The sequence below is a fragment of the Petromyzon marinus genome, chromosome 30 (assembly GCF_048934315.1).
Source record: "Petromyzon marinus isolate PM22_M1 ecotype Great Lakes invasive population chromosome 30, UKy_Petmar_22M1.pri1.0, whole genome shotgun sequence".
Lineage (NCBI taxonomy): Eukaryota > Metazoa > Chordata > Hyperoartia > Petromyzontiformes > Petromyzontidae > Petromyzon > Petromyzon marinus.
In genome coordinates this window covers 1629165-1886254 of record NC_133696.1, presented here as the reverse complement: position 1 = coordinate 1886254, position 257090 = coordinate 1629165, and the positions used below count along the sequence as shown (strand labels likewise).

Below are 257090 nucleotides of genomic sequence, written 5' to 3'. Positions count from 1 at the left end.
CTAGGTGCGTGACGTCATTTATGGACGGCCCCCATGCGCCGTGGTGACGTGGGCGTCACTTAGTGGCGAATGACGAGTGTTGGTATTGTATGTTGTCTTGGTCACTCGTGAATGCGCGGTGTTGATGGCACGAGATGGAACCAGTGGGAGGATAGAGTAGGATTACGTGGGGTTTCCCCTCTCTCCTCCCACGCCATGTCCCCCCCCCCCCCTTCTACACCCACCAGAGTTGGAGGTTGAGTAATCGACACAAACACATTCAGCACCATATGGACCTCACGGTACCGTAACAAACTGACCATGACTCAACCGCCAACTGAATCATGTGACCAAGAATACATATCGAGTGTTATGCAATTATCAAATGTAAAAGCAGAAATAAGTATAACACGATTCCAACTCTATTTGTTTCAGCAGGCAAATTCTGGAATGGCTTAGACTTTGTGAGTCTCATCAGCAAAGTGTTACCCGGTGGTATAAACGTAAGATGCCAGTGGCGTTAGATGTATTGCTTTTATGTGGTGACATTGAGACATATGTTTATTTTTTACATGTAATCATCCACAACAGCACGTAACATGGTGCGCAATTAGGTTTATAAAACACATCAATAACCTCACCGTGATATATTTTTTCACAGAACAACATGTTACAATTTCGAAACTCACTCGACCAAAGTCTATTCCTCACCGTATTCTACCCACATCTTTCCCTCTCCACAATCTCCCTCAATCACTCTATCCTGCATTGACACCTTCACAATCCTTCGAATTGCATCGTCTTTGTCTCAACACAAAGCCACACAAGTCTAGCCTCCCTTTTACCTACTCAAATGAAACATTTTTGAATGTTTATCCCAATAAATAAACATTTAAATGATAAATAATGCACAAACAAAACTCTGACCCTGTTCTGAACTAACTAAAACCCTTAATCAAACATAGAACCCTAACCTTCGTAGAACACTGGTAGGTCATTAGTGATCTCTCTGCTATGAAGAAGGGTCATTCGCCAAAACGTCACCTATTTTTGGATTTGTTTTCCTCTTCATGGAAAGGTAACCGACACACGTGTTGAGTTTTTGTTATTTGTACCAAAGAGAAGAATATGCTGCTGGGTACCTGTTGAAATTCCTGTCGGATAAAATATTTTATTTTTAAAACCTAGGATGACCTTAATTCAGGCCAAAATGCTGGTATTGTTGAGAAAGGAAGCCAGTGATATGACCTTCTTCTACGAGTGTTGAAGCAAAAAAACAAACACAACGTGGTCATATTGAAAAGGGCACATCCTTTGAATATAGAATGGCACTATTTTAAGGACCAAGTTAGACTTTGTTTTTTCTGGGGCTTTACCCCTATTGAAAAACACCATTCTCTTTTCACCCAGATACGCATTATAATGGAGGCAAGTGAAGCTATAATAATCGAGCGTGAACATGAGCTACCGGCATTAAGCTGCAGAATCTAAACTCAAACTGGGTAGACCCGACACAGGAACGTAGCCAGTTTTGAGAACTATAGAGAATAGACAGATGATCAGATACTATTGAATGCATCCTACTACGTTCTGCAAACAATCTATGAAAACAATTTGTGACTTTAGTGATAAGTCAAGTGGTCTCTATGATTATATGAGCAATGGGGATGATGGCCATCACCACTGGCAACCCCGAGTGCAGTGGTGGCTCGTCAATATTTAGTGGAAAAAATAACAAAAACACCTCTAAATACTTACCTGCTCGTTATAAATGTTAAAGACTACATATATCCCCTGTCTTCCCATCCTTCTTACACTCTCATTCCCCCTTCTGCCCCTACCACGAATATTTTTGTACCTACCAGCAGCCCACTACTGCTTAAGTCACGGGTGGGGAACCTTTCTTCTGCCAAGGGCCATTTGGATATTTATAACATCATTCGCGGGCCATACAAAATTATCAATTTAAAAAAATTAGCTTGTTATATTTGGTCAAACATTTAATTAACTCACCCCTAATGCGATGGCTGGAACTGCTTCTCTTTGACGAGGCGTGTGATGATGTTAGCTGGTATTGATGATGTTGCTACTCGCAACTGCTTTTCCAGGTTTGCTCCTAGATTTATTGCATTTCGAGTCCCACCTGCGGTTGTCTTGACAGGGCCTTATACGGCCCGCGGGCCGGACGTTCCCCACCCCCGGCTTAAGTGGTGGAATTCTACATTCCCAAGACGGGAGTTTGTTCCATATGATGACCACTCTTAGCTTTATCATGGGACCTGTTTTTTCCAGTATCAAAGTATGACAAATAAGAATAGGTTTTAACCTTTCTGGCAATAAAACAGGTGTTGAGATGTTCAAACACCAAATGGATACCTTTTGCAAGGAATCAAGTCTGCATTAACCACACGCACTTTTATTGTACTTATATTATCCACCCAAGAGAAATGGTAGGCTTATTGTTAAGCAATATTTATAAACTTAGTCATATTAAGTTATGCAAAACTGTACTACATTGGATGCATGTAGAAAAGTAATTGTCACACAGACATAATACATTATTTATAATTAAAATGTAATAATTTAACAATCCACATTACAGACACAATAATGGCTTATGTATTCATCTAGCTTTGCACATCACTGAGCAATGGAACTTTATCATACTTGACTGAGATTTGAACCTGCAAATTTAGAAATCTACCGTAATTGGCAAATTTGGTTGTGATAATTATCCTTCAACTTATCGGTGAGCTGAAACAACAATAATAATACTCTGCATGTTAAACGCTTGTATACCTTCATAAAACAGTGTTTGTACTCAGTGTGGGTTTCCTGGGTAAATACATAGTACAGAGAAAACGACATCTAAATTCAAAGCCTCTACATGTCTCTCACCAATCTCAATACAAATACTTTAACAACGTAAGATATGCAGCCATCGCGTTTACAATGCAGTGTTGTAGTGCATGACACAATTATAAGCAACTCAGAATACTGTAGCTTTATTCCTACATCACTGCACGTCAGGGCCTAATTACTATACTCAGCAGCCTCTGGCCTGTGAGGTTAACAAAGGCCCGTGTGACAGCAGGAGGCAGTGGTTCGTAGGAGACACAATAATTTGATTGGCTTAGGGCCCACATTAACCTAAATCCAGGCCCGGGTTTTCAGGTCTGTCTTTAGAAATCCCAGGTGTTGTTTAAAACAATCCTTAATCAGTTGCGTTTGGTTTGGAAAACTGTTCAAACTAATATGGATGAGTGCTGTTGCATATTTGTAATGCACGTACAATACTCTCAGTCAGTTCAGTGGCCTGAGGCTCCTTATAGTACAGTGTACCTGTATATAGTTGGTATGAGATATAAAATGCACCCACCCTTTTTCAGTCCGATTAAAACAACAATAACTCTGCAAGGTCTCACCAGTTGCAGGCCTTGGAGGGATATAACATAAATGGAATCAGCAGCTGCCATTTTTCATTGTGCATTTTACACCCAGTGATGTGGATATATATAGCGCAGAATATTGCAATCTGCCATATTCTAGACATTAAATAATAATAAATCACTCATTCTGTCCATATCGTATAAAAAACCCACTCCAAGTCTCCTTATAATTTACACATCCATCACATATCACAGTTTGCAATGATACCAATCGTGCACATTCACCCAGGATAATTCACATTTAAGTATTATTTAGTCCACATTAAAGAGTTACTCAGACGGCTGCATGCTGTGTGTGATTTCGCACTGTACACCATACATATTAAAAGTATTTTGTCCAGTTTCTGGCCCAAATGTGTATCCTGCCATATGTGATAAATATTGGTAATGCAATTCCACGTTAGCGTGTACGCACAACTTAAAGTTACTCATCTATGTGCTGCAATGGCTTTACCACGTGCAGTGGCTCTAAATCAGTTACCACCCCCCTTGCGTACAGCTAAGGCGATTGCCGAGTGCTATCAGCCTTCTCGATCGCCCTGGAAGAACCTTGGACATTTTCCCAAACAGCTCCATGCACCCAAGGGTAACACAACAGCACCATGGCATGCAGCCAGTACAGTACTGTGCTGTAGTTGAACAAAGCGCACACATTCACTAGATGCTTTACAGTAGACGTACCTTTGCACTGATAAAATTGGCTCATAAAATGAAGCTTCTAAAAAGAAAATCTAACGTGTGAGGCAATGCCTTTAATTCAGAAAGATATGGCATGCACTATAGATTGTTCCGCGTATATATAAACTGGTTTGGTTTCAGACAATCCCATATATCAGCAACTCCTATTATTTCTCGGAATCATAGGATCCGTGGCTACTTTCTACGATTCGTTATCTGTGGGTTTTTTTTTTTCCGGCGGATAAGAGGAGTAACTTCGCGGGTAAGCCCATCAATAATAGATGAGATGTTTCGGCCAATGTGGCGTCTTCATAGCACACAAAGAATATGATCCATAATGTTCGTCCCCTACATCACTGCGAAAAAGAGGGAATTTTACCGTATAAAATAAATTCCTCTTGAACGATGACTAAATCTAATGGCAGGTTCATTCATTCTTACACATCATAGACGAAAATTGTAATGTACAACACGTCCAAAAGCAAATGTATCTCAAGATGCTATCTAATTACTCGTACTGTACTCTACATTACAATTAGTTTTAAGCAGTGTATATGTACAGCATTACTGGCGATGACACCGATCACAAACATAGACATTGGCAAAAAAATGGACCAAAGACCCTGCATTGTTTCTAGATTTGAAGCTTTCATGACTGCAAGGATTCATACTCTTTGGTTTTTTTCGGTAAAGTCACGTAGGTAAAATAAAAATAAAAGAAAACAATTAAATCACGACGTTTCGGAGGCAACACAAGCTTCTGTCTTCAGGTGGAACAGTCACAGCAAGATCGCTGCATCAAGTGGGGAGGCTCTGAAAGCCTCGAGCTTATATACAGGTTAAGGTGGGGGGAGGAGCCAAGTAGGGGACATTGATGGGGTGCGAGGCTAAGTTAATCCGTCTTTTGTCATGTTGAGAGTGCGGGGGATGCGGTGGGTAACTGCACGGGGACAATGGCAAATGGAAACAACAAATGGAAAGTTCGGAAAGCATATGCTGTGTGCTTATAAGGTAGCTAAAGTTTTGACTTGGTTTATGACATCTTTCCAGTGGTTGCTTAATTTAAAACCATCCTCTCGGTTGAAGTTGTGTCTATGTTTGTATATCTGGATGGCTTCGTGGACAAATCATTGGTAATAACCGGGAGGTTTGCATAGTACTTTGGTATCGGAGAAAACAATCTCATGAAAACCCGCTGTGTTGAGACAATGATCAGCTACGGCCAACGAATTCTGCCGTGTTTCAAATCTGATTTGTGCTCGCGAATTCGGTCACAAATTGAGTTGTATCAGCGGTGACTGCTATATCGGGGAGCCAAAACGACATTTCTGACCGAATTCGCGAGCACAAATCAGATTTGAAACACGGCAGAACGAATTCGACCACCTGAATGTGAGATTGTAGTTGATGCTCTGCATCCACATCAGCAGCCGTACGACAAGAAAAAAGAGAGAGAGAGAAGCTCTTGAATTGTTACATCGGAGGACCGTGAGAGATGGTGGTGGCTTGGGAAGGCTCACATCCAGCAGTGGATTGATCATGCCGGATAATAGGCGAGGTTATGTGAAACGGTTGTGCTCATACAGTAACAATTTACAGATCTTTTTCAACCCACTGCCGGATGAAGGCCTCTCCAGCCCATGTCGGTTATGGAGGTTGTGTGACCATACTTCACCATGCCTGTCGGTGTGGGTTGACTATGGTCCACATCTGGATTTGCATGGCATGACAAAGCAATGCTATGCATTGCTTGTACAGTGCTGTACGAATGTTAAAGAGGACTGAGTTTAAAATGGAAGCATTAGGTTACTTATTACTGAACAGTAAATCATGACCTGTACAGTTAATGATTTCAACTTGGACAAAAACACACACTTCTTTAGATACTTTTTTTTTAATCAGCGCATTCCAAACACCATGGTGTGACATTAAAACGTTTCTGTTGTGAAACGCGTGCCAACCTTCGGCTAACGTTCTTGATACCTGGTTATACACAACTGCTGGACCTTCCATGTTTACTCGGCAGAGAATGTTCTCAAAATTATTGTAGCTGCACGACACTCCCCTGAGTCATTGCAACGTCTGGGAACGTTCAACTAGTCGTGTGACATAACACTGCAGCCGTGTTTCGAAAAATGGGCTTTTTCTCGTAAAAATCTAACCTTTGTAATCTATACAATTTAACGATGAGTTCAAGTCGACGAGCTTGTTTTTAATTGTGCAAGAACGGCGCTGTCTTAGGATGAATCTGCTTTGTTGTGAATGCTCCCAAATATATTTTCTGAAACTGGTCAAACCGGGATGTTTGGTAGCTTTGAGGAGGTATTTACGTCTTTATCTTTGGTGGGTTCTGACCCAATCACCTTTTTCATCTTTGGCATCTTTTTGCCGTTATCAAAATGATGAAAAATATATAGGCTTTAGCCTTTCTAGCAATAATACAGGTGTTCATATTACCACAAGCACGCGTGGCTAATGCATACTTGATGCCTTGCAAATAGGTGTTTATTTGGTGTTTGAACATCTTAACACCTCCTGTATTAACGCCAGAAAGGGTAAAGCCGATTCTTTTTTCATCAATGACCTGTTGTTGAGAATACCAACTTTGATAGCCCTGAGCACCAACTCGTACAGGGTGCTTCAAAAAAAATATGTTAACACTTCTGAGAATTTGCAACAATACCACGTGACATGTGCTGCCTTCGGGGCTCTGGAGAACACCTGGAGAAGATTCCTGGCACGTGTCGACAATTATGGCGAACAAGTGGAGGATGACTTTTTGAAGCTATTCACGTTACATTTGTTATAAAAACGATAGTCCCATGTCAGTGTTAACATTTCTTTTTTAAGCACCCTGTATCTCTGCCATGGCTACTCAACCTGTGTCAAAATGTACCATGCCCTTCCGCAGAGCCCCCTCATAAGACCCCCCCTCCCCCCCCAACTGGCAGACGACGGTAATTATAATTATGAGACCAGTGCTGCGTACACCTTGTGCCCCCCCCCCTCCAGCACGCTAGACTCCAGCGGGGGCTTGTGGCTAGCCATCGAACAAAGACTGTGGTCACCGCATCGCGCGCTTTCAGATGCGCTTTCAGATGCGCTTCTGCGGCCGTCTGGAACGCTCTTCCTTCATTAGGAATCCACTGGAGCTGCGCGCTTTTAAATCATCGAGATTGAACATTCATTTCTACGCAACTGCTCTTTGTGCTTAATTTGTTGTCCTTCCCCCGCACCTCCGATTTGCGCGGTTGGCTACGTACGGTGCGAAAGAAGTTCAACATACATGGATACAGGGCATTGAAATGGTTGAGATGAGATGTGATGTAAGGTATTTTTTTATTGGCTGAGGTATTTTCGCACGCTAAGAGTGTGAGTCCTCACAATCCTTAAGATTTGGCTTCGTTAAGTGTGTCAATTTCGTGAAAATATTGATGGCTTGCATGCGACGATGAATTAGACACGTTGCCGGAGGCATGGGAGGAGGTTCAACAAATGTTGGATCTGTGGCACTCTTCCTGACGCTAACAGAACAAAAAGAATTGCACTTCAGGGGACACAAACTCCCCAGGGGAGGAGGTGACCAATAGACTGAGTGCTAAAAACAGTACGGTACAGTAACACAGAATTCCAGCACCGACCCATGCTCATTGAGCAGGAAGTGACGGACTTTTAACAGCACTTGCCCTGACAATCGATATGGCCGAACCCATGGGTCAGTCTATAGGATGCGATCTGAATTCCCTATAATTCAACAGGATATGATTATACATTTAATGTTATTACTGGATTGATTGTATGGGGCCGTCCAAAAATGACCTCACGCGATTTTGGACGATTTTTGACCCCCCTCCCTCGTCACACGGCGTCACAAAGAGTCAGACCCCCCCTCAAATATGACGTCACAAAGCTCTGTCCCCCCAAATAAAACATGCTTCAAATCGCTTTAAACTATTGTCATTGTAGTGCGTATTCAATGTGGCGCTGCACTCATGTAGGAAAACACATTTATTAAAAACTCTAATTAAGTAAAACGTATAAAGGTCGCGGGTTTAATGACATTTATATGTACGCGATCTAACCCAAAAAAAACCCTGTATTATGGATGAAGGTGCCTCTATCACCGTGTTAGTCACGGAGGTTATTTGATAATTAATTCACCACGCTGGTCAGTGCAGTTTGGGCAAGGTGGCGATAGTACTCAGGGTCGCTCGCTGGATTTATGTCACAGGGTATTACTGGCGGAGCCAGTGGGGGGGAGTGGTGGCATGTGCCCCCCAATGATCCGATCGAAATACCTAATTTCGATCGGATCATTGGGATTTATTAGTAACAAATCGGCATTTTGCGACCCCCACTGCCACTGTGCAGCATATTATTACGTGCCAGGGACTCTATGAGATGATAGGACAATAGTCTGAGTCCATAATTGGCAATAAGTAACGGCAAAGCGGTTATAAGTGACTCACAGAATTGTGCACAGTTGCGTCTACAGAGTTCACGACTTCCATGAAGGCATCAGCACCTCCAGCGAGCGCGATGCCGATCACACAACGCGGTTCGCAATTCGACCCTCGATCGATGTTCGAATAAAAAGCAAGGGACAAGTCCTTACTTACTAACAACTCCTTACTTACTAACAACTCCTCTATCATTTTTAATTGCTGGAGGGGTTGCCCCCCTACCAGAAAATCCTGGCTCGGCCATTGCAGGGTATTAACCACTGTGCCAGCCCTCCCATATATCGTTCTACGTGTGCTCAAATGTTATTTTGGGCGGGTACTTATATATTCATCCGCCATGCAGGCGACGACTGCCAACAACAGTTAAAGTGAAAGAGGAACTGGCAGTGGTGGCTGCGTTTGCAAAGCGCAAAAGTTGTCCAAGAAGGGATGCGCAGGTCATGGCGGCGGACGGAGGGATCGCCAACACAGGACAGATGTCTTCTTTGGTTCTTTCGGTAAAGTCACGTAGAATGAGAATAAAATAATAAATTGATAAAATAAAATAACACAGGACACATGGCCAAGAAGACGAGGCTCCACCTTGAAGTTCCCATCCTGCACTTGTACAAATGCATCTGACCTATGGCATTTCTCATATATGCGAAGTACTTTGTAGACAACGCCTACATTAGATTGTGTGTGTACATTAGGAACACTATGCGCTGTCATTTTAAACATTCAAAGCATCTGCATGCTGATCTTCTTTTTCTCGGTGCGTCTCACACCCTGCTGAATCGTCCCATATCCGACGAAATCACACAGCCACCTTGACCATTTCACCGCACACGCCCAGTGCAGTGTCTGTGCGTGGTGTGACGGTGTTCTTTTCTAAGGATGTTCACAAAATCTGACCTCACGTATAGTAAGTAACACCGTAGAGAGCCTTAAGCGCGTGTACATTCGCTTACCGATACAGCACAGGCCTGTCAAGCGTTTTCCCAAGTTTAAAGGTAACTTAATTGCGTTGGTATATCCGACCTTATCCACACGCAATACAATATCTCAGTCGCCAGCGTGTTGGATATGCGACGCTGCAGAAGGTATCACGCACAGGTGTACAGGGCTGCATTGTAAATGCATTACTCCGTACACACATACATAACACGTGTTCATTTTATATCATCAAATGTGTTCTCCCCTGGCTTAAGTAAAGGCGACAATCGATGTTTAACACATTGCACATTTACCACATACAGTGTAAATGTTTACACAAAGGTGGGAAAACTTTTTTTTTACAGACATACGTGTCATGGAATCACCTTGACAACACATAACACCATGTACATAGGTGTGCCTCTTTTCAGATCATACACAAATATATTGAAAACACATTACTTGTGTATACTTTTAAACTGCCCACCCTGTAGTAGTAGTATTCTATAAAGTGGTATACGGCACACACAATACAACACATTGGCTGTACACATAGAAACAGACAAGACAGCACGCACACCTGCACCAAGTCAACCTGCGTATACGCTCACCGCAACTTTTGACTACCAAAGTAATATATTTTATTTGGCCTTAGCGGCAGTTCCTCGTGAATTCCCACACAGGCTCACCTGCGACAAGAGCCCGGTGGGTCCAGGTGATGCGCGGAGTTCCACTGCAGTCGGCACGCCAAGAGAATGGTGGCAGGAGGAAACCAATCTCGCACAGACACTCGCAGGGCACTGGACGACTACGTTGGCGGGTTTTTGGAATACTTTTTTTTTGAACACGAGAACACAAAAATTGTTACCCCCCCCCCCCTTATCCTTTCAAGCTGAGGGTGGGAGGGGGTGCGAGAGGGCAGCAAATAAACTCGCAGCGTGACGCTGCTGCTTGGCTCACCTGCCCTGCAGTCACCCTCCATCTGCAATGCCCCCCCCCCACACACAGACTACCCCCACACACCCCCCACACACACACTACCCCCACACACCCCCCCACACACACTACCCCCACACACCCCCCCACACATACCCCCCCCCACACACCCCCCCCTACAATACCCCCCCACACACCCCCCCACACATACCACCCCCACACCCCCCCCACACACCCTATACACTACCCCCCACACACACACCCCCCACACACCCCCCCACACACACCCCACACACACACCCCCCCACACACCCCCACATCCCCCACACACCCCCCCACATTCCCCACACCCCCTACCTCCACACACACCCCCCACACACCCCCCACATACCCCATACACTACCCCACACCCCCCCCCCACACACACCCCCCCACACACCCCCCCCCCACACACACCCCCCTACCTCCACACACACCCCCCACACCCCCCCCCACACCCCACCCCCATCCCCCCACCACCAAGGAGAACTGAACCACACCCTGGCTACGACACCCACAGGTGTTACCTCCTACCTGTCCAGGCAGCCACACACACACACAGCCACACACACACAGCCACACACACACAGCCACACACAGACACACACACAGCCACACACACACACAGCCACACACACACAGCCACACACACACACAGCCACACACACACAGCCACACACACAGCCACACACACACACAGCCACACACACACAGCCACACACACACACACACAGCCACACACACACAGCCACACACAGCCACACACAGACACACACACAGCCACACACACACACAGCCACACACACACACAGCCACACACACACAGCCACACACACAGCCACACACACACACAGCCACACACACACAGCCACACACACACACGCGCGCGCACGCACTTCATGCACACAGACTGCATGGTCCATGGGCCAGAGCAGATATATTTTAAATAAAACCTATACGCCTTTCCCGTCATACGAAAGAACGTGTCGTGCCTACTCAGAACGCATAATTTCATAACCCACTCGCTGCAAATTGTTATAAATGTAATTCGTTGGTATTGATCCAGAGAGGTGGCGTTACGAAAGTAACGCCACCTCTCTGGTGGTACTAACGAGTGCAATATCTGCTCTGGGCTCATGGACCATGCAGGAACATTCCTCTTATCCGTTTGTCATTTAATTTTACCAGGTAAGGCTCCGCTGCGCTATGTAGCTCTTTTTCAGAAGCAACCTGGCCATCAACGATTGCTCGTCGACGAAGTGGCCTATCATGTGGACATTTACAGCAGCCAAATGTTATAAATGCCGTGGGAAAATGCGGAGGACCCGGAGAAAAATCCACGCGTTTACGGGGAGAACATGCAACTCAAGCGTCAGGGTCGGGATTAAACCAACGCCCTCCTATGTACCAGGCGAGGCAGATAAGATATCGCTACCCGGACGATATGCGTGACCCATATCGCAGATCCTATTATCCGTAGGGTTATCTGCGAATATACTCCACTTGTCCGTGGAGGGGAAATAATAACGGATAATAGGAAGAATAGGTCCGTGACTTCACGATATTGTGGACCATACAGCTCCCGCAGGTAATAGGAATCACAGGCAGTGGGCTCATGGATAAGAGTGCTCTGTATTGCAGTAAAATGTGTTTCCACTGTGGAAAAAAGCCAAACAGTTTCACTTTATTTCACGCCTAGATTGAGCTGGTTGGCACTGACAGAGCAGGTTGACTCACAAACCGAAGGTCGTATGAGTTAAAATCTCAGTCGTAACAAAAGTCTAACTCGTATGACTCAGGACATTATTTGGTTTTTATCGTTCAATGCTATTCAATGGTGTCATGTTCATTTCACAGAACATAATCATGTAAGCGTGTTTCCATTGACTGCTCTGTTGTCCCCGTATACTGCAATAAATACATGTTAATTTACGCATCCACTTAGCCCATCGTTCCGAAAATGGTGTTATAATGGGTACCATGGTGAGGGTTGACAGTTGTAGTTGTCCGGTGGTGTGACTGGGTTGTTTAAATCTTCACACTGGCCCAGGGCCAGTAATGGACGAGCAATAGCATGTTCGATCATGCAGATCATATTCAATTTATCAAAGTATATTTACATATTCGTATGATTTTCCTTAAAGTAATGGAAGATTGGTGCACTTTATACGTAACTGTTTGGGCTGATTTTCACTAAATTGTTTTCATTAAATTTACAATACGTCGTTATTTTTTCTTAATGTTCTGTAACGCTCGTGGTTTTACATTTTTTTTTAAATTAACAGCCTAATGGCTATTTTAGTACAATATCTATGTCAATGTTTTACTATGTATTACTCAATAAATGTGTTGCATTAATTAACAGCCTAATGGCTATTTTAGTACAATATCTATGTCAATGTTTTACTATGTATAACTCAATAAATGTGTTGCAAACTGCACCTAATTCTGAAAGTGAGCATTTCTACTGGTATTCAGAGCAAATAATGTGAGGACAATATTCTTCACATCGCTGCCTCACGCTGTCAGTTATAGGCCAGCTTTTGAGACGGTACATTTGCGAACATTAATTGCAAGCAACTGTGTGTTTTTTCTTCAACTCTTGCTTTCCATAAATGTCAATGCTATTATAGTTTTCCCCCCAAATTCAAGTTAAAAAAGATATAAAATCAATAAAAAATAACAGAGGCGTTACATTTGTTGTGGAGATAAACAGCGCCAATTAGCAAATGTGGCCTCCAGTTTAAATGAAGCATTTCAATCACAAAAGCTAACAGCCATAAAAGAAAACACCAAACGTTATTGCTTTCACCACCGCTCCGTGCCCCCTTTTGATGTCGAATGGTAATTTATCTTCAGAGTATATTGCAGGATTTTCCCACAAGTGGAAGGGTGGAGATTCCAACTCTTAAAATAAATCTCATCACTTTACGCAAGGCGCCCGATGAAGTGGGGATTTTCCACAGGTCAAGAGGACAAAAGAAGAGAAAAGCCAGACATTCACATGCACTCTTTGGTTGAGTTTACGCGTAAAACCAGACCTGTGGAATGTGAAAAAACCCCCACGATATTCACCCTGCTTGAACCACTGTAATTAATTGTACTTGTGTTATTACACTTATTACCCAGAAAAGCGTCACTGGGTCTCAAGCCTCACCCACCAAACGTTTTCGCAGTAATGGATGATGTTGCTGCTGCTATGTGTTATCCCAAATCAGCAGTTTCTAGGAAATGTTTCAGCACCGGGGTGTTTGACCAATACCAGTTACATTGTATGTGCGATTTTAGCTGTGGGAAGAAACCTAAGGACCCAGAGGAAACCCATGCGGAATAGAGGGAGAACGAACAAACCCCACGCAGGAGGGCACCTGAGGCACGCGTTGATGCCACAGTGCCACCCGGTCGCCCTTATTATTGGATAATTTATTTTCTAGGTCTGCAAAATGGCAGCGCGTAAGGCGATGAGTAACTTCAAGAGGTTATATAATTTTAACAAGAAAATGCGGAAACAAATAGGGAACTAAGCTAAATTATCTCTGTGGCGCACCACCCATCTCCTTTGGCAGCCTTGAGTCAGAATTTCCAAATTTCCACGGTGCAGTACAGTCCATCATCATCATGAGAACACGCCATACTCTATCCACTGCTGGATGAGGGCTACCCCAAGCCACCACCACCATATATTAATATCTTTCAATAGAACAATCCACATTAGTTCCTACACACGAGCTGATTTCATTGCTTCATATCCACGGTGGAATTCCTCTTTGTCGATCATCAGCCCCTTCTCGTCACGTGCATTGCCAAAGCCTACGCACTACCATTTACGGTCGACACGATGACTCGAACCTGCGTACTTTTTCTTCAAATGCTCTCCGATAAATATAACTTTTTGCATGACAAAGCAACGCATCTGTAAGCGATACGCGTTCGGACCATTCCGTGAAGTGTCTGTTGCGTAGATACATGATTCTGCTTTAATTCACTTCACTGAGCATTTATGTTGTCTGTGGCTCCGCAAAGAGGTAGATACGCACTTTCATGAGCGAATTGCCCTTTGAGCCCGGCACTTTGAATTCGGATACCACGGCTAACATCGGTGGTGACTTGTTAGTGATAGCTGAAGCGGTCCTCACTAACGCGCACTGACCAATGTGATGAAAGATGGTCAATCAACCCCAATGACCAAACAAGGCACAGGGAGATCTATAATGACAAAAGGCTGAAATATATTTACTTACATAGTTATGTCAGTCAAAAGTTCACAACCATACATATTGTGCCGTGGAGATGTCACGATGCACCGATTCATCCATGAATATCGATTCTTAAGCTCATAACATATGTACCAATTAACTTCAGAAATAATCAAGTGGCATTTCAGGTTTCTAAAGATCAGATTTCACACGTCCTGTTTGCTTCTCGGTTAGGGAGTTAGTGGGTGTTGTTTCACATACAAGCCAAAGTCAAGTATCCTTCCTCAAACGCGCTCGGTCAGCTTCATCATTGAACCCTTAGCTATTGGTTAACATTCCACATTCCTCAGGGCAGAGGCCAATACCCCTGAAAAAAGTTGTGTATATTTTATGAACTCAACTTGAATTTGAGCACTGGCAGCAGGTACACTCTCTACGCAGAGCATTTCGATGCGGTGCATGCATATATCGGCGTTGACCAATCCACCTGATCTCGTCACTTATCGGAAAACAATCAGGGTTGATCCTAGATAGTGTTTGGATGGGTGGCCACCGTGCATGACAAGGCAGTGTTGTATTTGTTTGTGTTTGGGTGATTTGTTTATCTTTCTTGTTCTTTGCACGACTATCACGTGTTGTTTCTTGTTGTTGTTTGTTGTTGTAACGTTCCAGCTGGCACTTACTCGACATCTGTGAAAAAGAGCTTCAAGTACATATTCTGATCATCTGATTCTGTGGGCTTTCATTGGAGGGCAGCCGAGGGCAATTTAGTAACATCCTTTGTTGTGATTTATTGCTAAGGCCTCCGGTCTATGGTTCCCGCCTTCACCCAACACACGCTGACCAGCACGGTGAAGGATAATCAAACAACCCCCATGAGCTCCTAATTTAATCAATCCAGCAGTGGATTGGTTAAAGGACTGTATACAGTGCAGCACATGTACAGTGAGGGAAAAAAGTATTTGATCCCCTGCTGATTTTGTACGTTTGCCCACTGACAAAGAAATGATCAGTCTGTCATTTTAATGGTAGGTTTATTTGAACAGTGAGAGACAGAATAACAACAAAAAATCCAGAAAAACGCATGTCAAAAATGCTATAAATTGATTTGCATTTTAATGAGGGAAATAAGTATTTGACCCTCTCTTAATCAGAATGATTTCTGGCTCCCAGGTGTCTTTTATACAGGTAACGAGCTGAGATTAGGAGCACACTCTTAAAGGGAGTGCTCCTAATCTCAGTTTGTTACCTGTATAAACGACACCTGTCCACAGAAGCAACCAATCAATCAGATTCCAAACTCTCCACCATGGCCAAGACCAAAGAGCTCTCCAAGGATGTCAGGGACACGATTGTAGACCTAAACAAGGCTGGAATGGGCTACAAGACCATTGACAAGCAGCTTGGTGGAAAGGTGACAACAGTTGGTGCGATTATTCGCAAATGGAAGAAACACAAAATACCTGTCAATCTCCCTCGGCCTGGGCTCCATGCAAGATCTCACCTCGTGGAGTTGCAATGATCATGAGAACGGTGAGAAATCATCCCAGAACTACACGGGAGGATCTTGTCAATGATCCCAAGGCAGCTGGGACCATAGTCACCAAGAAAACAATTGGTAACACACTACGCCGTGAAGGACTGAAATCCTGCAGCGCCCGCAAGGCCCCCCTGCTCAAGAAAGCACATATACAGGACAACTTCACCATATCAAAGGGACGATGGACGGGGCCATGTACCGTCAAATCTTGGGTGAGAACCTCCTTCCCTCAGCCAGGGCATTGAAAATGGGTCGTGGATGGGTATTTCAGCATGACAATGACCCAAAACACACGGCCAAGGCAACAAAGGAGTGGCTCAAGAAGAAGCACATTAAGGTCCTGGAGTGGCCTAGCCAGTTTCCAGACCTTAATCCCATAGAAAATCTGTGGAGGGAGCTGAAGGTTTGAGTTGCCAAACGTCAGCCTCGAAACCTTAATGACTTGGAGAAGATCTGCAAAGAGGAGTGGGACAAAATCTCTCCTGAGATGTGTGCAAACCTGGTGGCCAACTACAAGAAACGTCTGACCTCTGTGATTGCCAACAAGGGTTTTGCCACCAAGTACTAAGTCATGTTTTGCAGAGGGGTCAAATACTTATTTCCCTCATTAAAATGCAAATCAATTTATAACATTTTTGACATGCGTTTTTCTGGATTTTTTTGTTGTTATTCTGTCTCTCACTGTTCAAATAAACCTACCATTAAAAGTATAGACTGATCATTTCTTTGTCAGTGGGCAAACGTACAAAATCAGCAGGGGATCAAATACTTTTTTCCCTCACTGTACATATCTGCAGGTGTGGGCTCACTGAGATATCAAGGACAAACATGAAATGAAATATTTAGAGGACAAGAAAACCCCATGAAAGTAGTTTTTGTGTGGCGTGTTGTTTGAAAACGTTCAGAATTCAGAGCGCACTGTGTATTAATTAGCTACCTTGTGGGAGCGGCGTTCACATGGCGAGGGAGACATAAGTCTGGATGTGCATACATCTCCCCCTGCTGGGGTGTCGCGAGAGAGAAATCGGTATAAACCTTGCATTCGTTTTCACGGCATTGCTGACTTGACTGCCCCAAATGCCAGTCTCTAACGAGCCCTAGTCTGGCGTGACCAAAATATTAAAAAAGCATTTCAAAACTAAACATTCCCCCCCAAAATATTTTAAATAATTTTCACTTTTATTGACGTAAATGTCGCTAGAGTTACCCAACACAGGTCTCAAAGGGGGGATGATGTTTTATTTGAACACAACAAAGACTTTCATTTCCTTTTGTATTCTGTTAAAATCGAACTTGAGGCCCAAATATCAGACCCAGAATTACATCTTAAATCATCAGCGGCTTTCTTGATTTACAATATTTTTTCAACCAAACTGAAGGGTTTTGTGGGAATGCCGATAGGTGGCGTACCGGTCTAAATCATTGCTGACACCACCGATAATGTTTTTTTTCTTCTCATCGCAGCAATGTTGACCTGCTGATAGGCATCGGTGAAACTGGAAGCGGCTTTGAAAGCCCACCGACTTAAAATCCCGAGTCAGTGACTTGTCCTTGCATTGCAATAAACATGTAATTCATAAACAACGCTGAGTCTAAACGTTATAATTTCTCACCTATGCTTCATGAGACTGTGAAATAAATAAGAAATATTGCACATGCTGTACCCAGCCAATGCTGGACTTGCAATCCAGAGTTCGCTGGTTCGACTTCCCAACCACCCAGCATCATAAATGGGTACACGACGGTTGATCGGCAGGTCGCGTGTACTGTGGTGAATTGTGGGTATTCTCACCTCTTCTAAGACGTCTGGCCAGAGTGGAAGAGTAGGCCAGATACACTCGAGGGGTTCTCCTCACGTGGAGTCCCTTCCATCAGCAGTGGCGTGAACAAGACATTGCAGGGCCGCCCTTTAACTATTTATACGCAGCCAGGCAGTTTTATACACAGCGAGCCAATATGTATTTATGTTATAAAGCGATCTGTCATGACAAACTGCCATCGCCTTGCCATTTTTCACACTCTCGAGTTAAAAGTTTTCAGCATCGATTACAGGTTTCTTCACTTGCCAATTAATTCGGCTGCGAGTGCCAGAAATGTCTCATACAGAATTATTCCTCTCCATCGACACACGCACGGCTCTTTCATCTTTTATTTAAGCCTTTTGATTTTCGGATCCAATCTCTGTTGAAAGATCAACTTCAAACCATGTGGCTATCAGACACCTTTAAAAGTGAATCAACATGTGGCTCTTTTGCCCTCCCCTTTGAGCATGGGTTGTGAAAGGATATATATTTTTTATAACATTTAGATTTTTATAATTAGAAAGCACGGTAGACTACTGGCTTGCTAATGATACGCATTTGCTTTTACATTTTGCTTGGAATATCACATCCCTTCCTCTACCTGCCTAAATCTGTAAATATTTATTTTGTAATCTATTTTCTCTTTTATGTACACTCAGAGATCTACAAAAATAGCTACAATTAATTTTCTATAATAATGTCTCCGACTGGGTAGCGCTGTGTTTAGAGTGCTTGGCCCACATTTGGACGGTAGGCATGTCAAATCCGAGTCAAGGATCGACTTGGCACTTGATCACTCCGAGGTAGATAAAACGAGTATCACCTTGCAGGAAATCAACGGAGATTATTCAATGGAAAATATCCCTGCCATGGGAATGTGGAATTTACACTACTGGCTCAGGACCACCAACAGAAATTAGCACTGGCATATCGCTTATCTGCGTCGGGGCACTGAATGATTATACTCGTGGTGAATAGAGTAACTGTGGAGGAATAAATGTGCCCAGATTCTTTCCATTACCTCTGCTGTAAGTACAATAACGACAATAGGTAAAGGCGCAGTCCTGCTATTCATTGCTCACGCTACTGCTGGTGGAAGGGCCTCCACTCAAGGGATCTCTTCTAGAGCCCTTCTAGACGTCATTTTGGCCTACTCGTCCACGTTGACCAAAGAGCTTGGAAGAGGAGGGAGTACGCGCACTAGACCCCACCACACGCGACCTCCCGATGCACGAGCTGTGGTTCGCCCATTGACGCTGCTGGGTGTGTGGGCAGCGGAGGGGGGGGGGGGTTAATAAACATGCAACATTGTTCCGACTGTTGTACCGGGGGAATCGAGCCGGTGACCTCTAGATTGTGCGGGAACCGTATTACCACCTCAACCCCATTGGCTCGCCATCGAACTAAGACGGTCACCGCATCGCGCGCTTTCAGATGCGCTTCTGCGGCCGTCTGGAACGCTCTTCCTTCCGATATTAGGAAGCCACTGGAGTTATTCACGTTTAAATCTAGAACTGATTTTTGTGTTTAGTTTGTTGTCCTTCCCCCGCGCCTCCGATTAGCGTGGTTGGCTGCATACGGTGGAAAAGGCGTTCAACATACATACATAAATAAGCCCTTACAAACTTCGATTTTTTTTCCATTTATAATGTATGTTTTGTATAAAGCAATGCCTTCTCAACTCTGCTCACGTGCTAACATTGCGGTTATGAAGCTCTTTTCTTTGCTGTTCCAACATGCGCCGTTTTGATTCCCTGCGCGTAGAAAACATTTCGCTTCCAGAGCAAAAAAAACCCGTGGAATAATACCCCTGCTAGCAGCGTAAATTCCCCGAACAAGTCTTGATGGGGCTGTATAGAGTTGGCCTCATGCCCAGGTATTGAATTATCGCTGAATCAGGCTTTAAATTGTGAGCGCGTGGCACGTTTAATTGCAGCAAGGTAGTAAAGAGAGTTTTGAATGCACACTGAGCACGCGTTCTCTCCTCCAATTGTGCTGTTATGTTTACTGCCCATATGGAACTCAGATAAAATGTCCATCAAGATGCGTTCTGCGTCTTGGGAGACCTTTTGGTACGACTAGCAAATGCTCCCGTGCCCTATCTGCGCTGAGCAGCAGCTTTAAGCGGTCTGCTATTTTGACTTAGACGCAGCGATTGCTTGCAGTTTTACTTTGGAAGATACTTTTTAGATATCCTTGGTCAAACAAATATCTTAGCTTGTCTCCTCGACCGGTGTGTATTGTGAGTCTTTTTGTGACCTCAGTGTGAGCCGTTCCATCCTCTTAAATGGTTTTGATATCGCCTGTTTATTTTTCATTGAGGCTATGGTTTGCGCGAGCTTGGATGACTGAACGTTACTTGCGACCAGGTGGAAAGCCCGTTAGAAAAACAAAAGCCTCCCGAGCAAGAGGGAGATCTGGAATCCAAGCAAAGAAAGTATGGTACGAAATCTCAGCGCAGAAAAACAAACAACACAATAAGGAAGAAACGTAATGGGTATACGTGGTTTATGGAGTGCTCGACAACATACATACTTCCTTGGAAGTATTGAATTAGTGATCTTAACAAGCTCACCTGTAATTAGGTCATCAAGAGCAGAGATCGACAGAACAAAGCGACCTCACGTTTACGAGTCCGGTTGGCTGGCCATTACATCATGGCAGGATTTGTATGTGTAACAGCGATTTGATTTGAGCTCCTCACGTGTAAGAGCGACTTGATTTTAGTTCCTAAGGAATAGCGCCATGAATTGCGTGTGAGTGCACGTGTGTGACTTAAATATGCGCTGCCAACCTGGCGATCCGAGTTGGAGTCCCGCTCGCGGTCAACACCGGTGACGATTATCTGAACCAGTCCTGGTCCTCCCCTAGATCGACTCAGCCTCAAATGAGTACCTAGTGCGGTGTGTAAACATCGCCACGAGGGAGACAAAGGCGGCCGGGCGTGGTGTCGGCCACCCACCCCCGTGTGTACCGTGCCTTCATAGGTGCTTGCTAAAAGCACTTGCCCCAACAATTTGTTAAGGCTATACGGGAACATCTTTGCCTTTGTTGCGACTTAAATGCATTTGCGCAAACGTGTGCCTTCACACTCGCGGGTGTGAATAGCCCCCTGCGTTTGTGTGCACGTTGCATATTCTCGTGAGTTTACAATGTGCACAGTTTGCGTGTGTGCAGGTGTGTGCCCAGGTGTGTGCCCAGGTGTGTGCCCAGGTGTGTGCCCAGGTGTGTGCCCAGGTGTGTGCCCAGGTGTGTGCCCAGGTGTGTGCCCAGGTGTGTGCCCAGGTGTGTGCCCAGGTGTGTGTGGTTTTTAGTGCATGGTGAGGGCGAGAGCACAGCTCTACGGTGAAGCGCTGGTTGTTAAGGTCTGCCACCAGAACACACTCCGGGGCGATGTTGGTTTAATTGAAACTTTTACTCATGACCTCCTTCTGCCTTTAATCTTAAATAAATAAATAAACCGCACATGAGCTGCAGTATTTTTTGCACGTGACGAACATAGCCGCACAAATGATTTACTTTGGCACGCACAGATATCGTACTCGGTTTTATTTTCTTGTAAGTGTAGTTTTATCCTTCGATTTTTCTTGGCTTAGTTTTACGTCATTGCCTTGCACGGCATGTCTAGGCTACGTTCGCAGAGGGCAGTGCAGAAAAATCCATTGTTGTACACACGTGGTCCCACACCTATGCTCCCTACGCTCAACAAGCCGCACCGCCCGGCGTGGTGAACTATGGTCAAATAATAACCCGCGAACTGCTCGGAGAGGAGAGGCCCTCGTGTAACAGTGGCTTGACAAGAGGCCTCGAACAAGCGAAGGTATCCAGGTCAGGGCCCACGAGGAAATAAAGTAAACACATGGCATCATTGTTCCGTGTGAAGATCGCACTGCTGATGCTTCGGAGGTCAAATGAACCCATGACCTGCACAACATGAACATTGTACAGCATTAAAGCTACTCTTTTGCTTGGCAATGCACAGTGATGTGCTTTATAATTGTGTTTTGTTGTATTATATTTTTTGTGCAGAAGAAAATAGTAAAAATCCGACATGAAACGAAATATGAATTATGACTCATCTGGCAATTTTCACATTATTATCGCTAAACTTATTTTTCTGCTATTTAAATTTGCTTCTAAATTCGTTTTTACATAACTTAAACAAATAGAGTGCGAATACCGTACCAATGCTCTTTGAAATATTGTTCCCTTAGCTAATTAATGATTCTCATCAATATAAAATGTAACTTGACATTTAATTATTTGAGTAAAAATACGTGAGCAATTCTATGCATTTAAGCGCAGGTATAAACACGTGGATTAATCATCTCTCTCTTTAGAGGACAATCATAAGCTCTCTGCAGCACAGCTCGAGCTAACCTGAAGAGAGGCATCCGTGAGGCCAAAGCAGACTGCAGGAGGAGGATTGAGGAACGCCTGGACAGTAACGACAGCAGGCAGGTGTGGCAGGGAGTTCAGCACCTCACCAACTACGGGGCCAACCTCGGAGCTGCTGATGGTGACACCGCTCTGGCAGAGGAGTCGAACCTCTTCTTTGCCCGCTTTGAGGTGACACCACCAGGGACAGCATCACCGAACCCCACGGTCCACAGCAGCTTGAACCTCACAGTAGAGGAGCATGAGGTTAGGTGTACGCTGCGGGCCGTCAACGCGAGGAAGGCTGCGGGACCTGACGGCGTCCCGGGACGTGTGCTGAGGGACTGTGCTGACGAGCTGGCTGGAGTGTTCACAAGGATTTTCAACCTGTCTCTGAAACAGTCCACGGTACCACCCTGCCTAAAGTCCTCCACCATAGTCCCCCTGTCGAAAAAAACCCCACATTTCCAGCCTCAACGACTACCGGCCAGTAGCACTGACGCCAGTGGTGATGAAGTGCTTTGCAAAAACTGGTCCGGAGTCACATCATTGCAACATTGCCCCGAAGCCTTGACCCCCACCAGTTTGCCTACAGAGCGAACCGATCCACGGAGGACGCCGAGGGTCACAGCACTGCATGCTGCACTGTCACACCTGGAGCAGCAGGGGAGCTGTGTGCGGATGCTCTTCGTGTGTTACAGTTCTGCGTTCAACACCATCCTGCCACATAAACTGGTGGTAAAACTGGGCGACCTGGGGCTTCCACATTCCACCTGCATGTGGATACATAGCTTCCTCTCGGGCCGCAGACAGAGGGTCAGAGTGGGCCGTCATACATCGACAGCCCTGAGCCTCAGTACTGAGCCCCCTGCTCTACTCCCTCTACACACATGACTGTGCCCCCGTCCACCATAGCAACACCATTGTGAAGTTTGCTGATGACACCACAGTGGTGGGGGGCATCTCTGGGGGGGATGAGTTTGTCTACAGGGACGAGGTGGAGCGCCTGACAGCATGGTGCAGGAGCAACAACCTGTCCCTTAACACCGCAAAGACCAAGGAGCTCATAGTAGACTACAGGAGAAAGAAAACGGACACTCCACCACTAACCATCAACGGGGACTGTGTGGAGAGGGTGGCAGACTTCCGCTTCCTGGGAGTCCACATTGGGGAGGGCCTGACCTGGAGCGCCAACACCTCTGAGCTACTGAAAAAGGCCCAGCAGAGACTTTACTTCCTGAGAATGCTCAGGAAGAATAACATCACACAGAAACTGCTTGTGTCCTTCTACCAAGCTTCCATCGAGAGCATTCTTACATACTGCATCTGTGTTTGGTACACCAGCTGCACAGTGGCTCAGAGGAAAGCGCTGCAGAGGGTCATCAACACGGCCCAAAAAATCGCCGGGTGCTCTCTCCCCACATTGGAAGAACTACACAATTCCCGTTGCATCGAAAAAGCGAAGAACATTATAAAGGACTCTTCTCACCCTGGACACTCTCTGTTTGAGCTGTTGCCATCAGGCAGACGATTCAGATCAGTCAAAACAAGGACAAACAGATTCAAACACAGATTTTATCCTACAGCAATTACCACACTCAATACTGCTAATTAATTACTAAGTAATACTGTATAGAATTGACTGTAAAATAAGGATGTGCAATGATAAAATGTACTTTTATGTGGGTATACTTGGGTAGTTTTTATATATAAAATTTATTGATTACCTTTTAGTTTATTTTATTTTTATTTATTGTTTTATTTATTTAAATTTATGAATGATGTACTGACTGGTGAGCGATTAAAATTTCGTTGTACTGGTGACAATGACAATAAAGGATCTATCTATCTAATAATAGTATCTATTAAAACTGAATAGAGGAGACATTGGAATAATTTGATTCATAATTCTGGTGCAGAATTATATCGTATTTTATAGATAATTAAAACAGTGTGAATATGGTACAATAGATGTGTGCACTAAATTATATATGTAAAAATACACATGTTAAAGATAGAGAAATGTCATGTACAGTCGTTATAAAATAAACTTAATTTATTTTAGATTAGCAGTTAAGGCCCACTTAGCTATATAACTTTTTTTCAAGCGTGGCTTATCATTTGGAAATTTGTAGCAGCCAAATACTCTCACAACATGATTCTTAATGTGGAGGGAATAATCAGAGGACCCGGAGAAAAATCCACACGACTTCAGGGAGAACACGTCAACTCCAAATCTACAGCAGGCATCAGGGTCGAGATCGAACCCACGACCTCCTGTATGCCAGGCCAGGTGATTAACATCTCGCCACCGTGGCGCCCATATAGCTAGTTAAGTTAGAGAGCACCTATTAAGGTGGGCATGGGACCTCAGGGGGTGATGTGGAAAAACACCACGCATGCCCAATTCACCATTGCCCCTCAAGTGCTGCTTTGAGATACAGTGAGGGAAAAAAGTATTTGATCCCCTTCTGATTATGTACGTTTGCCCACTGACAAAGAAATGATCAGTCTATAATTTTAATGGTAGGTTTATTTGAACAGAGAGAGACAGAATAACAACAACAAAATCCAGAAAAATGCATGTCAAAAATGTTATAAATTGATTTGTATTTTAATGAGGGAAATAAGGATTTGACCCCTCTGCAAAACATGACTTAGTAGTTGGTGGCAAAACCCTTGTTGGCAATCACAGAGGTCAGACGTTTCTTGTAGTTGGCCACCAGATTTGCACACATCTCAGGAGGGATTTTGTCCCACTCCTCTCTGCAGATCTTCTCCAAGTCATTAAGGTTTCGAGGCTGACGTTTGGCAACTCGAACCTTCAGCTGTCTCCACAGATTTTCTATGGGATTAAGGTCTGGAGACTGGCTAGGCCACTCCAGGACCTTAATGTGCCACTCCTTTGTTGCCTTGAGCCACTCCTTTGTTGCCTTGGCCGTGTGTTTTGGGTCATTGTCATGCTGGAATACCCATCCACGACCCACTTTTAATGCCCTGGCTGAGGGAAGGAGGTTCTCATCCAAGATTTGACGGTACATGGCCCCGTCCATCGTCTTTTTGATGCGGTGAAGTTGTCCTGACCCCTTAGCAGAAAAACACCCCCAAAGCATAATGTTTCCACCTCCATGTTTGACGGTGGGGGTAGTGTTCTTGGGGTCATAGGCAGCATTCCTCCTCCTCCAAACACGGCGAGTTGAGTTGATGCCAAAGAGCTCCATTTTGGTCTCATCTGACCACAACACTTTCACCCAGTTGTCCTCTGAATCAATCAGATGTTCATTGGCAAACTTCAGACGGGCATGTATATGTGCTTTCTTGAGCAGGAGGACCTTGCGGGCGCTGCAGGATTCAGTCCTCCACGGCGTAGTGTGTTACCAATTGTTTTCTTGGTGACTATGGTCCCAGCTGCCTTGAGATCATTGACAAGATCCTCCCGTGTAGTTCTGGGCTGATTCCTCACCGTTCTCATGATCATTGCAACTTCACGAGGTGAGATTTTGCATGGAGCCCCAGGGCGAGGGAGATTGACAGTTATTTTGTGTTTCTTCCATTTGCGAATAATCGCACCAACTGTTGTCACCTTCTCACCAAGCTGCTTGGCAATGGTCTTTTAGCCCATTCCAGCCTTGTGTAGGTCTACAATCTTGTCCCTGACATCCTTGGAGAGCTCTTTGGTCTTGGCCATGGTGGAGAGTTTGGAATCTGATTGATTGCTTCTGTGGACAGGTGTCTTTTATACAGGTAACAAGCTGAGATTAGGAGCACTCCCTTTAAGAGTGTGCTCCTAATCTCAGCTCGTTACCTGTATAAAAGACACCTGGGAGCCAGAAATCTTTCTGATTGAGAGGGGGTCAAATACATATTTCCCTCATTAAAATGCAAATCAATTTATAACATTTTTGACATGCGTTTTTCCGGATTTTGTTTTTGTTATCCTGTCTCTCACTGTTCAAATAAACCTACCATTAAAATTATAGACTGATAATTTCTTTGTCAGTGGGCAAACGTACAAAATCAGCATGGGATCAAATACTTTTTTCCCTCACAGTACTGTATATCACAAGGGGTAATCATTTTAGTCCGAGTCAACCTAGGGGGGACGGACGGAGGTAGGTCAACCAATCCAAAGCACGTCGCACCTCTAATTAGCGCGGGTGGTTACGTACCGTGCAAAAGAAGTTCAATATACATACGTACAATGCTCATCTCCAAGAAAGCAGCGCATAGGGTGGTACTCGCCTTCATTGGCAATGCTGAGCTAGTGGTAGAAATTCCACATCCCTGGGTGTCAGGAGCCATTCTCTCCTTCGTGGTATGATGTGCATACAGTATTCGTTCATGGTCAAGCATCAGCAGCAGCATTAACCAGGGCCGCCACTGGACAAAGATACCCCCTATAGCCTTCATATACCGTTGGGGCAAGTGCGTTTCGCGAGCACCTATGAAGGCCGGCACGACACACGAGGGAGTGGGTGGCCCGGCCGCCTTTGTCTCCCCAGTGGCGATATTTACACATCCGCTCCAGGTACGTACTAATTTGAGGCTGAGTCGACCTAGGGGAGGAGGCTCAGGACCGCTTCGGACAATCGTCACCGGTTGTTGGTGGCCGTGAGCGCGAATCGAACTCGTGTCCGCCAGGTTCGTCGAGCGCAGAGAGCGGGGGGACATCTGCTCAGGATGCGAGGCGTGGTGGCGCACGCGGTTCGGTGCTGCCCTGGCTGGCAAGGGCTCGGAGCCTTGGCAAGGCGAACCGAGACGGAGAGGGAGCGAGCGAGGGAGGGAGGCCTCGCTTTCAAACTCTGACCTCATACGACCCCCAAGCCCCATTCTCCACCCCTTCCCCCATTCCTACCAGGGTTTTATTTCCACTTTCAGATGCGAGGCGCTTTGTGCAGCGGTGTCACTGCCCTTGAGATTGTCTCACTCACTCCTCACTCTCCCTGGCCAGGGAAGCTGGGTGGTGGGGGGGGGAGGTGCAGATGCGAATTTCTGGCATTTGACCACGAAAACGGGCTGGAAAAGAAAAATGCTAAAAGCAAAATTCGCCCGCACGCCCCGTGCGAGGGAATCTCACTCGCCCTGTGTTGCTGCAACCTAGCAACCCACAATGGATGCTCAGACAAGGCCATTACACTTTTGTCTCTTACTTTTTTGTTTGTTGCCGTTGATTCCTTTTTTTGTTTTGCGCCAGCGAGGTCCATTCTTGGTTATTTATTTATATTCGCCTAAACGCGCGGCTTCCAGCAACTTTGGGGTTTTTTTGGATCTCCCATTGGCGAGGCGAAATACGAGAGCGGCTTTTTTTTCTTCTTTATCCGGGGGGGGGGGGGGGGGGGTGTTACACTCCGGCAGAAAAAGACCAAGATCATTGTTGCCTCTTGCCTGCTCCGTCTCTTCACGAGCAGATCGCACACGCGGTCTCAGCTGGCTCGGTGTCACCGCTTAGCGCGGCGCTTTCGGATGCGCTGCTTCTGTGGCCGTCTGGATCTCTCTTTCTCCCCACGTTAGGAAGCCACTGGGAGCTGCGAACTTTTAAATCATAAAGATGGAAAACTAATTTCTCTAGAACAGTTTTTTCGTGTGTGTTTAGTGTTGTTGTCCTTCCCCCCGCACCTCCGATTAGCACGGTTGGCTACGTACGGTGCGAGAGAAAGTTCAACACACATGCATCATATTGTTTGCGTGTGTGTCATTTGTGCATTCAGCTAAGGCTATTATTGGGACGATTGCGAGCAACGTGCAAGCTCCTGCGAGCAAATGGCGCAACTCTGCGCTCACAGAGAAAAACTTTCTACCACGATAGCTGTTACATCGTGAAGACATACACCATATGAAGTTGCCCTTTTGCGCTGCCATACATTCTGTGAACCTAAATATTCTCGGGGCTGAAGACCCATTACTGTTACTATAGACATTAAAGGAATCTTGCAGACTGCATCGCGGCTAGCAATGGCCAATTGCCGAGTTCATAGCTTCAAATTGCTGTACGTGTATGGATGGATGAATAAGTAAATAATAACACGAATAGATGTTGTTTCCCCCTCTCCATAATAGCATGACTTATTGGTAATGTTCCTTTGTTAGTAAGGTCGTTGGCAACATTCACACATTTTATTTTGCTTGCGTGAGTCTCGTCGTCGCCATCGTCATCATCCGCTGTTGTCTCTCTCCACTGCTGGATGAAGGCCTCCCCCACGCCGTCGCCATCTCTCACGGTCTCGGGCTGCCACTCTCTTAGCGAGGAGGTAGCAGGTAGTGAAGAGGTAGCAGGTAGTGAGGAGGTAGTGAGGAGGTAGCAGGTAGAGAGGAGGTAGTGAGGAGGTAGCAGGTAGCGAGGAGGTAGCAGGTAGAGAGGAGGTAGTGAGGAGGTAGTGAGGAGGTAGCAGGTAGTGAGGAGGTAGCAGGTAGTGAGGAGGTAGCAGGTAGTGAGGAGGTAGTGAGGAGGTAGTGAGGAGGTAGCAGGTAGTGAGGAGGTAGCAGGTAGTGAGGAGGTAGCAGGTAGAGAGGAGGTAGTGAGGAGGTAGCGAGGAGGTAGCAGGTAGAGTGGAGGTAGCAGGTAGTGAGGAGGTAGCAGGTAGTGAGGAGGTAGTGAGGAGGTAGCAGGTAGTGAGGAGGTAGTGAGGAGGTAGCAGGTAGAGAGGAGGTAGCAGGTAGAGAGGAGGTAGCAGGTAGAGAGGAGGTAGCAGGTAGTGAGGAGGTAGCAGGTAGAGAGGAGGTAGTGAGGAGGTAGCAGGTAGTGAGGAGGTAGTGAGGAGGTAGCAGGTAGAGAGGAGGTAGCAGGTAGTGAGGAGGTATCAGGTAGCGAGGAGGTAGCAGGTAGCGAGGAGGTAGCAGGTAGCGAGGAGGTAGTGAGGAGGTAGCAGGTAGTGAGGAGGTAGCAGGGAGCGAGGAGGTAGCAGGGAGCGAGGAGGTTGCAGGGAGCGAGGAGGTGCAGGCTTCCGTATAGTTTAGCGGGTGGGGTTCACAAATTCACATAAATCTGACAGCGGCTGCGACGTGAATGCTTCCCACGTCCCCACCTGCCCACGGCGTCCCCCCAGGAGAGAGGTGGCAGTGGTTGATGTTGGAGCGCTCCCAGACGTCGAACGCCTTCGCCGACTCGCACATCTTCTGCACCATACGCAGCCAACCGTGCTCATCGGAGGTGCGGTGGGATGGGATGGTGGAGCGTACTGATGAGTCCTAACGCGGTGGAGACCGGTCCACATTCGTGCCTTTGTCTCACCGCTGCCCGTTGGGATGGTGGATTGTACCGATGAGTCCGAATGAGGATGAAACTGGTATATTTGTTTCCTTTTTCCTTTGGAGACGTGATTAGCGATGCAATCAAACCGGTGCGCCGTCCAGAATTGCACAAAGGTGTGAACGAGAAACGCATTTCCTCATAGGGAGGGAGGGGGGGAAAAAATACTCGTCTCGCCTTAGATAGAAATTATATTTATACAGCAAAAAAAAAACCGGGAGCTGGGCATGCGGCGGCCTGCGATTTCCTCCGTCGCCCCAGCAACGGCGTTGCAAGCGCCAAGAACGCGTGCGGAATTTAAATCAGCCGCTGTCGCCTCCACCACCCAGAAATTAAGGGAGGAAGACGTCGTGGGCTCGTCTTCCAACTCACTCTCCCGTGGGTCTCCGGCCATTTGTGATCTGCTTGCCCGGTGTCCGTCCCCATTTATTTGACCATCCTTGGGTCCTGTCACTCAGGTGTCGGTGTGACTGTGTGCCCAGTGCGTGCGTGTGCGCCTGTTGGAATGGGCGAGCGGCAGTGTAGCGGTGAGCGCCACGCTGCGCTACGAACCTTGCGACCAGAGGTCGATTCCCGCTCACGGCCAACACCAGTGATGATTATCTGAACCGGTCCTGGGTCTCCCCTAGGTCGACTCAGCCTAAAAATGAGTAACTGGTGCGTTGTGTAAACGTTGCTACTGGGGAGACAAAGGCGGCCGGGCGTGTTGGTCACCCACCCCCTCGCGTGCCGTCCCGGCCTTTATAAGTGCTCGCTCACAGCACTTGTCCCAATATTTCGTGCAGACGACACAGGGGATCTATGTATGATCTGATCAAGCGGTTATGGCTGTGGCTTAGTATTGATCCTTTACAGTATTTAGGGCCTTCACGGTGGTGGGTAGGCCCGAGTGAATGTGCATGGCTCTGAGTCAGAGCTGTCCTCACCTTGGTGTGTGCGCACTCTGTGGCTTTTGACCTTACTGAGCATCATTTTGGCCACACGTAACGAGGAATTTGAGAAACTTTCCATGGCAGTACAGGTGCCATTTCCAGGCCAAAGCCTGTGAAGACTTGGTAATTGTTGCTCACTCTGAGAAGGTATTGGAGACTCCGCTGCTGGGCACGGAGGATGCCACCAAGAGGTGGGGCCTTGCCATCATCCTCATCAAAATGAAATACCTGCCTGAGTATGCCGTGTCATTGTATGCATGTCTCTGTGTGCATTCATAATACAAAAAAATATAAGTGTTGTAATGATACCACTGGTTGTTTGTGTAGTTATGTATGCATGTAATTGTTTTACACGTTTAAGCGTGCACATGAAAGACTGAGTGAGTGTGGGCTTGTAGGAGTGATATAAATTGGGAGTGGTGGTGCAGCGGTTAGCACGCCGGATTAACAATGACTATCCCAGCGCTATTTAAACCTCTCCTGTGCTTCTCCTAGGTCGACTAAGTCTCAAATCGAGTACTTACTACGTCGCGTGAACACCAGCAGCTGAGCATGAGGCCGATCAAACCACTCCGTCGTTTGCGCGCAGACCTTAATAGGTGCTTGCTGATAGCACTTGCAAGTGACGTACGGCCTAGGTGGTATATCTTCGCCTTTTTTGTGTAGCGTGAATGTCTCCTATGAACGCTCCGACGTTGTGGCCGCAGCAACGGGAGTGTTACCGACGCCAAATGCGACGGTAAACGATGCTGCTGTTGCCACTGGATTTTGACGCTGAACAAACAAGACTGCCGTCGATAATGGCCGTTGTTCATGCTCTCTGCTTGACACGCTGGCATGAGTGCCCCTCGCACACACACACACTTTTGACTTATTGCAACACAATTCCGAGCAGTATTTTGTAGGAGTACCGTTTTTTTTGTTTGTTTTGCACAAGCCGATTTAGGAATGCTCAGCCACACATTGAGGCTGTAATTACGGAGAGCTCCTTTTTTTCGTACATTCAGGATGCTAAGGACTTGCCGTGTATGGGATGAATGGGGCATTGGCACAAAGGCAGAACCGAGGCTGATTTTTTTTTTATGAAAGGAGGTAATAAAAACGAGGCTCATCCATTCAGCGTCCCTGATGGATGTAGCAGCAGCTGCAGGTTTCGTATTATACCCCAAGTAGACTTGAAGTATCCCTGCCTCACTTTAAACAACAATGAATACCCAATCATACCATCGGATACTGCACTTTACCCCCCTGCTAGAAGGCACTCCTCGGCGCTTGGCTAATTGGGTCCTTGAGAGCAGGGATGTTACCCGAAGTTAATTATGAACTCACATGAGTGGGACGTAATTTGTATTTACTGGCAGGGTTATATTTAATTATGTAGTGCCTATGGAAGGCAGCGGAGTAAGTGGGTTCTTGACCCATCTGTATGGATTCATGAGGGGTTGCCCCCTTGTCATATGTGTGGGTGGGATTTCTGTACCCCCGCAAAATGAAGAGGGCTTGGGCAGGATCAGGACGCATCGCGAGAAGGAATGATGGCCGGCGGGAGAGACTAAACAACGCACTTGTAGCCAAGGGAGGGAATCGCCCCAGAGTACATCCACTGCATAAGTGGAGTCATAGGATCAGCCTGACCCGATAAATGTGTTTTTTTTGTATAGTTTTGAGTCCGAGCGCAGGGGTAAGGTGCGTTGGGAGATGGCGACGTCTTGGGGAAGCCTTCATCAAGCAGTGGATTGATCATGGCTAATGATGATGGTGACTCTCACACACACACAAACAAAAAAAACGAACCCCACAATGAAATTGATTGGCCAAACATGCTTAGCAGGACCATACTTAAACGTAATATTGAGAATCAGATGTACACCTACCTTTTATAGAGAAAAATGAACACTAATTGTATTCTGTCATGATTAACGTATGCAATTACAGTATTTTTAAGCAATGAACATTCTTATTGGCCAGCGCAAAAATAAATGTTTGTCGGTGTGTGCGTCGCAGGCAGAGGAGGCATCTAAAAGTGGGGTCACGGGAACGGATGTTTCATGTGTACTGTAAATGAGCTCTCGGAGGCTTTTGACCTTTAACTTTACTGCTGAGAAAAATCACCAGCAACCAAAGCACTCGGTGGTGATTTATGAAATAATACGATGGCAAAGGATAACGAGTTATGTTTTGCGTGCCTTGTTTACCTTAGAGCAGACGAGAGTTTGCTTTATTACAAGCTCTGTAAATACTGCTTTGCTCTGTTTGAAGAAAACCATTCATGCCTCGTTAATTCAGGGTATACACACTGCAGTACCCGCGCACACACGCACACACATATACAACATCTCAATAAAACCGCATCTCAAGACGATTTACGAAATAGAACGACGTGAGCCTCCTGGAGAGAAAAGGTTCAACACGCAGTCGGCTTTCACGAACAATATTATCCATAATAAAGGGTTTTTTGTGTGCTAGATCGCAGTAAAAATATATAAATGTGTCGTTAAACCCGCCACCACCCCGCACAGCGAATTAATACGGTTTGCCACGTAAACAAAACGTGCCAATTAGTTACTAGTACAGCACGCCGGTTGTGTGTTGGAGAGTAAACCCACAACATATACAATTCGAGTAGCGTGACGTTTCGCTGGTGATTGCAACCAGCATCACCAGGCGATTATAGCAGACGACGTCTAAAAAACTGTAGACCAGTGTTATTAGAGAGGCGGTATCATGATTTAGTTGTTTTACACAGAGAAAGAGACAGTCGAGAATGGGAAGAGGATTAAATGACATCCCTAAGCCTAAACTTGAACGGAGGCTGGTTACTGACAGCACGGATAGTTGGGTGGAAGGAGTTCTAAATTACGAGACCAGCAGAGAATAATGAGCAGGGGATTTCACAGAGAGCCTTTACTGATGGAGCGACAGGGTTTGTGGAAGGAAGTAGAGTGAGAAGGGAGAGGTCGGAGAGTGCGTGGGAGGGAGTTGAGTGACATGTGAAGGGAGAGGTATGTGGAGGTGAGTGCATGGAGGATCTTGAAGACCGTGAATGTGATCTTGACAGCGATCTGTGATTGGATTGGGAGCCATTTTAGGGGAACGGAATGTTGGGGCCATGTCATCCGTTTATATATGACGGGTGAGAAGACTGGCTGCGGGAATCAAACTCAGGTCGCCGCGCTCGAAATGCAATACGTTAACCACTCCACCACTGCTGCCCACAAAGTCTATATATATTAGCAGTTAGTGACATGGACTTTCACCTCGTATAAATTTGGGACAATGCTACTCAGCAACGATGCATTGACTTTGGCACTGACCCAGCAGGATTCAGCGGAACGTTTTAAATTATTCAGAATTTGCATTCGCGTTGGCCAAATGTCCTCCTAGACAGCATTTTGCAATTCCAGACTGATGATTTAGCTATGAGAACGTAAATTCCAAATTGGGACACCGCTCCGTCAAATTTACCAATGAACAATTCGGAAACAAATGTACCAAATAAACTACCAGTTAGTGTGCTGATAATCCTCGAATGTGTCTTAAGGTGACTTTATGTGTCAAGGGGAAAAAACTCAAAAGCCGCTTCTTCAGGAAGTATGCGAAATAAAACTAGCATGCAAAAGCACAATTAACACGATTAACACGGTTGCTTGGCTACATACGGTGCAAAAGAAGTTCAAGTTCAAAGAAAAATCCATGCACGTGCGAGAAAACCCTAATCCACACACGTGCGTCAGCAGCCTATTTGCTCTACTGCCACCTATAAGCCACTTCATAGCAGGTGCTTGCGTGTCTCACTTGCATAATGATGTACGCCTCATCATCATCATCATAATCGATTATTTAGTCTCTACTGGATGAAGGCCTTTAGCAAGCCGTCAGCGTCTGTCGTGCTCCTGCAGTCTAACAGTCACCTCGAGTTCCTGCACACGCGCTCAACTCGTCACCGCATCTCCATGATGGGCGTCCTCTCGGGCGCGTGACCTCGACACGATCCACCCAACCCAAGTTGAGAGTTGCGCGCGCGAGAGAAACATGCACAATGAGGGTGCATATTCTTGGTTCTTTCGGTAAAGTCACGTAGAAGGGAAACAATAAAATAATAAAAATCTAAAACAATACAATTCTCACGACGTTTCGACTGCAACACAAGCAATCATCATCAGGTGTGAAAATCACAACAAGAAAATTTGAAAAAAGTGGCGGTTATATTTAACGTTAGCACCACGGAGAGCGATTTGACAGTTTGTTCAGATGGACGAGTCCATCTATGTTCGGAAAAGAGGAGGGGGGAGACGAAAAATAATGGATGCGGTCTGAAAGCCACCTTAAGCGTGATCAATCAATTAAGACCCGAAATAGTTTATCGAATCCTTCCAATGATCGCTAAGCGAGAATCCATCTTCTCGGTTGAAATTGTCTCTGTGTTTGTATTTGTGGATAGCCTCATGAACGAATCTCTCATGGTAGCCAGATGACTTGCAAAGAACCTCTCTCTTGGAGAAGTCAATGTCATGTGAGCCTACTGAATTATAACAGTGATCTGGCACGGCCGAGGTGTTGGTCCTACCGTGTTTCAGGTCTGCTTTGTGTTCACGAATGCGGTCCGAGACATGTGGTTTGGTTTCTCCAATGTAACTACTACCACAGAGGCAACTTAGTTTGTAGACGCCAGGGTACTGTATGTCAGGAATCACATATTTTACAGACGGAACCAGATCACGGATTTTATGTAATGTATTGAATCGGACCTGGATCTTGTGTTTATTCAAGATTTTGGAGATATTTTTTGTGATCCCCGCAATGTAGGGTAAAGTGATGGTTTTGAAAGGCTTCTCAAGAGGGTCCTTCTTCATGGTTGGAGTGATAGCTTTGCGGATTGTGTAGTCGGAATAACCTTTAGCCTTAAGAGCTTGGTGTACACGCTTGAGTTCACTGGCAATGTGTTCCTGGTCAGATATGCAGGGATCAAAAAAAAAGATTTCCAAAATCTTGAATAAACACAAGATCCAGGTCCGATTCAACACATTACATAAAATCCGTGATCTGGTTCCGTCTGTAAAATATGTGATTCCTGACATACAGTACCCTGGCGTCTACAAACTAAGTTGCCTCTGTGGTAGTAGTTACATTGGAGAAACCAAACGACATGTCTCCGACCGCATTTGTGAACACAAAGCAGACCTGACACACGGTAGGACCAACACCTCGGCCGTGGCAGATCACTGTTATAATTCAGTAGGTTCACATGACATTTACTTCTCCAAGACAGAGGTTATTTGCAAGCCATCTGGCTACCATGAGAGATTCGTTCATGAGGCTATTCACATATACAAACACAGAGACAATTTCAACCGAGAAGATGGATTCTGGCTTAGCAATCATTTGGAAGGATTTGATAAACCATTTCGGATCTTAATTGATTGATCACGCTTAAGGTGGCTTTCAGACCGCATCCATTATTTTTCGTTTCCCCCCTCCTTTTTTCCGAACATAGATGGACTCGTCCATCTGAACAATCTGTCAAATCTCTCTCCGTGGTGCTAACGTTAAAAATATCCGCCACTTTTTCAAATTTTCTTGTTGTAGTTTTCACCCCTGATGATGATTGCTTGTGTTGCAGTCGAAACGTCGTGAGAATTTTATTGTTTTATATTTTTATTATTTTATTGTTTTCCTTCTACGTTACTTACCGAAAGAACCAAGAATATGAATCCCTGCAATCACGAAAGCTTTCAATCAAAGTGAGCGTGTACTTTGGTGAACAGAAGAAAAAAGATAAGGTAATGGTATTTACAAGTATTCACTAAATTAAATACAGCATTAAAAAGTAACGATGAAACCGCATGGAAGGGTTTGATATATTGTCTGACTCTTTCTGTCTTACACAAAGCCAAGCTCATCGCCGATTGATTGCTGCGTGTGGGCAGCTACAATCTTAATTAACATCGCAACCACGAGCAGTTACTTTTGCGTGCATTGTTCGCCAATGAGCAGCAAAAAAGTGTACTCGCTGCAGCTGAACTCGTCTTTGCGTGCACAAACGCCGGTGGGATGGTGCCCCATTAATCTGCACCGATACCAAACGGTGATGTCCCACGCGTTGGGGGTGATGGGGAGGCAGGTGCGTGCTTGCAAGCGGCGACAGACCCATACACAACAATGTTGAGCCTTCAATCTTGATTTGAAGCTTTCGTGACTGCAGGAATCCTTACTCTTTGGTTATTTCGGTAAAGTCACGTGGGTATATTTTATTTTATACCTACGTGACTTTACCGAAATGACTCAAGAGAATGGTGAGCTTTAAATTTTGTTTTAAAGCTTTCGTGACTGCAGTAAATTCATATTCTTAGCTCTTTCGGTAAAGTCACGTTAAAGGGAAACAATAGAATAATAAAATATAAAAGATATGATTCCGGACATACAGTGCCCTGGTGTCTACAAACTAAGTTGCCTCTGTGGTAGTAGTTACATTGGAGAAACCAAACGCCATGTCTCGGACCGCATTCGTGAACACAAAGCAGACCTGAAACACGGTAGGACCAACACCTCGGCCGTGGCAGATCATTGTTATAATTAAGTAGGCTCACATGACATTGACTTTTCCAAGACAGAGGTTCTTTGTAAGCCATCTGGCTACCATGAGAGATTCGTTCATGAGGCTATCCACACATACAAGCACAGAGACAATTTCAACCGAGAAGATGGATTCTGGCTTAGCAATCATTGGAAAGATTTGATTAACCATTTCAGGCCTTAATTGATTGTTCACGCTTACAGTGGCTTTCAGACAGCATACATTTATTTTTCGTCCTTCTAAATAAACTCCCAAATCGCTGCGCTTGGCGCTGACGTTTTTTAAAATAAATAAACCGTTTGAAAATAAATAAATTAATGCGAACCGACACACCTGATGACGACCGTTTGTGTTATGGTCGAAACGTCGTGAGAATTTTTATTGTTTTATATATATTTTATTGTTTCCCTTTAACGTGACTTTACCGAAAGAGCTAAGAATGGTGAGCCTTGCATGATCACATTTCTCACTTTAAAAACACACGCGACCATATTTAGCCAACGGCAAGGAAGGGACTGTTGCTTGATGACCCCCACCGGAATGTCACCCCTTGACAAGTGCAGGTTAAAACACACACCCCTGACATTGTGCCAGACATACTGTAAACACTGTATACACGTGTGCGCACATGTGCATGCACACGAGCAAGTGTGTGTGTGTATTTGGACGCCCATATTTGTATTTGGTAAAATCAAGCTGTGTCGTGTGTTAATAGAGTATGGCTCAATGCAACTAATAGGCTGTACCATAATTCAAAGGCAAATTCCTTCACGGCAATGCATAATGGGTTTGTGTGTATATGTCTTTTATATTAAACAAGGCCCCATGGTTGAAATAAGGTGCCCTTTCCAATACTATTTGGTAACCCCGCAGTATGTCTAGCATGGGGTGATACACTGCTCTGTGACAGTTTCAAATTGACACTTTGTCTCGTGTCACGATGCCTATAACACAATTGGAATAAACAAATAAACATTTACAACATTTCAGTATCATTGCAGCTAAAGCACGACGTTATTCCTAATGCCATGAAGCAAATATGTCTCTTGACGATGCATTTTTCAGAGTTTGCAACCTTGAAGCAAAAGTGGAGCCCATTCTATGACAACACAGAGCAAACGTGCCAATTCCCGTAGTTTTTTTTACATTAAATCGTGAATGCAATGGTTCAAAGTGGTTTCCTGCTCATTTGAGAACTGAAGCAATCCTTGTCACCTCTTTACGGGCTTGAGCCAGTGGTGGAAATTCCACATTTTGCTGACAGGAATGAGTCTATTTCCAGGAATAACACTTGTCACTTCCCCATAAAGTGGTCATTCTTTTATGAACCCTGTAGTTGGTGATGGGCTGAGTCAACCCATTACCAGGATGTGAACTCACAGTCTTACGATTGCGAGCCGCTCAATCCCTCTACCGCTGAGCCACCCGGCCGGATATTGCACGGATTTTTTCTTTGCTGCACTACCATCGGCCTTATCTGTTCCATTGGACCTTTCGACAAAGATTATATGACAAAAAAAACTGCTTCTTTGCCTTTGCATATTTTTTGCTGGTTCTTTTTTTTGCCAGTTTTAATTGGATCCAAAGACTGGTACATGTCACCTGCGCTGACTTACTGATCGTTCTGAAGACACAAAGAGAGGGGTGTATTAGCACCACCCCACACACCTCGATGCGAACCATAGTGCCGTCCCATACATAACTGTAATCATCATTCAAATATGGCATTGGCTGTGCAGTGCAAATTGAAGATGGGTACAATAAATATTAGATTTAATATATTTCAACGGTAACGGAGGATACATATAAAGAGATAAGAAAAATTACGTAATAAAAAGAGGAACACACTTTAGAATTAAAACTGTATCTCATTTAAGGCCACATTCACAACAGATAATAATGTCCATGACATTTAACCACTCACTTTAATGGGTAAGATCTTTTCATTTAAATATTTAAAATGTATCCATTATACTCCACAACTTCCTTCTTGGCATTTAATTACAAAACCAAATATTAACACAACTTTGTATATTTCAGAGCATTTCACAATTTCATTTTTCATTTGTTTAAATCTTATATTTCTTTATATCCGCAAAGTAGAAAATTGTATATTACTTTATTTACTGCACTTGTTGATTTCATACATGTGATACAAAGCTGTTGGATTTTTGCCACCTTTACTAGGGCCCTCTTGGAAATGAAATGTGAATTTCAAGGTTATTCCCTCGTTAAATAAATATTGCATTAGTATAGCCTTCACTAATATATCACTAGTGTAATTGCCCGTCATTTGACGGGTTCATAAAAATTACATTGAATGAAAAAGACTCAAATTTTAAGGTTGTATTGAATTTATTTAATCGAAAATCTCTCAGTGTAAGTCACCTTTATTGTAGCGTTGTAAGAGCCGTTTGAGTTATAACGTTCCAGCAGGCAGAAAGTTACCGGAACGTTACAATCAAAAATTGGTTTTCCAAACTTTATATTTTCACTCACCTGTGAGAGTGAATAAGACAATATAAACACTTGATTCTCGACTTTTGTTTGTTGAAAATGTGCAATTGTAGTAGGGATCATTTAATTATTATAAGTATCGACTTACTGGATTCTGTATTGATGTGAATAAGAAAAAAAATAAACTGTAAACCGGAAGTACGGATTGGTGTTCACTAATTTTCACAAATTTTCGCAAAAAATGTGAGCAGAAGGTCGCGTTTACCAAAATGTATTTACACTCCGTTACAATAACTCACGGGATTCTGAATTGATGTGAATTTGGAAGAAGTGACTGTTTATCATTGATCGGAACGGGAATTTTCACAAATGTTCACTCGAAGTGTGAGCAAAAGTCTTCAAAGTGAAGTTCAAATGAAAAGCGGATTCTGCTTCTTTATTAAAATTTCTATTCGATGTCCAAAAAATGAAAAACTATTGTCACGCACAAATTAACTGAAAAGACTATCTATTATTAGTATTATGTAATGATGCGCAGAACGCAAAGGTAAATTCTAAAACAGGGGCGCACTTGGCTCTCATAAGAAGTGGCGCTGGTATATTTTTGGAGGAAATATATTTTCTTGTAATAACAAACCAATCATTAGTTACATTTTAATCAGCCGTTCATGAAAAATATATTTTGTGTCAGGCGTTAGGCACAGATCACCAAAACTAAGTTATTATTTTGTTTGAGAATAGATTTCCCCCTTTTTTCATGCAACAAAACAGGTGTTAAGATTTTGATTTCAAGCTTTTGTGACTGCAGAGATTCATATTATTGGTTCTTTCGGTATTATTTTATTGTTTCCCTTCTACGTGACTTTACCGAAAGAACCAAGAACAGGTGTTAAGATGTTAAAACACCAAACTGAAACATTTTACAAGGAATCATGTCTGCATTAACCACTATACTTGTGGTCAGAATGCAAACCAAAAACATACTCTGATAATATCTAACATCTTAACACCTGTTTTGTTGCCAGAAAAAAGGGGCAAACCTCTTCTCATATTTTGGTACTGGCAAAGAAGGTCCCATGATATATTTTGTTTATAAAGCCTCATACCAATCGTATATTCCGAATGAGCCATAGCAACTTTGTAAAGCTTATTTTTTCGTCTAAGTCAATGAGCCAACGATTTAAAAATCGGTGTACAGTACTGATGTTGCATCAAGATGTGCAGTATTTAAATGTGATTCGTATTCTCGTGTTCAGAAGGCTGTCAGTTCACTGCTGACTCGAATCTTTTGCTGTTCGCTTGATAAAAAAACTTTATTTCTGAACAGTATATACTATCATCGTCAGCCATGATCTATCCACTGATGAATGAAGGCCTTCCCAAGTGATCGAGATGCCACGATCCATGTATCTCCTGTGAACGAGCTGATCCCATTGCTCCGTCTTCAAGTGGTTCTGCGCTTGGGCCGCTTTTCCTCTTTGGCTGCTGCCGATGGTGGGAGCATCGTCCTTTCTAGTGAAGGGATCACATGGCCAATGGCTATCACACACATATCACGATGCAGTAATATGCATGTCAATAATGAGATATTTTTCGCACCGTACGTAGCCAACCATGCGAATCGGAGGTGCAGATGGAATCCCATCGTGATTCGTCCTTAAAGAAGACTTGGCGAACGGCAGGAATAGCTTATATATAGTTTTGCCAAAATGTGACAGTGATTTTTTGTTGTTGGAATGTATCAATACACTGCTGATCCCCATGGCGTGTTGGTCGTGTTTGAGCTGACAGTACCTCCCATCACTCGACGCTGTTGTTAGCCACAGCTAGCGACTTGAACTCAGGTGGTCTGGGTTCAAGGTGCCGTGTGCGAACCATCCCCTGGGACAATGCCACTGCAACGCTGTAGCCCATTTCACTAACGGCAGAGGGTGATGCTGATGACAGTTATAATGGCACAGTAGGGTCTGTAATGCCCACTTCACATGACATGACGTCCGCAAGTCTGATGCACATTCAACTTTTGGTTCTGAAATATTTTTTGACCATCCTAAAATATACAACAGGGTACAGTGTATATTGTATACAATATTACACAATGTATGTTTTATTTGTTGAAAAAGATATCCTTTGAACCAACGGTCTATGAAGGTAAGGGTTTGCAATGGTCCCGCACAACAATTCCCAGACGTCGCTGGTTCAATCTCCCGGTGTGGCAGGAAAGACAATGGTGGTCCATAATAAAGGTTTTTGGGTTAGATCGCGTTATTTATAAATGTGTCGTAACCCTCCACCACCCGACACGGCCAGTCAGTAAAAAAGTGTCACGTTGACAAAAGACAAATAGTTCACTACTTTAGCCCACCGGTGTGTTGAAGAGTGAATACACAACATTTACAATTTTTGACTACGACGTTTCGCTGGTAATTACATCCAGTATCATCGGGCAATTCGCCAGAATGGTGAAGCCCTCACTTGCTCCCGGTCTTAAATAGAGCAGCAGCAGGGTGACGTCATCATTTAACTCATTCAGGTGCAGTGATTTGAGGCGGAGGGGGTGCAAGTTTCTTAGAGCCCCGCGGTTCGCCAGTCGGCAGGTCGCGTGTGGAGGGGTAAAGTGTGGGGGTATTCCCACCTCTTCCCAGATGTCTGGGCATTGCGGAAGAGTAGACCAAGTACCGTCACGAGGAGGGCTCCCTCTGATCCAGGTCCAGCAGTGGCGTGAACAGGAACGTGCAGCGCTCACGCCGTTACCTTTCAACCAATTCAACAGATGTGCAGTGGCGTTATGCTCCTAGCGGTCATTATCGAACCATGCTTTGTTACAGGACGCGAGTATGGGACGTTCAACATGTTTACCGCGTCATATTAGGGGCCGTCCAGAAATGACGTCACGCACCTAGGGGGGGAAGGGGGGGTCAGACATTTGTGACGATGTGTGACGAGGGTGGGAGGGGGGGTTTGAGAAATGTGACTTCACATTAAAATGCGCAACTTTAAATAAATATAAACAACACGTTCTACTTAATTAAATATAATTGTTAGAGCAACACTAATTTTGATTAATATTCATTGTTAACTATTTGATTATTTAAATTTACTAAGATTACCTTTTATTTATTCCATGAAGGAGCATTTTGCTTCTCCATGGGAGAATGGAGAAGCATAAATTTTGTTATTTTTTTTAATGATTGTTATTAAACATTTTGATTGTAATGATTCTACCAGGGCTTTTCATTCTGCGGAATGAATATGTGATTCATATTCTTGGTTCTTTCGGTAAAGTCACGTAGAAGGGAAACAATAAAATAATAAAAATATAAAACAATACAATTCTCAGGACGTTTCGACTGCAACACAAGCAATCATCATCAGGTGTGAAAACCACTACAAAGAAAATTTGAAAAAAGTGGCGGTTTCTTTAACGTTAGCACCACGGAGAGCGATTTGGGAATTATTCAGATGGACGAGTCCATGTATGTTGGGAAAAGAGGAGGGGGGAGACGAAAATAATGGATGCGGTCTGAAAGCCACCGTAAGCGTGAACAATCAATTAAGACCCGAAATGGTTTATCAAATCCTTCCAATGGCAATTTCAACCGAGAAGATGGATTCTGGCTTAGCAATCACCGAAAGAACCAATTATATTTATCCCTGCAGTCACGAAAGCTTTAAATTAGAATATGTGATTGTTATAATTGTACTCTCCGTTTTGCTTCGTTCTACTACAAAGTTTCAAGTATTTTTTTAATAGATATAATTACTTTTAATATTTTATAATTATAAGAGAATTTAAATATAATATTCTGAACATCTGCAGTTTTAGTTAGACGTTGAATATTTTCAAGTGAATTTTATGCTAAATTTAAGCTTTCCAACGCCTCCTTTTTAATGCGTGTTTAAACCTACAACATCAGAGTGCAGCGCCACATTAAATACGCACTACAATGACAATAGTTAAAAGTGATTTGAAGCATGTTTTATTTTCAAAATGGAAATATGTTTTTTTGGGGGGGGGCAGAGCTTTGTAACGTCATATTTGAGGGGGGGGGTCTGACTTTTTGTGACGCCGTGTGACGAGGGGGGGGGGGTAAAAAATCGGCAAAAATCGAGTGACGTCATTTATGGACGGTCCCTTATACACATATAACGGATATATTACACGCATGCATATGCGTGTATGTCGTGCGTACGCATTCCCAATTTGCCTGCGCCGACACTCGCCACCCCTTAGTCCGACGCCGCTGCGTACCCGGCGCACGTGGTGTCGCTGCAAGTGGAGGGCATTGTCGTCGTCACAATGCTACTGCCCAGGGAATAATGCCGCGCGCGTCCATCACGCGTCCCTGGGCTGCACCAATGGACTCGGGACGCCGGAGGGAGCTGCAGACAAAGTGTCCCCTTGGGGATGCGGAGTGCAGGGGTGGGTGGGTGGTGGCTGGGGGTGGGGGGGAGTGCAGGGGTGGGTGGGTGGTGGCTGGGGGTGGGGGGGGGAGTGCAGGGGTGGGTGGGTGGTGGCTGGGGGTGGGGGGGATGTGCGAGGGGGAGGCTAAGGGGACGGAAGGACAGCAGCGGGATAGGAAGACAGCGGAGGGAGGGATGAAGAGGGTAGGAGATGGGAGGAGGTGTCTTGAGAAGGAGGTGTGGCTGAAGGAGGTGTCTGCGGCTGCCTTTGTTGTGCTGTGAATGGGTGGTGGTAGGCTGGCTGGCTGGGGTAAGAGAGAGAGGGAGGGGGAGTGGACAGGCGTGGGGCTGGCTGCTGCTGCTGCTGCTATTGAGGTGGTGGTGGAGAAATCAAGCAGGGAGGGCTGACCAAGTTTAAAAACGCCCCGCTCATCCAAGCGGCCTCTCAGGCAGGCAGACAACCCCGGCTGGGCAGGGCTGTCACGCAGTAGGGCCCCATAGGCGCTGCATGTGTCTCGTGCAGCGCACGCGTGCTGGTGTATCGGTGCGCGCGTGTGTAAGCCAACCTCTGTAAGAGGGAGGAGGAGGGGTACATGCAATAGGAAGCGCGATATACACCACCGTACGACAATACCGAAGTGCTTGTCCACTGCGGTGTTGAGCGCACCGCCTTGCGCGCCCGTTGTGCGCGTTTGCTGGAGGCGTAGGAGCGAGAAGGCGCGTGTAGGAGGTGTTGGCTCCGTGTCGCCGTTCAATTATTCATAAGGCTTCGCGTCTCTCTCATCTTTTTTAATTTCCACACTAAAAAAACATCGAGGAGAGGGCACGTGGAGGAGCAGGAATAACAGTACAGCTTGTCTTAGGCTCAACAAATAGGGCAACATCCCTGACACTTCTTATCATTAGCAAATCACACGTAACAACATCAGGCGCAGAGCATTTAGACTCGTCTGCCGAAGAATGATTCGTTGAGAACCCGACAGGGGCCAAAGCCGGACAGCCCAGCCACGTTGCAGCAGCAGCAGCAGCTTGGGTCTCTCGCGGTCTTGTTCATTGTTTATGTCGGTTTAGACACAATTTTGTGTTGTTGCTATCGCTTTGTGTAGCTGAATAAGGCAACAACGTTTGTGTTCCGATGGCTGCGCGGCTCGCATTCATCATCGTCGCCATCGCCAGCACGTCGCTGAAGATGCCAGGTAATTTGCACACACACGCGCAGGCAGAGACAAAGATCCCCCGTGTAGCCTTAACAGACTCTTGGGGCAAGTGCTGTTAGCGAGTAGCACACATGAAGGCCGACACGGCACACGAGGGGGTGGTTGGCCAACACCGCGCCCGGCTGCCTTGTCTCCACAGTGGCGATGTTTACACATCGCACCAGGTACTAATTTGAGGCTGAGTCGACCTAGGGGAGGCTCAGGACCGGTTCAGATAATCGTCACTGGTGTTGACCGTGAGCGGGAATCGAACTCGGGTGGCCGAGTTCGTAGCGCAGCGTAGCGCTAACCAATATACTACCACCCCCCACACACACAGACGCACAACACACACACATCAACGTGCACAATATCACTTGTGTCACATCATACGCACAAGCATATACACATGAACGAGCCCGCTGCGTGATCGATGTAATGCATGACACGGGGTGTGTGTAATGTTGAGTCAACAATCGAATGGCCCGGACAATGTCACAGGTTGTGACTGTGACGAACGAGTGACCTGCCCGTGGACGCTCAGGTGGCGCTCGGCACGATAGCGCGCCGCGCAGTAAACTCCGGGCACGTCTTGTGAATTGAAGATGCGCGCTATTGTCCAGATGTCTTCATGTCTCGGCACGTGAGTGCTCTGTAGTGCGATCCGTTTGTACTTTACGCGCGACCACCAGGCCACGCCACGCGGCGACGTGAAGTCATCATGATTGTCATTCTCTACGGTTTACTCACGCTACGTAGCGGTGTACACGCGCTGATTGACATTGTGCCGATATCTTGTGAATGGGAATGGCATTGCACCTGTCCGTACTGTCGCGTGGCGCTCTCGCAATGAAAGCAGACGTGGTTTATGCTTCTCCGTGCCGTATGCATTCCACTGCACGTTTTTTATATATGCGTACATTGTGTATATATATGGTCAGCAAGTGTGAGATGTTACTTTATTGTTAAAATGGAATTACTCTCGGTGTGTGCGTGTCATGTTCACCATATTCGATGCGTCTCAGTCTAACGTTCATGCTGTATATAGACAGCATAGAATGAACGTGCTGTTGTATAACTCGAGTGGGACCATAGGTATAGTACACGGATTACCTCGTGTGAATCCAGCATTGTACTGTACTTGTATTCAAGTCTATACTTAATTACTCGTAGAGTATTTTCCGGAGCTCAGCCCCCGACAGTTGTATGAAGCCATGAATGACACGATGTACACGTGGAGCTCATTCAGAATGTAAGCATTGGGAGTTTTCCGTAGCACGGGCACAATATAATGTATATAATATAGGCTTACGAACACGTGTAAGTTTACTAACATGATCTGAGTTACAGACTATAACAGTATTTGTTATATTGCTTACACACATTACATCATCCATAGCATTGCCTAAATGGGAACAGTAGACTGTGTATATAATCATTGGTTAAATTATGTATGTACTTTTGTGGGAATGTGCCCTGAAAGTATAATGCCATGTGCGCATCTCGTGAATTGCACGACAGTCTATTTGAAGTTTGTACCCACCGACTTCGTAGAGCCCTCCAGGTAAGGGGTTTTGTGTCCGAGTGAATTCACCCTCAATTATTGTTGCCCACTTTGTGAGTTAAACGTAATTGCAGTACCAGAGGGCAGCGGTCGACATCGAGTCATGCCTAAAGGCAAAGGCGCAGCCGTGCGATTGTTGGAAGAACCCTTCACGAGGAGCTCCAATGAGCCTCTCCAGCATGCACTTCACTTACTCTTTATAACTTCCTCTTTATCACTTACTCTTTATCACTTACTCTTTATCACTTCCTCTTTATCACTTACTCTTTATCACTTACTCTTTATCAGAGGCACAGGCATTGCCTATGCTGGGGCAATGTTAGGTCTACGCTGTTTACTCTTTATCAGAGGCACAGGCATTGCCTATACTGGGGCAATGTTAGGTCTACGCTGCTTACTCTTTATCAGAGGCACAGGCATTGCCTATGCTGGGGCAATGTTAGGTCTACACTGCTTACTCTTTGGCTCTTTCGGTAATGTCACGTAGGTATAAAATAAAATAAAGTCGAATACCGTGTCTCGCGCTGCATTTTGTCGAACTGGACTTGATTGGGCTGCAACATATATCCAATACAGTGTATAAATAATCATAATGACAATCCTTTGTTTATACTGAATCTTGTACTTAACAAGCTAACGTCAAGCACGTATTTTTTTATTTACAAGGGTGGTCCAAAATAGGACGGATGCATTGGCTGAGTCAGCTTAGTTTTAGAGAATGTTGTCGGTACTTGCTCTGCTGCAATGTCTGTGACTCGTGACGATTTATCCTGACACAGGAAATGATCAATCACAAATTGTAAGTTCCTTGAGTGAGTATTACGAGGCTCTTCGTAAAGTTAATCGAGTTGACACCAAAAGCGGGGGGATCCGTGGATTGCCGCCGTGGCGAGTACTTTAGGGGCCGCTTGAACGCCTCCCCATGTTATTCATAATAAAGGTTTTTGGGTTAGATCGCGTTATTTATAAATGTGTCGTAACCCTCCACCACCCGATACGGCCAATCAGCAAAAAAAGTGTCACGTTGACAAAAGCCAAATAATTCACTACTTTAGCCCACCGGTGTGTTGAAGAGTGAATCCACAACATTTACAGTTTGAGTACGACGTTTCGCTGGTAATTACATCCAGCATCATCGGGCAATTCACCAGAATGGTAAAGCCCTCGCTTGCTCCCGGTTTTAAATAGAGCAGCAGGGTGACGTCATCAAGCCTACGTGTTAAACTCCCCATGTTATAGTAGTCACGGTGGTGGGGGGTAGGGGGGGGTGATGTTTGACCATACTTCACCGCACTGGTCAGTGTGGGATAGTGAATGGAGCGGCCCAAGATCGTTTCGGATATTACTCGCCACTGATATTATCCATGACCAAGATTCAACGCATACATATTCGATATGATCCATGACCGGAATGCAACGCATAAATATTCGATATTATCCATGCCCGGGATGCAACACATTCATATTCAAATAACAAAGGGTTTCGTGTGACTGTTGCGCTTAATACAGTGAATGCACGCTGGACAATACGACGTGGCGTGGCGTGGCAGGCGTGTTCCAGAGGGCCCCATCAATTCCCACAGACAGCGTCACAGTCAACCCCTGGGGATTCGCGGCAACATCCAATTACATCGCTGATTGACTCTCGCTCTGTGGCTAAACGGTCACGAGAGAAGCGACCTGGGATGCTCGTTTCACGGAACGCCCGGACCACTCATCACGATGCACGCTCGTGCAACACCGTTAAACGCCTCCTGTCCGTACACCGATGATCTATTCAGCATGCTGTCCACTTAAACTCATCGATTAAACTCTGATTATCTTGGTGCTGGCTGTGCATGCGATCCGAGCCTCTGCACGGATAAGAAGAGTAGCCCAGGACGCGGTGGGAACATTATCCTATAATGCTCTGAGGCGTTGTGCCGATACGAGTCACCCAGGAGTGTTATTGCATAAGTACGAAGTCCCTATCTTCTGAGATTTTGTATGGATAAGTGGTGGCAGTTTCTTATTATCCGCGTTTATGCCAGCCATACTGCGCGTAGGAAAATCAGTAAATTGTGCACAGGTGCATAGTAGGAGGAGGGGTTGCCCCTACTGCCAGCACATCAAAACGAGTACAGATAAGTTTGTACAGGGTGATCCAGGTGTCTTGTGAACTCCAGTTAAATCTCCAAAACGTCATATTTTATCAAGTAAGATTTATTTAAAACATAAATGAATATATGCAATACATCTGGACCACTCTTGTACATTCAACAAACTGGTCTCCCTATGCATCCCTATGCATTCACTGGTACATGTCTTTGCATCGCCTTGTAGGCAGCACTGTAGGCCAGATGGCCTTATGACAGACTCACAACCGGCAGGTTGCGAGTTTACATCCCAGAATATGGCCCACTCGAGCCATCATTCCTTTCTGGTGGATAAAACAAAAACAGTACTCTTTTGTGCGAAGTCAGAATTTGTTGCCATATGGAGACATTTGCCCACACTACAAACAACGTTACATTTTCACGACTTAGCTCAGAGTCTTCCAAGGATAATGGGAATCATCCATTTGAGCACGAAAACAATTTGGTTCATAATTTCCAGTCATTCTCAATGCACTATTGGATGAAGGCCTCTCCACGCCATGAGCGTTGTTTTGATCATACCTCACCGTGCTGGTCAATGCGGATTGGTGACAGTGGAGAGGGCAGGGGTTGGTTCAGATATCGCTCGCCACTGATGCAGCCAGAAATCAATTTCAGGTCGCTGGGTTCACAGTGCAGCACATTAACCACTGCACCACCGCTCTACCTCCTTTGCCTAATATGATGTGGGGGTTTTTTTCTGCAGTACTTTCATGTTTATGCATCTGCGCTCTCGTTTCTTAATATTTAGTTTTTCACGGAAGGGCCCTTGCACGTATATTCTGTAACAAAGTTTATGGTTTATTGACACGAGCGCGATAAACTTACAGCGTCATTACGTGTGCCCACCGATGACTTGTGCACGGATGCACCGCCTTGAACACGATTTCTATTTTATGGCACGGTGACATGAGCACGACAATTGAATGCCAATGACTGCGGCAGCAGCAGCAGCTGTGGAGACAGCTGTCGTGGCGTGTGTTGGTGCAGGCTTTCAGAAGTGACGACAGAATTCATGTCGAGTCGGTCCATGAAGCTTCCACAGTCGCGCCGCGTTGCGCGAAGTCTCCCCACACTTTTTCGAGACGTTAAAACAAAATCCCCGTCAGGTTTTGTAACGGAGCGCCCGGGACAATTCGGCACACGATTGTCGCACCAACGCAATGAAACGTTGCGAACAGTAACCGTGCCATTTACACAGCACGGTTACTGTGAACGCCTGTACTTTTAGTGCCGCGTAAACAAACATTCGCATTTTCTTCTTTGGTTCTTTCGGTAAAGTCACGTAGAATGAGAAATAAATAATAAAATAACACGATAAAATTCTCACGACGTTTCGGCCACAACCTCAAGCGGCCGTCTTCAGGTGAAAGGTACAGACCTGTCGGGACGACAGAGCTTCAGCATCTGTCGCCGAAACGTCGTGAGAATTTTATTGTGTTATTTTATTATTTCATTCGCATTCTACGTGACCTTACCGAACGAACCAAAGAAGATGAATCATTGCAGTCACGAAAGCTTTAAATCGAAACATTCGCATTATCCGTCGAAGGTTTCACAATCTGTGAATAAAATATTTTACACGCAAAAAAAACATTGACATTCGCAAACGTCTCTTGACAAACCATCCATTAACATCACGGATCCGCAAGGCTCCCTTCCACAGGACTGAATCAATCTCTGCGGGCTCTCGCCTGGCTAATTAGAGAACACTAGCACCTGTGCGTGTGACATTAGCTTATCTCCCAAAAGGTGTTCGTATTATACAAGCTGCTAAATGAAAATACAAATTAGGAAGGCGGGGTGGGTGGGGGGGCAGATGCCTGACAGCTGGACGAGGTGTGCGAAAGAGGTGGCTTTACAGAACACCTCAAAACTCCCCTAGCCGCCGGCTGGCTGGTGATGAACACTGTCATCACGGAACATTGACAACACAGTGTCTCGTGGTGTGTCCCACGGTGTCGCGTATCGTGTTGCTGCGTGCCGTGTTGTGGCGTTTAAATTCACAGTGGGCAGTGTCTGGAGATTAAAACATTCATGGATGGGATGGGGAGACACCTGTCCCGGGCTACAGTATTTACGGTCTGTCACCTCTGCTCATGAACGCCGATATTCAAGAATCTTAACCTCCCCCTGTCCTGCACTTCACGCGGTGCTTGCTCGAGCGTCAGTGCATTCACGTTGCTTGTACAATTTACGTTTGACCAAGCGTCGGTTTACTTAGTCACACGTTGATTTCGCCAATGTGTTGAACGTTGGCATCTTCGAGGTTCACTGGCGAGAATCGGTGTCTCTTGGCATGGGTATTCGGTATTCCCCCCACGAGTCACCCTGCTTATATATACCATTACTTATATCACTCGCTCGCAATGCATGGTTAACGTGCACTTGGGGAAGTCTTCATTCAGCAGTGGATAGATCACGCCTGATTATTATTATTTGATAATATCAGTATTGGTGTTGTTTTAATGATATACTGAAAATGTATTAAGAGTACTGTACCTGTGCTTATTGCTGGTTAGTGTGTATACGTTTCTTGTTGAACTTACACTTTACAGATGAAACACATGAATACCTTTTTAAAATGATTGTGCTGGATGGTCAATATTTATCCAAGTTGTGTTCTGGAGAACTTGTGAACTCATGCAAATTTGCCGCTTGAGCTGCTTTCAGAGCTATACCATCTGGCCAAACCTCACAACAATTACCCCCGCGTGCTGTGAGAAGCTTTGCAAGTGTACATCATGAATGTAGAAGCATTCAATGTTTCATGAAGGAAATAAATAAATAAATCTTGATTTCTAATAGGGTCACTGGTGAATATGATATTACGTGCTTTGATGAAAAGAGAAGATTGGAATACAAATATAAAATTAGCAAAAGTATCTAAATAAGTAGTTCCCAGCATTTTCGCGAATTATAATAATACGGGGCACTGAAAAGCGAGGTTCAGTTGGCATGAAAGGCTTGCTTTAGAAACTAGTGTGGTAGAATTCTATAAGCTTCTGTTAGCCGTTGCTAGGCACACAGCATAACTGTGCCCTCTTAATAATTGGCAGTACAGCTTTCAATTCAGCTCCACCAACTACAGCAGCTGGACAGCGTCTCTCCTCCCATCCCATGAGACTCGAAAGCCTTCAAAGTCTTCGGAGTCTCATTTGCATTTCATTGCATTTTGGAGCATTCCTCGCCAAGCTCATTTTCCTTGCAGGAGGGTTCACGCACGCACGAGGCGCTCAGACCGCCACAGACGCACCAGGGCCAAAGTTGGCTTCCACCTCATTCCATGAATGGGCCAGATGTCTCCACGGTGCATTGTATTTTGTGACGAAACGTCGTTACGCTTCGCTGGCGCTCCAGCAGCAGCAGCAACAACAACAAGAGACAACTTTAAAAGCTAAAAACGGAGTAGGGGTTTACTCGGCCAAATTTAAAGCCTGACTGACAGGCCTCCCTTTTCGATGTCCAGGAGATAAAGGCCAATGCGGAGGTCTGCTGGCCACGAGAAGGCTTTAGGAGAGAGTTTGTGCAGCTTTGAGATTTCTACGTTGAAGGAGCGCAGACTACAGAGGTTTACTGCGCTTTGAAATTTCGATTGAAAACGAATTTCTTTAGAACTGATTTTTCTGTTTAGTTTGCTGTTCTTACCATATGGGCCATAGTTTGGGATGCATGGCCACAATCGCACTGTGGCTTGTCTTTAATTTGCAGGCCTTCCATGAAGGTATTAGACTCTGCAACATGCTCGACACGAACACATTTTGCCCTTATATGGGGAGGGGGTAATTAGTGAGGCATGCTAGCATACTGGCTACCATTGAATAAGCAGAGTGATGTTTGTTTTAATAAACAACAGGCAAACTATTGGAGACCCTGAACAAATCAAGAATTTACAAAATAGTAATACTACTGTACCTAATCATAATAATTTACAATTCAAATAATTGAGACTTACTGTGCATAGCGCATACATGTGACAACATCTGAGAAAGTTGTAATCTACCGCCGTTTGTTAATCCTCACCGTGTTGGTCATGGGGGTGGTGTGACCATACCTCACCACGCTGGTCACTATGAGTTGGTGAAGGCTTGGAGGGGAGGGTTGTAGCGGTGGGAGGTGAGACCCAATGTGACTTCTCCACTCGCCACCGATGTAAGCCGTGACCGGGAGACACTCAAACGGAGGTTTTTGTAGCGCACGATGCTCACCACTGCATCACTCATAAAACGCTACGCAATCACGTGTTAATAAAAAAAAATATTAACGCTGATATGTTTAATTAGTGATCCTACATTGAGGACTGTTATTTTAAAATATATATTTTTTATATATATTGTATTAATGAATGTGAAAAATAACGGAGAGAAATGCACTCATTTAATAGTGACAAGGCGACTAATACAACATCACGTCTCCCGTTCCACACCAGTACGCGTGGTGTGTTTCAAGCCACTGAATCGGTGTATTAATTAGTTTATGGTTATTTCATTGCAAAACATTTCACATGCGTTGATGGCAAGTATGTATACATACGCTCGTGCGTGTTAATACAGGTGGTCATTGAAGGCTGAGTGTTGCTTCCCATTGACAGAGGCGGTGTTGAGTTCCTTTCCATCGTAGTATTCTACATGCCCCCTTCTTAACAAATACGCAAACTCGTTATTACTTTGAACATTGGCCCCTTTTCATTAACAAAAATATGCAAGACTATAACGGTGTGTGGAAAATAAATAATTGTAAATATATTATGTACACTCATAGTAAGTGCATCGAGTAATGACTACCCACAGGCAAATGTTGTTGTCAGCTGTTCATTTGATTTGACAACAATTCAGACCTACAGAATGTTAATCGACTTCAGTAGTTTGCCTGTATACAGTGACGTATATGTAAAAAAGCACACTTCCATTGCACGTGAATTGGTGAACACACGCAGGTCAATTACATCGTCTAAACTATGTGGAAAAGTGAAGTTGGCTTGGGCAGGACGCGATGCTCGGAGGGATGACGACAGTGGTGAAGAATGATAATCGAGTGGCAGCCAAGGAATGGAACAGGATGGTGAGATGTGAACTCCCTCGTCTGGTATTCAGGATGTTCCGTGGGTTCGATCCCGCCCTGGATGCCTGTGTAAAGACGACTCCGACGGACTTGTCTTGAGATAGTTTCTTTATTAAGGAGCCACGTGCTCACACTCGGACAGGCAGAGACCCCACTGCAACAGCCTCGAGTCTCCCGCGCATCTCCTTTATATACGGTCCGAGGCCACGCCCCCATTCCCAAAGATTCTCGCTGGTTCTAGACCGCTCGCTCTACCGGCAGACTCTACCGTCCTTTTCCGTCACCTGTCCACGCTGCTATTCTCGATTATTGCTGCAGCCACCAGTCCACTGTTACTGCAGGCTGACTCCCCTGTCATCACCTCCCGTGGCCACTAGTCCATTCGCACTACAGGCTGACTCCCCTGTCATTACCTCCCGTGACCACTAGTCCATTCGCACTGCAAGCGGATTCCCCTGTCATTCCCTTCCGTGGCCACTAGTCCACTCTTACTGCAGGCTGACTCCCCTGATTTGGAGTTTGCGTGTCTCTCTTCCGGTGGTCGCATGGATTTTTCTCCGGGTCCTCCGGTTTATTCCCTCCATTTAGAAACATGCGTTTAGAAATTTTGTTGCGATAATTTCCAACGAAGCCACTTCGTTGTGCTATCATGTGTGGCCAGGTCGCTTCTGAAAAAGAGCTGTATAGCTCAGTGGGGCCTTACCTGGTAAAATACAAAAAAATGTGTTTAATAATTTAGTTTAGAATGCATAGCAGAGTACGTCCAGCGAGGAGATGGAGCGGTGAGATCAGTTGGTGTGCAGGTGCTGGGATGGTGGCAGGTTAACGAGGTGCATTCAAATCTGAGTAAGATGTACAATCATGCATTTAATCTTATTAATTATGAAATGCCCGATGCCTAATCTAAAGGCAGCTTGTTTCGAACCCAGCGTATCATCACTTAGGGGCTTGTAAAATCAGTACTACTTTGTTGGGAAGTCAAACAGTGTTTATGCTATCAAGAGATTTGTCCCTGTCATGAGAATATGGAATTAATGCCATTGGCTCAGGCCTGCCAGTGGTGGCGAGCACCACCCAATGCTCATTTGGGCACGAGCGCATGTTGAGTGACTTTTTTGTTTGTTAAAGACAAACAAATCAACTGGAATTGCGTTGTGTATCAAATTGAATCGATCATTATTGTCTTACCTCTGAAGGTGTGGCCCAGAATGTTGTGTTCGGGGGAGGCGTCTCTTGGGGCTGCCCTTTAGATAAACAAAGGCACGATAGTGCTACGATGTAGTTGTACTTTCGGCGTATTTGCGGTCAGAACTGTCGCTGGAACGCATTTAATTTCGCTGTGCCCGATTCACGGAACCCGCTCGTAGCTCGTCTCATTATAACCGCTTGAGCGACAGCTTTAATTCCATGCGCAATTTCTTAATTACCGTTGTTGGTGTTTAACCTCTCATAAATGCGTAATGACACATTAAAGAATAAGCCCGAAAAAGGGCGGCTTTGAACCGAGCAACGCTGTGCGCGCGCACAGCGTGTGGCAGTGACTCGTGCCGATAGCCCAGCAGCTTCTCTAAATTATAGATGCGCAAAGGGGGGGGCGGGGGGGCTGGAGCCGGGTGGGTGGTGGTGGGGGAGTGTCAGGGGGACCTGTCACGCTAAAGCGTGCGCGGCAAATTTCGGAGCCCAGCGGTTGAAAGTTGATGGGAGGTCGTCTTTGTTGTGCTAACGGTGGCCCGAAGGTGTGCGGACGAGCCTCCGAATATTCGGAGGAGTTTTGCGTTTAAGCTCGAACGAGAGTCGTGCGACGGTGTCCGCACCTCGCCCCAGTGCCAACAGTGCACCACTCAAGTTGGCGCAACGTAAAAAACTATTGTGTATAGAGGTGGGCTGACGCCAATTCAGCCTTGGCAATGAGTTAAAGGCACAATCTGTGAATTACCTTATGCAATACATGAGCCACTACAAGGACAAATATCTACCCCTCCCCACCCCCCGCATAGCCTCGACAGACTTTGTGGGGCAAGTGTGCGTGTGTATGTGTGTACGTATGTACGTTGAACTTATTTCGCACGGCACGTAGCAGCACCGTGCTAATCCGAGGTGCGGTGGGGGTGGTGACACAGCACTAAACACAATGCAGTTGCAAAGAAACGAGTTTTCAATCGAGAAAATGTGGGCACGCCGTGCGACGCTCCAGCGGTCATGAAAAATGTCCTCACAGGCGCTCATCAAAAGCGGCTGTAAAGGTGATGTTCTGATGGCAGTATTCCGCCCCCTCCGCCAACCCGTTCATTATCGCCAAATGTCACGCCATGCGTTTATTTGTGTGTGTAATGTGCATCACGCCGTCACGCTCAGCTGAAGAGCAATTTTTTAAATTAATATTTGCTCTTTAAAGCTTTCCAATTAATGTTGAAAATGTTTGTACGTGAGCTCTGTCCTTCTGTCTGGTTGTCCGTGTGTCTGGTTGTCCACCTGTAACGGGGGGGGGGGGACCAGTTTGTAACTCTCACTCAGCTGATCCAACATGAACCAGACTGTAGCGTAGTGTTGCTATGCGGAAATTATCCCATTGAGAACCGGCCAAACGGATCAAAGGGTTTCCCAAATCCATGAGACAGCAAAAAGTACTAATTGCAGATACGCAAAAAATATTTTGCCCTGATGGTTACTGGTTCATAGTGTTCATGAAATATTTCTAAAGAAAAGAAAAACATGTTGGAAAGTGTTAAACAATCCACGTGTGTGCATGATTTTACCTAAATTGTTGTAAAGATACAGGCTGCCTCTTTTTCTTTTACATGTATGTTTCCCAATTACATACCAGTTGGGCTATCAGCATTACATCGCGAGATGAAGAAATGTCCATTTGGAATGCTGCAGCTCTCAGTGCACCAGCATGTGACAGGGAACGGGACAGAACACTCGAAACCTCTTCATGCACACAATGGCCCACCCCTTTTAATTCCATGCAAAGATTATCAAATGTCAATAAAACTGATCTCAGATTTAGAATAAGCCAAATTGACCGTATATACTAATTTAACGTGATGTTTTTTTACAATTTGTTTTTATTTTGTACAGTCATTGGTGGCCGTGCTGAGAATATCAACTCACTACTCTTTTGCAACTCAGTTTAATCAAGGGACGGGCTGCCTGGATTCAAACCCAGGCTTTTCACGGTGCAAGCTCAGCGTTCTCTCCCCTGAGGCGCAACGGCAAGGCCACGTGACCGGGCAAAGGGTAAACTTGACATCAAAATTAACCCTGTCCCTTCACATGGCTGTCTAGCAACATTTTGTACCTCCACAAACGTGGGTGTCAGCGCCTGCTTACGCCTTTGTCGAAGTCAAGGAACTGGAAGGCCGTAGAACTTCTGCTATGACCTGTGAAGCGAGTGCTTACTTGGTCAGTCAGCAGGCGTTGAAGCCGCAGAATCTTTGGGTGATTAATGTTGACCATGAATATTTATGCTTTCTGAGCAAGAGATGGACGGGCGGATCAGGTGGCTTATGTGTGTGTGTCAGGGTGCCTATGTCAATGTGGAAATGGTCGCTGAGTCAGCATCTTAGACAGTGCCGGATTATCGTATTAGCAACAGTTGCATATGTTACGGGCCCCGCAATTTCAAGGGCCCCGCGCTAAATGCTTTCAAGCTATCAATTCCGATGCAGTGATTCTGCACTTGCTCTATTACTATAGTACTATACCGCCTTCAACTTTTATAAACGACTGGGTGTTTAACGTGAGCGATTTGTCGTATTATCTGGCTGTATATCAAATGAAAAAATACAATTACTTTACTATTCAAGTAAAAAACTTTGTGCTTTAATATTTACGTGTTTTTTTTATATTTAGGGCCCCTTTATAACACATGCTATAGACCCCGCACTAGCTTCATCCGGCACTGATCTTAGAGGGACAGAGATCACACCGAAGATTTATATTCATGGCTGTTGCACAATCAAATTAAAATGTTTTTAGTTGAGGTGGCCAAGTGACCAGAGTACTGAATCGGCACTGCTGAGATGCTGAGTTTGAGATATGGGCAGGCGGCTGCCCGTGGTTAAACTGGGATCTCAGGTGTAACGAGTTAATAGTCTCAGCCGGGTCACCAACGACTGCACAAAATGTGTCACTTTAAATGTAACTTTACAATTAATATGAGCATTGAAATGTAATTTGACTGTCATTGGATGAATATAACTCGGTGGAAGGGCGGGTGGGAATGTGTTACCCCCACGTCTGTATAAGAGGCCATTTGAAGAGATATCAGGAGTAGTTCTGTTAGATCTACTCCTGCGAGCCACTCTTGAGCACGCGGGTTGACGCAACTACGGTGCGACAATTTAATAGTGGATGCTTCGTCTCGTGATGTGACGCTGAGATCATAATTGGAACAATACTCGGAAAGCGATAGACCTTTAATAATAATAAATAAACCTTTATATTCTTGGTTCTTTCAGTAAAGTCACGTAGAAAGGAAACATTAAAATAATAAAAATATAAAACAATAAAATTCTCACGACGTTTCGACTGCAACACAAGCAATCATCATCAGGTGTGAAAACCACAACAAGAAAATTTGAAAAAAGTGGCGGTTATTTTTAACGTTAGCACCAAAAAATAACCGCCACTTTTTTCAAATTTTCTTGTTGTGGTTTTCACATCTTATGATGATTGCTTGTGTTGCAGTCGAAACGTCGTGAAAATTTTATTGTTTTATATTTGTATTCTTTTATTGTTTCCCTTCTACGTGACTTTACCGAAAGAACCAAGAATATGAATCCCTGCAGTCACGAAAGCTTTAAATCAAAATAAACTTTTGTTTGGGGTATCCAGCTTTGAGGGCCCAAAAATTATATTGTACAGTGTGAAGCATCCTGGGATAACCAGTGCAGCTGGCAACCCCCCCGCCCCCCCCCTCACTCTAAGACTGGCAAAGGAGCCCTCGTGATGCGGACCTCAGAATACTTCCTCCGAATCCCAGGCCAATCGATGTCACGCAAAAGTAAAATGTTTGCGCGGTGAGAAACCCATGCAAGGGCGGTGACAATGAATCCGGTAAGAACACCAGCGCGCATTTTGTTTACGCCAACCGGTGTGTCAGCTGTTTGCCCAATGGCTCGCTGTTGCCAGATCGACAGATGGCAGGACTTAATATTCATCGCGGTGGCAATTTGAGACGGGCTACGTGAAACGAAGCCTCCGCTTTGAATCGTCCCGCGTAAAGCTCCGCGTATGATGACGATGTGCCCTTGAACTGTAACGATCATCAGTGCCTACCTAAAGTCCGTGGTAACTGTTTTATGGTGACGTTTGCTTGCAACCCAGGTCGATATATATCGCCATCGAGCTAACGGTTGCATGAGGTGTTGCGAACGCCGCAAGCTTTGAGGTCAGCAGCGCCAATGAATATTGATGAAGTGAGACCAGTTGTGAAAATGGTAACTAAATTATAACATTGACACATCATGAGTACAAAAAAGTTCAATGATTATTTAATCGCACAAGTCTGTTGAGTTCGTTGAGCACGGAAATATCTCTGACGATCGGAGGCTTCTCCATTGGCAGTGATGAAATTGGCTCACGACCAGGTTCCCGGTGAGTAATTATTACACCGTAGGCTCGTCAGAGCTGCCAGTGGCTTGGCAAGGCTTTCATCCAGCAGTGGATTGACCATGGGCGATGGTGAAGAGTTTATTCTCCCCGTTCAGTCTTCCCTGAGCTCTCACACTCTGCCAGGAGGGTTGACGTTTTGGGGGAATTTGCCCATTGTTTAAAAAAAAAACATTTTTGCGTGGAATGTCCAGAGAGAACCCATGCAAGCGAGAGAACAACGTGAGAGATAAGTCAGTCAGTGTGGCAGTGTAGGGAGGTCATGATAACCACGCGTTATCAAGTTATCTAGGGTTCATCAGTATCATTATTATCGATCAAAAGACCTCCCTCGCATTACAAGCAACGTGTTTATTTCACTGCACGAAACAGACTCGGAAATGAGTTTCATACCGCGTGGACAAAAAAACACAGACACAGGAAAGCAGGCGGGATTCCCTCATCGAAGCAGTTTACCATTTGAAAATATCTGAACATCACACAAGTACTGCATATCAATATTCAGCAGCATGCTTGTTTTACGGCAATGAAACGGTCTCTGAAAAGGAACACTCGGACGCGAAACAAGAGAGGTGTGCCAGGTGGGTGCCATGGTCCGTGTTGCATGAATCGCTACTTATCTGCCGTGTCCGCAGGCCATGCGTGGGTATGAATGGCTCCCCCTAACAACAACAACAAAAACATGCCTTTGCCAAGACATCCTACAGTCTAGATTTCACCTTTTCACACACATCTCAGTACAATTATATGTATCTACAGTACCGTCATCAAAATCGTTTCGTAGTGAATAATTCAGTTCTAATACAACGTTTACCAACAAGGCCACGACCCAGCCAGTTGCGCAGCTATGGAGTGTGCAGACCTCATGGGGCAGAGTGTCCCAGGCGCTGGGATAAGAAGACGGGGGTGGGGGGAGGTGATTGGACAGGGCCCGCCCAACACAATCCTTGCTGTAGGGCCCCATGCCAACCTCGCTGTGCCACTGCCCTTACCTGTGACCAGAATCACCCTGAACGTGCCCGATGTTGACAGGTGTTGCAAACTAAGCGGAGTTGAGCCTCGTTACTGCTTAGACGGGAGACCCCCAGTGAATATACCCGGGATTTGTTGCGGTGTTTAGGACAATGGTAGTACGACAATTCAGTCTTAAATTGTTGTCTTTATCCCTGAATGTGCGTGGGGTGTTTCCCACCCCAAGTAGCCAGGTCTCAACCCACGTGCAGTAAAACACTCGGGCATGGCATTGACCAAACGACCCAAACAGAACCTTCCTGATCTTGATTTGAAGCTTTCGTGACTGCAGGAATCCATTACTCTTTGGTTATTTCGGTAAAGTCACGTGGGTAGAAAACATAATAATAATAAATCACGACGTTTCGATCGCAACACAAGCGGTCGTCCTCAGGCGGAACAAATAATCAAGCAGTGGAACTTTTGTACCTCCGTGACTTTACCGAAATAACCAAAGAGTAAAGGACCTTCCTGACCTGTTCTTTCTTAAGGCTTTCCCGAATAAATAGCTGGCCTTATAATCATGAATCCAACCTATTTGCTGTGCTGCTTTCTACTGCCGTCTTATTGCCCCTTGCCCCGTATGACGAGAGCGTGGCGAGGTCAATCTGGATTCCGCTCTAACATGTTCTTGGCGGCTTGTGGGCGCTTTGGGAAAATATCTTGCGTTCGGCGATGGAACGATTATGCACTTTCCCCACCCTGCCAGAGGCTTTGTGGGCTGGCATTGGGTAATTGCTGTGAGCGACACACATTCGGGGCTCTGGAATTTAAGTTATTGCGTGCAGCGGTGCTCCAACGAGTCACACGCCGCACTATAAACACGCAGGCGTTGAGCCTTATTCCTGGCGACGGCTGGCGTTCGTGGCGAGTGACATTGAGTTGTTTCCTGGGCCCTCCCTCCTCTTCATCAGGCCGCGTTGAGAACGCGTGGTCAAGTTTGGTGAAAACCCTCCACGGTTCATAAGGTGTGGGGGGGAAGCGTTCATTGAGAAGGGGTGTGAATGCGTTGTTGTTACTGGATTGTGATTGTGCAGTTGAAAACAACTCTCTAACAAGTACTTGCATTTTTCCAGTGTCGGCATTTGCGCCGTTGGCTACGTACGATGCGAAAGAAGCGCAACATACATTCATACAGTTCAACATACATTGGTGGAACATTCTCATTCAGCAGTCAGTGATTAATGGCTCTGTGGCTTGGCGCAGTCATTTCTTATTTAAGTGTGTGTGGAGTGTCGTGTGTGGGGAGCGGTGGTTTAACGGTTAGCGCGCTGCGTTATGAACCTGGTGACCCGGGTTCGATTCCCGCTCACGGCCAACACCAGTGACGATTATCTGAACCGGTTCTGGGCCTCCCCTTGGTCGATTCAGCCTCAAATGAGTACCTGGTGCAATGTGTAAACATCGCCACTAGGGAGATAAAGGCGGCCGGCCGTGGTGTTGATCACCCAACCCCTCGTGTGCCGTGCCGGCCTTTATATAGGTGCTAGCACTTGCCCCTATAGTCTGTTGAGGCTATACGGGGGATCTTTGTCTTTTTTGTGTAGTGTAGTGGTTAGTACACTGCGCTATGAACACCGACGGCTAACATCGGTGACGATTATCTGAACTGGTCCTGGGTCCCCCCCTAGTTTGACTCAGCCTCAAACGAGTACCTGGTTCAATGTACAAACATCGCTGCAAAGGAGACCAAGGCGTCTGGGCGCGGTGCTGGCAACACCCCCTCGAGCGAACAACACTTGCCCCAAGAGTATGTCAATGCGCTATGGGGGATCTTTGTCTTTGTGCTGGCTCACGTATTGCATTGGGAATTCAGAGATCCTGCCTTTGATCAAGGTGGTTCAGCTTATGTCCACCTACATGCAAAATATTTTGCATTGCAGCAACGTAGGTGGCAGTACATTGATATTTGGATAAAGTGTGACTCCTGGCGTCATCAGGCTTTAACACGATTCATATGGCCACTGCAAAAAAAAAAATTGGAAATATGTTTTTCTGTTGTTGATGGTGCAGGGGGCACTGGGATCTTGATTATGTAACCCTTAAAGACATCTACTGCACAGTGAATGGAATGCTGTGCAGCTCATTGCTAACACGTGCTGCTGCATTGATGCCACTGCAGTTGACAGCACATGGGTGGAAACCATTATTGTAAATCGAGGTATAGCATCTTTGATGTCGGGTTTGGTGAACACGTGACGCCCTTAACGTGTAAATAACTCTCTGATCAAATGCAGAATAGACCTATCGCATCAGTCCCCCGCCAATGGTGTAAATTCACCATTCCTGTGGTGGGGACTATTCTCTCCGTATGGGCAGTTTCATGAACTATTCCGTAAGTATTAGACAATTTAAACACCTGGGTAATCATTAGTATAATCACGAAGTGGCTTTCTAATTGATCATATTTTGTCAATCAATTATAACTGTAATTCAGATAGAAATCGTTTGTCAAATTTACATGATCAGAGAGAAATGCTCAAAATACCACGGTGGTGTCGGACATACTCGGACAAACTGATATTATTTTTTGTATCCACACCGCGATGACGAGAGTGCATTCAGTGTTCGTGAATGTCTCAACCCGTTCACATCTTCTAAAAATAAGCCATGGTTTCTAAACCTATATATAGTTATTTTCAAAATAACCCGTCATATCTATTAATATGATAATACGTTGAGGTTTCATCATTTGGGGATCTAACCCTGTGATAACCGCTGCGAACTTCCCACGGATCGCTACTCAATTTTAACCACCACAAACGGACGATGATTCTCAGATGAGCCCTCTAACCATAGCTTCAATTAGCTGTATCATCCTTTCCCCCCGCACCTACGATTAGCACGTTTGGCTACGTACGTTGCGAAAGAATGTCAACGTGCATACACAGCGGATGGTGACTTAAATAATGGAAGCCGTTCCATTCGGCATGTCAATGGAAGCCTCGCCATTGCCGACATTACCATTGTGTATAGCCAGCCTCGTGCTGCTGCAATTCATCTCATGTTGTCATTCCACCTACATAGATCGTGCCGCCCCAGTGCGCGTCTTTGACGGTGGTTGACGCCAATAGTGCAAGCTCCTGACATTCCCCCACCGCCTTCTTGTGCGCCCAGCAGCATAAATGCAAACCTGTCAACTCCTTATCAGTGCCTACATTATTACAGACCAATTCAGACCTTATTGGTCACCCCGTGCCCCTTATAAATCTCAACGTTTATCCTACAAAGTCGCATCACAAGGGAGAAACACAAACAAATATACACATTTTTTTTGTTCGTATTGAAACGGATGTACGCCGTATGGACATGAAAATTGTATAAGAATACGTGTAACCCGTGTGGGTTGGCAGGTATGTAAATGATTTAGTCCATTGGCAGGTCGCTAGCGGTGCGATAGAGTGCGGTGTTCTCTCAGCCCTTCCAAGACATACTGGCAAGCGTGGAAGAGCAGGCCCACATATCCTCTTAGATGGGGGCCTCTTTTAGAGTTCCCTCTTCTGCCAGCAGTGGCATGAGCAAGTCATTCATGGCAGAGCTGCCTGCACCTTTAGACATTTTGTTGAGTGTTTATTTTAGCAGGGAGACAACTCTGACTTGTTCACGATATGCTGCGGGCTTGGTATTTGCTCATTCGGATTGCGGTCTGCTGTGAGCATTTCGCGTGTAAACAGGGGGAAGGGATGGGGGGGGGGCTCCGCTTGCATGCTCATCTCTGACGCCGTCCCCAACAAGGCACTCCTCTGGCAGTGTGCGTGATGAATGTGAAATGTGGAGCTCATTCCCTTGGCGGCAATTTTTTCCTGTGCACCTGCTACGATGAATATTTTTTATTATGCAGAGGGTGACCCTTGCAATGTATGCAACGAATTTTTTGTTTGTAACACAATATGGATATTTTATCGCTTGCGCAACAATGAAGGCCGCACCAAGCGTCGTGGCGAGAAGATTAAACAATTAAAACGAAATCGCAACAACAACAACAGTGATACTGGCAAAAAGGTCGCATTTTTAACAAAAATGCAATTCATTCACCAATGCCTACATTGATCGTTATCAATAAGATCTACTTGACTGCATCTTACACAGAATGGTTATGCAAAGTGTCGTGCGGGCCATACGGGTATTTACAGTGAGGGAAAAAAGTATCTGATCCCCTGCTGATTTTGTACGTTTGCCGACTGACAAAGAAATGATCAGTCTATAATTTTAATGGTAGGTTTATTTGAACAGTGAGAGACCGAATAACAACAAAAAAATCCAGAAAAACGCATGTCAAAAATGTTATAAATTGATTTGCATTTAATGAGGGAAATAAGTATTTGACCCCCTCTCAATCAGAAAGATTTCTGGCTCCCAGGTGTCTTTTATACAGGTAACGAGCTGAGATTAGGAGCACACTCTTAAAGGGAGTGCTCCTAATCTCAACTTGTTACCTGTATAAAAGACACCTGTCCACAGAAGCAATCAATCAATCAGATTCCAAACTCACCACCATGGCCAAGACCAAAGAGCTCTCTAAGGATGTCAGGGACAAGATTGTAGACCTACACAAGGTTGGAATGGGCTACAAGACCATTGCCAAGCAGCTTGGTGAGAAGGTGACAACAGTTGTTGCGATTATTCGCAAATGGAAGAAACACAAACGAACTGTCACTCTCCCTCGGCCTGGGGCTCCATGCAAGATCTCACCTCGTGGAGTTGCAATGATCATGAGAACGGTGAGGAATCAGCCCAGAATTACACGGGAGGATCTTGTCAATGATCTCAAGGCAGCTGGGACCATAGTCACCAAGAAAACAATTGGTAACACACTACGCCGTGAAGGACTGAAATCCTGCAGCGCCCGCAAGGTCCCCCTGCTCAAGAAAGCACATATACATGACCGTCTGAAGTTTGCCAATGAACATCTGAATGATTCAGAGGACAACTGGGTGAAAGTGTTGTGGTCAGATGAGACCAAAATGGACCTCTTTGGCATCAACTCAACTCGCCGTGTTTGGAGGAGGAATGCTGCCTATGACCCAAAGAACACCATCCCCACCGTCAAACATGGAGGTGGAAACATTATGCTTTGGGGGTGTTTTTCTGCTAAGGCGACAGGACTTCACCGCATCAAAGGGACGATGGACGGGGCCATGTACCGTCAAATCTTGGGTGAGAACCTCCTTCCCTCAACCAGGGCATTGAAAATGGGTCGTGGATGGGTATTCCAGCATGACAATGACCCAAAACACACGGTCAAGGCAACAAAGGAGTGGCTCAAGAAGAAGCACATTAAGGTCCTGGAGTGGCCTAGCCAGTCTCCAGACCTTAATTCCATAGAAAATCTGTGGAGGGAGCTGAAGGTTCGAGTTGCCAAACGTCAGCCTCGAAACCTTAATGACTTGGAGAAGATCTGCAAAGAGGAATGGGACAAAATCCCTCCTGAGATGTGTGCAAAACTGGTGGCCAACTACAAGAAACGTCTGACCTCTGTGATTGCTAACAAGGGTTTTGCCACCAAGTACTAAGTCATGTTTTGCAGAGGGGTCAAATACTTATTTCCCTCATTAAAATGCAAATCAATTCATAACATTTTTGACATGCGTTTTTCTGGATTTTGTTGTTGTTATTCGGTCTCTCACTGTTCAAATAAACCTACCATTAAAATTATAGACTGATCATTTCTTTGTCAGTCGGCAAACGTACAAAATCGTCAGGGGATCAAATACTTTTTTCCCTCACTGTAGTTTGTTTTCCTTCTCTCACATCTCCGATTAGCATGGCTTGGCTACGTACGGTGTGCATTAAGTTCAACACGCGTATCTACACGAACCCTTGCAAACTGAGTTAAATTCCCGGATGCGGCGAACATCATTGGCGAGTGATATCTGAACCAGTCCTGGGCTTCCTCTCGATCGACTTCAACATCTACACTGGGGAGACAAAGGTGGCTAGGCCTGGCGCTGGGTCACACCAACCCCTCGTTCGCGTTCCCAGCCTCAATAGGTGCTCGCTAACAGCACCTGCCCCAACAGAATCTTGAGAGGCGACTCGGGGATCGCCCCTTCTGTCCGTTTCGCGTGCGTTTGCGTGAGGAGCAGTGGCGGGATGTTTCGCGACTGCATTGATCCTCTGCGGCCCAGGTTCGATTCTCGAGCCATGACGTGAAACACCGGTGTAGCAGATCGTGGTTCCTGAGCTCATCCTGGCGTTCCCCCAGGTTGCGTTAGCTCATCCCTTTGAAAACTATGAAACTATTCAACTATGTTTTATGTCACCAGCTAAGGCACGCTGAGATGTGCAGTTATTTTTTTCAGAAGCGACCTGGCCACGAATGATAGGTTAACGAAGTGGCTTGCCAATGTGGAAATTTATAGCAGCCAAAGACTCAAAGCGCACGTCTCTAAATGTGGCGGGGAAAACCGGAGGACCCACTCGACCACGGGGAAAACATGAAAACTCCAAGTATACAGGAGTCAGGGTCGGGATCGAAACCACGATCTCCCGCATACCAGGCGAGGGAGATAAGGGGCCGTCCATAAATGACGTCACGCACCTGGGGGGTGGGGGGTCAGACATTTGTGACGATGTGTGACGATGGGGGGGGGGGGGGGGGTGAGAAATGTGACGTCACATCAAAATGCGCAACTTAAATAAATATAGACAACACGTTCTACTTAATTAAATAGACGTTTTAATAAATGTTTTGTCCTACAACATCAGAGTGCAGCGCCACATTAAATACGCACGACAAGGACAATAGTTTAAAGCGATTTGAAGCATGTTTTATATTTTTTTCTGGGGGGGGGGGGGGCTGAGGGGTCAAAAATCGTCCAAAATCGCGTGACGTCATTTATGGACAGCCCTTAAGATCTCGCCACCGGGCGCCCCTAATTGATTACGTGGCGCATGGCATGAACAGCTAATGGGGAGGCACAGGTGACAACAGGTGTAGTGCTGGCGACACCAACCCACCCCACCCCTGTGTTTGTGTGATCAGCCAGGTGTTCGTTATCAACACCCATTCCTGTATTGCTTTGTGTGTGCTGGGGCGGGGATTCTGGTGCCCACACGCTGTATGTGTGAGCTCACGGTACAGATGACACCCAAACCTGTTCGCGAGGCCTAGCTACCATGTGAATAATTCAGTAAAATTCATTATCGGGCATACGAGGGCCTTAGTCGAGCAGTGTCCTGTGGCTTTTGCTTCATGTTCTTAATTCGTTGCGACGTGAATACACAGCACATGAAACGAGTTGAGTGCTTATGAAGAAGGTGGGACATCATTACCCGGACAAGTTTCACTGAGACCAAATTATTTCTTTTTCCCAGGAGGCTTCCTCTATGTTTGACCAATGATGTGTTTGAGTGTCTATGTACGCGAGACAGAGTGCCTGGGACAAACCGATGCATGTGATGGGATAATGCATACTTCACAGACAGGTCAGAACCAGGGTGTTTATGTCACCGCACCCAAATGATACACACGATGGTGGTGATGTTGATACGATAATGATTAGGTACATACCATAAAACATTATTTGGTTACGCTGCGTTGTGGGTGGTACACAAGAACAATAAACAAAAGGAAGTTAAATAAATTCGTCAGTTTAACACGTAGAGCGTTCGCGACCAATATTATCCATAACAGTGTGGGTTTTTTCGGTTAGATCGCGTATATATTCGTCAGTAACACTGCCTTAAAAAATATATAAGCGGTGACATTTCACGAAATGGCCCCTCTTCATAGAAATAGATTAAGAAGTATTTAAAATAGATACATTGTAAAAAAAATATATACAAGAAAAGTAATGATTCATATGAATATTCGCTTGTTTTGTCAGCTTGTCAGCAGTTTAATCAGAATCAGAATCAGAAAGGGTTTTATTCACCATGTAAGTTCACACCGACACGGAATTTACTTTGGCAGGATGGTGCATACATTCAACATATAGGAATCTAAAATCTTAAATAAGTTTTAAACAAGTCTTACTATAATAAGGGTTAAAAGTCTAACACCAAGGGGCTGAAGTATATAAAATTAAATAAATATCGAATATAAAATAGCTTTAAGATATAATTTAAAAATAAAAAATACAAATAGGGTAACATAGTTAATATCGGCAAGGTGTCGTTATGTAGATCAAATGTTAAAAACAGTGTTAGCCCTTGGCCTTGTTTAACAGGCCAGCAGCAGATGGGAAGAAACTGTTTTTATGGCGTGAGGTTTTGGTCCTGATGGACCGAAGCCTTCTGCCGGAGGGGAGTAGCTGAAACAGAGAGTGTCCAGGGTGGGAGAAATCGGCCATAATCTTCCTCGCTCGCCTCATGGACCTTGTCGTGTGCAGGTCCCCGAGGGTTGGTAGATTGCAGGCAATTACCTTCTCAGCAGTGTGGATGATACGCTGCAGTCTGCTCTTGTCCTTGGCAGTGGCAGCAGCGTAACAATGTTGGTAAACCTATGAGGAATGTGTAATTTATCTTGCAATGACGAAAGTGTCAGACGGGTGAGACCAATATTTAAAAAATGACACCGTGCCCTTATCCAGTACGATAGGTTTTTGGACCCATAGCCTTTGGACAAGAGTACTACATGGCCCCAGAGTAAGAGCGTGACATGGTTTGCTTGGGCCCTCTTGAAAAGACTGAAATACCCTTCACCCCACCACCGTCCAATTGTGGCATCATGGGTCCAGGAGGGACGGTGACAGCGTGGGGAGGCAATCATCCTGCACTGTATAGAATATAGCCGATATATTTATGAATGAGGCAGAATTGATGAATGACTGGGTGGACTTTAAATCCGCCCGCATGCATTGGCCACTTGCTGCCGCCTCAATAATACGTGTCGAGTTCGCCAGTCCCCTAGACGCATCCACACGAGATGGCTCTTCCCTGATAATAAGATCATGTCTAAGGAAGTGAGTTTTCATATCGGGGGGGGGGGGGGGGGGGGTTGGAATCGGCGAGGCTTCGCCACAGAGGTGAGCACAGAAATCCGACACAGCGACCAGATGTCGGGGTAACTTTCCCCCACCCCTGCTAACATTTCAGCTTCTGGCCCTTGCGAGGGCACTGTAAGATAATTGTCTTGAAGAGAACTCGTCTTGCCTGTTCCTCGGCACGCTCAATGTTTTGAATTTCATGTTTTTTCCTCTTTCTCTTCTTCCCCTGGATGGTTTCACTCTTTCTCTCTAACCGACTGACAGCCACTTCAGGATTGAAAAAGCAAATTATTTTCCTTGCCCCGAGCTCATGTTACACATCGTTCATGCCCTTGGGCCACACCGCTCTCCGCACTCTCTGAACGGGGATGGGATAAGAGATTGCTCTGAGAGAGTAACGAACTCGGCGGATAGAAACTTTTTCAAGGATGTGACCGAATGTGGGAGCGCGCGCGCGCGCGCACCTTAAGTGATGTCTGTAGGAATGCAGAGCAATTGACATTTGCAGCGCTGCTGGAGAGCGAGAGAGGGATTCCAAAAAATGGCTATCGCTTACTAGACGCGCAGATCGTGTCTCGCGTGAAGACGTTCAGATTGCACGTAACATATACCGTGGGGTCTATTTAAATGTAAAATCAAGTGCCTACATTACAGTGCTGGGTATTCAGCATCATACGGTTTAAGGTAACGCGTCTAGAATCCTCTCGTACAACCTTTGTGGCAGTAAAACGCAAACACAATTCGGAGAGGATCTTCTTTCGCCTTACAGGATACTAGGGGATTAGGAAGATCATCCATTAGGGTCATCTATTAAGGCCAACACGGACACTGCAACGATTGCTTAGGTTTTTATAAAACACAGGACTCAAGTCAGTGGTATTTTATGACGCTGTCATATATGTTTTATTTTGGGGTGGATGAGTGGCGCAGCGGGCAGCGATCTGCATTAGAAACTCAGCTGCCCGAATTCAATTCTTAGCCACGGTTAACATCGGTGGAGCGATATCAGAAGCGGTGTTGGTGTCTCCACTTCACCAACATGCGCTGACTGGTGTTGATGAAGAATGGTCAAACAACTCCCATGACCAACATGGTTTTGGGAGGCCTTCATTCAGCAATTGGTTGACAAAGAGCTGTCATCTTCTTTGGTTCTTTCGGTAAAGTCACGTAGAATGAGAATAAAATAATAATAAAATAAAATAAGACAATAAAATTCTCACGACGTTTCGGCCACAACACAAGTAGCCCTCTTCAGGTGAAGTAACAAACTGCCGAAACGTCGTAAGAATTTTATTGTCTTATTTTATTTTATTATTTTATTCTCATTCTACCAAAATAACCAAAGAAGATGAATCCTTGCAGTCACGAAAGCTTTAAATCGAAAAGAGCTGTCATTTTTTGTCAAATATATATATCATGTAAAGCCATTTAGCTGGATGGCTCTGTGGTTAAAAACGCATGACTCAAAATAAATCTCTGCCCATAAATCCCTCCGGCGGATGAACACTATTAGGCAGGCGGCAAAGGTTGAGCGACAGAGAGACCGGTTCCTCCACAGGGATGTTCATCTCGGGACGCTGCCTCTGGGCCACCAACTAGGATGAGCACCACCCTGGCGGTTTTCTTTTATTCGTGATGTAATCGAGTGAAGACGAGATGCATTTCACACCGGACGTGTGATGCTGCCACCCGTTTCAAGGAGTGGGCCACGCCTGAAGTCTCCTAGGCCCTTGCGGGCAATCGCAGGGGGCCATCGTGTTCTCGAAGAACTTGGAACCAGTCAGAGCCACGTGAGTGTGGCATAGGATACACACCCAGAGTTTATGACAAAATTCATAGTAAAAAAAACGTGGATTTTGACGTAATTTTTAAAATATATATTTAGTTAATCTGATACCATTATTGGCTGTTATGGGACAGCATATGTTTAAACAAGCCTCCATCCACTAGCATTATTCTTCATGTATTTTTACCCATAATCCTCTCCTACAGTACGCAATCAGGTGTTATCCAATATTGCTTTTATTGCACTAACTGGGTCCCACGGTTTGCTTGGAGTGCTCTTTTCAATAACATATGCAAACTCAGTAGATGGAGATACATTTTTAACATGCCTGACTTTATTGATGTGGAGCTTGATTATAACATTTATAACATTTGGGCGAATGGCCCATAAGCCCATGGACTCGAAACAAATATTTGTTTTATATTGAGATGGAGAGTTTGTCTGATGATATATTTAGCTCCATTACAAATACATCTTCTATGACAGCACATAGTCAGATATAAAACATTTCCTACAGTTGCTTGCAAGCCCTGCAGGCCATTGCTACACGTGTGCCGACTTTGCTTGCAAAGCCACACCTCGTTTGCCGCAGAGCGTTGTTCGTGCAGCTTTAAAACAACGTTGAACGAGACACAGAGCAGCCCTGTCGATGCAAAGTCGTTTGTTTTTGTTGTTTGCAGAACGGACGATATGAAATCTGTGTGCGAGATATCACGTTGCACGTGTCTGCCGCGTGGTGCGCTCTACAGCCAGGCCGAGGGGTCCGCCGTTGATTGAATGGTAATCCATATTCTTGGTTCTTTCGGTAAAGTCACGTTGAAGGGAAACAATAAAATAATATAAAATATATATAACAATAAAATTCTCACGACGTTTCGACTGCAACACAAGCAGTCATCATCAGGTGTGAAAGCCAACGGCAAGAACATTGTTATATATATTTTTTATTATTTTATTGTTTCCCTTCAACGTGACTTTACCGAAAGAACCAATAATGTGAATCACTGCAGTCACGAATGCTTTAAATAAAAAATTGAATGGTAATCGTTGCTAGAGAAGTGAAAGACTCTCCGCTTGAAAGTGTGCACGCCACATGTTGTACACGTGTCCCGTGTTACAACGAGCCTTCACAATTATCCACATGATCCCATGAAACGTGGAGAATATGGAAGTGATTTATACTTTCTATTAAATTTTTGTACTGTTATTCCCTTTTGTCCGTCATTCATGCTTTTCTTGTTTTACTCATCGGTGTGCATTCACTTAGGTCTAGTTCTCGAGCGCGCTTAAGATGAACAATTACAGAGAAGGGCAGTTGTGTTTGGAGGAGGAAAGCTCTCTCCCGTGTCCTTGCGCTCCAACGGACGTTCGTTCACTTCTTCATCTTCGCTGGCGGTGTCGCGGCCCACCCCCCGGTGCCATCTGCACAATGCGATCGCGGCTGCCGCTACTTATGTGGGACCCAACTGCGGGTGTCCTCTCCGTGCCAACTTGGCCGAAACCTTTGCCACTCCAGGCGTGCAATGACGATTCTCCCCCCCCCCCCCACCCCCGAGCGATTCTACTCGTCCTGGCGATGCACGCTCAACCATTGACTTCAACAATCAATTTTTCGTTCCGGTTTCTCCCCCACCACCTCACCCCCGGTCTCATTTATGTAAAAAACATAAGTGGTTTCGCGTCTTCCATCTCGTTTTGTACAGTTTTGGCCTCTTCATTGGCCTAAGTGTAACGTTCAGAGTATTCATAATAGAGGTTTTTTGGGTTAGAACCTTGTAAATATATAAATGTGTCGTTAAATCCGCCACCACCCGACACAGCCAACTAGTAAGGGTTGTCGCGTAAACAGAACATGCCAATTCGTCACGAGTACAGCACTAACCGGTGTGCTGGAGATCCAAGCCACAACATTTACAATCTGAGTACGACGTTTTGCCAGTAATTCCAACTAGCTTCATCAGGCGACAGCCAGATTTGTGAAGAAGTCCTTCTGTTTCTTTCCCTAAATAGAGTATTATTTGCATTAAACGTAAATGTAGTAAACCTATCCTGACCTCAACAATGCAATGCCCGTGTAATGAGTGTATGAATCGATTTTAATCAATGAACTGATGCATATTTACATGCATACCCGCCAAGCGGCATTTATTTTACCCAACATTGAGAGCGAAGAGACCATGATGATGTCAACGATAGTTAGACCCATGCTGGGATTATAATGCATGTCTCCTTGAGTGGTAGCCTGAGCAGTTTGCCCAACTGAGCTACTGTGTGCCCTGTTAGTTGTTGTAAAATGTGTTAACCTTAAACGTGCGTGGGTAATATGTGAATCCTAAAGATATATGGTTGAGTATTAATTTCCACCCTTTTGTCAGTCCGCTGTTGGATGAAGCCCTCTTCACATCGTATTGGTCATGTTGTTTTTGTATTGTACGTATGTATGTTGTATGTATGTTGTATGTTTTTGTATGTATGTTGTTGAACGTCTGTCGGACTGTTCGAACATACTGCTGTTCAGTGCAGGTTGGTGAAGAGGATGTCTGGGATTATTTGGGATTTCACTCGTCACTGATGTTTACCGTTATCATAAGCGGTGGCACGGTGTGTCGCCCACTATATCACACTGATCCATCTCTCAGTGGCCAATAATTATCTATAATTAATACGTAAATATACTTAACACTTGATGAAGCTTTGTTTGCATATTTTGTGAAATAATTGCGGTTAATGTTGGTGCACAAAAGAATTCCAGGCCGTTAAAAAATGCAAATACAGTTGCCAAAGATACATGAATACTGTTTTTAAAAAAATCACCCATTTATTGAAATATTTAAATGTTCTGACTTTTAACTCGGGTATGATCCTAGTTCGGTGTGGACCCAGCACCTCATTCCATCATGGTTGATAAATCGTGTACCATTTTGATCGAGGTTGACAGTGGTAATTTCCTCGAGAAACTGGCCTTTGCAATGGGAATGTGTAATTACCATCACTCGCCCAGGCCAGCCATAGGTCATGAGTTCAGCCTCGTTACTCGTGTACTTAGGAGACACCTTGACCTTTGCATATTTGAAATAAATGTGCCACCCACTTGTCAATCGACTGCTTGATGAGATCCTCCACATACCATGTTAGTCACAACCATACTTCATCATGTTGTTCAGTTATGGGTTGCTGATGAAGGAGGGCCCCAAGAGTTGCTCAGAAATCACTCGCCACTGATATTATCCGTGGCCGGGAATAAAACTCGGTCGGGTTCATAGCACGGTGCGCTAACCACTGCGCCACCGCTCCCCTCCACCGTACATGTAATATGCCTAATAGTTATAATATAATATTATAATAATTTCTCAATGAGAAATCACATTAACAAGCGATTCTGTGCAGCTGTATACACTGTGGAAGGTTTAAAAATGACTTCCGAGAGACCAGACATCTATGCCCGAGCGTGTGGGGAATCGAGGGAGTTGGGTGCCCCCTCCTCAGCCGATCCTAAATGAGGCATTTCACGCTTTAATGTCCGCGTGGATCGTACAGTGGCCGCAACAAATGAGTTGTCCTCAAGTATTTCAGCGCTATAGCAACAAATAAAAGCTCGATGTTTCACCCACCTTGACGGCGCAGGGATATTTGCGAAATGTATAAAAATAAAAATCCTTCCCAGTGCTGCTTTTTTCCCCACCGCCAACATATTCGTCAGCACTCTGACGAATTTGTGAACGCAGTTAAATCCTGCAATGTCATTTCCTTGAATAATTCCAGTAACCATAATTGTCAATAAGTTTTGCCTGTATTGAGACAAATTTTTGTTTTTTTCGGTAAAGTCACGTATACATAAGAAGTAATAAAATAACATAATAGCGTACGACGTTTCGGTTGCAACACAAGCAGCCATCATCAGGTACAGAAGAGCTAAATTTACGAGAGAGAGGAAACACATAACCCCAGATGAATATACAAACACCCAAGTAGGGTGGAACTAACACAGATACAACAGGGGACACAGAGAGAGAAGCATACCAAACAAACAGGGTTTAGAAAAATTTGGAAACCATATAAAGCAACACAGACGGTCGGTCAAAACACAATTAACGCATAGTCTGGTTGATTACGCTATTTCAAAGATTGCTAAATTGCAAATTAAGTATGAAATTTAAAATACAGACCGCGCACACACACATAGACATCCAAGTAGAGCGAACCAGCACAGACACGCACACAGTGAAGTCGCCTTATATATAAGGCTGAGAGACAATGGGACAAATTAGCATGAGGTATGCATGGAGCAAAGGGGGCGCGGCAGCACACACTCGGAAGCAACAAGGCCCACACACAGGCAGAGACAGCACAAAGACACAAATCCAAGCCAAGACACAAAGGCAGATACACAAGCAGAGACAACACAAAGACACAGACCTCATACCTCCCCGTAGAGGTGGTTCAGACTTGATTCGAAGCTTTCGTGACTGCAGGGATTACTCTTTGTTTTTTTCGGTAAAGTCACGTATGAATAAGAAATAATAAAATAACATAATAGCGTACGACGTTTCGGTTGCAACACAAGCAGCCATCATCGTCGTACGCTATTATGTTATTTTATTATTTCTTATTTATACGTGACTTTACCGAAAAAAAACAAAGAGTAATTCCTGCAGTCACGAAAGCTTCGAATCAAGTCTGTATTGAGACAAGTCGGTTGCTGACTGATCGGGATGGACTCCACGATTGTTAACCACTCGTGTTCGTGGGGTTTATTTCTTTGCATCTTCGATTCTTTATCACTGTCCAACAAGCAAATCCGCAAAATAAGAACACCTTCATAGCATGGAGCCGTGGCACTCAGTGAGGCTTTTCCTAATTGATTCATCACCGTCGTCATCATCATCTCCCATTATCTCTCCACCGATGGATGAAGGCCTTCTCGCCATGCCAATGGCCACCTCTCACGGTCGTGTGAAGCCACACGACCAACTTCCCCGTTGCACCTGGATTCGTCGTACGTCGCACCGACGATCTGTGGCTGTCCTCTTGACTGTGCTTGATCCCTCATCAGCCTCGTCCATCACTCACCATCACCACTATCATCAGCCTCGTCCATCACTCACCATCACCACTATAATGTCTCTGATTTACATTTGTTCCCTGGTTCGTGTGGTTTTTTTTCATCACTGTCTCTCGGCGTAATGTATTCTCTTGCAGCAGAAGACAGGCCATTATTCGCAACATAGCCGATTCTATTTTCTTGCTCTCCAGGGAAGTTTTTGGTTTGGAGCAATATGAGTGTGTGTTGAATGTGCTTTGTGCACCACCTCCAAGGAAAAAACAAATAGCGTTCACATTCTTTTTACTATGTCTCGAAGATGGCAACTCACGAGGACACTCTTCACATTGACTTCGTACGTTTCCAGAAGTGAAACACACAAGGAAGTACCATTCCATGCGTGTGCACCATGTGCGTTTAAAAACAGACAAACTTACGACTCTGAGATCACGACCCCACCCGCAGCAATAACGCCGCGTTCATTTTTCAGAGTTTTTTTCCTCGTCCGAATGTTGCATAACGACGCCTCCAATGCACCTGCGCTGGATCAAAGTGGAGGCGTGAGCTGAATTTTGCCGTCTGCAGCGCTGCCCCGCGTCTGAAACTGTGGCACGCGTTGCTGCTGCTGCTGAACTTGTGACATTCGCATGACAAGGCTCGACATTTACTATCCGCATACTAACCCCCCCCCCCCCCCCCCCCACGGCACACCTCCGATTAGCACTACTGGACATCTGTGAAAATAGCTTTATAGCTCATCGGATTCCTCCAGTACGAATACATTTTCTGATTATGATATTCTGATTCTGAGCACCTCCGATTAGCACGTTTTGGCTACGTGCGTTGCGAAAGAAGTTCAACATACATACATACAGGATGGAGTCTCCTTGTGAAATGTATTCAAGGTACGGGGCATAACTGTTTTAAAAGGTGTGCTGTTGAATGCATACGCACATATATATACCACTGCAAAAGCGCAAATGTTTCCTGTTGTGTGTAGATGCATAAATTGCACCAGGTAATACGCAAATTATGTCGTAGCTGTAAAGGAAATAGACAAAAACGCTGCCCACGTGGTATTAAGGTCGTTATTGTAAATTGTATATTTTAAAAAAATATGGAGGGAGGGAGGGCGGAGGAGGGAAGGGAGGGAGGGAGGGAGGGAGGGAGGGAGGGAGGGAGGGAGGGAGGGAGGGAGGGAGGGAGGGAGGGAGGGAGGGAGGGAGGGAGGGAGGGAGGGAGGGAGGGAGGGAGGGAGGGAGGGAGGGAGGGAGGGAGGGAGGGAGGGAGGGAGGGAGGGAGGGAGGGAGGGAGGGAGGGAGGGAGGGAGGGAGGGAGGGAGGGAGGGAGGGAGGGAGGGAGGGAGGGAGGGAGGGAGGGAGGGAGGAGACCGGGTGGCTTAGAGGAGTCGGAGTACTGACGCCGGTTGCCCTTGAGAGTCTGGGTTCAAACCCGGGCAGCCGTCCACGGTTAAGCTGAGAGTGCTGCAATGGAGTGAGTTACAAAGGCCTTCGTCTGGCTACAAATTACCTGCGCAAAGCAAAAAAGACCCAGAGTGTTACATTAGTTTTTTTCTTCATTTAATTTGGTTAAATTGCAGATTTAGTTTGATTTGCATGCAGCAAACCCATCTCTGCAGGGTATATAAATGGTGTGTCCCTAATGTGGATAGAAAGTCATATTAAAGCGACTTCGGTGTCTAATCTTCCAGTGTTAAGTCATCTTCCACTTTATGACACAAAGTGATGCAATCTCTTCGTCGTGTTTGAGACGATGTAATGCCAAAATGGAGTGTTTTTATTATTTAAAGTATGGATACTCTTAAAAGTGTAATAAATGAGTACATTTATTATATTGTTGAATTTAGACTTAGTTTTTTTCACATCGGTTTACTGCATGTTAGTTCGGTAGCGCAGCCTCCTTTGGCGTCCATGTACTAGGTGCCTCTGTGGATGTGTAAACTTTGACTTTAACATAGCTATTTCTGTGACCAGTCACAAGCTAATCCCTCAGCTATTTCAATGCTAAATTATCCTGTTTGATATGTAAACTCCTTTGTCAAGGTGCCTCACTTCTCTCACCCAGCTTAAAAAGACGCCACGAATCTTAGCAGCGTTCATTGAAGCTCTGTCGTCCCGACAGTTCTGTTCCTTCACCTGAAGAAGGCTACTTGTGTTGTGGCCGAAACGTCGTGATTTTTGTTGTTTTATTTTTTACCTACGTGACTTTACCGAATAGAACCAAAGAGTATGGATCCTTGCAGTCACGAAAGCTTCAAATCTCGAAGTGTATGCATGCCAACAAATTCACACATTCGCAGACGGCTACAATGCAGCCTATTATCTTTACTTGAAAGGCACTGACGTCTATATTAAGCTTCGCAGTTTGTTTCACGGCAATTTGTGATTCCTCCGCTACCTTCAGCACGAATGCTCAAGACTTCATCATAACAAGCGCGGCAACAAAACTTTCGACAGGGCGAGATACCAAACTGTCGTTCGGTGGCAATTAATGCTGGCGAACGTTGTAATGTTATTACACGAACTGCCTGGGTTGCACGTATATCGTGTTCACTTTCATGGCCTTCGTATGGGTGGTTATCTTAAAGCATTTGCAATTACAAAAAGCGAATCCAAGATGAAAACTGCTCCGCTGCCATTTGGGCGATTGTTGTGTGCGCTCACAATGTGGACTGCGAACGCGGTGCACATATTAGCTCGTGTTCGGCAAGCATTCACGGCAGATTATATGTCAGGCCACTTATGCTATTGTTAAAGGAACTCGTGAACTTGAGATCCAGCGCTCTTAAGAAAGGCTCCTTGCGCGACGCGCCCGTATTTGCGTGGCATCGTTCTACATTCTTCATCACCGCCACCGCCAATAAAGCGCGATCTCTTCATCCCTATCTCTTCATCCCTATCTCTTCATCCCTATCTCTTCATCCCTATATCTTCAGCTCTATTTCTTCAGCCCTATCTCTTCAGCGCTCACCTCTGCTGCCCCGTGGTCCATCGCTTCATCTCTTGTTGATGTCATTCCTTTCGATGGCGACTCCGATGGTGACCAAAGTCATTCGTGCTCAGTAGTTCAAATCAAGGGAACGTACGGCCTTGTATCGATCCGCAGGAGCTGCACACTGCGCTGGGAACCTGTCCACCCCAGTTCGATTCCCAGCCACAGCCAACAAGAGTGGCGAGTGATCCACTGGGCCGATCCTGGGGTACCCACAGCCGCCTCCTTCACCAACCCAGTCAAAGGAACCCCTCACGACCGACATGGCATAAGAGGACTTCGTCCAGCAGCGGCCTGTCAAAGCACTGAGCGTGATTATAACCGTGAACATGTTAGAGGTAACTAAGCAATGACTTAAAGACGACCAGAAGCTCTGTTCATTAAAGCCGTCGCCACTGGAGTGGGGCTACACCATGTGAAAGCTTGCATAGTCCACACGACCAAAGATATTTTAAAATGTACAAGATCAAAACACTGATAACTTCTTCATAGTCAATTACAGATCAGGCCTTATCTCTTTATATAATCTGGATAGTCACTGCTGGGTGAAGTGGTGGAACGTCTGAATGGTTAATTAATGGTAGACTGTCAGTGGTTCTTCATATTGTAGTCAGTGGTGAGACTTGCCGTGTTAAATGAGAATCTAAACTCGTGTTCAAAGTTCATCGAGCCAACATTAAGCAACCTGATTTATTATTACTCGGCAACGTTTAATCGCGGCATTCGATTCACAAGGCACATCGCCACGTTGCCCTTCAGCCTACCCATAAAGAACGTCACATTTCTGCCAAGAATTCAACCAAAAAATACTTCTGCCGTGTTGCCGATCCAGTTCTGTTTATCTCTCTGGCGCGTCTGCCTCATTGCGTCTGTCTCTTCCCATCGTTGCCACTCGCGAAAGGCACTTGCCCCAACAGCCCGTTGAGCTTACACGGGGGATCTTTGTCTCTTGTCTCCACCCCACGGCCTCTTTCAGCGCTCTTCTAAGGCCTCGCATTACGAACGCGATGAGGATTTACATCGCGTCTAAATGTAATTCCGTCGCCGTAGAGGCTGTCGAGAAAAAACATTACATTTTTTCAAATCATCTCGATCGAAAACTCATTTCTTCACAACTGCTCCTTGTTGTGTCCAGTTCGCTGTCCTCCCCCCGCACCTCCGATTAGCGCGGTTGGCTACGTGCGGTGCGAAGGAAGTTCAACGTACCGTCCATACAGAATAGAGAAGGTCTTGATCCTGGACTTGAACAGGAGCAGAGGAGTCGACAGCACGGACGGGAATGAGTTCCACACCGCAGGCTGCCCTGCCGCCGTGTTTCCTTGCCTGCCTTGCTGCAATTGAGCACTTTGTCGAACTCTGAATAGCCCCGCAGTGCTCAATGCCGTAACTCGCTAACACGCAGCGACTGTCAATCGCTCACCGCTCTGGAATCGGAGTTGCTGGCTGTATCTGTACGTTACGTACGTTGAACTTCTTTCGCGCCGTACGTAGCCAACAATATCCGCTCGACCTTTTCCTCGGCAGCATTAAAATACGTTTTGGGGGGGGGGGGGAGAAAAAAATGTGTCCGCATGTGTTGCGTAACCCTCTCCAGCGCGTGTTTTACCATTGAAGGTGTTACATGATCGATGGCGCGATGGCCGACTGTTCAGGGGAAAATTGCATTTGCATATTTGCAAATATCTCGCTCTGGTTCATGTCTCCAAGCATGGGGCAAAAGAGCCATTTGCTCAATTTGTCCGGTTTTCAGCGAGATAAATCCTGAACGGCAACACAACTTGCAATGCTGCAGGTTCGTTCATATAATGAATATTCTATATCCTTCGTTCATATAATGAATATTCTATATCATTTGGGGGTTTCTCTATTCGCATTTTGGACGTGTGGTACATTCCGACGGTAAACACGCGACCCCGCACTGCAGGTCGTGCGCTACTGCTGGTGGGATTTTATTGGCTTGGCTGAATTTTGTTTTTAAAAGAACCATGCGGTGGGGGGGGGGGGAGTGGACGCAGATGGGCGGGGGCTTTATTATATCGACTGTGACCTGAATGTCTGTCCTTAACGCTCGTGACGTCGCACCACGTCGACCAGCCCCCCCCCCCTCATGAATATTCATGAGCAGGTGACGTCCTCCAAATGGACACCCCCCACCCCTCATTAATAATCATGACCAGGTGACGTCACTCCACATGGAGCCCTCTCCCCCCTTATTAATAATCATAATCGAGTGACATCCTCCAAATGGACCCCCCCCATTAATAATAATAATTAGCGGGTGACGTCACTCCACATGGGGGGGGGGGCGAGGCGCCTCCTCCCCCCTCCTCAGTGTCAACTCACAACCCTCACTACAAAGGGAGACCCCTCACGTCACGTGATCTCTGTAACGCTGTTGAGACATCGAAGTAAAAAGGACATAATGATGAACAAGGGATTATAACCTTGAAATGAATTATGTCTGTGTCACCGCGGCCTTACTAATTGCACGCGAATTGATGCAATGAATATCACGTCGCGGGCTGCTTTTCGCTTGCAAGTTTCAGATTTACTGCAGTACACCCGTCCTTGGACGGGCAAAAGGCGACTATTTAATATTCTTCTTTGCGAGAATTATCGTGGCATCCCCTCTCTCCCCTTGCCAGTGAACGTCTGGCTCCTCCTTGGACCACCTCATTCACGTTGCTCTTTAAGGATGGAGTGTGGGGCTTCTTTGGGGGAAGCTTTGCGGTGCTTCGTCGTTAAGTAGCAAGGGTTATAACTTCATGGTAGATTTTCTCAAATTGGTAACTAATTTCATCTAAATTGAAAACTCATTTCTTGAGAACTGTTTGTTGTGTTTAGTGTTTGTTGTCCTTCCCCCGCAACTTCGATTAGCACGGTTGGCTACGTACGGTGCGAAAGAAGTTCAACACACATACGTACACACGACTGATGGATGGACAGAGAGAATGCATACATGTCTATGACCATTTAAAAAAAGCTTCACACAGCACACAATGCATTACTAAGGTTTCAGCCTGTTAATTCGAGTGGATGTATTCTTTTGTAGAGGGACGCAGATATGTAAACATAATACGACTGATGTCTTGGGGGGTGTTACGGAACACCGCACAAGGCCAATTTCCCTTCAGAGATCTATATTTTGTTTGGTCACGCACAGCCACTCCCTCGACGTGACACCGGGCTGACCTGCTCCCTGCTAGGTCTGGTCCCCCACTGTGGCTCCCAGCTATGGGCTGTGGAATGAGGTGCAGGACTTTTGTCGGATTCTCAAAAGCTCGTACCAGTCAGTATCCGAGTACTGTGCTTCCATTTTTAGAGTGTAACGCGGTAAAAAAAAAAATTTAAAGGTTATTTTACTTTTTTTAAAAATACCCCGTAGCATTAATTTGTTTTTAAAGGTTGAAAACGAAAGATTGGCTTGGGTGGCTCAGATGTCAGAGGTCGGAGTAAGGAGATTTCACCGCTGAGGTCCAACTTTTAAATCCAGGCAGCCACCTGGTGTGTGGGTCAGCGGTCACTTGAAGGGATCTCAGAAGTAGTTCTATGATATCCCCTTTAGCAGCCTGTTTTGGAACTCGCGGGATACAGTTCTCCATGACAGTGCCAAGTGGAGTCTTCGTTGCATGACATGACACCAGTAGCACAATTGGGATGACGGAGAAAATTAAAAAAAAATTTTATGGAAAAAAACATGTAGAAGGTGAAAGTGGTAAATTATATTCTCATATTCTTGGTTCTTTCGGTAAAGTCACGTAGAAGGGAAACAATAAAATTATTAAAATATTTAAAAAAAATCTTGCTGTGGTTTTCACACCTGATGATGATTGCTTGTGTTGCAGTCGAAACGTCGTGAGAATTTTTTTGTTTTATATTTTGATTATTTTTTTGTTTCCCTTCTACGTGACTTTACCGAATGAACCAATAATGACAATTGTGCTGTTTAATTAACTCCGTGCATATCAGCAGAGTAGTCATAAAAACGATCAGGTCATCATTTTTTATTATCTAGCCACTAAGTAATTCGCAATCAGAGACTGATTCCCTTTAAGAGAAACCATCGCGAGAGTGTTGCTTTGCATGCAGCTCAGAATAATCTTAGCGCAGCGATTTCCGCTTTAAATAATAATAATAAAGGCAACTCCAGCGGCGCCGTAAACCCACTGGCAGCGGATTTTGAGCAGCGTGAATCAACGGCGCCTGTGCCCACCAACTTCACACCCTCCACTCCTGCCACCCTCGCCTCTACCGCCATGCCGTGGGTGGCACCAGCTCGCCACGCGTGGCACCACCTCGCCGTTGTTTGCACCTCCAATTTGCACGGTTGGCGACGTACGGTGCGAAATAAGTTCAACATATTTCGATTTAAAGCTTTCAGGGATTCATCTTCTTTGGCTCTTTCGGTAAAGTCACTGTCGTCCCGACAGTTTTGTTCCTTCACCTGAAGAAGGCTACTTGTGTTGTGGCCGAAACGTCGTGAGAATTTTATTGTTTTATCTTATTATTTTATTCTCATTCTACGTGACTTTACCGAAAGAACCAAAGAAGAAGTTCAACATACATGTTCTGAGAGGTAAAGTCTTTTTTTCTATATTTAAATGTCCTCATGCTTGTGGGGAGTTTTTATTTACCAAAACTTGTGTAGGGTTGACGATGGTGCCCCTTGAGTCGCGTCAAATGATCATAAAACATGGCTTTTTTTTGCATCTGCGCGTGTGTCTTTTCTTCTTGATTGCAAAGTGCACCGGCTTGGACGCTCTGCATCGTGAACGCTGTCCGGAAGCGATTTTGTATTGTTTCGTATTTGTTCAGTCGTCACTACGTCAGGGACACGGACACGAGGGGAGCTGTGGGCAGGTGTTTTGGAAGCTCGTAATGAACGTGCCATTCTTCAGCTCACGGCCGTGTCGTATCGATTGATTGAACGTTAAGCGATCTACAGGAAAGGTTTTTATTTTTGGGTTTGATCGCGTAAACACAAATGTGTCGTTCACCCGCCTCTACTCGTCACAGCCAATTCGTAAGGTTAGTCGCGGGTTCACGGCACATTTGTGTTTACGCGATTTAGCCCAAACAGAGAGGAAGACCTAAGAGAGGATTGCTTGCCGTCGACATCACAAGAGGTTGGTGCCAGAAAGATGTTGCACTGCTTGAGCACATTGGCACGAGACGGAGGAAAGTGTAAACAAATGACAAAACGTGCAGTGGACACCTGCGGGCAATCTGTCAATGGATGGTGATGATGATGATGATGAACCCGAATAAAACCTTTAGAATGGATAATATTGGTCGCGAAAGCCTACGTGTTCAACTGTTAAGTGATCTGCGTGCGCGCGCCAAACGTTTACAACTTTAAAGCCCTTTTTGCCTTAAAGCGCGACTGTGCGAGTTGTGAATTCTTGACAGGTAAGCCTCCTCGTGTGCTTGACGTGATGGATGATTGAATGCGTACTCAATATACCCAAAGTGCGTGTGCGCACAGCACTTTTATGCACCCCCTTGCCTATAAACGCGCTGCTGTAGCTCAACCACCGCCACCACCCACCCACCCCTCCCTGATAGGGTGCCACTTAAACCATCATCCCTCTAGGTTTGATAAAAAATAAGTACCAATTTATGGGGAGTGAACGGTGATTGTCCCACGCCCTGCTATGGAAATGTGGAATTTTTGTCCGCTGGTTTAGGGCCGTCAACTGAGATGAATGCTGCCGCAGTGCTCATTCGAACAAGGAGATGCACACAGCAGGGAGACACATTTCGGCAAAGTGGCGCACGCGCCACCAACACCTCGAGCCGTGTGTTCGGGAATTACGCTCGGCTTGCACGGTTCACGGTACGATGCGCTCACCGCCGCGCCACCGCTCCGCCGCTTGTGCACAAGGACGATCGTGCCACGACGCGAGCACGGGGAACGGTCCCGTGGCCTGCTGGAGACTTAACGGTGGTTGTGCGCCGCCCGTGCGTCTTTGTGTGTGTTGCAGGGCAAGCGGGCGGCAGCTTCTCCCGCTGGGAGCACGCTCGTGAGCGCTACAAGGTGCGGCAGCATCGCGCCTCCGCCGACTGGACCTACGCAGGTAGAGCGCCAGGCCCGCAGCACGCCGACCCCGAGCTGTGATCGGGACACCTTAACGTCAGCATTTTTCTCGTCACCGGTGCAAACCTATTGTTTTGTATCCGACGGCATTTACGAATGGCCGCTCACAACTTCTAGATATATGCGTTGGCATTCCAGCCTTGCTGAACTTGTTCTGCACAGGTGCGATGCCATTCAGTGGCCCGACCTCCGCCGTTGTCGGAGGTCTTCACGACAACCCAAACTGCAGATGTGGCACGACACAAACAGCGTCACGCATTGTTGACGACTGTCTGCTAAGTTCGGCGGAGGGCTTGGAGATATTCACGTGGCCACCGAGGTTGCTTTCGCGTGGCTCGACAATTACGCACGCGCTGAATGAAAATAGTGCCCCTGTGGCAGGCCACGCATTGCTGATGATGCTTGGTCGATTTAAAGCCTCTCCGAGACTATCTTGCCTCGACGAGTGCTCCTGGGAAAGACGAGATCAGGCATGCGTGTGTGCCGGTGAATTCAAAGTTATTCCTTTTGCAGTGATTTCACAAATATCACTGCCGTACTTATATTATGGTAACAGACCGAAACTACGCAAATTCTAAATCGGAGCAAAAAAAAAGCCTTTTGTCGATTGTGTTGCGATATCAGCCGCGTTGGCTTCCGGCTGCGGCTTGCAGGAATGTGTTTGCTCGGCTGCGATCCTCGTGGATTTTCCGTCCCCCGCGTCTCATTTGCCTCGCGAGGCCGCGCAGGGCGACAGGACAGGTCGACGCGTCAACGGAGACACAACAACAATCACAACAACGCCGAGCAGCGGCAATGCTCCAGAGGACCCGCATGCAAATTGACGAGCGCGCGCGCTGCAGATTCACCCCCTCGCGATTGAATGCTTTGTCGCGATTGAATGCGTTGTCGCGATTGAATGCGTTGTCGCGATTGAATGTTTTGTCGCGATTGAATGCGTTGTCGCAATTGAATGCGTTGTCGCGATTGAATGCGTTGTCGCGATTGAATGCTTTGTCGCGATTGAATGCGTTGTCGCGATTGAATGCGTTGTCGCGATTGAATGCGTTGTCGCGATTGAATGCTTTGTCGCGATTGAATGCGTTGTCGCGATTGAATGCGTTGTCGCGATTCCGGGGGGGGTGGGGGGCTCACGATTTCAACCTGGAATCGACTCTGGTTTTTTTTAAACATCGCTGTAGATGGCAGTGGTTCGCGTGGCTGCAGAGGTGGGTGTAAGCCCGTTAACATGTGTATGGGTTCATGTAAGGACACCGTAGGGTAATTCATTAATACATTGTGGCTCGGGGGAAGAGTTGTTGGAGTGGGGGTGAGGAGGTGGATTACGATTAGGGGCGGTTTAGGAAGAGAGGAGGTGATTGGTGGAGGAGAAGAGGAGGAGGAGGGGCAGAGAGAGAGAGAGATAACCTTCCAGAATGTTAGAGAAGGAATGGGTTGGGGGTGGGACGGGGGGAGTATAAAAGGAGGGTGCGGTGAGACCACGTGAATCCTCCTCCTGCGAGTGTAGCTGGTGTGGTGTGGCTAGAATGAAGTGCCTTGCGTAAGAGGCGATTCGTGCAGAATAATCCCCTTTCACATACAAGAAATCGAACGCTGGAAAATCTCGGCTCTTACATGTATTGCAAGTTTAAGATGAGATATTTATCGATTCATAAGTGTGGAGACGATGGGGAAAATTTCTCATCCACCCAGCCATAGTAATTTATGACAATCGGGACGAAAATTTTCCGCAGAAATACACGTGCCTATTGTGTTGTGAATTTCCGCACGGGTGTATACGGTGCAGTGCAGTGGCTCTGCAGCATCGATGGGGTGTCTACAATAATGTGACCTGCGTGCCCTCGCTGTGCAAGATTATGTGGGGCTATATTTAGGTCCACCTCCCACTGGGCGAGAGTGAAAAATACAATCGCATCTGAAATAGACCCAGAATTGTATGTCTCCTTTAAATCACTCTCGACGGAGAAAAAAAACCAGCTTCAATTCATCAACGTGAAACTTGATCAATGCTTGGAGTTTGCAAGGGACGAATAATGCAATACAGGACCTCAGGAAAGTTTTATTGTGAAACATGGCAGTATCAACATGTTCAAACTCATGCTTATTTGCATTGCCAGCCCTATGCCAGTGGTGGCAATTCCATGCCTATGACAAGAGCCAATCGTCGCATAGGTCAGCAGCTCTAAACTAAGTTGGACTCTTCTTGTGGAACCTGAAATGGTAATGTGCTGAGTCATGAATTGCACTTCAAATATTTTTCATTATATTCAGGCATGCATTGTACCTGGTCAGTACTTACTAGGTTTCTGTTGAAATTTATAAAAAATAATAATAATGCAGACTATTTAGTAAGGAAAACCTCGCAGATTCTAAAGCCTTTTATTGGGTAGGGTCTTGCATCGGAATGTCTGGCCAGTATCATGAACGAACATTTGGCATGTGAGATCAAACAGAGTAGCCGGGAAAACAAAAACCTTACTCATATGACACAGAGCAACACACACAGATTCGATGCACAGACCCACGCTAGCGGGTGGACCAAATATCTCGGCGGACTGCACACATTGCCATTCTGCCGTCACCTCACACCTCACAGCACACGCAGCCGCAAACGTAACCAGTGCAGCGCCTCTCCATCCACACACCAAGCAGGCCTCGATCGGCTTCACAACCCAGATCCCACGAGATGTAGCCGATTCCGGCTGATTTGCTGATGCAGTTGATATGCAGCGTCTCGACGGCCGCTGTATATTTGGGGGCGCCGCGATGCCGAGATGTTAACTACCTCGCCCGGTATGCAGGAAGTCGTGGGTTCGATCCCGAACCTGATGCCTGTTGTATATTTGGAGTTTGCATGTCTCTCTCCCCGTGGTTGCGTGGATTTTTCTGAATCCTCCCGTGTTTTACTCCACATTTATAAACGTTCGCTTGGAGTATTTGGCTGCTATAAATGTCCACGTGATGAGCCACTTCGTTTAACTATCATTTGTGGCCAGGTGGCTTCTGAAAAAGAAGCAATACAGCTCCGTGGGCCTTACCTGGTAAATAAAAACATAGTAAAACATTTTTTATGAATGTATATTAAAAATCAGAGGTTGTGATGATAATGATGATGGCAGCGACGATGATGGTGACAATGAGTAATGAGAATGAACAACAACAACACGCCTACGGCTGTGTCTGCAGCAAACACGAGGTGTGCGTCTGTAAATTCCATCAAGTGAAGGGAAGCAATTGCTCTTTAAACCCAGGTGGGGTTGTCCGGATAGTGAATGCCTTGGCGCCACCGCACTGGAGTCTTGGGTTATTTGCCGCAGGAAATGTTACCCGTAACAGTGTTGTGTGGTCAATTTGCATCGCGCAAAAATGTGTCAACCAAAAGACGAGGTTTTTTTTTTGTTCAAGGGTCAGAGGGCACCCTGTCTGTGTTGTGTTTTAGGTAAACAACGTAGCCGTGAATATTGCAGAATTTGAAAAAAGAAAGTGTACTGGCATTAGTGATTTTAGAGGACCTTTGATACGACAGCAAACGTTTTCTGATTAATCCTGACTAGTCTAAACATTTTAGTCCATAAATAAAAAGCAACCAAACAAACACAAAATAGTGTGTGTCTTGCCAAGTAAACATTAAATACTTAATTCGAGTCCATAAGCCTGGATACTTTTGTTTTCTAGCAGCATTCGTTCCACAATTTCTCGGCCGGCTTTGACTCATCAGCAGAATCAAGCCCCTGTGAAAGCAATGGGGCTGGGTTTGCAGAGGTTTTTGGTGACAGCGCTCCATGAAAACCATGGGACACACACTCTTTCGTCTGTTCGCCAAATATCTCAAAGGTTTGAGGTGAGATGCACAGAGAGACACTGGCATAGTTCCCACAGGAAACGACAGCCTGCCCACCAGTTAAAAATAACAAATGTTGCCTATCGTTTTACCGCTTCCGTCAAATCAACCCTTTCCCATTCCAACGACGTACGAAAACGTCGTCGGTTTTTTTCTTTAAAAACGACGGCGCGGTGCCTCTCTGAATCAAGTGAACCTTAAACGTTTGCGCGTTCCGAAATTCAGCGGTGCACGTGGGAACCACCCCTGCAGCTTGCAGACGTCTCTGGATGGGAAAGGGTGAAGTGCCCTTTCCCGTCAGTGCCGCATGTTTCCTCCTAACTCCTTCGCGCTATCGATACATTTCTGACGTGTCCTCCCGAGCGCCTCCTTTCCCCTCGGCCCACCATTCTCCCTTATTGCCTTCCAGCAGACCGCTGTCTCTCCCAATGACGTGCCCCATCCAATCCCATCACCACAATACCGCTATCTTTCATCGTGCATCACTCTTCATCCACCGACTTGAGAACCCCGTCTCTCTCTTGCTGTCCAGCTTATCCCCTCCATTCTCCTCGGGCGGCACCGCGTCGCAAACACTCCGGTTGTACGGAACTCATTGTCACACCATTCCCGGTGGATGGTGGGTTGTGGTGCGTGCCAGCAATGTAGGGCTTTGCAGGTTTGTGGCTCACAAGGAGATCCCATCCTGTATGTCGTGAACTTCTTTCGCGCCGTACTTAGCCAACCGTGCTCATCGGAGGTGCTAATCCTGTAGCACTACGAGGGAGTAAAACAGGTCGGTCACTGACCTTTCTGTAAGGATTTTTTGAGGGTATAACCTACAGTGTTTGTGGTTTGTATGGGTAATTCTTTTACCTTCCATAAGCATAATCAACCATTGACAATATAATAAACTGGCCTATGACCAAATTACCTGGACTGTGCCCAATCTTATCAGACCTTGGAAGCTAAGCTGGGATGAGCCTGGATAGTAATTGGATGGATGACCGCGCGTAAAATTGTCCCACGTGGTGCTATGTTGGTAGCAGACAGTAGTGCATAAACATCTATTGTACTGTCCTGCGTTCCAAGATATACACTCCCCGTCTTTACCAACCAGCACTGACCAGCGGGGTGAAGTATGGTCAAATAACGCCCACGACCCGCGGGACATGGGGAAGCCCTCATCTAGCAGTGGATTAACAATGTACAGTCGGCAAAACATCGCGAGCAGGGCCATCCTGAATAAGATATATATATTTATTTTAAATGTTTTATCTTAAATCTTGTAACGTTTTTCACCGTCGCTGATATTCCGCGGCAGGACGTTGTACAACCATCCCTTCAGCAAAGAGCACGGCAAACGATCGTATTTTGTGTTAGCCAGTGCGCGACCGGTTGGTTGACATTTTATACTCTTCGGTTCTATTGGGTAAAGTCACGTAGGTAAAAAATAAAATAACAAAAATCACGACGTTTCTAAATCTAGAATTGGTTGACATTTTCTTGCATTCGGGGGGAGTACATAAATGACGTCACGCGATTTTGGACGATTTTTGACCCCCCCCCTTTCGTCACACGGCGTCACAAAGAGTAAGACCCACCCCCCCCTCTCAAATATGACGTCACAAAGCTCTGCCCCCCCCCCCCAAACCATATTTCCATTTTGAAAATAAAACATGCTTCAAATCGCTTTAAACTAGTGTCATTGTAGTAGTGCACATTTAATGTGGCGCTGCACTCTGATGTTGTAGGAGTGTTGTTATAACAATTAGTGTTGTTATAACAATTTCGGTAAAGTCACGTTGAAGGGAAACAATAAATAATAAAATATATACAAAACAATGAAACAATATTTTATTATTTTGTTGTTTCCCTTCAACGTGACTTTACCGAAAGAGCTAAGAATATGAATTACTGCAGTCACGAAAGCTTTAAATCAAAATTCTATATTTATTTAAAGTTGCGCATTTTGATGTGACGTCACATTTCTCAACCCCTCCCCCCCTCGTCACACATCGTCACAAATGTCTGACCCCCCCCCCCCCCCCAGGTGCGTGACGTCATTAATGGACGGCCGCTTATGCCCGCGTTGAATTGCGTCATGAGATCTGCTCGCGCTGTCTCGGTCACTGCAGTTGTTTTTTCATCGGCCAGAAGCTGCTCATGAGAAGTGAAATAGAATTACGGTCGTGCCAAAGTCATGGCACATTACTTTATGAGATTTTTTTTTATTAATTTTTAAACTTCACTGCTGTGAACAATCACGATGGATTTTTTTGTTGTTGTTGCAAACTGTCACTGCACATGGCTGGCTCTTAAATGTATCTACAAACATTCATCTTGCACTTTCTAGGGAGGCAGGCAGGCAGGCAGACTCATTAGCTCTGAGCCAGTCTATGCTCGAGTTTTATCCGAAACAGATAATCAAATTCTACATTAGCCCGAGGCTCCCGTGGGCTCGAACTAAACCTACAGCTAATATTGCTATAATAACGCACGTTACTCTTCCCTTGGCATGCTGGGAAAAAAAGACACAACCTCACGCTGCCTTCGTGCCATTGCCCTATGCAATCCTTCTCGCCGACCAACGTGTCCTCTCGTGTCAACCGTCACCACACTACGGCCTTCCGCTACTTTGCTTATCTACACAGCGGCTGTACTCTCCGACAATCGCTCACCGTGACGTTCACCGGAATATCTTACGGCGTATTTCTTAGCAAAATGACAGAGTGAAATATTATTTTAATGTCCTTCTGTTGCGCATGACGTCGGAGCTTTAGTCATATTTTTTCATTATCGTCGTTGGTTTTTTTTTCATTTAACGTACCTGCGTGGAAAGTCTTGAGGCGCTCCAAATGTTGCTGCTTTTGAAATCCCATGCACACACACGCGGGTTAAAGAAATCCAGAAACAAATTACAATAAGCATCATCAACAAAGATTACATAGCGTAAAGACATTCTACTCAACATAGAGTGCTACAGATTGAGCGCTCGATGGGAAGTCTAAAATTACCGGCTTTTAGACGATGTATTAATTAAGAATAGGTTTTACTCTTTCTGGCACTACAACAGGAGGTGTTATGATCTTTAAACACCAAATAAAAATATTTTGCAAGGAATCATGCCTGCATTAACCACACGCAGTACTTGTGGTGAACATGCGAACAGACATGGCTCTGATAATATATGGCATTGTCTTGAAACTGATTGGCCTACACCAGAGACAGCCTTCTTTAGGGCCTTGTCTCACCGCCAGTGTCAGACCAGAGAACAACGCCAAAAGACCATTCGCCTTTCGGCGTTATTTGCTTGCATATGTTTTGTTTGCATGTTCACCACAAGTACGTGTGGTTAATGCGGACATGATTCCTCGCTAAAGGTTTTTATTTGGTGTTTGAACATCTTAACACCTGTTTTGTTGCCAGAAAGGGTAAAACCTATTCTTATTTTTTCATCCTTTGATACAGGCGAAAAAGGTTCCATTTTGATGTATTATTTGTGACACCGTCAAGGTAGACACCACATGTTCTGGGGCAACGAGTTTTATAATTGAGGAGCAAAAACCGTGAAAGTTGAATATAAAGCTTGAACGTGACAGCTGCTAGGTGAGCCGTCTTGATGAGTCTAGTGACAATATTTACATTCTGCCCGATGGGCACTGTGACACCGGACGTCCCCAGTGCACCGTCTGAGTTAAAATTCCTGTCAGCGAATGACTCCCTGCAGGGCCAATGAAACGAAGCACCACTTTAAAGGAAGTCAACAGTGGTTGTCCTGTAGAGAAACTGGCTCCAGCTTATCAGAAACTGCACCCTCAACGACTACCTCATATAGTAATAGGTTTTACCCTTTTAACTGGCGCAAAAACTGACATCTTTATTCAAGGCATCATGTTTGCAATAACCACAACACAAGCAGTCAAAATGCAAACAAACCAATGGAGACTAGGCTCTAAAGAAAGCCGTCTCGGGTGTGGATCAATCAAATTCAAGGACAGTGCATATTATTATCAGTTGTCTTTTTTGTTTGCATTTTGACTGCTTGTGTTGTGGTTATTGCAAACATGATGCCTTGAATAAAGGTGTCAGTTTTTGTGCCAGTTTAAAGGGTAAAACCTATTCCTATATCTTGTTACTGGCAAAGGAGATCTCATAATGTAAAAGACTACCTCATAGGCAACCAACAAAAGATGAACAACAAGCCCCCAATGGTTGTTTAAACGTGGAGATGATATTGACTTGTTTCTATAAATAAATACGTCTCGATTTTATATTTTCGAGCACATCTATGGGCCTCCTCGCAGAATCTTGTAAATCCGTTTGTTGACCACACAAGGATTGGTGATGGCGGTGGTGGAAACCTTGACTGAGATTTGAACTCATGTTCTACCGATCTAACAAGGATGAAATGTTTTCAGTTGTCTTTGTCAGTGAGTGGGAAGATTCATACATGTTTTGCCCGTAGCAGTAACATCACTCATGCAGATTGAGGGTTGCGTTCATTTTCACGATTATTGTACTCTACGTCTATCCAGCTCAGTGACAATTTTGAAATCGCACGTGCGGTGTAGGTGGATGATTCATGGTAAGGTGGCCTTCGAGTGTTCGCACAGCTGCTGTACGCAATTATCGACACACACAGAGGTCTGTCACCTGAAAATATAAGGTATAAAGTCTTCGCAGCCAAAGGAGCTCACTATCTGTTGTTGTGCAAAATATTGGGTAATGGAATTAATGAACAACGTTTGCTGGCCGCACAAGGATGATGATGGTGGTGGTGGAAACCTTGACTGAGAGATTTGAACTCATGTTCTTATGGTTTGGGGCTTTTTTTCTGGATAGCATCTGGGCGAATGCCTGACCGTAAAGCTGTGAATGCCCTCCTCTATTTATCCAACTGTCTGTAGCCTGTTGCAGAAACTACCTTCAGTGAAATTCTACTTTATTATCCTAATTCGGATAGGAATCTAAGACAACGTATCACTTCGGTTGTTCCAGGGAACTGACCACTCGCTGGAACTCAAATATCCTCGTTCCGACATTTCGCTCACCCCAAAGACCGTCGACGTTTGGAACGCAAAGCCTTGCCACGATCTTCACCAAGCTTCATTTCAGTGTACACGGATCATCGATGCGTCCCCCAAAGAATCGTCTAAAATCATCGCACGTGCGTTAAATGCGATAAACAAATAAAAACGTACACTTGTATTTATTTGAAAAAAATGTAATCGGCCCATGTTTTCTAGCCCTGTTCCTGTTCACTATTTGTGTCTCCGCCGCCCGGTTAATATTTGAGCAGAGGCCTCGAATTACAAAGAGTCAACACGTGGGGCACGCAAGCCCCGGTGAGCCGGTAATTGCGGGAGAAATTGCGGATCGGAGGGGCGCCCCTGTGATGTGGCCGCGATAAAAGTCCCCTCGTGGACCCACGGAAGGAAATTAGGTCTCTGGCGAGAGAAAATGAGGTTGCGGGAGGTCAGCCCTGAGCCTGGCCGTGAAAAGAGATAATACACCAGGGCCCACTCCAGGCAAGAGGGCACGGGTTCACATCGTTCGGTCCGGGTTTGCGAAATCTGAACCCTTACGGGACATGCAAACTTGTGGGAGTTGCACGCGCGTCCTCGCGTGTCAATACAGCAGACGGTATGTGGCGGTCCCTTGACTCGTGACCGGTTTGGCTGCAGCCTCCGATGAGCACGGTTGGTTATGCACGGTGCGAAAAAAGTTCAACATGCACACGTACGTACGACCTGTCTCCGGGAGTTTAAGCACTGGTGCTGCTGCCTCCAGGAGGATATTAACCACAGGGAGGACATCAACGTGGTCGGCGAGAGTCCGAATCTCGGCAGGTGGCGCAGTGTCGTTGACACGGGCCCTGTTGCAAGGGATTAAAAGGGGGGGGGTGGGGGGGGTCCCCTGTCTAATGTCACCCCTTGTGCGTAGCCTGGCGTCTGGGCCCCCTGTGGGCCGAGCTCCCTGGTGCAACTGCACCGCCTGCACACCCCGTAGCTACGCGACTGATTCCCATTACAGTGGCAAACGAGCATCTGCGAAGTCGAGAGCTTTCTTCGCGAGTGTCAACGACTGCAGGCTCTAGCAGAAAGAAGGAAGTGATGGCGATGTGTGGTGGTATCGTTGGCATGGGCCATGACGACCTTGACCTTGCTGGACAACTCCGCGTACGCCGACATTCGAAGATCCGTCAGCAATAGTATGTGAGGTCGCGAAACTCAGTTGGACATGCAACATGTGTATTCAAGAATTAACTTGCTCATTTTGGCTAGCCATCGAACAAAGACGGTCACCGCATCGCACGCTTTCTGATGCGCTTTTGCGGCCGTCTGGAACGCTCTTCCTTCCTATGCTGGGAAGCCACTGGAGCTGTGCACTTTTCAACGTAGATTGAGAACTAATTTCTCTAGAACTGCTCTTTGTGTTTAGTTTGTTGTCCTTCACCCGCACCTCCGATTAGCACAATTGGCTGCGGACTGTGCGAAATAAGTGCAACACACGTACATACTTTGAACTTTTAGGAATAATTTTTGTATCAATATTCTAAAACTGTCCCTGCCCCGGGGGAATGTGAGATTCCAACAGTCAGTTATGGGCACCAATGAAAATGGACAATGCTCAATATTAATTTCAGCAGACACTCAGACTCTTTCAACATCAACGTTTGCATGCAATTACACAAACATGTATGGTTACACCGCTGCATAAACCTGCATATACTTTCTGCATGTGAGACTACAATTGACCGTCATGCTGTATCCTGCATACGAGTGATCTTCGCAGATCTCGCTTGTATCCGTGGCCTCTCATTTCTATTGACAAAAAGAACACCTGACCCAGGGTAATAGAGTATCTTCGAAACGGTTGATCAGTAGTTAGTGCACCGCGCTATGCACACAGCGGCCTGAGTTCGATTCCTGGCAAGTGACCCTGTGAACCCGTCTTGAGTCCTCCACTACTTCACCATTCTGCACCTAACCAACATGCCGAAGTATAGTCATCATTTCCCGTGTTACGGCGATGTAGAAGTTGCCGTTATTATTAAGCAACACCCATTACGAATTGGTGTGGGAAAGCCTTCATTCTGCGGTGGATTCATTGGTTTGTTGGATGTTTGCCTATGAGTAGTTCACTCGAAATGCGCCCAACACAGACAGCCTGCAGAAGCTAAGCGTGGTTGAGACTGCTGAGGGCCTGGATGGGTGACCACTTGCGGGCAACAGATGGCATTGCAGAAAAATGTATTGTACTGTGCTATGCTCCCTGCCTTCACAACAAAACCCCACGTTGACCAGCGTGAAGTACGGCCAAGTAGCCTCCGTGACCCGCAATCCGTGGGGTGGTCCTCATCCAGCAGTGGATTGCACAAGAGTGCTGCACAAAGTACACATTTCGACCGATCACGCCGGCGTTATTTCCTGCTTTCCATAACAAGGTGCATTGGTATCTGCGGACAGAAAGGCGCCTTACAAATGTAAAGTAATCGGCGATACATCGAACTGCTGCGCCACCTTTCGTGCCATCAGAAACCACCTAAGCCTCGGCAAATGAACCTCCTGCATCGAGCAGAGCAAATGTTGGCCCGCGCCAAACAACGCGAGCGCAAGGCGGCAGCACAATAATTGAATTTGCTTGAGCAAAGCGTTGCTCTGGCTGCGAGTGGCACTAAAACAGCTGGTGGGTGATGCTAAATCAGTTGGCTTGTGCGGAGTCCATGGGACTGTTTGATCGCAAAGCGTCATCGCTCTCCGAGAGTGGCGAAGCTGCTCCTCTTGATTGGGAGCGGGCGGCCCAATGGTTTCCATTCTGCACCGAGTGAACGCTTCCAAATTCTTTATCATCACCCCCCCCCCCCCAAACCTCCGCCAGTGATTGCTGGCGGCGTATCGCGCAGCGCTGCGGGGAAGGCGGTGCGGTGTTTCGCGCACCGCACTGTGAACCCAACCACCGGAGGTTCGATTCACCCCCCCCCCCCCACCTTCGCCAGGGCTAGCGTCGTTGACAAGTGACATCCACGTGAACCTGTCATAGCCGCTTCCCCCCACACACCCCTCCAGCCACCACGATCATCATGGTGAAGGGGAGTCAAAAAGAGACTCCGTGACCGACGCACAATTGGGGAGGCCTTCATCCAGCAGTGGATTACCGGGCATCCGTGAAAAAGAGCTTCGTGGCACTTCGGATTTCTCCAGGATAAAATAACGATTCCGATTCTCAAAGGCCTGTGGAGTCTGAGCAATGTCAGCACCACGTTGTTCAGTCGGGGTCTCGTGACACGTGACACCGAGTCATTCGATTGCCGCCATCTGAGGATCACGATTTGATTCGAGCATCGATTCTGTTGTTCACTTTGCGGTGAATGTAGCGGCCCCTAGTAGCCGGAAGGCATCATGGGAACCGATGACACGCGGCATACGAATCGACGGAGTGACGAAATCGGTTCGTGCGCAGATAATAAGCGGATTTTGACAGCTCCGGATGGTGGAGTGGATTTCCCATGGCTGATGACTACGACGACGACGATTATATATGAATTGAGAAACATGATTCTTGCACACACAATTCGATGCACGTATCGTGAGCTAAAGAATCAATCGTCGTGGGTGAGTCGATACACCCATTTTGCTCCATCTGTGACGTTGTTTGCACGTTGTTTGCACGTGCCACCGAGCGGTGGAGTGTCAGAGTGCTTCATTCGCAATTGGAAGGTTTAGATTTTAAATCCTGCTTGACATTAACACCGTACATCGTCGGTCTAACACGTAGCAGGCTTTCGCGATCAACATCATCCATAATAGAGGGTTTTTTGGGGGTTAGATCGCATACATATAAATGTGTCGTTAAACCCGCCACCACCCGACACAGCCAACTAGTAAGGGTTGTCACGTAAACAGAACGTGGCCAAATCGTGACAAGCACAGCACACCGGTGTGTTGGAGAGCAAATCGACAACATTTACAATTTGAGTGCTGTGAAGTTTCGCTGGTAATTGCGTTCGGCATCATCGGCCGATTTTGCCAGAAAAAAACCCTTTATCGCGAGTCATATTGGTTGCGAAATCCTATGTGTCAAGCTGACAGGCCTCTAAACATTACCTGCAGTAAAGTTATAAACAACCTGGGAGTTTCGTCCATTCAGGGAAATTGGCAGGTGAAACAATATATATATTTTCCAGGACGTAATGAATCATCTGTCGGGTTCACTTAAAAATGATGACCTTCCTTTTTCATGGCTAGTATCACCCACGTGCTTTGCCATAAATCATGCAGTGAATGTCAACGGGTTCTCACTTGGTTGATTAAACGGCAGCAGTCAATCATTCAATCAATGCGGTCTCAGCTGGCTAAACAAACGCCGCTTTGAAACCGCACCATTATTGACATAATTATAATTACGCCACTTTTTGCGGACCAAATCTAACAGGAAACGTGATGGATGCAGGAAAACCACTGCACGCTATTCTTTGCCAATTGCCACTCGCAATTGTCTACGTGCATATAACTGCGCGCGCATTTCGTGTAGCGGAAAACCACATTTTGTTGGAAATTTAAATCTGCATAGAATAGAAATATACAATACTGTGGGATGCTGTCGCAGTGTATAATGATAGCGGACTGGACTTGCGATCCAGAGGTCGCAGGTTCGATCTGCGGGCGCGACAGTTGAGACGGTGGTGCAGGTTTATTAACCCCCGCCTCTGTAGTCCACCCAGCAGAATAAAAGGGTTGAACGTCACAGTGAGTCGATCGGCAGTTAGCGTGTGGTCGGGTACAGTGTGGGTACTCCCACCTCCTTCCACGACATCTGTTAATCCTGCAAGAGCACTCTACGGGACGTCTGGTAAATGCATTATTACCAAGCCGCAGCGTGTACAAAATTATTTGTCATGTGTCGGTACCGCAAGATCCGACCATGTCCATCTGGTGCTCGGTGAGCTGCATTGGCTTCCAGTTGCCGAACGAATACATGATGAGGTCACGCTTGTTACATACGCAGTGCTTTCCACAAATGAACCACAATACCTTGCTGATCTCGTCAAGGAGAAAAAACCATCACGCGAACTCCGGTGGTCATCCTCGCAGTGGCTTTTGGGCTCGCCATCGAACTAAGACGGTCACCGCATCGCGTGCTTTCGGATGCGCTTTTGCGACTGTCTGGAACGCTCTTCCTTCTGATATTAGGAAGCCACTGGAGCTATGCACATTTAAAATCTAGATTTAAAACTGCTTTTTGCATTTTGTGTGTTGTCCTTCCCCCACACCTCCGATTAGCACGGTTGGCTACGTACGGTGCAAAAGAAGTTAATTGTACATACATACGTGGAAGAGTAGGCCAAACGCATACGTGGAAGAGTAGGCCAAATGCACTCGAGTGGGGCGCCCTTGAGCTCCCTCTCGTGTCGGCCCTTCTGCCACTCGTGGTGTGAGAAACCAATTTCTGGGCGACACCTTTCCATACTCATGATGTTCACAAAGCTATTACGCCGTGAGCTTTGGCACAATTATGAAACCGTAAATCATAATCGACTACTTATTTTTTGTAGGTAGTTATTTAAGAGTTAAAAAAAAAAACTTTCTTCACATCAATTTTCAGTCCGGCATTTGCCCTTTGCTTAAGTGCTTAAGTGCTGTGCATGGCGGTAATCTGTGTGACTGCTCCTTTCATCATCAGCCAATCCCTGGCGGCAGATTGGGATTTTGAATGTCTGCACATTTTTTGTAGGTTTACTTTGTCTACTCCGTATGAAATGGCACGGTCAATAAGGAAATGAGACAGATTCTAGCGCAGAATTAGCTGGGAGTCTAGGGGTGTGGTTAGCCGTGCCTGTTTTGGAGCATTAATCAGCACAGAACCAAATTAACCTTGGTTCAAACGTGGGATTCGGCCACGCGCGATGTATCCAGATTCCCAAATGTGTCAACTTTGATTGTCCTCGTGCATTCGCGAACAATTGTGAAAATAATACGCAGGGTGCATTTGAGAGGCCCCGTCTCTGGAGGACCCGTCTCTGGAGAGCTTTAAGGAGCGCCGTGTAGGATCGGAAAAAAGGATCAATTTAAGTGACTCCACAAGTAGATCCAGAGTGAAATCTCCTGGAGCTTTTACCAAACGCAATGGAAGGCTTTTTGTGGCCGTCGTGGTTACGTTCTGAAAGCGATTATTTCCTCTCGTGAAAACATGACTCAAGTCCACAATAACGTTTTTTTTTTGGGGGGGGGGGGTTAGATCGCGTAAATATGTGTCGTTAAATCCACCACCACCCGACACAGCCAACTAGTAAGGGTTTGTCACGTAAACAAAACGTAGCACGCGAAAGCAGAGCGACTCTACGCTGGCCATTATCTGAACCTGCAGAAATTGAAACCGTAAATAATAATCGACTTCTTATTTTTAGGCAAGTAGTTATTTAGAGTTTTTTTTTAATTTCCCTCCTATGTCTGAGCCCCGTGCGCAGGCACAGTCTTGCAAATATTTACTCACAACCCCGACGTGCTTTTTTGAAGGAATGAAAGTACCGAGTCTCAACGGAAACACCCGCAGGCGGAAGCCAGCCCTCCCTCCATCATAGGATTCTCCTTGGCTTTTCAGTTTCTCTCGGACCAAAGAAACCTCGCCCAACCGCTGCGTTCGCATCGGCGTTCGTACACCGTCGTCATCGTCAGCCACGATCAATCCACCGCTGGATGAAGGTGCTTTTCGAGTCATCGCCATATCTCGTGGCTGCTGCTGCTGCGATGTAACAATGCTCTTGGCCACCTACGCCCGAGCTGATTTCATTGCTCCGGCTTGCGCAGTTGACGTCCTCTTGGGCGAGTTCCCTCCCTTGGCTGCTACTCCGTCATTAATCTCGACCACAGGCCCGAGCTAGCGTGTACCCTTTTTTATATGAGTCAATAAAGATGTGTCTCACGTCCGTCCGTTCTGTATGTCTATATTGTCGACTTTGCACCTCTCAGTGTGATTGCAATCGTGCATCTGTCCATGCTTCTTTGTCCACGCTTCTTCACATGTCCACGCTTCTTCACATGTCCACGCTTCTTCACATGTCCACGCTTCTTCACATGTCCACGCTTCTTCACATGTCCACGCTTCACATGTCCACGCTTCTCTGTCCATGCTTCTCTGTCCACGCTTCTTCACATGTCCACGCTTCTTCACATGTCCACGCTTCTTCACATGTCCACGCTTCACATGTCCACGCTTCACATGTCCACGCTTCTCTGTCCACGCTTCTCTGTCCACGCTTCTTCACATGTCCACGCTTCTCTGCCCACGCTTCTTTGTGCGCTCTTCAGATTGCTCCGTTTTCTCTCTCCATGCAATCGAAAATCCCAGCGGGATACGGATCCCTGTGTCAGTTAATGAAGGCAGAGCGAGATCAACATGAGCAGGCTTGAAGCCGAACTTGGATCGTTTAAGCAACCCACTACTTTACTTTAAGTAGACAGTAAAATTAAAATAAGTTTACACATAGATTTTATAATATGTACATGTTCAACTTCTATCGCACCGTACGTAGCCAACCGTGCTATATGGTAGTAGAGCAGGTAGTAATTGAGACTCGGGAAAGCTTTCCTGGCTAAAACAAGAAAAGTATTGCTATTACCATTAGCCAGATGGTCCACTAATTGATCTTGTTAGGTTGTTACTACGCTGTATAAAAGAAGAACACGATGATGAACGTGGCGGTGCTGCCAGCGGCCTCTTTAGCGACTGCAGGCTGCACATGGGGCTCAGCGGGGGTATTCAATTTGGAATTACAGTGACCCACATTTTGAAAAGAGATTCAGCTTTCCAACTTTCTCAAACTTCCTCATTGCGATTGCAGTTACCGCTTTGAATGGCCTCAGGCACGGTCGTTTTTCGAGCATCACGCTTTCAATGAGCAAGTGAAACAAAACGTAATGTGGACACGGCTGCCTGTGTCCCCCCCTTCTCGGCTCCACGCTTCTGGGAAGGAAGGAGGGAGGCTATCGCGAACGTGTTTAAGTGCGGAAGAGATGCCGCGCTGGGCAAGTCCACGCATGGATTCGCTCGCTTCGCTCCCATCGCCAATGCGTGCTGGGGTAGCGACATTTGGATGCAAATTTCCGATTCTGTACAGGACAAAAAAAGGGACAAAAATGGTCTCGCGCGCACGCACACCACGCACCACGCAAACCAAACACACCACACACACAAAGACAAAGATCCCCCGTGTAGCCTGAACAGACTGTAGGGGCAAGTGCTCCACACACCCACACACACAATGCCGTCCACTGTTGAAGGACCTTTGTCGATTTGTGTAAATCCCGCACGCAGGCGCGCCTGCCTTTTTGTTGCGATCGCAGCTCCTGGAGCGACTTGCAAGGGGGCCACCGAGAGAGAGAATTATGGAAATGCGATCGTGCGCGCGTGTGTGTGGTGTGTGTGCGTGGTGTGTGTGCATGTGTGTGTGTGCGTGGTGTGTGTGCATGTGTGTGTGTGCGTGGTGTGTGTGCGTGTGTGTGGTGTGTGTGCGTGGTGTGTGTGCATGTGTGTGGGGTGTGTGTGCGTGTGTGTGGTGTGCGTGGTGTGTGTGCATGTGTGTGTGCGTGGTGTGTGTGTGTGGTGTGTGTGCGTGGTGTGTGTGCATGTGTGTGGGGTGTGTGTGCGTGTGTGTGGTGTGCGTGGTGTGTGTGCATGTGTGTGGGGTGTGTGTGTGTGCGTGGTGTGTGTGCATGTGTGTGCATGGTGTGTGTTGATGGGGCTACTTTGGGCTCGCCTTCCCATCAACCGGAGGCGAGGAATGGTGGTCGTGGTTACTTATGCCCCCACCGAAGATGAACATCCGTGGAGGGATGCAGGCAAAGCCGATGAGTCAGATGCCTTCTATGACCTCCTGTCACAGGTGCTGGCTAAAGTGGCCCCTCGGGATAGAGTCATCATGTTGGGTGACTTCAATGCCCGAGTTGGTCATGATACTGGCACCTGGTCTGGAGTGATTGGAGGGCATGGGCCAGATCAGCTCAATAACAACGGTAGGAGGCTGCTAGATTTTTGTGCAGCCCATGGGCTTGTAATTACCAACACGCTGTTCCGGCATCGGCGCATCCACACAACATCATGGATGCATGCCGGGTCCAAGCAAGAACATCTGCTGGACTACATAGTGACGGACCAGCGAATGCGAGCCCATGTCCTTGACACCAGGACCTACCGTGGAGCTGATCTGCCCTCTGACCATCGACTAGTCATCTGTAAGATACGCCTGCCATTCTTCCACTCCGGTGGTGGGTGTACACCCAGGACCCCATTCCAACCTAAAGTGGCCTGGTCTCAGTTATCTGATGAAAGTTGCAAGCGAGAATTTCATCATCGCTTGCGGCTGGGATTGGCATCGTCCCCGACTCCTCCTGATGTCGAGGGTAAATGGGCGAGGTTTAGGACTGTGACTCATGCAGCTGCAATGGCTGCTTTGGGTACGCGGCCCAGACCTCCCCAGACACCCTGGATGACAGAGGAGTTGTTCAGGATGGTTGAGAAAAAGCGACAGGCCCACTGTCATCGGCTACAGAATCCCACGTCAGAGAATGAGGAGGCTTACCGCAGCCTTCGCTCGAAGGTTCGGAGAACCGTGAGGCGCTGCAAGGATGGGTGGTGGTCGCGGGTTGCTGAGGAGATGGAGTCTGCCTCAGTGGCCCGTGATCACAAATCTCTATTTAACTCCATCAAAAAAGTAACCTGCAGCGCCACACCTATTACCATCATTAGGGGAAAAAACGGTGATCCAATTTCCGACCCCCAGGAACAGGTTCGCAGATTTGCTGAGCATTTCTGTGAGGTCCTGGGGGAGGGAAAATCCCTCAGCCAGGAAAAGATCGTGGCACAAAGTGAGGATGACCCTGCTGAGGATGCGGTGCCTCAAATATTGGATGAAGTCACCCCCTGTGAGTGGCTGGCTGAGGTGCCATCTGCTGAGGAAGTATTGAAGGCGATCCGGAGTCTGAGACCAGGAAAGGCAGCGGGCAGAGATGATCTCCCAAGCGAAATGCTGAGGGAGGGTGGCGTTTGTGCACAGACTGCCCTATATGACATCATAACAACAGTCTGGACCACTGGACGGGTTCCGCAGGATTGGAAGGATGCCCTGGTGGTCCCCCTTTTTAAGAAGGGGGACCGCACAGACTGTAACAACTACAGGGGCATCTCACTCCTCAGTGTGCCGGGAAAGGTCCTGGCAAGGATTATTCAGCATCGCCTTGCCAGGCACGCTGAGGAGAGGCTTGCGGAGCCCCAATGCGGTTTCAGGAAAGGGCGGTCCTGCACAGATGCCATATTTTCTGTCCGTCTGCTACAGCAGAGGTGTAGGGAATTCCAACAAGACCTACATCTCTGCTTTATTGACCTGGTCAAGGCCTATGATACCATCAGTAGGCCTGGGCTCTGGGTCGTTCTTCGTGCTTTTGGAGTACCTGACCCTCTGCTCACGATCATTAAGGACCTTCATGATGGTGAGCGGGCCCGGGTAAAACTACGTGGCCGGGAGTCAGAGCCATTCCCTGTACACCTTGGGGTGCGACAGGGATGTCCTCTGGCTCCCACATTATTTAACATCTATTTTGACCACGTAGTTCGTGAAGCCTTCAATAGCTGTACCGGGGGAATCTCCATATGGTACAGATATAATGGGAGGCTAATCGATGCCCGGGTGCGGTCAAGGGATGGCTCCCTATTGCTCAACCACGTTATGTACGCTGATGACTTGGTAATAGCTGCTCAGTCAGAGGAGGAGTTGGAGACGCTGCTGCTGAGACTGGAGCGTGCCACTAAGAGGTGGGGCCTTACCATCAGCCCCACCAAAACTAAGCACCTGCCTGGGTATTTTGTACCATCGGACACTCCACCCCCACAACTCCAAATCGGTGATGGGGCAGTTGTGGAGAGAGTGGAGAGTTTCCCATACCTGGGCAGTGTGCTTATGACTGGCTCCAGTTTAACAGCAGAGGTCTCACTCCGAATCAGTCGAGCGGCAATATCTTTTCATCGGTTGCGTAACGCTGTGTGGAAGCTTCAGGTCTTCTCGGCCACGGTCATTCCCTCCCTTCTCTACGCTTGCGAAACGTGGACCCCCCTAATGGAACATCTTCGCCGGTTAGAAACATTTAGGCTGGCCTGCCTACGATCCATCCTGGGTTTAACCAGACTGGATTGTGTGAGGAGCTCACAAATTCTTGAAAGATCTGGGCAGGGTCCCATCGGTGAGCTCCTCCGGCAGGCAAGGCTGCGATGGCTGGGTCATGTAGCCCGCATGCCCAGCCACCGCATGCCGAAACAGCTTTTGTTTGGCCGGATTGAGGGGGCTAAGCGGGCGCGGCACGGGCTAGAGAAGAGATGGAGTGATGTGGTACAGGAGGACGTGGAGCTGAGTGGACTTGCCGATGGCTGGTACCAGCGGTGTCAAGATCGGCCTCTGTGGAGGAGGCTCGTGAAGGATGCTACTGGGCAGTTGGAGGCAGTCGCCCTCCAACAACAACGGAGGGCGGAGGAGCGACGCTCACAACAGCGAGCGGAGCGCCGGGTGGCTAAAGCACAGCAGGTTGGCACAGTAGGGGGCACAGGTGGTGCATCAGCCAGTCATCTCAGTCAGTCGACCCGTGGCACCTGGGTCTGCCCCGTGACCTCCTGCCAGCGGGCGTTCGACACTTCACGTGGCCTCAGGGTGCACATAGCCTGGCACAAGCGTCGTGGTGACGTCACCGCCACTTAGTGGCGAATGGCGGTTGTTGTTGTTGTATGGTGTGTGTGTGGTGTGTGTGCGTGGTGTGTGTGCATGTGTGTCGGGTGTTTGTGTGCGTGTGTGTGGTGTGCGTGTCGTGTGTGTGCATGCGTGTGGGGTGTGTGTGTGTGCGTGTGTGTGGTGTGTGCATGCGTGTGGGGTGAGCGGTCTCTTAAGGCAATATGGGGGATCTTTGTCTTTGTGAGGAGTGGAGGTGTAGCAGTGAGCGCTACGAACCTGGCCACCCGAGTTCGATTCCCGCTCACGGCCAACACCCAGCGACGATTATCTGAACCGGTCCTGCGCCTCCCCTAGGATCGACTCAGCCTCATGAGTACCTAGTACCTGGTGTGGTGTGTCAACATCACCACTGGTGAGACAAAGGCGGCCGAGCGTGGTGCTGGCCATCCACCCCTTCGTGTGCCATGCCGGCCTTGATAGGTGCTCGCTAAGAGCACTTGCCCCAACAGTCTGTTAGAGGCTACACAGGGGGATCATTTGTGACTATTTTTTTCTACCCACGTGCCTTTACCGAAACAACCAAAGAGTAATGAATTCCTGCAGTCACGAAAGCTTCAAATCAAGATTGAACAGACAGGCTGTCGGACGGTGAAGGCGTGCGGACGGGGGACTTGAAGCCGTGCCCAGCGGCCCTTTTGATTCGACTCTGCCGAATGAAGCGGGCCTCCTGAAGCTGGCTCAGTGCGGTCTGCGGTTCACGGCGTGAAATGAGAACGGCTGCCCCGTGGAGGGCGATGACGCTCGCCGGGCCACTGACGCCACCGTGAGCCACGTGGCCCCGTGCTCGGGCGAGCCGAGCGGTCGTGCGTGCTCGCAAGCGCGCTTCCATTTGCCAACGCGAGAAGCTCTCCGGTGCGCTTTCGCGTTCGTGCGCAGAACGGCACCCGGCTCAACCCAGGAATGCGCATCGGAGGGCTGTGCTGCACAACCGGAAAACAAACTAACAAAAACCCTGCGCCGTCGCATCGATAGAGACGATTAAAGGTGTGGGCTTGCTCAAACGTGAGCGTCGGGCCGGCGATGCTCAAAATCTGGCGGCTGCCCTCAACGCCATGAGTTAGACGTTCCACATTCCTATGGCAGGGCCCCTCGCTCCATCGTTGACTCTCCATTCAGCGAAAACGAATGTTTATCGAACCCACAGGGATGATGGGCTGAGTGTGGCGCCTTGATAGTGAGATGTTAACTCCCTTGCCTGGTATGCAGGAGGTCGTGGGTTCGATCTCGACCCTGACGCCTGTATATTTGGAGTTTACTGGTCTCTCCTCGTGGCCGTGTGGATTTTTCTTCGGGTTTTCCCTCCACACTTTGAATCAACGTGCATTCGGAGTATTTGGCTGTTATAAATTTCCACGTGATAATGAGCCACTTCGTTGCGCTATCATTTGTGATAGGCAGGTGGCCTCTGAAAAAGAGCTATATAGGTCAGTGGGCCTTACATGGTAAATTTTAAATAGTTATAGTTAGTTATAGTTTGATTGGCAGCCAAAGCTCATTTACCGGGATGGCTCGGCCACGTCTTTTGCAGCACGGCCAAGAGAATTTGTGGCTATTTGGGAACAGTCGTTCCCACATAGGCACACGTTACATGTCACATGTTACATGTCGCATGTTACATGCACAGCCCCTTTGGAAATCCACTGTTGGACGAGGACCTCTGTAAGCCTCGCGGGTCATGGCGGTTATGTGACCATAGCCCACTGGTTGCAACTCGCTAGTATAAGTGGGGGAGCATAGAAGTAAAGTATAACAGATGATTGTGCTGAGCTGCCTTATGCTGACCCATAACATATCCCAGCAGTCTATAATGCCTGTCTGTTATGCATGGTTGTCTGCTATCTAAGTACTATCCAGGCTCAAACTCTGCTTAGCTTCGGAGTTCTGACCAGGTCGGGTGCATTATGGGTGATGTGGCCACGGTTGGCGATGTTGCGTCAGGTTGCATTGTGCCCAAACACCGCTACACAAAACGCTGGCTTTAAATTAGTGATCATTTCTCCAGGTATTTAACGCTAACTTACGAACAGACTGCGTGCGCCCCGTGTGTTTTGGTAATTGCCGGTGTAATTAATTACCAACGACACATTAATAAAATGCTATTCTATCTTCGTCAAGGTCATGGGTATTTTTCTTCTCAATTTGTACACGCACAGGGCACGCAGAACATCGCAACGCACGAGATTTATTTCAGAGTCACCTGGCAGCCCTCCTTGTACAGATACGGATAACGGAAGGTTGGGCTGCCTGCCCATGGGTATTTGTCTCCCAAGACAAAAAGATTTACACGTCTGGTCACCGCCATCATCAGCGATTGTCCATCTAACTGACATCCTCCCGATCCCTCACAGTCCCGAGAGATAGAAATCGGAACACATTGATCAGGGGACCAAATGCAAATGGGTGACATCCCGTCGACCGTGTTACGATAAGTGGACTTGGTAAGGCAGGACACGTCGCAAGGAGGCTTGATGGCCGACGGACGGGACTGGTGATGGGATGGCTCCTGAGAGCCTAATCGCTCCGACTCGACCGTGGAGTTGGACGATCATATCCATTCGTGTGCACAAGTGGTGAGAATAGTCCCAGGGAAATAGACGGTCGAGTATCCAGGATCTTGTACAGGAGGGTCCTGCGCTTGGGATCTTTGGCTATTACAAGAGTTAGTTTTTTTTTTTGCACGTGCAAGCATATCAGATTTCCGTGAAACACAAAGTGCTTGCCACAAATGAACCACAATACCTCGCTGATCTCGTCACGGAGGATAAACTATCACGTGAACTCCGGTCGTCTTCACAGCAGCGGCTTTTGTCTGGCCATCGAACAAAAACAGTTAGCGCATCACGCGCATTTAGATGCGTTTCTGCGGCTGTCTGGAACGCTCTTCCTTCCGATATTAGGAACCCACTGCAGCTATGCTCTTGTAAATATAGATTGAAGTCTCATTTCTTTAGAACTGCTTATCGTGATTAGTTGATTGTCCTTCTCCGCACCTCCGATTAGTGCGGTTGGTTATGTACGGTGCAATTGCAGCCCAGCACCTAGAGACATACACGCAGACAGACGGTGGAGGCATTGTGCCCGCTGCGCTGCCTTCTGCGGGACGTCTTGTGCTCTGCATTCACCTTTGAACAGAGGGGTAGCTCCGTAGATCCAAGTGCAGCTCATTTGTCAGAAAGTTCAGGCCTCTGTACTGTTTGGGTTTTAGTAGTTCCTGGGCTATCTCCCACACTGAATTTCCCATGACACGGACACACAATGGCTCACTTCATGCGCGCCCTCTACCTTGCCCTTTGCTTGGCTTGCGGAGAACATTATACTGTAAGTGGGCTGTGATTGCATCGACACTGAAACGCACAAAGGGGTGCAGTCGGATCCGCTGAATTTGTAATGTCCTTCAGGACCAAAAGACACCTGACAAAAAAAACTCATCACATTCGTTAATAACGCTGCTCCCGAAAGAAGAGACGTTATATCGCGGGGCGACGTTTCAAGCAATGGCCCTTCCGCATGTTCTCTCTGCTGTGATGAAGGGCCATTGCCTGAAACGTCGCTTGTTATAAATTCTCTTCCCCTTCAGGGCAGGCGGTGTTCCTGACGTGAGCGGTGGGGTTTCCGTAGTTTGTGCTCGCGCACCAACGCCAGCACAGGACCCACGCATGTGGTCCGTTCGCTTCGCCGTTCGGGGTAACGTGAATCCGACTTAGTCGTGCGCGCTTGCAAGTTCAGAGAGGATCTCGACGAACGATACTTCTCCCGACAAAATACAACCGGAGCAATAACAGGCAGGCGTTCAACGTTTTCCGACGGAGAGAGCGGGGACCATTTTTTTTCACGGCTGACGTAAAGCAGACCGCGGCTGAATTCGCGCCTTCGCCGCTGCAATACAAATCACACCGACGGAAATTTCATCGTGCACAAACGTCGCGGGAGATGTATCGCGTTCCCTCTGTGGCGTGCATCTGAAATTCACCGCTCACTTCCCCTCCGTCATAGATTGTCTCTCTGCTCTTCCCATTGCCATGCGCATGCGCAGCCCGTTTGTCAATCCACTGCTGGATGGGTGGGGCGGGGAGTCCTTTCCCACGCCGTGCGGCTCGCCGCGGTATCATTTGACCATCCTTCACCACGCTGGTCCACTGCCACTTGGTGAAGATCGAGAGCGTCGGCGTGGTGAAGCGCGGTAAAGTACAACTCACGGATTTCGGTGTACCGCCCAATGTTTTGCCCGCAGCCTAGCCAAGTCCCGCCAGACTCCCTGTGAGAAACCTGCTGTGCGTGGGTCATCCATCCAGAATCAGAATATTATTTATACTGGAGGAATCCGATGAGCTGTACATCTCTTGTTTCACAGATGTCCAGTAGTGCTGTCCAGGCTCAAAATCTGCCGCTTGTCTTTCGAGCTCCGACGAGATCTGGTGCACTGCGGCTGATTTGGCCGCGAGATTGTTGCTTGTCAGCCGCGTTCCCTTGTTTAGGCTTTGCTGCTGTTGCTCATCTTGTCGAGAGAGGCCAGTAACAGCTCCCCCCCGCCCCCGCTGGTTCGTGCCGGATTTAATGCCAGGCTTTTTAATTGTTCGTGACATTTTAGGCACAGATGCCAAACAGCGCAATGGGGAATCGCGACTCCGCTCTCCGTGGGTCTGCTTTTTTTTTGTTCTCCCACCCAAGAACGGGGCTTGACTGAACGCCAGGGGAAAAGACAATAAAAGCTGTGAAAAGTTTCCCAAAGTCGCTCTCACGTCTGCCAATGTAATTTACCGCCACAATGCGTTCAGTTATTGGGAGATTTTGACATTGCGTTGCAAGTAAGTTCAATCCTTTCTTGGGTGGCTTCAATAAGCCTACTATCATTTCACTTGCTGGCTTCTAAGAGAGCAGTGGAAGCATTTTCGGGTGGAATTATAACGTGTAAAATATGCTCAATGTGTGTGTACGTGCTTTTTTAATTTTCAGGGTTACAGCTCTGTTCGTCCGTCCGTCTGTGCATCTGTCCGTCTGTCCGCAACTGGCGGCTGTGTACCCCTCGTAAAGATGATCTGTTTGATGTCAACGAAGTTTTCGTAGAGAGTCGTGCTGATATTGGGGACCAACCCAATTAAAAACAGGCCACATAGATCAAAGGCTTACCCGGAACTTGGGAGACAAAAACCAAAGACATTTTAAATGAGTTTTGCTCTGACAGCTGCCCGTCAGCTTCCGTACTCCGAATTAAATACCTTCAAAGACAAATGCATGCTGGGTAGTGTTACAATAATCCATGCATCTGCATGATTTTTCCAAACTTGTTTATTCTTTACCACTTGTTTGTACCTGGATGGTGTAACATGTGCTCGGCTCACTTTACCTATTTCTAGGTTCCCTGTGTTTTTTGGAACGGCAAGAGAAGTGCTGCTGGAATCTATGACTTGGATATTCATATTTAGATGTTTACCTTCATTCAGAAAGGTATTTCTTATAAATACACATGGGGCATTGTTGAAAGCACAAGCAATTGAGAAGCTGTAGTTGCCATACGGGTCAATTTATGATATCTTATTTTATATTTATAGGGCGCCTTCACTCAATGCGCTTGACATAGTTAAAAAAAGGTGACTGAATAGAAAGATTTAAATTACGGGTGCATGCAAGGATTGAGGAATGAGTGTCAGCGATAGACGGCCACTTGGGGATCACAGAAGGGTAGGGGAGGGATTGGAAGGCGCAGAGGGGCGAGCAGAGGGAAGAGGAAGAGAATGGGCCAAGTGTAACTGCCATCCCTCCTTTGCTGGTGGAGTTGGGCTCTCTTGTTATTTGAGGTTTGGAGATCAGGGATTTAGGCAGGGATAAAGGGTTTAACATTTGTCAAGGTCAAAGTGTTGACGGAATTGTAAGAAGTGTTCAATCGGTGGTGAGAGAGCACCCAAATTTTCTGAAGAAGTTATCTGAGGAGAAACTGTGCTGTTATGGTTCAGAAAGCCAACTGATGCTGTGGTTATTGAGCGCTCAGCTTTTAAGTGGAAGACTCCGAGGTAATCTCATCATCCCTGCAAGGTCAATACATTTGTACAACATTGTCAGACGTCACCAGTGATTTCCCTGTTCAGTGATTGGCCTCGTTCATAGAGAATGTGGAATTTCCACCACTTGCTGAAGGCCATCCACGAAACGTGAGCTTCTCTCGACACGCTCATTTTCAGACGGCTGCCATTTTCACTTTGCTTGGCCGTCCCTGGCTGCTCACTGAGTGGTGTTCTCAAGTCGGCCTATGCCCGGGTGACTTCTCCTTCGACAGATCCTCGCACATGGAAGCGCCACCTCTTTTCGTGCACCTGGAAACAGCAAGGGGTGATAATCGCTGCAGAAGGGTCTCTGTTTAACTCTCCGGCTGTGATAATTGTCCATCGGGATTTTAAATGACAAGCCTGTCATGTGTTCAGGCGACGGGTGTGCACAGGATAAATGTCAACACTGCCAGCGGTGTGTTTTTTGGTATTAATTGCTTCTGCCCAGTGTTGTTTTAATTGTGATGTGTGAAGTAACGGGGACGATTGTCTGTTGTGGCATCATTTAGGCTTTTCTTTTCTCTTGCAAAAAAACCCCTGCAGTTTAATTTACATTATTGGCTGGTTAAACACATCCCTTTTTTTCTCAGTCTCGAATCTCTGCGTTGTCTTGGCTTCGTCAATTTAATACAGTACTCATTTTGAGAGGTCAACAGCATTGTCCGATGGGCAAACTGTTTCCCAGCATAGCAATGTGGAATTGACACCACTTGCTCGAATCAAGTTTGCTGTCGCGCTGTAAGAGTCAGCAGGCTGAACTTGCAATCCAGAGGTCGCCGGTTCGATCTCCTGGCACGGCAGTTGTAACATTGCGCTGGTTTCTTAAATCCCCACCTCCCCCGCCTCTGTCCATTCCACCCAGCTGTATAAAAGGGCGTTACCGCAGTCAGTCGTTCGTCAGGTCGAGTGTGGTGGGGTAACAACGTGTGGCTACTCCCAGTACTGCCGGGAGAGTCAAGCCAACGTTGAAAAGGTAGCCAAAAAAATATGCCCTTGCGATGGGCGCTCGAGAGCACCCTCTCACGCAGGCCGTTCCGCCAACAGTGGAGTGAGCCAGAAATTGCAGGGCGGCGGCCCCCTTTAGCATCTCCCTCGGGGACTGGGAATGGACCGGACGACTGCGCAGTGTTCATTTGGGCATTGAAAAACATTGATTCACTTAACTTACCCGTGAAAGAAGCTCCGCTGAGTCTCAAGCCTCTTTACGTATGCATGTATGTTGAACTTCTTTTGCACCGTACGTAGCCAACCGTGCTAATCGGAGGTGTGTTTGACACATTCCCTGTCAAGTTGTTTTTGTACGTGGCGGTTAAATTGCAGTGACCAGAGCAAGGCAACACATAATACTGCAGGAAATCGCTCCGAGCAGATATGCCGGCAGTTTGCAAGATATTAAGTGGTATAGTTAATCACATTGAGCGTCTTGGTATCTAATTAAATGTTACTTTAAGCCTTTGCGGCTGGTTGAGTAAAACACCCTAACCCACTTTCTCCACGAACTTTATATGGCATTACCATGCAAAGTAAGGGATATTGTTAATGAACATGCTTTATGTAAGCTGCCATGGTCTCTACGATATATCAGAGTGTGGCACCGTCCGGCGTAGTGGCCCTGTGGTTACTGAGCTTGATCCACGTGCAGAAGGTCGCAGGCGCAAATCCCGGCCATGTTGCCTGTTCAGCACATCATCATTCTTGCAGGGTCGTAAAAATAAGTACCACTTTGTGGATGGGACGGTACAGTTCTGCCATGGGAATGTGGAATGTTCTGCCACTGGCTCAGGGCTTCTGGGTTGTGCATTGTTCGTTTAGAGCAGAGATTTAGAGATTGGCACTCGAGAGCCTGGTTTAGTCACAGGCGGCTGCCTGGATTGAAATCCAGGGTCTCGGCAGTACCAGCTCAACACTGCAGCTGCCTAATTCTTTTTTGCCAGTGGCTTTTTTAGTTATTTTGAATGTGCGAGGTCAACTGACGAAACCGAGATGAACTACCCACACGTAATAGAGGAAACACTCATGCAGGTAATTATGATTGAAGAGCATTTGCCAAGAGATGAAGGTCATTGCACAAAGCACGGTTTTATTTTATTATTCACGTCCAGGCATTTAGCCATTCCATAAATTGATGAACGACTTTCTTTGCCAACACAACGGCTGCAATGATGTGCTATTAAGATTCCTCAATCGAGCATGTTAATGTCATTGTTGAATTGACAAGCATATCAATGCACTTGCAGCAAGGTTGTTTATTTATTTACTAATCTATAACCATATTCCAATAGCGCGTATTGTGTCATATCACGAGGCATAGAAGATCCAATTTGGATACTGTCACTGCGAGCAGTGCACCACGTGGAGTCAGAGAGCGGCGACGGAAGATTACACCACAGACCTCTTTCCGTGGTCACCTCAACAATCCTCTTGTCAACTCCAAGTGCCCACTTTCAAACTGGTGTCTGACTCAAACTAGTGTTCGATGGAGCTCATCTTATGTTCAGTCCTGAACCCAGTCGTGTGAATCCCACATTCTTATGGCAAGGGTGAGTTTATTTACAGCCACAGTTGACTTCTGACCGAGATAACTTATTAAAAAGTGGTACCAGTTTTATCAGCCATCGAGGGGTGATTGGCTGCATTGTACCCCAACCAGGAACCATCTCATGTCAGATGCCACACCCATGTATACCCTTATAAGAGTAACTGTTGCATAGAAATCTAATGTAAGCGTATGGCCCTGGTAAGTGCGCTTGGACGTATATTAAAGGACACATTTAGCGTGCGTAGTTTTTTTGTGTGAATGGGCTGAGACCATCGAGTCTCGTACGTGTGAAAACCGGCTTTAGTCATGGATGGCTGAAACCCAGATTCATACCAAGGATTTGAGCTGTCGTCTCAGTGTGTCTGGGACACGGACGTTCGCTCCCCGAGCCAACCAGGCCACCTCGAGTGAATACAACGTTGAGCAGAGGTCGCCGGAGGAGTCCTGCGTGTGACGAATTAAAACTTCCACAAGTATTGCCAATTTGAATGCATCTGTGGCTTTCTCTAATTCCTCCTGCCGCCACCGCCACCCTCGCCTTTCACCCATACCCATTGACCATCTTTGCACAAAGGTCCCCTTTCATTCCCTGCTGGGTTCACTCCCACTTTTGGGTTCAATCGAATTGAAAATGACGGAGCATTTGCAAAAGAACCGGGTGTCCTTAAGACCAGCCGTCGTGACAACGATGCCAGGAGCTTTCCTCTGCCAGAGCTGGGATTGAACAGATGTCACATGGTTTTTCTGTGCCTCCTTCATGATTGATTTGTGCCAAATGGACCCTTGCGAGAATTCGGCGCTTGCGTAATGCGGTCGCTCAGATGTGAAAAGGGCGTTTGTCACCATCGTCCTTGATTTGTCACATCGGCTGGTGGAGCCCGCTAATTGGAACATCAGACGACAGTCGTTGCATCTCCACCGTCGGGATCAAATTTAATCTGACAGTTTCAATAGCTCCTTGGTAAATATAAACGTTCACCTTTCAGACGCTGGTGATGTGGGAACCTATTGCACCAAGTTCAATTACATTTTGTTTAAAGTAATTTGGAATATAATTTGCAGCTCTTCATGCAAAAGGCTGTGCGGAGATCACTTTCACATTTGCACAATTCTCTAAGAATAACGTATCTTAGTTCCACATATTTTTTCTTTGTTTCATGCTTATTTTTTTATTCGCAGGACTGTACTATACTTTGAAGAGCAAAATAGTCAATTAGTTGCCAAAGTAAATGCTACATTTATTCATTACAATTGTATCCTGAGGTCAATATGTCTTTGCAAATCACACAATAGAGTTGTAATGTTTAATATAGGATTACAGATCAGAAAAGGATTGACCAACTCTATATAAGTCTAATACCTAATTTGTATTAATTAGTTTATTAAGTTTCTTAAGTCAGCTGGCCAGGATTGGGCAAAACCTAGCCCACGTTCCACCCAGGATACTGGAGAGCACAGACCAAGTGTTTCTCATCTAAAACTAACAATATCATATGTAATCATTCCAGTTAAGAGACAGACAACATATATACAATAAAAAATGTGTAAAAATACTTAAAAGCTCAATAATAATGAATTTGCCAAACATTCCAAGTAGGATCCTTCTGAAAATAATTCTGAGGCCTGGTCAGGTTTCCATGATGGCCGACGCTTGGTTGTAGGTGGGGATGGCCCCGCACCACCAAATGTCACCGTGAGCCACGTCCACTCCGGTGTGAATCACTCCGATGGTGGTCCCCCCACACAACCCTGCTGGACCCGGGCTCTAATTTCCATAATAAAAAAAGGATTCCTTTACATAAGTTGACTGTAACAGCAGCAGCGGCTTCAGAATCAGAATATTTATTTTTACTGGAGGGATCCAACGGGGTATAAAGCTCTTTGTCCACAGATGTCCAGTAGCTTCATATAACGTACACTTCGGAGTGGATCACTCTCTCTGACCGGTTAGAGTCCTCGACTCACAAGTGGAAGGTCGTGAGTTGAAAATGCGGCTGGAGATCAACTCAGGTCAACATCTCCCCCAGGGTCGATTAAATAGGAACTACTTTTGTGGGTCAGCCAGCAGCATGTGTCCGGTAGAGAGGTTGACTACCATCACAGCAGTGTGGTATTTCCACCACTGATTCGCGGTAGCTAATGGATATGAGTGCTGCCCATCTTCTCATTGGAGCAGGGAGACACGTGCCTTGCCTGGGGGATGAAAGTAAAACAGCTCAGGGATTATATCTCTCCCGTGTGTAGCCAGGGACGGATTAAGGTTACGAAAGGCCTAAGGCTCATAGGGGGGTAAGGGCCTAAGTATTACATAGTGATGAAACAATATATGAATTCATTAAATATATTTGTCTATCCATGTAAAGTTAACACATTTATTTGACTCATCAAAAACTCACTAACTGCACTCATTCCTTTAAATTATTTTTCCCCCAGCTTCAGCCTTTAGAAAAGTCACAAATTATGTCATTCTCATTCAAAGACGAAAACATAATTTTGATGGCCACGTGCTACCGTCGCTCAGCTGTTATTTCAATATGGAATGGAGGGCCTACAACATTTGAGGGCCTTGTTAGCCCATGGGTTAATCCGGCCGTGGTCGTGCTGCGTGTTATTCAGCAATGAGCTCAGGCGCTTTTCTCAACGTGCTGGGATATTCTTCAGGAACTCAATAGCTCTCACCTTGTCAGCATTTTTGAGAGTAATGTACTTGCATCATACAAGCGTCACATCTCCTCCTTTCAATTATTCATGGTGCGTGTGAGTGGTTCCGCGTCGTTACATTGTATTGCGCACAGGGAAACTAATGGGACGACTGCGCCCATAACAAGCCAGGCTTCGCGGCTGTGGAATATTGTTATCATATCAAGCTTTTACAAAAAATCTAGAGGTCTCTTTAGGGTGCCACGGTTAAGTCGTTTAAGCCGTAGGTAAGCCCACTGAATGTTGAGAATTGTAACACGCTAAAATCCCTTGCCGGTCACAGGAGAACATTTCTGCTTTTGTGTCGCAGTGGTTCATGCACTGCGCTAAGAACTCTGTTGAGATTTGAACTCGGGGTAACCTTAGTTCAATTCCTGGCAATAATGGCCTCATGTCATGGGCAAGTGATATCTGAACTGGGCGTGCGCCCCCACGCCCTGCTTCACCAAACCGCAATGACTATTTTGGTGAATTATGGTCAAACACTGCCCATGACTGACAATTAAATCTAGGGCTCCTTACACATATACCTAAGATGCTGCCACAGCAGTGTAACAGTTGGAACACTGAGCTCACAACCCAGAGGTCGCCCGGTTCGAACTCCCGGTGTGCAGCTCAAACCATGGGTGAGTTTCTTAGATTCCCCTCTCCCCGGCTCATCGGTCCACCCAACAGCGTCATTGGGTACAGCACAGCACAATCGATTGGCAGGTGTACGTGTGGATTGGGTAAAGTGTGGGTAGACATCTGGTCAGCGTGTATGAGTTGAGCCACTGCCCTCAAGAAGGGTCCGCAAGAGCTCCATCTTGTACCTGCGTTCATTGAACTTATTTCGCATCGTGCACAGCCAAGCGTGCTCATCGGAGGTGCACGGGGGAAGGACAACAACACCTAACACAAAAAATCAGTTAAAAAGAAATTAGTCTTCAATCTCGATGACTTAAAAGTGCATCGTGAAGGTCCTTCTGGGAACAGTGGCTTGAGGAAGCAATTGAAGCGCCGCACCTGAACCTTGTCAAAAACCGCCTTCAGCTGAGCCTTAGACGGGCAGAGCAAAGTGAAGGGTGGGCCGATCTTTCGCCATCAGCTCTGTCTCTGCACACCGACACATCGCAGCCCTCGCGCGGCCGTTGGGCCGTTGTACCCATCAGGAACGCTCGCTGGAGCAGCGTTGTGAGAGGCAACGCTTCGCTTTCACGGGCGGCCCTCGCCAACAACCCAGGTCTTCATTCCCTCTGCCCCCCCCCCCCCCACGCTAATTACGACCGCGTTACGGAACTAGCGACCATCTTCACTCAACGGGGTCTGGCGCGGTCGCCTCGTCCCGACGGCTGTGCTGAGGCAGCTGTTGCGCAGTCACATTCACGCGCCGTCAAGCCGACCTCGTTAAGCGCCGCCGTTGACGTAACTAGCGACGCCGTGCGTGGCCATGAAGGGCGACCCGACGCGTATCCGTTGGGTGCCTTGACAGGCACGACGGCGCCCGACCTATTGACCCCACCGATGACGAAACGAGACGACGGACTGACGTGTTATCAGAGGAGCGGACTTGTAATGGATTTCGCTTTTTTTTCGCCGGAGCTGGCCGGGCCGTGGTGGTCGCCGAGAGGCTGCGGCGTGGTACGGCGCTAGCATTCGGCAAGCTTTCCGTTTGTGTGCTAAAACGGATCTCGAAATTGGGGTTGTTTGTAAAGTGAAATCTTCATCAGCTGTGATCAGTCGATTATTGCCTTCTCTCCCAGCGCTGTGATACATCAATCCAAATTCCATCTTCTGCAATGCGCGTTAACTCCACCGCATTCCACCTTTGCAGCGAACGCTCCTCCTTCTGGCCACCACTCTGAGTCTCGACCGCTGGCCATCATCTTTTCAGGCGAGAGGTGTCCTGCCCGAGCCCCCTCGCCTTCCTTGACTGTGGCTGTGCCGCCATCGAACGTGCTGCTGCTGCTGCTGCCGCTGTGTTCCCCCGTGTTTGAGACCAAGAGGAATCGCCCCCTGGCATTTTGGCGAGAATTGCCTGTCTTAGGGGAATGCTGAGGCTTACAGAAACGGGGTCTCACCTTTCTCCCCAATAATTCATTGCGATCATCAGTCATGGTCTATTCGCCGCGTAATATTCTGACCCGCTAGTAATAAAAAAAAGATAAAAACGTTTTTGACCGAATCGCTCGGAATGCGCCTACAAAGCTCATGTGAGATCCTGGAGAGTGAAGCAGGATTGAGCCTGGACAGTGCCTGGCTGGGTGACTGCTGATTATAATTCTGTGCACAGAGTGCTGTAGGCTGCAGTGCTAAGTGGTGGGCAGCACTGCAGCAGAGGCCCTCGTTGTTGCCACAATTCTATTCTTCAAACATCTATGCCACCAGCCTTCACAGATCCCTACTGAGCAGAGTGGTGAAGTATGGTCAAATAACCCCCACGACGCGTATGCCTTGGGGGAGACCCTCATCAATTAGCGGATTGACAAAAGGGCTGTCCTGTACTTTTGCAAAGAGACAAACGCAGAAAGGTGCGTCGTACTGCAGCCTAACAATGGTTACGTTGGATGCACACAGCAGTGATTATTATTAAAAGTAAACGTTTAATTAAATGGGCACATATATTCGAACCAATGTCCACGTTCCGCTTCAGTTAAACGCTTTACAATGCTCCATTTATAAAGAAAAAATGTTAATTGCGGTACCAACGGTGCTCGTAGAGAAAGTAACGTATGTGACCGTTTTTTTTTTATTTCACGGAGCCACAATTGCAAAGGAGTTTATTAGAATATAAATGCATCCATCTGTATGCAAAGGCCACCGGTGGCTTCAAAGGCATCGTCAGCCCTTTGTGACCGCACGGAGATGTGGGGCAGGCAGGGCCCACTGCTCGCATGCCGGTCCACCCCCAGGCCTCCTCCTTCAACCACAATGCTGCCCCCTAACCATGAGCAGCAGAGGGCATTGGTAAAGGTGCAGCGCTGAAATTTCTTTCTCATGCCGCTGCTGGCGGAAGGGTCTCCCACGTCGTCGCCCCCCCCCCCCCCCCCCCCCCCACGGAACATAGAATCAGAATCTTAATTTGTATTTATTTACTTACCAGAGAAAATAAACAGGGCCCTATTTCTTTAATTCTGGACATGTTGGAAGTGCTCCCCCCCGCTCTTGGGACGTTTCAACGTCTGTGTCTACGTCCTGGTGCAAGGGGCTGTGTAAAGCGATGGCAGGCAGCAGTACTGGCTGGCTGGCACAGAGGGAGGGAGGGAGGGAAGGTGGTGTGTCGCGTCCAGCAAGGCAAAGACCTCGCTGATCTCGTCAGCAAGGAGCGTAAAACCACCGCCGCCGTCACGCAAACTCCGTTCGTCCTCGCGGCGGCAGCGGCGGCTGCTCGTGGCGAACCATCGAACAAAGACGGTGGACACTGCATCGTCTTTCAGAGGCCGTCTGGAACGCTCTTCCCTTCCGATATTAGGAAGCTGCTGGAGCTACGCACTTCTAACTAATCCAGATTGACAAACTCATTATTTTATAGCTGCTTTTTGTGTTGAGTTTGTACGCATGTTGAACTTCTTTCGCACCGTAAGTAGCCAACCGTGCTAATCGGAGTTGCGGGGCCAGTTTGTTGTCCTTCCCCCGCACACCCGATTAGCGCGGTAGGCTACGTACGGTGCGAAAGAAGTTCAACGTACGGTGCGGACACATTCATACAGAGGTGGGGGTGGGGGGGGTGACGTTGCAGGGCGGCTAACAGCAGCGTCACACCGCCACCACGGCAGAGTGACTGTGAGCGCCAATCACGAGGGGGGGGGGCTATGGGGGGGGGTACCTCGCGATCACGGGGGGGGGGGGTCACCGTTGCCATGGCAACGATTGTGACCGCTCGCGCTTTCTTCCTTTTCTCTGCCGTGCCAGGCGCCGGGTCCAAGTTCAGGGCTGGCTGTGGGAACCTCGCGCGGCTCGCTGAGTGACGCGGGGGTGGGGGGTTGGGGGGTTGGGGGGTGGTGGGGGTGGTGGGGGGGTTGGGGGGTGGGGGTGGTGGGGGGGTTGGGGGGGTGGTGGGGGTGGTGGGGTGGGGTGGTTGGGGGGTGGTGGGGTGGTGGTGAAGGGGTTGGGGGGTGGGGGTAATGGGGGTAGTGGGGGGGTTGTGGGGTGGTGGGGGTGGTGGGGGGTGGTGGGGGGGTTGGGGGGGGTGGGGTGGTTGGGGGGTGGTGGTGGAGAGGTTGGGGGGTGGGGGTGGTGGGGGGGTTGGGGGGGGGTTGGGGTGGTGGGGGATGGTGGGGGGGGGGGTGATAGGGGGGGGATTGCGACGATTGAGCGGCGTGCTCGGCCACACGTGACCCCGCACTGTGGTCCCCGCTGGGGGCACGATGGGTCCTGCGGGATAGGAAATGCGTGGCGTGCGTGCTGAAACTAAACTCGGACTAAAGTAAAATTAAATCCAAGCAGACTTAAACCGAACTACACTATTTTTATTGTACCATGTCAAGGCACACTGAGCTATGTAGATATGTTGTTTTTTTCCCCGAAGCGACCTGGCGATCACGAACGACGGCTCGACGCGATGGGGCTTATCATCATCACGTGGAAATTCGTAGCGGCAGCCCAAATGCTCAAAACGCGCGACGTTGATTCTCAAATGCGGAGGGAAAACTGGAGAGGACCCGGAGAAAAATCCACGCGTCCGCGGAGGGAGTAAGAGGGAGAGAGACGCGTGGTCACCGGCCGTGCTCATCGGTGGGTGCCGGGCTACTCGGGGTCACCGTGAATAGTCGACGCTGCACAATTTGTGGGTGGCTCGTTCGGTGCGTTGGGGTGAGGTGATGCCGTACTTTCAATTGCGCCTTAGTTTAACGAACACGATGAGGGACCCCTTCCTACTCGAATGCAGTCACATTTCAGTGACTCTTGATTACTTGATTCAGGTACTCACTCAAGCGTCGTCTGTCCCATCCGAGTTCCCAAGATTCATCTGCCAGGACTCTATCTTCACGAAAACGTTTGCGAGAGGGTGAAACATCAAATATTCGGTGTTTTTTTAAATTAGTTTCACTAATTCATTTAAACATCATTCTGAGAAATGCCTACTGGTTTCAGACTAATTTTCTTGCCTCAACTTACAAATAAATCTTGACTTAAAGCTGTCGTGACTGCAGAAATTAATATTCTTTTGGTCTTTCGGTAAAGTCACGTAGATGGTTTAAAGAAAATAACAAAACTCGATGACGTTTCGATCATAACACAAGCGATCGTCATCCTGATGACTTATTACCAAGGAACAAAAAAAATAAAATGTTGTTACACAGTGTTATTAATGGAGTGGATGATTAACTTTGCTTTTGTGTCCTCGTCATAAAAGCAAAGTTTGTGGGGAATAGCAGTAATTTTCTGTACTTTTGAGGCATAATCAATTGAAAAATAACTCTTACTACCCAGGAACAACATGTTTTGTTGTTACACAGTGATATCATCTACTTTCCCATTTAAGGAATCAAAGCAAAATCTATTAGCATGTTAGAGCATAGTTGGCCTGATATTTTACGTGTAAAACCTTTATAAACAAATTCCTGGTCAGCGAAGCATTCACAGTTAGCTCACGGTATTTTAAAAGGCATGGGACGCGTACAAAATTGCTCGTTAACCCTGAAGTTTAATAGGCCCAACAGAGAGCATTTTTTTTAATGAAATTGACCCTCTATTCTTCTTTGGGCAATCTAAATGAAACGATCGAGTCGGATGCCGCCGTGGCGGCACGGTCCACGGCGCTCCGGACTCGGCGATGTGGAGGTCGTCGGGTTCGGCTTCCCGGCGCGGCGGTTAGAAACACGCTTCTGATGTGCCCGCACACGGCCTCTGTCCACCGAGCGGTGGACTCGCGTTCACCGGCGCGGTGGCGGGCAAGTGTGGGTACTCCAGCCTCTTCCAAAACGTGGCCAAAATATCCTCGACGGGACTCAATTACGAGAGCAGTGACATGCAGAGGCAATTGCAGGGCTGCACCTTTAACGTTGTAGTGTACACTCCTAGTGCACGACTGAAGTGGCATCAGAATACATACCGAGACTTCATGATGCAGGGTGGTGATGCACACTGGATCGTAGCATAGTTAAATTATAACTGGGGGGGAAACCCAACAACCAATATTTTTTCGTATTGTAACTTACACAAAGCACACTCAAGCTCTTATTGTAAATACCACACCCATACTTATAGTTTTTTAAAAAAAAATGCAACGCTGTTATTACATTCACAATGCGCGCACACACACAATAGCTTTAAATCCAATATTTCCTTTGATCTTACAATAACTGGCTGTGACATGGCTTTCCTCTGAAAACGTAAATCCAAGCTCTGCTTTTTTTTTTTACTTTCCCTGCCCTCCGCTTTCTCATGTTAATGTCAAATGCGGTAGGAATACAAATCGGGGGTGCAGGTTAAGGGGTGCAAAAAAATATAAAACGGTACGAATATTAAATAATAATATGAAACAATTGCACGGCCAAAGCCGGCGAAATAATCAGGCCGAGGCCGATGCATCGGACGCCTGACTCGTCGTGACGATCACCTCCTGCTTGATTGAACGCAATAAAACATTAAATCTTTCGTGGCAAAAAAAATAGAGGGAGCGGGTTATAAATTAAATGTCTCGCGACAACGGAGGGGCTGCTTTTTTTTGAAGGGCATTATTTGCCTCCAGTGATCCATCACGAGGCCGAGCAACTCTCAAAGGGTCCCCTTTCTTCCACCCCCTCTGTTCGACTTCAGGCCTGGCCAGTGTCACCACGCCACATCTTAGCGCCGGTCACATGGAAGAGAATAACCCCCTGGCGAGCGCCGTCCTCCCTCCTCTCCTTTGTGTTTTCTCTTTTTTTTGTTTTCCTTTTCAAGACTGGGGAGGCGGGGAGTTCTGTTTGAGTTTAAGATTTATAGACGGCTTTGTGATGCGTCAACTTGCACGATCGTCTTCCACTATCCTTACTTGAAATTTACTTGGCGCACGTAAACGCGTCCGTCATCAGACGCTCGTTTATGAATGTCTGGGCGGTGGTGTTACGTGATGAGCTCCGAAGCACGGCGGTTCAGAATTCGACTCATGACCACGGCTAACGGCAGTGGATTGATAAAGGGCTGTAAATCATTATTATTTTTAGTCGCACGACCTCTGTGTCGCGCGAAGAGCTGAAGCTCTGTCGAGCCCCTCAACGGCGCCGCGTTTTGCAAGGTTCCCACGGTGAAGGGAATGAACGACGACACATCGAACCGTGACCGATCGGAACGGACGCGCGGCGTTCAGCGCGGTAATTCCGGGAGGGGAGGGGGGGACGACGACGCGAGGCCTGGGCGGTCATCTCAGCGGAGTGCCGTGTCGGGCTTCCCCTCAAGGTCACGTCAACCTCAACGCCACGGAGTGGGACACGTCGCCGCAGGCTACGGCAGAGAGGGGACGCTCCTATTGCTCGCATCACGAAAGTCAGGGTGCAGCCCTGCGAGCGCTTGCTCGTCACATCTGTTGGCGGAAGGGCCTTCTCTCGAGGGAGTTGTAGAGAGCCACTTTAAGGGTATTTTTGGGGTATTTTGGCCTACTCTGCTACGCTGGCCCAGAGGCGGGAGTCCCCACCTGTACTTACACTCACCACACGCGAGACCCGGCCCATCGACTCACTTTGGTTGTACCCACTTTGTAGTGCCGGGTGGACAGAGGTGAAGGGATTCTAAGAAACTACCCCAAGCCATCACCATCTATGATGGCGCATCTAGCAGCTGCACACGAGCCAAATTCATCGCTCCGCCTACGTTTGGCTGCCATTCCGTCACCCGGCTCGACCACCGGCCATCGTTGCTCGTATCGCGACTCGTCCTGCCCCAGTCAACTCAACGATGGCAAACGCGTGACCTCGAGGTGACCCGGTGGGTACCTCTGTGGGCTAATGCCACGTTAAAACAGTGCAGTTGCACGATGTTGAACACGCATTTTTAAACACTGTAAAGATGCGAATTATCATCAGTTATAAGTAGCTTTTGTTACTTTTATTTCTTCCACGGCATAGTTTGTTATCCTTCCCACGCATCTCCAATTAGCGCGTTTGGCTATGTACGGTGCAAAAGAGTTTCATCATACAATGAGATGTGTCTAACCTGCGTACCTACTCTATTTTTGTTCTCATATACTCGTTTGGGTAATCATAAAGCAATTTTATCAATAACGTGAGTTATAACGTGCACGGTAATTCACGGACATATATGACCATTACTCGTGCAAATGTAGGGTATACAAAACCATTATAGCCGCAATTACATGTTAAATCAATAACGGAATTTCTTAATTCCTGACGATGTAAATGAAAACGTGTTTGTGAACTCAATAGTGCACGATTGGCTGCACGCCCAAGTAAGTCAGGAAAGTGCAGCGTTTGACTCGAAGCCAACAGACGTTCAATGAATTCAGTCAGTCGATTGGGGGCTGATTAGCATAAAGCAATTAAAGCAAGCGGGCGCTTACAGCATACGATCTGGCCCCTGTCCAGTAAAGCAACAACTAAACTGAAAATGAGAAGCCAGTACACGTAAGCATTGTCATCGTGTGTTTTGTTTTTGGCATTCGTTAATTCGTGGGCTATCTTGAGTCATTTATTTGCACGAAGAGAGAGAACATACGTACTTCTCAGAAAAAAAAGTATGGCGATGATTTGTTCAGATTCGCAAACTTTGACGGCTACGGTGAGCCACCACGTGTAATTACTCCTGCTTCTAAAGCGTCTTGACGTAAAACTACGAAGTATTTTATTTTTATTTTACCAGCTAAGTCCCACTGAGCTATCCAGCTCTTACTCAGGAGCGACCTGGACACAAATGACAGCTCAACGAAGCGCCTTATCGTGTGAACATTTATTGCAGCCAAATAGTCTAAACGCGTGTTGATTCGAAATGTGGAGGGAAAACCAGAGGACCCGCAGACATGCAAAATCCAAATGCACAGCAGGCGTCAGGGTCAGAATAAAAACCCACGACCTCCTGTATACCAGGCGAGGTAGTTAATATCTCACCACGGAGAGAGAGAGACATGCAAAATCCAAATGCACAGCAGGCGTCATGGTCAGAATCAAAACCCACAACCTCCTGTATACCAGGCGAGGTAGTTAACATCTCCTAGCCACTGTGGCGCCCTCGTTGATGCACTCTGTCCGGTCATCAATGCACAAGAAAACCATCGCATTCAATTTGTCTGGACGTAATTTGGCGAAATTCCAGCTCTGAAAATTACCCAAAAAAAATTATATTTGACTTTCGTGCGACAAACGTTACTCCGAAGCATGGTGAGTGGGAAAGTGCTGCCCCTTTTTATGTATGCCAGAGGTCCCTTGAATGGATTTTAGAAGTAGTTCTGCGATACCTGGTTCCGTGGTGCCATTCTCTAAACAGAAAGGGTTGCGCTGCGAGAGATGCGAATATTCGTCGCGTGACATCAGTCGCACAATTGGGATACAATTGGAGAAAAATGCGAATAAATTAAAGTAAACATTAAAATGTATTAATTTACACGAGACTCGTAGAGATCTGTACTGCACAGTATGCAAAGAGATTGTTAACGTCGTACGTGTGTTCAGAATCCGCAATATTGCTCAGAGAAGCGTCATTCAAATCGGTCGGGCGTGGAGTTGTCCACCCACCCCCTCGTGTGCCGTGGCGGCCTTCATCGGTGCTGGCTAACAGCACTTGCCCCTACAGTCCGTTAGGGGCTTCGTTGGGGGATCTTTGTCTGTGATGTTCCGGCCTAAATAAGTGGTCACTGAACGCACCTCCTGCCAAGGGCCTATCCAGGCTCACTAAGGCGTATTTCCGCTCGTTAACGTACGCATGTGAGCGCATGTATTTGGGGGGGGGGGGGAGCGGTGGTGTAGCGGTTAGTGTGCTGCGCTACGAACCTGGCGACCCGAGTTTGATTCCCGCTCATGGCCAACACCAGTGACGATTATCTGAAGCGGTTCTTGGTCTCCCCTAGGTCGACTCAGCCTCAAATGAGTACCTGGTGCGGTGCGTAAAAACATCGCCACTGGGGAGACAAAGGTGGCTGGGCGTGTGCCGCTTCGGCCTTCATAGGTGCTCACTGACAGCACTTGCCCCAACAGTCTGTTAAGGCTAGACGGGGGATCTTTGTCTTTTAATTTTTTTAGATGTCCCACTTAACCGGAACGTATATCCCTTAAAAGTATCATCATTAACCGTTTCACATCGTGCACGACGTTGGCCTAAATAATTTAAAATATAAATGACTCCGACTCCACAGTGGTGGATCTCACACTTTAACTGTGAGAGTGAAATTCGCACTAAACCCCCTTTGGCCGTGAAAAAAAATATTTCGATTGCAGATACAGTAGCTCCGTTGTTATGTCTGGGTCTAAATCGTCAGATCACTGCACCACACTAAACCTCTTAACGTGTCTTCCGGAGTCATTTGTTCACACTGCCGACATTTTCGCTCGCATTTTTATCACAGTGCATTCCCCCCCCCTCCCATCTTGAGAGGCTTTTTTATTTTATTTTTACTCCTTAGCCTCGTGCACTCATTTAATTTATTCCCCTGTGCGTGACAGTCTCCTCTCGCTAGCCTCCTCTCATTTTCCGCACCAATTCCATCGGCACTTCATCACGCGCCTATCGCTAAACATTATTCCGTATCGCGCGCTGCGCTTCCCTCCCCCGCCCCGTCGTAGTACTGCCGTGTGCAATCGTTATTTATTTATTTCATCTGAAATTCGTGCCCTCTAAACATTCGCCTGTGACCGCATCAGTCGAGCACACCTCCATCTCCTCCCAGGGCAAGTCAATCTCATCTGAACCGTTCCCCGTCAATTCCCCGAATGTGACCGGCCTACGCATTCGTGCCTAGGCCGGTCACATTGGCATGCGTGCGTCGGTGGGTTTGCACGTGTGCCCGTGCGTGCGTGTGGGTGAGCTGTAATGCAAGAGGTTTGATGCACTGTTCAATATATATGAACCTCGGCGATCTGAGTTTGATTCCTGGCCCACAGCTGGCATTGTTGGCGAGTGATATCCGTACCCGTATGTTGACTCCCCTTGATCCACTCGGCCATAAACGAGCACATCGTGCGGCGTGCACACAGCAGCACTGCGGAGACGGAGGCGGCTGTACACGCTGCTAGCCCTCAATAGCTGCCGTCTAACAGCACGTGCTCCAACAGCCATTGTCCTTCACCTTTGCACGCGCTACACCTGTCCCTGGACGGCATTTCATGGGGCAGTGGCGGTCTCGTGGTTTGCATTCTCTGCCGCCGTCCCGTTGACACAAGTTCCATTACTTGCCGTGACACATGGCATCAGTGGCACATGCCATCAGTGGCACATGACATCCGTGACACATGGCATCAGTGGCACATGACATCCGTGACACATGGCATCAGTGGCACATGCCATCAGTGTCACATGCCATCAGTGGCACATGACATCCGTGACACATGTCATCAGTGGCACATGACATCCGTGACACATGTCATCAGTGTCACATGGCATCAGTGGCACATGACATCCGTGACACATGGCATCAGTGTCACATGGCATCAGTGTCACATGACATCAGTGTCACATGGCATCAGCGGCACATGACATCAGTGGCACATGCCATCAGTGGCACATGGCATCAGTGTCACATGGCATCAGTGGCACATGACATCCGTGACACATGGCATCAGCGGCACATGACATCCGTGGCACATGACATCAGTGACACATGACATCCGTGACACATGACATCAGTGGCACATGCCATCAGTGGCACATGACATCCGTGGCACATGCCTTCAGTGGCATTAGGTATCGGGAACCTGGCCAGTGCCTTACGGTGTTGAATTCAGGCGTGAGACCGAGCTGGCTGAGAGTGTAGGCTTCTGGCCTCTCTGCGTACTCATTGTGCAATGCCAACCTCAATAGCTGCTCCCCAACAGGACTTGCCCCAGCGGTTGATACAGATACATGGGGTGTGTCTTTGTTCGTCTATGTGTTTGGTATTGCCCAGTGCAATATGTGTGTGTTTGTGTGCAATTTGCATGCCCGTGTGTGTGCGTGTGCTGTGTGCGTGCATCTGTAAAACCATAACAGATGCATCCCGAGCCTTTGCCCACAACGTCAGCCTGTCGTGTAGGTTTTCTGTTGCAAGGCAAATTTAATGATGAATGTGCTACGTTTAATTTGTGTTTGTGCACCATTGCCATCGCTTGTTGTTGTTTACACTCGGCGTTTTGTTTACTATGGGTTTGCATATCGAACGTTTTATAGTGAGCCGTCGCCACATGGCCTCCACGTGCACCTAGCTTGGCACAAGTGCCACGGTGACATCTCATCCACTCGGTGGCAAATCGCTGGCTGGTTGTGTGTGCGTGCGTGTGTGCGCGCGCGTGTGCGTGCGCGTGTGTGCGTGCGCGTGTGCGTGCGTGTGTGCGCGCGTCTGTGCGCGCGTGTGTGCGTGCGTGTGTGTGTGCGTGTGTGTGCGCGCGTGTGTGCGTGCGTGCGTGTGTGTGCGCGCGTCTGTGCGCGCGCGTGTGTGTGTGCGTGTGTGTGCGTGTGTTCGCCATTGCACGGGCGCGCTGTATTGTGGGCACCAAGGCGCGAGGCGTCGCTCGTCGCATTCCCGCATCGTCACAGAGCTCGTGAGCGCGCACGTGGCTCCGCGGCGTCCCGCGTCTCTGAGCTCACCCCGCGTGGTGGCACTTTGCGCGCTGCGCTTTACCCCACGCGGCGAGTTCGAATCCCCGCCACGGCTGTGATATCAGTGGGCGAATATATGAATCAGTCTTGGAACTCCTTTAGGTCGACGTAGCCTCCAATGCGTACCTGTTGCAGTGTGCGTACGTCGGTAGTGGGAGGGAGACAAAGGTGGCTGGGAGCGGTGCTCGCCACAACTTCCCCTCGTTCATTGTTCCGCTCTTAATAGGTGCTCGCGAACAAAACTGGTCCCACCGGCCCGTGTAGGCAAACACGGAGGGGTCTCTGTTGGTGCTGGACCTGCGCGCAGCTGCAGCAAGCAGCTTCTGTCCACCGCTGGCCACGGGCCACCTGACGAGAGACATTTAGACGATGGCGCGATGCTCGGTGAGAAGGGGGCGGTGGGGGGTGCTGCTTATAATTGCGTTTGAAATGCGTGCACCTCCCAGAGGCCGCCACGCTCCGCTGAGCACCCAATCGCTTTGAGTTTGCTGCCTTCAGATCGCTCTGCGGCGCCGCTGAAGTGGAGAGCGCGCGTGTGTGCGCGCGTGAGTTCGCGGATAGGGGACCAGCAGTGTCCAGGTCCTGGGGACCCGAGTTGGATTCCCGCACCCACGGCCGACACCAGTGACGATTATGATATGGGTGGCGTGGTGTTACGATCTGAGATAAACGGGTAGGGTTCAATACAAGGTCGTGCTCGAGATCGACGGCGTCCTGACTGGTTCCTTGCGTGTGACATCGGTCGGTACACTGCGAGGACTCAGCTTCTTGTGTCTCTTATATCATTATCTGAATCGGTCCTGGGCCTCCCGTAGGTCGACTCGGCCTCAATTGAGCACCTGGTGTGGTGTGTAAACATCGTCAATAGGGAGACAAAGACGGCCAGGCGTGGTGCTGGCCACTCACCCCCTCGTGTACCGTGCTGGCCTCTATAGATGCTGCTCGCTAACAGCGCTTTCTGCGGTCGTCCAGTTGCCTGTACGGGGTCTTTTATCGCTTTGTGTGGCTGAGTGAGGTGCAAAAGTAGTGCGGTAGTATACATTGTAATATTTAAATGTGCACTATGTGAAATGCAATATGGGCACACTGCGAAATAGCTTTCGTGTACAGCTGTAACTGTGATGTGCATTTGCAGCGCGCGTGCACCTGCGTGTGAGTCCACACCTGTCAATCACAAACACAATTTATGATTGACAGGTGTGGACTCACACCTGTCAACCACAAACACAATTTGCGCAGGGGAATCATGAACAATGGGGGATGAAAGCGGCTGAGCGTGGTGCCAATGCGAACCTTAATTGGTACTCGCTCGAAGCAATTGCCCCAACAGTCTATACAGGCCGTACAGCTAATGTTTGTCTGAACGATACTGCGGGTGGGTTGTTCGCCACTGCTGGTATTTTAATCAGAATCAGAATATTTATCTATACTTGTAGAATCCGATGAGCTATAAAGCTCTTTTTCATGGAACTCAGGTGACTGGGTTCATAGCACAGTGCACTAACAACGGTTCTACGACTCCATTCCAATTTACAAATCACCGTATTTCAATTAATATAATTTTATTAAAATTTTCATACTTTTAAAATCGTAGTCACATCGAGTCTCGTTTTAATTTATAACGGTCAGTGGTGGTGACATCATATCGGGAACAGTTTGCAAGGTTTTGTAAAGAAGTCGATGCCTTGCGGTGTCAAAGCCGTGTCCACTATTCTTCATCGACGGATATGATCCATTCAAGATGCAAGCGCCTTGATTCAGTCGAACTCATCTCGTTCGACGATGCTGCTACTGCTGCTGCCTTGACAGTGGCGCGTGGGTAACACACAAGCTCAGCACACTCGTCAGCAACTCTGCCACGAAATAAAAAAAAAATTATTGGTGACACTTCGGGCATTGCCGCTTTTTCATAGCACACGAGTCGCTTTTTTCAGGAGGGTCTTGCCAAGTTTTAGCAGTGGGTGGTGGGGGGGGCGATGCTGCTGCTACTGTTTGTGATCCTAATTGAGTGATTTGCCGGTAATGTTTCACCATTGGAATGTTTGGCCAATACCACTTAGATTTTATGCTTTGTTTTATTGCTATGGGATGAGTACCAGAGGACCCAGCGACAAACCCCATGCACAACAGGGGGAGAATACACAAACTACATACAGAAAGGCACCCAAGTTGGGAAAGAACCTGGGTCCTTCTGGCCGCGAGGCACGAGTGGTCACCATTGTGCCACTTTGCTACGCACGGCGGCGCATAAAAAAAACACAAGCCACTTTAAGGATTAGCAACATATTATTCCGAGTCTGATAATAAAAATTCTGCAACCTATGCTTAATATGTACGGAATGCGTTATTAGTGCTACGGGATCAGTTTATTGCCTGTGCTGACATTTAAATGCAATTATGTTTACGATTAAATATGTGGCTGCATTACATTTTTATTAATTTATTTTTTTGCCAAGAACACTCTGGCGCTTCAGAGGATTTTATTTTATTTTTTTAGGATTTACGGGTGATGAAATTTTCATGAGAAAAAAGACAGCAAGATTCGGATTCGCGCTTTAAATTTGTTTTAGTGCAATGCGATTGTTGTACGGTATAAATAAATGCGCAGGCCTGCAATTGCTGTGCTCACGTCACTGCTGGTGGGAGGGCCTCCACTGGAGGCGTCTCCAGAGGGTAATGTGGCCGTCTCTTCCACGCAGGCCGGAAGTCGGGGAAGAGGTGGAAGTACCCACACTTTACCCCACCACAGACTAACTGTGGTGTACCCATCTATATTACCGAGTGAATAGAGGCGGGATAGGCGGGGGGGGGGGGTTAATACATTTGCCGTTGTTTCAATTGCCGTGCCGGGGGATCGAACCGGCAACCTCTGGATAGCAAGCCCACTTTTCTCAACAGTCCATAAGCTCTTTAATTTGCACATGTTCTCGAATCCATGTGTTCTTATTCCTGTCTCTCATTATCATTCCAGGCACGCAACTCTCCGCGCTTCTTTGCACCCTTTTCATATTTTTGTTCCATTCTGCCGGTCAGCATGCTAAGTTTCTGCTCCACGTCATAAAAACATGGCATTGAAACCTTGCTTATTTCATGCAACATTGTTTTGTTGCTCTCATTATCAGGCGCAGTCATTATTTTCCTGAAAGCACTCCAACTCGCTCTTCACGTGCCTCCCTATATCCCCGCTTCCATCCCTCGCATGGCCTCCTATCACGCGGTCACCTTTTAATCTCCGATGTCTCTCTTCTTCATCGGCTCCCGCTTTATTTCACTGCTTCGGCCACGTTTCGTGACCCCCAGCTCGCTCTGCGCGAACGACACTTTACCCTGCCCTCTTGCGTTCCACAACCGGTTCACGGCGACACAATCGACGGCACCTGTTGCATTTTACGGTGCGAGGGCGGCTGCCGGCGACGCGCACGTGCCAGCCCTGCACCAGACGGCGAGGAGTGGAGGGGGGGGAAGTTTAATTCGCACGAGAGCTCGCGTGGTGCTGGTTACACCTGGGTGCGGCGCTTAATATCATTACCGCTTCCCTGCGCTTATTGGAATCTGTACAGAGCGAAAACTAGTAGTGGTGGTGGTGGTGGGGGGGGGGGAGCTTGTCCTCAAGCGGCAGGCACACCAGCTGCTCACTGTGCGACAGCCCGTGAAAGAGATTCACAAATACCGTATCAATTTACATGGCAATCTGAACCCGGCCGCCCCCCTGTTCAAAAGGCCTGGCGCGTTACAATGAAAATAAGTCCAGCAGTGCTCTTGTAATCTCGGGCCAAATTGCCCAGATCGGAGACGCGTCACCCCGGTTTTATGAGCTCTGATGGAACTGATAAACATCAGCGGAGTTACCGCGTGGAGACACCCGGTTACTCTATATCGGCTCTACGTGGGCCTTGAGCCAGGACCATAAATTACCTCTCGTCGTATGCCTCTCATGATACTGGCAGTCAGGGCTTGTGGTGACACAACAGTCCGCTTAGGTTGCATGGCAATCAATTAACTTCAGCTGTCTTTTTTTATTCCAGGTGAGAGCCACTTGAGACTGTAGGACCTGGGGTCGGCGTAGGCTGCGTTTCCACAACCACTGGGCAGTAGTGCTTGCCCCGTCCAGTTCTCCTCTGGGAGATGCCTAGCAGCATCTCGCAGGTCCCGGGTCCGTGCCGTGGAAGTGTGGGCACAGCAGTGAGCGTACTTACCTGGGGCCACGTGACGCGTGGCATGATGGGCCATATATGAAATGTAAAGTTGTAAAGCCCTCCATCAATCCACTGCTGCATTAACCCCCCCCCCCCCTCCAAAGCCGCTACTATCTTTCACGGTCTTCCAACGTCACATTACACCTATCACCTGCACACGAGCTGATCTGGTTGCTCCATCTCCGTGGAAGGTGTCCTGTCGGACGCGTTCCCTCCTTTGGCTGGACCCTCCATCGTTCATCTCAGCCACTGGCCATCACCTCTTCTCGCGTTGTGTTTTTCCCAGGACTGCTTTTTCTTATCAGTCAAAATATTTTTGGTGCGATGAATGTTGCGTAATCCTTGTGCTCCTCTCTCTCTGTGTCTCAATATAATCCAAATCATGCGACTCTCAGTGCGTCTTTCCTTGGATACAACTTGCAAATGGGATGTTCCACTTAAAGGGATTATCCAGGTGATTTTTTTTTAATTGCTTTTCATTATCAAATTCAACTTTCAAAAAGCACTCTGAACCATTCTCATCCACCTCATTAATTCATAATTGTGACACCAGTTGGACTTAAATAATTGTCCTGGACACACGTATTGCATGTACGTATGTTGGCCTTCTTTCGCACCGTACGTAGCCAACCGTGCTCATCGGAGGTGCGGGGGAAGGACAACAAACACTAAACGCAACAAGCAGTGGTCTGGTGTGTTCCAAGTTGTATCCCTCGGAGAGACATCTCAAATTGTTCAGGGGACCTCCTTGCGTGTGGCCTTTGCGTTTGCTCATTTTTATCCTGAGCCCAACTTCGCTGCCTTATTCATTCGCTTCTTGCAACAAATTTCCGTGGCCCATTCCCACTGGACGTCGTACTAAGACCGCAACGCCATTTGCCAGGCGCGTTTCACAGCGACCATCATGAGAAGATTTTTTTTCTGTAAACTGGAGTGTGGGAGGTGTGAGTGTGCACGTGGAGGTAAACGTTCGCCGTCTCGGACATGCTGACGACGATGCCGTTTATTACGTGCCAATGCAGTTGTAACATTTACAATTGCCGCCTGGTCCAAATCGACTGAACACACTTTCAAGAGCATGGAATTTAAACCGCACTGAATATCCATAATAGAGGGGTTTTTTTGGGTTAGATCACGTAAATATAAATGTGTCGTTAAACCCGCCACCACCTGACACAGCCAAATTGTAAGGTTTGTCACGTAAACAGAACGTGCCAATTCGTTACAAGTACAGCACACCAGTGTGTTGGAGGACAAAGCCACAGACATTTACAATCTGAGTACGACGTTTTGCCAATAATTACAACTAGCTTCATTAGTTTAACGAAACATTTATACATTAAGGCGATCTCACCCAAACAACCTTTATTATGGAAGATATTGGTCGCGAAAGCATACGCACTGAATATGATTTAACACAAGATCAACGCTTTGTACAATGATTGATTAAATGCGTGTATTTTTGGGCCGAGTGATTAAAACGGGCCTTGCCACGGCTCTGTCTCGCCACTTTGCGGTGTTTAATTTGACAGCGTGCGTGTCGCCCGGTGACTCACCGTGTTCGTGCACATATTAAAATCGGAATAAAAATAGTTGCGGCCTGGAAAATGAGAAGCAAAGACAAATGTATAGCGTATCTATATTACGTGTTTGTATATGCGCGTGTAATGCTCGTAAACATACTCTGAGTTCAAATTTCAAAAGCTCAGTGACACATGAAGACGACGTTTTGTGTTTGGCTCAGTGACCCCCCCCCCACCCCCCAAAAAAAGGTGAAATTTTGAGAAACAACATTTTACCGCGCGATACGATAGAACGCTTTGGTTTATTCCTCAAAATGAAACTCCTCGTTTCATTGATATTGACACCAGTTAAGCAGGGCTGTTTCCGTGCAGTAATGATCAGCGCGCTGGACTTGCAATTCAGAGGCCGCCGGTCTGATTCCATCTCCTAGCGCAGCAGCAGCAGAAACAACGGCGCAAGTTTCTCAAATCCCCTCCGCTGTCTCTGCCCGCCCAGCAGTGTGAGTGGGTGCAGTGCAGAGAGTCGCGGACTGAAGCGGACGTACACCCACCTCTTCCAATATATGTGGGCAGCGTGGAAGATGAGGCCAACTGTGATTTAGAAGGGGTGACGAGAGCTCGTTATTAGTGAGGCCCTTCCGCCAGCAGCGGTACGAGTAAACAATTGCGTGACTACACCTTCTCCTCTTCTCTAAGAGGAATGGGAAAGGAATCCAGGCATGGTGCTGTCCTCATCACGTGTCGTGTCCAATGTAATCATTTACGTTCACTAAGAGCCACTTGTTTCGGCAGCCTTACCAGGCTGATAGAGAGATCTCATCGGTTATGCGAGCGCGTGGGGGTATGGGTGGCATGGTGTTACGATCTGAGATACCCGGGTAGGGTTCAATACAAGGTCATGCACGAGATCAACGGCGTCCTGACTGATTCCTTGCATGTGACATCGGTCGGTGCACTGCGTGGACTCAGCCTCTTGCGACTCGAAACGTTTATTACGCGTGACGTCAGCAGCACGGCTCTGGTTCTCCAATGGGAAATCAACCTGGTAGCTCCCGACCCGCGCCGGGCTAGCTTGGCATGGCCTTGCCACAAGCTCAGCCTCGGCACTAATCGGTTGTGCAGTGGAAAAAGAGGGATTCGTGTTTGTGTGCGATGGTTAGCGAGCTGCGCGACGAACCCGGCGACCCGAGTTTGATTCCCGCTCATGGCCAACACCGATGAAGATTATATGAACTGGTCATGGGCCTCCCGTAGGTCGACTCGGCCTCAAATGAGTACCTGGTGTGGTGTGTAAACATCGCCACTGGGGAGACAAAGGCGGCCGGGCGTGACGTGTTGGCCACCCACCCCCTCTTGCGCCGTTGCCATCCTTCATAGGTGCTCGCTAGCAACACTTGCCCCAACAGTCTGTTTAGGATCTAAGGGGGATCTTTGTCTCGTTCTGTGCGTAGGTACCACAGGCCCAGGTTACTGGCCAGAATTGTACGAGGGCTGCAGAGGTGAGCGGCAGTCCCCCATCGACATTGCGAGCGAGGTGCAAGCGGAGGTCCTGTCTCCTGCCGACGGCCTGGAGTTCGAAGGCTGGGACGTCCCCTCGACAACCACCACCATCAAACACGACGGCAAGACGGGTGAGTGGTGACACTGCGTCGCTGTCTGGCACCGAGTGTGTCAATGAGGAGTGTGTCACGGAACAAAAAAAAGACTTGAAAACCCGCCTTTTAACACCGTTTGCCAAGCTGATGTCGTCAAAGTGATCGAATAGTTTTATTGGATGATCTAGACAGGCAGCGATTCATCTACAGGGGCAGTGGCTGATTTAGCTGAGCGGCAGTGGTTGATGTCGCTGTGTGGCAGTGGCTGATGGCGCCGTGGGTTGTTGTGCGCGTCGCAGTGATCGTGCACCTGTCGGGAGATTACCACCTGCGGGGAGGCGGACTGCAGGGCCGCTACCGCATGGCGTGGCTCACCTTCCACTGGGGCCACTCCAACGGCACGGAGGGCTCCGAGCACCGCCTCTCGGGACGCTCCTTCCCCCTCGAAGTAAGGAGGAGAAGGGGGTGGTGCGAGGGAGGGGGAGGGGGGCGTGCGTGGCGGACACGGACGGCAGTGTAGCTGTCAGGTGTGCAGGCGGTGCAACTGCACCGAGGTCGACCGGCTGCCGGAGTTCACTTTCATGTGGTCCCAGGCACTGACTAATTACTCAGCGATATTGCACTGATGGGGGGAACGGTGGTGCAGTGATTAAGACACTGCCAAATGCAAACCAGGTGACCTCATTGGCGAGTGGTATCTGAACCGGTGCTGGACTCCTGCACTGACCAGCTTGGTGAAATCATGGTCCAAACAAACAGATGCCCGACACGGCACGAAGTGCTTTAAATCATCTCTATATCAGTTGTACTGGTAAAAGTAATTTATGCAAAAATAATGCGATTTTGAAATAAATATATATTGTGACACCTTTGGAGTTAATCTATTATTTAAGTTCCAGATGGTGCTTAATGACCTGATAAAAAAAATAGATCCTTTAATTAATAGACAAGACCTCTATATGGAGAAACCCTGATGAATATAGAAGTGAAATTCGTACAGTGGAACACCATATGTCTACTCAATGTGCATGCATTGTGCGCGAGTCGAAATGTCACTGCGTAAATTCTGCAATATGTTCATGAATTGTAGATGCACAACACTTGCCGATTGTACGCGAAATTTCGGGGCTCAAATGCCACGTTGGTAAATGACTCTCCTCCACCAAGCGAGACACCAATCACTGTATGGTACAATAATGGCCCTTTGCTTGTGTGCTTGCCGGATTAAGAATCTTCTGTTCTGATTCATACATTTTTATTATTTTTATTATTAAGCTTGCTTACCCGGGCAAGCCTCACTCAGTCTCAATGCCTTGTTTTCACGAGAGTCCTGCCAGGTTTTTGCAGTAGGGGGCCAATGATTGCTATGTGCGTAGAGTCCAAATTGAGTCACTTGTGGGTGCAATTTTCGAATGTGCAACAATCCGGCACACACACACACGGTGGCCCACTCTTGCGAGCGGTGTCACCCGGGATCTTTTAACGCCCTCCGTGAAGCAAATGATGCGTAGGTATTTTTTCTGTTAACGCGCCGACAGTAATAACCAGGGCGGCCGCTGGATTTGAACCACGAACCTCTGCGTCGAGCAGCGGTCGCCGTGCCGCGTCACCGCCCCTGAATGCGCGATCAGAGCGAAACTTGATGGAGAGGGGAGCAACTTTTACAGTGAACTCATAAAAAATGGGGGAGTTGACAACGGAGGGATTTCTAGAAAAAATATCATTGGTAAGGTTGAAATGGTAGGGTATGGATGGGAAGAATTGACAACACGGGCAGTCCTCGGGTTATAAACCTAATTCATTCCAGAGACCCGTTCTTAAGTTGAACTGGTTCGTAAGTCGGAACACAAAAATGCACTGCGTTTAAATGCCCGTACGGCCAGTGTTGTTGTACATTTTCATGTAATACTGTAAAACTTACTGTAAATAAAACGTAAAAGAACGTAACATAGATAGATTTTTTTTACTTTCACGCGCACACACACACTCGCAGCGCGAGGCCGACTCACTACATCTCGCAGAGGATAGCTCCTCTGAATAAAATAGCTCCGCGGTTTTAGTTTGCAAATGCGAGTTCGCGTTTTAAGTCAATGTTAAAAAAATGTTGAAAATATATTTCATGGAAGCCGGTTCGTTAAGTGCGGGTGTTCGCAAGTCGAGGACTGTCTGTATCGTCTATTCAATGTAAGCGCGAAGGGAAAAGACCGCGGGAACCCTCGAATAAAACCATGGAGTGAAATATTCAGGAAGGAGGTGAAAGGTCGCGGTGAGCGCTCGGTGGGGAGTGGTGGAGGAGACGTGGCAGGGCACAAGATTGTGGAGAAGGTTGGAACACTCGCCAACCCAGCGGCACGGATGACGACAATGGCCCTAGCATGGAGCGTGGTGCGGCAGCATGAAGAGAGGGGGCCAGTCGGCTTGGATATGATGGGAGGGAGCCTAGAGCCATGGGTCTGCCCTTGGGGCAGAGGACTTGGGAGAGAGAGAGAAAGTTGAACAGAACCAGCACAAGCATGGCTGCTGCGTGCACAAAGCACAACGAGTCCGCTTGTGCATCCGCAGCTCGCGTGCTCCCATCAACAGGGAGCCCGTCCGCTCCGCCGCCCAACCCCGATAGCGAACTCAATGTGCGGCCTCCGATCTGCAGTCACACCGAGGAGAGGCACGGCGTGAAGGGGGAAACATTCGCGCTGTCTGTCTTCTGCTGCCCACGAACGAAGCCGGCGGTGGTCGCCCATCCTGGGGCTCTCCCCCCAGGCTTGCCGACTGCCTTCGCTCCTGAGATCTGGCGACGGGGTCCATGGCGGGGCTGTTTGAGTCGTAGGTCGGACGCAATTCAAAGATCCTGCATCGGGGAATGGCCGGACATTTACCAAGCGCTCTGGAGGAATCGATAAACTGCCTGCGTTACGGTGGCTGCGAGAAAACGTCGTGTGGAGCGATGTTTTATGTTCTTTTGTTATTCCCCTGACCTCCGATTAGCACAGTTGGCTATGTACGGTGCGAAAAAAGTTCAACATACATACAACACACGTTGTATGTATGTTGTCTCTCAGTGAGAGCCTATTGATTTGAAAAAGGAAGCGATATTATTCTGCCTCGGATGAACATATTGGTGAATGTTCCGTATATTGGAATAGCACACACTAATTTATCACTAAACAGTATATATCACAGTATATAATTGCAAAATCGCTCTCCGTGGTGCTAACGTTAAAAAAGCCGCCACTTTTTTCAAATTTTCTTGCTGTGGTTTTCACACCTGATGATGATTGCTTGTGTTGCAGTCGAAACGTCATGAGAATGTTATTGTTTTATATTGGTATTATTTTATTGTTTCCCTTCTACGTGGTGACTTTACCAAAAGAACCAATAATATATGTATATATCACTTTAACAGCATTTGTAACTTAAACATTTGCAAATTATTTCATAGTTGCGATTACAGAGTGAAAGTCCATTTAAAGCATGCTCAAATAAGCATGAGCAGAAACTCATCTGCATTGCTGGCCATTTGCCGCTGGTGGAAATTCCACATTCCTATGGCAAAACGTAGCACATGGGGCACTGTGGCGCAGTAGCTATGACCCAGGACGTGTTAGGCGAGAGTTGGTGGATTATGTAAAGGTTTGTGAAACTTCTCAAATCCGCTGAACAGCCAGGTTGCAAAGACATAGCAGTGAGAGCAAGTGGGAAGTGAATCCATCCGTGTAGCCTTTTGAATGACCTTCATTAAGCACAACAATCCTTTTAAAAAGTAATTAGCCGAGCAGTGTGGTCCTGGAAAAGAGAGGCATGGCACTAAGTAACGCTTTCCTGATTAGAAGCATTGACTTTGTTATTATTACTATAATGAAAAACCTTTGAGACCTCTAAATAAATGGAACGAAACACAAAGTCCGTTTTAAATCACGCCCTTGTAAAGAACATAGAACATTGGCTGCAAGCTCCATGCAAGGAACCCACGAGATGAGTGGGAAGGCTGTACAAAAACTGGGCAGTGTAAGCAAATGATTGATTTCAATTAAGCAGTGACACATTGCTGGCAAAACGCCGTACTTGGATTGTAAATGTTGTGGATTTGCTCTCCAACACACCGGTGTGCTGTACGAGTAACGAATTGGCACGTTCTGTTTACGTGACAAACCTTACTAATTGGCTCTGTCAAGTGGTGGCGGGTTTAAAGACACATTTATATTTACGTGATCTAACCCCAAAAAAAACGATTATGAGTGACGCACTTTATTCACCGCAGTATTCCCGAATCTGCCGACACGCCACTGCGTGGCCGAGTAGTGAACGTGGATCTGTCTGGTTGCACGATGAACGTTTAATCCTTTGACATCCCGGAGGTTGGTAACGACAACAACAACACAAAACACATCCTCAGTTCCGCAATGACGTGGGAGACGAGCTTCGCCGTCTCTATCCTCTCCGCGTGTGATACTCCCAATTATACTCGAGGGGGTTGGGGGGTGAGTTCAAAAATGTGTATAACGGGATGAATTTCTGCTTCAATTCCTCGCGTCTTCGAACAATTTTGTGGACAATAGGATTTCATCTCGCCAGTGGTTTAACGTTGTCACGAATAAATGTGGACAATGATGATTCTGCCCCTTAATTCCTCTTATCCACGAAATAATGTTTAGAGGTGGTTGATCTGCAATGCATTGTGGGGGGGATTTAATAATTGTGGTTGCTCAGATAAATGGAGGGATATTCTAAGGAGTATTTTGGTACCATGGATAATAAGAGTCCTGAGTAGTACTTCAGCAGATAGGCGAGTTCTACTTTGATGCCTATACAAAAAACTCACCGAGTCTCAAGACTCCTATTAAGAAGGGTCTTGCATTGGGATGCTTGGCCACTCCTCTTCGGGAGTGATTAGCTTATGGGAGGAAACCGAAGAACCTGGAGAAAAACCTGCATATGAAGGTGTAACGCTCAAAACTCCACACGAGTAGATTCAAGAATCGAATACTCTCCTGCCATCACCTGCTCACCCGACGGTCCTAGCCTAAAATTCCTCGTCTTACCTAAGGCAATTTCCCATCTGAGTACTGTCCAGGCTCAAATTTTGCTTAGCTTTTAAAATCATTCACGATGATTTGGTCAGAGGTGTGTGTGCAGTGCTTGCTAAAGCTGGTTAACAGTTAATGTAATTATTTATCTTACGGATGGTAGAAGTCAAATTAGTAAGTGAGTTTAATAATTTTGCAAGTGTAGATGATAGCGCTCTTTGTTTTCGGGAAAGAACAAAAAATTACATGTTCTTAGCTCTCCCGTCTTTTGTTGATTAAGAGTTTTGGCCACCGGGCCCTGGGGGTGGTGGATAGCTGCCAAGTACATGGAAGCATTTCATCATCGTCGTGGTTTCACAAAAGCCAAACATTCCAAAAGAAAATATATTAACAATTGCGAAACTGTGCCCACGCCAAATTATCTGCCACTAGGCCTTCTCAGTGCATTCACTAAACCCGCGTGGCCACCACGGACGGCTCACGTGCAACTGGCTGGCCGCTCCATTCGCACCAACGCCCGATCTCGCTCCAGTCGCGTAGCTGCGGAGGGTGCAGGCGGTGCAACTGCCCCAGGCCCCACGGGATGGAAGGGCCCACGCGGGCCAGACTACGAAGAGGGGAGGGGGGGCGGGATTGTCTGAGGGGGATGGTGGTGGTGGGGCATTATTTAATTCATTGCACCAGGGCCCATGTTAACCACACTATGCCACTCGCCCACAGATGTATTGATAGAGATTCAGAGACTCACAGAGAGACCCATACCTGCACTTACATAGAGATGTAATTATACCTGTGCAGACGTACATCAGTGGTGTTGCTCTCGACATTGCAAGGCTGTGTAACTACACCACGACCCTTAGTCCCGAGAGCGCCCAGGCTCCAGGCTACAAAATAGGGGAGGAAAATGCACTGTGGTGGTGGAGGACCTCATTTAATTCCATTGTATCAGGGCCCGTGCAAGCCACCATGGCAGGGCACTGTGGCTTCGTCCGGTGGGGTTGTTCGCGGATTAAGAGTTGGGCAGGAGGCTCGGTCTCCCCACGAGACGAGGGGAGCCCCTTCTCCGTGTCCCTCGCTTGCCACTTGCTGCTTGAGTAACAACAGCGACGAGTCCCCCCCCCCCCCCCCCCCCCACTGGCATTGTTAGCGAGCGAGATCAATAATGCATGGCGAGGCTTTTGACTCGCGCACAATGACGGCGCTGCGCGCGTCCCTCTCGCCGGGCCTTTTGCTACTGGCCTCATGATTTATTGAGGGGCGCGCAATAGGCGATAGACGTGCGGTTGTGGCGCTCCCTTCAATGGGGCGAGGATCGTCTTAAGCGTCCACGCCTCGCGCCATCGACGCCAAGCGCAGAATGTTTCACTTTCACCCACGTGACGCCTGCTGCTACTGCTGCTGTATATTTGGAGTTTGCGTCTCCCGCTCTCTCTCTCTCCCCGTGGTCGCGTGGATTTTTTTCCCTCCGGGTCCTCCGGCGTTTCCCTCATTTAGAATCGACGTGCGTTTTTTTTTATTATTTTGCCGCGATACATTTCGACGTGATTATAAACCACTTCTTTGCGCTATCGTTTGTGGCCAGGTCGCTCATAAAACAAAAGCTAATAGCTCAGTGGGCTTTACCCGGTAAGATAAAAATTGTTTAGTTTTATTTGTATATATTTTTAAATCTATTTGTTTACCTTGCTTATACTCTGCACTCCTATTGTGTTTATGTACTGTTTGTTGTTGTAACGTTCTGACCTGCCCCCAGTGGACGTCTGTGAAAAAGAGCTTTATAGCTCATCGGATTCCTCCACTATAAACAAATATTCTGATCCTGATGCTGAACTTGGTGCCGGTGTGGACATTGCAAGATTAGAAGCAGCTCAAAGGCCTCCAAGGTTTTTTAAATTTTCTTTAGGAGAGATGCCGCGTATGCCTGATTTGATCAGTGGCCCAAACTCAAACAGTCGTGTGCGTTTATACAGAGATCCCGGATGCAAGTCAAGGCAGTTGTCTGTCGTACATACAGACCTGGAGTCGATTACAATTGTAACTGGGTCACGTGTATTGAATTGCAACCACAATGTAATTATAATTCCACTCAACAATGCTGCTGTTTTTGTAGTTAAAATTGACCCCAAGGTCTGGGTCATCAGCCCGATTACCAACGAATGCACATAAACCATCACATTCAATTTAGGACTGCACTTCATTTGGCGTTTATTCAACCGTGTTGATTACAATTATCGGTTTGAATGTCGTGCGACGAACATTACTCTCTGTTTCGTTGGATGGGTGGAAAAGTGCCTTCCCCTACTTTGAATACCAGAGGTCACTTGAAACGATCTCAGAGGCAGCTCTGTGATATCCACTTCCGTGGGCGCTCCTTTAACATGGAGGGGGAGGTTGCATTGCTCTGTGTGAGAGAGATCCAAACAAATTCTTTGTCGCGTGACATGACACCGGCAGTACGAATTGGGTTACATTTTTGAGGGGGGGGGGACAATATAAGAAATATATTATCTACATTTAACATAACAATAGTGACATGGGGTGGCAACCAGTAGCAACTGTGGTCAGCTATCACTGAAGGCCGACGAAACAGAGGCGCCGAGGCCCTGCAAGAGGAAGAAGCTTGAGCAGGCCGGCCTTGGCCGTGGTCGACACTAACGCCCGGAGTGGCAGCCAAAGGTGCGAGGAGATTTGAGTCGACTCGCGTGCACGCCGAGCTTGATGGATTGCTGCATCACGAGACAATGCGTCAGGGCGATGGCCTGGCGAGGAGGCCTTTATCCTCCAGTTGTGGACAGATCGCGGCTGACGATGATGAATGCGAGGAATTGGTGGGGGTGATAACCGAGAGCGCACGCGGTTTGCTTGGAAATGTGATAGCAGCTCGGTGTCTTTACAATGCCTTGATTGTTATCTGATTGTGGGGTTGTAATTACTTATCCTGTGGTGGTCACACTGCATCAGAAAATAAGCGCTTGTCATTGCCCTTTGCCCAGAATTAAATAATGCATGAGCCTATGATTATAGTCTGTTAGAAGCCTTAAAAAACATCTTTGTTGATGTGATTTAAAGTCATTAGTTCTGTGTTGACATCATACGCCCATCCATTCGATTACATATAAGAGCTAAGCTATATGTGCTTTATCTCCAGGTACACAACTGAGAGGTCGTGAAAGCGAGTGATGTTGATACGAAATGAACCAGTGCATGTCAGTGTACAGATAATATCAATCATAGGTCAGATAGAGTTCCTTAATTATCAAATGAACATTCAACAGCGGCCTTCTTCATCGATGGCCCAGAGCCGGCGGTGGGAATTCCAAATTCCCCTGGTAATGGTCAGTCTACCCATAAGGGAATTGTATATATGGTTGCAGGATGATTTTATCTCTGAAGTTGACGTTTTAGCGATTAAACATTCGAATGGATGCGCTTACGAAGACAACACAGTGAAACGTATACTTTGTGAAAGTTGTTTCCTATTTGTTACTTCTGGGTTTCCGGGGCTCAAGAGTCGAGAGGCTTTGCCTCTGTCTCCCCTCTTGCCCCGGCGATTGACCTTCGCGATGGCCTCCTCTGTGCTCCGCTGTCGCAGGTGCAGATTTACGGCTACAGCCAGGAACACCACAGCAGCTTCGCCGCCGCGATGAAGGCGGGCGGGAACATGGCAGCCCTGTCCATCCTCTTCGAGGTGCAACGGGGCCCAGGGGCAGCCCTCGCACACAAACACAACGATCCCCCCTCGTAGCTTGTCAGCGAGCACCCGTGACGGCCAGCACGACACACGAGGGGGTGGGTGGCCAACTGCCACGAGTGGCGATGTTTACACACCCCACAAGGTACTCGTTTGAGGCTGAGTCCACCTTGGGGAAGCCCAGGACCGGTTCACATTGTCGTCACTCGTGTCGGCCGTGAGCGGGAATCGAACTTGGGTCTCCAGGTTCGTAGCGCAGCGTAGCGCTAACCGCTACACCACCGCTCCTCACACGCGCACGAACGCTGTGCCAGATAGAAATTCGTGAAGCCTGGCAACCCGAGCTTAGTGACTTTGAGCTTTCCCTGGGTCAACTGAACCTACAATGAGTACGTAGCTCGTATGGTGAACATCAGCAATCTCCAATTAGCACAGCTGGCTACGTACGGTGCGAAAGACGTTAAACGTACAGTACATGCACTGGACAACTTGTGAAAAAGAGCTTTAAAGCTTATCGGATTCCTCCAGTATAAATATTCTCATTCTGGCGTACAGCATTGGAGATACAACGTTGGCCGAGTGTGCTTGGCCCGCCTGACAACTTCTTGGCAAAATATCGCGCTTAGCAGGCGCTCGTTAACAGCAATCTCCATGGCAGTCGATAGATCAAGACAGGGCTGCTTGGTCTATGTTGTCATCAGCATAAATTTTCTTTTAAAATCACCGCTCGTTTTCACTCCCTTTTCTTATAATTTAGCGTAACGGAGTTTGAGAATTTTGTTTTACCGTACGCATAATCATTCCCAAAATCACGAAGGAATGATAAATAAGTTTCTGATTCCTCAAATAAATCGCACACCTCTTACGTGGCAGTCGTTATTCGTAATAAAGGTGAGAGCTCGCCACGTTCAATAAATATGAAACTAAATCCAATCGGAATTAATTGGGCAAAGGGACCGTAGACTCATCTAATGTTTACGCTCTTTGTTGTTTGGCTGTACTTTTTTACGTCCCTCGGTCAGCGTTCTCGATGTAATTGGTTCAATCCAACGATTGCACTTCGAAAGAATAAACACTGTTTTTGGTTAAGATTCAAATGTAGAGTACTCGGGTAAAGCGTTTGACTTTGTAGGATGTAATTCGCAAATTTGTGTCATTCCAGTCGATCGCTGCATTTGGTGACGTCATGTTTTTGTCTCTTCAATTTTTAGATCGCAAAAGACAACAACAGCGCTTACATCCCCCTGCTCGAGGCCGTGAAGAGAGTTTGCCAGCCGGGTATTCACGTGCACGCCACCCCATTCTGCGCGTTCACGTAGAGCCGCGACCATTGTCACGGCGTAATGGTCAGGGCGCTGGACTTGCCGCCCATGGGTCGTCGGATCAAACTCCCGGGCGCGGAAGTTGAAACAGCGGCGGGAGTTTTGTTAAATCTCTCCCCCCCCCCCCCTTCCACGCCGCCTTTGTCTACCCAGCAGTATTCATGGGTATGCCACCGGCAGGTCGGTCACGTGTGGTGGGGTAAAGTGTGGGCGCTGCCACCTCCTGCTCCGACATCCGGCCTGCGTGGTAGAATACTGGGACAAATATGGTGTGGATGGGGGCAGGACGGGGGTGCTTTAGAGCTCACTACAGTGAAGGCCATTCTGCCAGCAGGATAAGCGAGCAGTTGAGCAAGCGATTGCAGGGCTGCTCCTTTATCTTTCAACACAACACGCGAGTTATTTTTATCAGGAAGGTTCCTCCATCATGGTGACGGAGCCAACTCATTTTCAGGGAGCGCACCTGAAAAAAACCTACACACGTACAGAGAGGGAAATTCACCCCAAAGGTTCGCACAGACGGGTATCACAGAGCCCTGCGCTATTCTGCCACCTCGCAGCTGCCTCTCAGCCCTAGCAGGTTCACAACGCTGCGTGATCCACAAACTCCTTGCCCGGTGGTTTCGAGGCACGTGCCTGACACGCGGCTGCCACTGGTGTATGTCAGGCGCAGCGAGACTCGTGGCAAAGCGTAGAGGGGCGACATCTGGCGTCGGGTAAGGGAGGCCAACAACAGACCTTCTATATTCTTGGTTCTTTCGGTAAAGTCACGTAGAAGGGAAACAATAAAATAATACAAAATATAAAATTCTCACGACGTTTCGTGAGAATTTTATTGTTTATACATTTTATTATTTTATTATTTCCCTTCTACGTGACTTTACCGAAATAACCAAGAATATGAATCCCTGCAGTCACGAAAGCTTTAAATCAAAACAGACCTTGTGTTTGCATCATCTTTTGGAGTTGTTCCCATGGTGCTCTGTTGGCCGCAGGAATTGAGGGACTGTTCTATATTTTCCGATTCATATCTTCATCGTAATAATAACAACGACATAATAAATCCAATAATTTACCCATGAAAGCTGCACGGAGAGTGGAGATTCTTTCTTTATTGTAGGAGGGTCCTGCATTAGGACGTTGACCGCTGTCATTAACGAGGGTTACGCATGTTTGAGGACACTGGAGTGCCCAGAGGAAACCGATACATACGAGGGGTAGCGCTTGGTAAACTGCCCAAACTTAAAACACCTGGAAAGCTCTGGCGGTCACTCATCTAAGCACTAGCCAGGTTCAGCTCCGTTTGGCTTTGCAGAGTGAACGAGATTGGACCCACTTATGGTGATTTCAGCGGTCTCATTATTATTATTTCGTTACGGTTCAGAGTTGGTCAGCGACATTTATATGTTCGCGCGGAGGTTGGTGAGTGAGCCAGTCGACGTCTCCAATTAACCGGCCCTAGCCAGTGGCGGAAAAATCTACATTCCTATGGCATGGGTAAGTTTATCCACAGAACAACCACTTTTGAATTTCCTCACAAAATGGTACTCGCTTTATCAACCGCGGAGGACGGATGGACTGCGTCAACCTCCAAGCGAGATTTTAGCCTTGAGACCGCTCGCCGCTCGCTCTCCACGCAGAGCGTAACGCCGGCGGATCGGCCGGGCGCCCGTTTCCGTCGTGACCGATCGATTCTGCCCGTGGCGGTGCCCCCCACACCCCCGGCCCCCCTCCACGGCGCAGACCTTCACGACAAGGTGAGCGCGTTCCGTCCCGCGGATCTGCTTCCCGAGTCCACGGACGAATTCTTCCGCTACTCGGGCACGACGACCACACCGCCCTGCGCCCAGGGGGTGGAGTGGACCGTCTTCCCCCGGACGGTGCACATCTCCGCCCACCAGGTAAATAAAGATCAAATGCCCCCCCCCCCCCCACTAGGGCCTCGCGCATTCTCGTAACTCCGGGAGCAACTGTGTTGTGGTGGGAAGTTCACACGAGTAATGTCTCCTTCGCATTCGCACACTCTTTTGTTTGGATGTCAAAATTCTGATTCGAAAACCTTTTTTTGTTAATAAGACCGATTGGTTCAATGGACAGTCGTCCCAGTCAAATGAACATGTGTATTTCTGTCCAGCTAAGGGGTCCTGCCATAATGTCAGGGTTAGCGCTCTGGATTTTCAATCCGGAGGTCGCCGGTTCGATCCTCCGGCGCGGTAGTTGAAACATTTTCACAGAACGCGACTCGACGGTTCTCAATAGTGGCGCTGCGACGTGTTGTTCTCTGCGATGTTCAGCGTAATCGCCTCCACGTGCTCTAAGCTCACGGCAAGTGGAGCGAAACATTGGATGGTCATCTAAACCAAGGCGCCACGGTGGCGAGATCTATATTCGGAGCTTGCATGTTCTCCCCGTGGTCGCATTGATTTTTCTCCAGGTCCTCCGGTTTTTCCTTCCACATTTAGAGACGTGCATTTAGAGTATTCGTTTAGCTGAGTGTGTCCTTGTGCAACACGAACACGAAGCAACCCGCGCCGTCAAAGTTCCCTGGCCGTGCCACGCGGTGACGATCCCGCGAGCCACCACCGCATCGCGGTGGGGGCTCGAGTCGAGCAACGCCCCGCCGTAGACTGCGACCGGACGGCTCTCAACGTCAATTCCCCCGCCGCGCCTTGTGCCGCGCAGCTGGAGGCGCTGTACGGCGTGCTCATCATGGTGCGCGCCGGCTACGCCATGCTGCTCGAGTACCTGCAGGACAACTTCCGCCCGCCACAGCCGCTGCCGTCCGGCGCCGACCTCGTCCGCTACCGCGTGGGGCCTGCGACGCCTCCCACCACCGAGCCACCGCCCGCGCAAGGTGCCGTGCACGGCTCCCGAGGAGCGAAGCAACGACGACGACGATGATGACGACGGCGATGATGACGACGGCGATGATGATGACGACGATGATAATGATAGTGTCGATGATAATGATGATGACGATAATGATGACGATGACGACGATGATGATGACGATGACGACGATGATGATGATGACGACGATGATAATGATGATGACGATGATGATGACGATGATGATGACGACGATGATGGTGATGACGACGATGATGATGACGACGGCGATGATGATGACGGCGATGATGATGACGACGATGATAATGATAGTGACGATGATAATGATGACGACGATGATGATGACGATGACGACGATGATGATGATGACGACGATGATAATGGTGATGATGACGATGATGATGACGACGATGATGGTGATGACGACGATGATGACGAGGATGATGATGACGACGATGATAACGATGATGACGACGATGATTATGACATTGATGATGACAACGGCGATGATGATGACGACGATGATGGTAGCGTCGCGCGTTGCTCGGGACACGCTCCCGAGTTTTCCAAGTAACTAAGTCTGTCAATCAGATGTGATTGGATATTTTGGACAATTAAAAAATATATTTTTATTTTGGATTTGTTCCAAAAAGGGAGGTGACATCACCGATACGGTGCATCTCCCAGATGTTTTACCGCCAAAATGGTGTTGTCAAGTGACGTCGCTTTTGTGAGCCCAAAGATTCCGAAATATACACCTTCATGTACATGACCCGCCATCTAACAAAAACAAATCAGAATTTTCCTTAAAAAAATCAAAATCCCAATTATTTTTCATCCCCCACCACACGCATACACAATCTCTGCTCTCACCCCTTCCCTGTCCCTGACGCGTCCTCCTCTCATCCCCGTCTCGTGCCCGTGTCGCCTCATCCCCTATGTCCCACCGCCCCACCGTGCGCAGTGTGCGCCAGCGAGCCGCGCAACGTCACGGCCCGCGGTCACAACGAGACGGCGGCCATGGTGACGTGGGAGCGGCCCGCCGCCGTCTACGCTGCCACCATCGAGCGCTACGCCGTCACGTGCCGCAAAGAGGGTGCCGGTGGTGACTCCCCCGTGGAGCGGATCCTCACCGAGGGGGAGCAGGACACGGTGAGAGGCTGCCCCCCCCCATTAAACCGATAAGCGATCCTCAGCTATTCAGCGCGCATCACAAAGAGTGAACTCCGACGGGATCCCCCCCACCCCGGAACGTGCAAGCCTGCAAGCGGCCGTACCGCTGCGCGAAAATCCACGCGTCCAGAAAGCCGCCCTTGATTTGTCGCCCGTCAAACCGTTCTTCTGACGACGCGGCGGTCTGCGCGGCGTCTGGTCAGGGCGCCATCCTCGGCGAGCTGCAGTTGGGCTCCGTGTACTGGGTGGAGGTGCAGGCCGTGTGTGCGGGGACCCACGCTGGACCCCTGAGCCCGCCCGTGCGCCTGGAGATGACAGGTGAGGGGTGCGCCGCGCTTCCACACGAGGGGGGTTGCCGCTCCGAGTCGCCGTAGAGCCCGGATGCCGCTGCCCTGTCATTGGTTCGTACGTACCTGTCTGCGCATGGTTCCTGCCAATACGCTTACCGCTTAGCTACCTGTATTTCGTCCGTGTGTCAACCTATATACCTGCTAACAGCCAACCTGCCTGCCTATGTACCTACCTACCCATCAACCTACCTCCCTACATAACCCCCCACCCCACCCGCCCCCACAAGCCCCCATCCCCCTAACTGCCGAATGTAATTTGGTGTAAATTGCAGCACTGAGAATTAAAAACGGCGGTTTAAGCGACACGTAGGTGACACGCAACTGTACTGCTGAGCATGTGGGAACGTGTGGCGAAGGTGTCGATGCAAGGGATCTCGGAAGAAGTTCTGAGGTGCCACCTCCCGCACAGTGTTTCTCTCACACGGGGTGATTCACTGCTCTGCGAGAGCTCCGAATGGATCGTTCCTCTCACGACATGACACTGACGGCACGGTTGGAATAATATTGAGTGGGGGGGGGGGGAGATGTGGAATAATTAAATGTTACACTGACGGTGCACATTGGGGTCAAGTGTGCGAAACTTGTCCGTGCATAAGACTAAGGTAAGGTCAAAGGTTATTTTTTTCCGGCAACTTGCAACGTGTGCCGCTTACCCGTGATTGGATCCTGCATTCCCTTCCCAGAATTCTGTTCTGTGCAAATGCCCGCTGTCATTGGATGACAGCGCTATTGGCAAGCAAGGTGTGCAATGTGTTTTAAACAATTAATTTCAGCGATTTGTAGATACATTTTAATCCGTGCTTCATACTGGCCTTGCTCACAATCGGCGTTTCCCACTTTTATCTGTAGAATGGTTTCTACTCAATTGAGCCTCATCAGCAATGTGCGGCCACATGAGCCACTGTTGCCGTGCGCTGTGTAGTTATAGGAGGAAGCAGCCTACTTTGAGCCATGTGGGGCCCAAAATGCAGTGGGCTTTCTTTATCACAACTATTTTCTGATAGAGAAAAAAAAATAGTAAACATTTTTTTTTACCATAGCAACAGGTGTGTGCGCCCACATTGCCAAGCAATTCAATAATGAATTTAAGTCCACAATAACACACGTGAACAATTCATTTTAGGGTTATAATTTTCATGAGCAAATGAGAACTATACCACATTGCACACGTATGTTTTTTAACGGTGGCTTTCTTCTTCATTTCTGTTATCATTTGCATTGCATGTGATCCATTCTCCATGCATGACGCGTGTTTTCTCTTGAAAATGCCAGTGGCAGGCCAAAACTAAATAACCCCCACAAAACAGACATGGACACGTCCAGCCCATCTTGCTCACTTGGCTGAAGACTGTTCCATCATTGTTTTTGTTGGACGGGGATGTTTAACTTTGGGAACCACTGTGATCTGTTGCTGCCATTGAATATTTATTTCTCGAATACTTCAGCTCCTGTTGGCTAAGTGTCGCTAGCAAACCCGTGCTACCAAGGCGATTAAAACATTTCAAAGTGGACACTTTCATTGCATGTACCGTTCTTCTTTTAACAAGGCCGCATGCTGGACTCACAGTCGGGAGGTGTGTCAATTAAAATCTGGGCTCGGGGGGGGGGGGTCCACTCGGCCCATCTAACATCGAGGGTCAATAAAATGGGTACCACTTTGTGGGAAGTCAGCATTTCTCATCCTATAGAAAGACTGGTCCTCGCCACTTGAATGTGGAATTTCCACACCTGACTGAGGGCTGCCACACTGATTTAAGCACGGAGAGACTTCGGCCTTTCGCGGGCGGTCGAGGAACACGAAATTAGGTGCAAACTTGTGAAGGATCTCTTTTATCGCTGTACCTTGGTAGCCAGAACCAGTTCATTGCTTTAACAGTGAGCAACAGCAGCAATAAAGGCAAATTTACATATTCAATCACAGCGGTTTCATCTCCATTTGTACCTGCGTGCGTGCGCGTGTGTGCGCGTGATGCCTTAACATCTCCATCCATTAACCCATGTGGCGTTTCTGTGTGCGCGCGAGTAGACGCGTGCGTGTGAGCGTGTACACACAAACCCCCCCCCCCCCCCCCCCCGCGTTCAATCCCTGACCACGTGCAACAAAAATGTGCAATTGGTTTCTATCTGAACCGTTAGGCCTCCGCTGGGTTGACCGAGTCTAAAAGGCAACAACTTGTGCGGTGTGCTCAGGGGCACCGGCAAATGGAGAAATAACTGTGGCTTTGCGTGCACGTGGTGGCGACCACACCACCCGCTGGCACGTGGGCCGTTCTGGCCTTAATAGGTGCTCGCCAACAGCACTCACTGTTCGCGAGTACGTGTGTGTTTGTGTACACATTCATTTTACCCTAACTTCACCGTGGCACTGTGTGGAGAGCGCGTGCGTGCGTGAGGAGCGAGCGAGCGAGCGGGCGGGCGGGCGAGGTGTGTGCGTACTGGTCGGAGCTGTTCATCCTCCATTGCTCCCTCTTGAAGCCACCATTCTCCATCACCTCCTTGCCTCTGGACGGAACAATTATCGCTGGGTTGGGACCCGGAATGCAGGATTGCTTCACGTCTAGCCACAGACCACGTGTTTTACTTGGTCACTTTTCGACCGCGCAGCAAACTCAAGGTAATAGTCTTTCAAGATTGATACGTGAATAAACGTCGCTCCTATCACGAATTGCATTGTCTCTTTTACGGGAAAATTGGTCGATTCATTGAGCTAAGTGGGTTGATAGTTATTCTTCTAAAAGGGTTGTTTAAATATACATATTTTTATTGTTTAAGAACGTTTCTTTGAGCCGATTTAAATTATATTTGATCTACAAGTCGGGAATGCTTTGAAATAGATTAATGTTTTTATGATTTATGAAATATATTCATGTTTTTCAAACATTAACATTGGTCAAAATTCCAGTCGCAAAAAAAATATTAGCCGCTGATATAGAATATAGCGCATGGAAGTAAAATATAATAAATACACAATTTGTACAGGTTTAACAATCATTAAATCATTTTTAAAATGATCAGTGGAATGTAAGAAGTTGCAATATATACCATCCATTACATGTCAATTATATGTATGGTTATAACCAGTACTAAACTGTGCATGAATCTAAGATCTAACAGCATGTGTGCTTCTACATTGGTCTCACTGGCATTTCTCGTGGCGTCTATAGACATTCAAGAGAGCGGCGTGGAAGGGGTCGTGGAGCTGCTGACCTACAGCGAACGTGGCCACACCACGGAGAAGTTGTCGCAGAACACAGTGGGAGAGGTGCGGAAGCAGTACCCCGCCGCGGCCATCGCCATCATCATCACCACCGTGGTCATCATTAACGCACGGCGCAGCTAGAAAACTCATCGGAGAGCCCGTGCGGCACAACCGCCCAAAACCTATGCGGTAGAATCATCGTTAAGCACCCGCTCGCAAACGTGGCGCGGTGAGTGGCGTACACACGTTGTAAGCCAACGCCGGAGTTGGTGGATAGCGCAGAGAACATCGTCTTCGTGAGACGAGACACCAGCCGTGAGGGCTGTGAGGTAGGCCGTAGGAGATGGTCCAGGAATGTATTGTTGGTGTTGAGTCGTTCTTATTTCGTTTGCGGTGGGTTTTCTCCAGGCACTCTAGTTTTCTGCTCCATGCATCAAACACTCAATGGAGGGTGCAAGTTGGTGTGTTGTAATATTAAAGTCGTTGAAATGAATCTCAGACTAATATGTTTATCCCTCCTGAAGTTGCAATGTGAACCGACTAAATTGTTGCGCCACTAATTTAGCAAGGGTCATTCTAGTTTCGACAACAATACATCGGACTACTTGCAGTAATTTTCTGCATGCAGACAAGGTGATCACGTTGCCAACTTAAATATCGATCTTCTTTGGTTCTTTCGGTAAAGTCACGTAGAATGAGAATAAAATAATTATTGTGTTATTTTATTTTATCAATCTATTATTTTATTCTCATTCTACGTGACTTTACCGAAAGAACCAAAGAAGATGAATCATTGCAGTCACGAAAGCTTTAAATCGAAATTTAAATATCGATGTTATATTTTATTTTGTTTTCTGTCTGAAAGGTTATAGAAACGTCTGCAGAGGAAGACCTAGAAACCGTGACGCCCGAAGTCCATTTTGTTGTCAAAGCGACGTCCGTGAACCACAAGTTGAACCCCATCCCTGGCGCCGCCGCCATCGCCACCTCCTTGCCATCGCCGACATCTGCCGTTCAAACCGAACGCGCTGCCTCATCCTTGCAAGGCCCAACAGATGACAGCGCAGCCCCAGTAGCATTCGCCACGACACCTTCTTCTCCTCCTGCGCACGGCGCGACCAACCCAGGTAACACGACCGCGGCGCTCGTAGGATCCACGGCCCTCGGCGAGAATTTGAAAGTCACTGTCGCGCAAGCAACGCCGTCGCCAGCCACCGTCGCCGCAGAGCCGGTGCCCGTTACCCACGACGCACCGCGGCAGACGAGTTTCAGCGACACGTCCGGCGAGACGTCCACCCTCGAGGCGCCCCACACGCACACGCCTCGTCGTCCGCCCGCGGTCGCCAAGGCGACTGGGGGAAACGAAGGCGTCCGCGGCGGCGCCAACGGGCCGCCTCCGAGCGTCCAGGCCGTGAGCACCGCGGTCCGCAGCCAAACCACGACGCCGTTTCTCCACCGTCGCGCACGGCCGGCGTCTTGGGGGGCGGCCCCCTCGATGCTCCCGCGCGAGCCCAGGGCGCGACGAGCTCGCCCACCGTTTGGCAGGAGGATTTGTCGGCGGCGCACGAGCCCGGCCGGTGGCGTGGTGCGGGCGCAGGCGGGGACGAAAGCACTTTCGTCACGACGGCATCTCGAGGGCTGACGGGCTCAGAGCCCAGGCGAGAGAATCAAGTCTCCAATCCGTCCGGGAATGATCCACCAGATGCAACACCTTCACAAACGCCCTCAGGAAAACCGGCTGTCGCAAACAACATCGATTCAACTTTTGGGAGCGCTCACAGCAAAATGATTGGTGTGACAACAGGTACACATTCTTTACCACCTCCGCTTTCAGGAACCTTGGAAATATTTCCCAAACGGGTGGTCTCTGTTTCGGAACATTACCCCATGTCCTTCATTCCGCAACGTGCGGATAAAGTAAATGACCCATTCCAAACCTCTACGCCCTTGAGCACTCCGCAATCTCAGAGCCTGAGCGGATTGTCCCGTCACTCAGAAGAATCAATTTTCGCCGCTAATGATATACACGCCACAGATTTGCAATCGGGTGACGGGTTATCGTATATTCATGAGCTCCATGGCTCGGCAGTGGCTTTCATCACGTATGGCAGAGCTTGGGATCCGTCTTCAGAGCTCGGAAGGAGTGCTACGACCACCGGGGGAAGTAGAACACTCGCGTCATCCAAACCCGGTGTCAATGTGCCGTCGTTGCAAAGCAGTAGTGCGTCGTACCACCCTGCGAGCTCGGAGAAGGTGGAGCTAAAGACGAGTTCCCTAAACCTGCAGCCGTCGCTTGCTTTTGATACTTCCCCGGGAACTTTCGCTGCTGAGTTTACGACAGCTCGGTCTGGTCCGTCCGTGTCTGTAGCACAATCATCATCACCATCGTCGTTGTTGTCATCATTATCATCATCATCGTCATCACCACCTTCATTGTGGTTGTCAACTTCATCACTGCAGCACGCTTTCCTGCCTGTAACCGGCTCCCCCGATGTGTCACAAGTCTCACGTGTGACCCCAGACCCGAGCTTCAAAGTGCAAACCGCTGCTTTCACTGCTACCGAACCTTCTGGCTTCCCGTGGACAAACGCTGTGCATACTCACCACCCTGTTGCCGCTTCGCACTCGCCCACGGGCTTCCCGAGCGCTGGCCCAAATCCCTCCGGAAGCACGCTGCCCGCGACCGCTTCTAACGCCGCGACGAGTCCGGATCACCCCGAGCTTTCTAGAGTAGAGGGCTCCGCTACTCTTGCCGCCGCCGTGGCTGCTGTCGATCCGTCCGTGCGCACGTCCGGCTCTCCGGCGTTGACGGGCACGTCAGAAACGGCCGCGCTTTATTGGGCGTCGCGCCGCGAGAGGGGCGGTGTGCTGAGTACGGTGGCCGCGTCTTTGCCTACAGAGCCGTCCGCGAACGTCACGCCGTTACCCTCGCGAGCGGCGGCCGTCGCGAAAGCTGCGTCCGGAGATGAAGGAGCGCAGTCGTCGACGCAAGAGATGGAAAGTTCTGACACAACTACCTCCGCTTCTTCCTCCGCTGGTTATGATGTCAACAAGCTCAGCAATGCTGCCGGGTCAGCGCCGGAGCTAGCCGAAGAGAACTTTTTGCCGAGCGAATCCAGCGCTGTCGAAGTCACGGCAGCCAAAGACGAAACCACGGCGGTGGCGCACGGCAGCAGCGGGCGAGGTGGCGACGCGACCGAGGATGACGCCGGCGAAGGCGATGGCGGTGACGGAGCAACAAAGACGACGGAGTCCATGGGCGGGAAATCGAGCCGAGCCGACGCCGTGGCCCCGGATCCGGAGTCGTACGCCTCTGGGGAGGAGCGGGATGGCGAGACCGGCGCCGGCACGCTGCCCCCCGCGCCCTTATCCCCCACGGGAGGAGATCCCTCGGCGAAGGGAATCGCTCGGGAGGAGGCCGGAAAGGCCGTCTTGGGTGACAATCGTCAGTGGACCGACACGCCGGGGAAAGGGGAAGAGATTGTGCGGCAATCGGAGAGCGTGCTGGAGTCACTCCCTGCGATTCACACCGAGGTCATTGAGAGCGTGACCTCTAAGGAGCTCGACACAGGTGAGTGCCGTCGGCGGATCGGTCCGCAGGACGTCAGCCTTGACCAGATCACGGCCCCTTGGGGCAGGGTCGGCCCCGTTATAAACGTTGCTCGATAAATTGTGGCACGCACCTGCACGTGCAGTCGTTCAATCGGACTCTGGGCGATGGCTACTGCTTGGTCTTGACACGCGTGTCTAGTTTGTAGGCCATGTTTTTGTCGGTCAGCTGTGGGTCATAGGGGTTATTTGACCACAGACCACCTCGTTGGTGAGCGTGAGTTCGTGAAGGTGAAGAGCGGAGTCGTGAAGGGTAAAAGCGCAGTGGAGCAGTCGCTCTCGCTGCACTGGCCACCACATGCAGTGCTTTAGGGAATCGGGATGTGTTAAAAGAGCACAAAAACGTGGGTTGAGAGTCGCACCAAGAGGTGGCTTTTTGTTGTGGCTCAACGGTAGGAAAATTGTGACCAATCATAAATCAGGAGGACTCGCTGCATCACCCTGGAAGCACTCTCAGCGTGCGTGCGCTGCAGTCACCTCCACGTGCAATCACAGGCGCGTGTCAAACAATGCATTACAAATCTTGACTTAAAGCTTTCGTGACTGCAGGAATTCATTTACTAACACAGCTAAGGGTGGCTGCGTTAGTGAATGTAACTCAGAAACGAAACTGTGGGGGTGGCCATTGTATTGTGAGAGATTAGTGTAATGTAAAATGTAAAATGTAAGCTCGGAAAGAGCCATCGCCACATGGAGATGGAAAAGCATGGCAAGCCGCCCGTTATTTTTTCACCTGATGACGATTGCTTGTGTTGCGATCGAAACGTCGTGATATTTTATTATTTATTATTATTTTTATATCTACATCTACGAAAGACCCAAAGCAAATGCATTACAACTTTTTGTAAGGATGCCCCAACTTGTCACTGGTAACCCAAAGTGCATAATCATTTTATGGCGCAGCTTTGACACTTTTCTACGATAAATATTTTTGTATAAAATGCCCCTCACCGCAGTCAGCAGCGTGAACTTAATGTAGTGTATAGTGTAATAGTGCACTTGTACTCTCGTAAACTACCTTTGCGATTCAGTGTAGCTTGACCCATGCTGCTCAATTGCCTTAGTAAGTCGCGTTCACGTAGTCAGCGTCTTCATTTATTTTGGTGACAGTCTTAAGTGGAATGGATGACGCAGCCTGTCCAGTCGAAGTCGAGTCGTGGCCTGCGGGGTTCATCCCGTTATTCTTTTAGTCTCGTCGACTAGAACGGCCAAACATTCACTAAATAATCTCGTCATGGAACCTCCCTTGCCAGTATCAATATATAATCATTTTTTTACCTTTTCTGGCAATTAAACAGTTGTGTTAAGATGTTAAAACACCAAACTGAAACCTTTCGCAAGGAATCATGTCTGCATTCACCACACGTATACTTGTGGTGAACATGCAAACAAACAAAAAAATGCGCTGGTTGTGCAGACAGGATTCCTTGCAAAAGGTTTCAGTTTGGTGTTCTAACATCTTAACACAACTGGTTTATTTGCCAGAAAGGGTTAAACCTATTCTTATAAATAATCTCAGTCTGCGTCTTCGTTCCAACGCGTTAATCTCATCTCGCCATCGTCAATTGGCACGCTCGATGATTTTCATTGACTGAAATAAATCAACCACTGTGGTTACGAACACATTAATCACGTTTTTTTCTCACGCAAAATTAACACTCGTCTCGGGACCGTGGTCAGTCAAATAACGGATGCGGCCTGTGGGGTCAAATCTAAAAGAGCATTCATATTTGCGACTCTTCGTGCAACAGTTGCATTGCAGCAGGATGATCAAGGCCCTACCACAAGGCGGCAGTGCAGCCTGCTGTTAACTGTGCTATGCCAAGGCCTTACCACAAGGCGGCAGTGCAGTCTGCTGTTAACTGTGCTATGCCAAGGCCCTACCACAAGGCGGCAGTGCAGCCTGCTGTTAACTGTGCTATGCCAAGGCTCTACCACAAGGCGGCAGTGCAGCCTGCTGTTAATCGGTGTAACTCATTCGGGGGGGGGGGTGGGGGGGGACAATTCCAGGCATTGCGGTGGTGAAATCGATTCGAGTCAGATCTCAATTTGTCTCCACCCTTTTACATCGTTCCTCATTTACGCCGTCACTTTAATAGCACGTCGTCACTTTGTTATTACCACCGCTACCCGATTTGCGTCGCCTCAACCCCACACTCACGTCGCTGACCCATCGCTGTCAACCCCTCATCAGTGCCCTACCTTATTACAGACCAATTCAGACCGTATTGGTCACCCCGTGCCCTTTATAAATCTCAACGTTCATCCTACAAAGTCCCATCATAAGGCAGAAAGACAAAAACACTTGCAAAAATATATTTCTTTACTCAATGTCCCTGTACAAAAAGGTAAACTCGTGTAGGTTCACAGCTATGCTGACCGCATCATCGTCCATCCTTTCTCGTTATCCACCGCTTCAGCCTTCACCTCCACCACCACCTACCCTGTAAATCGCTTCGATTTACGTTTCGATGTAAACCGGGGTATTACTTTATTATTATTTATAGGCGCACGATGCAATGCATAGAATCATCAGTGTCATACATAATTATTTATGAATTAGTTTAGTTGTAAACAAATGCATTTAATAAGAGGCCAAAATTCTCAATGCGTGGCACTGTACAGCCTTGTGTGTGTGCGTGCACTCTACAGCCCTTTGGCAATCCACTGCTGGATGAGGGCCTCCGTACACTGTTGTAGGTCGTGGGGGTTATTTGACCATACTTCACCACGCTGGTCAGTGCGGGTTGGTGAAAGCATAGACGTGCACGCCATGTAAGTACATTACAATGTTGGCTCATTTGCTATTACATTACACCTAAACAAACATGTGCATGTTTTACGTTACATTCATGCGTAACGTTACATTCATGCGTAACGTTACATTCATGCGTAACGTTACATTCATGCGTAACGTTACATTCATGCGTAACGTTACATTCATGCGTAACGTATGCGCAAAACTGCAAATGAGACACAGAAATGGAGAACGGTACTAAGGACCGTACGAGCGATTATTTAAGCAAATTGCGACCTGCATCGTGACAATTCCTCAAGAGAATAATCTAAGTCTCTCAACAACGTGCACGGTAGAGGCCACACGATGTATGGAATCATACGACAGCACATTGATGATAATGCACCTGGGCCTTGAGCTGCATTGACAATAATACTATTATATCAATACACAGTCAAGTTATTTACATTTAAAGTCTCTGTTAATTCACTTACATTATTAATGGAGAGGATACGACTGATCCCGTTTTAACAGGATGCTTCAGTTAAGACGTACGATCTTCCCAATGCATTGCTGATATAGTGCAATGTAAATGTCACCGCATAGCTCCTCATGGGGTCTCTCCAATTGGACCTCCGTCACCCCAACATCCAGACAGAGGGATTATTAGCTCTTCGTCGTCATGATCTATCCACTGCTGTGCGAAGGATTCCCCACATTGCTGCCATCCCTTGCGGTCTTCTGATGCCATAATACATCCCTCACTCCTGCATAATAGTCCATCTCTCACTCCATATCTCACTCCATCTCTCACTCCATCTCCCACTCCATCTCTCACTTAATCTCTCACTCCATCTCTCACTCCATCTCTCACTTAATCTCTCACTCCATCTCTCACTCCATCTCTCACTCAATCTCTCACTCAATCTCTCACTCCATCTCTCACTCCATCTCCCACTCCATCTCTCACTCAATCTCTCACTCCATCTCCCACTCCATCTCTCACTCCATCTCTCACTTAATCTCTCACTCCATCTCTCACTCCATCTCCCACTCCATATCTCACTCCATCTCTCACTCCATCTCTCACTCCATCTCTCACTCCATCTCTCAATCTCTCACTCCATCTCCCACTCCATCTCTCACTCCATCTCTCACTTAATCTCTCACTCCATCTCTCACTCCATCTCCCACTCCATATCTCACTCCATCTCCCACTCCATCTCTCACTCCATCTCTTACTCCATCTCTCACTCAATCTCTCACTCCATCTCTCACTCCATCTCTCACTCCATCTCCTACTCCATCTCTCACTCCTGCATAATAGTCCATCTCTCACTCTAACTCTCACTCCATATCTCACTCCATCTCCTACTCCATCTCTCACTCCTGCATAATAGTCCATCTCTCACTCAATCTCTCACTCCATCTCCCACTCCATCTCTCACTCCATCTCTCACTCCATCTCCCACTCCATCTCTCACTTCATCTCTCACTCCATCTCCACTCCATCTCTCACTCCATCTCTCACTCTATCTCTCACTCCATATCTCACTCCATCTCCTACTCCATCTCTCACTCCTGCATAATAGTCCATCTCTCACTCAATCTCTCACTCCATCTCCCACTCCATCTCTCACTCCATCTCTCACTCCATCTCCCACTCCATCTCTCACTCCATCTCTCACTCCATCTCCCACTCCATCTCTCACTCTCACTCTCACTCCATCTCCCACTCCATCTCTCACTTCATCTCTCACTCCATCTCCACTCCATCTCTCACTCCATCTCTCACTCAATCTCTCACTCCATCTCCCACTCCATCTCTCACTCCATCTCTCACTCAATCGCTCACTTCATCTCTCACTCCATCTCTCACTCCATCTCTCACTCCATCTCTCACTCCATCTCCCACTCCATCTCTCACTTCATCTCTCACTCCATCTCCACTCCATCTCTCACTCCATCTCTCACTCTATCTCTCACTCCATATCTCACTCCATCTCCTACTCCATCTCTCACTCCTGCATAATAGTCCATCTCTCACTCAATCTCTCACTCCATCTCCCACTCCATCTCTCACTCCATCTCTCACTCCATCTCCCACTCCATCTCTCACTCCATCTCTCACTCCATCTCCCACTCCATCTCTCACTCTCACTCTCACTCCATCTCCCACTCCATCTCTCACTTCATCTCTCACTCCATCTCCACTCCATCTCTCACTCCATCTCTCACTCAATCTCTCACTCCATCTCCCACTCCATCTCTCACTCCATCTCTCACTCAATCGCTCACTTCATCTCTCACTCCATCTCTCACTCCATATCTCACTCCATCTCCCACTCCATCTCTCACTCCATCTCTCACTCAATCTCTCACTCCATCTCTCACTCAATCTCTCACTCCATCTCTCACTGCATCTCCCACTCCATCTCTCACTCCATCTCCCACTCCATCTCTCACTCCATCTCTCGCTCCACCTCTCACTCCATCTCTCACTCAATCTCTCACTCCATCTCTCACTCCATCTCCCACTCCATCTCTCACTCCATCTCTCACTCCATCTCTCACTCCAATTCTCACTCTATCTCCCACTCCTGCACATGAGATGATCTCATCGTTCCATCTCCACGACGGTAGTCCTCTCGGGGTGTATTCCTTCCTGAGGCCATCGTCCCTTGCGGCTGTGTGCACTGCCCAATCCCTCGTGTGCTTTACTTGACAGGCAAAGGGACGTCTCTAATTTGCATTTGTTCTCCGATCTGTGTGTTCCTCCTCTTTCTGGCTCTCCGTGCAATTCCAAGCGTGCACCCCTCCACGTGTCTTTGTGCATTCATCAACTTTGTGTGTTCCGTGTTCTTTGTCAATGTCCATACTTGAGATCCATATGTCAGTATTTGTCTCTTTATGCTCCACGTACTCAGCTATAGTGGATAATAAGGTTGCTTTCTCCTGAAAGTGACAAGTCGTCCTTCGTTCTTTCGGTAAAGTTACGTTGAAGGGAAACAATAACATAATAAAATATATAAAAAGTCTTCCTTCCATAAAAAAATGGTTCGTATGCAGTCAAATTAATAAATAGTTGGCTACGTACGGTGCGCAATAAGTTCAACATACATTACGTAATTATTCGACTCTTTAAGTAAGCAAAACGGAACAATGGTAAGCCATTGTAAATCGTGAGTATTTTGCAATTGTTTAGGTATACAGTATGAAGCAGGTGTGATGAATAATTAGGTGTGTATCAATGCGCCCACTTGCAATTACAGTAGATGAACGGCCATGATTTGGGATTTCAATTTAACTAAATAATCAATTTGTTTTTCTGATTATGATAAATATAGCAGCCTCTAGTGGCGGCAGGGATCACGTGAGTCCGTTATGAAATTTGCACGAATGGTAAATAATTGATTTTTTCACGCCCAAGTGTGTGGTGGAGCGAGGACATTGTGTTCGGCGCTCTGCCCTCTGAACCTCGACGTCTGAGTTTGATTCTCGACCGCATTCAACACAAGTGGCAAGTGACGCCTGAAACTGCCCTGGGCCCCGTACTACCAACCCACGCTAAGTAGCGTGGTAAAGTTTGGTCAACCAATCCCCATGGCTGACTTGGTGTGGGGAGATCTCCATCCGGTAGTGGAATGACAAAAGGCCCATTAATTATGATTGTAAAAATCTATTTTAAGGAATGAATCGTTTCATCGTTACACCACCTCTGATCGTGGTAACAGCAAAGTATTTCGAGAAAATAAAATAAATGTTATCTACGGCTGCCATTGGAGAACCATTAGTCTCAGATGAATCTGCAGGTCACTGGATACCACTTTGGCCTGTCGCTGTCAAATTTTCCATCTAAATAGTCCAGCATGACTTAACAAATAAACAAGCATAGTTGGAATCGATTACCAAAACAAAACAAAAAGACATCTCGAAGAATAAACTGACCAGTTAGCGGGAACCCAAGCTGGTGTGCAGTTTTAATTTCGATTCAAGGGCTATGGGAACGATTCGCTGCCACGCGCAGAGTGGCTGCTGTTTACGTCTGCTGACTGCGAGGGGGCAGTGCCACAAGATCCTCCCGTGCCTCTCGCACACGTGGTGGGTTGTCAGGGTAGGCAGCGCGACAGGGAACGCCGTGTCCATTCAGCAGTGGGGCCGGTCGCCTGACATCTCTCGCCACGATGGCTATGAGATGTTAACTACCTCGCCTGGTATGCAGGAGGTCGTGGGTTCGCTGCAGACCCCAACGCCTGCTGTATATTTGGAGTCTGCGTGTCTCTCTCCCCGTGGTCGCGTGGATTTTTCTCCGTGTCGTCCAGATTTTCCCTCCACATTGAGAAGCAACAATCACGCGTTTGGAGTATTTGGCTGCTATACATTTCCACGTGGTAAGCCACTTTGTTGAGCTACCATTTGTGGCCAGGATGCTTCTGAATGAGAGCTATGCAGCTCAGTGGGCCTTACCTGGTAAAATAGTAAAGTAAAATATTTTAGTTTTCGTTTTCTCGCTGCCACCGCTCTCACTCCCACGCTGCTCCCATCTCTCAACCATCGCCCTCCCTCCCCGCGTCGCCTCGTCACACGGTGCGTGTCGTCGTCATCCCCCCCCACCGCCGTCTTCATCGTGATGACGCCACCGTGCGCTCTTGTGACGTCTCGCCGTGCTGGCGAGGAGTCGTCGTCACCCTACGCACTGCCGTCGCCCTACCCATCGTCGTGTCATTTTTCACCCCATTCTCCGTCCCTCCATCGTGCCCCCCCCCCCCCCCACTTCCACTTCACCGTGTTCACTTTGCCGCACGCTGTTGAGCGCGTGCGGTGGTGAGCGCCATCCTTTGTGCGTGCGTTGTGTGTACTTTCATTGCTCAATAAACGCCGTTTGTCCCCCGTCCCCCGCTCCCTTGTAGTTTCATTCATTGGCGTGAGTCCGATCCCCGCTTCTGCATCACATCGCGTGCCCGCGTGTGCTTCCTACCCTGACGTGTCCCCTCTGTGTGTGCGTCGTGACTTCTGTCCCGCACGTGTTTCGGTCCACTGCACCAATTGTAACATTTGTTCTGCCGTGCGTGTCCATGCTAAGCGACTCATCTGCGATGCCGTACATTTAATTAAAATACGTGTTTAAGTGTTTCATTTGATTTCCACGTGTAAACTATGTGGATGAATGCTGTCTTTTGCATTCATGTGTTCTCGACTGCATATTATTATTATTCATGGCTGAATTTGTATTTCCAAAATGAGGATATGTATTGTTAGAAATATGATATGCAGTTTAGCGAAGGCAAACCTTAATTCAAAATGCACTTTTTTTTAAAATCCGGTGTAAAATACAACGAATTGTGATGTTAGAAATGCAGTTCCCCGATGCTCCCTCGAGAATAACTCTCAGACAATAATTGCAAGGGTCACTTGTGCGAAATTAACATTGCCTTAAGTTTCATGTATTACAAACATCACTCTGCCTTCACGTTCCAAGATATCCGTGCGTTTTAAGAAGCGCTTTTAATTTTAAGGGTGCATTTGTTTCAAATGCTAATCCAAATAAATATTTGGCAATTACAGTAAGGTTAGTTTAACACGTAGGCTTTCGCGACCAATAGTATTCATAATACAGTTTTTGGGGGGGGCTAGATCGCGTCAGTATAAACGTGTCGTAACCCTCCACCACCCTACACAGCCAGTAAGGTTTGTCACGTAAACAACAACGCGCCAATTAGTTTGCTACTTCAGCCCACCGGTGTGTTGGAGAGTAAATCCACAACGTTTTTGCAATCTGAGTAGTATGCACAGTCAGGTTGTTGTACAACTTTTGGGATTGATGACAATGAGCTGAACATTTTATATTCGTGTACATTCTATATACATACACATTTGTACAATACATGTCACATATGCCATGTGACATGCATGTGGCATGTTAGGAATTATATCTTCCTGCTTGGTTGTGAGGAGTACACCAGTGTGTGGTGTTCAACCGATTACTTTCCATTGTTTGGGTTTTCTCATAATTTACAGAGTGTTGCATTTTAATCATAACCACTGTCAATCACTCATTACTAAGAAATCCAAACTAAATCATTAAACATATCAGCCCCATAATTAACCAGATGTTACTCAAAGCGTTTCGCGCAAGTGACGAGATGTTGAGAAATGTTACATTTCATTGAGGCTTTAGCAATATAGCCCAGCTTTTTTGGGGGGAAATGTTCCAAAACAAATGTAATTAAGCTGAAATTGCTCATCGCAAAAACAGCTGTTTGTGTCCAAACAAATGTTTGCTGACGCATTTAATTTTACCCGCCCGTGCAGTGCTACCGGATGGTTGGAATTTGTCAGCAAGATAGAACAAACTGATGCAATCGGTTAATCGGTGTACGATCACCGGAGGAATGGATGTAATTACTCCTACGCAATAGCCTAGCTGTATAATCATGCCACACGTTCGCATGTGCGGATCATCGCTCAGAGAGAAGCCCTGCAGAAGTACAAATGCGCCAGTCCAGCCCATATCTGCGCATGTGAGGTTACATAGTGCGACCAGGACTCTTCGATCTTCGCAAGGGATGTTCACAATTATAAATCCGCCCCCCACCTCTGTTGCCATTGTTGCTGCCACTGGGTTTATAATTCAGCTTCACCGCAATTTCTGTTGACCCGAGTGTTTCTGGCAAACACGTGTGTGTGTGGTGGTGGTGCCACAGCGGGAGCGGTGGTGTAGCGGTTAGCGCGCTGCGCTACGAACGGCCAACACCGGTGACGATTATCTGAACCGGTTCTGGGCCTCACCTAGGTCGACTCAGCCTCCAATGAGTACCTGGTGCGATGTGTAAGCATCGCCACTAGGGAGACAAAGGCGGCCGGGCGTGGTGTTGGTCTCCCACCCCTTCGTGTGCCGTGCCGGCCTTTATAGGTGCTCGCTAACAGCACTTGCCCCTACAGTCTGTTACAGGCTATACGGGGGATCTTTGTCTTTGACCACAGCTATCAAGTTGAAATAATGTACGATTTCTCGTGTATCTTCTGTGCTGTATATGTTATGGTTCGCCGCACGTGGCACCTGTTTCTGGTTGTCCTCACGGGGGACTGACACCTGCCGTAGTCGCCTGGATTTTGTCTCCGGGGCCTCTCGTTTCGCCCTCCACATTTAAAAAAAAATAATGCCGACCGTAACATCTCCACACGCGACGATGTCAGCCACTATCGATGGGCTATCGTGCGTGGCCAGGTCGCCTCTGAAAAAAACATCTCACGGCTCAGTGGGCTTTACCTGGCGAAAGTAAAACAGTCGAGCGAGGCCGGAACTTGGTGCTCCATGCAGCCCAGACGAGGCGTCAGGATCCCAACTCTCATCCAGACAAAACGACGGGACGCCCGCGATGGAGCCTGCGCGCGGGGTGAACATTCGGTGTCGGCGAGCGTGAAGCGGCGCGACCTCCGCGTCTCTGTGTCCGAGTGCAGGGAACGTCAGCCGCCAGCTCGGAGTGGACGTGGGGGGCAACGTCTTCGTGCCGCTGCTCGTCGTATCGTCGCTCACCTTCCTCTGCCTCGTGCTGCTCATCTCCGTGCTCATCTACTGGAGGTGCGCGACGAAAAGCATCGACGCGATTCGTTCAGCAATGCTCGCCACTCAGCTGTAACGCTCGCCACTCAGCTGTAACGCTCGCCACTCAGCTGTAACACTCACCACTCAGCTATAACACTCGCCACTCAGCTATAACACTCACCACTCAGCTATAACACTCGCCACTCAGCTATAACGCTCGCCACTCAGCTATAACACTCGCCACTCAGCTGTAACACTCACCACTCAGCTATAACGCTCGCCACTCACCTATAACACTCACCACTCAGCTATAACACTCACCACTCAGCTATAACACTCGCCACTCAGCTATAACACTCACCACTCAGCTGTAACACTCGCCACTCAGCTATAACACTCACCACTCAGCTATAACACTCGCCACTCAGCTGTAACACTCGCCACTCAGCTATAACACTCGCCACTCAGCTATAACACTCGCCACTCAGCTATAACACTCGCCACTCAGCAATAACGCTCGCCACTCAGCTATAACACTCACCACTCAGCTGTAACACTCGCCACTCAGCTATAACGCTCGCAACTCAGCTATAACACTCGCCACTCAGCTGTAACACTCGCCACTCAGCTATAACACTCGCCACTCAGCAATAACGCTCGCCACTCAGCTATAACACTCACCACTCAGCTGTAACACTCGCCACTCAGCTATAACGCTCGCCACTCAGCTATAACAATCGCCACTCAGCTATAACACTCGCCACTCAGCTATAACGCTCGCCACTCAGCTATAACACTCGCCACTCAGCTATAACGCTCGCCACTCAGCTATTACACTCACCACTCAGCTATAACACTCGCCACTCAGCTATAACACTCGCCACTCAGCTATAACACTCACCACTCAGCTATAACGCTCGCCACTCAGCTATAACACTCGCCACTCAGCTTTAACACTCGCCACTCAGCTATAACACTCACCACTCAGCTATAACACTCGCCACTCAGCTATAACACTCGCCACTCAGCTATAACGCTCGCCACTCAGCTATAACACTCGCCACTCAGCTATAACAATCGCCACTCAGCTATAACACTCGCCACTCAGCTATAACGCTCGCCACTCAGCTATAACACTCGCCACTCAGCTATAACGCTCGCCACTCAGCTATTACACTCACCACTCAGCTATAACACTCGCCACTCAGCTATAACACTCACCACTCAGCTATAACGCTCGCCACTCAGCTATAACACTCGCCACTCAGCTTTAACACTCGCCACTCAGCTATAACACTCACCACTCAGCTATAACACTCGCCACTCAGCTATAACACTCGCCACTCAGCTAAAACACTCGCCACTCAGCTATAACGCTCGCCACTCAGCTATAACACTCGCCACTCAGCTATAACACTCGCCACTCAGCTATAACACTCACCACTCAGCTATAACACTTGCCACTCAACTATAACACTCGCCACTCAGCTATAACACTCACCACTCAGCTATAACACTCGCCACTCAGCTATAACACTCGCCACTCAGCTATAACACTCGCCACTCAGCTATAACACTCGCCACTCAGCTATAACACTCACCACTCAGCTATAAAACTCGCCACTCAGCTGTAACACTCGCCACTCAGCTATAACACTCGCCACTCAGCTATAACACTCGCCACTCAGCTATAACACTCGCCACTCAGCTATAACACTCGCCACTCAGCTGTAACACTCGCCACTCAGCTATAACACTCGCCACTCAGCTATAACACTCGCCACTCAGCTGTAACACTCGCCACTCAGCTATAACACTCGCCACTCAGCTATAACACTCGCCACTCAGCAATAACGCTCGCCACTCAGCTATAACACTCACCACTCAGCTGTAACACTGGCCACTCAGCTATAACACTCGCCACTCAGCTATAACACTCACCACTCAGCTATAACGCTCGCCACTCAGCTATAACACTCGCAACTCAGCTATAACACTCGCCACTCAGCTATAACACTCGCCACTCAGCTATAACACTCACCACTCAGCTATAACGCTCGCCACTCAGCTATAACACTCGCCACTCAGCTATAACGCTCGCCACTCAGCTATTACACTCACCACTCAGCTATAACACTCGCCACTCAGCTATAACACTCACCACTCAGCTATAACGCTCGCCACTCAGCTATAACACTCGCCACTCAGCTTTAACACTCGCCACTCAGCTATAACACTCACCACTCAGCTATAACACTCGCCACTCAGCTATAACACTCGCCACTCAGCTAAAACACTCGCCACTCAGCTATAACGCTCGCCACTCAGCTATAACACTCGCCACTCAGCTATAACACTCGCCACTCAGCTATAACACTCACCACTCAGCTATAACACTTGCCACTCAACTATAACACTCGCCACTCAGCTATAACACTCACCACTCAGCTATAACACTCGCCACTCAGCTATAACACTCGCCACTCAGCTATAACACTCGCCACTCAGCTATAACACTCGCCACTCAGCTATAACACTCACCACTCAGCTATAAAACTCGCCACTCAGCTGTAACACTCGCCACTCAGCTATAACACTCGCCACTCAGCTATAACACTCGCCACTCAGCTATAACACTCGCCACTCAGCTATAACACTCGCCACTCAGCTGTAACACTCGCCACTCAGCTATAACACTCGCCACTCAGCTATAACACTCGCCACTCAGCTGTAACACTCGCCACTCAGCTATAACACTCGCCACTCAGCTATAACACTCGCCACTCAGCAATAACGCTCGCCACTCAGCTATAACACTCACCACTCAGCTGTAACACTGGCCACTCAGCTATAACACTCGCCACTCAGCTATAACACTCACCACTCAGCTATAACGCTCGCCACTCAGCTATAACACTCGCCACTCAGCTATAACGCTCGCCACTCAGCTGTAACACTCGCCACTCAGCTATAACACTCGCCACTCAGCTATAACACTCGCCACTCAGCTATAACGCTCGCCACTCAGCTATAACACTCACCACTCAGCTGTAACACTCGCCACTCAGCTATAACGCTCGCAACTCAGCTATAACAATCGCCACTCAGCTATAACACTCGCCACTCAGCTATAACGCTCGCCACTCAGCTATAACACTCGCCACTCAGCTGTAACGCTCGCCACTCAGCTATAACACTCACCACTCAGCTACAACACTCGCCACTCAGCTATAACGCTCGCCACTCAGCTAAAACACTCGCCACTCAGCTATAACACTCACCACTCAGCTATAACGCTCGCCACTCAGCTATAACACTCGCCACTCAGCTATAACACTCGCCACTCAGCTATAACACTCGCCACTCAGCTGTAACACTCACCACTCAGCTATAACACTCGCCACTCAGCTATAACGCTCGCCACTCAGCTATAACACTCGCCACTCAGCTATAACACTCGCCACTCAACTATAACACTCACCACTCAGCTATAACACTCGCCACTCAGCTATAACACTCGCCACTCAGCTGTAACACTCGCCACTCAGCTATAACACTCGCCACTCAGCTATAACACTCGCCACTCAGCTATAACACTCGCCACTCAGCTATAACACTCACCACTCAGCTATAACACTCGCCACTCAGCTATAACACTCACCACTCAGCTATAACACTCACCACTTAGCTGTAACACTCACCACTCAGCTATAACACTCGCCACTCAGCTATAACACTCGCCACTCAGCTATAACACTCACCACTCAGCTATAACGCTCGCCACTCAGCTATAACACTCGCCACTCAGCTTTAACACTCGCCACTCAGCTATAACACTCACCACTCAGCTATAACACTCGCCACTCAGCTATAACACTCGCCACTCAGCTAAAACACTCGCCACTCAGCTATAACGCTCGCCACTCAGCTATAACACTCGCCACTCAGCTATAACACTCGCCACTCAGCTATAACACTCACCACTCAGCTATAACACTTGCCACTCAACTATAACACTCGCCACTCAGCTATAACACTCACCACTCAGCTATAACACTCGCCACTCAGCTATAACACTCGCCACTCAGCTATAACACTCGCCACTCAGCTATAACACTCACCACTCAGCTATAAAACTCGCCACTCAGCTGTAACACTCGCCACTCAGCTATAACACTCGCCACTCAGCTATAACACTCGCCACTCAGCTATAACACTCGCCACTCAGCTATAACACTCGCCACTCAGCTGTAACACTCGCCACTCAGCTATAACACTCGCCACTCAGCTATAACACTCGCCACTCAGCTGTAACACTCGCCACTCAGCTATAACACTCGCCACTCAGCTATAACACTCGCCACTCAGCAATAACGCTCGCCACTCAGCTATAACACTCACCACTCAGCTGTAACACTGGCCACTCAGCTATAACACTCGCCACTCAGCTATAACACTCACCACTCAGCTATAACGCTCGCCACTCAGCTATAACACTCGCCACTCAGCTATAACGCTCGCCACTCAGCTGTAACACTCGCCACTCAGCTATAACACTCGCCACTCAGCTATAACACTCGCCACTCAGCTATAACGCTCGCCACTCAGCTATAACACTCACCACTCAGCTGTAACACTCGCCACTCAGCTATAACGCTCGCAACTCAGCTATAACAATCGCCACTCAGCTATAACACTCGCCACTCAGCTATAACGCTCGCCACTCAGCTATAACACTCGCCACTCAGCTGTAACGCTCGCCACTCAGCTATAACACTCACCACTCAGCTACAACACTCGCCACTCAGCTATAACGCTCGCCACTCAGCTAAAACACTCGCCACTCAGCTATAACACTCACCACTCAGCTATAACGCTCGCCACTCAGCTATAACACTCGCCACTCAGCTATAACACTCGCCACTCAGCTATAACACTCGCCACTCAGCTATAACACTCGCCACTCAGCTATAACGCTCGCCACTCAGCTATAACACTCGCCACTCAGCTATAACACTCGCCACTCAACTATAACACTCACCACTCAGCTATAACACTCGCCACTCAGCTATAACACTCGCCACTCAGCTGTAACACTCGCCACTCAGCTATAACACTCGCCACTCAGCTATAACACTCGCCACTCAGCTATAACACTCGCCACTCAGCTATAACACTCGCCACTCAGCTATAACACTCACCACTCAGCTATAACACTCGCCACTCAGCTATAACACTCACCACTCAGCTATAACACTCACCACTTAGCTGTAACACTCACCACTCAGCTATAACACTCGCCACTCAGCTATAACACTCGCCACTCAGCTATAACACTCGCCACTCAGCTATAACGCTCGCCACTCAGCTATAACACTCGCCATTGAGCTATAACACTCGCCACTCAGCTGTAACACTCGCCACTCAGCTATAACGCTCGCCACTCAGCTATAACACTCGCCACTGAGCTATAACGCTCGCCACTCAGCTATAACGCTCGCCACTCAGCTATACCGCTCGCCACTCAGCTATAACGCTCGCCACTCAGCTATAACGCTCGCCACACGGCTATAACACTCGCCACTCAGCTATAACGCTCGCCACTCAGCTATAACACTCGCAACTCAGCTATAACACTCGCCACTCAGCTATAACACTCGCCACTCAGCTATAACACTCACCACTCAGCTATAACACTCGCCACTCAGCTATAACACTCGCCACTCAGCTATAACACTCACCACTCAGCTATAACACTCGCCACTCACCTATAACACTCGCCACTCAGCTGTAACACTCGCCACTCAGCTATAACACTCGCCACTCAGCTATAACACTCACCACTCAGCTATAACGCTCACCACTCAGCTATAACGCTCGCCACTCAGCTATAACACACGCCACTCAGCTATAACACTCACCACTCAGCTATAACACTCGCCACTCAGCTATAACACTCGCCACTCAGCTATAACACTCACCACTCAGCCATAACACTCACCACTCAGCTATAACGCTTGCCGCACGCCTGTACGCGCATGTAATAACCACTCGACGTTATTGATACCACTGATATCTGAAACAGTGTTGGGCCTCTCCCCTAGGTCGACTCAGCCTCAAATGAGTACCTGTTGCAGTGTGTAAGCATCGGCATCTGGGGAGACAAAGGCAGCCGAGCATGGCGTTGGCCACCCCTCTCCCTCGCGTGGCGTTCCGGCCTCAGTCGTAGCTCGCGAGCTGCACTCGCCCCTGGAGTGTGTGAATCACGATGAGCGGGGATCTTCGTCTGTGTGTGTGCGTGTGTGCGCACGCGCGTGCGCTTTTCAATTTAGCAGAAACAAACAGGCGACGGTGAATTCCAGCTGAGACAGAAACGGGAGAGCTGGGTTGAGGGGCATTTTAAACCTGGATGGCCTCAAGCATCCTTTAAAGTCGAATGTTTCCTGGGGTGGGGGCATGACAGGGAGCGTGTGCTTCCTAAGTAATTGGCTGTTCCACCGTTCGGGCAGCCCTGCCAGGGAGATTCCTCTCGCCTCTGTTTTGACGACAAATCCACTGCGTTGTCAGAAGAAGCATCATCGGCTGCGCCAGAGGAGCGATTGTGCAGGAGTGTGTCGCATGGATTATCGAGAAGAAAGCGCGTGTGTGTGATTATGTGTGTGTGTATGTGTGGCTGGGTCATGTAGCCCGCATGCCCAGCCACCGCATGCCGAAACAGCTTTTGTTTGGCCGGATTGAGGGGGCTAAGCGGGCGCGGCACGGGCTAGAGAAGAGATGGAGTGATGTGGTACAGGAGGACGTGGAGCTGAGTGGACTTGCCGATGACTGGTACCAGCGGTGTCAAGATCGGCCTCTGTGGAGGAGGCTCGTGAAGGATGCTACTGGGCAGTTGGAGGCAGTCGCCCTCCAACAACAACGGAGGGCGGAGGAGCGACGCTCACAACAGCGAGCGGAGCGCCGGGTGGCTAAAGCACAGCAGGTTGGCACAGTAGGGGGCACAGGTGGTGCATCAGCCAGTCATCTCAGTCAGTCGACCCGTGGCACCTGGGTCTGCCCCGTGACCTCCTGCCAGCGGGCGTTCGACACTTCACGTGGCCTCAGGGTGCACATAGCCTGGCACAAGCGTCGTGGTGACGTCACCGCCACTTAGTGGCGAATGGCGGTTGTTGTTGTTGTTGTTGTGTATGTGTGTGTGCGTTAATGTGTGGGGAGCGGTAGTGTAGCGGTTAGTGCGCTGCGCTATAAACCTGGCGACCCGGGTTCGATTCCCGCTCACGGCCAACACTAGTGACGATTATCTGAACCGGTCCTGGGCCTCCCCTAGGTCGACTCAGCCTCAAATGAGTACCTGGTGCGGTGGATAAAAACATTGCCACTGGGGAGACAAAGGCAGTCGGGCGTAGTGCTGGCCACCCACCCCCTCGTGTACCGTTCCGGCCTTCATAGGTGCTCGCTAACAGCACTTGCCCCAACAGTCTGTTAAGGCTATACGGGGAATCTTTGTGTCTTTGTTAACGTGTGCAAGGCCTGCTCTTGGTGGTGTGGTTAAGAATAATGTTATTAATTTTTGTTGTAAGCCGCAAGATTGTGTACTCGTTATAGGGTGGAACATTGAATTGTAGGCATCAAGAGTTAGGCGTAGTTGATTCTCAACAGATAAAATATATCTCTCTGTGGCGTCTTAATGTACAGTACTGGTATTATGGCTTCAGTTTGACTGCATCTTGCGTTGGCACAGCGTGAGTAGACTATCATGTGATGAAAGTGAGCGGGCTTGGGCATAAAGCAGCTGGAAGAGATGGTGACCGATGGATGAGACTGGTTACAGATTGGCAGCCAAAGGAGAGAATTCATTCTCAAGGATCACCGCTGTGTGCAGCAGGACGATTGCACGTGGCATCCCACGACAGGTGGATGATGATGATAATGATGATTGATCAGCGAAGCCTTGTCATAATTAATTATTTTAATAAAATAATTTTCATCATCATCCCTCCATCTATCGTCTGGGGTTGGCAAAATGAGCATCACGTGGTGAGGCTGCACGATCCCTGGGAAGTCACTTAAGGGTTATATTCAAGTCTAGACGAGTCACTGCCATGGGAATGTGGATTTGACACCGTGTCTCATAAACAGGCACTGCAGGCTAGCGCTGTCTAGTGCTTAAGAGGGCACATGGGACACTGCATGTTTTTAAACAGCGGTACAGTACAGAGAGACAGCGGTACGTTTTGACTCCATTTTAGTTCAGTTCATTTATTAGCTACAGCTCTGAGAGCCATTCGGCTCTTGAATCGGGTGCAACCGCAACAACCAGAAGTCTGCACGGCTGTGGATGAACTCTGGGCTGAATGTAGGAGGTGCAAATGTGTCACGTTTACAACCTCTTGACCAAATGCTCGCGTATATAAAGGCATGCACATTTAAACAATACAAACAAGGCGGCATGCAATTCTGCACAAACCGAAAGCAGTGATGATTGGCGAGAAAGGAACAGCCTCGTATACTTAAAGAGCAAAATCCATGCCGTGTCATCCGTCGTGTTTACCGATGGGCCAGACTTCTCGAATCCCCGTACCGTGTCGTATCAACGCACGGAAAGTGGATTGCCGAATGCGTGTATCTCGTCGTCGAACATTCATCTTGGCTGCGAGCCCACGCTTGCCGGTCAGGCGCTCAGGTCAGCTGCGAGGCACAGCGACAGCGAAGTTGTTACTGGGAGGTGACTCCTCACGCACGTGCCATCACTGTGCAGAATTGCATGCCGCCTTGTTTTTATTATTTATAAATGTGCATGCCTTTATATACGCGAGCATTTGGTCAAGAGGATGTAAACGTGACACATTTCTAATCCGAGTCCCCCCCCACCTCCTACATTCAGCCCAGAGTTCATTCACAGCCGTGCTGACTTCTGCGAGACTTCCTGTTCCAGGCGTCTCTCCCACTCGCGTTCGGGCTGCCCGGCTGCCCTTGGGAGCCCTCTCCACGCTGCCCTGTCGTGCGCCACATCGCCCCCCCCCCTACCGCCACCTCTTCTTCTGCCTTCTTCTGCTCTTGATCTCTTTCCTTCCGCTCGCATCACTCGCCACCTACTGACCCACGTCATTTCCCTGTCGTCTCTCAACACCACCGAATCACACCGGAGCCTTTTCTCTCTCTCTCTCTCTCATCTTCTCCGCGATTTGTACCACCTTGGGGGGGGGGAGGTCTTCCTCTCGCTTCTTCAAGTCTCACCCTGCCTTTCCTCGTTAAACCCCAACATCCACCGCAACTACTCGTTCATACATTACGAGCACATCCCATTCTGACGATGAGTTCACTTCGCCACGCGCTCACGTGTCACCTGTCACCGTGCCTATCAATGAACACGTCCGTCCGTGAACGACGTCAACGCCGAATGACTCTGCCGCGAGCATGCCCGCGCAAAACATCTCCGTCGTAGCAATCGATGATCAATTACCCTCCACGTCCCAACACCGCTGTTGCTCAGCCCGTACAGAGCAGCATCAACAAACGTCAATCAAAGTGACCCCCCCCACCGCTCTGCATGCCCGTTTCATCTTCGCGTCTCCCGTGCGCGCACGGCGCACAAAAGGGGTTTGTCTCTGGCTCCCTTGCTCGACACGGGGTCGTTTTCAAAGTCGCCGCCTCCTCCGTCTCGACCTGGGCTCACTTTGACGACAACCCAAGCACCCCTCGTCATTCTCAGTCACCGCTGTGCAGCAGTGAAGTTGAAAACAAACCAAAAAGTTCACGCGACAAAAAGATTGTGGCCGTCGCCTGCTGTGTTTAAAAAAAAAAAACAATATTCCACGAGCACATGAATTTCATATTTATTCCCCTGCTATGTTTTGACACTCGGCGTCGTTACATCGGCGTGCGTGCGACATGAAAGGCTCCCTCCACGCCTCTCGTCAACGCGACATTTTCAAGGCGCGCCTCTCGCTCTGTCTGCAGCAGCAGCAGCGGCATCCCTCGGGCCGCGAGGCTTCAAGACAATGGACTGCGCCTCCCCACCCACCCACCCAGCTCCACGATGACAGCACGAGCCGGTGTTGAATAAAAAAACAAATATATATAAACGCCAATCGAACACAAAGACGTCAGAGCATAAACACGTGGCGCGCTAATCCTTCGCTGTTCGCGGTGTGCATTATGCAAATCGGGTCCCCTCCCCTCCGAAGCCTCTCCTCCTCCTCCTCCGACTCTCTCCGTCGTCGTCGTCCCTCTCCCCCACGAAGTATTACCGCCGGTCCAGCCGCACCCTCTGCGTGCCCGGCGCGCTCCAGGCGGCATGCCCAGCGTGGGCGGCCTTGCTGCGAGCAGCCGTGTCCAGACGCTGCTGAGCCTCGCGTCCTCGCGCGTCTCGTGGATGCTCTCGCTGCTGTCCAGCGTGTGCACGGCGCTCTGTGTCAAGTACAGGTAGGGGGTGGGGTGGGGAGGGGAGCTCGCGTGGGCGGGGGGGGGGGCTTTGGAACGAGCGGTGTTGGCGGCGGTGGCTCGACTGGGTCTCGTCCCCCGTGCGCTTCCAGGCGCGCTGCGATGATGATGACGACGACGACGACGCCGTCTTCCCTCTCCATTGAGCACGCGTTCTGTTGGCTTCGGTGGTCGCTTGCACTGCTGATGCTGCTGTTGTGACCGCAGCTTCCTCAGACACTTGGGCGGGGGGGTGTCGGTCCGTGCTGTTGTGGTGGGGGAGGAACTCTCCCTGCTAAACCTTCTGCTGAAAGAGCCGCGACGTCGCGTTCGTCTCGCCCCGGGGTGGCGTGGGAGCCAGCCCCGTGTGCCCTAGCCTGCGTGTAGTTGTGAATCGGACACTTTCATGAATTGTCTGTAATGCGGGGGGGGGGGGGGGTCTTAAGAGAGGAGGGAGGGGGTGTGTTGTGTAGGAGTGGTGGGATGAGTGATGGGATGTATTGTGAAGGAGCCATAATTTCCAATTCCGGTCCCTGAGTCAACAAAATCCATCATCACTCTGGGATGATAAATTAGCTACCACGTTGTGGGAATTCACCAGCGGTCGACTTACGGGGGGGGGGGATCTGACTCTCACGAGAGAAATTTGGAATTTCCACTACTTGTTCTGCCCCGCAAACGGATGTGAGCATCCCACCACTGCACTGCTTTGAGCAGATAATGGCATTTTCTGTAAAGTATTTGTATTAAGATGTAGTTATTCTGCAGACGTAACTTTTCTTTTGTTGGAAATTCTACGTTGATGACACATATGTATTACATGCAACGTGCGTGCAGGTAACATTGTGTGTTTGAATTGTATTTGAATGAGTGGGCTGGGCTACTTTGGTCTGGGTTTTTTTTATTCATTTTCAGCGTGAAACTTTTTTTAAAAAAAAAGAGGATAATAACCCAATCACACGTGACTATTCTTGTTCACAAAAGTCTACAGCAATAGTCTCTACCCTACCGTGCACTGCAGCATCAACATCTCTTTTCCTCACGTATATTAGCACATTTCATGTCAACATTTTCAACAGTCATCACTTGGCGAACAAAATAAGCGCATGCATTAAGAGCACGGTGACTCGGTTAGTCACTGCAACATTTTCTTTAAAACACATAGTTCATTTAATTCTATCGTGCCGAATATTAATACTAATCATTCACATCCCTTTATCAATCCACTGCTGGCTGAAGGCCTCCCCATGCCACGCCAATCTTGGGATTTGTTTGATCAAACGTAACTAAGCTGATCAGTGCCGGTTGACGGAGAAGGGCACGTTTAGATATCACTCGCCACTGATGTTCGCCATGGCCAGGAATCGAACTCAGGTAGCTGCGCTGATTCGAGGCAGTGCGCTCACCGCTGAGCATCGCCCTCCTGCCCATTTACACATCATTCACTTATGAGATTGTAAACATTCAAATGTGGGAAAATATCCATCTCAGGGCGCCAGATGCGGTTGTGAAATTTCCTCAACGACCCATGTAATGTTGTTTTAAATCAAGAAATTCCTAAATTTTAGCAACCGTGAGTTGTGTTTGTGCTTCCCTTGTCATTGTCCCATGGGATAATAGACGCAATCCCTTGCGTAGACGTGAACCCGTCCGTACGAGTGAACCTATCTCGACTGACTCTCCAATGAAGGGAAAATAGTCATAATGCGGCCGCGAAACGTGTTGTCCGTGCGCATTTTCAGTAAATTAACCAACTCGTTGGCCGCTCGAACACGCTGAACTGTTTTGGCAGAGGTACACCAGCCGTGCGTACATTATGGGCAGTTAAGCCACTACAGTGCTTTACGTCATCGGCTGAATGTACGACTAAATTGTGTACGTATGATAATGAAAACATTTGTCTGCAGCATACTTTATTATTAAGGAACACAATATTGAATTGTATGGCTTAAATGCATTTGAAAATACATTTCGTTAAATTAATGCGATGTTTGTGCTGATAGTTGGTGATGTTTTGTACAATTTATTTATTTTTAACAAGTTCTTTGTACAATTTCTTTGGACAATAATGGGTGCAATTGTTAATCTTTTGCCAATATAGTTTGGCAAGACAAGGGGTGACAATCGCATATACACGACATTGGATATCCCACAATGCATCGGTCCACTCATGTAGCTCAGTTGGTTAAGAGCAGCAAGCCCACTCGGTCTTGAAAACATAAGTTCAAATCCAGACAACGATGAACTCAGCCACACCATCATTCCTCCAGTGGCAGTGAATTGAGCTTCACCTTACAAGGCTGCACGACTCTGTGTGAAGTTTTGGTTAGACTGGACCCTGCCATGAGAGTGTGCAATTTCCACCACAAGCTCAATAAACAGAGTGTGACACTGGCTTTCGTGAGCCCTCACTGGGACGTCCTTGTCATCGCCATTGTTGTTGTCGCGAGGCTGTAACCTCTTACTGCTGGGAAAAGCCACCCTCGATTTTCTTCCATCCCTTCCTTTCCTTCCTCCTTGTTCAGTAATGACCTCTGAACTCTTTAACGTTGCCTCGCTGCTGCCATCTCGTACACCGTCTCCCTCTGCTTCTTTTGCATTGACTTGCTGTCCGCTCTGTGACTGGGGTTGGCCAATATGTCAATAATTTCTCCATGCCACTTATCAAGAACTGAATTTGCGCTTCGCTCGGCTTCGCCCGTTGCCCCGACGATCGTAGCAATGCAAAGGAGTGGAGATGTGAACCCAACGAAACAAGCGAAAATCTTTTTTTTTGCCTTACATCTCCCATTGAGGTTGACCATTCCCTCCGCTCACTGTCTAGATGAGGGTCAACAAATGTGCAGTTATTATCAGTGCCATGTGGTACGACTAAATATTGCCAAATAACTTTGTCTGCGTGCACCGAGCCCTAATAATGTGATGGGCTTCCTCGCTCAGGTGCGACCCTCTACTGAACATATTTAGCCCACTGTCTCGTTTACGGTCTCGTCGCCGCGGGAGCTTGGAAGCGTCGGGCTACAGAGGTTTGTTTGAATTTTGAATATTGTCACTGATGAGGCTTCTCTGTGCGCGTGCGACTTCATTGACGCACTTTGTCATTTCCGCCTGGCTCCTCCTTTCCAGAAAATGCTTTCAAACGGCGCACTTTTACGTAGAGGACAACGACTCTCCCCGGGTGATCCCTGCCATCCCGCTCGCCGCGATGCCAGGTACGTGTCTCCCAACGGCACCCCCGCTGATGGCGATGATGATGATGGTGGTGTTCAAAAATCACGTTTGTTTATTTGTCAACGACAAGCTCTGACTGAGCCTCGATGTTCCTTTCCAGGACTGTCCTGTGTTGTTGGCGTGGTTGGCCAGGCCATGAATGTGCGTTTGGCTTGTGGATGGGGGGGGGGGGGAGATGTCGTAGAAAACTCACAAACTTGAGCGGGGTGACGCACAAAGCTCTGCACGGTTGGATTCAAGAACACAGCTGTACTTCCGCAACTTTTTTTAAGAAGTGGGAAAACCCACCCGCGGATGGGCTGACACTCAGGTTCACAAACCTCACTTGCTGGACTACCACCCCTTGGGCCATCTCACAGCTCAGCGGGCTTGAGAGCCTCACGATGGAGTCTGTAATCCACCAACCCCTCATGGACAGCCCTGGAATATGGGCGTGTGGTGCCACCCACTCGAGTGAGTTCACCAGAGTGTACCCCGCCCCGCCAACTTTCCTGAATGTTAAGAACGAGACGGAGCTAATCGATGCTCGATTCGACTAGTGGCCTTGACCCACAACAACTCAAGGCCACGTGGTGGGGGGTGGGGGGGGATGGTTGGTGAACTGACACACCCTGAGGACTGCACTGCGTTGAACACAGGAGGCGGCGTGTGAACGCACGTGAACCCTCAGCGCTGCGTTCACACACGGAGCGGGCAGCGAGCCTGCGTGTTGATGATGACGGGATGGCTGAGCGTCGCTGTGCTCCGGTAGCCGGTACCACCGTGCCGGCTCCCGGTGATTGGCGGGCACCGGTTAATTTGTCGGCGCGTGTGCTTTGTGACGTCCGCTGTCCGCTCGACGAACCGCAGCGGCCGTGACGCTGCTGCTGCCGCTGCCGCCCGATGCCTAACGATGGGGCAGTGGGGATGTTTGCCGTGAAGATTGGAATCGTTTTATTGGCCCTAAGATTCGGGGCAAATGCCAATTTGGGAAATGAAGGGAATGTCGCTGTGCCGCGCCATTAAAGCGGAGCGATGCGCGTTTGTGTGGCAAGCACACACAGAGATGTGGGAATGCACAGCGAAAGTGTTCTTTGTGTGGTGGTTTATCTCTGAAGGGAGGAAGGGTCCTCAATGTGATCCCTCTTGGCTCTGAGTAAAATACTTCGTATGCAATTTAAGCATACTACGATCGCACTCTACATGATTTGTTATTTAATAATGTGCAGTTTTATACAGCATCGCCCATGCAAATTGCATCTCGCAATCGCCGTGGAACCACAGACAAGCTGGAAGGCAGCGAGCTAGTGCCAATAATTGTCCAAGCTCTGCTGTCCTCTATAAACTGAAAAAAAAATTTCTCCAATTAATGTGTGTTAATACATGTGAGATGAAACCGAAGCACCCAGAGAAAACTGACGCTTTCGAGGATGCAACCCTCCATCCCAGACAGAAAGGAAACTCCAATTATACAGGCGTCAGGGTCGGAATTGAACCCACGACCTCCTGCATACAAGGCGAGGTAGTTAACATCTCGACACCGTGGCGTCCCTGTGCAAGCGGTTGGAAGTTCCACATTCCCATGGCAGGGCACAGTCGAAAGATAGGGCAGTCGGTCCGATGAAATGTTTTTTTCCGCGAGGGGGTTTGGCACACGCCGTTAGGAAGTCTTGCTCTCAGCTATGAATGTCCACACCTGGGGCTGAAAAAAATGATGGTGTTACATTCACTGCTTAAATTTAGCACCCGACAACCGCCAAGTGCTAAAACGATGCGGTGACATCATCTCTGTCTTCTGTTGTGTCACGGGGATTGAAAATGGAATTAAAATATCCCCAGTGTTGTGAAATAATCATATATAATTATACTAATGAAGATTTACTATAACGTGGCTTTTAGCAGATACACGATAGTAATGACTATACCGTACATGAAAATCAGGCCATGTAATACTCGTATGTGATATTACTATAATTGAGATGATGAACAGTGTTCTGTTAGACCGTGGCAAGCCCTCTAGACGCGCACAAACCCTCTAATACACAAGGAGGGTGAGTTTCTGCTCTACGCAGCAGGGCATTCATTTTACATTTTACGTGTGTGGCAATACCAGTTGAAGCTCTGGCATACCGTGCATTGTAGGCTTGGGGTTTGCGACGTGTCTAAGAGATTGCAGTATAGCGATGGATTATTGAATCTATCTGTGCGAAGCTTTGTGCTTTTTATCTTGTGAAAACCGGTTTCCTTCCACATGACAAACACGTGTCCATGGACCGGAGCAGAATGAGTATCACAGGCTGTGGTGGATATTTAGTGATACCAAATTCTGTATTTGGCAACAAAATAAAAGAATGGATTCTACAATAACATACTTTATTAATCTAGGTCATTGCATAATTCTCTTTTACTGGCGGGTCAAACGTATTGTAATGACTCGGATCGTACGAGCAAGTATAATACATATTGTCTGGAGCGAGGTCATTCGGGGGTTTACTTTGTTTTATTTTGTTGAGAATCCTGTGAGTGTCACTTTGAGATGCACAAAAGATTGTAAATCAAAACACCGTGCCAAAGACTGCCAACCATGAAAGATGGCGATGGATGGGGGGGGGGGGGGGGGTTAGACCTTCATCCAACAGCGGATAGATCATGGCTGATGATGGTGACAACGATTTTGTTAGTTTAACACGTAGGCTTTCGCGACCAATATTATTCATAATAAAGGTTTTTGGGTTAGATCGCGTTATTTATAAATGTGTCGTAACCCTCCACCACCCGACACGGCCAATCATCAAAAAATGAATGAATTAGTTAAATGACGACGTGGAGGGTTACGGCACATCTATAAATAACGCGATCTAACCCAAAAACCTTTATTATGAACGAGGATGTTGATGATCATGATGATATTCATAAAGATACGTGAAATTGTATTTAAAAAATCTGTGATTAAATCCTTTAACATCACTCCATCTGACATTTAAAGCAGTAAATTAAGGCATTGCGTTGGTAATTATGTCTTGCATAGTAATTCTACCATTGAGAAAAACAATATTTTAAAATGAAATGCGCTCAATTGAATCATTGGCCATGCCTCCTGTTCATACAATAACACAGCCAATCAAATCCTTGACTTTATATCACCGTGAATTCATGATCTAAGCCATCAACTTGATTTACCGCTCCACTAAATAAATCTGTCAGTAAAATATCGCGGACGATCACACTCGATGTTGGAAGGAGCTCTCGCAAAACCGCTCACTCTGTGCGCAACAATCAGCTGGGCCGCGAACGGAGATACAGGCCTGTAGTAACTCAGCTATTCTATTCTATTTCGCATTTGTCTAACGCCCTGTCAGGGCAGTTAGCTCATATCCTGGTCAATGTTAGTTCACTTTATTGTCTGCAAACATCCCAGCTAACCAGAGTAGGCCTGGAAAAAATGCACGCGCAGCAAATGACTGGTTAACACTCAGCGAGCCACACGAACACTTTCAAATCCTGGCTGTGAGCACAACAGAGATGCATTTTCAGCAGCAAAACGTCTATTTCTCTCTGAACTGCATAAACATATAAATGTAGACTTTGTATATACCACTGCTGTATGGACTAGACACTCTCCAGAGCTCTTCTCGTGGAAGTCATTGAGTCAATCGTGGGGAGAGTAATTCACGAATGTTCAGGCCCACACTTTAATATTCTATAGATATTCTATATATATTTTATGGAATGTGACATACGGAGATAGATGCTATTTAGGAAACGCAACGTAGTTTTCATCTCGTCGCGCTTTAAAGTCACGGCATGCACGATTGTAATATCCCACACACACACACAAGCGTGGTGAAGTATGGTCAATCAACCTCTCACGGCCCACACGCTATGGAGAGTTATTCGTTCAACAGCGGATTAACACACAAATGACTTTACGTGTACACGCATCTACTCGAGTGCATAAATGTCTTGCCTATGTGTCGGTGCATGCATGTGGAACTGAAGGCTGTGTTCCAAGAGAGCCTTTTGATTTATGCCGTGTTGGATTAAGTGATGTATTGCCATTTAAAGCAGTTGTCATCGAGTTTAAACTAAATCCTTTGTGTGTGGTCTTATTTTGCGTCCAACATCATTAACACCTTTCATTAGCCTCTGATCACCATGCCATTGCCAACACATGGGGCTCGCTATCATCAATTTAATTTTCTGTTGCCAACAACGTATTAATAACTCGGCGTTTTAAAAATGCCCAACCACAGCAAATTTCACTTTACGCAGATGTGCTAACAATTGACGAACGAGACTAATGTAATACTATCTTTTAAATATTAGTGTCCTTTAGAGGGAGAAAAAATAATCCAAATCCACTTAACTTAAGCAGTCACTAAAAATATGTCTGTGTTGAGCCGCGTAGATTGTTGGGACAAGTGCTGTTCGCGAGCGCCTATTGTGAGCCCAGCACTGCCTAAGAGTGGCCAGCACAACAAACATCTGACCGCCTTTGTCTCCCTAGCGCTATTGTTGACCACACTACAGTACTCCAACCATCTACTCAGTTTAGGCTGAGTCAACCTAAGGGAGGCCAGCACAACATACATCTGGCCGCCTTCGTGCTATTGTTGACCACACTACTCGGACCGGCTGCTTATTTTAGGCCGAGTCGAGCTACTGGAAGCCCAGTTTGTGGTTCCCATAATAATTGTCAGTGGAGCAGCGTGAGACTGGCAGCTGAACCATCCTGACATCTTGGGGCTGTGCACAAAGGAGTGGAGGAGTGGAGCCATCTCTGTCGTCTGTCATGGATTGTGAACTTGGGAATCCAGACGGTTAGAGGTTTAAAGAGAAATCCTTCTAGTTTATCGTTTGTCTCACTTATTTTATATTTGGTTGTATTGCTTTCTGCCACGCCTGACTTGTAACACGAGTGCATTGTTTATGACACAAATCGATTGGCGTCCACTTATCTGACGTTCATTGTTTAAAAATGAACGAAATCACAACACTTGTTTTTGCATTGTGAACGAAGAATATATTTTAACCTCATCGACGCTCGCAATATTCCTTGTTTTTAATACTGACAGCAAATTTGCAAACCGCCTGCCTGGTAACATGAGCAGTGAAGAATGCTCATCTTCACTGGTGACCCTGAGCCAGCAGTGGAAATTCCACATTACCATCGAAGAGACCAGTCTCTGCCTAAACTGGTATTGACTCGCCACAATGTGGTACCGACTTGGTCAGCCTCTGGGATTTAAACTCGGAACCTTCCGGTTGCATTCAAAACGCTGCAATTCGCGTGTGGAATAGGCAGATATTGTTATTTTTTTAACGCACATTTGGTATCGTTACATTTAACGGGGTTCTTTGTCTTGGGCTGTCCACGCCGCTTCGGATGACCTGGGTTAGCGCCGTAAATTATTCACCGGGGCCCCGTGTGCAAGAAATCATCGCCCCATTCATTGCCGTTGCCCCCAGTGTTTAAATGACAGATTCCAATCAATAGTCGACATCTGCCACCCTGTCGGTCGGCAGCGAGAGCGTCACCGCTCGCTCGCGCCGAGATGCAAACACGCGCACAAAGACGATACCGGGGCCGTGCGTGCGGGGAAATGAAATTAGAACGGGCAAATACGGACGCGGATTTGTGTCAACACGAGGCCACGCTCGCTCGCACGCAAGGAAATTGGGCTGGTGCCGCTCACAAACACAGCCATTGCTCAGTCTAACACCGAGTAGGCTTTCGCGACCAACATTGTCCATAATAGAGGTTTTTGGGTTAGATCGCGTAAATATAAATGTGTCGTTAAACCCGCCACCACCCGACGCGGCCGATTAGTCAGGTTTGTCACGGAAAGCATGGAGAGCAAACCCACAACATTTACAAATCGGGTACGACATTTCGCCTGTAATTAAAACTAGCACCATCAGCCATCGCTATGTTTGTAATACAGCGAGCTGCCAACATTGTACCATCCATGTAATTGCAACTCCCGTCGACCAAAGACAGATTGCTCTCTTTATTGTACGCACGTTGGACTCCTTTCGCACCGCACGTAGCCAACCGTGGTAATCAGAGGTGCGGACAGGTCCTGTTCGCAAGCACCTATTGAGGTTCGTAAGGAACGTGACTGGATTGGTGTGAGCAGCATCATACCCCACCGCCTTCGTTTCTACATTGCTCTGCTTGATTCGTTGATGTTTGTCCACATGTGGCAAAGACAAAATATCCCCGTGTAGCTTGAACAGGCTGTTGGGGCAAGTGTTGTTCGCGAGCACCTATGAAGACCGACACGGCACATAAGGGGGTGGGTGGCCAGCACCACACCCGACCGCTTTTGTCTCCCTTGTGGCGATGTGTCTGTGTGTGTGTGTGTGCATGTGGGGAGCGGTAGTGCAGCGGTTAGTGCTACGCTGCGCTACGAACCCGGTGACCCAAGTTCGATTCCCGCTCATGGCCAACACCGGTGACAATCATTTGAACCGGTCCTTACCCTCCCCTAGGTCGACTCAGCCTTAAATCAGTACCTGCTGTAGTGTGTAAACATCGCCACTGGGGAGACAAAGACGGCTGGGCGTGGTGCTGGCCACCCACCCCCTCGTGTACCATTCCAGCTTTCACAGGTGCTGCTCGCTAACAGCACTTGCCCCAACAGTCTGTTAAGGCGACACGGGGAATCTTTGTCTTTGTGCGTGCATGCACAGATCTACGCCCCCACCCCACCTCACACAGCACCCCCGGTATCACCAATTAAATACTCTCCATTCCACGATACATTTCAATTGTTGCATTTGACGAGGCGCCCGTCCCGTTTTGCAATTGTGTTTGCGCGCCTTGCGTGAGGCGTTCTGTGTACCCGCAGCAGTGAGGGGCCGATTCCGATGTCTGCTACCTCTCCTTATTTGCATAATGCCGTTCCTGGGAAGCGTAAAAATTGGCCATTGTGCTCGCAGCCCCAGGGGGTCGGCGCGGGGGAAAAAGTGCAGATTGTGCAGGTGACCTTTGCGCGCCCGTTGGCATTTTAGTGTCAAATTTGGCAGTGCGTTTTTGCTGACTGCCGCTGTATTTCGCTCACCGCAGAGGCTCCGAGTGAAAGATTAAATAAATAAATAAATGTGAAATTGATGGGGGTTGACTCCCGTGAAGATTCTGGGAGTAATGAGGCATACATGTCCACCCCGCGCGCGTTTTACGGAGACGTTAACGTTTAATAATTGCTCAATTTTATCCGTGGCCGGAGACTTAACCACATTCCGTGCCACTTAGCAATGGGCCGTGCATTTCAATCTGCACAGATGATCGTATTGGAATACTGTTAACCATCCCACGGTTTCTTTATATATCAGCAGTTATTGATTGTTTTAAATGAAGGATTTCGCTGGTGAATATTAACGATCGTGGCTCGCATTGTTCTCTTCGCGAATAACAGGAACTGAAATGAGTGCCCTCTCGTCAGCGCAGTGAAATGAGCGGGAGTGTTTCGCGTGATTCTTAGCGATGGTTATTACTACTCCCATTACTTATATTTGTTGTGCTCTCGTCGCGGTCAACAGGGCTGAGAGGCCGCACTGAGGAGGGGGGTTGACGGCTGTGATCGCTGACGACATCCCCACAAAGCCGTGTCGCCCGTGGTCGTTCAGGAATATTCCTTCTGGTGTCAAAGCATTTCCTCTCTTCGACGTGCGCGCGAGTGCATGCGCGCGCGTTCCATTAACACGCCAGCGGCGGCGACTCTCGCCATGATGCACTGTGCAAAATGGGGGGGGGGGGTGGGGGGGGTCCACGCCGTTCTTAGGAACCCGTCTCATCGAGGCAGGGAGCGTTCGCACGGTTTTCTTTTTGCAGACGGACGGCAAATCTCTGCGGGGAGGTCGGTTTCACCGAGTCGGGTTTTACCGCCGGATTCGTGGGCAGGTTGAACGGTCGCTCCTCCGTTTTTGCTCGGATGTTCTCGCCCGCTGTTTAATCGCATCCTTCTATGTGCCCGCATGGGCTCGGTTTTTCTATTTAGGCCTCTTACATTCCAGACGCACAGCTGTAGCGTGGTTCGTAACTTGTAATCAGACCTCTGTTCCACTCACGCACACAGCTAACATATATTTTTCATACCACTATTTATCCAGCTACGTTTGTTTAGTCAAGCGAACGCTCGATTGCTTTCGACCTTTTGGATGTCATCAGCAGAGTTCGCGGCTTGTTAAATTCAACCCTGCCGGGTTGCCAGATGTTATTGGCGAGAGTGCTCCGACCTAAACGACAGGGGTCCACCGTTCAGCGCAAAAAATAGCAATTTTGCCGTGCGCGAAATTCATTAAGCGTCGACGCGGAATAATCTCGGTATATCGTGCACGCACCGTACCAGCGAACCCTGCGTCCCACGCGCGTCCCTCCCACGTGAAATCTCCACTCGGGCATTGAACGCCCAGTCGCCGCGCTGTCGCGTGCCGAAGTTGATTTTAAATGCCGCTTTGGCGACAGCCGACGACGTTTCGTCTTCACGCAGCGCGCTTGCGCCGAGAAACTCGCCAGTTGGTCCGCCCGACGCCGTCTCGGTGCCGTCGTGCCCGAAGAACGAGTCGCACGGTTTGCGAGTCTGCCACTGCAGCGCTAAACAATTATTTTCCCTTTTTATTCGATCGTGCTATTGCACGATGCAAGCGTTGCAGACTATCCAATTAACAGGAGCATGACGCAGAATCGATTATCTCCCTATCCGCATGCCCCTAACATTAGCTGAGGCAGCTGCTCGTGGTGTAGATGACGAATGACGGCAGTCAGCCAAGCGTGTAGACTGGACATGCATTGATCCCTCGATTTTAAATCGACGCTTACGGCAATATAACTGCATCGGATTGTGAGTGTAAGAATCAGTTATTTACTTTATATGTAAACAATTAGAATATAAGATGCCAATGTTACATTAAAGCTTTTGTGGAGTGAGCAAAGCCGTACAGACGAGACAGAACGAGATAGGGGGACGGGGGGGGACGGGACAGAATAATTAATTCTTGAATCCTGACCCCAAATTGTGACGAGTCGTCGAATCACTGGGAAGGTCAAATTGTCACAGTCGGGGATTGACGCAGGTGCCCAAAGCCCCAACGTGTCAAGCGCTCAGCAACGAAGAGCACTCAACAAAGATGTCATGGATAAGAGTGTAACAAGTCTTTTGTATTGAGCAAAGTCTTATTAAGGGCTTGGGAAAAAAGAAGATGGGAGAGAATTCCAAAGTGGAGCAAAGCAAGGCAAGAGAAGTGTCGTGGCCTGCAGTGCGGTTCTGCACTCTGCCCCAACTCAAAAATGTTGTTTTTGCGTGATTTGTTTTCCTATACTTTGGATTCCTATCGTGTTTTTGTTTTGTTTGTTATTGTCATGTTCTGACCCACCCCGACTGGACATCTGTGAAAAAAAGCTTCATAGCTCATCGATTTCCTCCAGTATTAATAAAGATTCTCATTCTGAAATCAGGTGTGGAGTGCAGGTGCAGTGTTCACCGATCTCCTAGTTTAATCCTCCTGTCATCCTCTCCCTGTGTGTGCGTCTCTCTCCGTCTCTAAGCAGAGGAGATGGAGGGCATTCCCGTGAAGCAGTTTCCCCGACACGTCGCCCGTCTCTACGCCGATGGCCAGCGCGGCTTCGCGCAGGAGTTCGAGGTACGGCCGCAGACGGCCCGCGCCAGGCGCCAGCGTCGCCAGGCCGCGGGCGCCTTGTCCGCCTCTTCGGCGAGCGAGCGGTTCGCGACGGGTCAACGAACCCAGAGAGTTCATTGACGCGACGAGGCCTCCGCAGGCGGGCCCGGAAACGGCCTCTGTGGCTGCCGCCCGTGGCCCTTCGGCAGAGACGGCACGAAGCGCCGCAATGAGTCAGCGCGAGTAACGGGGTGGGAGCGGCGGCGCCGTGGCTAACAAATAAAAAACCTGGCCCCACCTGCGTTTGATATCCGGGCCAGGGCTAACGACGGCAGTGGCGAGCGATGTCTGACCGGCGGGGAGCTTCCGCGACGGGGTTCAAGCGAAGCGTCGGTCGACGCGACGCCGAGCGGCGCGCGAACCGCGAACGCGTCGGCGGAGAGCCGCAACGGCCGGGCGCTCCTCTCCTCAATGGCACCGCGTGCCGCCCCCTCTGTGCAGGAGATACAGAGGAGCACTATGGGGAATGGCGTGACGGCCGATCAGACCAACCACCCGGAGAACAAGAGCAAGAACCGCTACATCAACATTGTGGCGTGTGAGTGTCGGAGCGCGCCCGCCCCGCGTCGCTCACGCCATCGCGCCAAGCGCTTTGGCTCTTCTCACCTCCCCGAGAAGGTGGCAGTGCCGATGCGGATGTGGCGTTCTCGCCAATTAATAGGTGGCAGCATCGGGCTCGGGAAACCGGGCTCGGTTATTAAAAGGTGCCAGTGTGGAATTTCAGTTTTGGTCCACGGCAGAGAAACAAACTGGAAAGCCGGTCTATTAGGGGAGGGAGAGGCTGGAAATGTTGCGCGCGAAGACGTGTACACACGAGTTGGGCACGTGCCGTTGCAGCACTCATACAGGGCGCGCTTGTCAATGGGGCCATCCCTGTCTCTCTTGACTTCTCGCCTTGGTTAAAGAATATCAAAATTGTCATTTTCATATTTACGTGTTTTTTTACATCATGAATATTATTATTATAAATAGTCTTACCCAATGTCTATACAGTTGTAGGGATTGGCATCGGCTTTGTCCGTCTGGTCCACAACTTCGTCTCTCCACAGACGACCACTCGAGGGTGAGGCTGAGAGTGCTTTCTGGAAAAGACTCCAAGCATAGCGATTACATCAACGCCAACTACATCGAAGTAAGTTGCACGAATGCACGTACGTATGTTGAACTTCTTTCGCACCGCACGTAGCCAACCGCGCTAATCGGAGGTGCGGGGGAAGGACGACAAACTAACAGGCACAAAGCAGTTTGCAAAAAATTAGTTCTCAATCGAGTTGCGCGTAAGTCACCGTTCTTTCAGTTTCAGTTTATTTCAGTTTTCAGTATCAGTTTATTTTGGTATAGCCCTGTGAGCCATTCGGCTCTTGAATCGGGTACAACCACAACAAACAAAAAAACAAAAAACACGAACAAGACAACATCTTAAAGTGACTATGTGTGACTGTGCAAACAGAAAATCCATGAAAAAAACAGCAAAATATTCCTGAATAAAGCACCGTACACCAACGCTGTGTGCAAACAATCCCAGTGGGATGCAAGTCAAACAACAACAACCACAATAAAACTTAGATTAAGGCCATCAGTCTAACTCCGTACTACTGGAGAAGTCAGCCATGGTGTTGTGTCCACTTTGTGGTCGGTGTCAGTCAAAGTTTTTATTTTCCCGGTCGTTTTACTCTCTCTTGGATTTGACATTCCCAGAACGGGTTGTCCTGCACATTCGTGCGACTTAAAAACAATGTTTTTTTTCGTGATTTATTTACCTTTCCTCTACTTTGCACTCCTATCGTGTTTCTCTATTGTTCGTTGTTGTCATTTTATTACCCGCCCCGACTGGACATCTGTCACAAAAGAGCTTTGTAGCTCATCGGATTTCTCCAGGATAAGTTTATATTCTGATCCGATTGTGATTATTGTTTTGCCTGTTTTTACTTCATGGCTCTACGTTTGTGTTTGTCTTTTTTGCTCCGATATTGTTCCATCTGTGTTCCCGCGTTGAGGCGTCCGCTAAGATATCCCGTGGAAGAGTGCGTCGCCCCGTGTGAGAGAACGGCCCACAGAAGCGGATATCACAGAATTACTTCTGAGATCCCTTCAAGTAACCTTTTTATCCGTATGCCCCGCTACGGAAAAGTGTTTGTCGAATGGCGAAGTGATATTTTTTCATCCATCGAGCTGAGATTTGCCAAATGAAAAGGAAAACCGCATTTGTTATGATGGGTTTTTCATGTTACCAGTGACGATTGGGCTCAGACCGTCAACACAATACCCTGGAGAACCCGTTTTAATGAAGGATGGATGCTTGGGGTAAACCCACAATTTCTGAACTTGACCGTAGCTTCCTTTCGGTTAACGCAGCCTTATTTGAATAATAATGCAGCGAGTAAATATCAGCACTGGGGAGACAAAGGCGGCCAGTAATGGTAGTGGCCACTCATCCCCTCGTGTGATGCCCCGGCCTTCATAGGTGCTCACAAACTGCACTTGCCCCAAAAGTCTGTTAAGGCTACACGAGGGGGGGGGGGGGGTATCTTTGCCTTTGTCTCGTATGCGCGCCTGCATTTCATTTCATTTCCCAAGATTACGCGCCCAATCTTCTCCCACTGACACGTTGGCAGGGTTACAACAAACCTCGAGCCTACATAGCCACCCAGGGGCCCCTCAAGGGCACGTTCGAGGACTTCTGGAGAATGGTGTGGGAGCAGAACGTGCGCGTGGTGGTGATGATCACCAACCTCGTGGAGAAAGGACGGGTAAGCGGACTGACGTGAGACGCGCGCGTCGCTGCACGCGACTCCGTGGCCGCGCGTTGCTCGAATTTGCCGCCGGGGGGTTGCGAGCCTCCCGGCGCGTGCGGTGCGATTGTTCTACGCGGCCGTCGTGAACGTGCCAGCGACACGAGAGCGGTCGTTAGCGGAGCGCCGATCAAATAAAGCGATGGATTAATTCTGCCCTCTTCACTTTGTTAACGGGTTTATTGATGGGGTTTTTTTTTTGTATCATGCGGCCGAAATTTATCTCCCAAACACTGTGCTCACGCGAGCGGTACGTAACAATAATGACTGGAATACTTTACAAACATTTTACTTTTGAATGTGTAATGATAATTACAAAAAAAAGTGTTTTAATAGCAAGCAGCAATTGCAGTCGTTGATGTTTATTAAGGATGTTATAGGGCCGATGTTGTAAAGTGTCATGAAATTGGCACCGTTATGGATCAGCTTGCAGGATAGCGCTAACACCTGGGTGTCTAAACACATTTTTTGTCAAGATATTACATGGCGCAAGACACCCCTGCTTCGTATAAATGAAGTTGAAAATTGCACTTCATACTATCGCAAATGCTCATTCATTGAAACGGCAGCTTCCTTTCCGGTTCGTAGGGACATTTTAGTTCATGGCAAACGTGGTGCAATATTTGGAGCTCGTATCTAATTTTGCAGTCTCGGAAAAAAATTGGCAGACTCTTTTGTTTATTTACTCAATTTTATCCGGATTGCAGTTTCAGTGTCGTGGCACGCAAACAATTCGGATCTCCCCCGCACAGCAGTGCGACCCTTGCTCATGTTAGAGAACGGCCCACAGAAGCGGACAGCACAGAGCTACCGCTGAGATCCCTTCTTCGTGTGACCTCTGGTCCAGTCCACACAGTTAGTGACGTTCGTCGAAGGATGGTGACACCCGGTGTGCTTGTTTTATTCACGCAGCTGGTTTTGTAGCAGCCAATTTTACTTTACAATTCGAATTTTAGTTTTTGTTCCACCACACAATCCACACCCACCAGGGTGTAAAACTACACCGTACTTTACAATGCACGTAAGGTCGTAATTTTCCCACAGTGCATTTCAGTATTATCCAGGTGGCTCAGCGGTAGAGCGAGCCGCTCGCAATTTTGCGTTTGTGGCTTCAAATCCAGCTCAGGGGGATTTTACTCGGCCCATCATCCCTCTGGGGGTTGATAAAGTGAGTACCGCTCCGTGGGGAAGTCAACAGCGTTCATCCTATGGATAGACCCACCCCGCCCTCCCGTCCCTGCCATATCAATGTGGAATTTCCACCGCTGGCTCAGGAGGGCTGTACGTGGGAGATGCGATGTTTTTAGTCTCGGGGGGGGGGGGGGGCCTCGTGCCCAGAGAGCGTTTCAGAGCAATGTGCCCTGCGTGGCGGTGTTTGTTTGTTTCCGTGCGTTCTGTGACTTGCTCATCAATTCACATTCGGCTTGGCTTTTAGGTAACTGGAAACGAACACAATGTTTACCACATGAAGGGTTCCTACGTCGATTTGCAGGACAGTCTGGTAAATATGACAACGCTACCGTTCAAGCTCCCTATCTGCATAATTCATGGTGTTTTTTAAAACAAATTAATATCTTTCTTAATTGCTACATTAAACACGAAACTTACCCCTTCGTTTCCTTAACAGTCATGTAACAACAAAGCGCATCGTCTGCGAGTGGGGTTCTCTGTCTTTTCTCACTCTTGGGGAGCAATAATTCGGTTCTTCTCGGGCGGAGAAGCGTTTGTGGTGAAGAAGGGGTGATGGAGGTGCAAGTGGGACGGTAATATGAATCGTTCAAAAAAAACCTCCCTGCATTTAAAGTTTATGGTACGCTCCACCTGCTCCAAATCCCTTTGGGAAAATCTTTTGAATCACGAGTGGACTGGCAGAGGGTGGAGCATTCCATCCTTACCCAGGGGGGTGTCGTTCTCGATGCCGTCACCGCCAACTCGCGGGTGCATCGCTGTGTCCGGTGAACGGTTCTGCCGTTTGGCATTTGCTTTGAAACGAACGGCCAGCATTAAAGGGACACTGCTTCACGAATGCACTTGCACACTCGCGGTCCTTATAATAATTACTCATCGATGAATAACTACGTATATCTTTTGCCCAAATGAATAATACGCCATTAGTTATTATGTTTTATACGTACCTCATGTTTTCCGGATTTTAAAGCCGCATTGGCAACATTGCGCCCGTATCAACCTTTGCCAGTAATCCCACAAAGGTTGACCTGGCCACAAAATCATATCAACGGATTGTTCTAGCAGCAGAAATTTCACCGCAAAGCTCCCGCGTGTAATGCATTCCAGTATCCCTTTAGGGAGGTGTTCTTATGGAGTGGGCGAGTGTGCGTATTTCTGGTGTGTGTAGAGTCCTCTCTAACATCACCACTTTCACAACTGTCGCTTTACCGGTACTAATTTTTGACAACACGAACTGTACGATTCATGCGGATGCCGTTGGTGCCGAACACAACTGAAACAATGCACAGTTGAGTGCTCTTTGAATGAAATGTTTGAAACGTGCGTCAATACTCATGACGATCTGCCTTGGGGCAGAGCGGCCTTTGCTCCAGCCGGTGTGAGATCAGCGTTGCCACACGTGACGTAATTTGTACGTAGGGCACCACATTTCAGATGCGATGTCAAAACTGCAAAGTGGTCTGTTTAGATTATTTTAAAAGCTCGCGTGATTTCATACCGTTGTCCCTAATACCTATTTGCCTGGATATATGACCCTAAGGTACACCACATTCATGCCGTGCTGTTGGTGCCAATCTTTCGTCAAATTCCAAGTCCGTCAATCAACCTTTAGTTATTGAAACAAATTATCTGGTGCTGCTGCTGCTGCTGCGTTGGCAGTGATGCCAAAGCACAATTAACACTTTGTGGCCTAACAGCGAAAAAAATATATAATTGGGGACATTTCGGTCCATTGCCATTTTTGATTATCATTTATATTGCGCAATTAACACGAATAATCCTGACTCGGAGCGCTTTACGCAAGAAATTAAATAAACCCTAGGCGAGACATGTTGAGCAAGGTAAGGAGATATTTTGTCACGGTGGCGTCTCAGTTTTCTCGCCCTCACTGGGTGCACATAGACCCAGACCCCCAGTGTGGATGGACAGGGGAGCAGAGTGAACAGGCTATGAGACGACTTAGTCACACCACTGCTGGCAGAAGGATCTCCACTCGGGGGAGCTCTAGAGAGCACCCCCCCCCCCCCCCCCCCCCGAGGGTATTTGGCTGAATCCTCCACACTGATCGGACGCCGTTGACAGATGGGAGTAAGGAACTCGTACCGCTTTGTACAGCTCCTATCTCCAATACGACCCAAAGGGCCAGCACATTCCGGATTCCAGTTGGCAGAATTGTCTGAGAACGATCAGGCTGACGATTACTCCGATCTCTTCGTCACAGTCGAAGCGTCTCCCGTGTGAGTTGAAAGGCTGCCGAGACCCGGTCTGTGGTCATGAGTATTCATGTTCATCGCCGTGCTACGAGTGTGTTCGGTATCAATGCGGCTTTTTAGAAAACATAACTCTTAACGAAACAGCTACAAACCTTACAATGTTATAATCTTACACAGTCTTTCAAAATTGAGGTAATTGGAATTTCGCTTTTCTTTCTAATTTTAAACGGTTTATTATATTCTAAACTTACATGCCACGTCGTATTGGCGTACTGACCTCTGCCATGGCAATGTGGAATTTCCATCACTGGCACAGGGCTGCCGACAGAGATGAGCAGAGCCCCGTTCCTCATTTGAGTAGAAGTTTTAGACACGTAGCGTGATCAAGAAAGATGGTCATGCATCACCATTGTTGCTGTCAAAATAGTCTGTCTGTTATTGATTCAACTCGGAGCTTGGGCGATAATGATTGGTGGCGCCTGACCACCTGACAGCTGACTCCCAGCTCGTGAGTGGCTCCTCGGCGTTTGTGAGTTGAAATTTGCGATGAACGACGCCGCTATATACAACGGAACATTGTTACTGTTAACGTACACAAAATTGATTTTCACATCTGTTTCGACGACAAACTGCAAAGTTTAATATCTAAGAAAAACAAGGGGTCCTCAGTACAATGTTAAGGGGAAATACTGATTGGTAATTGCAAGATAGTTCCATTTTCCAGAGCAGAATTACTTGTTCAGTAGTACCCGTGTTTTTAAATTGGCTCATAGAAGTGCATTATTACGTGATAACGTACTTATAAAGTAATGTAATTGCATCATTAACTTGTAATTGTTGTTAAGACGTTTGTACAGCTCAAGTGCTGCCACCTCAGATGGTACCAACTTGTCAATTATTTGGCCTGGGCCCATCGACAAAGGCTCTAACATATTGCCTACATAAAAAAAAACTGTTATATGTTAGCGTTGTAATTGCCATGATTTTGAAAGACTGCTTGAAAAGATTAATATTTTTTTAACATTCTTAATTGCTGGCAAAAGAAATACAGGCAAAGTGCAAAGTATGACAAAAAAAAACTTAAAAGGGGGTAAAAATAAAATCATTCACATTCATCAAGCATCGTGATTTAATTTGATCGCTGTCAATTTATTTATCTTTTAAAAGATTTGTATTTCAACGATGCGTCTACGCACGCCGTGTGCTGTAATTTAAAGATGTGAGAATATCCTGTGACACGTCGTGAGTACATTACGATTTTCTCCCGATGGTTATTTTTGTAAAGGCTAATACGCGTGTTCAATTTGCAAAAGGCGAGAATGGAACGGCTATGCTTTGGCCGTGAGCCTCATAGCAAAGTTGTTTTGAAAAAAAAAATGAAACCCTCGTGAAATATTTCGCCTGATAGCGTGCACTAAAAACAAACCCTCCTTGTATTTCTTTTGCAAGCAACTAATACATGTGAAACGCACGCATAAACCATACAGGTATATGATTTTGCGTGTGTTTGTCCCGTGTGTGTGTGTGTGTGTGCGCGTGTAAACATTTTTAAACATTAGTTTTTAAACATAAGAATTTTGATGTTCAACTTTAAAGCAAAAAAATGTATTAATACTAGTCTCAAGTACTAATATGAAGTTTTGTATGAAACATTTAAAAGATGTAGCAATGTATTTCTGCCGACTTGTGGGATCCCACCGCTGTTTGATCTTCGCCGTGGCTTGCCGTGAGTTCCAGCCAGGGGTTCAGAGTTCCAGCCAGGGGTTCAGAGTTCCAGCCAGGGGTTCAGTGTCGTCCGTTCCGTGTATTCTTCAGCGCGAGCAGCAGCGTGGTAAAGGTTTATTTTGGGTCAGATCGCGTAAATACAAATGTGTCGTTCACCCACCGCCACCCGACACGGCCAATTAGCAAGGTTTGTCACGTGAACAAAACGTGCCAATTGGCTACTACTTCAGCACGTCGGTGTGATGGCGAGTAAGCCCACATCATTTACAGTCGAGTACGACGTTTCCCTGGCGATTACGACCAGCTTCATCAGGCGATTCACCCGAATTGCTCAACTTGCAAGTGAAGGAAGCTTCGGGGTTCGCTTCTGAGCTCTGCGTTCGGCACGACGGCCCACGCCTGCCACCTCGCCATCGGGAGGCAGGAGCTGGGTGGGTCATGCTCGAATCACGTGGGTGGACGATTGCACGTGATCGTGGAGAAGCCAGCAAGGTCTCCTGTAGGAGGGCAGTAGTACGGCAACGAGGGTGCTGACATATCTGCGGGGAATTTGATGGTTGCCCTGCTCCGGCGCTCTGGGTATTTCTTTGGGCGGTCCGAGTTTTGCCTCCCCCACGAAGTGGGTGTTGTAGATCGCTTACATCCGCTCATGGGTGAGGAGACTTCCCCACGATTTTCAGTCGTGCTGTTTGTTTCACCGTACTGCAACCCATGCCAGTCAGTGCCAAGTTGTTAAAGGGGAGGGGGGTTGCCGAGGAAAGCTTCAGATATGCGATGTTGGCCGTGGCCCGGAATCTGATGTTGGGTCACCAGTTCCATAGCGCATCGTGCGGAGGAATCCGACGAGCTACAAAGCTCTTATTCACTGATGTCCAGCAGGGGCACGGGGTCAGAACGTAGATTGGCCAAGCGACCCCAAGCAGGGGGGCCCCTCTGCTATTAAGTCAAAGGGACTCCGCGGGGGTCTTCTTGCGCTTCAGGAAACAAATGAAAGCCACGGGTGCGTCTGTTTAAACGAGAATGCCCCGGGGGACTACACTGAACACCCGAACTCGATCGGAACGCGTGCCACCGTCAGCTGGGACCGTCGCTTGGGCAGCGTCGAGATCGGCCAGGAGGTCGGGCGGCAGCGGTAGAAGCGGCGGCGGCGGTGAAGGTGAAGGTGCCTTACCCGCTGGGGGTTCACCACCGCCACCACCGCCGCGGGAAACAAACCCTGCCCGTCGTCACCGCGCCGTCCTCTCGTTGTAGCGGAAGTGCGACCAGTACTGGCCGTCGGACGGCAGCAGCGAGGAGTACGGCGGCGTCCTTGTCTCGCTCAAGAGCTCCAAGACGCTCGCCTTCTACACCGTGCGGCGCTTCGCGCTGCGCAACACCAAGCAGCGGCGGGTAACGCGGCGGCGGCGGCCAGCTCGGTGCACGTGTCTCCTTTGTGCACGCGTGTGTGCGTGTGTGTACGTGTGCGTGTGTGTGTGCGTGTGTGTGCGCGTGTGTGTGTGTGTGCGTGTGTGCGTGTGTGTGTGTCTGTGTGTGTGTGCGTGTGTGTGTGCGTGTCTTCTTTGTGCGCGCGTGTGTGTGCGTGTGTGTGTGCGTGTGTGTCTGTGTGTGTGTGCGTGTGTGTGCGTGTCTTCTTTGTGCGCGCGTGTGTGTGCGTGTGTGTGCGTGTGTGTGTGTGTGCGTGTGTGCGTGTGTGTCTTCTTTGTGCACGCGTGTGTGTGCGTGTGTGCGTGCGTGTGTGTGTGTGTCTTCTTTGTGCATGCGTGTGTGTGTGTGTGCATCCACACAACATCATGGATGCATGTTGGGTTCAAGCAAGAACATCTGCTGGACTACATAGTGACGGACCAGCGGGTGCGAGCCCATGTCCTTGACACCAGGACCTACCGTGGAGCTGATCTGCCCTCTGACCATCGACTAGTCATCTGTAAGATGCGCCTGTCATTCTTCCACTCTGGTGGTGGGTGTACACCCAGGACCCCATTCCAACCTAAAGTGGCCTGGTCTCAGTTATCTGATGAAAGTTGCAAACGAAAATTTCATCATCACTTGCGGCTGGGGTTGGCATCGTCCCCCATTCCTCCTGATGTCGAGAGTTAATGGGCGAGGTTTAGGACTGTGACTCATGCAGCTGCAATGGCTGCTTTGGGTACATGGTCCAGACCTCCCCAGAGACGCTGGCTGACAGAGGAGGTGTTCAGGATGGTTGAGAAAAAGCGACAGGCCCACTGTCATCGGCTACAGAATCCCACGTCAGAGAATAAGGAGGCTTACCGCAGCCTTCGCTCGGAGGTTCGGAGAGCCGTGAGGCGCTGCAAGGATGGGTGGTGGTCGCGGGTTGCTGAGGAGATGGAGTCTGCCTCAGTGGCCCGCGATCACAAATCTCTATTTAACTCCATCAAAAAAGTAACCTGCAGCACCACACCTATTACCATCATTAGGGGAAAAAACGGTGATCCAATCTCCGACCCCCAGGAACAGGTTTGCAGATTTGCTGAGCATTTCCGTGAGGTCCTGGGGGAGGGGACATTCCTCAGCCAGGAAAACATCGTGGCGCAAAGTGGGGATGACCCTGCTGAGGCTGCAGTGCCTCAAATATTGGAAGAAGTCACCCGCTGTGAGTGGCTGGCTGAGGTGCCATCTGTTGAGGAAGTACTGAAGGTGATCTGGAGTCTGAGACCAAGAAAGGCACCGGGTAGAGATGATCTCCCAAGCGAAATGCTGAGGGAGGGTGGCGTTTGTGCAGACTGCCCTATATGACATAATAACATGATTGGAAAGATGCCCTGGTGGTCCCCCTCTTTAAGAAGGGGGACCGCACAGACTTTGACAACTATAGGGGCATCTCACTCCTCAGTGTGCCGGGAAAGGTCCTGGCAAGGATTATTCAACATCGCCTTGCCAGACACGCTGAGAAGAGGCTTGCGGAGCCCCAATGCGGTTTCAGGAAAGGGCGGTCCTGCACAGATGCCATATTTTCTGTCCGTCTGCTACAGCAGAGGTGTAGGGAATTCCAACAAGACCTACATCTCTGCTTTATTGACCTGGTCAAGGCCTATGATACCATCAGTAGGCCTGGGCTCTGGGTTGTTCGTCGTGCTTTTGGAGTCCCTGACCCTCTACTCACGATCATTAAGGACCTTCATGATGGTGAGCGGGCCCGGGTAAAACTATGTCGCCGGGAGTCAGAGCCATTCCCTGTACACCTTGGGGTACGACAGGGATGTCCTCTGGCTCCCACATTATTTAACATCTATTTTGACCACGTAGTTCGTGAAGCCTTCAATAGCTGTATCGGAGGGATCTCCATTTGGTACAGATATAATGGGAGGCTGATCGATGCCCGGGTGCGGTCAAGGGATGGCTCCCTATTACTCAACCACGTTATGTATGCCGATGATTTGGTAATAGCTGCTCATTCAGAGGAGGAGTTGGAGACGCTGCTGCTGAGACTGGAGCGTGCCACTAAGAGATGGGGCCTTACCATCAGCCCCACCAAAACTAAGCACCTGCCTGGGTATTTTGTACCATCGGATACTCCACCCCAACAATTCCCAATCGGTGATGGGGCAGTTGTGGAGAGAGTGGAGAGTTTCCCATACCTGGGCACTGTGCTTATTACCGGCTCCAGTTTAACAGCAGAGGTCTCACTCCGAATCAGTCGAGCGGCAATATCTTTTCATCGGTTGCGTAACGCTGTGGGGAAGCTACCTGGTCTGTCGCTCCGCACTAAGCTTCAGGTCTTCTCGGCCACGGTCATTCCCTCCCTTCTCTACGCTTGCGAAACGTGGACTCCCCTAATGGAACATCTTCGCTGGTTAGAAACATTTAGGCTAGCCTGCCTACGATTTGTCCTGGGTTTAACCAGGCTGGATTGTGTGAGGAGCTCACAAATCTTTGAAAGATCTGGGCAAGGTCCCATCGGTGAGCTCCTCCAGCAGGCAAGGCTGCGTTGGCTGGGTCATGTAGCCCGCATGCCCAGCCACCGCATGCTTTTGTTCGGCCGGATCGAGGGGGCTAAACGGACGTGGCACGCGCTAGAGAAGAGATGGAGTGATGTGGTACAGGAGGACGTGGAGCTGAGTGGACTTGCCGATGACTGGTACCAGCGGTGTCAAGATCGGCCTCTGTGGAGGAGGCTCGTGAAATACGCTACTGGGCAGTTGGAGGCAGTCGCCCTCCAACAACAACGGAGGGCGGAGGAGCGACACTTACAACAATGAGCGGAGCACCGGGTGGCTAAAGCACAGCAGGTTGGCACAGTAGGGGGCACAGGTGGTGCATCAGCCAGTCATCTCAGTCAGTCGACCCATGGCACTTGGGTCTGCCCGGTGACCTCCTGCCAGCGGGCGTTCGACACTTCACGTGGCCTTAAGGTGCACATGGCCTGGCACAAGCGTCGTGGTGACGTCCCCGCCACTTAGTGGCGAATGGCGGTTGTTGTTGTTGTGTGTGCGTGTGTGCGCGTGTGTGTGTGTCTTCTTTGTGCGCGGGTGTTGCGTGTGTGCGTGTGCGCGCGTGATGAGGAGCGGTGGTGTAGCGGTTAGCGCTACACTACGAACCTGGCGACCCGGGTTGGATTCCCGCTCACGGCCAACACCGGTGACGGTTATCTGAACCGGTCCTGGGCCTCCTCCCCTAGGTTGACTCAGCCTCAAATGAGTACCCGGTTGCGCGTTGCGTAATAACGTCGCCACTGGGGAGACAAAGGCGGCCGGGCGTGGTTGCTGACCACCCAGCCCCCTCGTGTGTGCCGTGCCGGCCTTCATAGCTGCTGCTCGCCAACAGCACTTGCCACCAGTCTGCTAAGGCTACACGGGGGATCTTTGTCTTTGTGCGTGCGTGAGCAGAGCGGGCAGCGTGGCGGTGGCGAGCGCGTGCTGCTGCAGTACCACTACACGCAGTGGCCTGACATGGGCACCCCCGAGTACGCCTTGCCCCTGCTCACCTTCGTCAAGAAGTCGTCGGCCGCCCGGCTGCCCGACTCAGGCCCCGTGCTCGTGCACTGCAGGTGCCCCCCCCCCGCCCCCGGCAGAGACAGCGAGCGTGCGTGCGGGAGCCAACGCCCTGTGGCCTGTGATGTAACGAACTCCCCTCCCGTGGCCGTCAAGCAGGAGCCGTAGCCCTGGCTCGCCAGGGGAGTGCGGCACACCAAAAATGTGTATTGCACCCGTTCCATCTCTCTGGGATAGAGTGTTTCCCCCTCACAAACGCGGGCTTTCTCCAGTCACTCCGGTTGCCTCCAACACGTACGCACTCACTAATTGACCGATGACACCCCCATATGTAGAGCGACGCGGAGCTTGGTCAGTCGTTGGCTCCGGCTCATCGCGTGATTGCCTTGCCCGGTCATCTGTGGTTCCTTTTTGCCTCTGAGTTTCGCCCTCCCCTATCTCTCTCTGAGAGTGAGGAGCGAACACTGTGTGAGTTGAAATTCATTTCCATCGCCACCACTGCCACCATTACCACGGCCACTGCTACCACTGCCACCGCCATCGCCACTACTGCCACCACCGCCACCATCGCCACTACTGCCACCACTGCCACCATCGCCACTACTGCCACCACTGCCACCATCGCCACTACTGCCACCACCGCCACCATCGCCACTGCTGCCACCACCGCCACCATCGCCACTACTGCCACCACCGCCACCATCGCCACTATTGTCACCACCGCCACCATCGCCACTACTGCCACCACTGCCACCATCGCCACTACTGCCACCACTGCCACCATCGCCACTACTGCCACCACCGCCACCATCGCCACTGCTGCCACCACCGCCACCATCGCCACTATTGTCACCACCGCCACCATCGCCACTACTGCCACCACCGCCACCACCGCCACCATCGCCACTACTGCCACCACCGCCACTACTGCCACCACCGCCACCATCGCCGCGTGACTCATGTCTGCCCCCGTGCGGGTCTCGCTGTTGCAGTGCGGGCGTGGGGCGCACGGGGACCTACATCGTGCTCGACTCGATGCTGCAGCAGATCCGCGACAAGGGCTCCGTGAGCGTCATGGCCTTCCTGAAGCACATCCGCAACCAGCGCAACTACCTGGTGCAGACCGAGGTGGGCACGCGGACGGACACTCGGGGCGGCGTCGACGATGCCCTCGCGCCAGCAGCTCGCTGTGCCAATCCCTCGCTCCCTCCCTGGCTCCCTCCCTCGCTCCCTGGCTCCCTGACTCCCTCGCTCCCTCCCTGGCTCCCTCCCTCCCTCGCTCCCTCCCTGGCTCCCGAATTACGAAACTGTAGAAAGCAACAGCGGCGTTGCCCCCTTCTGCAAGACCTCTAATTCCCACTCGCAGACTCGTGCTGTGTGTTTATCTCGTGCTGTGTGTTTATCTCGTGCTGTGTGTTTATCTCGTGCTGTGTGTTTATCTCGTGTTGTGTGTTTATCTCGTGCTGTGTGTTTATCTCGTGCTGTGTGTTTATCTCGTGTTGTGTGTTTATCTCGTGTTGTGTGTTTATCTCGTGTTGTGTGTTTATCTCGTGTTGTGTGTTTATCTCGTGCTGTGTGTTTATCTCGTGTTGTGTGTTTATCTCGTGCTGTGTGTTTATCTCGTGTTGTGTGTTTATCTCGTGTTGTGTGTTTATCTCGTGCTGTGTGTTTATCTCGTGCTGTGTGTTTATCTCGTGCTGTGTGTTTATCTCGTGTTGTGTGTTTATCTCGTGTTGTGTGTTTATCTCGTGTTGTGTGTTTATCTCGTGCTGTGTGTTTATCTCGTGTTGTGTGTTTATCTCGTGCTGTGTGTTTATCTCGTGTTGTGTGTTTACCTAGTGTTGTGTTTATCTCGTGTTGTGTGTTTATCTCGTGTTGTGTGTTTATCTCGTGTTGTGTGTTTATCTCGTGCTGTGTTTATCTCGTGTTGTGTGTTTATCTCGTGTTGTGTGTTTATCTCGTGCTGTGTGTTTATCTCGTGTTGTGTGTTTATCTCGTGCTGTGTGTGTTATCTCGTGTTGTGTGTTTATCTCGTGCTGTGTTTATCTCGTGTTGTGTGTTTATCTCGTGCTGTGTGTTTATCTCGTGTTGTGTGTTTATCTCGTGTTGTGTGTTTATCTCGTGTTGTGTGTTTATCTCGTGCTGTGTGTTTATCTCGTGCTGTGTGTTTATCTCGTGTTGTGTGTTTATCTCGTGTTGTGTGTTTATCTCGTGTTGTGTGTTTATCTCGTGCTGTGTGTTTATCTCGTGTTGTGTGTTTATCTCGTGCTGTGTGTTTATCTCGTGTTGTGTGTTTACCTAGTGTTGTGTGTTTATCTCGTGTTGTGTGTTTATCTCGTGTTGTGTGTTTATCTCGTGTTGTGTGTTTATCTCGTGCTGTGTGTTTATCTCGTGTTGTGTGTTTATCTCGTGTTGTGTGTTTATCTCGTGTTGTGTGTTTATCTCGTGTTGTGTGTTTATCTCGTGCTGTGTGTTTATCTCGTGTTGTGTGTTTATCTCGTGTTGTGTGTTTATCTCGTGCTGTGTGTTTATCTCGTGTTGTGTGTTTATCTCGTGCTGTGTGTTTATCTCGTGCTGTGTGTTTATCTCGTGCTGTGTGTTTATCTCGTGCTGTGTGTTTACCTCGGATAAAGCTGCCATCAGGGGGTCCCCGATAGTAAACAAACCTGACCTCTTGTCATTGCTTCAATGTTGCTTCAATGTAAATGCAGGTTGTACGTACGTCTGAGGAACTTCTTTCGCACCGTATGTAGCCAGCCGTGCTAACGGGAGGTTTATTGTTGTTGTTTGTTGGGTTTGGCCGTGCAGGAGCAGTACGTGTTCATCCACGAGGCCCTACTGGAGGCCATCCAGGGCCGCGAGACGGAGGTGGCCTCCTCGAGCCTGCACGCCTACGTCAACGGAATCCTCACGCCGGGGCCCTCAGGACTCACCCGCGTCGAGAAGCACTTCAAGGTCTGCCGCCCGCGACAACTCTCGCGGCTCTCCCGTCGTTGCGTTCGTGCACTGCAGCGGGTTGCTTGGGCGCCGCGGTGGCTAGGAGATGTTAACTCCCTCGCCTGGTATACAGGAGGACGCGGGTTCGATCACGACCCTGACGCCTGCTGCTGTATATTTGGAGTTTTCATGTCTCTCTCTCATCATCATTATCATCACGGTGGCTAGGAGATGTTAACTCCCTCGCCTGGTATACAGGAGGACGCGGGTTCGATCACGACCCTGACCCCTGCTGCTGTATATTTGGAGTTTTCATGTCTCTCTCTCATCATCATTATCATCACGGTGGCTAGGAGATGTTAACTCCCTCGCCTGGTCTACAGGAGGATGCAGGTTCGATCGCAACCCTGACAGTGCCTGCTGTATATTTGAAGTTTTCATGTCTCTCTCTCATCATCATTATCATCACGGTGGCTAGGAGATGTTAACTCCCTCGCCTGGTCTACAGGAGGATGCGGGTTCGATCGCGACCCTGACAGTGCCTGCTGTATATTTTAAGTTTTCATGTCTCTCTCTCATCATCAGTATCATCACGGTGGCTAGGAGATGTTAACTACCTCGCCTGGTCTACAGGAGGACGTAGGTTCGATCGCGACCCTGACAATGCCTGCTGCTGTATATTTGAAGTTTTCATGTGTCTCTCTCATCATCAGTATCATCACGGTGGCTAGGAGATGTTAACTCCCTCGCCTGGTCTACAGGAGGACGCGGGTTCGATCGCGACCCTGACAATGCCTGCTGCTGTATATTTGAAGTTTTCATGTGTCTCTCTCTCTGTCTCCCCGTGGTCGCTTGGATTTTTCTCCGGGTCTTCCGGTTTTCTCTCCACATTAATAATCCAACATTACGCGTTGAGAGCATTTCACTGCTGTACATTTCCACGTGATGATGAGCCAATTCGTTGAGCTATCATTTTTGGCCAGGTCACTTCTGGAAAAGAGCTACATAGCTCAGTGTGCCTTACCTGGTAAAATTAACAAAAAGTTTAGTCTTCAAATAAATGTTGCTTTTAGAATAGTTTTGGAATTGTTAATGTCCGAGAATTTTGCTACGCACGCAGTGGACTTTGTCACAAACTGAATTCAGTTCACTAATTCGGTATTCTGAATTCAGCCCCCTAAGAAGCTCCCAGCACGTATGACAGGAGCAGTGTGTTCAGGAGCCAGTGTGGAGGTTGGCTCCTGAACACACATGGAGGTTTGCTGCTGGCCACGACGAGAGGGCTTCGAGAGAGAAGAGTTCGTGTCGTTTTTTGCTGTTCCTCCTCCATTGAAGGAGCGTAGAACACAGTGATGTATTGTGCGGACCGCCTATTGGCGTCCTTACCAGTCTCTTATTTTTCAACTAACAATTGCGGTACTTTCGGCAGCTTGTAAAAATAAAACCTCGCCCAGTTTGTAAACAAAAAAAATCGTTCTAACAGAAAAAAATAACATGATCAATTGCGTCGCTTTTTCATTTCGTTAGTTTTACGATGCTCATAATAACTTCAACTCGTGACACACACACAGTTTTCGCTCGCCCTCGAAGAGCGGAAGCTGAATCTTTTCGGAAGATGATGGCGATCGTTCACAGATGCCGAAGATGAGCGTTTCGTTTGATGCAAGGACGACGTTCGCCTTCCGAATCGGTGCGTGTCTTTTCTGTTTGTCCGAGTGTGCGAACGGAGCTGGGGATGTCACTCCGCTTGGCCGTGCTTGTTGTGTCGTTTGCAGCTAATCCTGCAGAGCGGCTTGCATTCAGACTTCACGAGCGCCCAGAAGCCATGCAACCAAAACAAAAACCGCTCCACGGCCGTCCTGCCGGGTAATGCACTCAGCAATACGCGCAATAACACACACACGCACACGCACAGATACGTGTGCGTGCGTGTGTGCTCGCACTCACACTTGCCGACAAATATATACGCATACATACAACGGACCAGGGATCCCCAGTTTAGCCTTATACAGACTGTTGGGGACAGTGCTGTTAGCGAGCACCTATTAAGGCTGGCACCTAGGGGAGGCCCAAGACTGGTTCAGATATCCACCAATGACGTGGGCCATTGATGGGAATTGAACTCTCTCGTCACGGAGTTTGTCGTGCAGCGCACGAAGCACTGCGCCACCACTCCCCACGCGCAGCACGTACGCGGCAGGTTCACGCAACTTGTGCCGCCAATGTTACACTTGGCCAGGAGGCAAACGCAGACCGCCAGGAGCACAGGAGCGGGGATTTTGCCACGACCGATGTGGGCCGCGAGCGTAGCGCAGTGCGCTGACCACCTCGCCACGGCCGCTCCCCGCGATCGCTCCGGACGTGCGCGTACGTTCACTGGTGCACATTCACACGTGCGGCCAAGAGGGGTTGCCACCTGCCCGTGTTTTCCCACGATTGTTCTTTTTTTGAGGTAGCGGACGTCCTCAGAAATCTGTCCCGTCTTCCTGGGACGGTAAATTAGAGATTATTCACATCACTCGAGGCGACGCATTCCGTCTGTGGTCCTCTCCCCCGCTGGCATTGTGAGGTATTCTACTTCCCGTGACGCGTCATGTTTATGGCACCTCACAGGTGGCACAGTCACAACACCACGTGCGCACACCGTGTGACGTGTAGATCACTGGGCATCGTCATTATTGCTGCGATTGTTTACCCGGAAAAGCCTCGCTGAGTCTCAGGACTCGTTCTGGGGAGAGTCCTGCCGAGTGTTCGTCGCGGGGAGGGGGGTGGGCGACGTCGCCGCTACGTGCACTGTCATCCCGAATTGAGTTGTTGTTTGCAGGTAATAATTCAGCATTGGGATGTTTTTTGGCCAACACCAGTTTCATGGCAATGCTCCTTCAGTTTCGGGAGAAAATCGAAGAAGCCAGAGGAATTCCCCCTAGATCGAGGGAGAGAGAGAGAGAGAAGGCTTTCTGTCACCATGAGCTACCGTGCCACTAGACTGCCACCCCACTGGGAGACTGTGTGTGTCCTTGTGTTCTGTCTCTGTGTCTAACCCAGCGGTGTTCCCCACCCCGCTGGGAGACTGTGTGTGTCCTTGTGTTCTGTCTCTGTGTCTAACCCAGCGGTGTTCCCCACCCCACTGGGACACTGTGTGTGTCCTTGTGTTCTGCCTCTGTGTCTAACCCAGCGGTGTTCTCCACGGCGCTGGGAGACTGTGTGTGTCCTTGTGCTCTGTCTCTGTGTCTAACCCAGCGGTGTTCCCCACAGCCCTGGGAGACTGTGTGTGTCCTTGTGTTCTGTCTCTGTGTCTAACCCAGTGGTGTTCCCCACCCCGCTGGGACACTGTGTGTGTCCTTGTGTTCTGTCTCTGTGTCTAACCCAGTGGTGTTCCCCACGGTGCTGGGAGACTGTGTGTGTCCTTGTGCTCTGTCTCTGTGTCTAACCCAGCGGTGTTCCCCACAGCCCTGGGAGACTGTGTGTGTCCTTGTGTTCTGTCTCTGTGTCTAACCCAGCGGTGTTCCCCACCCCACTGGGAGACTGTGTGTGTCCTTGTGTTCTGTCTCTGTGTCTAACCCAGCGGTGTTCCCCACCCCACTAGGAGACTGTGTGTGTCCTTGTGTTCTGTCTCTGTGTCTAACCCAGCGGTGTTCCCCATGGTGCTGAGAGACTGTGTGTGTCCTTGTGCTCTGTCTCTGTGTCTAACCCAGCGGTGTTCCCCACCCCACTAGGAGACTGTGTGTGTCCTTGTGTTCTGTCTCTGTGTCTAACCCAGCGGTGTTCCCCATGGTGCTGAGAGACTGTGTGTGTCCTTGTGCTCTGTCTCTGTGTCTAACCCAGCGGTATTCCCCACCCCGCTGGGACACTGTGTGTGTCCTTGTGTTCTGTCTCTGTGTCTAACCCAGCGGTGTTCCCCACAGCCCTGGGAGACTGTGTGTGTCCTTGTGTTCTGTCTCTGTGTCTAACCCAGTGGTGTTCCCCACCCCGCTGGGACACTGTGTGTGTCCTTGTGTTCTGTCTCTGTGTCTAACCCAGTGGTGTTCCCCACGGTGCTGGGAGACTGTGTGTGTCCTTGTGCTCTGTCTCTGTGTCTAACCCAGCGGTGTTCCCCACAGCCCTGGGAGACTGTGTGTGTCCTTGTGTTCTGTCTCTGTGTCTAACCCAGCGGTATTCCCCACCCCACTGGGAGACTGTGTGTGTCCTTGTGTTCTGTCTCTGTGTCTAACCCAGCGGTGTTCCCCACCCCACTAGGAGACTGTGTGTGTCCTTGTGTTCTGTCTCTGTGTCTAACCCAGCGGTGTTCCCCATGGTGCTGAGAGACTGTGTGTGTCCTTGTGCTCTGTCTCTGTGTCTAACCCAGCGGTGTTCCCCACCCCACTAGGAGACTGTGTGTGTCCTTGTGTTCTGTCTCTGTGTCTAACCCAGCGGTGTTCCCCATGGTGCTGAGAGACTGTGTGTGTCCTTGTGCTCTGTCTCTGTGTCTAACCCAGCGGTATTCCCCACCCCGCTGGGACACTGTGTGTGTCCTTGTGTTCTGTCTCTGTGTCTAACCCAGCGATGTTCCCCACGGTGCTGGGAGACTGTGTGTGTCGTTGTGTTCTGTCTCTGTGTCTAACCCAGCGGTGTCCCCCACCCCACTGGGAGACTGTGTGTGTCCTTGTGTTCTGTCTCTGTGTCTAACCCAGCGGTGTTCCCCATGGTGCTGAGAGACTGTGTGTGTCCTTGTGCTCTGTCTCTGTGTCTAACCCAGCGGTGTTCCCCACCCCACTAGGAGACTGTGTGTGTCCTTGTGTTCTGTCTCTGTGTCTAACCCAGCGGTGTTCCCCATGGTGCTGAGAGACTGTGTGTGTCCTTGTGCTCTGTCTCTGTGTCTAACCCAGCGGTATTCCCCACCCCGCTGGGACACTGTGTGTGTCCTTGTGTTCTGTCTCTGTGTCTAACCCAGCGATGTTCCCCACGGTGCTGGGAGACTGTGTGTGTCGTTGTGTTCTGTCTCTGTGTCTAACCCAGCGGTGTCCCCCACCCCACTGGGAGACTGTGTGTGTCCTTGTGTTCTGTCTCTGTGTCTAACCCAGCGGTGTTCCCCACAGCCCTGGGAGACTGTGTGTGTCCTTGTGTTCTGTCTCTGTGTCTAACCCAGTGGTGTTCCCCACCCCGCTGGGACACTGTGTGTGTCCTTGTGTTCTGTCTCTGTGTCTAACCCAGCGGTGTTCCCCACCCCACTGGGAGACTGTGTGTGTCCTTGTGTTCTGTCTCTGTGTCTAACCCAGCGGTGTTCCCCACGGTGCTGGGAGACTGTGTGTGTCCTTGTGTTCTGTCTCTGTGTCTAACCCAGCGGTGTTCCCCACGGTGCTGGGAGACTGTGTGTGTCCTTGTGCTCTGTCTCTGTGTCTAACCCAGCGGTGTTCCCCACCCCACTAGGAGACTGTGTGTGTCCTTGTGTTCTGTCTCTGTGTCTAACCCAGTGGTGTTCCCCACCCCGCTGGGACACTGTGTGTGTCCTTGTGTTCTGTCTCTGTGTCTAACCCAGTGGTGTTCCCCACCCCGCTGGGACACTGTGTGTGTCCTTGTGCTCTGTCTCTGTGTCTAACCCAGCGGTGTTCCCCACAGCCCTGGGAGACTGTGTGTGTCCTTGTGTTCTGTCTCTGTGTCTAACCCAGCGGTGTTCCCCACCCCACTGGGAGACTGTGTGTGTCCTTGTGTTCTGTCTCTGTGTCTAACCCAGCGGTGTTCCCCACCCCACTAGGAGACTGTGTGTGTCCTTGTGTTCTGTCTCTGTGTCTAACCCAGCGGTGTTCCCCATGGTGCTGAGAGACTGTGTGTGTCCTTGTGCTCTGTCTCTGTGTCTAACCCAGCGGTGTTCCCCACCCCACTAGGAGACTGTGTGTGTCCTTGTGTTCTGTCTCTGTGTCTAACCCAGCGGTGTTCCCCATGGTGCTGAGAGACTGTGTGTGTCCTTGTGCTCTGTCTCTGTGTCTAACCCAGCGGTATTCCCCACCCCGCTGGGACACTGTGTGTGTCCTTGTGTTCTGTCTGTGTGTCTAACCCAGCGGTGTTCCCCACAGCCCTGGGAGACTGTGTGTGTCCTTGTGTTCTGTCTCTGTGTCTAACCCAGTGGTGTTCCCCACCCCGCTGGGACACTGTGTGTGTCCTTGTGTTCTGTCTCTGTGTCTAACCCAGTGGTGTTCCCCACGGTGCTGGGAGACTGTGTGTGCCCTTGTGCTCTGTCTCTGTGTCTAACCCAGCGGTGTTCCCCACAGCCCTGGGAGACTGTGTGTGTCCTTGTGTTCTGTCTCTGTGTCTAACCCAGCGGTGTTCCCCACCCCACTGGGAGACTGTGTGTGTCCTTGTGTTCTGTCTCTGTGTCTAACCCAGCGGTGTTCCCCACCCCACTAGGAGACTGTGTGTGTCCTTGTGTTCTGTCTCTGTGTCTAACCCAGCGGTGTTCCCCATGGTGCTGAGAGACTGTGTGTGTCCTTGTGCTCTGTCTCTGTGTCTAACCCAGCGGTGTTCCCCACCCCACTAGGAGACTGTGTGTGTCCTTGTGTTCTGTCTCTGTGTCTAACCCAGCGGTGTTCCCCATGGTGCTGAGAGACTGTGTGTGTCCTTGTGCTCTGTCTCTGTGTCTAACCCAGCGGTATTCCCCACCCCGCTGGGACACTGTGTGTGTCCTTGTGTTCTGTCTCTGTGTCTAACCCAGCGATGTTCCCCACGGTGCTGGGAGACTGTGTGTGTCGTTGTGTTCTGTCTCTGTGTCTAACCCAGCGGTGTCCCCCACCCCACTGGGAGACTGTGTGTGTCCTTGTGTTCTGTCTCTGTGTCTAACCCAGCGGTGTTCCCCACAGCCCTGGGAGACTGTGTGTGTCCTTGTGTTCTGTCTCTGTGTCTAACCCAGTGGTGTTCCCCACCCCGCTGGGACACTGTGTGTGTCCTTGTGTTCTGTCTCTGTGTCTAACCCAGCGGTGTTCCCCACCCCACTGGGAGACTGTGTGTGTCCTTGTGTTCTGTCTCTGTGTCTAACCCAGCGGTGTTCCCCACGGTGCTGGGAGACTGTGTGTGTCCTTGTGTTCTGTCTCTGTGTCTAACCCAGCGGTGTTCCCCACGGTGCTGGGAGACTGTGTGTGTCCTTGTGCTCTGTCTCTGTGTCTAACCCAGCGGTGTTCCCCACCCCACTAGGAGACTGTGTGTGTCCTTGTGTTCTGTCTCTGTGTCTAACCCAGCGGTGTTCCCCACCCCACTGGGACACTGTGTGTGTCCTTGTGTTCTGCCTCTGTGTCTAACCCAGCGGTGTTCCCCACCCCACTGGGACACTGTGTGTGTCCTTGTGTTCTGCCTCTGTGTCTAACCCAGCGGTGTTCTCCACGGCGCTGGGAGACTGTGTGTGTCCTTGTGCTCTGTCTCTGTGTCTAACCCAGCGGTGTTCCCCACAGCCCTGGGAGACTGTGTGTGTCCTTGTGTTCTGTCTCTGTGTCTAACCCAGTGGTGTTCCCCACCCCGCTGGGACACTGTGTGTGTCCTTGTGTTCTGTCTCTGTGTCTAACCCAGTGGTGTTCCCCACGGTGCTGGGAGACTGTGTGTGTCCTTGTGCTCTGTCTCTGTGTCTAACCCAGCGGTGTTCCCCACAGCCCTGGGAGACTGTGTGTGTCCTTGTGTTCTGTCTCTGTGTCTAACCCAGCGGTGTTCCCCACCCCACTGGGAGACTGTGTGTGTCCTTGTGTTCTGTCTCTGTGTCTAACCCAGCGGTGTTCCCCACCCCACTAGGAGACTGTGTGTGTCCTTGTGTTCTGTCTCTGTGTCTAACCCAGCGGTGTTCCCCATGGTGCTGAGAGACTGTGTGTGTCCTTGTGCTCTGTCTCTGTGTCTAACCCAGCGGTGTCCCCCACCCCACTGGGAGACTGTGTGTGTCCTTGTGTTCTGTCTCTGTGTCTAACCCAGCGGTGTTCCCCACAGCCCTGGGAGACTGTGTGTGTCCTTGTGTTCTGTCTCTGTGTCTAACCCAGTGGTGTTCCCCACCCCGCTGGGACACTGTGTGTGTCCTTGTGTTCTGTCTCTGTGTCTAACCCAGCGGTGTTCCCCACCCCACTGGGAGACTGTGTGTGTCCTTGTGTTCTGTCTCTGTGTCTAACCCAGCGGTGTTCCCCACGGTGCTGGGAGACTGTGTGTGTCCTTGTGTTCTGTCTCTGTGTCTAACCCAGCGGTGTTCCCCACGGTGCTGGGAGACTGTGTGTGTCCTTGTGCTCTGTCTCTGTGTCTAACCCAGCGGTGTTCCCCACCCCACTAGGAGACTGTGTGTGTCCTTGTGTTCTGTCTCTGTGTCTAACCCAGCGGTGTTCCCCACGGTGCTGGGAGACTGTGTGTGTCCTTGTGCTCTGTCTCTGTGTCTAACCCAGCGGTGTTCCCCACGGCGCTGGGAGACTGTGTGTGTCCTTGTGTTCTGTCTCTGTGTCTAACCCAGGGGTGTTCCCCACCCCGCTGGGAGACTGTGTGTGTCCTTGTGTTCTGTCTCTGTGTCTAACCCAACGGTGTCCCCCACCCCACTGGGAGACTGTGTGTGTCCTTGTGTTCTGTCTCTGTGTCTAACCCAGCGATGTTCCCCACGGCGCTGGGAGACTGTGTGTGTCCTTGTGCTCTGTCTCTGTGTCTAACCCAGCGGTGTTCCCCACGGTGCTGGGAGACTGTGTGTGTCCTTGTGTTCTGTCTCTGTGTCTAACCCAGCGGTGTTCCCCACGGTGCTGGGAGACTGTGTGTGTCCTTGTGTTCTGTCTCTGTGTCTAACCCAGCGGTGTTCCCCACCCCACTGGGAGACTGTGTGTGTCCTTGTGTTCTGTCTCTGTGTCTAACCCAGCGGTGTTCCCCACCCCGCTGGGACACTGTGTGTGTCCTTGTGTTCTGCCTCTGTGTCTAACCCAGCGGTGTTCCCCATGGTGCTGAGAGACTGTGTGTGTCCTTGTGCTCTGTCTCTGTGTCTAACCCAGTGGTGTTCCCCACCCCACTGGGAGACTGTGTGTGTCCTTGTGTTCTGTCTCTGTGTCTAACCCAGTGGTGTTCCCCACCCCGCTAGGAGACTGTGTGTGTCCTTGTGCTCTGTCTCTGTGTCTAACCCAGTGGTGTTCCCCACCCCGCTAGGAGACTGTGTGTGTCCTTGTGTTCTGTCTCTGTGTCTAACCCAGCGGTGTTCTCCACGGTGCTGGGAGACTGTGTGTGTCCTTGTGCTCTGTCTCTGTGTCTAACCCAGCGGTGTTCCCCACGGTGCTGGGAGACTGTGTGTGTCCTTGTGTTCTGTCTCTGTGTCTAACCCAGCGGTGTTCCCCACCCCGCTAGGAGACTGTGTGTGTCCTTGTGCTCTGTCTCTGTGTCTAACCCAGCGGTGTTCCCCACAGTGGAGTCGTCGCGAGTGGAGCTCGCCTCCCTGGGAGACGTCGAGGGTTCGGACTACATCAACGCCTCCTACATCATGGTGGGTCAGCGCCTGCCCGCGCCACCCCAGCCACCTAGCCCGTGCAGCCGCGCGTCCTCTCGCGCTCTCGAGAGTCTCTCGGAGCGGAGCCGAGCGGCCGAGCGAACGTAACGCGTGGCGTCTTGTTAAGTGGGCAGCCGGCTGAGCATTGAAGCCAAACCACAATGCGTTGCTGCCCGCAGGCGGGAGGCCGGGCGGGCGGTCAGCCGGGGCTGCACTCGGGCTCAGCCCCCCTTCTCCGACCCACTCGCCACTTCCATTCACAGGCGGCCGCTACGCTCACAAAAACCTCCCGAAGCCAAACTCGGACGGGGGGCGGCGGGGGGGGGGGTGGAAGTTCGCCACCGGCACGGCGCGTGGTGCTGGCCACCCACCCCCTCGTGTCCCCTGCCGGCCTTCGTAGGTGCTCGCTAAAAGCTCTTGCCCCAACAGTCTGTTAAGGCTATACGGGGGATCTTTGTGTTTGTTAAGTCACGCACGCACACATCCTTCTCGGCTTCTATGCAGTTGGAATGAATAGGGCGACAAGACGGACCCACACTTCACCCCACCACCAGCTAGCTGGTCATTGACCGACTGCAATGTAGTGCGCACTGGCAAATGTGTTTTGTAACTCAATAATCACCTTTATACTTATACGTCGTCAGCCAGGTTCAGTCCACGGCTGGATGAAGGCGTCGATAAGCTGCCAACCTCCCATCATCGAACTTTACATTTTTATTTTTTTAAATTACTTTGGCAAAGCGGTGGAGCGCCACGTGGGTCACGTGCCGCATGCAAACCGCGCCCCCCAGTGAGTCAACGTGTTAACGCCCCCCAGTGGGTTAACGCGTTAACGCCCCCCAGTGGGTTAACGTGCTAACACATCCAGTGGGTTAACGCGTTAACGCCCCCCAGTGGGTTAACGCGTTAACACATCCAGTGGGTTAACGTGTTAACGCCCCCCAGTGGGTTAACGTGCTAACGCGTCCAGTGGGTTAACGCGTTAACGCCCCCCCCCCCCCATTGGGTAAACACGTTAACGCCCTTCAGTGGGTTAACGTGTTAACGTGTCCAGTGGGTTAACGTGCTAACGCGTCCAGTGGGTTAACGTGCTAACGCCCCCCAGTGGGTTTAATGCATCCAATAGTACAATGTTTCTTCAATGCCTCCAGTGGTTGAACCTGTAAATGCATCCACCTTACGGCCCATTGGCCGCTCTTGCACTTGGGAAGCCAGCGGTGAAGAGAGCGCTGCCACTGGCAATGACATCCCAGCAGGAGAAACGCGGAGACACTGAAGGGGTGGCTTGGCGGGGGTGAAAGCAAAAAAGGAAATCAGAAAAATCCACAAGCGATGTCATCATTCCTTTTGGCCGTGTTTATTTATTCAGGTTGCCTCAATATCATTTTTATGATACGATATCAAATTTCGCGATTATCGCGATATCTGTTTTCCATAGCTTCACAATTGTATTGCGCATTGGAACTCGCACTACTCGCACTGTCTGCTATGCTGTACTTCCCGGTACAAATGAATATCGCTTTTAAAAACGATTATCCAAATGCAGTTGTGATAAACATATGCCTGCCATAACTATTATATTTATTGCAACTTGACAATCTACAACGCTCATAGTGTTCTCAGTAACACCATAAACAATTAATTTAACGTACTATAGGAAATTAAGACGTCATATAATTGCCATGCCCTAAATCACTCTCATATAGTTTTTGCAAAGCACTAATGGATAACAGATTTTTTTTTACACCTTTAAGGATCGAGTTATTTCGTAATAGCTTGTTCAAGAAATAGAACATTTAATGCAAATCGAGAAACGAGCAAAACGACAATCGGGATGTAAGGACGCTCGTCAAAACGGGACGGTGTGAAGATAGTGGATATTTTATTGTCACATCGCATCCGTCAGCACGGCGGCAAAATAAAGATTCTTCGTTTGCGCTGCCACGTTCCGATTTGCAGGGCTATAGCAGCAGCACGGAGTACATCATGACTCAACACGTTCCGATTTGCAGGGCTATAGCAGCAGCACGGAGTACATCATGACTCAACATCCGCTGCCAAACACCATCAAGGACTTCTGGAGAATGATCTGGGACTACAACGTACAGCTCATCATCATGCTCCCGGGACCTAACCAGGACAAGGTGCCTCGCCGCTGACAAACACGTGACCTGGAGGGTAGCCGGGTGGGCGCTGCGCTACGAACCCGGCGACCCGGGTTCGATTCCCGCTCGCGGCCAACACCCGCTGACGATTATTTGACTCAAATGAGTACCCGATGCCGCTTGTAAACATCGCCGCTGGGGAGACAAAGGCGGCCGGGCGAGGTGCTGGCCACCCACCCCCCTCGTGAGCCGTGCCGGCCTTCACGGGTGCTACTCGCGAACAGCACTTGCCCCAACAGTCTGTCAAAGGCTACACGGGGGACCTTTGTCTTTGTGTGTGCGTGCGTCTCCACCGCGCGCAGGACGGGGAGGAGTTTGCCTACTGGCCCCGGCGCGACCAAGCGATGCACTGCGAAGGCTTCGGCGTGTCGCTCATCAGCGAGGACCGGCTGTGTCTCTCCAGCGAGGAGCAAGTGGTTATCCGGGAACTCATCCTCGAGGCAACGCAGGTGCTCCCGCACATTCCGTGCTTCGCTCGCTCGTTCACCTTGAAGGCCGTGCGCCGTAAATCTGCCCGCCGGAGATTTTGGCCAAGAGAGAGGGGATCCCATCCTGCGAATGTACGCCTCTCCCCGGCAAAGCAATCCGATAGCACGAATACAAATCATTGTTTGGTTGATGCTGCGTTGGCAGCGGAGGGCGCAGCGAACGACGCGGAAACTCGACGCGTTCGTCAACAGCGCCGTGGCCCTTTGCAAGGTCAAAATATACAACGAGGCGACGTCACGGGGCAGAGCTTTCTGTGGCTGGGACGGTGGCGGTATGGCAATGCAAATTAGGTTTCTCGGTGTTTAAACGCTGAAGCAATCCCCTCTGCAATTCTCCACCATTCCTTGCGTGCGCTGTGTGCGTGTGTAATGGGGAGCGGTAGTGTAGCGGGGATAGCGCGCCAACACCGGTGACGATTATCTGAACCGGCCCTGGGCCTCCTCTAGGTCGACTCAGCCTCAAATGAGCACCTGGTGTGGTGTGTAAACATCGCCACTGGGGAGACAAAGGCGGCCGGGCGTGGTGTTGGCCACCCACCCCCTCGTGTGCCGTGCCGGCCTTTATAGGTGCTTGCGAACAGCGCTTGCCCCTACAGTCTGTTAAGGCTACACGGGGGATCTTTGTCTCTGTGCGTGTGTGCTCTCCATCTAGCGGGATTAACCAACAACGAAGTTGGATTTTTATTTCTACGCGATCTGAACAAGTCAACAAACAACACCCAACTTACCCTTGCGCGGCTCACGGCAGGTTTCGTGCCGCGGTGAACGCGCGTCACCGCGGCGTGGCGAGTTTGTCTTTTTGTAAGGCGACGCTTGCGGAGGCTCAGGTGGTAATGGTCGTTCCACTTGCCCCTGGCAATAATCGCAGTGTTGAAATGAAGCGGATTCAGGCTGCTGCTGCTGCTCGCTGGGGCCAGGGAGCGCGAGCTTAAATTGGCAGGGAACCACGGCGTAAAGGGAGGCCGTAACGACCCCTAATCACCCATCCGAGAGCAGGGCCGGCATGTAAACGTTACAAGCGGTGGGGGAGGATATTTTCGCACTAATTGAATGCGATTAACGTCTCCCAGGAAAGATATCCCAGAGCAAATGAATCACTCCGGGTCTGAGAGAGGCAACGTGCTGCGGGGGAGAGTTCAGGAGCGTGGGGGAGAGAGGGGCGGTTGTTTGTTTCCGTCGGTGATTCTCTGGCGCGGCTGCGTGGTGGTGCAGCGCTCGGCATCGCTCCCATTACGATAATGTCCCACGGTGAGCGCCACGAATTGGTAGGCCGAGTCGCTGGGTGGTGGGGTGAGTGGCTAAAAACCTAAAGTCACCTCAAGACAGACACCGCGGACCCAGCCAAAGTTATTCCGTAAGTGAAATTGCGGATAATTGCTAAGCGATATCCCAGATTGCTAAGCGTGCCAAAATCGGTCTGTACATGTTGCGTTCAGCCTTCCGTGTATTCGTGTTTTATTATTTATTTAAAGGGCTTGGCAGGCCTCTCGTTCAACAATAAGGGACAGGGCAGTACATGTGTGCGCACACACACGTGCATGTATTCATAATCAGGAGCCATGATCTATCCACTGCTCGATGAAAGCCTCCCCAAGCAGTCACCGTTTCCGTGGTCTCGCAATGCGACGATCAGTCTGGCTCCTGCACACGAGGCGAGGGGAGCCGCGGTGGCTAGGAGATGTTAACTACCTCGCCTGGTATGCAAGAGGTCGTGGGGATCGATCCCGACCCCGACGCCTGCTGTAGATTTAGAGTTTGAGTGTCTCTCTTTCTCTGTATTTTTCTCTGGGTCCTCCGGTTTTTCCCTCCACATTGAGAATCCACATCGCACGTTTGCAGTAATTGGCTCTTAGAAATTTACAATTGATGATAAGCCGCTTCGATGAGCTATCATTCGTGATAGCCAGGTCGCTTCTGAAAAAGAGCTACATAGCTCAGTGGGCCTTACCTGGTAAAATAAAAAAAAATAGTTCATTTAGTTTGTATATACGTACGTATGCTGCACTTATTTTACACCGTACGTAGCCAACTGCGCAAATCGGCGGTGCGTGGGGTAGAGACGACAAACACCAAACACTAAAAGTCGATCAAAGTGTCGTCTGTGAGGCCGAGTCCACCACCACGCAGGTGGAGGGCTGGACGAGCGATGTTCACGGTGGACTCATGCCAGCGGCCGCAGCGCGACGTCGCTGACCCACATGGCGCCCCGCTCCCCCGCCACTCCGCCCCCCCGCCCCCCCTCTCGTCGTGTTCGCCAGGATGACTACGTGCTCGAGGTGAAGCACTTCCAGTGCCCGCGGTGGCCCAACCCGGACGGCCCCATCAGCAGCGTCTTCGAGCTCGTCAACATCGTGGCGAAGGAGGCGCTGACGCGCGACGGCCCCACCGTCGTGCACGACCTGTGAGTGGAGAGGGCGCGCAACGACGCGCCACGCATGCACGCACGCGGGTTGACGGCGCGATGGGTGCCGCTATCCGGCCGTGGTGCACACTGGCACGGCGTCGTTACGATCAATATTGTACCGTGGCGAGCGCCGGGAATTGTTAGGCCTAGTCGCGGGGTGGGGTGAGTGGCCCAATATCTGGAAGTCACCTCAAGACAGACAATGCGGACCCAGCCAAAGTGATTTCAAAAGTTAAAATTGCGGACAATTGCTAAGCGGCCCATTGCAATGTCATGCGAAATGTCTTTAGCGGCATCCAACATTCCTCAGCGTGCCAAAGTCTGCGCATGTTATGTTCAGCCTTCTGTGTATTCATGTTTGATTACTTATTTAAAGGGCTTTGCAAGCCTCTCATTTAACAGTAAGGGACAGGGCTGTACATATGTGCGCACACACAAACACGTACATGTATTCACCGTGAGGACCCACGATCTATCCACTGCCGGATGAAGGCCCCCTTTCAAGCAGTCGCCATTTCTCGTGGTCTCGCAGTGCGACGATCCGTCCAGCTCCCGCACACGAGGCGAGGGGTGTCTCCGAGCGTGCGTGTGGAGATATCTGCGCGAGCGTGTTCCGGCAACCGCCTGATGATGCTGGTTGTGACTACAAGAGTAACGTCGTAACCACGTTGTTGAACGTCGCGGGTCGCTCCCCGGCGCAGCACACACGCGGAGCTGCTCAAGCGGAAATAAATTGGCGCCGTTTCTTAGCGGCAAAACTTTATTCATTGGCCGTGTCGGGTGGAGAGAGGTGCGCGGTACAGCATCTTACTTGCGCGACCTGACCAAAACAATTAACCTAAATATTGGTCACGAAAGCTTACACAGTGTTCAATGAGTGTGTATGTAACTGTGTTTGTGCTTATGCGTGTGTGTAGAGCACTGGCCCCATATTCTGTTCAAGGCTATATGGGGATCTGTCTGTCTGTGTCTACCCATGTGTGCCCGTGTGTGTCCGTGTGTCCACCCGTGTGTCTACCCGTGTGTCCACCCGTGTGTCCACCCGTGTGTCCACCCGTGTGTCCTCCCGTGTGTCCGCCCGTGTGTGTGACCGTGTGTCCACCCGTGTGTCCTCCCGTGTGTCCTCCCGTGTGTCCACCCGTGTGTGCGTGCGCCCCGCAGGCTGGGCAGCTCAGTGGCCGGCACGTTCTGCGCCCTCGCCGCACTCTCGCGGCAGCTGGAGGAGGAGAACTCCGTGGACGTGTTCCAGGCAGCGCGCATGATCAACCTCATGCGGCCCGGCGTCTTCTCCGACGTCGTACGTGCGCGCCACTAGCGGCACACGGGACACTGCACACGGGACATGGGACACGGGACATGGGACACGGGACACGGGACATGACACACGGGACATGGGACACGGGACATGACACACGGGACATGGGACACGGGACATGGGACAAGGCACACAGGACATGACACACGGGACACGGCACACGACACATGGGACACGGGACATGGGACACGGGACACGGGACATGACACACGGGACATGACACACGGGACACGGCACACGGGACATGGGACAAGGGACACGGGACACGACACATGGGACACGGGACATGGGACACGGGACATGACACACGGGACATGACACACGGGACATGGCACACGGGACATGACACACTGGACATGGGACACGGGACACGACACATGGGACACGGGACATGACACACGGCACACGGGACACGTGTGTTCCGAATCGCAGCTGCCAGACCTCTCGCCCACGCCTGCCAACGTGGCCGCACGGCCCCCCTGCTCGACCACGCCTGGTGGCGCCCAGCGCGGTCGCGGATCTCGTTTTGTGCCCTCACGTAGGCGACAATTCGTTTGAAACGACGTCAGACGTCGCGGAGAGAGACGTGCGATCGCTAGCCCGGCGGGCCAACCGCTAAAACCGCGGGCGCATCCCGACTTTGAATAAATTGGTGGGGAGGGGTGGGGGGAAAAACCTCACCGTGAGCTTCCACTCTTCTCCTCTCCCGAGTTCTCACCTGCTTCAACAAAATAAACCCACGTAACTGTGCATCGTGTTCACGACATGCGTAAAGAGCGCTGACCGCGCTTGCGTCTCGTCCCCGCAGGAGCAGTACCAGTACCTGTACAAGGCGCTGCTGAGCCTGGTGAGCGCTCGCGAGAACAGCGGCAACGGCGTGAAGCCGGACGGCCGCAACGGCGCGTCGGCCCTGCTGGAGGACGTCACGCCGGAGGAGAGCCTCGAGTCGCTCGTGTGACGACGACGCCCCCCGCGGGCTCCGTCCCACCAACCCCCCCCCCCCCACCCGCCCCCCCCCGTCGTATCCTTCGGCACCGGCGCACGTGCGCTCAGCCGCGACGGTTTGGAGCACGGCGCGCCCGCACCACGCCGGTGCGTGGATGCGACCGCGACTCGTTAATCTCTCTCTCTCTCTCTCTCCGTTTGAAGTAGCCGGAAGACTAGAATAAGCGCGAGAGCAGTAGTCTCGGCCGTAGCGCGAGGTATACTAGATGCGGTGTGCCGGGTACAGACGCGTCACGCAGACCCGGCTGAAATGCAGCCCCCGGGCGTGTGACCCGGTGAGGTCAGTTGGACGCATTGGGTGCGGCACCTGCGCAGCGTGGGAGTGGGCAGGCGGCCGAGGTTGACGTTCGAGCGGCCGGGCGTCGACTGGCAACAGTTGCGTGGTCTGGCAGAAGAAGCGATGGGCGGCGCGGCCGTGTCGGCAGAGTTGGCCGCGGTAAACCCCTCGACCGTGACCGCGCGCCCCAATCACACGGAGCGAGCGGGAGCTCACCATGGCCATCTCAAATCATCGGCCGTGATTTATCCAGTGCTGGATGAAGGCCTCCCCCACATCCACCGCCATCCTTCACGGTCGCGGAGATCGCAACCGTCCGCCCGGCACCTGCACGCCAGCCGATATACAGCGCGTCGTCGTCATCGTCATTGTTATCATCGTCGTCATCGTCGTCATCGTCGTCGTCGTCGTCATCGTCGTCGTCGTCATTGTTGTCATAGTCGTCATCGTCGTCGTCATCGTCGTCATCGTCGGCGTCGTCATTGTTGTCATAGTCGTCATCGTCGTCGTCATCGTCGTCATCGTCGTCGTCGTCATTGTTGTCATAGTCGTCATCGTCGTCGTCATCGTCGTCATCGTCGGCGTCGTCATTGTTGTCATAGTCGTCATCGTCGTCGTCATCGTCGTCATCGTCGGCGTCGTCATTGTTGTCATAGTCGTCATCGTCGTCGTCATCGTCGCCATCGTCGGCGCTCTGCATGGATGAGATGGGCACCAGGGTGGTGAAACGTCAAAACGGTTGCCCCCGCAGAGAGATGCCCACAGAGAAGGATGGCCCCGAGGCTCGTTCGACCAGGCACACTCCGCATCTGTCCTTTCATTTTAAAGCGCAGCAGCGTCACATTTACCCGGCAGTCTTTAATATTAAACGATATTATTACGGCAATATTTTACGTTTGAAAAAAATTCTATATTTTTGGCCGGGTTGACTTTGTCTTCAGGCCTTGCAAACTGGAGTCCATATGAAATCACCAAACTCCTTCTGGGGTCACATCAGTCGGCTTCTCGGCAAGCAGTAGACAGCGCTGTGCTGCCAACAGAATGTTGAACAGAATGTTCGCAGCACCTCGTTCTTTGTGCTCTCTCCTCCGTGCTCTCCCATGTGCCCATCATCCTAACACGCCTCGCCGTTGCACCATTTAAACTCCCTTTTCGCCACACGTCTGTCGTATTATCCTTGCGGCCGTTCCGTAATTCCGGTCAGCGATGAGAGAGCGAGCGAGAGAGAGAGAGAGACATCCGCAGCACACCGCGTTCTCATCCTCCACGCCGATTAGATCATTGCAGCCAAGCGATCGTAACGAGCAACACAAATAACAAGTAACAATTACGTCCGGTGCTTGCGATGGCTCAACTAACGAACCGCAGGGTTGTTAACGAGAAGCTATCTACACTCTCTTAAAATATCTCGCGCGATACGAGCCCTCATCTCCCCTGGAACTTGCCGGCGTGGCATCGCCGCGGTCCATTGCACTGCCATCCCTGGTGGCCACTGTGTGATGCCATCGTGCAAGTACCATTTGGGTTCCGATCGCATCTTGAAGCAGAACGCTTTTCGGAAAATTCCACAGAGAGAAGCAGGATGTGGGCATCCTGGGAAATGGAGGGAAAATTTTGTTCATTTTTTTTTAGTGAGAGAGATTAACTCGTAGGAGAACATAGAAGAAGGTCTTTCTGAGCCTGGATGTCACCAGGGGCAGGGAGCCCACAGCACTGACGGCTGGGGGAAGAAGGTTCCAGACTGAGGACAACAGAGGAGACAAACACCTGTTAAAAGTTTGGTTTCAGCCAGTAAACGTTAATAGACATTTAACGATATATTCCTTGATGTAATGTAATCGGCATTTTTTTATATCAGGCCAGAAGATTACTCCCTGTTGTCGGTTTTAACGTTAAACCCAGAGGCGTCGGTTATTCAGAGCGCGTGGAGCACACGGAGGAGAACGTTGTTACAGAGTAGATTGCTTAAATCGATTCCTGCTGCAAATGACACAATAATTTTAGCGATTGCCCGTCGCACTTTAATTTGGCCGTGATTACATTTTGCTTTACAAAAATTCCAGCAAGGGCTTTGTCAGCGATAACAGTGCACCCCCCACCCCCCCTGCCCAACTCTGGATTGCGATCAGCGGAATGAAGCGACGGTCCGATTCTGGCTTAATTTGGCGACCGGCCGGTACTGTGCTTTATAAATAATTGGTCATGGCCGAGGGGTTTCCTGGTGAGAAGATTCGTTGAGTCACAGCGCCGTGGCCTGCTCGTTTGTGCCGAGCCTCCTAACGAGGTCACCATTTTCTGGGGCGTTTTTTGTCTTTTTCCCAACGGAGCGTCGTTTTAATTGGCGCACCCGCAAAGAAACGTGCCCCGACAACGGTTAACTTTCCGCTTCTCCGGTCGCTTCCTTAACTACACATTTGGCAGCCTTTCGCGGAATGGGATTGGCCGACATCCAGGAGCCGGTCGTCTTTTTTTTAGATTCATTAAAACATCAACCGATGCGCCCAGATAGAAACGAAAAAATACATCCATAATTTAGGTTTTTTTGGGGGTTAGATCGCATAAATATAAAGGTTCGCTGCACTAGTAACGAATTGGCATGTTCTGTTTATGTGACAAATCTTACTAATTGGTGGTGGCGGGTTTAACGACACATTTATAATCAAGCCCCCGTGTAAAAAAACAACGCAATTAGCATTTGCAAAGTCGACAAAAGTCGACGTAAAGGCGTGAAAATCCGAACGGCGGCGGATCGACTGCGGTCACGGCCCGGACTGCAGGGCAAGATGCGGCGTCTTCGCTGTGTCCACTCCACGTTCGTTCTGCTGAGCCGTCTCTTGTTGGGGGGTGATCGCGGCACGTGAAGACTGCACGTGGTCGAGTCGAGCATCAGCCCCCCCCCCCCCCGCCACTGGTCAAACGTGGACACCGGCGAGCGTCTTGAGGACCCACTTTCACGAGCTGTGCCAAAACACGCGCACAGGTCGGTCGTTTTCATGCCATGTACGTACCCTGAACTTCTTTCGCACCGTACGTAGCCGACCCTGCTGATCGGAGGTGCGGGAGAAGGACGACAAACTGGACACAAAAAAGCAGTTCGGGTGAAATTAGTTTTCAATCTGCCATACGGAGAGGAGTGGTGATGATGATGCTGCTGCTGCTGCTGCGTTCAAGTTTGCATATCGACGTGGTGGGAGCAAAGGCCAGTGCACCCATTGAAAGTCCAACATCGATAAAGTTGAGGTATGGTGGACAACAACGAGCCTGATTTCCTAGCTTTTCAAACACACGCACACCGCAAGATATTTGTTAAATCGTTCGAGTCATCCTTAATGTGAACTTTTAACGCTTTTGTTTTTACTAACGATATAAATTCTATCGTAGTCAGCCACCTTTTATATTGTGAGTAAACCTTTGCTTGCAGCCGTGCTCTACTAAAGACTAACGATGGTAAGTGAATCACATGGTAAAGTAACCAATGCATGCCGTTTGAATGTGAAAAGCTAAATATTTTATATAGTATACTGGTTTGGAATGGAGGAAAGAACACGTTTTGGAACCTCCTAATGGGAAATGGTTGGAATGAACAGAATGCCGAAACGTTATAACGTCCGTGCAACGATATCCGTTCCGATAGGGTATGCGTTGTATGGAAGTTATACGTTAGGGCAATACAGTACAACCTTTGGGGGACAATGATTCCACATTCGCAGACAGGTGGGAGAGAGGTACGGCTTTGCTTCAGTTCAACGTCACTTGTTTACTCGCGTTATTCAGAATGAGAATCGTGAGTTTATTTCTCGCTCGGGCCCGTTGAGGACGGCGTACTGAGTAACGTGAGCAAACTGGAGCGAGCGTGGAAGCAACTGGGAGTAGTATCGTGGGAGCAACTGGGAGTAGTATCGTGGGAGCAACTGGGAGTAGTATCGTGGAAGCAACTGGGAGTAGTATCGTGGGAGCAACTGGTAGTATCGAACCCAAAGAGATTCTCGAGTAACATCAACGGACAGAGGCAAAGGGAAGGCCACGATCGCTCACGTGTTTGAGAAAGCGCGTGGCTCACAGAGACAGAGAGACGCACACAGAGACAGAGAAACAGAAAGAGAGAGACACAGAGACACAGACAGAGACACACACAGAGAGAGAGACAGAGAGAGATAGACACAGAGACACAGAGAGCGAGAGACACACAGAGAGACAGAGAGAGACAGAGACACAGAGAGAGACACACAGAGAGACAGAGAGAGAGACACACAGAGAGACAGAGCCATTGGGCCATAAGCTCTTTTTTTAGGGCAGCTCGGCCAGCAGACAGCGGCGGCGTTACAGAGCTACGACAAACAGCCGTGAGTGAGTGAGTGCGTCAGTGAGTGAGTGTATGAGTGAGCGAGTGCGTCAGTGAGTGAGTGTATGAGTGAGCGAGTGCGTCAGTGAGTGAGTGTATGAGTGAGCGAGTGCGTCAGTGAGTGAGTGTATGAGTGAGCGAGTGCGTCAGTGAGTGAGTGTATGAGTGAGCGAGTGCGTCAGTGAGTCAGTGCGTCAGTGAGCGAGTGCGTCAGTGAGTGAGTGTATGAGTGAGCGAGTGCGTCAGTGAGTGAGTGTATGAGTGAGCGAGTGCGTCAGTGAGTGAGTGCGTCAGTGAGTGAGTGTATGAGTGAGCGAGTGCGTCAGTGAGTGAGTGCGTCAGTGAGTGAGTGTATGAGTGAGTGGGTGCGTCAGTGAGTGAGTGTATGAGTGAGCGAGTGCGTCAGTGAGTGAGTGTATGAGTGAGCGAGTGCGTCAGTGAGTGAGTGTATGAGTGAGTGCGTCAGTGAGTGAGTGAGTGCGTCAGTGAGTGAGTGCGTCAGTGAGTGTATGAGCGAGTGAGTGCGTCAGTGAGTGAGTGCGTCAGTGAGGGAGTGCATGAGTGAGTCAGTGCGTCAGTGAGTGAGTGCATGAGTGAGTGCGTCAGTGAGTGAGTGCGTCAGTGAGTGAGTGTATGAGTGAGTGAATGACTGCGTCAGTGAGTGAGTGCATGAGTGAGTGCGTCAGTGAGTGACTGAGTGAGTGAGTGCGTCAGTGAGGGAGTGAGTGCGTGAGTGAGTGCGTCAGTTAGGGAGTGAGTGACAGTGAGTGAGTGACAGTGCATGAGTGACAGTGAGTGAGTGCGTGCGTTATTGTTTGTCTCCACGACCGGGGCATTCCAGCGGCTGGCACAAAGCGGCGCTCCCCATCGGCCTATTGGCTAAGGGGTGCGAATTGAAGCCATCGGCATCGCACATTTGCGATCGCAGCGGTGGTCAACGGGCGAACGCGCGCGGCGAGAGAGAGAATTCGTTCCCTGACTTGCGGCACGGCCTTCTCCATTGGATTGGAAACAGTTCGCGTGATCGCAAACGTCGAGAATGATTTGGCACAGGTTCGTTTGCTTCGGGGCCCCCGTCAGCTGTGTTGGGACGGCAGCGTTGCTGTGGACAGCTCGAAGCTCTTTCACAGCGTTCGCAGAACTGCAATGCGATGACGTTAAAAAAAAAAACTTGGAGCGCACATTGTCCTCCCGCGAAATTGTTGCGGATAATTAAGCGTGGAAACACGGGGAAAAGTCACATTGCTAGCCACTGCGTGTGTATACACACACACATTCTAATGCGACGTCTCGGTCGAATTAATTTTTACTCATTTAAGTGCGCAATTTAATCCCATCGAGCGGCACGCGCGCGCCACGAATGCCCTCATCGGAAAATCAACCCCGCCGCGTGTCTCCTCCTGAGCCTCGTGGCTTTTATCTTCCATCTCCCCGACTCCAAAACACACCCAAAAAAACCACAACTTTAGCCGTCCCGCCGAATTTGGGGCCATCGACATTCCCATCCGCTGGGGACTCGAAGGAAATTCACGAGAGATCATACACCTCGCGTTCCATTTTTTTGTTGTTAAATAGAAAGCCAATTGTGAAAATTAGCACCCAAAAAAACGCCGCCGCCGCCGCTAGGTAGGGCCGAGGTACTGCACATCGAGAGTGCGGTCACATCTCGACGCGCGATATTAATGCGAATTGTACCGCACACGCAAGGATCACTGCCTCGGAAGCGCTTTGACTGCACCTTTGAAACGTGCAATGTGCAAGGTTCAACAACAACAACAATAATTTGCTATTCATCCAGGAAAGGCCCGCTGAGTCCGAAGACTCTTCTCGGGAGAGTCCTTACGACTCTGCGACGTTTAGGCCAACACCAATGACACCGGCGCGTCTGTCTGGCTGTGCGAGGAAACCCAACAGGGCGAGAACGCACAAACTCCAAAGGCACCCGAGTCTGGAGTCGAACCCAGGTGCTTTCGTGGCATCACTGCGTCACCCATTCACCTTCGCGGGTTCTCGTGCAGAGTTCTCGCTCAGCTCGTCGAGATGATTCGGTCCGTGCCCAACTGAATAACGCTTGACGGTCAAATTGGCAATAGCGAATGTTATGTAGGCAAATAAATAAGTGGTCGTGAACGAGTTGATCTTGATTAGCAGTGTAAAGACTCAGCAATTGTCCGCACAACCGGTCTACCGTGTCTGTGAGTTACATCGCGTGTCGAGAACCGAAAGACGTGCAACTCCGATTGGCCCGGGTCGGCTACGCACGGTGTGAAAAAAGTTCAACATCCATACAGCCCCCGAAACCCATCGTGCGAGGGCCGTACCCTGCGCTACGCGACGACTCCACGGCTACGGAATAGATTGAGCTGAAGCAAAGCTTTTAGCCGGCCGCGGTTTAACAGGAGAGACGCCGGCAGGTCAGTGGGCCGATGCAAGGTGTTGCTTTTTCTGCTGCGCCTGTGTACGTCGATTCCGCCGTCTTCTGCCGAGTATCCGACTCGCGGAACACGACTGTGCGAGCGGCGAAGTCGTGGGCTCGACAGAATGTGGTCGTGCATGTGAATGCTCGCTTTGCCGAGTTGCGAACCGAGCCCAGTATTTTGAGAGCATTGAAGGCGGATTTGATGTGAAAGGTCAAAGGCACTTTTTTTACGTCGATTCTAAAAATGCCCCCTAAAAATACTCCCCAAACGGAAGAGTCACGTGGTCATGGGTGACAGGCATTGGAAACTGCATTCGCGGAATTAAATATTTTAAAATACAAAAATAGCAACGTGTTCCAAAACTGTCATTTTAATTTCAGTATTTTATATAAAAAAACAAGAGTCTATATGAGATGATTGCTTTAAGTATGTTTAACAGACTAGCATTTTGTCACTGGCAAGCTGTAAATATGTACCATGGGTAGACAGTCGATAAAAATAGACATTTTGTATTTATAGTCATAGAATATCGTATTTTGCTATTTAAAAAGGAGAAAAAAACAATGTTTTTGTGATGATTAAACAACACATTTATACGTTGCGTTTTTCTATTCGTGAAGTTAACATTTGCGACTTATTAAGCCGGTGGCGTCTGTACGGTGATGCGATTGTTTACCACATTTTTACAATGACGTGACTGCACACATGCCTAACTGTTTTTAACCCGTTTGAAATGCCATTTTTACTACTATATTTATTAGATTAAAGTGATGTTTGCGGAAAGAAAAAAAATCCCTACTTGGCTGTGTTTGTCTTGAAGTAAAGTATTTCCCACTGGGATTACATTCTGGATACATCATTATCCGTGTAGTACAAGCTCAAAAATAAACACAATAAAATGAAAATAACAACATTTCTTTGGGTCTACTTGTGCTTCTGTTCATCGTAACCGGGTCCCACTTGTGCCTCCTAAAAGGCACAGCGAACGATGTTCTGAATTTCAACCAGCAGAGCTCCTCATGGTACCAAAAGGAACCGTCCTGATATACAATCTAAACTAAAAACACTGAACTATTTTTCTTCTTTGGTTCTTTCGGTAAAGTCACGTAGAATGAGAATAAAATAATAAATTGAAAAATAAAATAACACAATAATATATTTTTATTTTATCAATTTATTATTTTATTCTCATTCTACGTGACTTTACCGAAAGAACCAAAGAAGATGAATCATTGCAGTCACGAAAGCTTTAAATCGAAACTGAACTATTTTATTTACCAGTTGGCCACACATGGAAGCTCATCGAAGTGGCTTATATCGTCGTCACGTGTGGGAATTTATAGTCGTGGCCGAATCATCTAAACACATCTTTCTAAATTTAGTGATCTGAGCGTGGCTTTTTCACTCCAGCGCTGTCCTCCAGACAGTCTCGTCCCTTCACCTGATGAAGGCCGCTTGTGTTGTGGCCGAAACGTCGTGAGAATATTATTGTGTTATTTTATTTGATCAATTTATTATTTTATTCTCATTCTACGTGACTTTACCGAAAGAACCAAAGAAGACATCTTTCTAAATGTGGAGGGGGCAGAACCAGAGAAAGAACCCCGAAGCAAAGCCACGCTACCATCTCTGGGAAACAGATCGAGGAAGAACATTGTCCTATTATGGCCTAGCCAGTCCACCCAGCCAGTCGTAGCGAAGCATAGCCGCTTGTTCTCGATCGTTACTGTTACTTTATATACATGACTACTGAATCATCATGACGAATTGGCATGTTCTGTTTACGTGACAACCCTTACGAGCTGGCTGTGTCGGGTGGTGGCGGGTTTAACGACACATTTATGCGACCTAACCCAAAAAAAACTATTATGGATGATATTGGTCGCGAAAGCCTCCTACGGGTTAAACTGAATCATCATTATCATCGGCCACGATCAATCCACTGGTGGATGAAGGCCCCCCCCCACCCCCTGTAGCCACCTCTGACGATCGTGCTACCGTCATTATCCACCCAATCATTGCACTTACCGCCGTAGGAGGTTATTATGTAATCACGTATCGCAGGGGTGGAGTGGTGGTGCAGCGGTTAGCACACTGCACTGTGAACCTGGTGATCAGTGTGTTTCTTGGCTACCATCAGTGACGAGTGAACCGGCGTGGTGAAGTATGGCTAAACAACTGCCATGACCGACACGGCATGGGGAGGGCCATCCACCGCAAGTTTGACAAATAACTATACATTCGTCCTGTTCGTGTTTACAAACTCTCTATGTATTGATGAGCATAATGATAAATTCAATAACAACGAAACACTATGTTCATCTCACCACATACACGCATTATCTCGCAGTGTTTGCTAAAACAAAGCGAACTCTGGACTGATTTCAACGTCAGCAGCCGGGCTTGTTAAATACAAAACATAAAATACGGCAGAGTTGGCGGATGTGTTTAGCGGGAGCACTACGTCTTACAGATGGGGCTCTCGGCAAATGGTTACCTGGAAGGTTAACAGTAAGGGCAGCAGTCCCCACTCAGAGTGGAGAGAGGGCAGATAGCTTAACTGCGGGAATATTATATTCTTAGTTTTTTCGGTAAAGTCACGTTGAAGAGAAAACAACAAAATAACAAAATATATATAAAACAATAAAAAATTCTCACGACGTTTCGACCATAACTCAAACGGTCATCATCAGGTGTGTCGGTTTGCATAAATTTATTTTGAAAACGGCATATTTAAATATTCCATATTTAAATATGCCGTTTTCAAAATATTCCATATTTAAATATGCCGTTTTCAAAATAAATTTATGCAAACCGACACACCTGATGATGACCGTTTGAGTTATGGTCGAAACGTCGTGAGAATTTTTTATTGTTTTATATATATTTTGTTATTTTGTTGTTTTCTCTTCAACGTGACTTTACCGAAAAAACTAAGAATATGAATTACTGCAGTCACGAAAGCTTTAAATCAAAATTTAATTGCGGGAATATTATTCCATCATCGGGAGATGTTAATGCTGGACGCGGCCGAGTTCTGTCTGCTGGCGCACAAGCAAGCGCCTACGCTCGCTGCAGACGTCGATCCCCAAGCCTGGTGATGCGGGCCGACTGACGGAGCTTCTTTGCCACGGAAGAGTCGGGCAAGGTCGGGCAAGGTCGAAGCGAGCGAGCGGCTGGCTCACGTCCGTATCAGGCCACGAGGCAGACAATGCCCTCGGCTCGTTTGGCCGTGACGGTATTAATGCCACCGAATCATTGCTCCTCATCTGTGGAAGCTCGCCTGCGTTTTTAATGTGGTCACAGGTTAACGCTACGACCACTGCGTTGTGCTGAACGCCGTGGCGTTCAGTTGTGATTCGAGAAACGATGGGGTCGTAATTAGCGCAACATCTTCAAGCTGGATGCTCTTGAACATTTATTCTGGGTTTTTTTTTAAGTTCCTCATTTAGTTTTATTTATCCACGGAGAGCTTTACAATTGACCGCTATATGGAGTAATGGCTTTCCTTTGCTCAAAAACCTCCCAACAACGGCTATAAATCCTCCTTCACCTGACAGGGGAATCAAATATTCGACGATGCTAATTCAACAAGTCCCTTCAATATGGCCTCGTGAAATGTAGATATTTGCTCTCCCTCCCTCACACACACTTTGCCCATTATCCAAATGACTGGAAATGCTGAAGAGCAACACGGGGATATTAACTTTAGAATGTGGGCCAGGCAGTCGGGTCTGCGTGGGCAATCACTGATGACGGATGAGCTGGGAGCAAAGCATCGATGATCATATCTTTGGTTGATGGCCCATATAACTCGCCTATCCCAAGCCCGCCTCTAACAATCGACCATTGCTGTGTTTGTGAAACGGAAGGCGGCGCGTGCTGGGACACATCGGGCTTGCTTGCTGCTGCTGCTGCTGCTCGTGTTTTCGCTCGGCGTTTAACCCGCGAGTGATCGTTGCGCGGCGCTGCAAGCCACCAAAACGAGGCTGAATTTAGTGCCGCAGTTGAGCCGAGAATTTCACGGTGCATCTCACCAGGTGGCAATGGCTTTTCGCAAGCTTGGATGGATGGTTTGCAGTCACCGCCGTGGCAATAATACAGCCGAACGGTCATTCCTCAAGAAGCCCTTTGGAATGAGAAGGCAGAGTGATTGATGTTGGCACCGCGAAACGCAGCACGCTGTGACTTCTACTCCCGGGAAACGCGCGCGTTAGGAGCCACGGGTGCATTGAGTAAACAACCTTGAGTCTCTTTTAGAACACAACAAAAATCAACACGCCCCTAAAGTCGGTGGCAAGGCCGGATAATTTAAAATTGTGCTCAAGTAGAGCGGCTGCTCCGCAAAAGAGAGAGAATAACATCTCATCGTAAGCACTCGAGACGTGTCGAGTGAACGGTGCAGGCTATGAGTCGGCCGGGTGGCTCAGAGGTCAAAGCGCTAAGCTGGCTCCGCTAAAATCCTGGGTTCAACTCCTGGGTTTAACCCCTGGCAAGCAGCATGGCCATGCAAACAAAAAGGTCTCAAGTGCAGTGCGTTGATGGCCTCCGACCGGTCACCAATGACTGCACAAAAACCATCGCGTCGAATTTGGTTGTGGACTTCATTCGGCTTACATTCCGTCAGCGAGAGCTCAGCACATCAATTCGACTAATGAGACGAGCATCACCTTCATAAGCAGAGTGGGTGGGAAAAGTGTTGTATGGATGTGTGTGTGTTGAACTTCTTTCGCACCGTACGTAGGCAACCGCGTGTTGCCCTCTACCGTGTGGACCAGAGGTCGCTTGAAGCGATCTAAGCGGTAGCTCTGCGGCATCCTCTTCTGCGTGCCGTTGTCGAGCACGAGGAGCCGCAATGCTCTGCAAGTGATCCGATTCGGTCACTTTGCCTCGTGACAGAGATGCCGACAGCATGGTCGTAATAACGTCGTGAGAAAATCACGAAGATTGATGGACAGCAGCTGCGAGGAAAGGGCTTCTGGGGGGACCTCGACCGCATCCACACTCCACGTGCCAACATTGTAAAGGTGTCAAGCAGACGCAACCCACGGCCGCGTATCTTCGATGATGTGACTCGCGTGCAAAGAGCTCCCGTCCTATTCTTGTTGCAGAGCACTTTGATGAGTGGCATCCTTCAAGTCACGCGAAGTTCGCCAGACCTCGTCAAACCTCGCACGCTCACGCGGCATCGAGCCTGGGTTAGTGCTGCACAGTACGTTGACGGCAGGCGACTTGGGCTGCGAGGTGGTGCAGGGCATCGCAAACGCACAGTGAGCGGATTCTTGACTCTGTGTGTGCAGCTTTGAGTGACACTTCCCTATATCCTTTCCCGCACCTCCGACTAGCGCGGTTGGCTGCGTACGCTACTGGGCAGTTGGAGGCACTCACCCTCCAACAACAACGGAGGGCGGAGGAGCGACGCTCACAACAACGAGCGGAGCGCCGGGTGGCTAAAGCACAGCAGATTGACGCAGTAGGGGGCACAGGTGGTGCATCAGCCAGTCATCTCAGTCATCTCAGTCAGTCTACCCGTGGCACTTGGGTCTGCCCCGTGACCTCCTGCCAGCGAGCGTTCGACACTTCACGTGGCCTCAAGGTGCACATGGCCTGGCACAAGCGTCGTGGTGACGTCACCGCCACTTAGTGGCGAATTGAGGTTGTTGTTGTTGGGTGAGAGTCCGCTTGGTGTTGGCAGCGTCGCCATGAAGAGTGATTGGGCGGCCTCCGTGTTCCCAAGGACCACCGAAAGCTGGGATTTGAGAGGTACAAAATCCCCCTCTCATCTCATCTCTTCACCATGTTATCTGCCTCGCCTGGTATGCAGGAGGTTGTGGGTTCGATCCCGACCCCTGACGCCTGCTGCTATTTGGAGTTTGCAGTGTCTCTCTCTCCGTGGCCACGTGGATTCTTCTCCCGAGTTTCCCCTCCACATCTAGGATCGACGTCACGCGTTCAGAGTGTTTGGCTGCCCTACATTTCCACGTGATGACGACGATGATGAGCCACTTCGTTGAGCCGTAATTGTGATTTCCAGGTCGCTTCTGAATAAAAAAAAAGATACACAGCTCAGTTGGGCCTCACCTGATCAAATAAAAAAAACTAGTTCACTTGTTTAGATGATTATGTTCATAGCGGCATTAATATTAAGCAACCCTCTTCTATTGCCTTGTATCATCTCCTGAAGCCCATTTAATACAAGTTAGGGAAGGCCATGGGAAGCGGAGCGACTGTGCCGCGTCATCAACTCCCCTACCGCAGTTCGACTCCCGGTGACGGCGTTCACGTCCAGCGCAGAGTGATATCAGAACCCGTTGCCTGGCCTTTCACCAAGCACGCACTGCCAAGAGCGGTGAAGTATGGCCAAACACAAACCCCCACCACCCACCCAACCACGACCGACGCTGCCACGGGTAGATCGGCCTTCATCCAGCAGTGGATTGAGCCTGCAGAGCAAAATGAACACAGCGCTGGCACTGCAATTGCTTTCGGGTGAATGCCGCGATATTTCCACGAGATGGCGCCCAGCGTTAGGAAGTCCGACAACACCGCTAACACCAACACCGCCAACACCAACACCGTCAACACCAAACACCAACACCACCAAATACCAACACCGTCAACACCAAACACCAACACCGTCAACACCAAACACCAACACCGCCAACACCAAACACCAACACTGCCAACATCAAACACCAACACCACCAAACACCAACACCGCCAACATCAAACACCAACACCGCCAAACACCAACACCGCCAAACACCAAACACCAACACCGCCAAACACCAAACACCAACACCGCCAACACCAAACACCAACACCGTCAACACCAACACCGCCAAACACCAAAAACCAACACCGCCAAACACCAAACACCAACACCGTCAACACCAAACACCAACACCACCAACACCAAACACCAACACCACCAAACACCAAATACCAACACCGTCAACACCAAACACCAACACCGTCAACACCAAACACCAACACCACCAACACCAAACACCAACACCGCCAACACCAAACACCAACACTGCCAACATCAAACACCAACACCACCAAACACCAACACAGCCAAACACCAAACACCAACACCGCCAACATCAAACACCAACACCGCCAAACACCAACACCGCCAAACACCAAACACCAACACCGCCAAACACCAAACACCAACACCGCCAACACCAAACACCAACACCGTCAACACCAACACCGCCAAACACCAAAAACCAACACCGCCAAACACCAAACACCAACACCGTCAACACCAACCACCAACACCACCAACACCAAACACCAACACCGCCAACACCAAACACCAACACTGCCAACATCAAACACCAACACTGTCAACACCAAACACCAACACCGTCAACACCAAACACCAACACCACCAACACCAACACCGCCAACACCAAACACCAACACTGCCAACATCAAACACCAACACCACCAAACAACAACACCACCAAACACCAAACACCAACACCGCCAACACCAAACACCAACACCGTAAACACCAACACCGCCAACACCAAACACCAACACCGCCAAACACCAAACACCAACCCCGCCAAACACCAACACGGCCAAACACCGCTAAACACCAAACACCACCAAACACCAACACCGCCACCACCAACACCGCCACCACCAACACCGCCAAACAAACACCAACACCGCGACATTCGCCACGAAGTTACGGTGACGTCCCCACAGCGCCTGTGCCAGGCTAGGTGCACTTTGAGGCTATCGCGAGAAGTTGTCCAAGTCTCGCTGCTGACAGGAGGAGGTCTCGGGACAGACCCAGCAGGTGCCATGGGTTGGCTGACTGAGATGACCGGTAGATGCACCCAGCTTTACCCTCTAATGTACAAACTTTCTTCATTTTATCCGCCCGGCGGCGATCCGCTCACTGTTGTGAGCGTCGCTCCTCTGCTCTCCGTTGTTGCTGGAGGGCGACTGCCTCCAATTGCCCAGCAGCAGCGTCCTTCACGAGCCTCCTCCACAAAGGCCGATCTTGACACCGCTGATACCAATCATCGGCAAGTCCACTCAGCTCCACGTCCTCCCGTACCTCATCAGCTCCATCTGTTCACCAGCCCACGTGGTGCCCGTTTAGCCCCCTCTATGCGGCCAAACAGAAGCTGCTTGGGCATGCGATTGCTGGGCATGTGGGTTACATGACCCAGCCAAGGCAGCCTTGCCTGCCGGAGGAGCTCACCGATGGGAATGTGTCCCGATCTTTCAAGGATTTGTGAGCTCCTCACACAATCCAGCCTGCAGGTTAAACCCGGGATGGATTGTAGCCATGCCAGCCTGAATGTTTCTAACCGGCGCAGATGTTCCATTAGAGGGGTCCACGTTTCACAAGCATAGAGAAGGGAGGGCATGACTGACAACATACCAGTCTGGCAACATTCCACATCTCAACATCTGTTGGAAGATGGGACCTCTCCTTTGGAACGGTGTCCAAGATTCCAGATTGTTCAGAGAGAACAATGGGAATTCTAATTGATATGACCGTGATCACAGTAACAACAATCGACAGCCATATCCACATTGATAACCATGATCACTACGAATGTACACACGCGGTATTGTCATCACAATTATCATTATTTTACTGTTGTTGACAGCTTCGTGGCTAATAATGTGCTTGCCACGATGTAATTTTAAACATTAATAGACGTCTGCAAGTAACGTCTCGTCCGGCCTGGTGGGCAGTGACCGAGCGGCTCCCAATCGGAAAGTTACGAGTTCACATCCTGGCTGGGGAGGGGTTGACTTGGTCCATCATCACCCCGCGGAGATGCATAAAATTGACACCACTTTTTTGGGGGAAGTCAACAGTGGTTGTCTTATGGACGTACTCGCCCCGGCAATATAAACGTGGAATTTACACTCAACTGGCACGGGGCAGTAAACGGGAGATGAGCGCCAAAAAAAAAATCAAACCAGAAACCAAAATTGGCCCAACGTTGACATTTGTACTGGCTGCTCATGAGCAAGAGATCAGCTTGACTTGAATTTGTAATCGCCTCCGTGGATCATGTTATAGCCATGTGTTATCATCATCGTTAACGGTGGGGTTTTAATAGCGTACGTTTTAAACAATCACTATATATCACGTTTCCCTTTTAAGCAAAGGATATCAATAGTGCACTCGTACAAGCTCCTGCACTTGGTTTTACGTGCAATATAAATCCACAAATTGTATCGCATTGTTATTGTAGATTTGCTTATGTATTTAGAATCAATAAACATGACATTATTTTTCATTGATAGAGATTGATTTATACCCAGCTGTTTGAATAAAACAAAAAATAATGTTGAGCTGGAATATCGCAGAATACTCCAGAAGCTGAATATTTTGGCATTTTTGGATACGGTATAATTATGCCATTAAATGTCTTCCAATGAATCTTCACATAGCTGACATTTTTACATACATATATGCCAACCGTCTAGCACGACTTACATGCTGCCTAATAAACAACCCACTCCCATTGGCAGAACAGGATGAAAGGGATGATCTGAATGTTAAATCATCCATTGCAGCGAAGCAAACGTGTTCTTTGATTTCTTGCTTTTAAATCAATCTAAGTAGTGGCTTAGAAGCAGAAAACTTTATTTCAAATGCTGCGGAGTGGAGCTGTGGCACATCAGTTGCCACACTGAGCTATAAACCCAGCGACCCTAGTTCGATTCCAGGCGTGGTGAAGTATGGTCAAACAGCCCGCATAACTGACATGTGCCGGAGAAGTCTTCATCCAGCGGTGAATTGAGAATAGGCAGTACATTAAGGGTGGAAGGATTGACCCCAACGACCCCCATCCACTCCCAGACCCAACAATTCAGGGTTACGATTCAACTCACGATTAATTTAATTATTGTGATTAATGTAGCGGCCACTGGGGACTGTAGTGGAAGCACGAATCTATCTCTCAACATGCCGCATTGTGTAAGGGAGACAACATCCGTGTAACCACCACAGGGCCGTGAGAGGTGGTGAAGGCCATAATCCAGCAGTGGATTGACCATGGTTGATGATGATGATTATTATTCAGATCAATGCATGAGCCTAATCCCACATGCCCACTCACCGTGCCCTCTGCGAGCTACAAGGAGACATTTACTCTCATTTTTATTTGAAATCTATGCCGTGTTTTATCTTTGCTACACCGGCCACACTGTTGTCAGTACTTTGACGTTGTTGTTGTTATTGCCAACGCCTTAGCACTTATGTACGTACTGTATGTTGAACTTCTTTCCCACCGTACGTCGCCAACCGTGCTAATCGTAGCCAACCGTGTTCTCGCCGTGCACCGTATTGACAATCCTGCCATCATTCGCCGACACGGCTCAATGTGGGATAGTATCATCACCCACAATTCAACATTTGAAAACTTGCGGGGGGGAAAAAAAAACGTGCAGAGACCGTTCGCCAAAGGCACTGCTGGATGAGGCCCTTCCAACGCTGTGCCAGTCATAGAGAGTTGCACTACCCGTTGCGCCACCGCTCCTGAACCATTTGAAAACTACCCGTGACTATGCAGTATATACTTTTACGTGTCTATTTGTTGTAAGTGTCATTATAATCTTCCTACGATTATTCGATTCGCCAATGCATTACCATAGCCATAATATAACATATATACTGTGAAACTTCACGCGTCTCCCTTGCAAAAGTGATGATGAAATCAAATAGAGCGGCACCTAGTTAAATAAAGGTCGCATCTCGTGCACTATGACGCGCAGAATATGTTACTGAAACTTTGCTCGCTGTGGCTCATACCAAAGAGCAAGAGTTATTTTATGCAGCTGAACTTTGATTTCCCCTATGAGCAAATTTAACTTCACCACCACCACACTCCTTACCTCTGTGACAAAATAAACCACCTAAAACTTGAAACAATAATGAGTCCTTATTAGGGTGCTACCATAATTACAATAATCACATAAAAGCAACGCGGTTTAGCTCAACAGTGTTTGCCCAAGACTTCATATCCTGGCATGGGAGGTAATTAATGTAGTTGTGTTCTAGTGCTATAAACGAGGCCTCGTTGTCAGTGGCAAACAAAAGGCAACAGATGGTTACCTACAGACTCTGACACATTAAGCATCATATTGAAATAGATTGCTTCATTAAATGTTGACTTTATGAAATGTCAAGGTTGCTCAACAAATAAAGAATAAAATGGGTGGGATAAAATAGTGACCGAAAACTGAAAATTAAACGATCCCCTGGTGTTGATTAAATATCGTCTGTACAGCACCGTGCTGCATCCATTTGTCTGACGCGCCAAAGGCAGGTGGAGCGGTGGCGCCGCAGTTAGCACGCTGCACCACGTAGAAACCTCGGTTTGATTCCCGGCCACGGCTAACATCAGCCGTGAGTGCGCGGGGCCCCCATCGCCAAGCCCAGTCTACCAGTCCACGCTGCCCAGCGCCAGCAGCTGGTGTACGGCCAAACAACCGACTTGACCAACGCGGGCCTGGAGGGACGTGCGTCAGTGGATTGACAAAGGGACATTTTTACTTTGATAAAGCCAGACATTATCTAACTTCAACATACCCTTTTTACAGTCATGTGCTTTATTATGATTCCTGCACCGGAATAATGCATTTATTTTGTTCCGATTGAATTGCAACCGAATTGGAATCTTTATTTCAGACTGGAGGAATCCGATGAGCTAAGAAGCTCTTCTTCACAGATGCCCAGATGGTGTTTGACCAACTATTAGGTGCGTGCGGCGCGTAGCGCCGTCTCAATCGCAAACGAATGGAAAGGATCGGTAATGAGGGAAAGCGGCGACTTTCAGAGTCGCGAGGACCGGAGTTCGAGCTATGAACCCGGCGATTTGGGTTCGATTCCCGCCCACGGTAAACATCAGTGGCAAGTGATATCTGAACCGCCCCCCTCCACTCCTTCACAAAACTGCACAGTGTAGTGAAGTATGGCCAAACCCCCCCCCCCCCCACAATTGACACGGCATTGGGAGGCCTTCGACCAGCAGCGATTGACGAATGGCTGTAGATATATTTTTGTATTAGTTGTAAATGTGTCAATATGTGCATAACGTTTGTTTTGTGACCAAAAAACCATGGAGTTACCCATCGTCATTCGAATGGTGCACGTATGTACATTGAACTTCTTTCACAGCGTAAGTAGCCAACCGTGCTGATCGGAGGTGCGGGGGAAGGACAAACTAGACACATTCAGCGTGAAATTGAACATTGTATCGCGCTTGCTGGGTATTCCAACAACTTACACAGACATGACGTATCGAGGCCTCCAGTGAAGTGCTCACCGTATCGAGGCCTCCAGTGAAGTGCTCACCGTATCGAGGCCTCCAGTGAAGTACTCACCGTATCGAGGCCTGCAGTGAAGTACTCACCGTATCGAGGCCTGCAGTGAAGTACTCACCGTATCGAGGCTCACCAAACGCTTTGCATTCCAGCGGCTTATTCCAGCGGCTTATTCAAGCATGTGGATGCAATTAAGGGAAGTGTGTATTTGAAAAAATGTGTAAGTTTTGGCCGTGTAAAACGTATCAATTATGATCGCACTAAGGACACAATGTTCTTAAGGGGAAATACACGCGGGCACTTTTAATTGGTATCTAATGCCACCTGATCCATCCCGGTCTCAACTCGAGCCAGAGCGCAACTTGACAAGTGTCACTATTGAAGGATTTTAGCGATCGAGTGAGCACAGCGTACTCGTAAAAACTGCAATCTCCGGTGAAACGGATGCCGTTCTAAGCCGATAATTACATTTCCCCCACGTAATGTGGGTGTTTTATCTTACACGGGGAAGTTTCAAGTTTTGCATTATATTCCTTAATTATAAATACATTTTATATACAGTGTATACGCACGCGCACAAGGCTGGGTTGGCGCAGCGATCGTCAGCTGCTTGCGGGTTTCCAATCCTCGTTGTGAGTCGACTCAGCCCCTCGTCCTCATGGCACTCGATAAATGATCCTCCACTTTGTCGAGAAGCAAACAACAGTGGATGCTCCATGGAATTACTCACTACCATAGGAACGTGGAATTTTTCACCAACGGGACATGAACGCCGCCTCTTATTCGATTGAGCGGGAGCAAAACTTTGACTATTTGTAATGAAAAAAAAGTAACTCATTATCTCGGTCCTGAATTACCTGTGGTTTTTGTCTGTTGTTAAAGCACCGCGGGCAGACGTCACTCGATAACTCCCTGGGCGTCTTTGCGCGCAGGGTTTCGCGGCTGTGCCACGCAGCTCTCCCGAGGCCCTTTCGCTTCGTGCCACGCGATCGTTCGGGAGCGACGTCCCAACGCCTCGCTCGACGCGCCGGGAGCTTCTTCACGGTGTCGAGCGTGCAGGAACTGCAGCGAAACGTCGGACACAACGCCGGCCGACACGCGGCACGGCCCGTGAAACAAACCCGGCGAGCCGTACCGGGGGTTCCTTTCGTCCCAACGCACGCTGCTCGTAGCGGGCCCCTTCCATCATGCCGAGAGAGGTCGGCGTGAGGTCAGCACTGTGCCAAATGCTCGGTGGCTATGCACGAGCGATAACAAATTGATGGCGGTCAACCCAGATGTCAATGATGACAGACAACCCGGACAATAAGAAGTGAGTTTAATTTATCATAAGTCGGGTGTGTGTGTGTCTTTTTTTAAAGATCGTTACGTCTAAATAGACTGAATGATTCAATGTCAAAACCTTCCTCGCGATACACTTTGCATACCGTTTGGATGAATGTGGATCATATTTGTCTCCATCCATCCATTCGGCTCATCTTCATCTCCTGTCCATTGCTCAGTCAGTCCTGAGCCAATGGTGGGAATTCCGCATTCCTATGAGGCATCATCCCAATGTGGGGGAAATGTGCACAGTACACAGAATTACTACTTCGCTCCACTTTGTGGCAAAGTGGATGTTACAGACCCTATCTCATAATGCACAAGAGCTATTATGTGAGACTGACATTTTCTAACTTGAAGCATTTCCTGAAATAGAATAATAATGGAACACAAAAGATGTTCTTAGAAAATAAGATATTGCCTTTCGACGAGCACGTGCCTGGCTAAAGCAAAACTGAAATGAATAGTTAACGCGCCAAATTGAATTGTTCACATGCCGTTTCACGGCTCAATACTGTACTCCTCTGCATTTCGAGATTAAGTATTTTTCATCTTACAATGTTACGTTCTTAAATGTACATTTCTAAATTTTGAAACATTCAAGCATACAAATTAGTAAAACTTTCCCAAGTCTTTTAGCAATGAACTTGCGTAAATTGAAATAGTCTCAGTTAATGTTCCCCTTAATGTCTTGATTGCTGCTTGCAAAATATTAATATTTTCAATTAAATTTCAGCTGCCATCGCGTAGAACATTGTAATTGTATTCTAACGTGACATGCCATTACAGTCTCAAAGCCGTACACTGAAATTGGCAGTGCTGAAAATGGATTTTAATTTATGATTCCACTGTAAACCAACTGCTCAGCTCAGTTCGGAGGATAGTTGTAAATCTTCCAAACAGCCATTTTAAAAAAAACCGATGTTCGATGCATGAAATGTCCCTCACTGAAGCTCACTCCCAACACATTATCAGCTTTAATCTATCTACTGCTGGATGAAGGCCTCCCCGAGTCGTCGCCATCCCATGCCGTCCCGTGATGCGACTATCCACGCGGCACGAGGCGATCGCATCGCTCCGTCTCCTTTGTGGTCAACCCCTTGGGCCACGCTAACCCCCTTTGGCTTTCACTCCGTCGTCACTCTCCACCGCCATCGGCCACGCTCCCTTCCCACTCAACAGTGACATCCACGTCTCTGGCTGTGTTGTGTTTTGTTACCCGTGTGCTCCGTCTCTTCGTCTCTCATAGTAACGTTGTGTACCTCTCCACGCTTCTCTGCACGCGTTTGCGTTTTGTTACAATCTCTCCATCCAGCGTCCGTGTCTCCAATCCACATGTCCATAGCTGGTAATATACCGTACACTGATTAATAGCATGCTTCTTTGGACATATTGGCATGTTGTTTTGGGAATTTGTTTCAGGTTCCCGAGTAGAATCCTCTTTTTGTTATGATTAGATCTTCGTGGAATCCTGCATTGCTTAGTCGCTTTTTTTTCCTTGTGTGAATTTCACGAGTCTGTAGATACTTTGTAGACCACTGTTTATATATATTTTACTGTACGTATGTTGAACTTCTTTCGCACCGTATGTAGCCGACCGTGCTTATCGCAGGTGTAACCTTACTAATTGTTGCGCTCTCTCCCACACCTCTATTTCACCTTTTCAGTCGCGGTTCACCTTGGGCCGCGTACTCGTGAGGTTACCAGTTGTGTTCCTCCAACAAATATCTTAAAACTTTGTTTCACGAACACGCAGGAGCTGACCTTTGTTGTGCTCACGAATAATATTCAGCCCAAACATTGCAATCCTTCTTTATTACATTCGCCAGTAATTTTCTGTGCTTTCCATCGGTTGTTGCAACGGCTTCATCATCAGCAAATCTATAATGGTTAAAATGTTATCCATTTACATTCTTGGCTGTATTCCTGCAATCCAGTTTTTGGAAAAAACACATCTCCATATATAAAAGGCAAAGTTGTGAATATGTGTGTCTGTTCAAAATGTTTAGCGTACTTCCCGACATGCAACAAACTTGAAATTTGCCATGTGGGTACTTTCCAGACTGTACATCATGTAAAAATAAAAAAAAACACTTTTTTTTTAGGGGGGGGGGTAGCTCAATAATGCATTTATTTTTTGCACGGCAAGTGAGCTGTGACGTCAAATCTTTCACGTGACCCTCGCATGTGGAAGCGTAACGCATTGTAGTGTAGTGGTTAGCGCGCTGTGTGTGTGTCTGTGTGTGTGTGTGGAATCGTAACGCATTGTAGTGTAGTGGTTAGCGCGCTGCGCTACGAACCCGCCGACCCGAGTTCGATTCCTGCTCACGGCCACCACCGGTGACGATTATTTGAACCGCTCCTGGGCCTCCCCTAGGTCGACTCAGCCTCAAACGAGTAACTGTTGTGGTGTGTGAACATCACCACTGTGGAGACAAAGGCGGCCGGGTGTGGTGAATTCAAGTCCCGGGCGAAGCCGGGTAGTACAGCTAGTATTTTATAAAGTATACAGGACACCATCGTCACCATCATCAACCAGACAGTCGCCGTGTGGGACGCGTCAATTCCCAAACTGGTGTCTTCTATGCACCCGCACCTCCGATTAGCACGGATGGCTACGTACGGGGCGACTGAAGTTCACCGTACATACGTACTGGACACAGTAAATGTTCCCTCCGTGGTCGCGACCAAAGCGAGCCGCGCGTTTCAAGCCCAGTTGTGCTGACGACTACCCCCGCAGCACGATCCGCCGGCGTAGAACCTGACACACCGCAGTATTAACCAGGTCGGCCCGCTAGATTCGAACCGCGAACCTGCCGCCGCATGGCCTGGCTGGGCAGCAGGAGAGAAATCTGGATTTTAGATGGAGTCAGTAAGAGGGGCGCCAAAAGCGAGAGCTGTGAGCGGCGGACTGCGCGGAAGAGGAGACCTCGCCCGTCAGAGGGGGATGCACAGCATCGTGAAAGGAGTGACAAGAGGGGCAGATGGCTGTACACGGCGGGGGGAGGGGGGGGGTGTTATTGTTCACCCGCAACACACCTGTGCTCACGCGGGACAGGTGTGGAATATTAAATAGGCAGCCGAGTCCTCAGCGTGGAAAGCCCTCGCAGTGTCAAGGGTGTGGTGGGCGGCTGTTTGTTTTTTACACTGAAAGTCTGCGTAGTGCTTCGTGATTGTGCGATGCAGCTGTCCGCTGTGGTTGCAGCACCGCGTGCTGTTTGGCAAGCTGCCAGGCACGTGGAGCGAAACGTCGGACGGCGTGCCAACCAGCACCGCGGTACTACGAACCGTAAACACATCGGAAAGCGTTTTACAAGAAAACGCTGTTGTGGTGCAGTGGCCAGAGGAGGTGGGGTTGTTGGATCGTGCGGCGATGGAGTCCTTTGATGTTACATCTGCCTGCAGGGCAATGCCAGTTCCTGTAGGAGGGAGTACAGCAAGTGGGCCTCCGAGTGTGCAAAGGCTGATTGGCTTCCTCTCGCATTGTCAAGTTTGATTCTCCCCCCTTGAGGCCCTGCGGATTAGGTCCCCACGTAAAAATACTCGGAATATTACCAAAACACAAGGCTCCCGAAATAATCTCGAAACCCGGGGAAGCTTTCCCCGCTGGTATCAGTAATCTATATTTAACCGGGAGATGAAAGATGGGCCTCGTTGGCTCTGAAAAAGACATTTTCTGAATTATTTAATGAGAACGAGGAAGACAAATTTGACCGCTGAATGCACCTCGTTAATTTGTGATCATTAACGGTGCACAGAGTACACTGGGGCATCGTGCTGCAAGGTAATAGCGGTGGCGAGATGTTAACTACCTCGCCTGGTATACAGGAGGTCGTCGGTTCAACCCCGACCCCTGCTGTATATTTGGAGTTTGCGTGTTCTCCCCGTGGTCGCGTGAATTGTTCTCTGGGTCCTCCGGCTTTCCCCTACACATTTAGAATCAACGTGTATTTAGAGCATTTGGCTGCTATAACTTTCCACATGATACGCCACTTCTATTTGTAATATCATTTGTGGCCAGGTCACCTTCCTGGGCAATCAAGCACAATCGTAATTAACAATGATTCCTTGATCGACTGATCGTCCCGTGTCTAACTGTGAGCGAGTTGTGTGCCGGAGGACACACTTTGCCGTGTGGGTTGCATTGCATTGCCGTGGGGGCGTTTCTGCAGGTGGTATAGATATATATCTGTGAAAGAAATTGGAAGTGATTACAGAGGGAAGCGGTGTGGCACAGGCAAGGACACCCGAGTAGCGGACGCCACGGCGGAAAGCCCATGCAGGGATGACGCGCCGACGCTGTGACTGATGGAATCCTACTCAGCAAGCTGTGGCGTTCATCTGTAACGACCCACCGGACATCAACGCTCAGTTGCACGGGTTGCACGATTGCTTGTGCGGCCCAACGAGCGCTTCCTGCGGATGCACTTGCCCTCGGCCGAGGAACGTGGAATTTCGACCGTTGGCCAAAAAGGTCGCCAACGAAAATGAGACCCGCCTCGGGTCTCATTTTCGTAATGTGCTTCCAAACTTTTTTCCCCGCAGTTTTATTTAAGGAGCAATGTGATGGGAGTGCTGCATTCCATCGCAGGTGGCATATAAGTGTTAAACCAAACCACTTTCTTATTATTATTCTTAGTTTTTTCGGTAAAGTCACGTTGAAGAGAAACAACAAAATAACAAAATATATATAAAACAATAAAAAATTCTCACGACGTTTCGACCATAACTCAAACGGTCATCATCAGGTGTGTCGGTTTGCATAAATTTATTTGAAAAACGGCATATTTATTTATATATATATATAAAAATATAACGTTTGCGTCACGCGCAACGATTGGCAGTTTGCCCAGGACTAGTCCATCTATTTTTTGAAAAGAGGAGGGGGGAGACGAAATTTGTTTTTATGTATGCTGTCTGAAAGCCACTGTAAGCGTGAACAATCAATCAAGAACTGAAATGATTTATCAAATCTTTCCAATGATTGCTAAGATAGAATCCATCTTCTCGGTTGAAATTGTCTCTGTGCTTGTATATGTGGATAGCCTCATGAACGAATCTCTCATGGAAGCCAGATGGTTTACAAAGAACCTCCGTCTTGGAAAAGTCAATGGCATGTGAGCCTACTGAATTAGAACAATGATCTGCTACGGCCGAGGTGTTGGTCCTACCGTGTTTAAGGTCTGCTTTATGTTCACGAATGCGGTCCGAGATATGGCGTTTGGTTTCTCCAATGTAACTACTACCACAGAGGCAACTTAGTTTGTAGACACCAGGGTATTGTATGTCCGGAATCACATATTTTACAGACGGAACCAGATCACGGATTTTATGTAATGTGTTGAAACGGACCTGGATCTTGTGTTTATTCAAGATTTTGGAGATCTTTTTTGTGATCCCAGCAATGTAGGGTAAAGTGATGGTTTTGAAAGGCTCCTCAAGAGGGTTCTTCTTCATGGTTTGAGTGATAGCTTTGCGGATTGTATAGTCGGAGTAACCATTAGCCCTAAGAGCTTGGTGTACGTGCTTGAGTTCACTGCTTATGTGTTCCTGGTCGGATATGCATTGGGCTCTATGATACAGAGTCTTGATGAGAGAATTCTTCTGTGATGGATGGTGGTGGGAATCCGGTTTCAGATAAGCATCCGTATGGGTAGCTTTCCTGTAGACAGAGTGGCTCATTGAACCATCAGGTCTCTTTTTAATTAGGACAGGAACACATAAGCAGTGAACTTAAGCACGTACACCAAGCTCTTAGGGCTAATGGTTACTCCGACTATACAATCCGCAAAGCTATCACTCAAACCATGAAGAAGAACCCTCTTGAGGAGCCTTTCAAAACCATCACTTTACCCTACATTGCTGGGATCACAAAAAAGATCTCCAAAATCTTGAATAAACACAAGATCCAGGTCCGTTTCAACACATTACATAAAATCCGTGATCTGGTTCCGTCTGTAAAAGATGTGATTCCGGACATACAATACCCTGGTGTCTACAAACTAAGTTGCCTCTGTGGTAGTAGTTACATTGGAGAAACCAAACGCCATATCTCGGACCGCATTCGTGAACATAAAGCAGACCTTAAACACGGTAGGACCAACACCTCGGCCGTAGCAGATCATTGTTCTAATTCAGTAGGCTCACATGCCATTGACTTTTCCAAGACGGAGGTTCTTTGTAAGCCATCTGGCTTCCATGAGAGATTCGTTCATGAGGCTATCCACATATACAAGCACAGAGACAATTTCAACCGAGAAGATGGATTCTATCTTAGCAATCATTGGAAAGATTTGATAAATCATTTCAGTTCTTGATTGATTGTTCACGCTTACAGTGGCTTTCAGACAGCATACATAAAAACAAATTTCGTCTCCCCCCTCCTCTTTTCAAAAAATAGATGGACTAGTCCTGGGCAAACTGCCAATCGTTGCGCGTGACGCAAACGTTATTTTTTATATATATATATAAATAAATATGCCGTTTTCAAAATAAATTTATGCAAACCGACACACCTGATGATGACCGTTTGAGTTATGGTCGACACGTCGTGAGAATTTTTTATTGTTTTATATATATTTTGTTATTTTGTTGTTTCTCTTCAACGTGACTTTACCGAAAAAACTAAGAATATGAATTACTGCAGTCACGAAAGCTTTAAATCAAAATTCACTTTCTTATTCTTGGTTCTTTCGGTAAAGTCATGTTGAAGGGAAACAATAAAATAATAATATATATAAAAAACAATAAAATTCTCACGACGTTTCGACTGTAACACAGTCATCATCAGGTGTGAAAACCAACGGGAAGAAGAAAGAAGTGTCGTCTTCTTTGGTTCTTTCGGTAAAGTCACGTAGAATGAGAATAAAATAATAAATTGAAAAAATAAAATAACACAATAATATTCTCACGACGTTTCAGCCACAACACAAGCGGCCTTCATCAGGTGAAGGGACGAGACTGTCTGGTAGGACAGCGCTGGAGTGAAAGAGCGACGTTCAGATCACGACCTTTAAGCTGTGTGAGAGGAAACAAAGCGCCTTGACAAAGGAATTAGCATATAATTTAGCATTGAAATGGCTGAGTGATTAGCTTGTGACTGGTCACAGAAATAGCTATGTTAAAAGTTAAAGCATACACATCCGCAGAGTGTTGGTTTGTATTTATTTATTTTTAAACGTTAGCACCACGGATAGCAATTTGACAGTTTGTTTAGAAGGACGAGTCCATGTATGTTCGGAAAAGAGGAGGGGGGAGACGAAAAATTAATGTATGCTGTCTGAAAGCCACCGTAAGCATGAACAATCAATTAAGACCCGAAATGGTTTATCAAATCCTTCCAATGATTGCTAAGCCAGAATCCATCTTCTCGGTTGAAATTGTCTCTGTGTTTGTATATGTGGATAGCCTCATGAACGAATCTCTCATGGTAGCCCGATGGCTTGCAAAGAACCTCTGTCTTGGAGAAGTCAATGTCATGTGAGCCTACTGAATTATAACAGTGATCTGCCACGGCCGAGGTATTGGTCCTACAGTGTTTAAGGTCTGCTTTGTGTTCACAAATGCGGTCCGAGACATGTCGTTTGGTTTCTCCAATGTAACTACTACTACAGAGGCAACTTAGTTTGTAGACACCAGGGTACTGTATGTCTGGAATCACATCTTTTACAGACAGAACCAGATCACGGATTTTATGTAATGTGTTGAAACGGACCTGGATCTTGTGTTTATTCAAGATTTTGGAGATCTTTTTTGTGATCCCCGCAATGTAGGGTAAAGTCATGGTTTTGAAAGGCTCCTCAAGAGGGTCCTTCTTCATGGTTTGAGTGATAGCTTTGTGGATTGTATAGTCGGAGTAACCATTAGCCTTAAGAGCTTGGTGTACGTGCTTGAGTTCACTGCCTAAGTGTTCCTGGTCTGATATGCATTGGGCTCTATGGTACAAAGTCTTGATGAGAGAATTCTTCTGTGATGGATGGTGGTGGGAATCCGGTTTCAGATAAGCATCCGTATGGGTAGCTTTCCTGTAGACAGAGTGGCTCATTGAACCATCAGGTCTCTTTTTTATTAGGACATTCAAAAAAGGTAGCTTGCCATCTTTTTCGACTTCCATGGTAAATATGATGGCTAGGTGTATGGAATTGATGTGGTCGAAGAATTGGTCTAGAGCAGGCCGGTCATGTGGCCAGATGACAAAAGTGTCATCCACGCACCTCTTCCATAAGGTTGGGCGCAGAGTGGCAGTCTGGATGGCGTCAGTCTCAAATTTCTCCATGAAAATGTTGGCTATAACCGAAGATAGGGGGGAGCCCATTGGGGTGCCCTCAGTTTGTTTGTAGAAAGTTCCATTCCAAGTGAAGTATGCATTGGTTAAGCAGTGTCTCACCAGGGGGGGTACCTCAGTGTTTAGTCCTTAATGAACCAAAGTCTTCAATGATTGCGATGGTGTCAGGTACAGGAACTTTGGTGAATAAGGAAACTACATCAAAACTGACAAGCAGGTCGTCTGGGGACAGGGAAATACCCTTGATTGTCGATACCAGGTGAGCAGAATTTTGTACCGCAGAGGTGGTTTTTCCAGTGAAAGGCCGCAGGATTTCAGACAGAAAACGAGCCAGTTTGTAGGTGGGGGAGTTGATAGTAAAGACGATGGGACGAAGGGGTGTATCTACTTTATGTATTTTTGGTAAGCCGTATAATCGTCGTGGCCTGGCAGCAGAAGGTTTCAATGAAAACTGTTTAGCTTGATCAATTAATGCGGTTGAATCAGAAATTATTTTGTTGGTTTGTGTGACGAGGCTGTTGGTGGGATCTCTTTTTATTTTTGTATAGCTGCCATCGTCGAGTAATTCTTAAATTTTGTTGTTATATTCTATTTTATCCATGATGAAAGTAGCATTGCCCTTGTCGGCTGAGAGGATTACAATGTCATCCCTCTCTTTCATTTATATAATTCAAAACGCTCATCTTTGCTGAGGTTGCTAGCTGGCATCTTAGCGTTTTTGAGGGTTGCAGCGATTTCAGATCTTGCTACGTCTGCAGCGATGTGACCTAGGCCCTTGAGAGCAACGTCTACTTGGGCAATGATATCATTAACTGGTATGTGTTTAGGTGTGACTGCAAAGTTTAGATCTTTAGCAAAACGGATTTCAGACCATCGGAAATAAAACTGTTACTGCGATTAATTACGACTTTGTTAACGTCTAGCTTTGTCGTGTGTGGGTCCGGTCTTTTGTTGGAGAGGAGGTTACATTTGGAAATCAGGTTTTCCTTACATTTGGTCGACACAGTAGCAGCTGAAGAGGCAGTCATATTGTCTACATGTTCCCAATCCGATGTGGACATTGTTCCCATCAATGATAAGTGTGATTTGTAGAGTGTCTTGTCTAACTGATCTAGTTTGGTGCGTATAAATCTGATTTTCACTGAGATAAGAGCTAAGCTAGTTTTGAAAATAATTCGTTTCGCATTAGAAGAAGTTACAGCAGCAGAGGTCAGTGTAAATGCGATTGGTATTACCCCAGAGTCGCGGCATCTCTTCAGAAAGGTGAGAGACTCGATCAGCTGAGCCTTCTTATCCCGGAGTTTGTTGAAGGATCTTAAAGTTACGTGAAAACCCTCCCCGTAGAGGCGGTTAAATTTTGATTTAAAACTTTCGTGACTGCAGATCACTGTTATAATTCAGTGGGCTCACATGACATTGACTTCTCCAAGATGGAGGTTCTCTGCAAGCCATCCGGGTACCATGAGAGATTCGTTTATGAGGCCATCCACATATACAAACATAGAGACAATTTCAACCGAAAATATGGATTCTGGCTTAGTAACCATGGGAAAGACGTTATAAACCATTTCGGTTCTTGATTGATTGTATTTTACGGTGACTTTCAGACCGCAGTCCATTCGCTGACACTGCCTCTTAATACCTTTCACACGACAGTCAATGGTATGGTTTATAGCATGTTGTAAAATAATAAATAGTATAACAGTGTAATGTTTAACATAATTCAGAAGGCAATATATAGTATCGTAATTGTATAGTGAATATACAGCAGTGTGGTATACAGTAGGGTTGGTAGAATAATACATAGTGTAATATTACAAGTCTAATATTTAATAGTCTAAAGTATAGGGTAGTGTATAGTAACGCATTGTATAATTCAAGGGTGGGGTTTGTCTATGGCAGTGTATATTACGGTGTATAGTCGTGTAATGTAGAAAAATGTTTAGTTGGAGACATATCAATATAATGCATAATGTTAGAGCTTACATTGGGCTGTGTATACGATATTATACAATGTAGTTTAGATTGGAAGGTATAACATTGTAATGTATAGTAGTCTAGCTTATAGCATAGTTGTAACGCAACACAGGACAGAGCAGCGCATCGTGGCTGTTTCTCCGCCCTCCTCCGTTCCGAGCATAGATGGACTCGTCCGTCTGAACAAAGCTCGTCGCTTTCCGTGGTGCTAACGTTGAAAATAAAATAAAAAACGCCACTTTTTTTTTCGACATAGAATTGTAATGTATAACGTCTTATTGTTAGTAGCTCAGCTGATTGGAGAGTATATTGAGTTTATTGATAACATTGATGTAGTTTATATTTTAGTTTTTTTTATCAGTTTACTATATGGGATTCATTATATAGTGTAGTGTATACCCAGTTACTTTATGTTAATAGCTCAACTTATTGAAGAATATATTGAGTACATTTATTATATTTATGTAGTTTATACTTAGTTCTTTCACACCGTATGATAGTTGGGTAGTTGCAGTTCTTTAGCGTCAATATACTAAATGCCTCTGTTGATATGTAAACTCTGACTTTAAGATAGCTACTTCCGTGACCAGTTACATGCTAATCCCTCACATTAACATCATGCTAATCTCCCAGTTACATGCTAATTTCTGACTTTGACATCCTGCTAATACAACACTTTAACACAGATATTTCAATGCTAAATTCTTCTGTTGATATGTAAACTCCTTTGTCAAGGCGCTCTGCTCCTCCCACCCAGCTTAAAAGATGCTGCGAAGCTTAGCAGTGTTCATTGAAGCGCTGTCGTCCCGACAGTTCTGTTCCTTCACCTGAAGAAGGCTATTTGTGTTGTGGCCGAAACGTCGTGAGAATTTTATTTTATTATGTTTATTTTTATTATTTTATTTCCATTCTACGTGACTTTACCGAAAGAACCAATAAGATGAATGCATATATTATCATAGTATGTTTTTTGTTTGCATTTTGACTGCAGGTATCGTGGTTAATGCAGACATGAATCATCGTAAAAAGATTTCAGTTTTGTTGCCAGAAAAAAGGGGAAAACTCTATTATTATGGCCATGATTGTCATGTCAAAAATTGTCAAAACATTCAAGTTGGTTTCATATACCAAATGAAAAAACAAACTCCATAAATCGATCAAACGGCCTAAAACAGAACCCTGATGAAAATGTCTAAGAGGCTCGCTCAACAGTGGCGTAGCTACGGGGTGTGCAGGCGGTGCAACTGCACCGGGGGCCACGTGCCGGAGAGGGGCCCAGGTGCCGTGCCACCAATAGGGGGGGGGGCGGGGCCGGGGATGGGGGACATTGAACAGGAGGAGAAATATCATTCCTGATTCCTCGCACCGCAGAATATGCCAACCACGCGA

At 48.4% G+C, this 257090-nt stretch overlaps 1 protein-coding gene across 1 annotated transcript; it reads left to right on the top strand.

The window, feature by feature from the left end:
* The first annotated feature begins 44323 nt into the window (after positions 1-44323).
* On the top strand, positions 44324-232709 carry LOC116947433 (receptor-type tyrosine-protein phosphatase gamma-like). The gene is given in 31 exon segments (XM_032963163.2): positions 44324-45183; positions 85324-85416; positions 137177-137356; positions 137620-137768; positions 145934-146029; positions 147244-147310; positions 149098-149255; positions 150037-150208; positions 151169-151356; positions 151581-151695; positions 154892-154989; positions 155792-156562; positions 156565-156730; positions 157826-158497; positions 168734-168854; positions 182364-182449; positions 191998-192092; positions 192570-192666; positions 193178-193260; positions 194744-194878; positions 201298-201435; positions 204894-205054; positions 205991-206126; positions 207807-207953; positions 209711-209801; positions 217301-217377; positions 219393-219524; positions 219848-219994; positions 222292-222434; positions 223599-223734; positions 224561-232709. Coding segments are annotated over 31 exon segments (5061 nt in total). The 5' UTR covers positions 44324-45122; the 3' UTR covers positions 224711-232709.
* Positions 232710-257090: the final 24381 nt, after the last annotated feature.